At 40.4% G+C, this 288,358-nt stretch overlaps 1 protein-coding gene across 1 annotated transcript; it reads left to right on the top strand.

Moving 5' to 3' along the window:
• Positions 1–58,080: 58,080 nt before the first annotated feature.
• Positions 58,081–274,144, top strand: LOC126092181 (uncharacterized). The gene is made up of 12 exons (XM_049907656.1): positions 58,081–58,396; positions 58,481–58,576; positions 132,138–132,269; positions 140,505–140,695; positions 140,779–140,959; positions 143,456–143,569; positions 191,353–191,531; positions 199,968–200,151; positions 241,279–241,344; positions 258,330–258,396; positions 258,486–258,578; positions 273,602–274,144. The coding sequence occupies exons 1-12, from the start codon at positions 58,214–58,216 to the stop codon at positions 273,829–273,831; spliced, it is 1,716 nt and encodes a 571-aa protein (XP_049763613.1). The 5' UTR covers positions 58,081–58,213; the 3' UTR covers positions 273,832–274,144.
• Positions 274,145–288,358: the final 14,214 nt, after the last annotated feature.

The following is a 288,358-nucleotide window of genomic DNA, read 5'->3' as shown; positions in this document are numbered from 1 at the left end:
TACTGCATTTTTATATTTTCTGCTTTCATCAATTAAATTCAGTATTTCTTCTGTCGCCCAAGGATTTCCACTAGCCCTCATCTTTTTACCCACTTGATCCTCTGCTGCCTTCAATATTTCATCCCTCAAAGCTATCCATTCTTCTTCTACTGTATTTCTTTCCCCCATACATACATACACACACACGCACACACACACACACACACACACACACACACACATATATATATATATATGTATATATATATATATATATATGTGTGTGTGTGTGTGTGTGTGTGTGTGTGTGTGTGTGTGTGTGTGTGTGTGTGTATGTGTGTGTGTGTGTGTGAAGTGACATATTTATTCACTGATTTTTATTTTCCAGTGACTATATATACAGGACTATTACAAATGATTGAAGCGATTTCATAAATTCACTGTAGCTCCATTCATTGACATATGGTCACGACACATTACAGATACGTAGAAAAACTCATAAAGTTTTGTTCGGCTGAAGCCGCACTTCAGGCCAGAGCGCTCAAGAACGCAGTGAGACAAAATGGCGACAGGAGCTGAGAAAGCGTATGTCGTGCTTGAAATGCACTCACATCAGTCAGTCTTAACAGTGCAACGACGCTTCAGGACGAAGTTCAACAAAGATCCACCAACTACTAACTCCATTCGGCGATGGTATGCGCAGTTTAAAGCTTCTGGATGCTTCTGTAAGGGGAAATCAACGGGTCGGCCTGCAGTGAGCGAAGAAACGGTTGAACGCGTGCGGGCAAGTTTCACACGTAGCCCGCGGAAGTCGACGAATAAAGCAAGCAGGGAGATAAACGTACCACAGCCGACGGTTTGGAAAATCTTACGGAAAAGGCTAAAGCAGAAGCCTTACCGTTTACAATTGCTACAAGCCCTGACACCCGATGACAAAGTCAAACGCTTTGAATTTTCGGCACGGTTGCAACAGCTCATGGAAGAGGATGCGTTCAGTGCGAAACTTGTTTTCAGTGATGAAGCAACATTTTTTCTTATGGTGAAGTGAACAGACACAATGTGCGAATCTGGGCGGTAGAGAATCCTCACGCATTCGTGCATCAAATTTGCAATTCACCAAAAGTTAACGTGTTTTGTGCAATCTCACGGTTTAAAGTTTACTGCCCCTTTTTCTTCTGCGAAAAAAACGTTACAGGACACGTGTATCTGGACATACTGGAAAATTGGCTCATGCCACAACTGGAGACAGACAGCGCCGACTTCATATTTCAGCAGTATGGTGCTGCACCGCACTTCCATCATGATGTTTGGCATTTCTTAAACAGCAGATTGGAAAACCGATGGATCGGTCGTGGTGGAGATCATGATCAGCAATTCATGTCATGGCCTCCACGCTCTCCCGACTTAACCCCATGCGATTTATTTCTGTGGGGTTATGTGAGAGATTCAGTGTTTAAACCTCCTCTACCAAGAAACGTGCCAGAACTGCGAGCTCGCATCAACGATGCTTCCGAACTCATTGATGGGGACATGCTGCGCCAAGTGTGGGAGGAACTTGATTATAGGCTTGATGTCTGCCGAATCACTAAAGGGGCACATATCGAACATTTGTGAATGCCTAAAAAACTTTTTGAGTTTTTGTATGTGTGTGCAAAGCATTGTGAAAATATCTCAAATAATAAAGTTATTGTAGAGCTGTGAAATCGCTTCAATCATTTGTAATAACCCTGTACAATGAAATAGGCTTCAATTCTCATTTACACATTATCAATATACCTTGCGATTAACTTGAGAAAAGATTTTTTTCACATATAAATTAATTACACAGAAGTATGCGGTTGCATGACATAGTGTGTCAATGAGACAAAACAAAGAATAACTGTATAATCAAAAACAAAGAACAATGGAACTCTTGTACAGTCTTCATCACTGTATCCTGGAATTTCTATAGTGGAATAAACTACAAAATTCAGCCCCCCCCCCCACCTCCCCTGCCCCTCTCCCCCTAGTGTCAGTGGTCACTGATACTTCTTGTTAAACTTGACGTGCTGTCCGAATCGCGTTGTCACGCCTTTCTTGAAACACAGGGGCTTCTCCTTGGGACTGGCGAGTTCTTCAAGCTGCAGGTTGGTAGTGCCTTCTATGCGTGGCAGAACCAGTGTTCGTCGAAGCTCCTCTGTAGCTTGCCATGCAGAAGGATCTTTAGTTGCTGCCTCTTTCTTCTTCGTGTTTCTCGATGCCAGTTCTTTTTCTGTTGGCTGTGAATCTTAAAATTACGGTTTGATATCGTCAGTCGCAACTGTGGTAGGTGCGCCATGGACGTCGACCATAAAACTGTTGTCGCCTTGACTAATTACTGTGTACCTTCATACGGGGGTAGAAGTGGTCTGCATACCACATCATAATGTAATAGCACATGTGAACAGGTGGATAAATCGACAGAGACAACCATGTGGCGTCCTGTTTGTTCCCAAGGCTACACTGAACGCAACTGACATATGTGGGATTGCAGCTTGGTACCACAGTGTGATGCTGCGATGCTTTCATCTGCCATATGATGGACGATGCCTCTGGACAGATGTAACGATTGGCCATACACCAACTCTGCCACTGTGGCTTGCAGGTCAGCACTGAAGGCTGTTAGCAATCCTAGTAAAACAGTCAGTAGAGTTTCTGTGCACTTGTCTGTTACATCACATCGAAATGTTGATTTAAATTGTCAGTGTAGGCGTTTGCTGCAGGGTGATAAGCAGTGGTCCTTATTCGCTTGACACCTAACGATGTGGCAAGGGCCTTAAAGAGGTACACCTCAAATTGACGTCCTTGATCTGCCGTTATCCTCATAGGTACACCAAAACGTGCAATGTATCCTCTGAAAAAGGTTTTCGCCACAGTCTACATATGATGTATGTTACAAACAATACTTGTGGCCATCTCGAGTATCTGTCCAGTATTGTAAGACAGTAATTGCAGCCTTTGCATGTTGATAGTGGTCCTACAATATACATGTGGACTTGGTCATATTGTTGGTTATGTGATATAAATCTACGTACTGGTGCCTTGATATGTTGTGTGATTTTGTTCTTGTGACAGGCCATACATTGTTAGACATACAATTTGCAGTTGTGTTCTTGCTGGGCTAGATAAAACATTTTTAATCCGCTTTGTGTTCCTCTGACTCCAGAATTTACTAGATTTTGTATTGAAACGATTGCCTGTTCTCGAAATTGCTGTGGAAGAAATGGCAAAGGCTTTAATTTGGTGTCATTACAGTATAACTCCACATCCGTACCCGATATTGTCACTCTTCATAGTTGGAAACTTGATTGTTGCACTTGCAATGTATGTAGCTTCTCATCTTTCAGTTGCACCCGTGACATGGCATCAAAATCAATAGCTGCTGCTATGGTCTCAATGTGGGGTGATGTATGCCCTATTATGTCCATTGCCTCAATCCGGGAGAATGCGTCAGCATTAGAGTGGACGGGGACTGTGATTACTGTGTTCAGATGAGGGCTGAGTTGGCATCCCTTCTCTCACAGCTGCAGGCGGCGCTGACTTCGGCTGCACAGCTTGAGGCTGTTGCCAATGGGCACCACTGTGGGGAGCCAGAGTTGGGTATCACGGGGATGTCAACCTCGTCCCATCTGTCCCCAGATCGGTCTGCCACTGTGGTTGCCCCGGTTGCTGCACGCAGTGGGGCTGAGCCCTCACCTGTGGTTGATTGGGAGGTCGTTCCAAGGTGTGGAACGATCCCCGGAGGCTGATCAGAAAGCCTCCCCGGCGCGCCTGACAAACAGGTTTCAGGTACTGACTCTGGCTGAGCCAGATGCAGCTGTCTGCCCTGTTTCAGAGGATGATTCTCAGCCTTCAAGGTCCGGGCAATTGCAGAGGGTGGGCTTATTGGTAGTTGGGAGCTTCAATGTTAGGTGTGTAATGGGGCCCTTTAGGGATATGGCGGCTAAGGAGGGGAATAAATCCAGTGTGCACTCCGTCACTTCGTGTGCATTCTGGGTGGAGTCATTCCTGATGTGGAAAGGGTCCTTCCGGATGCCATGAAGAGCACAGGGTGCAGCCAGCTGCAGGTGGTGGCACATGTCGGCACTAATGACGTGTGTCGCTTTGGATCTGAGGAAAATTCTCTCTGGATTCCAGCGGCTATCTGATTTGATGAAGGCTGCCGGTCTTGCTTACGAGATGAAGGTAGAGCTGACCATCTGCAGCATCGTTGACAGAACCGACTGCGGACTTTTGGTGCAGAGCTGGGTGGAGGGTCTGAATCAGAGGCTCAGACGGTTTTGCGACCGTGTTGGCTGCAGATTCCTTGACTTGCGCCATAGGGTGGCGGGGTTTCGGGTTCCGCTGAATAGGTCAGAAGTTCACTACACTCAGCTGGCGGCAACACGGGTAGCGGAGGCTGTGTGGCGTGGACTGGGCGGTTTTTTAGGTTAGAAGGCCACGGGAAGGTACGGGGTGGGCTGCAATCTCAAAGGGTGCATAGCAAACACAGAACGTGCTTGGATCAAGGAAGAGTCGGAATTGTAGTTGTAAATTGTTGTAGTTGTGCTGGGAAAGTTCCTGAGCTTCAAGCGCTAATAGAAAGCACAGAAGCTGATATCGTTATAGGTACAGAAAGCTGGCTAAAGCCTGAAACAAGTTCTGCAGAAATTTTTACAAAGTCTCAGACGGTGTTCAGGAAAGATACATTAGGCAGAATTGGTGGTGGAATGTTTGTGTCTGCCAGTAGTGGTTTATCTCTAGTGAAGTCGAAGTAGATACTCCATGCGAATTGGTATGGGTGGAGGTTATACTTAACAGCCGAACAAAGTTAATAACCGGCTCCTTCTACCGACCCCCAGACTCCGATGATATAGTTGCTGAACAGTTCAGAGAAAATTTGAGTCACGTAACAAATAAATACCCCATTCATACGGTTATAGTTGGTGGGGACTTCAACCTTCCCTCGATATGTTGGCAAAAATACTTGTTCAAAACCGGTGGTAGGCAGAAAACATCTTCCGAGATTGTCCTAAATGCTTTCTCCGAAAATTATTTCGAGCAGTTAGTCGACGAACCCACGCGAATTGTAAATGGTTGCGAAAACACACTTGACCTTTTAGCCACAAACAATCCAGAGGTAATAGAGAGCATCATGACTGACACAGGGATTAGTGATCACAAGGTCGTTGTAGCTAGGCTCAATACCGTTTCTTCCAAATCCACCAGAAACAAACGCAAAATAAATTTATTTAAAAAAGCGGATAAAGTGTCACTAGAAGCCTTCCTAAGAGACAATCTCCATTCCTTCCGAACTGACTATGCAAATGTAGACGAGATGTGGCTCAAATTCAAAGGTATAGTAGCAACAGCAATTGAGAGATTCATACCTCATAAATTGGTAAGAGATGGAACTGATCCCCCATGGTACACAAAACAGGTCCGAAAGCTGTTGCAGAGGCAACGGAAAAAGCATGCGAAATTCAGAAGAACGCGAAATCCCGAAGATTGGCTAAAATTTACAGACACGCGAAATTTGGCACGCACTTCAATGCGAGATGCCTTTAATAGGTTCCACAACGAAACATTGTTTCGAAATTAGGTTGAAAATCCGAAGAAATTCTGGCCGTATGTAAAGTACACAAGCGGCAAGACGCAGTCAATACTTTCGCTGCGCAGTGCCGATGGTACTGTTACCGACGACTGTGCCGGAAAAGCGGAGTTATTGAACGCAGTTTTCCGAAATTCCTTCACCAGGGGAGACGAATGGAATATTCCAGAATTTGAAACACGAATAGCTGCTAGCATGAGTTTCTTAGGGGTTGCGAAGCAACTCAAATCGCTTGATACGGGCAAGTCTTCAGGTCCAGATTGTATACCGATTAGGTTCCTTTCAGATTACGCTGATACAATAGCTCCCTACTTAGCAATCACATACAACCGCTCGCTCACCGATAGATCTGTAGCTACAGATTGGAAAATTGCGCAGGTCGCACCAGTGTTTAAGGAGGGTAGTAGGAGTAATCCATCGAACTACAGACCTATATCATTGACGTCGGTTTGCAGTAGGGTTTTGGAGCATATACTGTATTCAGACATTATGAATCACCTCGAAGGGAACGATCTATTATTGATACGCAATCAGCATGGTTTCAGAAAACATCGTTCTTGTGCAACGCAGCTAGCTCTTTATTCGCACGAAGTAATGACCGCTATCGACAGGGGATCTCAAGTTGATTCCGTATTTCTAGATTTCCGGAAAGCTTTTGACACCGTTCCTCACAAGCGACTTCTAATCAAGCTGCGGGCCTATGGGGTATCGTCTCAGTTGTGCGACTGGATTCGTAATTTCCTGTCAGGAAGGTCGCAGTTCGTAGTAATAGACGGCAAATCATCGAGTAAAACTGAAGTGATATCAGGTGTTCCCCAGGGAAGCCTCCTGGGACCTCTGCTGTTCCTGATCTATATAAATGACCTGGGTGACAATCTGAGCAGTTCTCTTAGGTTGTTCGCAGATGATGCTGTAATTTACCGTCTAGTAAGGTCATCTGAAGATCAGTATCAGTTGCAAAGCGATTTAGAAAAGATTGCTGTATGGTGTGGAAGGTGGCAGTTGACGCTAAATAACGAAAAGTGTGAGGTGATCCACATGAGTTCCAAAAGAAATCCGTTGGAATTCGATTACTCGATAAATAGTACAATTCTTAAGGCTGTCAATTCAACTAAGTACCTGGGTGTTAAAATTACGAACAACTTCAGTTGGAAAGACCACATAGGTAATATTGTGGGGAAGGCGAGCCAAAGGTTGCGTTTCATTTGCAGGACACTTAGAAGATGCAACAAGTCCACTAAAGAGACAGCTTACACTACACTCGTTCGTCCTCTGTTAGAATATTGTTGCGCTGTGTGGGATCCTTACCAGGTGGGATTGACGGAGGACATCGAAAGGGTGCAAAAAAGGGCAGCTCGTTTTGTATTATCACGTAATAGGGGAGAGAGTGTGGCAGATATGATACGCGAGTTGGGATGGAAATCATTAAAGCAAAGACGTTTTTCGTCGCGGCGAGATCTATTTACGAAATTTCGGTCACCAACTTTCTCTTCCGAATGCGAAAATATTTTGTTGAGCCCAGCCTACGTAGATAGGAATGATCATCAAAACAACATAAGAGAAATCAGAGCTCGAACAGAAAGGTTTAGGTGTTCGTTTTTCCCGCGCGCTGTTCGGGAGTGGAATGGTAGAGAGATGAACCCTCTGCCAAGCACTTAAATGTGAACTGCAGAGTAATCATGTAGATGTAGATGTACATTCAGTCTGCCTTGCACATATGAGGGTTATTCAATAATGAAAGAGACAAATTGGTCTAGAGAAAAAAGCATTTATTTTTACAAAACAATACTATTTCTACTTTTCAACACAATCCCCTTGAGTATTTATGCACTTGTTCCAACAGGCTACAAGTTTCTTTTTCCGGCTGCAAAGAACTCTTTATCTTGATGTTTGAACCAATTTCTCATGAACTTTTTCACGTCCTCATTCTCCTGGAACCTCTTCCCAAGTAATGCCTCCTTCTGTGCACCAAACAAATGGAAATCACTAGGTGCTAAATCAGCCCATTTTGTCTATGGTTTCACGGCTTAGTTGAGCAACATGAGGACGTGCATTGTATTGCTGGAGAAACACAACTCTCCTCTGAGATCCATGACGTCTCTCTCTCATGTCTGGCTTCACCTTGTTTAAAAGCAAATCCGAGCTGTACTTGCAGTTTATTGTACGATATTCTTCGAGACAATCACAAAAACTGGACCTTCAGCATCCCAAAACACCGTCAACAAGACTTTTCCTGCTGATGCTTGGGTTTTGAGTTTTTCTTGACAGGTGGGTTGGTGTCCTTACACCCCATGCTTTGTCTTTTTAATTCCAGCTCATAATAGTGAACCCAAGCTAAAATTTTTTGGAGGAAGTGCTCACTTTGTCTTTCATAACGTTCCTTTAGCTCTGTGCACACTCTCAACCTTGTTTCCTTCTGTAGACGTGTCAACTCCTTTGGGAGCCATCTTGCACACGTTTTGCGGTACTTCAGCTTGTTACAGATCATGTTATTAACTGTACCAGTACTAACTTGAACCTTATCAACTATCATTTCCACAGTCACGGCGGTCGGCACGAATAATGTCGTCAATTCTACTTTCAAGCAAGGGAGTTTAAATGCAACTATTCGCTCAGAACGTTGTTCGTCAGTCACTGAGTCGCAACCATTTTTGAACTGCTCTACCCACTTGTAAAAATTTGCACGGATCATACAACCTTCACCATAAACTTTACACATTCTGCAGTATATACTGGCTAGTTTCTGTCCTTCAGTAAGCAAAAAAACGAATAACAGAACGTTGTTCAACTAATGTGGACGTTTCAAGCAGACACACCATCTTGAAATGTATTTTTGAGGTTACAAACAAAACAATGTTGATACATCAGCTGATCGGGGTTCAACCCAGTGATGCCAACTTAAAGCCATAAAAGTACCATACTTGCCCTACTAACAGTTTTTTCCCCAGACCAATTTGTCTCTTTAATTATTAAGTGACCCTCATATATGATGTTGGTCGTAAGTTGGCCAATGTCGTCAATATGCCTGAGTTGTCTTGGTGACGCCTTACTTGGCTTCACTTTGAAGGTGTAAGTTCATCGTTTGTGGTCCGTCAAGATGCTGAAATGGTGACCTTCCAAAGAATGCTTGAATTTTTTTACTGCAGCATAGGCTGTGTACAACTTGTGATCATACGTTGGTCACTTCTGTTGTGAGGGCGACAGCTTTTGGTTTAAGAAAGCAGGCAGTTGCTAACACTAGTTTATCTTCTGTTGCAACAATTCTCCAGCTGCATTAGCAGAAGCATCGACTATTTTAGTGCTAACGGTGCATTTTCTAAGGGTGTGCTAAATAGAGCTGCATCCACTATTGCTGTTTTGATATCATTGAAAGCGGGGTCTGCATTGCGTTTCCATTGCAGTCTGCAGTCTGGCCTATGTGCACCCTTCAAGGTTGCTATTACCGACGCACTTTGCGACACAAACCACTGGTTTTATTACGCCAAAATAACGCCTCAACTACTGAACTGTAACTGGCCATGGGTATGCACATTTGGCTTACATCTTGTCTTGCAGTGGTCGGATGCCACTTGCATCCACTGCGTAGCCAAGTTACTGGACTTCCTTGATGCCAAAAATACGTTTGTATGGGTTCACTATTTTTCCTTGTGTACCCAAACCTTCAAGCAACTTCGTCAAATGCTGCATGTGTTTCCCTTCAGATGTAGACAAAGCGAGCACGCCGTCTATGTATACATAACAAAATTCTAGATGATGCCTTATCTCATCCATGTATCTCTGAAAAGTCTGCGCTGCATTTTTACAGAACAGAATGGCATTCGTGTGAGCTCTAATAAACCAAATGGCTTTGTGACAACTGTCTTAGTAACGTCTTTAGGAGCAACCGAAATCCGATAGTATGCTCTGAGCAAATATATTGCTGAAAAAACCATTTCGCCATGCATCTCAGCAGAGAAATCCTCTATATGCGGCACAGGATATCTTTCTGGAATGGTTCTCGCATTTAGTTGCTGGTAATCAACACAGGAGTGGCAATCGTTCTTATCTTTGGGAACAGCCGCTGGTGAAGTATCAGTGCAGCAGCAGCGCAGTAGCGAGTCGCATATTTAGCTTTCATATTTGTTTTGCAGTTTGATTCTTAATTTCTTTTCGAGTGTTTGTGCACGTGCATATTTAATTACATAAAATCCTTGCGTATTCTCGTATTTGAGAGGAGTAATATTGCTTATTGATAGCCGTAGAGTATAAATTCGCGGATGTGGATTTAATTACATAAAATCCTTGTGTATTCTCGTATTCGAGAAGCGTAATATTGTTTATTGATAGCCGTAGAGTATAAATTCGCGGAGTCGTTAGATATTAGCAGTAGGATGGATAGGGTGTGTGCATGCTGTGTGCAGGCGCAGGAGGAACTGGACGCGGTTCGCGAGCAGCTGAGCGTGCTGTTGGCCACGGACAGCCGCCTTCAGGCTGCTGCCTCGAGGTGCAGCGACGGCGGAGGGTCTGGCGCGTCGCTTGAGACACTCCAGGTGTCGCTTGCTGCGTCCGCTGACTCAGCCGCCGAGGTACCTTCTAGTGTACGCGGCGCGTTGGGGCCACCCTCACCTAAGGGTGAGTGGCGGACTGCAACACGTTCGCATCGCTCGAGGTGGAGGGCCAATGTTGAGGCTGGCCAGCTGGCCTCGCCCGTTCATCCTGTCATTGGGCAGGTGGCCGCTCCTTCAGCAGGGCCCGAGCAGGCACACGGGGGAAAGGCTTGCTGGTTATTGGGAGCTCCAACGTTAGGCGGGTGATGGAGCCCCTTAGGGAAATAGCGTACAGGGCTGGAAAGAAATCCAACGTGCACTCGGTTTGTCTTCCGGGGGGGCCTCATCCAAGATATGGAGGCGGCCTTGCCTGCGGCTATCGAGCTTACGGGGTGTAGTCGTCTGCAAGTAGTTGCTCACGTTGGCACCAGTGATGCCTGTCACTTGGGTTCTGAGGCGATCCTCAGTTCGTACAGGCAGCTGGCGGATGTGGTGAAGACCGCTGGCCTCGCACTCGGGGAGCAAGCAGAGCTCTCTATTTGCAGCATTGTTTCCAGAGTGGATCGGGGTCCTTTGGTTTGGAGCCGGGTGGAGGGTCTCAACCAGAGGCTTCGTCGACTCTGTGATGGTCTTGGCTGCAGATTTCTAGACTTGCGGTATTGGGTGGGGAATTGTAGGAGGCCCCTAGATAGATCCGGGGTGCACTACACAAAGGAAGCAGCTACTCGAGTAGCAGAGTACTATTGGTGTACACGTGGGGGTTTCTTAGGCTAGGCAGTTGTGCGAGGTGTTCTAATGAACACTCACCAGTCAACGTGCAGGCAGGGAAATCAGGATGCGCTCAGTGTAAAGACACTTCAGCTATCAAGATATTAGCAGTAAATTTCCAGAGTGTTCGGAATAAGGTACCTGAATTTACTGCCCTCCAGGCAGACCTGGCTGAACCCTGAGATAGGAAGTTCTGAAATATTTAGTGAGGTTTGGAACGTGTATCGGAAAGACAGATTAGACACCGTAGGAGGTTTTGTTTTCATTGCAGTTGACAAAAATATTGTGTCTACTGAGGTCAAAGTAGAGTGTGATTGTGAAGTTATCTGGACACGTTTAACAGGGCTAGAGGAAATAAAGTTAATTGTGGGGTGTTATTACCAGCCACCAAGTTCCACTGTGACAGTTCTAGAATTATTCAAAGAGAGTCTACATTCTGTATCGCAGAAGTACCTGGATCATGTTATATTAGTCGGAGGCGACTTCAACTTACCCATTATAGACTGGGATGTTTATGGATTCATTACAGGTGGTACAGACAAGCCGTCGTGTGAATTACTTTTCAATACATTATCCGAAAACTGTCTTGAGCAGCTAAATCGACAGCCAACACGTAATGGAAATATTTTAGATCTGGTAGCCACAAACAGACCCGACCTCATCAATGGTGTCAGTGTTGAGACAGGGATTAGTGATCATGATGTTGTCATTACGACTATGGTTACGAAAGTTAAACAGTCGGTCAAGAAGGCTAGGAGAGTATTCTTACTAGAAAGATCAGATAAGCAGTTGTTAGCATCCCACTTAGTAAATGAATCGACTTCATTTACTTGCGGTACGATGGACGTGGAAGAATTATGGACAAACTTTAAACACATTGCATATCACGTCTTGGACAAGTATGTGCCGAAAAAGTAGGTTACGGATGGAAAAGACCCACCGTGGTTTAACAGCGCAATTCGGAGAATGCTCAGGATGCAAAGGCAGTTGCACTCGCGGTACAAGAAAGATCGGGAGAATGAGGACAGGCAAACGTTAGTAGAGATTCGTGCTGCTGCAAAAAGAGCGATGAGCGAAGCGTTCAACCACTACCACCGTCATACCTTAGCAAAAGATCTTGCTGAAAACCCAAGGACATTCTGGTCTTACGTAAAATCGGTAAGCGGGTCGAAGGCTTCTATCCAGTCACTCACTGATCAGTCTGGCCTGGCAACTGAAGACATCAGAACGAAAGCTGAAATATTAAATTTAGCATTTGAGAAATCTTTCACGCAGGAGGATCGTACAAACATACCGCCGTTTGAGTCTCGTACAGATTCCCGTATGGAGGACATAGTGATAGACATCCCTCGGGCTGTGAAGCAGCTGAATGGGTTGAAAAGAAATAAATCGCCAGGTCCTGATGGGATTCCAATTCGGTTTTACAGAGAGTACTCTACCGCATTGGCTCCTTACTTAGCTTGCATTTATCGCGAATCTCTTGTCCAACGTAAAGTCCCGAGCGACTGGAAAAAAGTGCAGGTGACGCCTGTATATAAGAAGGGTAGAAGGACGGATCCTCAAAATTACAGACCAATATCCTTAACATCGGTTTTTTGCAGGATTCTCGAACATATTCTCAGTTCGAATATAATGAATTTCCTTGAGACAGAGAAGTTGTTGTCCATGCATCGGCATGGCTTTGGAAATCATCGCTCCTGCAAAACTCAACTTGCCCTTTTTTCACATTATATCTTGCGGACCATGGATGCTAGGGTATCAGATGAATGCCATATTCCTTGACTTCCGGAAAGCGTTTGACTCGGTTCCCCACTGAGGACTCCTAACTAAGGTACGAGCATATGGGATTGGTTCCCAAATATGTGAGTGGCTCGAAGACTTCTTAAGTAATAGAACCCAGTACGTTGTCCTCGACGGTGAGTGTTCATCGGAGGTGCGGGTATCATCTGGAGTGCCCCAGGGAAGTGTGGTAGGTCCGCTGTTGTTTTGTATCTACATAAATGATCTTTTGGATAGGGTGGATAGCAATGTGTTTGCTGATGATGCTGTGGTGTACGGGAAGATGTCGTCGTTGAGTGACTGTAGGAGGATACAAGATGACTTGGACAGGATTTGTGATTGGTGCAAAGAATGGCAGCTAACTCTGAATATACTTGACTTACTTGACTTAATTCCTTTGGCCCCTATGGGGGCATAGGGCATCCAGGAGAACTCGCCATCCGTCTCTGTCTTTGGCCATTTGCCTCAATTCTGCCCAGGTCTTGCCAACTCTTTTTGCTTCCCCTTCCACTGTCCTCTTCCATGTGCCCCTTGGTCTTCCTCTCTTCCTTGTTCCCTGGGGATTCCATTCCAATGCTTTTTTCTCGATGGCTCCATCTGGTTTTCTCAAGGTGTGCCCCAACCAGCCCCACTTTCTCTCTCGTATCTGGTCTTCTATAGGTATCTGGTTTGTTATTCGCCAAAGCTCCTCATTACATATTTTTTCTGGCCACCAGATATTCATGATGCGTCGAAGACATCTATTTATGAAGCTTTGTAACTGGGTTGTTATCTTTTTATCCATTTTCCAGCTTTCACTGGCGTACAGAACTCTGAATATAGATAAATGTAAATTAATGCAGATGAATAGGAAAAAGAATCACGTAATGTTGGAATACTCCATTAGTAGTGTAGCGCTTGACACAGTCACGTCGATTAAATATTTGGGCGTAACATTGCAGAGCGATATGAAGTGTGACAAGCATGTAATGGCAGTTGTGGGGAAGACGGATAGTCGCCTTCGGTTCATTGGTAGAATTTTGGGAAGATGAGGTTCATCTGTAAAGGAGACCGCTTATAAAACACTAATACGACCTATTCTTGAGTACTGCTCGAGCGTTTGGAATCCCTATCAGGTCGGATTGAGGGAGGACATAGAAGCAATTCAGAGGCGGGCTACTAGATTTGTTACTGGTAGGTTTGATCATCACACGAGTGTTACGGAAATGCTTCAGGAACTTGGGTGGGAGTCTCTAGAGGAAAGGAGGGGCTCTTTTCGTGAATCGCTACTGAGGAAATTTAGAGAACCAGCATTTGAGGCTGACTGCAGTACAATTTTACTGTCGCCAACTTACATTTCACGGAAAGACCACAAAGATAAGATAAGAGAGATTAGGGTTCGTACAGAGGCATATAGGCAGTCATTTTTCTCTCGTTCTGTTTGGGAGTGGAACAGGGAGAGAAGATGCTAGTTGTGGTACGAGGTACCCTCCGCCACGCACCGTATGGTGGATTGCGGAGAATGCATGTAGATGTAGATGTATGTAGATGTAGGGGATGCCAGCTGCTACTTGAAGAGCGGCAAATACTTTGAGCTATCATTTTGTGTTATTCATGTACATTTTGTGTCTCCATCGATCACTGTGACTGTCGTAGTAGCAGTATAGTTCGGCTTACCTTGTGCAGTCACGTTCCTTGTTGCGTCGCTTAATCGATGCCGACTTAGGTCTGGTACCAGATCGTAGAACGCGAGGAAGTCTGGTCCTGGGGTGAGATACATCAGTCACAGTAAACCACACAGAGGTATGACGCAGTCTGAGGTTGAGGGTTGAGTAGTAAAGTGATGTGTCCGTATGTCGTAAACTTTGTACCATTTGCAGCACACAGGCAAGCATCGTTGCGGCTGTGATGTGGTAACTTGATCGCGTTGTACACTGATATTTTCTCTTCGATGTCCATCAGGTACTGCTCTCTTGTGCTGTGAACGTCACGTGTTGCCGGTGACGTGGTTTAGCTGCTACTGTATCGGTCTGCACCACGAATTGCTTTACACGGTGGTATACACTTCCGTGCGCTTTCACCAAATTCTCTGTTGTACCGACATATGCTGTGCGTCGCTGGCGAGCGACTGCGACTCCTTGATTCCCGACGTGTCCGTTGCCTTTTATGTGCTTCTTGTGGCACAGTCACTTGTATTGTAAGATGGTTGAGATTGTAGTGACGACAAAGTCGCTGAGATTGTGTTATCTTGTGCAGCAGACGTTTTCGCGACACTTGTCGTCTGGTACATTGCCGCTATCCGGTCTGTTGTTCGCGCTAATGCGTTCAAATCTCCGGGACATGGCGTTAAAATCGTCCGTGCATCCGTCGGTAGTCGGGATAATGATATATTGCGTAGTACATCGTCACTGACAGTATGACTTGCAAGAGCACGCAGGCGACGAAGCAACTGCGATGGAGTTCTGTCGCCTAATTCCTCTGGTCGTAAAAGCTGTTCCAGACTTTTAGCTTCAGACTGGGACAGCCGAACAATCAAAACATTCTTTGTGGCAGCATTACGTTCGGTTTCCAGAGGCGTAGCTAGAATGTCTCGAACTTCTGCGGCAGCATCTCTCCTTAATGCAGTTACCTCGTAACTATATTTCGTTTCATCTGCCGTAATCAGGGCTAAGATGAATTGGCTCCGTAACTGCGCGAACCAAAGCTAGCGTTTATGTTGCCAAAAAGGCGGTGGTTTGATTGTAACACTGCTGATGACTCCATTACATGAGGATGGCTCGGTAGGTACTGGTCATAAATTCATCTTTGTGCTGAATGAAAAACGGAGGCTGCTGGCGCGGGAGTAACAGTCGCAGTTCTGACGCTGCGCTAAACGTGTAAGTCGGCGTGGAAATACTGTATGCGTGATCACGTCGGGAGGCACCAGTTATATGCGGTTAACTCGTGAAAAGATTATTTACACATGTAAATTAATGACACGGAAGTATGCGGTTTGCATGACGATCAGTGTCAAACGAGGGATAACTCTTGTTTTACAACATTTCCTGCGATGGGCCAACGAGATATATCTCGTAGGCCTCGTTTCTTGCAAATGTGACGTCATTTCGACGTCACGCGCAATATCGACGTTGGCATGAACGGATATCGACTTTGTCACAAGGAAGAATATGAATGTTCTTGCTCCTCTATTCACTCGCAACAATTTAAGCTGTCCTCTTAGGTTCCTACCTAAGCATACACTCGGAAGTCGCCACATATTCGGGAATAGAGACTAATACAGATTCTGTGAGAAGGACGGATATGAATTTTATTGCTGTTCGTTTCAGTTACTACAATTGAAACTATCCTCTTAAATACCTCCCTAACCATACACTCAGAAATCGCTAAATATTTATTCGTTCTCAAATACGACAGAATGTAAATAACACTGAATACTGCAGAATATACTTGTATTACATTTGTAAGAGAGTCGCAGAATGTGTTAGCAACGCTAACATGAAAATAAATTGAATCTGACGATATGTGAACCCGCATCTTTCGATGTCCAGAAACCCCTATGTTATCCATTATGCTAGCACTTTATCATGTGATATTGATCTGCTGTCTTGATTATCACAGTTTCTCTTGAAGGCTTATATCGCTGATGTGTTATTAAGTGACATTTAATGATAATGGTGACTTGTTTGTTATAAATTTTCAGTACTTTGTTAACTTGAAATGATGTACTTCAAATTATAATACAAGCATATTTCACGCTTAATTTGTAAAATACTGACGATAACAACTCAGTCCTAAAAGAGCACTCTCATATGAAAACATTAACAGTCGATTAATCACTATATGACATTTAATTATGGCAATAATTACAATAAATCATTCCAAGAATAACCTGTTTTTATAAATCTGGGGTACATGTGCATGAAGTCTTGTGAGAGGCCGATATCAAGCGCTAACGAAAGTCAATAGATGATCATGCGGTGGTTGATATTGTGCATGAATCAGAACGACTTCATGCTTGAAGGAATTGTGAAACGAGTGATATTCTTCAATGAGACAAAACAAGGTATAACTATACAACTAAAAGCCAGCCAGTTTAGCCATGCGGTTAAAGGCGCTTCAGTCTGGAACCGCGCGACCGCTACGGTCGCAGGTTCGAATCCTGCCTCGGGCATGGATGTGTGGATGTCCTTAGGTTAGTTAGGTTTAAGTAGTTCTAAGTTCTAGGGGACTGATGACCTCAGATGTTAAGTCCCATGGTGCTCAGAGCCATTTTTTATACAACTAAAAACAAAAAATAAACACACTGCAGCATGGTACCACAGAACTATCATACAGTCTACATCATTATACTGAGGAATGTAAATAGTGGGTGTCACTAAAACTTAATTACATACACACTTGCAGGCATTCAGTATGCATTTTAAATTTTAACATATGTTCCCAATCTGTACATCAAAAAATTCTTTTATATTATAAAATAAATTTTCAGCCAACCAGTTGTATATATTTGACAAAATAATTTACTAGACATGGACCATGCTGAGGGCAGTAATTTCTTAAAGATTTTTTGGGAGCTGGTGTTTACAGTATTAAGAATATTAAGTTTTCTAAACTGAGGACGACAGTGATCGCTTGATCCATCCCTATACTTTTCTTTTATGATTTTTTTGTATCTTCAGTATATTTGTGTGCCCCCATAGTAGCAATCCATAAAAATGTCGGTGCTAAAAATTCTAAAGTAACTGAATCTCTAAGTTTACACATTAGGTATGTTGCTCTTGTTATTTTTCTGCATATATATCTGATGTGTTCTCCCCAGGTCAACGCTGAGTCAGTATCGAATCCTAATAGTTTAACCATCTTATTTTCTATTTCATTTGACATTCCAAAAAGAAGATAATGGGTCTTGTCAGAGTTCCACAGAAGTTTGTTAGAGGAGACACACTTCACTGTAGCATTTAGTGATTCTAGCGACATTTGTAGTAGTACTGAGCTGTCTTGATGAGTTATATCATCAGCTTAGCAGACTGCAGATTGGGGATCATGGTGTGGCAGATCTTTGGCTGCAATTATGAAAAACAGGATCCAAGAACTGATCCCTGTGGTACCCATGTATCAACAATTTTCATCAGAGAATCTTTATTTCTCACTGAGACATTGTTTTCTGTTACTTAAGTATGAAGCTATTGCTTTTATTGACATATTATGTACCTCATAAAATTCAAGCTCCACAAACAATATTTTATAAGGAAAATCAACGGTTTTACTTAGATTACACAGAATAAGTGAGGCCTTATTCTTATCTTAAAATGCAGTGATTAGTTGGTTACAACGTTAAGAACTGCTGAAGTTTTATGTTTATCTGTCTGTAGACAAACTGATTGTCTGAAAGGATGTTATTTTCTTCAAAATAATCACTTTGCTAATTATATGTAAGAGTTTCAAATATTTCGGTAATTATAACAACTATTGAGAGAAGTCGAAAATTTTTGTGGAGATTTTTGTCTTCTTCTTTCTTAAATATTGGCATAACTTTTTAAATTTTTAATGACTCGGGAAAAATTCCAAACTGAAGACATTTGTTAAAAGTGTTTCATAAAGGTTCACATATAATGTAGTTTGGTGGCCAACAAATACAAATAGTTTTAAGGTTGGAGAATTTTTTTACCACTACTACATCAGTGGATATCATAATTTTCCACTTAAAAGAGTGTTTCACTGGCATCTGCTTGTGATGTAGTTCACTTGCAGGTGTGTCAGCCAAACTGAATCTGTTTCATATTTCTTTCACTGAAGACACAAGGAGCCAAATCAACTGCTCTGTTCCAGTGACACTTCTTGTGTGTGGTTTGGAGAGAGTCCTTGTGAGATACTCTGTTATGCCATTGTGCAGTTTGTATCAACCTTTTAGAAGCTAACTTTTTCATATAAAGCAGTTTACTTTTGTAAATTTTGTTGTGAATGACAATCAGCAATTTTTCACAAACACAACTTTTATTGAGTTCACAAGGTTAATGACTGTACAACAAACGAAAGGTAAAAATAAGGATGCCAGTAAGAGTCTCCTAATTGAGGCAAACGGACGTTCACTTCTAATGTTCCACAAAGGTTCGTGGTAACACACACACACACACACACACACACACACACACACACACACACACACACTAGTAACAGTCCAATTCAGGGACGAAGACATAATCTCAATGGTGGCAGTACCCGAGATCGGCATCTGTCGTGAACTGAACTTTAGAGCTGATTCTAGCCGCTAAATAGCTGTCTCCAGCCTATCAGGTTTTGATGTAGTGATACTTCCTGCAGGCCGTGGCCCTAGCTCCCCCTGTAGAAAGTAGTGCTCGGAATGTCTGTTTCCATTATAATGTTACTTAAAATCCGTCTTGATTGCAAATTTTTTTATTCATATGACCGGTTTCGGTTCATTCACATGTGACGTAGCATGTGAAAGTTGCTGGATTTGGACAGGTCACTCCTGTAACTGAAATATCAGATCTGAAGATGGTTCTGAATGAACCAAAAACGGTAATATGAATAAAAAAATTTGCAATGAAGACGGATTTTAAGTAACATTATAAAATCACTGATTGCTGTTATCCCATAATTACATTATGTCTGTTTTTGCAAAAAAAAAAAATGTTTCCATTATCTTGTATGTAAATAGCCAGTGTTTACCATGGTGCTTTTGGTACACCTTGGGTGTAGACAACCTCGTCCTCTGTGGTGTAATATGAGTTGCTGGCCCTCAGGGGCTACCTTGGCTCCAGTATAACACCCCTCCCCTTGGGAAAGCTAGTGCGGCACTGGCGACTGTAGGGGAGACAGTACGAATATAGCCCCATTCCATAGGCTGATCTGCAGTTAAGTCCTCCTGAAGGAGACAGTGGAACCTAGCCACCTGAAGGTTAACTTTTGAAACTTGTTGCTGTTTGTCACAGCGAAAAGTCAAGCGCCGGCACGCCAGTCAGAAATGACAGGGAAGAGAAGCCTGTGAGAAGAAGTCAGCCAATCACACTCTGACCAGACCTCCCTCCAGGACCAACAGTGGCCCCTATGTGGAAAGGTCATAAGTGTCGCGACCAACTGGTGGCTGCCCAGTTCAGTAGCAGCTTCAAGATTAGCGACTTCAGTAGCAGCATCAACGCTAGTCACTTCGCTTGTACTCTCTGTGTAGCACAGACTTGGGATTTTCTATACTGAAGGAGATTGAGTATTTTGCATGTCGCCCTTTGCTTACTACACGCTGTGTAAGAGTCAAAGTTAAGTATCTGTAATTTTCTTGTTGTAATAAAACTCATTAATACGATTTGTTTGATTGTTTGGCTAGTAAACAGAGTATGCAGGATTCCTAGACATTACAACATTGATGACAAGGCTGAACGAATCAATGGCGATGAGGCGAAAAAATCCCATAGCGACAACCTGTTAACCAGCTGCACAGTAATGTTTGTCGTGGGCTTTTGTGTTTTGATGGCGCCTTAATTCTATCTTGTCTTTTCTTTGCAGGGGTGTGTTTAAATGTTTTAACAGTGTCTCATATAGTGCTTTCTCTATTCAGTGTTTTCAGGTTGGCGTTGCAGAAATATTCTTAGCTTTTGTGCTTATTTTTATTGCTTGCATTGTCTGTTTATTGAATTTGCCTATTTAAAATGAGCAACCCACCTCTTCCACCACCTGCTAAGGCGCGTCAGCTGCAAGCAAGAGATGCAACGCAGCTAACGCAGATGTTTCAGTTTCAGACACAGCAGATAACAAGTCTTCTAAACATGGTACAGCAGTTACTAACCACTCAAGCGGCCAACGCAGCGCAAAATGAACTGTAGCTCCGAGTGTCATGCCGCCTTTTCGCCAGTTTAATGAAAAAGAAGAAGAATGGCTCGAGTGGTTGCAACAGTATGAAGACCATATCATTGCTCACAAAGTATCAGGTACTGTGAAACTACATCGTTTTTTGTCAACAGTAGGAAGTTCAGGCCTTCGCCTCATTCAGAAATTGTTCCCTAACGCCACTCCGAGTGGACTTCTTTATGATCAGGTTGTAGATTCTCTAACTATTATGACCAACAAGTGAATGTGGTGGCAGCTAGGTACCAATTCTTTAGTTGCAAGAAACAGTCAGATCCATCATTTCAGCATGTAGTGCAAATTCTATATCAGTATGAGTTAGGTGCTTAGCGGCCAATAAATTCGAGCAGCCATCAATTTGTCCAGTTGAGTCATCCCTTGCTAACGAACGGCCCTGTCGGCAGCAATAGCATGCGCGTGCCAAGCTGCTTAAACAGTTCTCTAAACAGGCGACCAGAACTAAGTCATACCTTCGGTGCTATTCACGCCACAAACGCCATGGACGCCCGTCCAGACAAGAACCATGTTACGCCTGTGGCAAGAAAGGTCATGTACAGTCCACATGTTTGCAACAGAACAAACATAAAAATTCCGCCTACTCATAAAAATCTAGTCATAAGTCCCATGTAATCAATGCAGTGTATTTAGAGCCTGCTGCAGGCATTAGCAAATCAGTAAGCAAACAGTTTCTTCAGTGCTATGCCAGTCCAACAAACTTCTACTTGTGGTAGACTCTTATAGCAACTTTCCTTTTGCTGTACCAATGAACTCGACAACGTCACATGTACAATTCACGTGTTGTCTTCGATTTTTTGTTAGAATAATAGTGTCCGACAACGGACCTCAGTTCACATCACATGAATTTAAAACATTCTGTGAACGCAATGGCATACAGCATCTAACTAGTGTACCGTTCCATCCACAGTCCAACGGCGAAGCGGAACGTTTCGTCAGAACCTTCAAGCAGCAGATGGCCGAACTTCGCACCGCACAAACCAGGGATCAAGAATTGCAACCGTTTCTCGCCTCCTAACGTTCGCATCCGCGAGATGGGCCATCGCCGGCGGAATTGCTTTACGGCCGCCGCCATCGGACACTGCTCCACATGCTCCACCCTCCTCAGCATCCGGAGCCAAAGGAATCCGCAAGTATCGTTTCGCACCACATGATATTGCATTTTTCGGGGTTTTCAGCGGCAGCAGACGGTGGGCGCGAGGCGAGATCCTTCGTCAACGCGGAGCATACATGTATCTCATTTTAGGCCCAGACGGATTGTAGCTCAACATCACAATCAAATTCGCCACTTTCCTGTGCACGATGATACTTCTGTATCTCTTCCCCTAGATTCACGGATTCCGAGGACAGCGCGACCACAGTAGCCGCTAGAGGGTGTCATCACGAGACTGTGTGACGACCCCTTGGAGGCAGAGCCTTCGCCTTCTCCACCTATTCTCATCATACCGATGGAGATGTACCCGCCCACGCCACAGCGGCCGACACTTTCTACATCTTGCTATGAACCTCAGGAGGTGGACGTGTACCTTTCTGGGCATTTTCTGGGGGATGTTTCCACCAGAGTGAAGGCTGGATGGCGACCCTAAGTTGGACGTAACCTGCAGCCACAGCTTTCAGTCCATCAGAGCATCCAGGGTCCTGCCTCTCCGCCCTCGGTTTGTGATCCATATACGTCGTCGATCCGTCGCTTTGTTAGGGAGGACAGCGCAAACTCAAGTGCGAGCGCTCCAGTCGGGAACGAAAGGGAAGAGAAGGCTGTGAGAAGAAGTCAGCCAATCGTATGCTGACTGGACCTCCGTCCAGGACTACAACGCGACAGAAGAGAACATAAGCGGCGCGACCGACTGGTGGCGGCCAAGTTCAACAGGAACTTCAAGATTAGCGACTTTGATAGCAGCGTCAATGCTAGTCACTTCGCTTGTACTCTATATGTAGCACAGATTTGGGATTGTCCATATGGAAGAAGACTGATTATTTTGTATGTTGCCCTTTGCTTGCGACACCTCTGTATAATTGCCAAAGTTAAGTATCTGTAATTTCCTTATTGTAGCCTATGCTACTTTATTGGATCTAAGGATTATAGACCCATATTTTACGATCCAGCAGCATGCAGACAAGCCATACAAAAAATAAAATGTATGGTTTATGAGCAATAGTGGGAATTGGAGGAAATGGTGGCATGATTAGAGAGAAATAAAACTTTTGGAAACATCATAAACAGTTAGTACACAGCGCAGAAAGAAAAGGGGAACACACTAAGTTGAAGAAATATCTCTTTATTTGTCAAACCCTGTATCTTTAACCCTTAAGTCACAAGGTGATACTTCTGTAACATATACTACAAGGTAGGATCTCTGGGGAACCTATGTTTAAACTGAGATTTAAAGTGCAAATCCTTTGAAATTTTTAATTTAAATTATATAACATATACATTTAGAATCACTTAAGGGTTGTTTAAATACTAGTTATTGATATAATGGTACTAAATGAAGCTTGCAGTACTTTACTTTTTGTCTCACAAAATCACATACCTTTTATGCAGTTTTACTAGTACACGCATACGAGCTATTAGAGAATTGAATTTTACATAGTGAAACATTATAGTGTGTCTGTAGAAACTAAATTTTCACATAAAACTAAACTTGCCCAAAAACTTTCTCTCAATAAGTACATAAAAAGAGTCTGCAAAATTGAAACTCAGTTCTGGGACCTACATTTTTCCTAATTACTACTTACAACACATTTGATTTTAACCAACACTTTAATTATTTACTTGAAGAAGCAGAATGGACCCCAACATGGAGCGTCCTCAAGTTCTTCCTCTGAATGATCCTCCGCTAGCAGATCTGTGATCACTGACTAAGGTAACATAGTCGCCTTTTTCGTATATTTCTTGATGTATAACTCTGACATCTTCTTCCATCCTCCAACTACCTTAGAATCGTTAAAACTAACATATTCATGCAAAAACATTTTGCGCTATACTGAACAAAACAGTTACGTAGATCACAAGGCTCAGCCTAGGAGACACCAACATGTACCAACACACATGTAAACAACAAATAAGGTGATAATGCAGGTGACAGCAAAATGTTGTAGGGTTGGCGTTTGAAGGAGGGTAGGGGGAGTATAAAAGCATTCCACTAGAAGCAATCTTGGAGTGCAAGTTCGAAAATTTTCGCGCAGTCTGACACACCACACCTCGTGAGTTATGGGTTAAAAACAACTCATTTGCAGAATAGGAAGGAAAGGAAGTCACTTTGCCGTATTTGTACATACATCTTTGCCTAAGGAGCGTTTATTTTCAAAGTCTGATGCAATAGTGACTCAGAATAGAAAAGCCTCATAAATATTTATAACAGAAGCTCTTTTTGGGAAACCTTCCAATATGTGACTGTCTTAAAGGGTTATCATTAACAAAGAAATAAAAGTATTTAATTTGTTTGATTAGGTTACATAAAATAATCAAATAAAATATCATATATTCTCAGCGCTAAAGATAGAAACTTAACATGGGATTTTTCGAAATTCCACCTCTAAGGAGGTCAAATAGGGGATGAAAGGTTTTGAAAATTGGTTTCTATTAAAACAATTTTGAAGCGAGATCTACGAAAATTGGTATTTGGTTTGTTGATTGGAAATAAAGAAATACTTGTTAAAGAATTTTTGGAAATTTAGTCCCTACAAAGATGAAATAGTGGTTGTAAGATTTTTAATATAAATGAACTAAAGTATTTTTAACGCTATGTCCATGGAAATTGGCATTTGAGTTTTAAGTTAAAAATAAAAATACTTTTTAATTCAACTCCTGAGGGGTGAAAAGTATGATAAAATGATTTATGAAAATATTAATTGTGAAATCATTTTTAAAGCTAAATCTATGAAAATTTGTATTTGGCTTCCTAGCTGGAAATAAAAACATACAGGTTTTCTGTTTTGGGAATTCAATACCTATGGGGGTGACATAGGGAATGAAAGTTTTTATAAGAACACCATATTGATCCAGCAGCCATTATCTACATCTACATAGATACTCTGCAAGCCACCGTAAGGTGCGTGGCAGAGGGTGCACTGTACCACTACTTGTTATTCCCCTCCTGTTGCGCTCAAAAACAGAGCAAGGGACTGTCCGTAAGCCTCTGTATGAGCCCTAATTTCTCATATCTTATCCTCATGGTCCTTATGCTTGATGTATGTTGACAGGAGCAGAATTGTTCTGCAGTTAGCTTCAAATTCCGGTTCTCTAAATTTTCTTAATGGTGTTTCCCGAAAAGAACGCCGCCTTCTCTCCAGCGATTCCCATTTGAGTTCCCAAAGCAGCTCCACAACACGTTATGTTCGAACCTACCGGTAACAAATCTAGCAGCTCTCCTCTGAATTGCTTCGATGTCTGCCTTCAGTCCGACATGGTAAAGATCCCAAACACTGGAGCAGTACTCAAGAACAAGTTACACCAGCGTCCTATATGCGATCTCCTTTACAGGTGAACCACTCTTTCCTAAAATTCTCCCAATAACCCGAAGTCGACCATTTGCCTCCCCTACCACAGTTTTCACATGCTCGTTCCACCTCACATAGCTTTGCAACGTTAAGCCCTGATATTTAAACGACCTGACTGTGTCAAGCTCTACACAGTAGTAATACTGTATCCGAACATTACAGGTTTGTTCTCCCTACTCATCCGCATTAACTTACATTTCTCCACATTTAGAGCTAGCTGCTATTCATCACACCAACTGGAAATTGTACTCTTTGTAAAATCGAACTGGGGTTCCATCCATGCATCCATGCGCAAAGTAGTTTCATACAATAGCTATGCCATGAGCGCATAATTATTCTTTGTAGTACTCTCTCTGGAGGTTGTTAGAAAAAAGTTTCCGAGATTGTCTTCATGCCGATTAGCCTGAGCATTGTTTGAAGAATTGTAATCTGAATATTGAGATTTATGGCAAAAGATAACTGATACCGAATTGTACGATTATAAGGGATATATATATATATATATATATATATATATATATATATTGCTCCTTCATACAAAAGGTGTGTAACAATTTACATTATTTGACATTTGAGAATTAATGATATGCATCGATATATTGCGGAGTTGTTAATTGGAAGGGAACATCCGAAAGACTGGATACGAACCTGCATTTAATAATCCTAGAGTTCCATTACTTCTTCAGAAGGTTAAACTTCATCAAAGCCAAATATCCGCTTGATCTGAGATTTCCCGACTGATTATACAACGTTCCCAAAAATACGAGGCATTTTATTTGTACAGATTAGCAGACTGCCGCAAAGCACGAGCTTGCAGAGAAGAAGAATCATCGCCTGATTTCATTCTAACAAGTAAAATTTCTGAAGTGACTGAGTTATGACTGTGTTTTATATTATGAATGATTGATTGTTCGAACGAATTGAGAACTACGTAACTACATAATTACAAGGATAGGAGGAAAAATTACAATCGTACTAGTACTAAGTGGTGCCAATTCACTGTACAGGTAAGATGTTAATAACTGTTCATCTGCTCTATCTAGCAGAAACACTCTCCTACGCTTCTTGACTGATTTATTAATTTTCATAATCATTGTTGCTATAATGACATCATGATCGCTAATCCCCATTTCTGTACTGACATTGTCGATAAGATCCGGCCTATTTATAGCTACAAGGTTTAAGATATTTCCATTGCGTGTGGACTGCCGAGCTAGCTGTTCAAGACAATTTCCAGAAACGTTTTTGAAGTATTTCGCATTACTGTTTGTATGTGCCCGCCACAATGAATCCATAGACATCCCAGTAATACTCGGCAGGTTAAAGTCGTCAGCAACTAGTATTGCATAATCTGAGTATTTACACGCTCTGACTGTAGACTTTCTTTGAATGACTCTAGGACTGCCACAGCAGAATCGGGTGGCCGGTAAAAACATTCAACAATTAACTTAGTTTCACCAACATCTGTTCTACATGATCAGACGACTTCACTGTTACACTCAACTTCGACCTCAATAGAGAAAATATTTCTGTCATCTGCAATGAAAACTAACCCTCCTATGGCCTCTAATCTGTCTTTCTGATATATGTTCCACGATTCGCTAAATATCTAAGAGCTTTCCACTTCGGGTTTCAGCCAGCTCTTAGTTCCGAGAGTAATTTGAGCGCGAGAACTTTCCCGGATGGCAATAAATTCGGGAACTTTATTACGAATACTTTGACAGCTTATTGATAAAATTGTGACAGTCGAAGTGTCTTTATTCTGAACGCCGTTTGATTCCCCCTGCTGTGAATAGACTGGCGAATGTTCATTAGAACACATCAATCTACTGCCTAGCCTAGGGTGACCAAATTATTTTCGGTGAAAACCGGGACACATTCACCCGGGTGCCAATGGACACCTCATTCCACATATACCCACGTTTCTTAATTTTAAATATTAATGTTTTATTGATACATTTTGTTAACCCTATTATTATAACTAATAAGAGGATACAAAATATTGATATAATCTAGATTATCTGTATAATTAATGACATTTAATAAACGTATACAGTAATAAAGAAATGTATTACGATTTTACAAAATTTTACAGCCACTCAACTTTTAATCAATTAATATTAACATGGGCTTTAATATTACTGAGCACTTGTAGATGGAATTAACTGTCCTTGGAGAAAAGGGTATTTTTCACTGCCTCCAGCCTTCTTGATCATGTCTTTGTTCTTTGAGACACAGTGATAAAACTCGGCACTATCCATTTTGTAGTTGTATAGGATCTGCAGGATTGCTTCAAGAGAGTCCACCTCCATTCTGTTTCTTTCATCAGTCCACTGGATATTCATGAACGAAAATATTCTTTCCACATTGGCAGTGTGGGTTGGGATTACAAATAAATACCTTGCAATTATTACCAACTCAGAGTAATGCTGAAGACAGTCACAGCTTTTAAAAACAACTCACCCACTTCTCGTGACATTCCAATGGTGTTTTCTTTTTTCATCATTCCACTTGTGAAGACTTTCCTCAACAAAATTTGTCAGTATGCTGAAATGATCAAAGAGAATGGAATCATCGATTTCAGTCTCTTTACTCTTCAGATAAGAAACTGTCTCTTCAACACTTTCCCATTTTGGCACTCTCTTCAGTAACGTCCAATCAAACATCGGCGATGAGGGTAAATATGAGGCGCTCCACTTGCTGAGATATTCTACACAAGTGTCATAAAACTTGTTAACTTCTTCTCTAAAACTCCTTTCCATTGCTTCTGATACTTCTGCTCTTTTAAGGACAGAATTAACATTAAAAGAAATGAACTGCTGTTCTCTCCTCTTAATAACAGTTTCCAGAGTATTTCTCAAAACATCATTTACCTCTATTACACTTTTCGTGCTTCCCTCAATTTCCTTTATCCCATACTGCAAAGTGCTAAGCAGACTGTGAATGAACCATAAGTAGGCTTCACTTAAAGGGTTACTGAAAAACTGATCCAATATTTTGGGGGCTTTGTCTTTATTTAGGAAAAAATCGTTTAACGGTTCAAACAGGCGGATTACTCTTTCAACATCACAGCTTAAACTGTCAGCAGATGTGTGCAAGCTATTGTGTAAAACATGTGCAGGCACCCTATGCCTTCAATCTTTTCATGCAATGTTGCCTTTAATTTGATAAATACGTTCCATTTGCCTTCTCTTTTTAAACCACCAAAGTTTGTGTTGGTGTTGTCTCCACAAAATGCCACACATTTATTTTTCTCGAGATCAAACATTTCGATAGTATTCAAACAAAATTTTGAAATTTCGTCAGATGTTTCATTAGGTAGGGAACTCACCTTCAAGAGTTTGGTCTGAATTCCCTGATTAATATCGAAAAACTGAACAACAAACGGAAATATTTTAGTGGCCTTATGATTGCTGGCATCAGTGGATATCCTGTAGAAAGAAGACTTTTGGATGTATTCGAGGCTTTCCTTTACTCTCTGGGGAGCAATAACTCCTTTCACTAAGGCTGACACTTAAGTTCTTGCTGAACTAAACTTTTTGCAATGGAAGAATCATCAAACAAGTGCTGTTAAGCTTATTAGTACAATTACTAGTCTATAAGTTTGGTGATGTTTTACCGTGTGGTAGGCTAGTGTAAGCTCGGCTGCTCGAACTTTCGTCTCTTCACTTGACTGATGTTTCACAAAATAATTTTGTAGAGTTTTACTGCAGCTCGGTGCACTGTATCTGTTAACGCGTTTCTTTGACCTGATGTAATCAACTATGTCGGAATGTCCACCATAACTTATACTAATAAAACAGTTACATGCGGAACACTCTGCTTCGTAATCAAAACGACCTTTCTTAATGAAATTCGATTCCTTGGAATAACAGTCACTGAACTTGCAGGCACGTTTCGGCATTGCGTTTTACAGTACTGGAGGAATAATACCACTAATATGAGAAAAAACTGTTGCAGTTTGTGTGACAAAACATCAACTACTGCACTGTTCGGACAACGAGTGTGTGAGTAAGTGGCGCGACAATCGGACGGTTTCATAGCTCTGTTACAGTAATACAACTTACTACTTGTTGGCCAAAGTACTGCTCAAAGTAAATTATTGCCTGAGTGTATCAATACTGATACTGTGATTACTAGTATGGGACAATGGAGGTTTTAGACAAATAAGCTAAAATATATTAATTTCTTGTGTTGTATTTCCTTTAATATAGCGAAATCCCAAAAATTTGGGAAACTTTCACGAAATGTATTTAAAAACTGAATTCCGGTACTTTTGAGCGTCCTGAAACAAATTTTCGGGACACCGGAACACAGGGATGAAAACCGGGACAATCCCGGTTTTCTGGTCGTTTGGTCACCCTAGCCTAGCCTAAAAACCCCTCATGTGCACTCCACAATTACTCTGGTAACCGAGTAGCTGCTTCGTTTGTGTAGCGCACCATTGACCTATCAAGGGGAGTCCTACAAATCCCCACTCTATAACGCAGGTCCAAAAATCCGCAGCCAAGACCATCACAGAGTCGACGAATCCTTTGGTTGAGGTCTTCCACTCGGCTGCAAACCAAAGGACCCCGATCAACTCTGGGAACGATGATGGAAGTTGCGAGCTCTGCCCGCACCATACGGGTGAGACCAGCAGTCTTCACCACCTCCGCCAGCCGCCTGTACGAACTGAGAATCACCTCAGAACCCATGCAACAGGCGTCGTTGATGCTGATGTGAGCTACAACTTGCAGACTACTGCACCCTACACGCTCGATAGCCACCGGCAAGGCCTCTTCCACATCTCAGATGAAGCCCCCAGCAGGCATACCGAATATACATTCACTTCCTTTCTAACCCTGAACACTATCTTTCTAAGAGGCTCCGTTACACACCTAACATTGGAGCTCCCAATAACCAGTAAACCTCTTCCCCCTGGTTGCGTGTTAGGACCATGCTGAAGGAGCGACCACCTGTTCGCTTACAGGGTGAATGGGCAAGGCCAGGTGGCCAGTCTCCACATTGGCCTTCCGCCTCGAGCAACACGAACGCGTTACAACCTGTCATATACCCTGCTGTGAGGGTGGATCCACTGTGTCATATGCACTAGGAGGTACCTCGGAAGCAGAGCGCGTGGTAAAAACAAGTGGCACCTGACGTGTCCCCTGCTGTGTGTCAGATTCTCCGCCACCGCTACACCCCAAAGCAGCAGCCTGAAGATGACTGACCTTAGCCAACAGTATGTTCAGCTGTTCGCAATCTGCAGCCAGCTCCTCCTGTGTCCGCACACAGCATGCACACATACTATCCATCCTAGCAAGACTAACTGAAGAAGTGAACTATAAAAGCAGACAATCCTAGATATGCGACTTGCTACTGTCCTGATGTGTCACCAATGGATGCTGATTCGTTAAAGGGTTATGTAGCTGGCTGTTCAGAGAGTAACTATTGCGCTGAAGACTGCATGAATTTACACTTACAAAACGCGATGTTAATCCTCTTTAAACAGAGAAACTCGCGTGAAATTTAATAAATATACTACGTGGAATACACAGAAAAACTTGTCGCTCTGTAGATGCACTTATATCACAGCCGATAACTGGAGCCTGGCACAAAGGGTACAGTTTTTATGGAGATATTTCATCATGCAAACGTTTTTGAAGATAAATCTATGAAAATTTGTTTTTGACTTCTTTGTCATAAATAAAAAAATACAAATCTCATTGTTTTTGGAAGTTCAGCCAGTAAGGTGTTGAAACAAGGGGTGAAATGTTTTGTAAAATATTTCAAATTGAAAACTTTTTTAAAGCTAAAAAATTGGAAACTTGTATTTGGCTTCTTGGTTAGAAATGAAAAAAATACGTGTTTCACTATTTTTTAAAGTCTGCCACTTAAGGAGTGAAATAAGGCCAGACTGATTCAATGAGTCACCACTGCCCAGCTCAAACAGCTATGGATAGGACCTTGAAATTTGGAGAAGACGTGAATCTTATACTGCAGGCGCTGTTTAGGAAGGGTATTTCGAAATTCCGCTCTTACAGGGTGAAATAGGGGATGAAAGATTTTTAGAAAATATGTCGCTATTGAGGGAATTTTGAAGCTAGAACTACGAAAACTAGTATTTGGTTTCTCAGTCAGAAATAAAAAAATACGTGTTTCAGCATTTTTTGGACTTCCACCACTAAGGGAGAAATTAGTGGATGAAAGCATTTTGAAAATAAATCGTTATTAAAGAACTACTAAAGCCTTTTTAGAGTTATATCTATGGCAATTGGTATTTGGGTACTCAGTCAGAAATAAAATAAATACATGTTTCAATGTTTTTGGAAATTCGAAGCCCTAAGGGTGTGAAATAGGAGATGAAAAGTTTCATGAAAATATTTCATTATTAAATTATTTTCCATGAAAATTTGTATTTCCATTGTCTGTTAGAAATTAAAAAAAACATGTTTCACTCTTTTTGGAAATTCAACCTCTAAGGGGATGAAATAGGGGATGGAAATTTTTAAGAAAATATTTCATTGTATTAATAATTTTTGAAACTATAAAAATCGGTTATATGTAAAGATATATGTGTTGGGGATGGAAGTTTCTGTGGAACTATCACCGCAAGACTGGAAAAGGCATAACTAACAAATACCTTGGACTCCATCTAGCAGAATCGCTTTTTGGTCAGAGTACATTTGGAGAACACCATGCTTCTATGACCTTGATTACAAGGAAAAGTTTAGAAGTTTTGCAGTTTATGGACAACATAAAAATCCCATTAAAGAAAAACAAACAATCTGTGCAGAATATATAGTCTACACTAGTGAAGCAGCAGGTGCTAAGCTAGTAGAGCAGTATTACTTTGCGTTATGTGGAGCACAAAATTATATATTTCTAAATATTTAAAGTCATCTGCCAGTCTTTGCATAGCTTTACAATCTTGTCAAGATCTAACTGAATATTTGTGCAGCTTTCATCGGACTATACATCATTATGCATTACTGCATTATCTGCAGAGAGTCTGAGATTACTTTCGACATTGTCAGCAAGGTCGTCAGTGTATGACATGATCAGCAAGAACGCCAACACACTTTGCTAGAGCATCCTGCCTATTACAAAAACTTCAATCCAGTCACAAATTTCATTTGATACTGTAATATTTCTGACTGTGCAGCCACCATATTCAGCTACAAGAAGCTCTTCTTAGAGCTGTAAAACGCAGCAGTGGGAAGATAATGTAATGGTATGAGGTACCGATGACAGATGGTTTGTTCAGTAGGGGTATCACGAGACAGACCACTGAAATTAAGGTCCTCCGCCATGCGTGGGTACTGCATGTGGTAGTAGCGTGGCAGAATGATAACTTCTGTTATTAGTACTAGAAAAACTAAACAGTGTATTTACTTGCATTTCATATAAAAGTATTTTTCAGTAGTAGGTTATCATTCCATTATTTCAAAAGTGATCATTACTAGCAGAGCAATAAACAATAGCTAAACAAAAAAAGGAGACAAAGCACTTCGGAGATCCTTGGATCGCTCCTAGCTGAGCTGGTGTGTGAAGAGGTATGGCTTTTAAGATAAGAGCTGGTTCAGCAGTCTCGGAGGAGAGACATGTTGTCTGTCGTGATCGGTAATGTTAACCATTAATTAGCAATCTCTGGTTATTTGGGCATGTAACTGAGGACAGTTTGATAGTAATTACGCAAATACTCTGTAGTAGAAGCACAAACTATGTTCTGGTGCAGTTTTTTAGTGCGGGTTGCCTACATCAGGGGCAGGTATGCACTCAGGGGGATCCTACTGTTCTCGTTTGATTGACAGGTCATTAACCTATTGTTCTCCTTTGATTAACTGGTCTTTAACCTATTGTTCCCCTGCCCCCTCCCCCACCCTCAGGAAGCCTCCAACCCACCCTCTCCCCCTGGCTGCTACAGGTACACTTTCAGGTCTGAGTTATTGGAATAACCCCTCTCACTCTTATCAATTTAACTGACTACGTTATTAAATTTATCAATTAATTAACCTCTCCTCCTCTCGTAAACAACTCCTTCCCCTCCCACTCTCTCTCTCCCGGAAATTGGCGGGCAAAAGGCTCAGTTGATCGGTCATTTGGAGGAAATTCGATTGCAATGTATGGAATATTGTTTAAGCAATTTAGACAATGTGTGGAATATTTTATTTAAGCAATTTGTGGGATTCAAGGCAATGTATTGAACATATGGAAACTGGTGGCTCTGTGGTGGAGAGGAAGGATCTCGTAATAGGAAATTCAAGGATATATTGTTTATTTATTTAAAAAATCAGTTTTCAGGGGTTGGAAATCTCTCGCTCATCATTCTCAGCGGTTTTGAAAGATGTAGGTCTTGTAAAAAGTAATTACATGGGGCAAATATATTGCATAACCTGCACTGCACTATGGGTGTCTTAACCAAATATTCGGCCTTTGTCGGCACTTAACCTATTGTTCCGTTAAGTGGCTTTCCATGTCACCTCCATCCCCTTAAACTATTGTACTGCATTTGATACCATATTAAGTTATTAGTTATGTCCTCCCACCATTTTCTGGTACACATTTCGAATTTCACATGCTTTTGAATGCCATTTCTGGTGCATTCTTCTTTGTCAACCACCCCTACTCTCTTAAACTATTGTACCTTGTTCTATGTAAAAATTAATCAAATTAATTATGCAAATTAACCTAGTGTTCTGCAGTTAACCTGCTGCTCTGCTCCATGTCATCCACCGACCCACACCCTCCCTTTAACTATTGTACCGCTAACACCACGTTGATGTAAAAAATTTATGCAACTTAATTAAATCGATATCCTTCACATGTGTGGGGTATAGTTTTTCTAATTCCTAGCATTCTACCGATAGGGGAAATCGATGGAATATAGTTTAAACAAAAGATCGCTAGTAAAAATCACATCCCCCACCCGACGCACGACGTCGACACCACTGACTCCGCACACGCTGCCAGAGTCGCGAAGCACCGGCGACCTCAGCAAAATGACGAACTCTGAGGCGCGAGCAACCGCCCTCACGCATTTATCGCCTACTGTCAGCAGGTGAAATTCACGTCTATTTTCGGGTATACGCCTAGAGTTCTTTGAGTGTTATACAGAAGTCACATGGCTATGTAAATAAGAGCCAAGTCACCCTATGGGCCGCGTGCATGTTCACCGTTGCTGGCGTGATACCTCCCTACCTATGGATACTGACGTCACAGATCGCGCTAGGAGTCTTTACCTCTATAGCACTAAGGCCTGCCACTTATCTAATTTCAATCCTTTGAGCTCGATCACTTATGAAAGGCCTCAGAAGAAACAGTTACTCTGTCAAAAAGATGAACAGAGCACTACATCCTAAAAGGTATCGAGCGTCTAATGAAAAAGAACCAGAGCAAAGGAAAGTTTTCCGTCCACTTGTAAAAACTGTCACAGATCGCATCAGCAACGTACTCGGAAAACACGTCACTAATATAGCACTTAAAGCAACAAGACAAATGCGCAAGAACTTGAACACTGCACAAGAGGCCAAGTGCACATACAAACTACAAACCTAAACGTTAAAAGCAGTCTGAAGGAACACAAGAGCAATTGTCGTCCTGAGAACGAAGATAAATCAGCAGTACCAGATCATACATTATGACAAGGAAGCCACCGTTTGTCTGAAAGCGTGGTTTTAGCAAAAACTAATAATTAACATGTTGGAAACTGCAGAGAGACCATAGATATCCAAAAACAAGTTCACAGACAAGAAGAAGGACTGAAATTAAACAAGTTGTGGTCCTTAGCGCTAAATAAAACAAATTACGCCAACTCTTCCTCGCAACAGGAACCATAACGCACGTCAGGTGGCTCCACTATCTTAGGCAGCATTCTGATGACGTCGTGAAGCGACCATTCAGTGAATACACATAAACAGTCGAGCTTGCTGAGCTTGTTCGAATCTGTAACTGCTTTTTGAGTCATTAACGCCTATGATGATGTCTCCAGCATTGGAAGACGGATCGTTAAGTAGAGAATAAGCCTTGGACCATGGTCTTAGCCCATAAAACAAGTATCAGTAATTATGTAAATACTGACTGCGAAAGCCTGCTTTGTATGATTAATCTTAAATACACTTCTTGAATTTGGTCTTGGGAAAAGTAAGGTTGTTGTGGAAAATCTACTGGGATCACTACTACGTTGCTGGATTTCGGTCAGGCTGTGCATGCTGCCTCAGAGATGTGCCTGCCCTTTACAAATGCACAAATTAAATGAAATGATCGTACGGCATTGTTGGCCGGGAGACCCCATGCGGGGTGTTCGGCCACCGAAATTGCAAGTCCTTTTTTTTTTTTAGCTGACGCCACTTCGGCGACTTGCGAGTCAATGATGATGAAATTATGATGAAAGACACACAACACCCAGTCATCAAGAGGCAGAGAACCCTGACCCCACTGGCAATCGAACCCGGGACCCCATGCACGGGAAGTGAGAATGCTACCGCAAGACCACGAGCTGCGGACACAAGTTCAGAGATTCACATACACAATATTTCAAAGCAGCGAATGATGAGAAAAAAAGTCAGCATGTGGGATGAAATTACCATGGCCAATAAAATAAGCATTGGAGCTTTGAACAACAACTCTGCAGAATGTTAGAAGTAACTACAAGTTATTGGATAGCATCACAGATCTACTTGCAGGAGACTTTCTCCAAACTTTACTTATGGTTCTGTGTGGAATGTGCACTGATGATAGAAATGCTTGCCTTAGAGATATTCTTTGTAGCCATCAGTTAACGTTCTCGAACCCACAAAAGGTATAAGAGCGTATTTAAGAGATTATATCTCAACCAGCGAAATTTCACATCTTTTTCTCAAATGGGATGACTATGATTATCTAGGAACAGATGACAGGATATTTATACCACAGGAGTTGTGTATTGGAGTGACTACACTGCAGGACATAATGCAACATTATATCCACACACTTCAAAAATTGAAGACGTGTTATTCATTGCTACAAGTACTACACTTGAAGGTGACCCACTCTGTGATGCACTGGCAAACCCAGGTTATTTTCATGTCAAAATTTACGCCTTAGCAGCTGGGTTACTAAAGAAATAATTGAACTCAGGACTATAGTGAAGGAACTCAGACAAACATGGAATATGGAAACTTATGAACAGTATCAGAAGAAGTACAAGCACTTAATAGGAGATGCAAAAGCCAGTTCGGGAAACAGAGTTATAGCAAATTCAAATCATAGAAGTAAAATAGCATGGGATGTAATCAACACTGAGAGAAGGGCGAGATATGCAAGTTTTTGAGCTCTCGCAAAGATAAACTATTTGGATTGTAACAACAGTCATTTTAGTACAGATTACTGGCTAAACATGTATAGCTGGGCGTTTTTTAAGTTTGCTATTAAAGGTTTCACTTTTCTTTATGTATCATTCTTGAAAACGCGAAAAGATCATAAAGTCGGATTGTAGTCATATATTTTTCCACGTTTTGACGCAGTAAACTTACAGAATCTTAACTGTTCTTTCTCTTGCCAGAAATTTAAGTGGAGCATAACCTTTCATTATTAAGTTCATATTTCGGAAAAGTTGCGCAAATCTTAAGTTAGTTGACTCAGATACTTTGCACCAGTAGTTTATTTACATATGGTTTGCGTACTTCACAGTTACATTTAAAGTTACATTTTACTGTGAATAAGTTAAGTGAGAGCTGGGTTCTTATTTTAAGCAGAATTAATTAACTTTTTACGTTATATCACACACATGAATCACTAACCCTTAGGCATAATTCTTGCAGCCTGTAACTAACGAAAACTCGTGTAGTGTAAAGAGTATTAATGATTTCATTCTACTTTTAAGCTTTAACATCTGTTGGAATACATAATAAGTGTGGCTGTTACTGCAGGGAAGTCAGACGGGAAATGGTATGCGTAGATTGTGGGTTGGAGCTCAACTTGCATGATTGCAGTGGGGAATTGGATGGGGAACTCAACGATGCTTTCCCACTGAGCTGTAGCCTCTGCAAAAAGGAGAACAGAATCGCTGAACAGGAGGCTACGATTTGTGTGGGAGGAAGTTTCTGGAAACTGGGTAAAGGTAGCAAACAATGGACAAAATGGGAACAACTCTTCAACTCCTTTTTCATTTTTGCCATACAGTATCAAATAAATCTGATTGTTGCCTGAAGTATAGGAATAAGAGCTTCATTCTGCTTTAAGTCACAATAGGATACAACAGACTTCTAGCAAGGAAATTAAGTATAGGCTTATACCAAAAGAGAGTAGGTAGAAAAGATTCTTGCTGCCAGATAGTACCCATGGCAAGAGTGTAGGCCAGGTGGTGTAGGACAAACTAGGAACTGGGTACCTGGTCACAAGTATTGTGAAGCCAAATGCCAGCCTCAACCATATAATGGAGGACATACGGAGTTTGTGCAAAGATTTTGACAAAGAAGATCAGGTTATATATAATAGTTGGAGCAGGAAACAGCTTGTCTAAAGATAGAGATTACAGTATTAGGGGTGTCGTGGCTGAAATGAGGGTAGGAACTACTTGCACAAATGTGAGCTTTGTGAAGATCATGCAGCACTATTACCAGTCCTGGGTTAACACTGCTGTGAACCTTGTGAATACTGGGTTGAGCAGACTGCTACTGATTGAAATGAAATTTCACATGGAATGCCTGTTATTATTGTTGGAGGTTAGGGATACACTAGGCATGGCCTAAACCTGATAAAGATAGACAAGTATAGGTTCTCTGACCTTCTTGCAGAAAATGTATTGGGGACAACCATGATACAAAACTAGATCGCTGTGGTTACTGGTGTCAGAGATGTATTCTTAGGTTAGAATTGGGATTAAGAAACCTTGTTATGAAAGAACAAGAAAGAATCAAAGAGACCTACAAAATGCTTAAGAATGCACAGAAAAGTAAGGATAGCTTATTTCATTAGAATATTAGAGCACTAAGTAATAATGTAGAAGAGCTCCATGTTTGTTTGGAAAATTTAGAGAGCTCCGAAAAAATAGGCAGCCTTTGCCTATCTCGGAGAACTAATATGGGAAAATAAGGAATTGTTATATACCAGAATGAGATTTTCACTCTGCAGCGGAGTGTGCGCTGATATGAAACTTCCTGGCAGATTAAAACTGTGTGCCCGACCGAGACTCGAACTCGGGAGTTCGAGTCTCGGTCGGGCACACAGTTTTAATCTGCCAGGAAGTTTCAATTGTTATATATATATTAAGACAACTTCAAAGCCTTGAGATAAGTAGATTTTCTAGTCATGAGCACACAGTAGTGCATGCTTGTGAATTAGTACTGAGAAATAGGTCTCTTTGAATTGTGACTGTATATAGATATCCATTAGGAAATTTTGACCTGTTCATGAGGGATATGAAGTCTATGCTGTCTGTCAGACAGCAGCAAGGAGTTAAATCCAATTTACACTGGCTATCACATCACGTCTAGTCATGGTACTGCCATGTCAGGGCATATTAACACTGTTCCTCACATAAATTTGCTTCGCCCAGTGACAAACGGTGAAAGTGAGATTATGAGTTACCATCTGTGACAAACAGTCGGAATATAGTATCGGAATTGAGGAACTAACGTCGATAAAGTTTATTAATGGCCAAGGAAAACTTCAAAACATATATTCTTTATCGATTACTGAGAAGTGAAACAATTCAAAACATTGCCATCTATTTGCTAGAATAAATATATACATACCAAGACACCAAACAATATTTATAATGAAATAAATAGTTCCCGTTCTTAGCCATTATCTTTTTTCGTTATGTAACTAATAATGTCATGAACAATTGTAGTTTTCTCCTCCACTAGAGCTGACTTTTTCACTTAAAATGTTATTTAACCAAAAAATGCTGTGTCAACATTTTTGTGATAGTGTATCAGCTCTGTTCTGTTATTGGAAAACCTAAATCATATTTCGCTTTCCCATATTTGATATCTCTTGTGGAGGAACACTCAACGGAAATAACATACAACAAACAGACTTTGTTCTTTTTGAGGATTACATTAGTATTGCAATCAATCCAACAGCAGAAGTGATAAGCAATGCTATTAAAAATATCATTCACAGGTTTACTGCGAATGCACTCACCCTCAGTTTTGAAAAGTCATTACATGTTCAGGTCTGCACATTTAGTTATACTACATCAATGATAAGAGTAACACATGATGAAGAAATAATAAATAGAGTCCAATACTTCAAAATTTTAAGTCCATATTACTGACAATTTAAAATGTAAAGTTCACGTTTTGGAACTTCTAAAACAATGTAGTTTGCTCTTATTTGCATTTAGAATCATTGCAAATCTTAGTGAGAGAAAAGTTAGAAAGCTGGTGTATGTTGCATATTTCCATTCAATAACATCATATGGAGTAATGTTCTGCGATAGGTGATCTTTAAGAAAGAAAGTCTTCATTTCTCAAAAATGTGCTGTAGGAATAATACGTGGTGTTCACCATGGTCATCTTACAGATATCTGTTTAAGAAATTATGGATTTATGACAACTAACGAGCTTCTTGTTAGGTTGTGAAGGCACAAGGGATGTCCACCAGCCACTGTGCCATCCTCTGTCTTGCAGTATCATGTGGATGTGGTATGGGGAGGCATGTGGTCAGCACACTGCTCTCCCAGCTATTTTTCACACTTTCCACAAACTTTCGAAATTACAGTAGTTACTATTTTCAACAACAGATGGCGCTGCAAGTGATGTGAACGATATAGAAGACAACGCAGTCTGTGGGTGCGCCATTCTGTACGTCGTCTTTCTGCTGTAAGTGTGTGCTGTTCACAACGTGCAAGTGTGCTGTAGACAACATGGTTTATTCCTTAGAACAGAGGATTTTTCTGGTGTTGGAATTCCACCGCCTAGAACACAGTGTTGTTGCAACATGACGAAGTTTTCAACGGAGGTTTAATGTAACCAAAGGACCGAAAAGCGATACAATAAAGGATCTGTTTGAAAAATTTCAACGGACTGGGAACGTGACGGATGAACGTGCTGGAAAGGTAGGGCGACCGCGTACAGCAACCACAGAGGGCAACGCGCAGCTAGTGCAGCAGGTGATCCAACAGCGGCCTCGGGTTTCCGTTCGCCGTGTTGCAGCTGCGGTCCAAATGACGCCAACGTCCACGTATCGTCTCATGCGCCAGAGTTTACACCTCTATCCATACAAAATTCAAACGCGGCAACCCCTCAGCGCCGCTACCATTGCTGCACGAGAGACATTCGCTAACGATATAGTGCACAGGATTGATGACGGCGATATGCATGTGGGCAGCATTTGGTTTACTGACGAAGCTTATTTTTACCTGGACGGCTTCGTCAATAAACAGAACTGGCGCATATGGGGAACCGAAAAGCCCCATGTTGCAGTCCCATCGTCCCTGCATCCTCAAAAAGTACTGGTCTGGGCCGCCATTTCTTCCAAAGGAATCATTGGCCCATTTTTCAGATCCGAAACGATTACTGCATCACGCTATCTGGACATTATTCGTGAATTTGAGGCGGTACAAACTGCCTTAGACGACACTGCGAACACCTCATGGTTTATGCAAGATGGTGCCCGGCCACATCGCACGGCCGACGTCTTTAATTTTCTGGATGAATATTTCGATGATCGTGTGATTGCTTTGGGCTATCCGAAACATACAGGAGGCGGCGTGGATTGGCCTCCCTATTCGCCAGACATGAACCCCTGTGACTTCTTTCTGTGGGGACACTTGAAAGACCAGGTGTACCGCCAGAATCCAGAAACAATTGAACAGCTGAAGCAGTACATCTCATCTGCATGTGAAGCCATTCCGCCAGACACGTTGTCAAAGGTTTCGGGTAATTTCATTCAGAGACTACGCCATATTATTGCTACGCATGGTGGATATGTGGAAAATATCGTACTATAGAGTTTCCCAGACCGCAGCGCCATCTGTTGTTGAAAATTGTAACTACTGCAATTTCGAAAGTTTGTCTGCCTGAAAATGTACTGTTGTCCCAAGCATATTACAAGAAACGGTGTATTTCTATCGCTGCTCGTTTAGTTTTTATTGCCGTTTCAAATATACCGGTCATTTTTGAAACACCCTGTACAAGACAGGTGACAAAGAAAATCCAGATAATCGCAGACTAGTCAATTTAATCTTTGGTTTCTCATTACTACTAGAGCTGCTCATACGTAGTAGGATAACTACATTCCTAGGGGATCAGAGTATTCTTATTCTGGAACAACATGTTTTCCAAGAAGGGAAATCAACCGAAGTTCTTTCTCAAGCCTAAAAGAATCTTTTGTAGATGGATTAGACAAAAGAAACTCTGTTTATGCTATGTTAAATTTTTGTGTAAAGCTGCTGACAGAATCACCTGTAAAGCAGTAACTGTAACACTTGAAAACTATGGCATATGTGGACATGCAGTGGGATGGACAAATTCATATGTCAGTAACATAGACTCTGGATGCATATCTGAAATCATTGAGGAGGAAAAAATCTGTGTGGTGATTACATGACATTAGTGAATTTAGAAGAATATCTGAAGACACTAGGGAGAAGTCCTTTTATCTCAATAAATAACACAGTACAGTGGTTCTTAGCAATGACCTAATTCCCAATTTAAATAAGACCATGTTCATGGTGTTCACAAATAGAGAAATGAAGATCACATAGATTATAATCACTGATGAAACAAGACTGGAAGAAGTTACCTCTATAAAATTTGGGGAATTCCAGGTGACAATAAGCTCCAAGGTGGATAACATGTACACAATGTCCACTTAAGTTAAGCATTATATTATTTATTATGAAACAGTTTGCACATTATGCTAACAAACAACTTTTTGTCTAGTGCACCATGCTCTATTTGAACCATACTTACAGAATAGAATTACTGTTTGGGGAAGCTTCAGCAACAATAATACAAGAAGATTTTCTATTTGCAAAAAATGGTATTAGGATCATCCTGAATAAAAAATTGATTTATTGAAAACTGCATTCCCTAATTTAAAAATATATTTCCATCCAAGGACATATACTGAACAATAAATTCATTAATCAAAGGCAATACGCTACTAGAAAAGTGCAGATGTTCATTTATAAAATGTCAGCTGAAAAGTGTACCACACAGACTAAGAATGGCTGAGAAAGATATTCAGTACTCAGTTGGACAAATATTAAAGCATCTTCCTAATGGTATGTGGGGCAGTAAGAGTGACAAGACATTCCAAAAACTTCTAAAGGGCTACTTAATGCAGAAAGAATTTTGTGGTATAGAGGAGTATATGAATAAAAAACGGGGAATACTATCGTTACTTGCATGTAGTACTGTAATCACTTGAGAATAACACAGTACATAGAATGTAACTAACTACAAGACATAAATATTAATCGAGAGAAAAATGTTTGCAACCTTAATGTTGTGAGGACATTGATAGTGACACACATTGCAGGCCAGAGACCACAGGATAATCTGTGGGAGTCAAAGACAACAACTTCTTCTGAGTTATGATACAATGTAGACATGTTGATATATTATGCTTAGTGAATAAACTATACGCTATTAACCACCTCAGTTCTGTCATTTGAGCATTCCCTGTCACTTGGTAGGGAAATTTTCATGGTTATGTCTCCATATCTACCACAAAATTCTTTGAGAACATTTTTGTATCAATCATCTTAATGCACCTTAACAATGTGGTCATCTTTTGTTGTGAATACGACTCTAGCAGCTCCATCTGTCGGTCGGGTGCTACGAGAACTCGGAGGCCACGTGCCCTACCGCACCACGATCGCAGGGAGGTCTCTCGTCGCCAGTACTGGCTTGGCCGTCTATAACCTAACCATATTACAGTCATTACTTGCATCACAGATTCAGCTTCCAACCTAAACTACCATCATTTTGGCAAGAAGCGACCTGCTTTATGGTTCAGCACTATGGAATTTGTATTTAGTTCATTATGCAAATGCCTACACCAGATTAGTCTCCCTGAATTGTTATATGGTAGAACGGCTCTGACCAAAACTGTGACATCATATTAGCACCACTTACCCACAAAAAGTACGATGCAGCCAAATCTGCACTGTTGCAACGAATCTCATGGGCACACAATCAGTAGTTAAAGCAAGTTGTCTATGGCGAACAGTTGGCAAATAGAATGCCCTGTCATCTTTGGTGGTTACACTAGATATGAACTTCATACCGGATGCTACCCTTGGGTGCTGTGGGTTGTCAAACTTCCGCCACAACTACAACTGCCAATGATATCCTATCAATCTGAACTCCCAAAAAGCAATTGGCTCTGACAGAGAAAATTTTTATACTACTACTGCACCGCTAGAATGTCAACAACACGAATAATTCCATACCACGCAGCATGTGGCCAGTTCTGGGTGTCCTACCAATCTATTCGAACTGATCCTCCACGATTATGCACAAAGAGGACGTCACGGCGACCACAAAGCAACCAAGACACCACATCAGTGATACCTGACAACAAGGCCACAAGTGCTGCAGACAGCTTAAGGTCGCCTCTATGTTGGTACCACTGTCAATTTAGCACCACCGCACGTAATTGTCGCGCACAGTGTGAATTCCCAAACTCCAGACTGATGCTGCCACAGGCTCACCAGTTTGTATTGTACCATCAACTCTCCGACAGTCACCAATGATGAGTCACCCATTGACCACGCATCTGAGAGGCTGAATGTACATCTTCGACCTTACTTCAAGAAAACACTTTTTGGTGGATACATGATCCAACATGAGCTCAATACCACTGGAGAACACATTGACATAACGTCACAACTACAGCTCATACAGCTAATAATTCAAAGTCCTTGTGTATGGAACCTAGCATATGCACCTTACAACTGTTACTGCATCACCATCTCACATCGACATTTTATGTCGCAGATCTCTTGCAACCTGTAGTGGGAATCCACTTCCTATGTCACTTCTGTCTCTCTCCAATATACAACATGCTTCACTCTTGCACCACGATATGGGCCACTGCATCAGAGGGCTATTCTCCCTGATAACCCTATTCCTTATTCCTACAAAATACAACAAACTGCCTATCTGGACAGCAAGAAGACGATTTTGCATATGTTTCCACACTCACTGAGTGTGCCATGACAGAGGAAAAACTAACGTTTGCACATCAGCATTATAACAACCGTTGCACAGCTTCTGATGCACTCTGTAATATAATGTGGCGAAAATGTTGCTGTGTGGTGACGTTTGAGTGTGTATCGTTGCTTAACACAAGAAAAACGTATACCACATCATATTATGGATATCCTCCACCAAATAAATAATATCTATCTTCTGTAATCCAGGGTGCTGTTTCTTAATGCTGCTGTAGGTTCATCTTGATGTTACTCTCTTGCCACATGGGAATCATACAAGGGTTAAAAAAATTACAATATATCTTCTTCCCAATGTGTTTCATTTCATACGCTAGATGTTCGACAGCGAACTACATGTAAAATTGACGTAACACTGTCTCATGACTGATGTAAGACTGACTTAAGACTGACCTCAGACTCACCTATGGTGGTGTACAATTCGCCTCTATTGGTGTGATTTTAAACAATTACTGTCCTTGTTACATATCAAAGTGTTAGATTTATACAATTAAAATTTTTATATACATCTTCCCAAATTACATAGAAATTTACATGAAATAAAAGTGAATAATTTCATACAAAGACAAGAAAGAATCTGTTTCTATTAAGACTATAAATTACATGTTTCGTCATTGCAACAATATATTTCGTTAATTTGTATATATCATTTTACTTACTTAAAGTATGATCACCCTATGATTGACAGGTGAACAGAGCAATTAGCTTTATTATATGAAAGGCATAGATTCAATTAATTAAATTTTGTACAAGTAAAACTTTACATTTCTGTATAGTCGTAATTACAGTTCTGTTAACTAAGACCAATTAGAACATGAGCATATTTGGTTCTGATTGTAAAATCATAATTTCATATTTCTTTTAGGGATACAAACAATTATTTTAGCTTGAAAACATAAAATTAGCTGTCTTTCGATGACTAGAAATATAGGATCGGAACTTTAATCGTTAATTACTCCATAATTACAATAGCAAAATTATTCCTACCATGTTCCTGAAGTTTGTATAATGTACAAATTGCGTTGTGATAGTACATCAGCTTTTAATCCAACATGTTTCCTTCATTCTGCATACTGGTTCGGCCCAAAGTAAACAATGTCAAAATAATAGCTTAGATTAGTGAAAATTACTAATTTTCTGCGAAAAAAAAAATCTTCGGTGTATTCGAATTGAGATAACCAGAAAAGACAAAATCAAAGCAACAGTTTAAATTGGTGTAAATTACTGATATTACACATATGCCCTCTTCAGGAGAGTAGGGATGAGACTGTGTAACTCCAGAAATGCACATCCTCCTATTTCCATCTATTGTACTATAAATTTTTTCCTTATTTTGTTACCTGAAGATATGACATTTCTGTGTCTTTATATATTGTAATTGTTCTACTATTGGTATATATATATATATATATATATATATATATATGCATATATGCATTTATGTCGATGTATAATTGGTTTGGTTTGTAAATGTTATTTGTATCCGCGGGTGTGCTGTGTGATGATCCTGCAAGTTGCTGCGCTTTCGGGGTTTGGCAGCATGTAATTGGGCTCGACTTGCTATGATAGTTTCTGACACGGTGTCGCGGACAGGAAGCATGAGCTGGCGCACATAAAGAGCCCGTTTCGCCTGGTGACCTTGTCGAGAAGAAGGCGCGCCAACATCCAGCTTCTGCAACAGCGACAGTCGACAATGAGTGACTATCGCCACCTCCCCGATCGACGACTGCAAACCTTCAATCAACCAACAAGGAAGACTAAAAGCACATAAAGTTTTAGAACTGTATGGCAGACCTCACCTTTTCAAACTGTTGCATCACAAAAATACAGCAACTTAGCATGAACCCTTGTTGCTCGTTGTCCCAACTGCATTACCAAGCAGGGTTCCTTCCTTTTCTGGAATGGACCCGAGTGTCGTTGAAATTCATATGCCAGCATTAAAGTAATATCATTCCAATTCACTGCTTTAATTTCAAAGTTCAGTTAAAGTATTCATAGCTGGCTACAATATTTAGATTACACAAGCAGAAATTAAGAGTGCGAGTTTTGTTACCATATTTTAGCTTACCTGTGACTGCAGCTCAGCTTGGCACGTACTAAATTTTACTATTGTTAATTGTTCAAAATCATTTAATTCAAATTGAAAGTTAAATCTCTTATTTCTAAATTGTGATGATTCAAGTAACTTTTGATTGATAGTTGAGGTAGCCCAAGACTAACCTTATTTTATTGAATTTCGCAGTGCTTCAGAAACAAAGTTCACTATTAATTTCAGTCACTAAATTAACTTTCAATTTTCCAGTTATCTTAATTCTTTTGCTAAATTAAGTCAGAGTGTAGCGAAATTTATTACTTCTGACAAACATTCAGTTTTCACACAGCACGTGTCAGCCTTCAGTTGCCATGCTTTTAATGCTAATTATGTGTGCATTAATCTTTCATTTTCAGTTATTATAGTAGTTGTCCATACAACTGGCGACCGTAATTTTCCCCAAATCTCAAATATCTGATTAACGCCAATTAATTGTTAATGTAACGACTGCACATTTACTTTCTTTATTAATTTTACCCTTTTCTCAAAATTAATTTTCACCAATTTCATTTGCATTTTTCCTTTCATTAAGATGTAACCCTTTCCTCCCTCTTTACTGACAAATTAACTTTGGTGAAGATTGCTTTTCCCATATTTCCATTAGGTGCATGTGGTTTAATTTTTCACTGTCATAAAGGTAGATAAGTGAGGGGGAGATTACACGTGGCGACCTGATGACAGGACAATCTTCGGATTTGAGGTTGTTCTGGACACGAATTTTGCATTGTGCAAATCTCGTAACAAAGTACTGGTTACAAACAGGTCGTTACGTCAGCGAAAATAAATAGTGGGAGGAATCCTAATTAGATTTGAGATTTGGCATTTATATTGAAAATTATTAAAATACTGAAGGCAACAGTTACCAAAATTTGGTAGACTTGGATACGGAACAATCGGTCGAACAGTGGGAAACGCGCACCGCGGAAGCCATTGTTCAGGGCAGGCGGCTAGCATGAAAGACGCCACCGCCGAAATGCAACAAAGAGCAGAAATGGAATTCCAAACTTTAGAAAATGTTTCGGAATCGGAAGTGAAAATCAAATCTGAACCCCTTAATGACGAACACGGTGAGACAATTAAAGAGGCACCCGCTACGGAAGTAAAATCGCTGGTTTCTAGGAATTTTACTGATTTATTGAATGTTTTGATTAACGAAATCAAGGCTCAGTCTAGCAAGATAGAAACTCAATCGGCAGAAATTAAAGCTCAGTCTGAAATAAATTGACAGGAAGCTAGACAATCAGAAGAGAGCTATTAATGTTGTTAATAACAATGTTGGGGTTGTTAACACAAAAGTTTATAAAATCAAAGAAGATATTGTTGTAATTAATACCGAAATCGGTAATCTTAAACAGGAAATGATAGGCGTTCAGGCGGAAATTGCGAGCATAAATACTCGTTTTGATTCCGAAATTAGCAGAATCGAGAAAAGTGTAGGAGAAGCAGTTGCTCCGATCATCGAGAATAAGGTGACGGAACAAATTAAATTAGTAAAAAAAGAGGATCAACAGAAGGTGGAAACTTATAAGGCTTTAGTGTCCGAAGTAGATACTAAAGTGAGGAAGCGGGCTAATACCTGCGAAGAGAAAAAGAGGGAAGTGGAAACGCTTGCGACAACAACTTGCCAAGAAATTACGAGAGTGTCGGAATTAGAAAAGAAACTTGACGAAAAACAGAGCTATGTGCCAATCTGTGCACATAGTTCGGAATTGTTGACGAAAGAGGAGCGGTTCGACCTCTTGAAAAAAAGCGGTATACACGCGACGGATTTCATTAAAAATTGTGAGAGTTTTACCCCGATCATGGACTAATGAGAGAAAAATTAATGCGGTTATTGACGTGTTGGCTGGTGATGCCAAGCGTTGAGGCTAAAACCTCAACATTACGAACCTGACTTTTGACGAGTTTAAAAATTAGTTTCTGGCAGAATACTGGTCAGAGCAAAAACAACAAAGTGTCTGTCGCGAATTTGTCGTATCGAGGCCTTTCGATGCGAATTCGCGTGGCTCGATGAAGGAGTTTTGTGAGGGCCGGATCCGCAAGTTGGAATATTTGCGTGATCGCCGCACGGAATCCGAAATAGTCTGGGAACTCTACAAGAATCTTCCAGATGATACAAAACGCTACGTAGGAAGCAATTGCAAGACAATCAATGATTTCCTGGAAAGAGTTGAGGACGAGGACAATTGGCGCAATAATCGCGACAGTGGTCGAGGCCGTGGTAACAACAACAGGTACCACAGCAACCACAACAATGATAACTATGGGAATAATGCATACAGCAATCTTGGCAGCAATAAAATAGTGGTTCGGGCCGCAATGGCAATCGGTACAATGCAAATAATAACAGGAATGACGGAAACCAGTATCATACTAGCGTGGTACGGGCTTCGCAGAGTAGTAATAACGCTAGAGGGTGTGACCAGCCGCCTCAGCAGTATTCGGGGAGCGTATCTGCTGGGACGAGACAGGGAAACCACTAGCCTCGCCGGTGAGGGGCCGACCGGGCGTGGAGAAATTTTGGCGGCCCAATAACAGAAGAAAACCCAGGCGTCGTCGTTATGAAAATTCCGTATGGAATAATCAACGGCGGTAGAGTGTGCCAGTGTTAAGAGAAAGGAGTACGCCCACAAGTAGTAGATCAGCTGTAGCCACGGCAGTAGAAAATACATTCACTGTCAGTGAAAACAATTTAATTTGTGTTCCGGAATTCGATTATAAAGTGGCAGCAGTAAGACCCACAGCGGAACTGGAGATTGAGTTTAAGAATGATTCGCAAGTGTTGAGAGAAGATCAGATGTCGGATAACACGTCCGTCATCGAGCGAGGGGATGCAGAGAGGGATGAGGTCTGGTTAAGGCAGTTCGGTCGCTTATACGACGAACTAAAAGATTATAGGGGCCTGTACGGGAGAAGTGTTTATGGGGAGCGCGGGCAGGATTTGCCGCGTCTCGTCCCGCAGGAAGATAGTGTTTGTGAAGTGACAGAAAGTTCTGGCCCTAACCGGCAGACTTCACCAGAAATAGGTGATGTTAATGGGGAGCACGAGCAAGATTCGTCGTGTTTCGTCCCGCAGGAGTTGGATGTTGAAGTAGTAACGGAAAGTTCTGGCCCTAACCGACGGACCTTAACGAAAGTTATAGTGATAGAAGTAGCCGACCCATCCGACGCAAAACTCCAGTTTAAACATTGCGAGAGTATTGAGGAGAAAGATTACAAAAATTGTAGTGATAGCCGGAGACGACTGGTAGAAAAGCACATAGATTACAGCGTGTATGACGGTAGCAGTGTGGGTTGCGCGGATCCAGAGGAAGTAATTGCAGATACTACTGGGCACCTTCCTCCAGGTAGATTCGTAGATGAGATCAATCTGACCAAAGAGGAATCAACGAAGGTGACAATTAGTGAATTGATAGCAAAGCAAAACTCACTAGTTGACGAGTTACAGGAAAAGGTTACGGTATTGGAGGCGAAGCTACAGACTAAGCCTCAGGACAAACTTGTTGAAATTAAAACTGTATGTGAACAGAGGCTGAAAAAGCCGCCAGATAAGCCGGATTTAGGATCAAAGCCGGATGGTTTCTTCTGGAATGACCTGGATATAGATGAGGATTTATTGTGGGAAAATAAAGAAACAGTCGGGGATAAGTGTAGACAGATAGTAGTGTCTGTTAATATGCGCGGCCTACAACTAAACGTGTTGATTGACACCGGTGCACAATTCAGTGCTGTATCTGGGAAAATATTTCAGTTACTGAAAAACAGACCTGGTATCGTAGTTACGCCAGTAACAGGAGTGAAAATTATCGGTGCTACTGGGAAGGCCAGTAAACCGGTCACAAAACAGATTTTTGTCAACTTCGAGATATGTGGGGCACAATTTGAACAAGAGTTTGTCGTCGTGCCAGACTTAACTACAGAAGTAATTATCGGGTTAGATTGGCTATTAAAGTACCGGGCAGTGATTAATTGCGAAAGCAAAACTTTGACATGTACGTCACAAGATAAAACAATAGTAGTTAGTTTTGCGAGGCAGAAGATGGTGTGCATAGGCAATACCAGCCTATACACATTGTTAACTGGCCGGATGCTATTGACGAAGGTATGAATTTGAACTACTATAACGTGAGGAATCTCGGCATTGACAATAGTGTAGAAAGTGAATTGGAAAGTATTGTAAACGGTGTGTCAAACGTGACACACGAACAAAGACGAAGCCTGTATGAAGTAATAATGAGGAATAAGAGTGTGTTTTCAGACAAACCGGGACTTGTGGAAGGATATAAATGCAAGTTGCATGTAATTCCGCACGAACCATTCTTCGTGAGACCATATGCTATACCACTGTCCAAAAAGGAAGCAGTGCAATGGGAGAAACATAAGATGATCGAATGGGAAGTGATTGAAAGAAGTACGAGTCCATACAATAACAGTTTGGTCATTGTAGCAAAACGGGATGGTAGTGTGCGTATTGTGATTGATGCACGCATGTTGAATAGGGTCGTTCAACGCGAAACATACAGACCAGAGAGTATGGAGGAGATTTTGCGATGGTTTCGTGACGTTAAGTTCTTGACTAGCCTCGATCTGACTGATAGTTGCTGGCAAATAGCACTCGAAGAAGAATCTAGGCCATACACCGCCTTCTTGTTTGCGGGCAGGTGTTATCGGTATAGAGTACTGCCATTTGGACTTAATATATCTGTGTCCATATTCATCAGGGCCCTAGACGAAATGCTAGGCCCGGCTTTGAGTTCAAGATTAACTGTATATGTTGACAACCTATTGATGGCCAATGCCACTTGGCATGACCATTGTGACCTGTTAGATGAAGTTTTTAGAGCATTGCGCCGTGGCGGAATGTCTCTAAAGCTAAAGAAATGCGAATTTGTGAAACAGGAACTGAAATTTTTAGGGCATATAATTACCACTGCTGGTATTACAGAAGACCTAGAGAAACTAGAGGCAATAAGAAATTGTCCTCCACCCAAGTCTAGGGAACAGTTAAAAAGGTTTCTGGGGTTCACTGGATTTTACCGTAAATTTGTAAAAGGACAGGTGTTTAATGATGAAAATTTGAATAACCTCTTACGCAAAAATGTTCCGTTTTTGTGGACTGACGGGTGTCAGGCCGCTTTAGAGAGATTAAAAGACAAGTTGTTAAGATCTAACGTACTGTTTCATCCTGATTTATCGCTACCCTTCCATTTGGGGACGGATTCGTCGAATTACGGGGTGGGAGTAGAACTGTTCCAAGAAGTTGGTGAAGGAGAGGTTAAGGAACACCGGACAGAAAGTGAGCGAAACTACACTATCTCTGAGAAGGAGTGTCTCGCTATCGTGTGGGGATTCAAGAAGTTCAAGGGTTACCTATGGGAGCGTAAGGTGATTATCCATACGCACCATAAGGCGCTCACTTATCTGAAGGATTGTAAACTACTTCAAGAAAGGCTGACTAGGTGGTCGCTGTATTTACAGCAATTTAACTATGACATCATTTACGTAAAAGGGACCGACAATTGCGTAGCGGATGCGCTATCGCGGTTGCTTCAGTCTAATCAAGATGTATTGAAAGATGAGTCAGATGGAGTGGTCAAATTATACTATTTTAAAGAAGTTGACGGACGTAAATAAATAGTGAACATCTGTAAGAATCTACGTCGTCATCAGAACGAGGACGGTTGTTTAAATATGGTGAAAACCCGATATGGCGAAAGGAGTCCAGGAGAGAAATTAAGGAAGTATTACAAGATATACGATCATATCTTGTATATACGTAAGGGTGAAGATACGTCATGGAAATAATAGACTACTACCATTTGGCGTATGGTCACTGTGGACCAAAGAAATGTACGGAAAAGCTGAGTGACGTAGTGCATTTTAACAACATTTTAAAACGAGTTACTGACAGAGTGAAAACTTGCGATTTATGTCAGAAGGTGAAGGTTACCAACTGTACGAGTCGTGGTCCTATGCAAAGTATAAGGCCTAACGACACCTTTGAATTACTATACGTGGACTTGTACGGACCTTTGCCCAAGTCATCAGGAAACTTTGCCTACATTTTAGTAGTGCTAGAAGCTTTTTCCAAGTTCATCAAACTATACCCGATTAGGAAAGCTACAGCCGAAGCAGTCTATAGCAAGCTTGTGAACGATTATTTTGTTCATATTGGTAAGCCCAAGGTGATTCTATCAGACAATGGGGCACAATTTACTTCTAAGTTGTGGAATGAAGGCATGGCAAGTAATGGGGTCGAAATGATCCATATTTCAGCTTACTGTCCGGCTGGAAATCCCACTGAGAGGTATATTCGCGAGGTAGGCCGAATTTGCCCTACCTATTGCCACCACAACCATAGGGCATGGGACAAATATGTAGCAGAATTTGAGAGAATTATGAACACCTTGAGACATGAGTCTATGGGATTTCCTCCAGAGGAAATCCTGTTAGATGACAGAAGTAAAAGTTTAGTGGAAGAGATAATCAAATTCCCTCCACGGATTAACATTAGTATTGGTGTGAAAAAAGATCGTTTGCGAGAAATAATGAAGCTAAAAGACGATGCTCGCATACGTCGTCATGACGCTAAAGCACGTTTTGCTAAGTTTGCAATCGGAGACTTAGTACTTGTAAAAGCTCATGAGAAATCGAGAGAGGTAGACAATGAAATCTCTAAATTTAAGTTTGTTTATAATGAACCATATAAAGTCATTGGTGTACCTCACACAAATGCTTATTGCTTAGAGTATTGAAGCTCTGGAAAACTATTAAGTATACGGAACATTGTAGACTTGAAATTGTACCAACATAGGATTGATTAATACCACAAAATGGGTAATTTGTACAGTATGTAAATATAGAGTGTAAGATTTAACGATTTGCTAGATTTCCATGCTTTTGCCTGACCAAGAGGACATTAAAGAAGTTGTAATTAATAAGTAATTAATTTTGACTAAATGATTTAAGAGTAACTGATTATTAATCAATTGAAAAATCCAAGCTGCTAGTTTAAGTTTTCAGCCAAGTCACGGTAGATTAAGGAATGTAAATATGATTTTGTAACTAGCTGTAAGATTTCATAAATATGTGATTTACTAGTCATTGCCGATGTACTTAGATGCTGTTTTAAGTTTCAGGCTAGTACATGCGTGTGATGATGGACAGTGTTTAGTTATCCACTATGATGGTGTTAATGGACTCCTTGAGATTACTTGGGAGTGAGTTTTTCCAAAAGAATTCAATGAAATGGACGTTCTGGAAATGCCGTTACATAGGTGAGTGAGATTAAGCATGCTGCACAGGCGAGCGCAACAATACTGTCATAAAGGTCGATAAGTGAGGGGGAGGTTACAACTGGAAGAGGATATAGGATCCAAAAAAGGGTTGTGGTATTTCAACCCTATACCAAGAGCATGTATCTCCTACAACAAGCTGAGAACACATCTCATGTTCTCACAATAGGATACGAGCACCACGAGGTCATCTCATGCACTTGTCCCTCTAATGGAAGTGTATCAATGAATTCCCACACCAACATCTTTATGAGTAAACCAACTGAAGTTATCAAATGCAGTGATATACACGAGCACAACACCAGAACAAAACATAACAATTTTTACAGAAGAATAAGACTAATAATAAATCATAAAAATCCAAACAGGAGTTGTTTGATTTGGCATTACAAACTACCAAACTAGTTAAGAATATATAAAGGGGTTTATTTCAATACAAAATTAAAGAATTTTCTGATAGAATAATGTTTGAACTCATTCAGTGAATTCTAAGACACTGTCTGTGATATGAACCAGGAGCACATAAGCTGTAAATGAAAAATATATAAAGTAGACATAAGATGCAACAATTGTAGTATGTATCAATTCCTGTAAATATGATTACTGTCTTATTGTTGTTCATGAAGTTCGTGAAAACCCCCATTGCACTGACTCCATGCAAAGAAAATGTAAATAAATAAACTTCAAAAGTTTCTCCAGGGGAAACCTTGACTTAGACGTGCTGTTCCATTCTGTCAAGTGTGATTCGACCTCTATTAAATTAGATTAATACTTATTCGATTACTCCATAAAGACAACGTGTTTTTGTATATTATTAGCATTACACAAGGGGTAGCACTATTCCTTCCATCAACTCTGTTGGAATAAGGACCGGTGCAAATTTTGTTGCTTCACTTTGGGATTCCTCAGCATTCGATATTTGACTTCAATTACATTGAGTGTGAACACACATTCCTTAGTGTGGAGATACAAAACCACTTGTACTAGGGTGAATCACCCTTCATAACAGCACTCAAAGATTGGATTACTTAGATTTGATTAATACTTGTTCCATAGATCATGAATACCACACTTTGTAATGGTGCGGAATGAGTCAGTTTATCAAAACGTGTCTTTACCTGCCATAATTCAAGTTTTTTATTCATTTTATTTTATTTTTAGTTGTGTGATTACTAATTTATATCTAAAAATTGGCCTGTTGAGTAGAAAGAGTTGTCATGGAGAAATTCTTTTAATTTGTTTTAAATGTTGGCTGAATACCTGTCAAACTTTTATTGCTATTTGGTAAGTGTCCAAATTATTCATCCCTTTCTGCTCCAAATTAGATTTAACCCAAAGCAGTGAAGATCAGCCTTTCTCCTAGTGTTGTAGCTATGCACATTGCTATTGCTTTTCATTTGGGATGTGCTACTATAAAAAAAATTCATAAATCAATTTGAAGAGAAGCACTTAATACTTTTTTGAAAGACTTTATTTACAATTTCCTCAACTAATTCTTGTTATCCTCAGCTATACGTGTGCAGTAATCATCAAAATAACTGGCTTCGCATCTTCATGAATATAGAGTCGCAAGTCAGTAAAAAACAGTTACTGACAGAACAGTTAGCCTTCTGTCGCCGAGCGGCGTGTCAGCAGTGTGCAAGTGGCAGAATTACTGCATTTACTAGGCAGTCTTGTATTTTAATAACCATTTAAATTTTGTGTCGAATTGTTTCTACTCTCTGTAGATTAGTTCAGATGTTCTTTGCACAACAGTATTTAGCATGGATAGGGACTGCGATTGCTGTGTTCAAATGCGGGCTGAGTTGGCATCCCTTCACTCCCAGCTTCAGGCAGTGTTGGCTTCGGTCACACAGCTGGAGGCTGTTGCCAATGGGCATCACTGTGGAGGTCCAGATGGGGGTTTGTCGGGGACGGCCAGCTCGTTCCACTCATCCCCCGATCGGACTACAGCTGTGGCTGCCCGGGATACTGCCCACAATGAGGCTGACCCCTCACCCATGGTAGAGTGGGGGGTCGTCTCCAGGTGTGACAGGGGGAGAAGGCCATTCCAGAGGGCTGAACGGAAGGCCTCTCCAGTTTGTCTGGCAAACCGGTTTCAGGCTCTGTCTCCAGCTGCTACTGATCTTTGGCCGGACATGGCTGCCTGTCCTGTTCCAGAGTTTGCCCCTCAGTCCGCAAGATCCGAGCGGTCACAGAGGGTGGGCTTACTTGTACTGGGAGCTCCAACGTCAGGCGCGTAATGGGGCCCCTTAGGCATATGGCTGCAAGGGGACGGAAGAAAGCCAATGTGCACTCTGTGTGCATACTGGGGGAAGTCATTCCAGATGTGGAAAGGGTCCTTCCGGACGTCATGAAGGGTACAGGGTGCACCCATCTGCAGGTGGTCGCTCACGTCGGCACCAATGATGTGTGTCGCTATGGATCGGAGGAAATCCTCTCTGGCTTCCGGGGGCTATCTAATTTGGTGAAGACTGCCAGTCTCGCTAGCAGAGCTCACCATCTGCAGCATCGTCGACAGGACTGACTGCAGACCTATGGTGCAGAGCCAAGCGGAGGGTCTGAATCAGAGGCTGAGACGGTTCTACGACCATGTGGGCTGCAGATTCCTCGACTTGCGCCATAGATTGGTGGGGTTTTGGGTTACGCTGGATAGGTGAGGAGTCCACTACACACAGCAGGCGGCTACATGGGTAGCAAGGGGTTGTGTGGTTTTTTAGGTTACATGGCCTCTGGCAAATACAGAAAGGGGAACAGCCTCAAAGGGTGTGGGGCAAAGTTAGGACATGCGGAGACCAAGCAGCAATCGGTATTGTAATCGTAAACTGTCTAAGCTGCGTTGGTAAAGTACCGGAACTTCAAACGCTGATAGAAAGCACCAAAGCTGAAATCGTTATAGATATGGAAAGCTGGATGAAGCCAGAGATAAATTCTGCGGAAATTTTTACAAAGGCACAGATGGTGTTTAGAGAGGATAGATTGCATGCAACCGGTGGTAGCGTGTTTGTCGCTGTTAGTAGTAGTTTATCCTCTGGCGAAATAGAAGTGGAGAGTTCCTGTGAATTATTATGGGTGGAGGTCATACTCAACAACCGAGCTCCTTTTACCGACCTCCCGACTCAGCAGCATTAGTGGCAGAACAATTGAGAGAAATCTGGAATACATTTCACATATATTTCCTCAGCATGTTATAGACTTAGGTGGAGATTTCAATTTACCAGATATAGACTGGGACACTCAGATGTTTAGTACGGGTGGTAGGGACAGAGCATCGAGTGACATTATACTGAGTGCACTATCCGAAAATTACCTCGAGCAATTAAACAGAGAACCGACTCTTGGAGATAACATCTTGGACCTACTGATACCAAACAGACCCGAACTTTTCGACTCTGTAAGCGAAGAACAGGGAATCAGTGATCATAAGGAAGTTGTAGCATCCCTGAATATGGAAGTAAATAGGAATATAAGAAAAGGGAGGAAGGTTTATCAGTTTAGCAAGAGTAATAGGAGGCAGATTTCAGACTACCTAACAGATCAAAACGAAAATTTCTGTTCCGACACTGACAATGTTGAGTGTTTATGGAAAAAGTTCAAGGCAATCGTAAAATGCGTTTTTGACAGGTACGTGCCGAGTAGAACTGTGAGGGGCGGGAAAACCCACTGTGGTTCAACAACAAAGTTAGGAAACTATTGCGAAAGTCTCTTATCTGTTGGGAACAAGCTTTTAGTACTTTGTTGGAGATGTCATCAGTTCCATAGGGCTTTTACTTTTGAGTGAGTTTATTATTTTGCTAACTTCAGAAGGAGAGTTAGGTAGAATTAGTGTTTTATCAAATTGAGTAGGTATTGCCTCTTCCATACAAAGCATTGCGTTTTCTAATGAACATCTCGATCCTATTTTCTTCACAACATTTAAGAAATGATCATTAAAAATATTTTCAATCTCTGACTATTAGATAATGAACGTTTCATTCAGTTTTATGGTACTACATTCTTCCTGTGCTCTCTGTTTCCCTTTCAACAATATTCCAAATTGTTTTAACTTTATTATCAGAGTCGCTAATCTCAGACATAATGCACCTACTTCTGGATTTTTAATAACTTTCGTAGTCTTATAATATTTGACTGTATGCGGGTCGTTAGTCTTTCTAGATATGATACACAGTTCCTGTTTCCGGTTACAGGATATTTTTGTTCCTTTAGTAAGCCATGATCTCTTACATGGGTTCTTACAATGATATTTCACTGTTTTCTTAGTGAAATCGTTTTCCAAAATACTCACAAACGTATAATTTTCCTGTAATAGGTTATATTTTAAATTAGCATCAGCTTCCTGATACACCTCATCCCAGAGAAATAAACAATTCCAAAACATGAAATTTTTGCCACAGATCGAAAACATCCATCCATATAATTTAACAAGGATATGTATCGATAATGAGACGTGTTTATATTTTCTAATAACTCTGGAATAGGTTTTAGAGGGAGTTTCGAATTATGTTGTGGTGATGTATTTAATCGATAACTTGATTGTGTTACAATAATTGTCTTATACTAATCAGTTTCTATTTGTATCCGGATGGTAGGTTAAAAAAAATACGTATTACAACTAGCATGTGTATACTACATATTTAGTGGCTCACGTAAACATCCGCAATGGAGAGAGGGCCGAAAGTTTCATGGCTGTGCAAAGTTGTGAAATCGGTAAATGTTCCGGCAGATGTCTTAAAATTGCAGCGTTATTTAAATAAATGTAGCGATGAAGTGCCTGTGATTGAAAAAGACACACTTGAGCAGTTCGATAGGATACTTCGCAATGTTCTTCAGCCATTTGAATCTGTAAGACCAAATTTCTATGTGACAGTAATATTATTGTGTTTTGTGTTTAACAAAAAATAAATAGTGACTTTCCGCATGTTACAGAACGCAGAAAATCACACATACTTGATGGTGATTTTAAATTTCATAAACTTCCTAAGTCAGAAAAACTGCTTTGCAGTCTGGGTTTCGCCAAATTACGTAAGCTTTGATTTTCTACAATTTTTTTATTGCATTCTGAGTTTTGCGTTTGACTCGAATCAGAAGAAGACCACATGCCATTTTATTTTATTGTGCTATGTGACATTCAGTTGATATAATTTATTTAGCTTTCCTAACGTCATTTGACATTATGCCATGCACGACGTTTTAACAATAGGGAAGAAATGCTGTGTTATGCGTTACTGTGCGGATTGGTGTTGTACACATGTATGCACATACGCAGAAATAGACATATCACGTACAAAAACAAAAAACACATATAACTGTATATTAGCTAGTTCTATGTTGCCTGGATGTTGTATGATAAATCTTAATGACGTGAAACAAGCCTGATTTTTTTAAAAGAACAATTAACTTGTAAACGGCTAAATGGTGACCATTTTAAAAAATATACAGATGTGAGTTAGTAATACCTACCCATCACCATTACACGTTACAATATTAAAAATTCATTTACAGAATGGAAGGAGTTGTTAATGAGAAAGTTTTTGAATTTATTTGAAAATCTTAACTATGTTGCCTGTCACCCTTTTATAACACTGGCTAAGTGATCAAAAGTGTTGTTTGCAGCATAATGCACCTCTTTTTGTGCTAGGGACAACCTCTATGTGGAGTAATGAATGTCGCTTTTTTCTTCTGGTATTGTAATTATGTTCATTAGTATTATATTTTAACAGAAGTGGATTATTTATAATGAACTTCATAAGGCAATAAATGTACTGTGAAGAAGTAGTTAAAATTACGAAATCGTCAAACAGATGTTTACAAGATGATCATGAATGAGCAACAGGTATTATTCTTACAACATATTTTGAATATTAAAAACTGTCTTCCTTGAAGATTATTTACCCCAGAACATTATTCCACATGATATTATTGAATGAAAATATGTCAACTTCCTGATATTTGTCTCCCCAAGGTTTACAACGATTTTAGATGCAAAAATGGCCGAACTAAATTGCTTTAGCTGTTCCAAAATGTGCTTTTAAATTCCCATCACTATGGACACCTACAAATTGTAAAGTTTCTATTCTATTTATTGTTTATTCACCATATGTTACACTTATAACTGGTGTAACTGCCAAAGGTGTACGATATTGAATTTTTTGTATTTGTTTCAATTCTTATAGGGAATAACAACTTTAAGCTCAACTTGTATCTGTGGTACCGGCACCAACGGAACTTCCAAATACTGTTCGCTGATGTAGATGCTACCTCCTCTAAGGAAAGTAGGGGATCTGTTATTGCACGTCCACTTGACTGTGACTGGTGTATCAATGGTAGAGCTAGGCGTCCTGTAGAGGGTGTCTGGGGACCACGGAGGACTCAGGGTGTTGTACTGATTCCCCTAACCAACAAGTTTGAGGTGCTGTCTTTCAACTGAAACTGAGCCAGTGGGGCTCACTTCACCTGTTTTGTCCAGTGTCTGTTGTTGTTGTGGTCTTCAGTCCTGAGACTGGTTTGATGCAGCTCTCCATGCTACTCTATCCTGTGCAAGCTTCTTCATCTCCCAGTACCTACTGCAACCTACATCCTTCTGTATCTGTTTGGTGTATTCATCTCTTGGTCTCCCTCTACGATTTTTACCCTCCACGCTGCCGTCCAATACTAAATTGGTGATCCCTTGATGCCTCAGAACATGTCCTAGCAACCGATCCCTTCTTCTAGTCAAGTTGTGCCACAAACTTCTCTTCTCCCCAATCCTATTCAGTACTTCCTCATTAGTTATGTGATCTACCCATCTAATCTTCAGCATTCGTCTGTAGCATCACATTTCGAAAGCTTTTATTCTCTTCTGGTCCAAACTATTTATCGTCCATGTTTCACTTCCATACATGGCTACACTCCATACAAATACTTTGAGAAACAACTTCCTGACACTTAAATCTATACTCGATGTTAACAAAGTTCTCTTCTTCAGAAATGCTTTCCTTGCCATTGCCAGTCTACATTTTATATCCTCTCTACTTCGACCATCATCAGTTATTTTGCTCCCCAAATAGCAAAACTCCTTTACTACTTTAAGTGTCTCATTTCCTAATCTAATTCCCTCAGCATCACCCGACTTAATTCAACTACATTCCATTATCCTCGTTTTGCTTTTGTCAATGTTCATCTTATACCCTCCTTTCAGGACACTGTCCATTTGGTTCAGCTGCTCTTCCAAGTCCTTTGCTGTCTCTGACAGAATTACAATGTCATCGGCGAACCTCAAAGCTTTTATTTCTTCTCCAAACTTTTCTTTTGTTTCCTTTATTGCTTGCTCAATATACAGATTTAATAACATCCGGGAGAGGCTACAACCCTGTCTCACTCGCTTCCCAACCACTGCTTCCCTTTCATGTCCCTCGGCTCTTATAACTGCCACCTGGTTTCTGTACAAATTGTAAATAGCCTTTCGCTCCCTGTATTTTACCCCTGCCACCTTCAGAATTTGAAACAGAGTATTCCAGTCAACATTGTCAAAAGTTTTCTCTAAGTCTACAAATGCTAGAAATATAGGTTTGCCTTTCCTTAATCTAGCTTCTAAGATAAATCGTAGGGTCAGTATTGCCTCACGTGTTCCGATATTTCTACGGAATCCAAACTGATCTCCAAGGTCGGCTTCTACCAGTTTTTCCATTCGTCTGTACAGAATTCGCGTTAGTATTTTGCAGCCGTGACTTATTAAACTGACAGTTCGGTAATTTTCACATCTGTCAACGCCTGCTTTCTTTGGGATTGGAATTATTATATTCTTCTTGAAGTCTGAGGGTATTTCGCCTGTCTCATACATTTTGCTCACCAGATGGTAGAGTTTTGTCAGGACTGGCTCTCCCAAGGCTGTCAGTAGTTCTAATGGAATTTTGTCTACTCCCGGGGCCTGGTTTCGACTCAGGTCTTTCAGTTCTCTGTCAAACTCTTCACGCAGTATCATATCTCCCATTTCATCTTCATCTACATCCTCTTCCATTTCCATGATATTGTCCTCAAGTACATCACCCTTGTATAGACCCTCTATATACTCCTTCCACCTTTCTGCTTTCCCTTCTTTGCTTAGAACTGGGTTTCCATCAGAGCTCTTGATATTCATACAAGTGGTTCTCTTTTCTCCAAAGGTCTCTTTAATTTACCTGTAGGCAGTATCTATCTTACCCCTAGTCAGATAAGCCTCAACATCCGTACATTTGTCCTCTAGCCATCCCCGCTTAGCCATTTTGCACTTCCTGTCGATCTAATTTTTGAGACGTTTGTATTCCTTTTTGCCTGCTTCATTTACTGTATTTTTATATTTTCTCCTTTCATCAATTAAATTCAATATTTCTTCTGTTACCCAAGGATTTCTACTAGCCCTCGTCTTTTTACCTACTTGATCGTCTGCTGCCTTCACTACTTCATCCCTCAAAGCTACCCATTCTTCTTCTACTGTATTCCTTTCCCCCATTCTTGTCAATTGTTCCCTTATGGTCTCCCCGAAACTCTGTACAACCTCTGGTTTAGTCAGTTTATCCAGGTCCCATCTCCTTAAATTACCACCTTTTTGTAGTTTCTTCAGTTTTAATTTACAGTTCATAACCAACAGATTGTGGTCAGAGTCCACATCTGGCCCTGGAAATGTCTTACAATTTAAAACCTGGTTCCTAAATCTCTGTCTTACCATTATATAATCTATCTGAAACCTGTCAGTATCTTCAGGCTTCATCCATGTATACAACCTTCTTTCATGATTCTTGAACCAAGTGTTAGCTATGATTAAGTTATGCTCCGTGCAAAATTCTACCAGGCGGCTTCCTCTTTCATTTCTTAGCCCCAATCCATATTCACCTACTACGTTTCCTTCTCTCCCTCTTCCTACTGACGAATTCTAGTCACCCATGACTATTAAATTTTCGTCTCCCTTCACAATCTGAATAATTTCTTTTATTTCATCATACGTTTCATCAATTTCTTCATCATCTGCAGAGCTAGTTGGCATATGAACTTGTACTACTGTCGTAGGCGTGGGCTTTGTATCTATCTTGGCCACAATAATGCGTTCACTATGCTGTTTGTAGTAGCTTACCCACATTCCTATTTTCCTATTCATTATTAAACCTACTCCTGCATTACCCCTGTTTGATTTAGTGTTTATAACCCTGTAGTCACCTGACCAGAAGTCTTGTTTCTCCTGCCACCGCACTTCACTAATTCCCACTATATCTAACTTTAACCTATCCATTTCCCTTTTTAAATTTTCTGACCTACCTGCCCGATTAAGGGATCTGACATTCCACACTCCAATCCGTAGAATGCCAGTTTTCTTTCTCCTGATAATAACATCCTCTTGAGTAGTCCCCGCCTGGAGATCCGAATGGGGGACTATTTTACCTCCGAAATATTTTACCCAAGAGGACACCATCATCATTTAATCATACAGTAAAGCTGCATGCCCTTGGTAAAAATTACGGCTGTAGTTTCCCCTTGCTTTCAGCCGTTTGCAGTACCAGCACAGCAAGGCCGTTTTGGTTATTATTACAAGGCCAGATCAGTCAATCATCCAGACTGTTGCCCCTGCAACTACTGAAAAGGCTGCTGCCCCTCTTCAGGAACCACAAGTTTGTCTGGCCTCTCAACAGATACCCCTCTGTTGTGGTTGTACCTACGGTATGGCTATCTGTATCGCTGAGACACGCAAGCCTCCCCACCAATGGCAAGGTCCATGGTTCGTGGGAGGTGTCCAGTGTCAGGAAGAGGCAAATGCAAACGGTTAGGGTCTATTAATCATTGGCAGTTGAAAGGTATGGTGCATGATGATACCCCTTAGGGAAATGGCAGCAAGGGACAGAATAGGACACCAGGTGCATTCAGTATGTATACCTGAGGGCCTCATTCAACATGTCGAAGAGACTATTCCAGCAGCTATCGAGGGAACAAAGTTCAACCAAGTGCAGATTGTGGCACTGTTGGAACAAATGATGACTGTCATCTAGGCTCTGAAGTCATACTTGAGTCATTCCAGCGATTGGCAGAGAAGGTTGGGAAGGCCATCCTTGCATTTGGAGTTTCAATGAAGCTCACAGTTTGCAGCTTGTTCCTGGAAGTTATGGTGGCCCTTTTATTCTGAGTTGAGGGGAAGGACTCAACCAGAGACTTCAAAGGTTCCGTGACCAGCTAGGCTGCGACTTCCTAGACTTGTGCCATAGGGTTGAGAACTGTAGGAACCCCCTAAATGGGTCAGGGGTGCACTACACATCAGAAGCTACTACTCAAGTAGCTGTCTGTGGGGTACAAGCAAGGATTTTTTTAGATTAGGTGACTTTCCATCCAATCCAGATAATGATAGCTGTAGGAAACTCAGAAGTATCAGTGTAAGGTCGAAATAAATGCCTCCTAGAAGTGAGCGTTTTAAAATCTTAATGGTAAACTGCCAAAGATTTTGCACTAAAGTGACAGAGTTTGAAGGGTTCCTGAAAAAGCACTGAAGCCCATGTAATACTAGGTACACAAAGCTGGTTGAAACATAAAATTGATAGCCGTGAGATTTTTGGGGGAAATTTAAGTGTATATCGAAAGGATAGGTAAATGGGAAATGGAAGTGGTGTCACAGTAGACAAGAAACTCATATCCACTGAGATAGAAATTGAAGCTGCATGGGAGACTGTTTGGACAAAACTCAGTGTCAAGGGTGGGTATAAAATTATAACTGGATCCATCTGTTGCCAACCAGATTCATCTTCTCATATAACCAAATGCTTTAAAGAAGACCTCAGCTCACTTGTATTAAGTAAGTTCCCCAATCTTACTGTAATCATAAGTGGAGACTTTAATCATTCAACAATCAATTGGGAAAACTACAGTTTTGTTAATGGTGGGCTTGATAAGACATCCTGTGAAACTTAACTAAATGCCTCCTCTGAAAACTACCTAGAACAGATAGTTCAGAAATATATTTGACCTAATGGAACAAATAAACCAGACCTTTTGAGGATGTGATATATGTGTTCAATAAACTAGATAAAAAAAATCAGAAGCTCAGTCACAATGAGACTTGAAACTTTCAGCACAGGGCAGGAGCATTTAGAGGAACTCTGGCTCAAGTTTAAAAGAATAGTTGACCATGAACTGTGGATAGATTTGTATCCAGTAGAACAGTTCATAATGTGAGTGACCTCCATGGCATTCAGTCAATGGATTTAACTTCTAAAGAAGGAGATTACTGCATAACAGGTGTAAAACAAAGTATAGGTTTATATATAGAGAGAGAGATGCTGAATGAAACACTTTTGGCTGTCAAGAAACCAATGATACCGCCACTGACTACTGTAGCAGAATATTGTCAAATGACATTTCACAAAATCCGAAGAAATTCTGGTCACATGTAAACGCTGTTAGTAGCACAAAAGTTAGTGTCCAGCCCGTAGCGAATGAGACATACTGAAATTGAGGGTAGCAAAGCAAAAGCTGAAATGCTTAACTCAATTTTCAAATGTTCCTTTACAAAGAAAAATCCAGGAAAATTGCCCTAATTTAGTCCTCGTACCACTAAAAAGATGAATAAGTATTAGTGTCAGTGGTGTTGAAAAACAGCTGAAATTGTTAAAATTGAACAAACCTGCAGGACCCAATGGAATCCCTGTCATATTCTGTACTAAATTTGTGGCTGAGTTAGCTCCTCTTCTAACTAAAGTCTGTTGTAGATCCCTTGAACAAAAAACCATGCCCATTAATTGGAAAAATCTTACGTGTTGTGAAGGCCAGTTGTATCAAAATATAGTGAATGGCTGATAATAAACAGTCAAAACATTAAATTTTATGTCAGCATTTTTTTTCATTACGAATTTCATCTTTGGATATCTCTTGTAAGCTGTTCTTAAAAACATTTATTCTGCAGTCATGAAGTACTATAACTGATTACTACTAAGTAGTCTATATACTGTAAGGCACTATCGTACTTAACCCAGCTAATTGTGCATCATGATCAGAGAGCATGTTTGTTACCGGGTATACAGCCATTTTCTTGCTTTGAGCTTCATTAAAAAAACCGTTATAACCTGAGGGTGTTATTGTCTTTATCCACCCTTTTTGGAAAATTAATTACTGAAATCAAATCATAGGATCCAAATAAGGTGTCCAGAAATTTTTTTCTGTCAGAGCCCTTTAGAAAATTTAAACTGAAATCACCACAGACTATTAAATGTTTGCCACTGTCTGACAGATGGCGTAGTAGGAAGTCAGTATCCCTCACGAACAGTTAAAAATTTCGCCGTGGGATCTATATACAGTTACAATTCAAAGCGAACTATTTTTCAGTATTAATTCACAAGCACTTACTTCTGCATGCTGGTTACAAGAAAATCTGCTTCCCCAATGTTTTGAGCTTGTGTTCTGTCTGAATATATGCAACAACTCCTCCTTTTCCATTATTCGTTCTATATTGTGAGTAAGATGCTAGAATGTAGCCTTTTATATTTAACTTCTCTAACCCTGTGGCTATGTGGTGCTGAGTTAGGCACACAATGTCCATCTTTTCAGAACTCTCTAAATTTTCCAAACGGACAAGAAGCTCTTTTACCCAGATATACAGTTAAATATACATACACAGTTCATATTCACAGAGGTTTATTATTGGTGTTGTACATTTTGTTGCAATTTCTTTCACAAAATGGTTCTTTCCTAAAAATGTCAATATTTAAATGCGCACACACCAAAAAGAAAAACACACATGACAAATATGGTAGTGTAACTGACTGATGTAAGTTTATGCTCTTGCACTAACTGTTCACATCAATCACATGTGTTTACCTGTAACCACAATTAATGTTTGGTTGTTGTGACATACTGTAGGGACATATCATAGTCATGTGCCATTTTAACTTCTGTTTAAATGCTGACAATACTTTTGTACTCTTTTTATCATGTGGGTGCATATTGTAAAAAAATACACCATGCTTCAGGAGGGTCCCTATCTGTTATTCTTCATTTCTTTCTTGTCATATGGTAATCACTTCTGTTTATAGTATCATATTAGTGTATATACGCCCCATCAAATTTGGGCAAAACATTGTTTTAGTTTTCTGTTTAATTTTGTAGCTTTAACTGGTAAAAATAGATCTCTACCAAATAGTTTTATTTTAGCCTGCTACTGCAGAATAATAATGCAACAATAAAACAAACGAGACAATAACATCAGGATAAAACTTCAGTTGCAAAGAAAATGTGCTATTTGCAGCAACAAAACATAGTACACATACAAGCGTCTGCCGACACAAAATGTGTTAAAGGCTTTAGAATGAAGAATAAATAAATAAAAAAGACTGGGTGTGGTGGGGGAATGACGGCTGTGTAGTGCTGGAATGGGAGTAGGGAAGGGGCTGGATGGGTGAGGACAGTGACTAATGAAGGTTGAGGCCAGGAGGGTTACGGGAATGTAGGATGTATTGCAGGGAAGGGAAGTTCCCATCTGTGCAATTCAGAAAAGCTGGTGTTGGTGGGAAGAATCCATGTGGCACAGGCTGTGAAGCAGTCATTGAAATGAAGGACATCATGGTAGGCAGCATGTTCAGCAACAGGGTGGTCCACTTGTTTCTTGGCCACAGTTTGTTGGTGGCCATTCATGTAGACAGACAGCTTGTTGGTTGTCATGCCTATATAAAATGCAGCACAGCAGTTGCAGGCTAGCTTGTAGACCACATGACAGGTTTCACAGGTAGCCCTGCCTTTGATGGGATAGGTGATGTTAGTGACCGTACTGGAGTAGGTGGTGGTGGGAGGATATATGGGACAGGTCTTTCATCTAGACATTACAGGAGGTAAGGGATTGGGAGCAGGGGTTGTGTGAGGATGGACGAGTAGGTTCAGTGGACGGTGGAATACCACTGTGGGAGGGGTGGGAAGGATAGTGGGCAGGACATTTCTCAGTTCAGGGCATGACGAGAGGTAATTGAAATCCTGACAGAGAATGTAATTCAATTGCTTCAGTCCTGGGTGGTAGTTAGTACGAGGGGAATGCTCCTCAGTGAGCGGACGGTGGGACTTTTGGAGGTGGTGGGAGACTGGAAGGATAAGGCACAGGAGAATTGTTTTTGTACAAGGTTGGGAGGGTAATTACGGTCAGTGAAGGCTTCAGTGAGAGGGACTGCTTGTCATTGCAGATGTGATGACCATGGGTGGCTAGGCTGTATGGAAGGGACTTCTTGGTGTGGAATGGGTGGCAGCTGTGGACGTGGAGGTATTGGTGGTGGTTAGTAGGTTTGATATGGACGGAGGTATTTATGTAGCTATCTTTGAGGTGGAGGTTAACATCTAGGAAGGTAGCTTGTTGGGTTGAGTAGGACCAAGTGAAGCAAATGGGGGAGCAGTTGTTGAGGTTCTGGAGGAATGTGGATAGTGGTCCTCGCCTCCAATCCAGATTGCAAAGATGTCATCAGTGAATCTGAACCAGTTGAGGGGTTTAGGATTGTGGGTGTTTAGGAAGGATTCCTCTTGATGGCCTATGAATAGATTGGCATAGGGTGGTGCCATGCGGGTGCCCATAGCCGTACCCTGGATTTGTTTGTAGGTAATGGCTTCAAAGGAGAAGTAATTGTGGGCGAGGATATAGTTGGTCATGGTGACTAGAAAGGAGGTTGTTGGTTTGAAATCTGTCGGGAATTGGGAAAGGCCGTGTTCAGTAGGGGTAAGGCCATGGGCGTTAGGAATGTTAGTGTACAGGGAGGCGCCATCAATAGTGACAAGTGAAACAGAACAGTCTAATTGAAACCCATTTAAACACACAAATTTTAACCATAAACAGTATTTTCTGACATAGAGGTGTATGGAACTATGTACTTGTGGAAAAGTTACAAAAAAATAATGTGTGGAAGCTCTGTAAATGAAGGGAACAATTCCCATCAAGGGAGTCTCTAGTAATTAATAAACAATGTAAATGTATTATTGTAAATACATATTCGAGAAGTTATTCTCGAATAAAATAACAGACATGTACTAATATTGTAGTGTACTAGCTGTTCTGCAATAAACATACGTTTTTATATGTATTTTCAGTTTTTCTATGGTTATTTTAATTGTTAATTAATGAAAAATTGATTCTAAACAATGCCGAGGATTGTTCGGGATTGTTAAGAAAGTATAAATAGTTACGGCCATGTTGGCAAAGGGGGTCAGTACTTTGAGTGTATTTGGACAGAAAGCATGTAGCTTGTTGACCATGATTTATTTCGTTATTGTAAGTGTGTTACAGCTTATTTCAGATTTGTCAGGATGCTTTTAATTACTTTGAGATTGTAATAAATGTTCAGTGGAAACATTATACTAGATTAATTATTTAAAATAACTTTATTGTTTTTTTTTTTCAGTAGCTGTTTAGCAGGACTTCTGCTGCGACAAATTGCAAGCTACAATGAGTATATTAATGCGTAGAATGTTATAAGTGGTGTATGGGGCTGGGATGCAGTGTAATTCTGTAAACTAATCTAGTATTTTGTTTCAGAGTTAATTCTCTTGTTGAAATATTATTCCATTCTTTTGAAAACTGGAAAAACGAAGAAAGTGAGTAACACTACAAAGGACTTAATGATACTTATGTGAAAACGCAACTTGGAGGACCAACTGTAATTACAAAACTTATTTGAATTTTTACTTTTGGAAACTGTTTTTCGTCTGCATTGTCATTGTGGAGGATAATAGGGAGGTTAACAACAGTAGTTGGCGAAAATGGGGAGGTTAGTGGAAACATGGAAAAAATCGTAGATGCTACTGAGAACAATACAAGTGTTAATGCAATGAACCAGGAAATAGATAATATGGGAGAGGATAGTGGTCACAGTAGTGTATGTTCAGCCTTTTGTGGATTTGGATGTAATGTATCATTCTTGAATAGGTTAGTTCAGTTAATGGAAGAACAAAAAATATCAATGGAAGAACAGAAAAAGACAACTGAAAAATCGTTTGATGAACATAAAACTTTTTTTGATCAAAAGCTTGATTCTGTCGGTAAAAAGTTAGACAACCATGGAGCCCAAATTCGCGAGACAAAGGAGTGTTTGGATAAATGTTGGGAAACAGTAGGTGAGAATACCAAAAATGTGTCGACTATAGAAGGGGAAATTGTTACCTTAAAACAAGAATACCAAAAATTCGAAGAGAGGCTAGATTCCGTGGAAAATTTCGAAAAAGTTGCTATTGTAGAAGTGTTACAATTGAAAAAGCTCAACAAAGATTTCGTAAAGAAATTCACAGAAACAGACCAAAATATACAAAATTTCACTAAAATCGCAAATGAGAATTTTGCAGAATTAAAAAAAAAAAAAAAAAAAAAAAAAAAAAGATGTAGGCACTTGTTTAGGCGAAATTTCAAACTTCAAATCTAAATTTCAAGAAATCGAAGATTCTGTTGCTGCGAAATCTTTCTGTAGTTACAGTCCATTGTGGAACAATGTCAACATAAAAATGTTGTCAGGGAAGGGCATTATACATCAATTTGATTTCATGTACCAGATGAAAGATAACTTCGAAAATAAAATGAGCGATAATTTGAAAATTAAATTTTTTAAAAAGTTTTTAGATGGGGAGGCTTTGTCGTTGGTGAACCAATGAATCAAACCCGAAATGTTGTTTAATGAGGTAGAATGAGCTTTCAAGAACAAATTCTGGTCAGAAACTAAACTAGCCAGAATTAAGTCAGAATTTTTGAATGGGCCAAATTTCAAACCGGGTAGTGGACGCATGAAAATCTTTTGTCAACAACAATTACGAACTTTGGTGCATCTTGATAAACCACTGGACGAGATGTTCCAGATAGATGCATTAAAACGTAGATTGTCGAACAGGGTACAGTCGAGTCTTGTATACGGACCTGATGATACAATTGAACAATTTCTTAGATTTATAGATAAATTGGACTTAGCATGGGAGAGAAATGACAGATGTAATGACAGACCTGATGATAGCAGGAATAACAATAACAGAGCTTTCAGTGATCATTTTAATAGTAGATTCTGAAATGACCACAGAAGAAATGGGGAGAGAAATGATAGGCAGAGACCAGAGAACAGGAATTTTGAGCCAAGAAATAGGCAGTGGGGGAAAAATCAGAGAAACAATAGTAACAATTTTGAAAACAGAAGAAGTGGTCCGGTAAACTAAGCCCTGCCTCTTTCGGAGCCTGACGAAATGTGGCAAATAGACATGGGAATTACAATCAGGCACATTGTAGTAATTTCAGAAGGGGAAGGGGCAGAACAAATAGGACATACCAAAATTTTGTACCCAGAATACAACCTGAAGTGAATAGAATGAAGTTTGACAGGGAATTTTGGGAAAATTTTTTATCTGAAAACAAAGATTAACAAAAAAGTAGAAAATCTGTATTTGAATTAGAAGAAAACACTTTGACAAATTTCTTTAACAGTAGTAATGCAGTAGTAGTTGTTGATAGTAATGAGAACAGATCTGATGAGTATGGTTTAGTGAAAATGTTGAGTGACTGTGAAATGAGTGAAAAAGCTGATACTGGTGCTGTGTGTGTGGAAGCTGATGTTTATGTGCTTGGCAATGGAAATCAGCCATGCAGGATTAGTCGAGCGATCTAAGGTGCTGCAGTCATGGACTGTGCGGCTGGTCCCGGCGGAGGTTCGAGTCCTCCCTCAGGCATGGGTGTGTGTGTTTGTCCTTAGGATAATTTAAATTAAGTAGTATGTAAGCTTAGAGACCAATGACCTAAGGAGTTAAGTACCATGAGATTTCACAAACATTTGAACAATGGAAATAAGAAAAACAGAGTAACTCCAGATGAAATTGCAGTAGATAATAGACAGGAAAATGAGGATGTGGTAGAACAGAGTAGTCACAGTGCTGAGGTTGTTGAAGAAGTGTGTGAAGAGAGAAACGAGTTTGGTGTTGAAAATAATATTAAGTGTGATGATAATGTTTGTGATGTGAATGTTTCAGATGATGATGATGATGATGTCGATGATGATATGTTACTTACAGAATTAGATGGGATGGTATATGCAGAAGTTAAAGTTGATGATTTGATGCTGAATGATTCTGGAAATTCTGGTGTGTCTTCGAGTAATGAATTAGAAACCATTAGAGCAGTGCCTGATAGATTGATGTTACCAGTTGATGTTAGTGATGTTGTGTCTGAATGTGTTTGTGAAAATGGAAAAGATGATCTAATTAGTGATAAAGTACTAAGTGTAGTCAGTGACTATAGTAGCAAATGTCGGTATGGTTATCAAAAGTGTAAGGTCTTAAGTGAAATTTGTCAAAGAGTGTATTCAGATGATAAAATTGCCATGAAAAATATGTAACAGCCTCCTGGTGATAATATGATTAGTAAATGTGTAGAATCTGTAATAAAAGGTAGTAATTGTGAAAGGGGTGAATTTTCAGAACATAGAAGAGGATTTGTTATTTGAAATTGAGGTCAAGAAAATGGGTAAAGAACTTGGAAGTCCATATATTGTAGTACAGATTAATGATTGGATAGGGAACTGTCTTCTGGATACAGGCAGCCCAATTACAGGAATATCGAGAAAGCTAAGAGACAAGATCAAAAATAATAAAAATTTCACAAAATTTCTAGTAACAGGGGTAAGGATAAAAGGGGCAACAGGAAAAAGCAGTAAGTTGATTACCAGACAAGTCTTACTTCAATTTAAGATTAATGATGTACAATTTATACAAGGATGGTTAGTAATTGATGATTTGAATGAAAACTTGATACTAGGTATGAACTGGATTGTTAAGGCTAAAGTAAATTTTATTTGGGGTGACATGAAAATAACATTTGTTGAACCAAAAAGTGGAATTCATGGGGAAACGAGTTTTGTAATGGAAGATCATGGTCTAAGTAGTCTGATTAGAGGGATGCAAGAGACTAACGGTGATGGTTATTGTGAGGAAGGGGAAGAATTTGGTATTGATGAGGGTAGTGTTGATTATTACAGTAAACTAGTAGCTAAAAAGGTATCTGAAACTGAAAGCCTTAATGCAGAGAACAGGAGAGAGCTTGAAAATTTTTTGTGGGTTATAATGACATATTTGATATAAAATCTGGGAGAGTAAAAGGGTATCAATGTAGACTAAAATTGAAAGCTCATGACCCGTTTTTTATAAAACCGTATGCTATTCCTATCTGTATGAGAAAGAAGGTAGAAAGAGAACTTCAGAAAATGGAAAGGTGGAAAATAATAGAAAGAAGTTTTAGTTCTTACAATAACCCATTAGTGGTAGTTTCGAAACGAGGTGGGGGTATTTGTTTAGTGCTTGACTCAAGACACCTGAAGAGAGAATTTTGGAGAGAAAAACTGACCACCCTGAAAGTATAGATGAACTACTAAATAAGTTTGAAAATGTAAAATATATGACTAGCCTAGACTTGACTTCTGGATTTCATCAGATTGAATTAGAAAGAGATTCTAGAAAATACACTGCATTTTTGTTTAATGGGAAATGTTTTCAATATTGTGTTGTACCATTCGGTTTAAATGTATCTGTGGCGGAATTTTATAAGGGAATTGGACTTTGTTTTGGGTAAAGAACTCTTAGAAAAGTTAATTATTTATGTGGATGACATTTTGGTATCAATTAAGACCTGGGAGGAACATATTTAAATTTTAAAGAAAATTGGAGAGAAAATGACTTTGAAATTAGAAAAATGTAAGTTTGCAATGAAAGAATGAAAATTTCTTGGCCACTGTATAAATGAAAAAGGAATTTTGCCTGATGGAGAAAAGATTAAGGCCATCGCAAAATTCCAAAAGCCTAGAAATAAGAAAGATTTAAAGTCTTATTTTGGATTAGTAAACTTGTATCAAAAATATGTGAAAACACAGACACTTAATGCACCATGTTTGAACAACCCGTTAAGAAAAAATGCAGTGTGGGATTGGTCTGATGAAAGCCAGTTAGTTTTTGACAGACTTAAGAAGGAATTGGTAGAAAGTGAAATCCTCCATAGACCTTATTTATCTTTACCATTTTGTTTGATGACAGACAGTTGTGATTATGGACTGGGGGTACATTTATTCCAAGAGAAAGAAATTAATGGGAAAATTAAACATTATTCTATAGCATTTGCAAGCAGAACCTTACAGAAACATGAGAGAACATGATTACTGAAAAGGAACTTTTGGCAATTGTATGGGGATTCAAAAAATTTAAAAATTATTTGTTTGGGGATGAAGTCAAAGTTTATACAGATCATACAGCATTAACTTACTTACAAGAGTGTAAATTGTTACCAGGTAGTCAATGTTCTTACAGCAGTTCAAATACACAGTTCATTTTATAAAGGGTAAGGAAAATGTCAAGAATGCCAGTGGGGAATGGAAATTGTAAAGAAAACAGTAGCCAGGAGAGAAAATTTAAAATAATGCATTTTAAAGATGTCAAAGAGAAAAGTGAAATTAGATTAGAAAAATCTGTAATCAATTGAGAAGATATCAAAATGGTGGTGATCATTGGAAGCTTGTTAAAAGTTATTTAGGGAAGAAAGGTCATGAGAAAGTACACATGTACTATCAGGTCTTCAAAGGTATTCTATTTTATAGACACAGCACAGATAGCGATGCTTGGAAAGTTTGCTGGCCATATTCTCACATAAATACTTTGATAAAATACACACATGAAAGCTTCGGACACTGTGGCGCTTTGAAATGTATTCAAAAGATACAAGAGTGTATACATTTTCATAATATGTCTAGGAGAGTTAGGACCTTACTTGCCTGCTGTGATAGATGTCAAAGGACAAAACTTAGTAACAAAACCAACAAGAGACTTTTACAAAATGTGGTGCCTCATAAACAGTTGGATTTGGTAGGGATAGATTTGTATGGTCAACTTCCAAGAGCTAATGGGGGTTTTCAGTATATTTTCGTCATTGTAGATTTGTTTTCTAAATATGTGAAATTTTATCCTTTAAAGAAAGCAACTAGTAAGAAAATAGCTACAACATTTGTGAAGGACTACTTCATTGAAGTGGGTACACCTAAGGCAATTTTATCTGACAATGTGAGCCAATTTACTTTAAAATTTTGGAAGGAATTTGTAGAAGAACATAACATCAGACATATCTTAATATCATCCTATTCACCTAAATGCAACCCAACTGAATGGTGCATGAGGTGAAATTGGTAGATTATGTTGAACTTACTGTCAGAAAGATTACACAAAGTGGTTATGTTATATTAATGAATTTGAAGACATTATGAATAGTCTACAACATACTACCACAGGATACTCTCCTTATGAGATCATGTTTGACCAAAAACCACCTTACCTAATCAAAGAACTTAGAGTTTCCAGTTTGTAAAAATATAACAGCAGCTGAAAGAGAGGAGATAGATAGAAGAACTATGAAAGATTATTATGAAAAGAGAAAGAAAGGGCATGACAAACAGATAAAAAAACACAGAATTCAAAGTTGGGGATCTAGTTTTGACAAAAAGTTACACCAAATCTAAAGCACTAAACAGAGAAATAAAGAAATTTTTTGATATTTATATAGGAGCATTTGAAATTGTTGAAAACCCACACCCAAATGCTTATAGACTTGTATATCCTAAGTCCAAAAGATTATTTGGACTCAGGAATCTTACGCAGCTGAAATTATACAAACAGCCTTCATCACTCATATAATATCACAAGGTTTGCCTATCCTTAGGAGGTTGCGAGCTCTTTGTGCAATTTGGGGGTGGCGAACCCAAGACTCCGAGCTGGTGTGACTATTTCCTTTGCAAGTCACATCCTCTCTTACTTTTCTGTACAAATTCACCCTCTTCCACTTTCTGATTCGGACAAATAGTTAGAGACTGGATGCCAAAAGGAACTGATGCACGTATTTCATACTTAGCCAGCTGCCTTTTTCTGGTTATCAGGATATGAGTACAAACTTTAGGTGGGTTTAATAATGTGTTGTTTAATAATACAACCAGGGTATGAATTTTGAGGAGAGTTGGTGTAATATTTACTTATGATGTCTGTCCTGTTATAACGAGGTTCTGTTACTTTATGTTTTGGATATGATACTCTCACTGTGATGATAATGTTGTACTCTCATACTGTGATGATTTAGTGAAAAGTTGAGAAAATGTTTAAGAGTTGGTGTGAAGTTTACTTAAGATATCTGTGCTGTTATAGTGACATTCTATCACTTTACAACTGAGATGTGATTACAATAGGTTAGACCTTTTGTAGTCTTATATATGTGTTCTCATTTGGCTTGTCCTGTTACCATACCTATTATGTGAAAGTCACTTGATAGACATTGATTTACTATCAAGTATGAAAATACTTTTATGTCATGATCTTGTCCTTAACATGTATTAGATCTATTTTGTAATTGGCAGAGGAACATCTGTTGGAAAGAAATTTATTATGTTTGTATTACTCAATTCACACAGTTTTATTTTCATGTTATTTCTACTGCTTCAATGACCATTATGATCAACCATTGATAGTCTTATTTAATTGTGTCTGGTATCTGTATAAGTCATACTATATCCTTAGTATATATACGAGGAGTTCTGTGTCACAATGTCTACATAAATCTGAAAAAATACCTCAACTATCAACTTCATGTGATACAAAATGTTTGAGTTAGGTACTGTTCAATACCGCTGTATGTTACAGCAAATCAGTGCTTGTCAATACATGCAAATGTTGGCTTACAATCTGATTCTTAATGAAAATTGGTTAAATTTCTCCAATATCTTATTGAAAATACTCTGATGAGCACTAACGATTCATATGTAATGAGTAGCAAAGGAAAAACTAAAGATTGAGGATTTGTGTTCATGGTATAGTTATGGTTGTTGCAGACATCTACTTTCAGTTGAAGTCTAGTTGATTCATTAATATGTAACTGATGAGGAAATATATATTTATCATACCTGTACAATGGCTGAACTAACCAATTTTACCCTTCGCCTTAACCTATGTTGGAATTTATCTTACCTGTGACCAGTTTTCCGATCTGTCGGATCTGATGATCTCGCATTATGTCAAATGTGGTGATGATCAATGAGAAATCTGTCAACCAGCTGTTGAGCAGTATGTGTTCTCGAAGTAACCTGCTGATACTCAATTTACCAATGTAAATTGAACTCTACAGTTACATGTGCCCATGGTGGCTCTCAGTTTCTAGAAGGGGGGGGGGGGGGCAATGGAATGACGACTTTCAAGCTACGAGAACAAGGTGCCTTTGACAGTTATTGTGGGCAAATTCCTCTATCCATCCTTGTGGTTTTCTGACCTAATATGTTCATGTCGGTTCAGTTGCTCTAAAGTGTGAGTTTAACTTCTAAGAAATAAGGACGTTTGGTCTTACAAGTGGTGCAGTCATTATGTCTTGATGTACTTCAACTGTTGAAAACTGACATAATTTTTCCATGAAACTAGATGTCTGAAAGACTAACAATTGCTGCTTCTAGTAAGTTGCTTCACAACCATTTTCATTTGATACGTTGCACACTGCAGTCACTTCGTTTAATCTGATCTATCTAGACTTAATATAATGAGATACAGTTACATGCAATATAATTCTTTTAATCACCCATTGTCAATGTATTCTCAAGCTTACGAAAGTTTTTCTGTATGCGCTGCTGCTTGTAATATTTTCTGCCTATATTTAATACAATGATATACTGTTACATGCAACATGGTTCTCAGTAACCACTCATTATCAATGCTCTATTCCCTTCAAAAGAAATATATTTACTTCAATTAAATCTACAACTTACAGGCACAAAATTAGAACTAGTGATGTGTTGACATATATTATACTATGATATGCTGTCACATGCAACCTAATACTCTGTAATCATTCATTGTCCAAGAGGTAAACTGCTTTCTTGTGGCATACAGCCTACCCCAGCTATTATTAACAGCAATATCATAACTATAATTGATTCTATCACTCTGCTAATGACTGTTTATTTATACGTACTGCCACTTGAAAAACATACAGGGTGGTGCATTGATCATGACCGGGCCAAATATCTCACGAAATAAGCATCAAACGAAAAAACTACAAAGAACGAAACTTGTATAGCTTGAAGGGGGAAACCAGATGGCGTTATGGTTGGCCCACTAGATGGCACTGCCATAGGTCAAACAGATATCAACTGCGTTTTTTTAAAATAGGAACCCCCATTTTTTATTACATATTTGTGTAGTACATAAAGAAATATGAATGTTTTAGTTGGAACACTTTTTTCGCTTTGTGATAAATGGCTCTGTAATAGTCACTAGCATATGGCTCACAATTTTAGACGAACAGTTGGTAACAGGTAGGTTTTTTAAATTAAAATACAGAACGTAGATACGTTTGAACATTTTATTTCGGTTGTTCCAGTGTGATACATGTACCTTTGTGAACTTATCATTTCTGAGAATGCATGCTGTTACGGCGTAATTACCTGTAAATACCACATTAATGCAATAAATGCTCAAAATGATGTCCGTCAACCTCAATGCATTTGGCAATACATGTAACGACATTCCTCTAACAGCGAGTAGTTCGCCTTCCGTAATGTTCGCACATGCAATGACAATGCGCTGACGCATGTTGTCAGGCGTTGTCGGTGGATCACGATAGCAAATATATCTTCTGGTAAACCTTCCGGAGGAGAAACACCCCTCTGAAGATGTCCAGCGCAGCTCTGGACGAAACGTTAGGAGCTGAAGAGTTTCGTGGACCACGACCTTACATCCCGGAAGGTTTACCAGAAGATATGTTATCTGGTCGTGAAAGCCTTCATACTGTGATAGCAAATATCCTTCAACTTTCCCCACAAAAAGAGATCCTGGGACGTCAGATCCGGTAAACATGCGGGCCATGGTATGGTGCTTCGACAACCAATCCACCTGTCATGAAATATGCTATTCAATACCGCTTCAACCACAAGCGTGCTATGTGCCGGACATCCATCATGTTAGAAGTACATCGCCATTCTGTCATGCAGTGAAACATCTTGTAGTGACATCGGTAGAACATTACGTAGGAAATCAGTATACATTGGACCATTTAGATTGCCATCGATAAAATGGGGGCCAATTATCCTTCCTCCCATAATGCCGCACCATACATTAACCCGCAGAGGTCGCTGATGTTCCACCTGTTGCAGCAATCGTGGATTTTCCGTTGCCCAATAGTGCATATTATGCCGGTTTACGTTACCGCTGTTGGTGAATGAGGCTTTGTCACTAAATAGAACGCGTCCAAAACATCTGTCATCATCCCGTAATTTCTCTTGTGCCCAGTAGCACAACTGTACACCATGCAATTTCTGGTGCATAGAAATATGGTATGGTTGCAATCGATGTTGATGTAGCATTCTCAACACCGACGTTTTTGAGATTCCAGATTCTCGTGCAATTTGTCTGCTACTGATGTGCAGATTAGCTGCGACAGCAGCTAAAACACCTACTTGGGCATCATTAGGTTGACGTTTCAGATGTGGCTGGACACTTCCTGTTTCCTTAAATAACGTAACTATCTGGTGAATGGTCCGGACACTTGGATGATTGTTGTCCAGGATACTGAGCAGCATACATAGCACATGCCTGTTGGGCATTTTGATCATAATAGCCAAACATCAACACGAGATCGACCTTTTTCGCAATTGGTAAACGGTCCATTTTAACACGGGTAATGTATCACGAAGCAAATACCATCCTCACTGGCGGAATGTTACGTGATACCACGTACTTATACGTTTGTGACTATTTCAGTGCCATCTATCACAAAGCGAAAAAAGTGGTCCAACTAAAACTTTCATATTTCTGTACATACTACACTAATATGTAATAAAAAATGGGGGTTCCTATTTAAAGAAATGCAGTTGATATCCGTTTGACCCATGGCAGCGCCATCTAATGGGCCAACCATAGCGCCATCTGGTTTCCCCCTTCAAGCTAGACAAGTATTTTTCTTTGTAGTTTTTTCGTTTGATGCTTATTTCATGAGATATTTGGCCTGGTCACAATCAATGGACCACCCTGTATATATATATATCTTTTATCTTTGCCTTATATAAAATTTTGTAACATTATAAACACATGAAATATGTCCTTGAACTTAATGTGAGACTTATATATGTCTTGTCAATTGGAAAGGGAACTTGTATACCACATGGCTGAGATTCCAGTAACTTTAATTTTATATCTCAGACCTGCCTCATACTTAATTTTGAAAAGTGTAACAAAAATTTCTTTTGTCATTATCACAGTTGACTCTGTGGTGTTTAGCAAATATATTGATGCATAAGAAAATATTTCACATAATGTGAACATTGCAACGCTTGGGTGATCTGCCCAATGAGACAGTTGACTTTGTTTATTTATTGATATGTGATATGCTGTAATTTGATGCATTTGGCTACCTTATTTCCATATTTTCATGTTTATGTAATAATTTATGTTTGAGCAGCAACAGATATCAGAGGAACACAGTAATTCTGTCCCTCGCTTTAGTATTTTCATGTTTATGTTTCAGATATATCATAGGTTTCAATATCTCATGTTTATGTAACTGATTATGTTTGATCAAACCCAGATACTAGAGGGACTGCTTGTAAGTCAGCTGGTAGGATCTAGCATTTGTTGCTTGGGTTAACCAGTACTGCATTATATATGTCATTTACTCTGTCCTGCAGAATGCTAATTGTTCACCCTTTATTGATCAGCCAATAGGAAGTGTTGGGTTAATTTTCGGGGACTGGGAAGGTGAAGCTGTGGCAAGTCCGTTCTGCAGTGAATGCCGAACACTCTTCTCCCTCTGGTGCCACAGTGAAGTACTGGAACAGTGGGGGTCCTGGGTAGGGAGGTTTCCTGTCTTTGGGGTCTGTCATCTTTTCTTTTTCAACTCCAACACTCTGAATCTTCTAGTTCATTTCTTACTTCTCATTAGAGTACCAAGTTATCCTTGTCTCTGTCCACATGCGTGTATGTCTATTGCTGAGACCCTTCTCATTTACCGTGTCAGCTTTATTAAGTGACTAAAGCCTATTTTATAGGAGGATCCGGAGAACAAGCGAGCATTTCTGCATTATTAGATGTAACTAAACACTGTAATACTATATTATTTATTTAAGTCTGATTTTGTTTTTTGTTGTCACCCAAATGCTAAACATTTACTTATGTATTTCCTTTGCTATACACCGGCCCTCAAAGTTGTGAACACTTATATACAAATATGCTCTGTTAATCTATTATCATGAGGAATGGTTCACCTACTACACTCTGTACTACCGTGCATAATCTTTGTTAAATATTGTGAGGAATGGCTCACTTACTAATGTTTGTTAATTATCATGAGGAATGGCTCACTTACTATAACTTTATTTCATGACTGTTGTGGGGTATGATACCACTATATGTTAACACATACTGCGAAGGAAAAGGCAATGATTGTAATTGCATAAATACTCATAAAAATAATCATTTTATGTTTTGTAAAGACAGAGATGAAGCATCGGAAATGCCTTGAAAAATGAAAAATGAAAAGATTGGACATTGGTCATACATTACATTCTCCGCATGTAGGATGAATTATGCTAACTGTTGAGGAAATTTACTCCAGGAATTTAATTGTACTATATGATAATAATATATTTAGTTGTTCAATACTATAAGTAAATTTCAATTTAAACTACAGAGAATAGTATAATAGCACTTGAAAATTTTTTGTACTAGTATGATTTAGTGATACGTTATCAAAGAACAATGGAAAATACAGGATGGAATGTAACAATACCAGAGAAGGGAAGTTGCTACTCACCGTATAGCGGAGATGCTGAGTCGCAATAGGCACAGTAAAAGGATTCTCACAATTAAAGCTTTCGGCCATTAAGGCCTTTGTCAGTAGTAGACGCGCGCGTGCACACACACACACACACACACACACACACACACACACACACACACACAAACGGAACTTGCATACACGTCTGCAGTCGCAGTGTTGTCTCAGCTCTCTGAGGCTGCAGATGTGTGTGCAAGTTCCGTTTATGTGTGTGTGTGTGTGTGTGTGTGTGTGTGTGTGTGTGTACTGCTGACGAAGGCCTTAATGGCCAAAAGCTTTAATTGTGTGAATCCTTTTATTGTGCCTATTGCGACTCAGCATCTCCGCTATATAGTGAGTAGCAACTTTCCTTCTCTGATATTGTTATCAAAGAACAAGTTAGAATTGCAATATGAGGTTTAAGACAAGAATTTTTTAAGTATGAACAGTTGGAATTTTGATGAATTGAACAATTCTGTTCAAAACTATCAATTACACAATATATGATGGTCATAAGGAGTGGAGTGTGAGCCACATTTCAGGTTTTTGCAATGAAGAACTTCCGATGAGCAGAGATCTACAGTGTACTTCAATTCAGTGCTCTTCATTGCACATAGAGGAGACTGAACACTTTATTATATTGTGGTCTAATACTAGGTGTACTTGCCAAAGATACTTGGCTAAATACAAACTAATATGGATATTGAGTACTGTAGTATCCGATACTATCGCTTGTTCCACAATGCCAATATTGAGAAAGAGTTCTACACACCCGTGTCTCCATTGCACTCTGAAGAACCTGGAGGCTGTAATGACAGACATAAATATACAGAAACAAGGCCAATTCAGCTAACTTCCAATAGATAATTTTCTGATGTTGTAATACGTTCTGCAGACAAATTCTGCGAATTAACTTGTTCTTTCTTTGTGCTATTAATTAATATTTTGTTTAATCTAGTTGAATCTGATACAATATAATTTGTGATAATTTTACATATTTGGTTGCTCATATCTTTCGCAAATTGTTTGTTCATGCATTCGCAAATTGTTTGTTCATGCAATTGATTGTAAAATGAGTTCTGTTACGTAGATCTGTCAGAAAACGTTTTGTTCGACTTTTGGTTGCACAAAATCCTTTTTGGGGTTGTTGAAACGTAACAGTCTAATTGAAACCCATTTAAACACGTAAATTTTAACCATAAACAGTAATTTCTGACATAGAGGTGTATGGAACTATGTACTTGTGGAAAAGTTACAAGAAAATAATGTGTAGAAGCTCTGTAAATGGAGGAAACAATTCTCATGAAGGGAGTCTCTAGTAATTAATAAACAATGTAAATGTATTATTGTAAATACATATTTGAGAAGTTATTCTCGATTAAAATGACAGACTTGTACTAATATTGTTGTGTACTAGCTGTTCTGCAATAAACATACGTTTATACATGTATTTTCAGTTTTTCTATGTCAATTTTAATTGTTAATTAATCAAAAAATGTTTCTAAACAATACCGAGGATTGTTCGGGATTGTTAAGAAAGCATAAATAGTTACAGCCATGTTGACAAAGGGGGTCAGTACTTTGTAGCTTGTTGACCATGATTTATTTCATTATTGTAACTATGTTACAACTTATTTCAGATTTGTCAGGATGCTTTTAATTGCTTTGAGATTGTAATAAGTGTTCAGTGGTAACATTACACTGGATTAATTATTTAAAAATAACTTAATAGTTATTTTTTTACAGTAGCTGTTTTACAGGACTTCTGCTGTAACAGATTGCAAGCTACGATGATTAAATTAACGCATAGAACGTTATACAAGCAGGGCACCGTGTGGTAAAGGGACAGGAACTGTGGGAGTCAGTGGAGGAAATGGTCTGTATCTTTTGTGTAGGAGGATAGGTTCCGGCTAATAGGTTGAAGGTGTTGGTCAGTGAGAGCACAGATTCTCTCACTGGGGGCACAGTAACTGGTCACAATGGGGTGTCCTGGGTGTTTAGGTTTATGGACTTCAGGAAGCATGTAGTGCGGGGAGTGGTAGGGGGTGAGTAGAGAGATGGACTCTGGGGAGAGGTTCTGAGATGGGCCTAAGGATTTGAGTAGTGGCTGGAGATCGTGTTGGGTTACTGGAATGGGGTCACTGTGGCAAGGTTTGTAGGTGGAAGTATCTGACAGCTGGTGGAGTCCTTCTGCCAGGTAATCTTTGTGGTTCAGAACAACAGTGGTGGAGCCTTTGTCCGCAGGTAGGATTATAATGTCAGAATCAGTTTTTAGATGGTGGACTGTGATTCTTTCTGTGGATGTAAGGTTAGTCTGCATGTTGAGGGATTTGGGGAATGATGGTGAGGCAAGGTTTGCGGTTAAGAAACTCTGGAAAGTTAACAGGGGGAGCTTTGGGGGCAGTGGGGATGGATTACAGTTGGATGGAGGAGTGAACTGAGTTAGGCAAGGGTCAGTATTGGTCTTTGGTTGAGTCCGATTGGTAGGGTTGGTGGTGGCAAAAGTGTTTCCACTGGCCACCAACTACCAAGAAACAAGTGGACCACCCTGTTGCTAAACACACTGCCAAACATGATATCCTTCATTTCAGTGACTGCTTCACAGCCTGTACCATATGGATCCTTCCCACCAACACCAGCTTTTCTGAACTGTGCAGGTGGGAACTATCCCTGCAATACATCCTACAATCCCGTAACCCTCCTGGTTTCAAACTTTGTTAGTCGCTGTCCTCACCCATCCAGCCCCTTCCCTGCTCCCATTCCAGCACTACACAGCCGTCATCCCACCACCACACCCAGTCTTTCTTTTATTTATTTTATTTTATTTTATTTTATTTTATTTTTTATTTATTTCTCCTTTCTCCCACCCAGTCGCCCCTCCCATCATGCAGTGGTGCTGCTCCTCGCAGAGTGGTTTCAGTTGCGTGAGACTGCAGTCGTGTGTGTGAGTTGCGTTTTTGTGAGTGTGTGGGTGTACGTATGTGTGTCTATTGTTGAAAAAGGCTATTGGCCGAAAGCTTTAAGTGTGAAAATCTTTTTGTTGTGCTTATCTGTGATTCAGCATTTCCACTATATGGTGAGTAGCAACTTTCCTTCTCAGAATATAGTTACATTCCATCTGGATTTTCCATTGTTTGAGAATGTGCAATGAATTTCTTAGATCGTGGGGCACTTGACTCGCATTCAAAACTTAACATTTGAGTACCAGCCACTTAGAGAAAATTGAGACCCATTAGACCAACCATTTATGCTACTATTTAAAATTTTAATGGCACATTCATGTTTCATGTATGTTAATGAGTAACGCACGCTAAAAAAGACCAATATTATATGTAAAAGCATAGCTTTTCTTGTAACTTTACCGTGTATATACTGATTTAAACTTTTCCTTTTTGTGTGTTTGCGCTACTTAACAGGGATGTTGCTATCGGCTGACTACATCATGCATCCTATGCTCTGAATATCTGCTGTCATTGGCTATCTAGATCATGTGACATGAGCTGCGGTTGGCTAACGAAAGTGTATTGCAATCTTGATTTCAGTACTTCACAAGCTACCATGCTGTATTTGGAAGAATTTGTATTTATGCTTTTGTAATACGAAAATATGCAGTGTACATGTGGTCGTGCAGCAAAGATATTTCCATAATGCGTTTTTTTCTTTGCTGATTTAATTTCCTAAGTTGCCAGGAAGTTCTATGCCGGTGTATAAAACCTTTACCATTCAAATCATTGATAAGTTTTACAGTTCTGCGGGAAAGTATACTGTCACTTAACATGGAAAAAGTGTATTTTTATCTGGGAAAAAGGGAATGGTGCAGATTTTCTACATGGACATAATCATTATGCTTTTCTCTGCAAGATTCTCATGGTTGTAATTTTGCAATATGTCTTGTACATCTTCTCAATTGAAGACATAAAGTCTGAAAATGAATCCGTGATCATATTCTAGGTACTTTAATTTACAGGTCTGTCTTGATCATATAAATTTTTACATTTCACTGTGACCAGTTTCGGCTACTGCCTGTCTTCAGGTCCGCTAGAAAAACAAAAACAGTGTGTAACCAACTAAGCTAATTTGCTGACAGCTTCCTTTTGGAGCTTAATCAGTCTCTCTATGTGAGTGTTGGGAGCACACTCAAAATCGGTACACAGAGTGACAAAACTACAGTACATCCTTAGTAATGTGTCTTCATTTACTGTGCTAGACATCTTCCCCATTAGGAAAGTATCTGAGGTACCTTTTGGACATGTATATTGATTGTATACATTTCAGCTCTTTGGGAAAGAAAGGTAGTGCTAGCTGGTGTTCCTTTCATATTCATTATTATTCATTTTATACTGTGGTGACAAAAGTCTCCTGGTAGCTCCTAATATCATGCTGGATCCCCTTTTGCCCAGCATAGTGCAGCAAAAAGAAATGGCAGGGGCTCAACAAGTCATTGGAAGTACCCTACAGAAATATTGAGCCATGCTGCCTCTATAGCTGTCCATAATTGTGAAAGCATTGCTGGTGCAGCAGTTTATATGGAAACTGACCTGTCAGTTATGACCCATAAATGTTCAATGGGATTTATGATGGGCAATCTGGGTGGCCAAATCATTCGCTTGAATTGTATGGAATGTTCCTCAAACCACCTGCAAACAATTAAGTTCCAGTGGCATGTTGCATTGTCATCCATAAAGATTCCATTGTTGTTTCTTAACATGAAATACTTGAATGGCTGCAAATGCTCTCCAAGAAGCCGATTGTAACCATTGCCAGTCAATGATCTGTTCAGTTGGGCCAGAGGACCCAGTCTATTCCGTGTAGAAATAGCTTACATCATTATTTTGGAGCTACAGTCAGCTTACATAGTGCCTTGTGGTCAAATTAGGTCCATAGTTTCGTGGGGTCTGCGCCGCACTCAAACCATACCATCAGTTCTTACTAGCTGAAATCGGGACTTTATCTGACCAGGCCACGGTCTTCCAGTAGTCTAGGGTCCAACTGATATAGTCACCAGCCCAGGAGAGGCACTGCAGGCAGTGTCGTGCTATAGCAAAGGCACTTAAAGTTAATGCCAGATTTTGTCACACTGTCCTAATGGATACATTCATACATCCAACATTGATTTCTGTGGTTATTTCATGCAGTGTTGCTTGTCTGTTAGCACTGAAAACTCTATGCAAACACTACTGCTCTGTCTACATGTGCATCTGTACTCTGCAAACTACTGTGGGGTGCATGGCAGAGGGCGCATCTGATTGTATCAGTTATTAGGGTTCATTCCTGTTCCAATCACTTATGGAGTGCAAGGAAGAATGATTGTTTGAATGCCTCTGTGCATGCAGTAATTATTCTACTCTTATCCTCATGATCCCTAGGTGAGCGATACGTAGGGGGTTGTAGTATATTTCTAGAGTAATCATATAAAGCCAGTTCTTGAAATGTTGTTAACAGACCTACTCAGGATAGTTTACGTGTATCTTCTAGAGTCTTTCAGTACAGTTCCTTCACTATCCCTGTGACATTCTCCTACAGATTTGTGACATTTTCCCATGGATTAAACAAACATGTGACCATCCATGCTGCCCTTCTCTGTATACATTCAGCATCTCCTGTTAGTCCTATGTGGAACGGGTCCTACATACTTGAGCAATATTCTAGTACCAGTTGCATGAGTGATTTGTAAGCAATCTCCTTTTCAGACTGAGTGCGCTTCCACGGTATTCTACCAGTAAATGAAAGTCGACCACTTGTTGTGCCCATGACTGAACCTATGTGATCATTCCATTTCAAATCCCTAAAAAGTGTTACACCCAGGAATTTTTACAAGCTGGCCAATTCCAACAGTGACTTACTGATGTTATTGTCATAGGATACTATGTTTCTTTTTTTTTTTGTTTTGTGAACTGCAAAATTTTACATTTTCGAACATTTAGAGCATGTTACCAATTACTGTACCAAACTGAAATTTTACCAAGACCTGACTGAATATTTATGCCGCTTCTTTCAGTTAGTACTCCATTATAGAGAACTGCATCATCTGCAAAAAGCCTGATGTTACCATTAATGTTGTCTGCAAGGTCATTAAAATACAACATGAACAGCAAGGGGCCCAACTCACTTCCCTGGGGCACACTCGAAGTTACCTCTACATGTGACAATGACTCTCCATGTAACATAACATGCTGCATCCTCCCTACCAAGATGTCCTCAATTCACTCACAAATTTCACTCTACACACCATATGACCATACTTTTGCCAATGAGCATGGATATGGTTCTGAGTCAAATGCTTTTTGGAAATCAAGAAACACTGGATCTACCTGACTACCTCGATTCAAAGCTTCCAGTACATGTGAGAAAAGAGCTAATTGGGTTACACATGATTGATGTTCTCGGAATCCATGCTGGTTGGCATGGAGGAGATCATTCTGTTCAAAATACCTCGTTAAGTTCCAGCTCAGAATATGTTCTAAGATTCTACAACATATCGATGTCAAGGATATTGTACGGTAGTATTGTGGATCATTTCTACAACTTTTTTTGAAGACGGGTGTGACCTATGCCTTTTTCCAAGAACTGGGCATGGTTTTATGTTTGAGGGATCTACAATACATTATAGTTAGAAGAGGAGCTAACTCAGCCACAAATTTAGTACAGAATCTGATAGGGATTCCATTGGGTCCCGGAGGGTTGTTCAGTTTTAACAATTTCAGCTGTTTCTCAACACCACTGACACTAATACTTTTTTCATTCATCTTTTCAGATGTATGAGGATTAAATTAGTGAAATTCTCCTGGGTTTTCCTTTGTAAAGGAACATTTGAAAACGGAGTTCAACATTTCAGATTTTGCTTTTCTATTCTCAATTTCAGTTCCTGTCTGATTCACAAGGGACTGGACACAAACCTTGGTGCCCCTACCAACCTTTACACATGACCAGAATTTCTTTGGATTCTGTGAAAGATCACTTAACAGTATTCTGCTATGGTAGTCATTGAGGGCATCACGTATTGCTTTCGTGTCAGCGAAACATATTTCGTTCAGAATCTATCTATCTATAGCCTGCTTTGTTTTACGTGTATTTTGCAGTTGTCTCTGTTTCTTCAGAAGTTTCTTTACAGTTGCTGTATACCATGGAGGTTCCCTCCCATTATGAACTGTTCCACTGGACACATATCTATCCAGTGCATGGTCAGCTATTCTTTTAGACCAGAGCCAGAGTTCCTCTACATGCTCTTGCCCTGTGCTCTCGGTTGTTGAATGAAGGCCATTGACCACTGCATTGTCTGTGGTGAGAGCTAATGCCTGAAATTTAGTATTCATGGCACAGTCTTGAGACTGTGGATCTCGGAATTTTGAATTTGTTAACAATTTTTGAAATGGAATGCCCCATGTGTCTAGCTCCAAATACCATTCCACATTCAAAGTCTGTTAATTCCTGTTCTGCAGCCATAATCGCATCAGAAATATTTTCGCATGAATCATCTGAGTACAGATGACAGCTCTGCCAATGCACTGCCCTTTTATACCTTGTGTGCACAATGTGCATACCACTGTCAGATGACTTTTGTCACTCAGTGTATAGGCATAATTGTGAGAATACCATGTAGTTTTGTGTTTTTACAGTATCAACCTGATGTTGCTGCTGTTGATGATGATGATGATGATGATGATGATGATAATAATAATAGAAATTATCATCTAGAAGACTTTTGTTTAAATATGTTGCTATACTTTTCATGCATTTCTGATTTTGTAATCATTGGTTCCAATTTAAAATCTCTTTATTTCCTACCTACCTTTAGTTTCGCACCACACATTAATTATATTAGATTATTTACATTTCAGTTGTATACTGTACACATTGAGATGATTTCATTTCTGGTGAGATTTTTGCCAACTTTATTCTGTTCTTGCCAAAGTCTTTTTCTTGCTGAACCTCTCAATAACAACTATTGCTGCTGAAATTAAATGTCTGAAAGTAATGGAAATTTTGATCTTTTGCTATTGTCTATGGCCTTTCCATCACTGTGAAATTGAATTCTCCCGTTGTTATTCAGTATATTAGCACTGGAAATTAATGTATAGTCACATTTACTATAGCTTTAATGCATTTTTCTAGCCAATTCTGTTCTCTTTTGTAATGGATATACACACATCAAAAAACGCTTTGCATCACCCCGGTTCCCAGAACTCCTGAAGGTAGACGTTGACTCTATCAGTTCCAGTCATTCCACCAGGAAGGAGCAACACGGCTCATGTTGTCTGTAATTCAACCATGCCTAATGGTTAGCACCGCAGTTTGATCGTGTCCGCATTGTTACTTTGTGCCAGGAAGGGCTCCCAACAAGGTATGTGTCCAGACATCTCGGAGTGAAACAAAACGATGTTATTCGGAAATGGAGGAGATACAGAGAGACAGGAAATGTCGATGGCATGTCTCGCTCAGGCCGCCCAAGAGCTACTACTGCAGTGGATGACCGCTACCTATGGATTATGGCTCGGAGGAACCCTGACAGCAACACCATCATGTTGAATAATGCTTTTTGTGCAGCCACAGGATGCGGTGTTATGATTCAAACTGTGTGCAATAGGCTGCATGATGCGAAACTTCACTCCGGACATCGATGACGAGGCCCATCTTTGCAACCACGTCACCATGCAGTGCGGTACAGATGGGCCCAACAACATGCCAAATGGACTGCTCAGGACTGACATCATGTTCTCTTCACTGATGAGTGTCGCATATGCCTTCAACCGGACAATCGTCGGAGATGTGTTTGGAGGCAACCCGGCCAGGCTGAACGCCTTAGACACACTGTCTAGCGAGTGCAGCAAGGTGGAGGTTCCCTGATGTTATAGGGTGGCATTATGTGGGACCGATGTACGCGGCTAGTGGTCGTGGAAGGCGCCGTAATGGCTGTACGATATGTGAATGCCATCCTCCGACCGATAGTGCAACCATATCAGCAGCATATTGGTGAGGCATTCGTCTTCATGGATGACTATTTGCACCCACATCGCACACATCTTGTGAATGATTTCCTTCAGGATAACAACATTGGTTGAATAGAGTGGCCATCATGTTCTCTAGACATGAACCCTATCGAACATGCCTGGGATAGATTGAAAGGGGCTGTTTATGGACGACATAACCCACCAACCACTCTGAGGGACCTACGCTGAATCACTGTTGAGGAGTGGGACCAATCTGGGCCAACAGTGCTTTAATGAACTCGTGGATAGTATGCCACGGCGGATACAGGCATGCATCAATGCAAGAGGGCATGCTACTGGGTATTAGAGGTACTGGTGCGTACAGCAATCTGGACCACCACCTCTGAAGGTCTCGCTGTATGGTGGTACAACATGCAATGTGTGGTTTTCATGAGCAATAAAAAGGGCAGAAATGGGATTTATGTTGACCTCTATTCCAATTTTCTACACAGGTCCTGGAACTTTTGGAATCAAGGTGATGCAAAGCTTTTTTGATGTGTGTAGCTTGTCATGGTTTTTTGGACTCCCAAGCAAATGAATTCCACTTGTGGCTGTCCTGTAATTACAATACCGGAAGGAAAAATGACATTCATTGCTCCACACTAAGGCTGTCTGTAGCACAAAAAGGGGCCACAACATGTTGAAGAGGCTATTCTGGCAGCCATTAAGGGAACAGGGTGCAACCAACTGCAGATTCTGATGCACAGTGGAATAAATGTCTTTCGTCTGGGCTGTGAGGCCATTCTTGGGTCATTCCAGCGACTGGCAGAGAAGATTGAGAAGACCAGCCTTGCACATCGAGTTTCAACAAAACTCACAATTTGCAGAATTGTCCCAAGAACTGATAGTGGCCCTTTGGTTCTGAATTGAGTGAAAGGACTGAATCGGAGACTTCAAAGGTTCAGTGACAAGTTAGGTTGCGACTTCCTAGACTTGCGCCATAGGGTTGAGAACTGTAAGGACTCCCTAAATGGGTCAAGTGTGCACTACACATCAGAGGCTGCTACTCAGGTGCTGACCATCTGTGGGGCGCACACAAGGGTTTTTTAGATTAGGTGACTCTCCATCCAACCTAGCTAACGATAGCCGTTTGCCATGATGTGGTTATGCCTACAATGATTACCAAAGTACAAACGACAACTAAAACAAGCAGAAAGCTATATATGTCCAGTAAACTAGATAAAAAAAATAAGTTGTGTCATATTTCAATATAAGGAACTCAAAAGTTTGAACACAGGCCCGGAGCATGCAGAGGAACTGTGGCTGAAGTTTAAAAGAATAATTACCCATGCACTGGATAGATATGTTCCCAGTAGAACAGTTCATAATGGGAGATAACCTCCATGGTATAAGTCACTGTAAATAAACTTCTAAAGGAAAGAGATTACTGCATACTAGGTATAAAATAAAGCATGGGGTTGTAGGTAGAGAGATGCCGAATGAAACGCTTTTGACTGTCAAGAAACCAATGCGTGATGCCTTCAATGACTACCGTAGCAGAATACTGTCAAACGACATTTCACAAAATCCTAAGAAATTCTGATCATATGTAAAGGCTGTTAGTGGCACCAAAGTTAGTGTCGAGTCTCTAGCGAATGAGACAGGAACTGAAAATTGAGGGTAACAAAGCAAAAGCTGAAATGCTTAACTCAATTTTCAAATGTTCCTTTACAAAGGAAAACCCAGGAGAATTACCCCAATTTAATCCTCGTACCACTGAAAAGATAAATGAAATAAATATTTGTGATAGTGATGTTGAGAAACAGCTGAAATCATTAAAATTGAACAAAGTTTCAGGGTCCAATGGAGCCCCTGTCAGATTCTATACTGAATTTGCCTCTGACTTAGCCCCTCTTATAATCCTTTGTCAAATGCTCAACCAAAAAGCTGTGCCCAGTTGTTGGGAAAAGGCACATCTACAAGAAGGGAAAAGAATTGCTACTCAAAACTACCATCCAGTATCCTTGACATAAATTTTTTGTAAGATCTTAGAACAAATTCTGAGCTGAAACATAATGAGGTATCTTGAACAGAATGACCTCAATGCCAACCAGCATGGACTGGCTTTTGAATGTTCAAAAATGTAAAATTATGCACTTCACAAAACGAAAAAGTACAGTATCCTATGACTTTAATATCAATGAGTCACTGTTGGAATCGGCCAACTCATACCAATACCTGGGTTTAGGGATATGAAATTGATCACATAGGTTCAGTCGTGGATAAAACAGGTAGTGACTTTGGTTTATTGGTAGAATACTGGGGAAGTGCAATCAGTCTACGAAAGAGATTGCTTAAAAATCACTCGTTCGACTGACTCTAGAATATTGTTCAAGTTTGTGGGACCCATGCCGTATAGGACTAACAGGGAATATTGAAGGTGCAGAGAAGGGCAGAACAAATGGTCACATGTTTGTTTAATCCACGGGAGAGTGTCACAGAGATACTGAAGGAACTGAACTGGTCCTCTCCTGTGGTCCTTGTGGAGCAGGAAGATGGCACATGGCATTTCTGTGTCAGCTACCAGTGACTGAATGAAATCATGAAGAGAGATGTGTACCCATCACTGTGCTTTGATGACACCTTGGGCTCTTTGAAAGCAGTAAAGTTTTTCTCAACTACAGACATGCAGACTGGATACTAGCAAATTTAGGCTGACTAGGAAGAGACTGCCTTCATAACTCCTGATGGTCGCTGTGAATTCAGAGTTGTGCTGTTTGGACTGTATAACACTCCAGCTACTTTTGAGTGTCTGATGGACAACTTTCTTCAACACCTTAAACAGACAATGTGTATATGCTATGTGGATGACATTTTAGTTTTTTCAGAGACATTTGAAGAATATCTATGCTGTTTGACAATCATACTGAAGAATGTTCAGACTGCAGGTCTTTGCCTGAATCCAAAAATATGCCTCTTTGCCACTCAAGAAATAAAAATTTCGGGCACCTAGTGAATGTTGATGGATTGTACCCCTACATGGAGAAAATAAGAGTAGTTACAGATTTTCCAACCCCTCAAGACATTCATTATGCCAGACATTTTCTCAAATATTTTTATACTACCAGGGATTCATAAAGGATTTCTATCCTGAAGTATGTTCTGTGGAAGAACTGCTGCAGAGAGATGACAGTTTTCGTCGAACGAGATGCACAAAAGATCTTTCCTTGTCATGGAGTCACTAACATCTTCTGCCCTTGCATTGTATGACGAGAATGCTAGGACAGAACTTCAGACTGGCGTTCTTTATTGTGGTATAGGTGCATTTGTAGTAGAAATTCAGGAAGGTGCTGGGAACATGATAGCTTATTTTTCCAGAGTACTCTCAAAGTCCAAGAGGAACTACTCTACAAATGAGAAAGAGTGCCTTGAAGTTGGCTGAGCCATCAACAAGTTCCAGTCGTATTTATTTAGAAAACTAATCAATGTTGTGATGGACCTCCATTCTCTGTGATGGTTGACTATCCTGAAGGTTCCAGTCAGGTCAACTGGTGATATGGGCACTGAGGCTTCAGGAATACAACATCACAATGGTATATAAAAATGGATGCAAACTGATGACTGTCTTGTGTCATAACACAGCTATGTGGATGAAATTTCACTCAGTGCTGCATTAAATGACATTGCTGCTGAACAGTGGGAAGATTCAGCATTGCTGAAAACCTTAGAAGCCTTGAAGAATCTTGAAGCATTCAAAGGGGAATACAAATTAATAAATGGGACACTGTGTATCTATGATCTGACAGGGCAGAAATGATTGCTCACTGTCCCAACTCTTCTACAGTCAGCTATCCTGAAGTTTTTGCATGACGCTGCATCTGGTCACGTGGGTTGTAATGTCTTCAGTAGTATGTGTAATGCATCACTGGCACAGGGAATTTTTCCAGGAAGATAAAAAAGTTGCAGTTGTTGAAACTCTTGATAAGAAATGCATCAAGAAAGACTTAAATAATTATTATTCACTTTCCTTCCTAACATCTTTTACCAAAATACTTGTAAAAGTTATGCACTCAAGAGTAATGTATGAATGCATGGTCTCACGACGATATGAATTAACTCGAGTTGTCTTAACATTACTTAGCATTTTACTATTTGGATTACAGAATGATTGCTTGACTGAGAATACCATTTATACGTTCACTCACCAAATATTGAAAGCTTTGAATAACAAAATATAGCCAGTTAGTATTTTGTGTGATCTTTCCAAGGCATTCATTCAGGTCATGTTACTCTCTTGGAAAAACTTAAGTTTTATGAAAGTGATGGCTTTCCGTACAACTAGTTTGAATTATACTTAACAACAAGTTGTGCTGAATAATTCAGACAATGTTGGAATGGTACAAAATTTTAGTGACTGAGAAGAAATCACATGGGAGTCTTGCAAGATTCAATTTTGGTCCCCTTCCTATTCCTTATATATGAGAGAAAATCAGAAAGTAACACACAATAATTTTTCTCACCCGGGTATTGCAGCTGGAATGTTGAAATTTCATGAACATATAGTTTGAAGTTTGTGCTACAGAGGATATTTTGTTTTCACATGGAGCTCTAGTGAGAGAAACCTAAACTATGAAACAAAAATGGCGTGCATGTTACTCTCGTCAGCTTGTGAAGAGAAACAAAGTTTAGTTTGATATTTGTCAGCCAAAGGGTGTAAACTGAGTGAAATTCACAGGGACATCGCGTGGCATGTATGAGGACGACTGTATGGACTGCAGTAATGTCTCCATGTGGTGTGCGTTCTTCCAAGAGGGCTGTGTGGACCTTAATGGTTCACTGTGTCGGTTGCCAGTAACGGCTGCAACCAAACCGAATTTCGGATTCAGGCAACAGTTTTTAACGACTGGTTTGTGCAGTGCAAACCTGTTTGGATTACAGAACATTTCTTATAGTGTGATACACAGTATTGTTCATGACACTTTGAAATTTCATAAAATTAGTGCTTGCTGAGCGCCTAGGAATCTGACAGACAATCGCAAGGGCCAGTGAATGATGACAAGCTTGGATCACTAAACACATTACACACAGAAGGGCATGACTTTCTGAAAGGAATCATCACTGGTGATTGGTCGTGAACTTATCACTACACACAGGCCTCTGTGCAGTGGAAACGTACTGGGTCCCCAGGGGGGGGGGGGGGGGGGGGGGAAAAAAAAAAAAAAAAAAAAAAAAAAAAAAAAAAAAAAAAAAACAAAGTGACTCATTCTGCTAGGAAAGTGCTTAAGACAGAGTTGTGGGATATACATAGTGTGTTATTGGTAGACTTTGCTGAACATGGGACCACTGTGAATGCTGCAGGCTACATTAAAAGTTTGGTTAAGTTACATCGAGCCCTTTGTGACAAACGCCACAACATTAATGCTGACAGTGTCATACTTCTTCATGACAATGCTCTCTTCAATGTTGCTACTCTTGTTCATGAGAAAACTGCCAAATTTGGGTGGGAGGTGCTCCAGCATCCACCATATAGTCTGGATTTTGTGCTGTCGGATTTTCATCTGTTTGGTCCCATGAAGAAATTCCTGGCTGGCCAACACTTTGAGATGGATGCAGAAGTGAAATCAGCAGTCCACAGATGACTGTACTGCAACCAAATGGACTTCTATGAACAGGCGTATTGAAACTGGTACCATGATGGGAGAAATGTGGAATGTTGGCGACTATGTAGAAAAGCAGCTAAAGGATGTAAGTTCATTTGTGATTCTTTTTTCTTCTTTACCCAGTAACCTTTTGGTAATAAAATTACTGTGTGTTACTTTTTGATTTTCCCTCATATTTAAATGAACTTACACTTAATATTCATCAAGCAGAATTGGTACTTTTTGCAGAAAATACCAGTGTTGTAATAAATCCCATTAGACGGAAAGCGAAAGAAGAGATTGTTTGTGACGCTTTTCAAATAGTTATTAAATGTTTCTCAGAAAATGAGACACTCCATAAACTATGAGAAAACACTACATTCATTTCTGTACAACAAATAGAGTTGTACCAACAACTGCTGTAGCACACGAACAAGAGTCACTAAACAGGTTAGAATGCTCCAAATTGTTGAGTGTACTTACTGATAAAAATTCGAACTGAAAGGAACATTACTGAGCTTTCAATTTACTGTATAATTTTCTTTGGTACAAGCAAGCAGTAAGAATAATACATGAAATGTATTCACAATTGTGAATATGGACAACCACCAGCTGATTTGATTTGATTTGATTTTAACTCATAACGTACAATATTCAGATCATGTGATCTGTTGTACTGCAGACATCTCAGTATATAATTTTAGGGATTTAGTTTACAGACTTAAAAATAATAACAAGTATAGCTATCAAACAATTTTCTAGCAGTACAATACTTTTACGTTTTAGTACTTTCTTTTTTTTTCTTTTTTCAGGGATGTTAGTTGCCTTAATTTAAATTATCACCTCATCATCTACTGAATAATAACATTTTTCCACTTGGAGTTCATGTAATTTTTTCTTTAGATGACCAATTTCCATGCTCAGAATATCACAGCCCTTTAATTTATTGTATATTTTCATGCTCATGTATAGAGGAGTCATAGAATGTAGCTTTAATCAGTGTGGAGGGAGCATAAAATTTTGTTTTTGCTTACTTGTGTAAGTGTGTTTGAAGTGAAATTCTTTGAAAAATTTAGGTTTACTGTACAGGAAAATTAGAATTTCAAAAATGTATAGTGATGGGACAGATAATATATTTAGTTTTTTAAACAATGGGCGACATGAGGTTCTTGGATGTGCAGCACACATCTTCCTAATGATTCTTTTTTGAAGTTTTAATATCCGTACCATATAACTTGAATTACCCCAAAAAATTATGCCATATCTGATGACAGATTTGAAGCAACTATGGCACACAGATTTTTGGCTGTCCATGTCTATTACATCATGTAGAATTCCCATTGCAAAAGAAAGGCTATTTAGTTTGTTAACTAAATATTCTGAGTGTGCCTGCCAGCTTAAGTTTTTGTCCAAGTTTAGTCGTTAAGAATTTCACTGTGCTTGCTGGTTCTACCTTCTCATTTTTATGTAGGACATAGATCTCACTTGGTTTAGATTGTTTTGTTTTGAACTGTGTGAGTTGTGTTTTTGTAATGTTTAGTTTCATACCATTTAATTGAAACCAGGCTTCCAGAAAATCCAAAGTGTTTACAACACAGTCAGCGATTTCTGCAGAGCTATTTTTTCAATCAGCACTGAAGTGTCATCTGCAAATAGGACTGACTTTGCAGTGATGACACTTCAGTGCTGATTGAAAAAAATGTATAATGGAATGACGACAATGAAAATTTCAGCCACACCAGGACTTGAACCCGGATTTCTCGCTTATTGCGAGTGGTTGCCTTACTAAAGCTATCCAGGCATGACTCACGGCCAGACCCAAACTTCCATATTTTGTCAACCATGTGTGTCAGCAACCTGTAATCGAACATCCATTATGTATATTCCTGTACAGGTCAGACATCTTACTTGCTTGCCCAGTGTCGGTGGATATATATATAACATAGCAGTGCCTGTGCTATTCTGAATTAGGATGCAATGTTCCTTTGGCCATGCATGCATGTCCAAAGGAAAAAGCGCTGTGGTGCCTACAGCAATTATGAAATATATGGAATTTATTCAGAACTGTGAATGTGGACAACCATCAGCTTTTTAGTGGAATGACGACAATGAAAATGGTTGTCCGTAATCACAGTTGTGAATACATTTCACATATTTCGTAATGGCTGTAGCTGCTGCAGTGCCTGTTCCTTTGGACACGCGTGCATGACCAAAGGAACATCGCATCATAAGTCCGAGTAACAAAGGCACTGCAAAATTATAAGAACAATACGTGTGTGGTGTTCACTTGCAGTCATCATATGGGTACCTATTTTAGGAGCTAGGTATTTTAACTGCACCATCACAGTGCATACATATTTATTTTAATTTTGAGCTTTTCCTCATTACAGAGGCTTTTCTCCAACATAATAATTTACTATACAAAGAATAATCGTTCTTAAACTATATTTTCAAAATATTCCTCCAGGTGTTCCTATCTTGTGTGTCCTCTTCCTGTGTGCCCATTCTCCTCATTGTGTGCTGTACATTTTGGAGCCAGGTGGTCATAGGTCATCGTCTTCTTCTTCTCCCCTCTGATGCCCACTCTAGTATCAGTTTTGATATATTCACTAATAAAATTTGTCATAAATAATCCATCACAATTTGAGAAGAATAGTAATGTCCATACCTACAACACTAGAGGGAAATGACCTGTGTAACCCATTATTAAAGCCACCAGTTGCCCAGAAAGGAGTTCAATATGCACAACAAAAATTTTTGAACTAATGTGGGTATCACTGGCCAGGTTGTTGAACAGTGAGATTGGTATACAGTACTGCCCATCATGACAACCACATACAACACAGCAAAGCAAGACACTACAGGCTTCATACCATTCTTTTTGCTCCATGGTTGTAGGGCAGAGACAACAATGGATACAATGTTCCTGTTTCAACTGGATGATACTCTGAGTGACTGAGAGACACCTCATTAACAGGACTGAAGAAGCAAGGCAGCTGGTTTGCATAAGGACTCTGGGCACCCAGGAGAAAGACCAAGAGCACTACAACACTAAGCACTGGCCAGTGAAATACAACTCGAGAGATTTGGTATGGATTTTTATGCTTGTGTGGAAAATGTGGTTATCAGAAAAGTTACTAAAGTGTTATTTTGGGCCCCATCGTATCCTTCATCTCTCGCTGGACGTCACATATGAGATCGAAAATTATGACCCCGCATCAAGAAGGCAAAAGTGTAGAAACATCATTAATGTCCTCCGTATGAAACCTTCCTAAGATCAGTCATGAGCAGTTCTTGTTCAAGGAAACTGAATACCAACTTGATGATTTTGAATTTCCTATGGGGGAGGCTACCTCTAATATTCATCACTGTGAAGGGGACGTGCCAACATCACAAGAACGCAAAGATTCACCAGCACTGCCATATGCAGGGTGCTGTTAAGATCTCAAGATAAGGTGATGAAGTCAGCTCTAGTGAGAACTCATGAAACAGTAGGAAGCTGTTTCTCCAGGGGAGGGAGCAACACCATGAGCTGCACTGCACTTATCGTGGCGCAGAAGTTAGTGACGCTGGCTGGCGTGCTGTTGATGTCATTTCAAATCTGAACATCAGCAGTTATCCGTTGTTTAGTTTTTGTCATTTCTGGAAGATTTTCCAAATTTCTTATATATGTAATATTGGTATGTTAGAATATTTGATGTTTGTATAAATAGCACGCTCTGCGCCTGAATTCAGTTCTCTTCTGTCTGTACATTTGTGTTTATTATAAATATGCTTTCAGTGCTGTACTTTATTGACCAGCCTGCTTTCAGAATCAAACTAGATTCTGGTTATGGTGTGAGAATGTGCACAGTTATGTTAATGTGTAATATTCTAATTTCACCATTTATTCAATGTACTTTCTTGCCACCTGAGTAGAAAAACACAGTGTGAGAGTAATCCATATGGAACTGAACCTAACAGTACTGGATGTTGGCTTCGTCCTGTGACTTAATGACGAGTTGGTGTGTGACATAGATGTGCCAAAGGGAAGAGAATAGAGGAATGTCAATTTGTAATCCATATTACACTGCCTGACAAAAAAAGTGAAGCATTCAGAAAAGGAGGTGGAAGTGAAATCAAACTTCATGAGAGTCATGTTATTTCAGTGATTGCAAAATCAAACAAAATTTACAAAGAACTTTGCAGTGTAAGCTCGCTTACTGGTATGATGTTGACATCTTCTGTCCAGTATGCATGCATTTATGTGGCTGGGAAGGGTGTCGTAAAGCTGTTGTATCTTCTTATGAAGCAAACTGGCCCGTAACTGTTATAAGTGGCCTTTGAAAATCTGGATATTGGCACTGGGACGGAGTTGACGTTTGGACCGGTTCTACACATGTTCTGTCCTAAACAGATCTGGGGGATCTTGATGCCCATGGGAGTACGTCAACATCACACAGACAGTTTATAGAGACACATGTAGTGTTTGGATGAACAACGTCCTGTTGAAAAATGGCAACACGGTACTCTCGTGAGAGAGGTAACGCATGATGCAGGATATCCATGACATACTGTAGTGCCATCAGAGTTCCCTCAGTCATTATGAGATGTGACCTGAAGTCATACACAGTGACTCCCCAAACCATGTCACCAGGAGTAACACCATTGTGCTTTTCCAAAGCATTGGAAGGATGTGACCCCTGATCACCACCATACTTACTGATGATGGTCAGCTGGGATAGTGCGGAACTGTGATTCATTGCTGAACGCAATGCAACACTATTCATCAGCAGTCCATGCTCCCCTGTCATGGTACCACTCCAAATACAGCTGTTTCTGTTCTGGTGTTAACGGCAACCTACATGTTTTTGACATCAACGGTTTTATTACAGCGACCAAGTAAAGGGACATACAACAGCAGTGATTTAGCACCAGAATTACACATGTACATGAACACTGAGAACAGTCCAGACAGAGATTGGTAACAGTCAAAAGATTATTATAGTAAATTTGCAGAACAGTTCTGTTTGGAAAGTTGGAACTTCACTGGGTACAACAAATGCAACTGAGACTGAGGCCATGCTGGTGGTGTGTGGTTGGTGCCCCTTGCCCAGTGGCAGCATTGGCAACATGTGATGCAAGTGCTCTCATTTCGGGCCTCACTGGTGGTGCCAAATACCAATTCTGCATCTATGATGGTTGTTAAGAGGAAATGATGCCATGCTTTTCCCCCCTTTTGGGGAGCTGGCATTGACTGAAAAAAAAAAAAAAAGGGAGTCCAAATGGGCGGCACTGACACTGGAAATGGACTGGAGTAGCCAAAGAGATCATGGAGTACACCCAGGAGATGCTACGGCAGTGGAAGTGATGGCAGTAGCAGTATGGCAGCTCCGTGCTGACTATGTTCGTCTCTGTTGGGTCATTGATGTACCATGAGACATTGTCATCATGGAGCTAGGCAGTCAGATGTTTCCAGCCTTGAGTGATTTATGGCTGAAAATTGGCCAGACAAAAGCCAGCTGGGTGCGAGAACAACTCTGCCTGTGTTGGTGGTGTGGAAACCACACTGTCCACAGAGAGGGATGGTTTCAAGGATGACTAGGGAAGGGCATATGGTTACTCCTGTAAGAGACGGCATTCAGGCAGCTGCCATCAAATATCGGCTGCATCTTGCTGTCATCAGGGCTCAACAGTGCCTCTGCCGACAGTGCCCCCATGGCACATGGCACATGGCACATGGCACCTGGATGGGAGTGGTAGTTGTGGGAGGATTACCTGCCAAAGTTGGCTATGGGTGCAGCAGCTCAGCACCCCACTGCAGACACTGCTGATTCTAATGGCAGGAGAGCAACACCCTGGTGTATACAGTGAACATTCTCTCACTGTTCATCACTCAACCATCGGCTGTGTCCATCAAGGCCACCAACCGAAAGCACGAGTACAGGCAGGGGTGCCTGGAGTGTATCATGAAGGCCGTGAGTGCAACTTGGGCCCTAGTGCTGGGCAGAGCAGATGCAGCAGACTCTGGAGCTGCTGGCATGGAGGATTTCCAATGGGCTTCTGCCATTCAGCAGTGTGGTCTTGTAGGTGTTGAGAAACAGAGGAAACACTGAGTCTGCTGATGGACCCGTCAAGCATTTCTTTACTATAACTTAAAGGTGTGCACCATGCACTCCATTTCTCCATTTGATTGTGGGTGAAACAGTGTGAATATGAGGTAGGCAGCACCATTGTGGTTGCAGAAATCTTGGAACATTTCCGATCTGAACTATGGCCACCATTATCAGAGATGATCGTCCAGGGTAACCCTTCAGTCATGGAGACCTGAGTGATAGCCTCCATGATAGCTGCTGTGGTGGTGGATTGCATGCGCAGGACATATGGGTAGTCAGATAGCGTGTATACCACCACCAACTGTGTAGAATTGCAGAAGAGGCCTCTGAATTTGATGTGGACGTTGTCCCAAGGCTGACTCATTGTGGACAATGGAGTGAAAGTTCTTGGTGGTGCTGCCCACTGCTGCGTAAGACACTGCTCGCATTCCTGGACAATCTTCTGAATTTCTGAATCACCGCCAGGTCAATAAACAAAATTCCTTGTAGGGATGTTCATACAGGTAGTGCCACAGTAGCCACAGTGTAGAAGAGTAGGTATATCAGCCCACAGGACTGGTATGACAACACAGGGTCATCCAAGTCGGTGCTAAGGAGGACAGTGCTGTTGAATGTCACCTGCAGGTGGCTGAGGAGGAAATATGTGCAGAATGGACCAGACTCCTTGGCAAGCAGTTGCTCAGGCCAATTATCGCACACAAAATCAACATGTTTTTGAGCATGGGATCTTGCTGGGAGGTCTGCTGTATGCAATTGGTCATTAGTGTGCGTCTACCTGCCGTGTGTTGCAAATGATCTTTGGTTTGGAAACAGACAACTTCAGCATTGTCGAAGGCTGAGTTGGGTCCCATGGCCAAGTGCGACAACATGTCCTCGTTAGCGTGCTGTGCCATGGATCTATAATGGATTTCTTAGTGATACACCCTAAAAAAAAAACAAAGCCTAGTGTTAGTCATTTTGAGTTCCTGTCTGGCAGTTGAAAATGGCGATCAAAGAGTATCTCAAGTCAATTGTGGTTGGTGATGAGATGACATTTGTTGCGATAGATAAAAGCATGGAATTTCTGGTCTGCATACACAATAGCTGAAGTTTTCATTTCTATCTGAGAATAAGTACTGTAGTGTTTTTAGAGGCACACCCGACAGGCTGTTCAGCACCATAAGCATTTTTGTGAGCCAAAATGCCCCAACCCTGTGTAGGCAAGCATCCATTGTGAAGACGAGCAGTTTGCCCTGTGTAGAGGTACCAAGGCACAGTGATGTCTTTGAAAGCAACTTTATGTGGGCAAACGCCCTGTCAAAGTCCACAGACCAAATGAAAGGAATACATTTTTTTAAGCAACATGTTGAATGGGTGAATGACACCTGCTGCATTATGTAGAAATTTTGAGTAATAATTGACTTTATCCAGAAATGTTTGAAGTTGCCTCAGTTTTCACTGTTCAGGTAGGTTATAGTCACTGTGTGGCATGTCGTAGGTTTGACGCTGTCTTTCGGAAGAAGATGGCCCAAATATTCGATTTCTGTCTGAAAAAACCTCTATTGCTACAGATTGCACTTCACTGAACAGAATCTGAAGGCTAGCAACTTGGCCCTGCCATTGGTTACTGCTGCTACAATGGCAGGTTATCAAGATTTAAGTGAGTTTGAATGTGGTGTTATAGTTGGCGCATGAGCGATGGGACACTGCATCTCCGAGGTAGCGACGAAGTGGGGATTTTCCTGTACGTCCATTTCACAAGTGTACCATGAATATCAGAAATCTGGTAAAACATCAAAGCTCAGACATTGCTGCGGTTAGAAAAAGATCCTGCTGGTTAGAAAAAGATCCTGCAAGAATGGGACCAACAACGAATGGGACCATTGACGACTGAAGAGAACTGTTCAACATGACGGAAGTGCAGCCCTTCTGAAAATTCCTGCAGATTTCAGTGCTGGGTCATCAACAAGTGTCAGTGTGTGAACCATTCAACAGAACAGCACCAGTATTGGCTTTTGGAGCTGAAGGCCCATTTGTGTACTCTTGATGACTGCACGACACAAGGCTTTACACCTCACCTGGGCTCATTCAACAGTAACATTGGACTGTTGATGGCTGGAAACATGTTGCCTGGTTTGACAAGTCTAGTTTCAAATTGCATCAAGTGGATGGATGTGTATGGGTATGGAGACAACCTCACACACTGACACTTGTTGGTTACCCGACACGGAAATCTGCATGGACCCTGCATGCCAGCAGGGGACTCTGTTCAAGCTGGTGGAGGCTTTGTAATGAGTTTCTTCACAGTTACCTTCTTTGTACCTATGTTTTTCTTTCCAACTTCTGTGATTGCATCTTCAGCTGTACTGCCTACTGCTTTATTCCTTATTGCTGTGTCTATAGCTTTGGAGAACTTCAAGGGTATCTTGTCATTTCTTAGCAGTTCCATATCCCACTTGTTTGCATATTGATTCTTCCCGTCTAATCTCTTTAACTTCAACCTACTCTTCATCACTGCTACATTGTGATCTGAGGCTATATCTGCACCTGGGGATGCCTTACAATTCAAAATCTGATTTCAGAATCTCTATCTGACCATGATATAATCTAACCGAAGTCTTCCATATCACCTGGAATTTTTCAAGTATACCACCACCTCTTGTGATTCTTGAACAGAGTATTCGCTGTTACAAGTTGAAACTTATTGCAGAATTCAGTCTTTCTCCTCTCTCATTCCTTGCTCCCAGCCCATATTTTCCTGTAACCTTTTCTTCTACTCCATCCCTTACAACTGCATTCTAGTCCCCCATGACTATTTGACTTTCATTTCCCTTTACATACTGTATTACCCTTTCAATACCCTCATATACCTTCTATGTCTCTTCATCTTCAGTTTGCAATTTCAGCATGTATACCTGAACTATTGTTGTCAGTGTTGGTTTGCTGTCGATTCTGATAAGAAAACCTCTATCACTGAACTGTAACACACTCTCTGTTGTAACACACTCTCTGTTGTAACAACACACTCTCTGTTGTAACTGCGACAATTCCAGTCGTGTGGTTGCTGAGAACAAAGTGCAGCGGAACCAAATGGGAGCGATCCATGAACAAACAAACGAACGGGAAAGGGCGGACATAAACAACAACGGATGACCGGGCAAGACCTTACAAACAACAACACGCAAGAAGCGATGGGGTCACAAGTGACAACTTTACAAATCCACAACGTCCACTTGTACACAGAAACAAAGTAATGTCAACACGCTGTCTGTAGGCGAGATGTTGATAGACTCACACGGATATCAGACTGCCTCACTGAGCGGGAGGCAGGTGCTTAGCTACAGGATAGGGTACGTTACTATTAGCTGCTGGGACCATGTGCCATCGTGGTGCCCTCACGTTATACGAGTGCCAGGAATGCACGCAGCCACGGCTTACGGCGTGACGGCTGCAGAGACCTCTAGTGGTAATCGAGGTCCATGCTGTCTGGTGCGGATTCGAAACCCACAGCACTCGGTACCAGATCCCTCCCCCCTGAAACTTGTGCCTAGGGGCAGAAACACCTTGGACGGTGCCGAGGTGGTCGGCAGATGGGAGAAGACCTGTGCTCGTCAACTGCTGTTGGCAGGGAGGAAGGGACATCTCATGTGTCCATGACAGCTGACCCAGAGGCCAGGGCAGGAGGGAGCTGCCGATCCACCTGGGGGTGGGGAGGGCCGGAGGCAGGCCCGTGGGGAGGCAGCAACTGGGGGCAGTGGCGGCGACTTGAGGACCACGTTTGTAACCCGAAGAAGGTAGCGGAGGAGGAGGAGTTGGAGGCGGCAGCGGTGGCGGCGGCGGGAGTCCCGCAGGGCAACGTGGGTGGAGCTGGTTATGATGGGGCGCTCCAACTCTTTCGACATCTACACCGATGTCACACGCCGCCCATGTGCCGCGATGACTGTGGCGGGTGTCCAATCTGCCTTGCTCCCCTACACGCAAACCCGCATGGCCGTATTGGGGGTGTAATGCTGAGAGGGCCGGGAGTGGGGGCGGGAGGGGACGGCATCAGCAAATGGGGCAGGGTCAGCAGCTGTCGCCCATGGAGCAGCTGCGCCGGACTCCATCCGTCAATTGGCATGGTGTGATAGGTGCTCACAAACTGGGTAAGGGCCGATGTGGTTGGAGATGTGTCAACCGCCTACGTCAACTGTTGTTTAAATGTGCGGACGAGCCTCTCCGCTGCGCCATTGGAGGAAGGGTGGAAAGGTGGGCTATGGGTATGTTTGATACCATTGGCCTGGCAGAAGTCGTGGAAGGAGGATGCTGTGAATTGGGGGCCATTATTGGAGACCAATGTGTGAGGCAGGCCCTCTATGGTGAGAACCTGGGCCAGGGCCATGAATGTGGCCTCCGTGGTGATGGACGCCATACAGACGTCATATGAGTATTTGGAGTAGGCACAACAATAAGTAACCACATGGATCCCAAATACAAGCCTGCAAAATCGAGATGGATATGATCCCAGGGCCAGCGACGCACAGGCCAGGTTGCGAACGACTGAGGGGGGGCCTTGCCTGGTGACACGCACACACAGTGCACCCGTGGACCAGGCGGTCAGTATCGCCATCGATGCCAGGCCAATACACGTGTCGGTGAGCCGAAACTTTCGTGCAGGACATACCCCAGTGCCTGCTGTGTAACAAACTGAGCACTTGATGCCGCAAATCTGGAGGGATGACCACCCGATGGGCATCTGACTCAGTGGCCAACAGAAGGACATCACTGACCACGGAGAGCCTGTGTGACAGGTAGTGCCAGGGGCTGAAATCGGTCCGCATTTGACGAGTAATATAGGAGGGCCACCCTTGGACCACGTAGCAGAGAACCTGCCGCAAGATAGGGTCTCGGCGTGTAGCCATGGTAATGTGAGCAGCCATAAGAGGCAAATCATCCAGCGCATCCCAGCAGGCGGAATCAATGTGAAAGCAGAGGACCTCCTCTTGGTCAAACGTAGGATCGGGGCCTGCTAGGAGACGTGACAAAGCGTCTGCATTAGCATGGCGGGCGGTGGGTTTATACCAGATGGTGTAAGTGTAATTCCATAAAAGTAACGCCCAGCAATGGAGAAATTGAGCTGTCTGCTCTGGAAGGTGAGAGTGGGGTCCAAAAAGCGTAACTAAGGGTTTATGATCCATCAGGAGGGTGAACTTCGCCCCAAAGAGACAGGTGTGAAATTTTTGGACAGCGAAATGATTGCCAGGGCCTCCTTTTCAATCTAGGAGTAGTTCTGTTGTACGGGGATCAACGTCTTAGATGCATAAGCGATGGGCTGTTCTGAGCCATCAGCATTCCGATGCGCGAGGATGGCCCCAATGCCGTATGCTGACACATTAGCTGCCACAACCAAGGAGTGGTCTGGAGAGAGGGGAGTAAGGCAAGGGGTGGACTTCAACATCGCCTTTAAATGGAGAAAAGCCTGGTCACAGGCAGGAGTCCAATCAAAAGGCACCCCTTTGCAACGCAAGTGATTGAGGGGTTGAGCAACGGAGGCAGCCTGGGGTAAGAACTTTTAAGTAATAAGTAACCTTGCCCAAAAGCACCTGGAGCTCAGTTAAGTCCTTGGAATGAGGAAGGGCCTCAGTGGCTGCGACATCATGACCCTAAGGGTGAATGCCATCGTTGCGAAGCCAGTGGCGTAAGTATTCCACTTCCAGTTGAAAAAAAAACAACACTTGTCCAGCCGACAGCATAAACCTGCAGATTGCAGAGCATGAAATAAGGCGCTGAGGTTTTGCAAATGTTCCTGGCGGGAACGCACGGTGACCAAGATGTCATCCTGATAATTCACGCAGGCAGGGACAGCCTGTGTAAGCTGCTCCAGGAACCGCTGGAAAATGGTCGGCGCCGAAGAGACACCAAATGAAAGGCGCTTGTACTTGTACAATCCGAAAGGCGTATTGATAACCAAGATGTTGTGGGAATTGGCATCCAAGGGTAACTGGTGGTATGCCTTAGCCAGGTCGATCTTTGAAAAGTACTCTCCCCTGGCAAGCTTGGTGAGAGGGTCTTCCTGTCTGAGAATGGGGTAAGTGTCTACGAGGGACTGAGCATTGACAGTAGCTCCGAAGTCCCCACATAGCTGAAGGGACCCATTGGGTTTTTGTATGACCACCAGTGGCGTCGCCCAGGCACTGTATGTCACAGGCTGGAGCCGATCAAGTTCTTGCTTGACTGCTGTAAGACCACCAGAAGGGGTCGGGCCCGAAAAAAACGAGGCTGCGCATCCTGCCGAAGTGTGATGTGCACCTGAAATCTCGGAAGCACATCCGAGATCCATTGCAAACAACGACGCAAAAGTGGAGCACAGATCGTCCAAGTCCTGAAAAGAAACAGCCGTGGAAACGACCTTAACTTCATCGGAAATTGAAAAGCCAAACAGTTGAAACGCATCCAGGCCAAAAATGTTCAAAGCTGACGGATGGTCGATGACAAAGAGGGTAAGGAGCCAGGGAACACATTTGTACATTGCCTGGACAACAAACTGCCCATGAAGGGGAATGGAATCGTCTCCGTAGGCAACCAAACGCCGAGAGGGAGGTGGCAACTCAGGAGAGCCCACTCAGCTATATGTCGCCATATTAATCAGGGAGACGGTGGCCCCAGTGTCGTCCTGAAAACTGACATCCTCAGTGAAAAGGCGGAGCTTGAGGAAAAGCTTCCATACTGATGGGTCATCCTGTGGGACGACCGATTGCAGAGCATGGATGGTATCTTGAGGCCCAGGAGGGGCAGGACTGGAGTGAGTCGAGTGACTACGACAGACCTATCAGATGTGGCCCTCCCTGTTACACAGTGTGCACGTTGTCCAGTGGTGGAGACAATCAGCTCAAGAATGTGTAGTAAAGTACTGTGGGCAAGATGGAAGTGGGCTGCGCGACTGGAGGCACCAATGCCATAGAGACGTTGGACAAAGAGGAGTCCCAACGGCACTGGCCTCTGTCGGCTGGGGTACGTCGAAGTCGTGAGGGTGGAACCAGCCAAGACGCGTCGATGGCCGCCACTTGGGGCTGCACCATGAGATGCTCGTTAGCCGCTTGAGCAATTTCAAAGGAGTGGGTAATGCGGAGAATCTCTTCTAAGGAGGGGTTATCGCGTTTCAATGCCACAGTGTGGACCTGAGGATCGGGAGTCAGCTGAACCACCACATCCTGGATCAGGGAGTCTGCATACAAAGCCTCACACTGCTGATTGGTGCACATAAAATCGCATCGATGGCTGAGACCCTGCAAATCCGTGACCCAGGAATGATACGATTGACCAGGCTGTTGATGGTACTGGTGGAACTCCAGCCAAGAGGCGACCACATGGTAGCATTGGGAATAATAGTTCGTCAGCAAAAGGCATATCTTCTGGAAAGAGAGAGCCACAAGATTGGACAACAGTGCCATCTTGTGGAGAAGAAAGAACATGTCTGGAGGGGGGGGGGGGGGGGGGCAAAGACAAAAACAGCGACCGCTGCAAGGAGTCATCTGTGACTTGAAAAGCTGTGAAATGTTGTTTCAGCTGATGTAAGTATGTTTCCCAGTCTTCTTTAATGTCATTAAATGGGGGGAATGACGGTGGACATGGGAAAGCATCGGACACCCTAGGACTCGGAAGCTGTTGTCGCATTGCGTCCCTTGCATCAACCTTGTCCGTTAGCAACTGCAGTGACTGCTGTAAGATGTCTAACCAGAGCTGCTGCTGCTGCATGAGCTGCTGCTATTGCTCCAGAAGAGAGACCAACTTTGCCTCCATGCTAACAACTACCACTGTTTACCTCGTCGCCAAAATGTTGTAACTGCAACTGGAACTGGAACGGGCGCGAGGTTGTCAAGAACAAAGCACATCGGGACCAAACGGGAGCGGACCACGAATAAACAAATGAATGGGAAAGGCCAACACAAACAACGACGGATGACCGAGCAAGACCTTACGAACAACAACACGCAAGAAGCGATGGGGTCACAAGCGACAACCTCATGAATCCACAACGTCCACTCGTACATGGAAACAAAGTAATGTCAACATGCTGTCTGTTGGCGAGATGTCGATAGACTCATGCAAATATCAGACTGCCTCGCTGAGCGGGAGGCAGGAGCTTAAATACAGGGTAGGGTATGTCGCTATTGGCTGCTAGGACCACGTGCTCCACAGTGGTGCCCTGGTGCCCTCACATTACACTAGGGTCATGAACGCGCACAGCCATGGCTTATGGTGCGACAGCTGCAGATACCTCTAGTGGTAATCAAGTTCCATGCCGTCTGGTGCAGATTCGAAACCTGCGGTGCTCGGTACCAGACTCTGCTCTAACTTTCTGTTCATATTGAATCCTATTCCCATTATACCATTTTCTGCTGCTGTTGATATTACCCTATACTCATCTGACCAGAAATCCTTGTCAAGCTTCTGAACATTTCATGCCCCGACTCATAGAACATTATCCTTACGTTAGTTATTCAGTATTTTTCTCATGGCCACCTCCCCCTTGGCAGCCCCCTCCAGAGGTCTGAATGGGGACTATTTCGGAATTTTTTGCCAATGGAGAGATCATCGTGACACTTTTTCACTTACAGGCCACATGTCCTGTGGATACACGAGTTGGTTCCCATTGCCTTCTGCATCCTCATGCCGCTGATCATTGCTGAGTCGTCCGCCTTTAGGGGCCGTTTCCCATCCCTAGAAGAAGAGAGTGCCCTTGAACCTCTGTCCACTTCTTCACCCTCTTTGACAAGGCTGTTGGCAGAATGAGCATGACTTCTTATGCCAGAAGTCCTTCGATGCCAGTGCTGATTATTATCAAAATTTAAGTGGTGGCAGGTTTCGAAGCCAGGACTGAGGACATTTTGATTACTAATCAAAGATGCTACCCACAGAACACATGTTTTAGTTAATTCATCCTATATTGTCTGTAGTCCGCTCTCATTTCCACCTTAGAATGAGATCTGTCTGCAAGTGATTCAGTTCCTTCTTGTACGTTGTTATTGCCTAAGACGACTATAAGCTCTTCCAAATGAACAAGTGTAGAGCCTGATATAGCGGCTACATCCGAATCTTTGCTTTGTCCCAACACTCTCAGCCTTACTAGAGTGGTTGAGATTTTATCATGTATTGTTTTAAATTCTTGCTCGATTAATTCTTTTAATTGTTTCCATTCCTTGTTTACATCTCGAAATTGGTCATTCACTTCATTTTGAATTAAATTGCACTGTTTCAGTACTTATGTATTTATTTCATCTGTAACTGCTATATACCATTGTGTAGTTCTTGCTTTTTTCTGTGAGACTCAGTGATATGCAATTCTAGTGTGCTGTTTGTCGTTTTTATTTAATTTTTTCGTTCAGTATTAGTATTTTCTAGTTTCATGTTTATTGTTTTTATACTAGCAGCTATCTCCTTTAAGTCTTTACTTAACTATCCACTAAATGTCGTAAACCAAGGTGTGATATCCGCATTCATTTTTCTCATCATTACAGACATACAGTCTCTACAATAACATGTGATTAATTGGTCTCGGCTTAATATTGTATCAATGCTAGCTATGATGTTTTAGTACACCCACAAAATCTGATTGCAAAACTACTTGCAGTTTCCCCGCATCTCGAACACCAGCACTAAGGAAAGAGAGCTTTTGGAAACTAATCAACTCATATTTTATATAGCTCACCAGAATTTCACCTCATGTTGTTGTGGAATGGTTGCGGGATTAACACAATGGAAGCTCTCCTTAATCATAGTCAAAATCTTCTGACTCATGGACAAGTTATTTTCTTCTCCGTTGTAATTATCGTCAAAGGATTTAACGTCTGTTCATCAACTACCAAAACCCCTTCAAAATTCTTGATTTGCAGTAACTTTGCACTGCAGCGTAATACTCAAAATTTACCAATTTCTTTTAAATTTTCAAATTTGTGGGTACTATTCTTATTCTTCGTAAATTTTATTTAATCCCATTTGTATTTGTTCTGTGTTGCTGTATTTGTTCTGTGTTGTTGTCGATGGTCGCCACATGCATTGTTCCACTAGTTCTTTACCGTGATACTGGGAGGTCACTGAAATCTGATTTGGAGCTAAGGCTTCCTATTACTCAATCTTGCTCACCTTATTATTTCAGCAAACTTGTCAGCCTCTTCTTACCAAACTTAATTTCTTAAAGTGCTCTGCTTACTGCCAGAAGTTGAGTACAAATTCCAACATTCAGTTCTCAAAATAAATATGATGCTTCTGTTAAACAACGTCCCATATATATTGTACTCTCATTTACAAAAACCGTTCGATAAAAATTACTTCATCATTTGGAACATCACAATTATTTTGATATGGACTAACTTTAAAAATGGCCTCTCTTATTTAATAGATTACAGTTGAGTCCATGTATATCAGGTTTTTTCTTGTCCCTGTGATATCATAGGAATTGCCGTGGCCACTCTTCCTCTATGGCTTGCATCATATCTCCAATGCAGGATCCAGTAACATGGAATAAACCTCCCAACCAGCAGCTATCGTGAACAGGGTACAATGTTTATTATCATCCCAGCTTGCAGATACACTGTATCTATCCATTCACATGTGCAATAATAAAACATTCATCCAAACAGTGGACATAATGAAAAGATACTTTTTATAGTGGCAATCATCATTCGTTGCTTTGAAAAATGGTTGTACAACACATCACTTCAGCAAAGTGATATGTTACACTACAACTGGGAGTCTTTTTGTTTTCTTTCTCCATGTTTCAGAGTCGTCATTAACTGTTTCAAGACAGCACTCCAGTAGCACTCTGGCACTGTCTTGAATGTGTTAAGGCAAATGACAGTTCCTTTGAAAAGGACGCAGCTGATTTCTTTCTCGTCTGAGCTTGTGTTCCATTACTAATGTCCTTCTGTGGAAGGGATGCTAAATCCTAAACTTTCTTCTTTGCAAATGTTGTGTATCTGAGGGATGAAATGCCATTAGACATGACTGATAACTAGCTGTGGTCAACAAAACAAACTGTAAGAATGTTCTGAACCTCCTTCTGGCCATTTAACTGTGATGTCTTACGGACATGTTTTCAAATATGGCTCAGCTCTGTGCTGTGTGATTCTCTTCTCTGTGCCACCGGTTTGCAATTATTGTTGTATAGCTATTACTGTGAGCCACGTTTTGCATAGGTGTGTTTATGTGTTGGCAGAAGTTCAGCAGCTGGCTTGACAACTGATCTGTCATCTATTTTAAGTGATGATGAGGCAGATGTTACATGTTTTAAGATTTTGTTTTCCTTCTGGTGTCCTATTTAAACTGTTTGGTAGATGTTGAGTGTTTCCAGGGTGAGTAGTTCACCCAGGTAAGCCATGTTGCATAACCAGATTTTGTTGAAAACTAGGTGTGTTGGTTGAGAATGGGTGTGTCAGCTTGAAACCAGTAACCACTGCAGCAGCAGATTGTATATTCATGCAATTGGAATGGACAGAATAAAAATTTATCAAATTTTCCTCAACACTATGCAGTTGTGGACCTACCATCCTGAAGCAGCATGCCTCAAATTAGTAAACATAGAAAAATGCATGACACTATCTTAGCTTTCGCAACTTGTAGTTTCTTTCTTGGGGAGGAGAGAGGATGGATTGAAGAAAATTATAACTGATGGGAAGATCACTTATACTCTCTCAATAAGTTAGATCCACGTTTTGAGGATGATGGGAGACACATATGAAATAGGTAAGCGAAATGTTGGAGAGAGTGGGGTTCAAACATAATACATTGGTGAACACTGAGAAACATCAGTTCAGATATGATTGGAACAGGTTGAGACATAATAATGGATGAAGAGGAAGAGAAACGAACAGTGCAGTTAAGGGCCAAGGAAAAGAGAGGAGGATAGCGGAGGTTGGTAGGGGCTTGGGGAGGGATGGAGGAGGAGGAGGAAAGACAATGAATAATAGCAAAAAGAAAATATTGTAATGATGATGAAAAAAGAGTAGGAGGAGAGGTAAGAGAGGTTAAGTGCTGGAAGTGTCAAGATGCAAGGATGCATTGGGTGCCAAGTTCTCACATCTGGAATTTGGGGAAACTAGTATAAAGTGGGAGGATCCAAATTGCTCTTGTGACTTAGCAGGTACTCAGGTCGTTTGAGTCATTTTGTAGTAGCGCATGTTGAGTAACTGGGTACCAGATTTCCCCAAGATAGACAGTTTTTCTATGCCTATATGCACTCAGTCAGTTTGCAGATGCTCATTACCTGTAGTAGTCAGTAACGGGAAGGTGCATAGAGCACATTTTACTTTGGAACAATTGCAGTTGTAACAATCTTGGGGTAAGGGTTTGGAAATGTCATATGGCTTGACTAGGATGTTACAAAGGATAGGGAGGGTGATGGAACTGACTCTCTCTCTCTCTCTCTCTCTCTCTCTCTCTCTCTCTCTCTCTCTCTCTCTGTGTTTGTGTGTGTGTGTGTGTGTGTGTGTGTGTGTGTGTGTGTGTGTGTGTGTGTTTTCAAGACAGAGACAGAGAAATACTGGACATAGCTAAGTATAAAACAATGTATGCAAACTACACAAAACCCTTAATAAATCGTGTAAACGGTTAGTATGTTGCTGTATCTTTTGTTCAGAAGAGTTACTGTAATTTTAGAATTGATTTGTTTCATATAGCAAGAGATCCCAATTTTGATCCATGGAACATGCAGGTAGGTAGTTAATGAACTACACACAAAAACACAAAATTCCAAGAAAAGGTAATAGGATATCTGTAGCATTTGTTAGCATGACATGAATAAGCTCTATAAAGCAGATTACATTCGAATTTTTCATTATGGTAGCTGTGAGAGAGATGATATTTGATTCAAAAGATTAACCACTAAATACTATGAATTCTTCCTAAAATCATCAGGAAACACATGGACAAAAAACTGGACTGTTGGAAGTAGATCCATTAGACTTAAATGGACACTGTGGACACTGAAAGCAGGCACTTCAGCTATTAAAGAGATCAAAAAAAGTCTGTAAAAATGCTGCCCTCTTGTGCAGGCTTGATAACACCCCTGTTCAGTTAACTTTCTAATCAATAAGTGAAATGGATAAAACAGGTAGTAGACTTTGGTTTGTTGGTAGAATACTGGGGAAGTGCAGTCAGTCTACAAAGGAGATGGCTTACAAATCACTTGTGCAACCCATTCTAGAATATTGCTCAGGTGTGTGGGACCTGTACCAAATAGGACTAATGGAGTATATTGAACATATACAGAGAAGTGCAGCACAAATGGTCACAGGTTTGTTTGACCTGAGGGAGAGTGTTACAGTGATGCTGAAGAAACTGGACTGGCAGACTCTTGAAGATAGACATAAGCTATCCCGAGAAAGTTTTACTAACAATGTTTCAAGAACTAGCTACAACCCGTTACATATAACCCGCATAGGGTTTCTTGAGGACAAGATTAGAATAATTGCAGCATGCAAAGAAGCATTCAATTAATTATTCTTCCCATGCTCCATATGTGAATGGAACAGGAAGAAATGGAACAGGAAGACAACCTAAGTGATACAATTGGATGTACCATCTGCTATGTACTTTGCAGTGGTTTGCAGAGTTAGAATCAAGTGTATTTTTTGAAATACTGAGCTATGCTGTAGTTACACCTTTACAAAAGTGGATATAAGCAAATGGCCTCTAATTATAGGCCCTCTTCCTCCCTCCTGTGCTCTCAAAAGAGTTACTGGAGAGTGCACTACTTTTTTGTTGCTTCTGTAAAGGCTTCTCTGCAGAGAAAGCAATATGTTCTTGTAGAACTAAAGAAGAAAATTTTCCTGTCTGCGTTTTCTGTGATCTTTTCAAGCTCTTCAGTTTTGGAGATCGTAGTTCTGGAAACAAACGTTAAAATTATCCACCTTTAGCTAATCTGGTCATATATTACTCACTTACTTTACTTTTTTGTGATCAGGCCCAATGGACTGAGATTGCCTGCACTTCAGTCTCTCTTCCACTCCTTTCAGCCATCCTTTCAGCATCCCACTCTGAAGGTCTTTGGATTCGTAGTCACCCCAACGAGTTCTAGGTCTCCCTACAGGCCTTCTGCCTGTTGGCTTAGTGTTGAGTACAGTTTTCGGCCATTGGTTGTCCTGCATTCGAGCAACATGCCCTGCCCACTGGAGTCATGATGTCTTCATTATAGCCATGATCTTCAGCTCTTTGTAAATATCATACAACTCTGTTTTGTGATGAATCTTCCATTTTTCACTCTCATTATTGCAAACTGGTCCAAACATCTTCCAAAGGACTTTCCTATCAAATTTCATCAGTCTCTTCAGATCGTGCTTGGTTGTACTCCAGGTGGCACATCTATATAGTACTACTGGCTGTAGGGGTGTTTTGTAGATGTTTATTTTGAAATGTCTTGACAAACTTATGGTTTTGAGGAGAGCATTAAGGCTGTGGTAACAGTGATTACCTGCCTGTAGTCTTGCCTGTCTTTCCATTTTAGTGGATGGTTCATCTCTGAATACTGTGCCCAGATATTTGAACTCCCTGACTTGACGATAAGAACCTTAAGTTGTCTGTAAGGGTGGAAATGGTTCTTGAGTTTCATTATGTATACAGTGTAGAACCATGTAGTCCATCTTGTTGCGAATGATTTGAAGTCCAATTTTCCTTACTGTTGTTTCCAGAATGTCAGCCATTTCCCCTAACTGGTCGTATATTAACAACAGAAAACAGAATGTCGTGTTGGCAAATGATACCGTTGGAGGAAAACTAAACTTGGAGTGGGGAAACATTGACTAAGGCGTCCTGCAAGGTTTGATACTTCATCCAGTCATATTATTGATGCACATAAAAGAATTTACAAAGGCATGGAAGGCTCTTCAGAGAACTGTGTTGTTTACTGATGATACCAGCATACAAATAAAATGCCCCAACACACCTGTACAGAACATAGGTGAATGGAAAGATCAAGGTCACACCTGCTTCACAGTGAACAACGTAGCTCTTGGCCTAGTCAAGTGTCTTACTACACAGTTGAAGACAAATAAAAATGACTCATAGATACCAGATGTAGAGAGCAGTGGGTATAAGCTAAATGAATCCGTGTGTTTGAAATTTGTAGGCTTGAAATACGTAACTAAACAAGGTGCACCAAAATGTTTGTAAGTTAACCAAACAGCTCAGTTGTGCTTGCTTTTACGCTTAGCAAATCTGTCTTGCGGTGTTGGCTTGTAGATGGGATTACCTGAATATATTACGTATTTTCCTTCCATTCGGTACTGTCCATTGGCATAATACTTTAGGGCAGTGTAGCTAAGGTCAGAAAAGTATTGACTTAGAAGTGGGGAATAAGAATATTGTGTGAAGTTGATAGGTGAACATCTTGCAGATGTCTTTTTAAGGACCTTGGTATTCTTACACCAACATGCCATTAAATTTTCTCCCTTATGGTTTTTGTTACCAATAGTAAGAGTGAACTGTGAAATTCAAAGTGACAATACTAAAAGAAAAGTAATTTCCGTATAGACTATGAATCTCTGTCAGGAATCAGAACTGGGGTTTATATTCTTGTGCAAAGTCTAAAACAGACTGCCAGTTCATAGGGGGAAGAAACTTGGAAATCTCAAGATATTAAAAAAATTAGGCATTACCAGCATAAAATAGATCTACAAATTTTTACTTTGCAATTTTTTTCTTGGCTGCCTTAGGTAATTCTAAATTTTTGGTATGACAAGTTCAGAAATGCTAAGGGTCTCCCAGTATCACAAAATATTTTTTTCGTAAAGTAATGATGAAGATCCAGAAAATTCATACAAAATACATTCATTCAAGAAAACTTTATTAAAATAAACATGATAAAATAAGGCACTCCAAACATATGATTTTCTTCAGTCTTGTGTCACATCTAGAGGGTAGGAATGTTCAGCCCTAAAGTAATAAAGAATTGTGACACAGTTCTAAACAAACTATTTGTTAGTGAAGACAGACATTTAATGTGTATAGCAGATGTGGCCCTTATGTATAAGAGCACAGCTGTGAGTGTAAATCCACTGTTAACATAAAACTCGGTGTCCATTTCACTGACAGTATTGTACAGTAATTTGGCAGAGACACTGTGTAGGCTCCACAGACAGTACTTTGTCCACTGACACTGGTTAATACGTTTGGGTAGTTCTGTGGTATAAGACTTTCTGCTGAATGCAGACTGAGCATCGAGTTCTGAGGCCAGATGTAAATAGCAGTCAGCTGCGGCAGCACTGCAAAGCTTCCTTGTAGGCATTGCCCTTGGCTATGTCATGATTGGCCATGCCAGCTGGCTACTACGCTGCCAACCTTGAACCTCATGATGCAAGATATCGAAGACACCATGGTCCCTCCCCACTCCCCCCCCCCCCCCATCCCCCTCCTCCTCTCCCTCCCACTCCCGAAACCTTCACACTGTCATCGTATACTGCTGAGGCCTGGATATATGGTGGGGGAAGGTCAGAAAACAGACATTGCTGAGGTTCAGGGTCTGTGACTGTGGCCAATGGCAGGCCCATGTCTGCACCCCTTTATCGACACTGTGAGTAGTCAGGTATACTGGCCGAGAACTGGCCACAGGAGGTATGCCTGCATCTTAGGATGCAGATACTGTTGAAGAGCCACCCCAGGCAATTAGCTGTACCCTCTGGGATGACCGGACCTGACTTTTTGATGTACATCTTCTCAGGCTGTGGGACCAACAGCAACACTGGAGTTGGTTTCTCCACATCTACTTCCAGAGGCAGTGACTGCAATGAGTGAGGAGACAGAGTAAACAGCTGCTGCTGCAGACCCCTGCAGAGCACTTGGTCTGCAAATAAAGAAATCACACATTTGACACTGATGGTACCAGTGCAGCTCTATTGGATCCTAGACAATATATGAAGATCTGCCCATACGTCTGTAACATCACCTTGTTCTCAATATCATCCCTTACCTAAATGTGAGAAACAAGGGTCTTGAGGCTAAAACTTTGTGAGGTGTGCCAGAATGTAGAGCTACTGTGGTGGATGCAGGAGATGTTGAAGCATGTGATGTGGATGACCATTTAGGAGCTCTGCTGGTGACTTGACAAGAGAAACGTCTTGAGGGTCTGATCCCACATGTCTTAAAATTGCACACAGAGTGTTCAGCTCCTCTGTTGGATTGGTGATGAAACAGTACTGTTGTGGTATGCTGGATGCCATTGGCCTGGCAAAACTGACAAAAGTTGGCTGACATGAATTGCTGTCCACTGTCAGAGATGATGGCTTCAGGTGACACTTCAAGACAAAAGATTGAGGTGAGCATTGGCACTGTAGTGGTAGTTGTGGTGAACTGCATCAGGATGACAAAGAGAGGCTTGCTGTTCACATCCACCACCAAATGTGCAATGGATGGCCAAGTGTTCTATTTGAGAGTCCATACCCAGCCACGTACAGTGGTGTTGTGCTAACTGCCTGGTATAAACCACTTTTTAACTACCCTGATGAGCAACTGCAGCACCTCCCACTGGCGGAAAGGAGGGACCAAGACGTGCACGTCGTAATTTTCCTTGTGGATAAAGAGAGCACCCATGAGCAGAAATAGTGTACTGGTATGCAAAATAGTGGAGCACTAGGAGGAGTTGCATCTCCTTTAGACTCTGAGACTGCCCATTACAGACATCATGCAGAATAACCTGAAGAACTGGGTCAGATGCTGTTTAATGTTCAATCTGTTGGTAGTTGACAGGAAACCCATGGAGCATTTCCAAATCCTGAGAATCTTTGTGAAAACAGGTATTCTCAGACAAATCAAATGCATGATCAGACCCACTTGTAACCCGGACAACAAATCAGTGTTGGAATGCTGATATGTGGACCTGTACAGAAGAAGCTCATACTGTAATTGGATAACAATAGGGCCTACTGTTGCAACTTTTGTGCTGTCCTTGGCAGGAGAGGTTTGGAAGGGCTGACCAGAGCTGCCAGTGGCCTGTGGTCTCTAATAAAATAAAAGCGTCGCCCATACAAATGCTGATGAAATTTGGTAACTGTGTAAGTAATGGTGAGCAGCTCTTTTTCCAACTGACTAAAGTTGCGCTGGGTTTTGCTCAAAATTTCTGAAGCAAAGGCAATGGGCCTGTCAGTAGAACCTATCCTGTGGGAGAGCACCACTTCAATCCCATAATATGATGCCTCCACTGTGAGGACAACTGGTTTGTTTGGGTTGAAATGAATCTGGCAATGATTACTGAAAAGGCCGCCATTGGACCACACAAACAGAATGCCTTTCTGTAGAGTAGCAATCTGTGTTCCATTAAGGATAAATTTGATATATTATTTGAGTTTGCCCATCACCAAGTGCTACTCCTTAACATCATGAGACTCTAACAAATCTTTGATCAATGAGAAATACGAATGTGCTGCATGTATGCCCTGAGCATTAATGACATGACCCAAATATTCGATTTTCATGTGAAAAAAAGGAACACTTCACATTGCTAAACTTGAGGTCACTTCTGAAAGCATGTTGAGTAGATACTCCAAGTTGGATAAATGTTCTGCTGGTGTGCGCAAGAAACCACAGTATCATTCAGGTTGAACACGAAGGGACCTTTGCTGTCAGCTGTTCCAAAAACTGTTGAAAAATGGTGGGAGGCAATTCTCTGCTGAAGGGTGTGCATTGAAAATGGGTAACCCCAAGTGTGCATTGATAACAAAAAGAGTATTTGGGCACCTGCAAATATGATTCTTGTAAGTTATTTTCTGAAGAGTAGTAGCCCTGTCCCAACTTGTCCATAATTTTGTTGTGCTGAGGCAGGGTGAAAGAGTCCACCACTGTCTGAGGCTTAAATGCAGATTTGAAATCTGCACATAACCATAATCAGCCTGATGGTCTTTTTAGAACAAATGAGGGGGATACCCACTGACTTTCTGAAACAGGCTGAATTCTCCCAATATTTCCACCTTTGTAGTTTCTGCATGACTTGATCACAAATGGCATGTGACAGGCCTAGCACAATAAAATCTTGGCTGAGAATTATCCTTAAGTGTATATGAATCTTGAAATCCCTTATTTTCCCAAGTCATTCTTGAAATAATTGATTGTGGTTATTATGCAATTTGTAGGCAGTGTCATGAAGCACTCTGGCTTTCATTTGCAAGACATTATCTCGAACAGCAAGATCAAACAAATCAAAATAATCAATACCAAAAATGTTTGGTCTGTCTCAGGAACACAGTATGTGAAAAGACTCATTTTTTGTTACAATACACAGAGCATATGCTATTTTCAATGTGGACGGTTTACCCTGGAAACTTGCTCATTTAACTGTTGTGGTTATTGAAAATGGATACTCCATGAAGTAGATTTGTAAGGCTATGGCATTTGAAGCATCCCCAGAGGTGCATGAAGGGGATCATAGATCTCTGGTCTTTATTCCTTATACTGGGACATATCGTTGGAGTTTTGACATTAAGAGTGTGTTCCATCCACTGTCAAAGATGATTTAGGTCCTAAGAAGCATGACATAAACAAAAGTATGTGTCAATGTGGGAAGGCTTATATTGGCCATTCAGTTCACGCAGTTCAGGACCATTGCATGGAATATTGCCGTCACACAAGGCTACAACATCCTGGAAAATTAGTGATTGTAGAACCTTATTTAAATGAGGGGCATGGAAGGAAGTCTGACAAGACTCTGAGACTCTGATAGTTGTCAGTACTTCCCAGTTTTGGCATAGTGCTTATAAAGAGGCAGTTGAAGTTAGGTTGGCAGACAGTTTGATTAATAAAGACAATGATTTTCCTCTTAGCAGGACAGGATCCCTGTATTTTCTCGCATCATAAAACACAGTGCTCTTTGGTGTGCCCCACCCGAGTGTTTGAAGATAACCGATGTGTGCAATATATTGTTAGTACTAGTTTTCTGGTAGGGACAGCACTACCAGCCCTATCTTGGGGAGCAGGAATTGTGGTGGGCGGTGCATGTGTGGGGTATGGTACAGACACCTTTACAGGGCAATGATTTGCAGTTTTGGCATCAGTTTTCAGTAGGACTTTGCAGCAGCAGCAGGAGTTGCATTGTTCTCCTGGTTATGGCAGACAGGTGGATTGCTGAAATATCAAGTCATGTTGCTTTTAGGATCTGGGAGGAAATCCGAGGAGACTACCGAGAATTATTGCACCTGGAAACCCTGTGAAACCACATTCCATAGTAAATGTGTGTTGGTGTTTAAAATTAGCTTTCCTAAAACATTATTCAGAAAGTAAATTAGAAAAACAAGTAAGCCATGGATAAGGAAAGGAACTAATACCTCATGTAAAAGAAAAGTGAAACATATATATAGGCCACAATAAGTCAAGATCCGAAATTATTTGCATTCTACAAAAAATACAATAATATTTTAAGGGAAGTCATTAAAATGTTCAGAAACATACACACTCTGACAAAAATTAGTGCACATAACGGGAGACCGGACAACCTGTCGGTGTACAACATACTACAGCAGTTAAATTAAATGATGATTAAATAGTGCAGTTGAAGAAGCAAGAGAATATGTTAAAATTTTTGTTCTATTAAGCAATGGAAACTCCAGGTTAGAATATCAACAACATAGGAAAAGGTAGATTGCTACTTAACATAGAGACGGCCTGTTAAGTTGCAGACAGGCACAATTGAAAGACACTTACACATAAGTTTTCAACCAAGCCTTCATCAGAAGAAGAAAGGGACACACACACCATTCATTCATGCAAGCAAGCACACTTCATACACACATGACCACCAACTCCGGCAGCTCAGACCAGAATACAATTCTCATGTGGAATGGAAGCAGCAACCTGGAGGGGGCGGGGAAAGGGAAGGGATAGGGGTGTATACAGGTGGTGAGAGAGAGGAGCGCCATCTGGAGGAGTGTGTAGGGGCTAGACTGCCAACAGGTGCAGTGTCACGAGGTTGTGGGGCAAGGAGAAGGGGAAAAATAAGTGAAAAAGGAGGGAAGTGGGGAAAGATGGACGGGTGAGTTGGTAGAGGGCGGCAAACAGAGTGGGAAACGAGAATGGGAAGGACAGATGGGGTGGAAACTGTTGGGTGGAGGGTGTGGGGACAGTATGTTACTGTAGGCTAAGGCTGAGACAATTATGGGAGCAGAGAATGTGTTGCAATGAAAACTCCCATCATCGCTGTTTAGAAAAGCTGGTGGGGAGGGGAGAATTCAGATGACTTGCATAGTGAAGCAACCACTGAAATTAAGCATGTTATGCTCAGTTTCATGTTGTGCCACAGAGTTGTCTACTTTGTGCTTGGCCGCAGTGCAGCAGTGGCTGTTCATCTTGGTGGATAGCTGGTTGGTAGTCATACCAACATAAAAAGATGTGCAGTTATTGCATCAGAGCTGATAAATGACGGCTGCTCTCAAAGGTGGCCCGACCCCTGATGGGGTGGGATAAATTGTGACAGGACTGGAATGGGAAGTGCTGGGTGGGTGGATTGAGCAGGTCTTGCATCTGGGTCTTCCACAGGGATATGATCCTTGTGGTAAGGGGTTGGGATTGGGAGTGACATAGTGATGGAGTAGGATGTTGTGATGGGTGGGTGATGGAACTACTTTAGAAGGGGTGGAATGGTTCTCGGGTAGGAAGTCCCTTATATCAAAACAAAATAATGGATAATCAAAGCCCTGGCGAAGGATGTGGTTCAATTGTTCCAGTCTGAGGTGGTACTGGGTGACGAAGGGGGCACTCATTACGATTGTTTCCTGGGGATGGTCGAAGGATTGGGGTGTGAGGGAAAGTGAGATCTGTTTGTGGACTAGGTCTGGGGTTAATGTCTTCCTGTGAAGGCCTTTGGGAGACCTTTATCATTTTGATCGAAGGAGTTCTTGTCACTGCAGATACACCATCCCCAGGTGGCCAGGTTATATGGGAGGCACTTTTTGGTGTGAAAGGGATGACAGCAGTTGAACTGCATGTACTGTTGGTGCTTGATGGGTTAAATGTGGACAGTGGTGTGGCTGGAGCTATCAGAGAGGTGGAGGTCAATGTCTAGGAATGTGGTATGCTGGGTTGAGGAGGACCGAGTGAAGCAGATGGAAGAGAAGATGTTGGTTATGAAGGAATGAAGATCCTTTATGGTGGTGATATTGCCATGATTTGGACTCAGGGTCAAGGCACCCTAACTTCATTCATTCATTCATTCATTCATTCATGCATGCATTCGGCTGTACCTGTTTGCAACTTAACATGTCAAATTTTAGTCTGTATAACTTTAAGTAACTAAAAGTAGCACCAACATCCTTCACTGAAATGAATATAATTATACAGATTCTAAGAAACAAAATCTCATTTGTGTTGATGGAATTTCAAACCGAATTCTGAAAAGTTGTTCTAATTTAATGAGTAATGTCCCTAGTAATTTACGTAACGCATCACAAGCACAGGGAATTTTTTCAGACAAGAGTAAAATATGAAATTGTTGTTTATAAGAAAGGTGACTATAAGAAGGGATCGGTTAGTTGGACACGTTCTGAGGCATCAAGGGATCACAAACTTAGTATTGGAGGGAAATGTGGAGGGTAAAAATTACAGTGGGAGATCACAAGATGAATACACTATGTAGATTCAGAAGGATGTAAATTGCAGTAGGTACTTGGAGATGAAGAAGCTTGCACAGGCTAGAGTACCATGGAGAGCTGCATCAAACCAGTCTCTGGACTGAAGACCACAACAACAAGGAAGGTGACAAGAAAGACTTAAGTAGTTATCATCGAGTTTCCATACTGACACTTTTTTCCAAAATTTTCGGAAAGGTAACTCATTTGTGAGTAACCTCTCATTTAGGTAGAAATAATTTACTTAGTTTGGCTCAGCTGAGATTGCTATTTATATGTTCACTTGTCAATTACTATAAGCCTTAAACAATTAAATACAGTATTGCCAATTGGTATTTTGTGATCTTTCCAAGGTGTTTGTGTAGATCATGTTACTTTCTTAGAAAAACTTAAGTTTTATAGAATTGAGGACTTTACATAAAACTAGTTCAAATCATATTGAAGAAATAGAATACAAAAAATTGTACTGAATAATTCAGACAATGTTGGAAGGAGGCAAAAATTTTAGTGACTGGTTAGAAATCATGGAGGGAGTCCCAGAGTCCCACAAGGTTCCATTTTGAGTCCACTCCTATTGCTTATATAAGTGAAAGACACTTAACATTCATCAAGCAGAATTGGTACTTTTTGTAGACAATACTTGTGTTATAATACATCTCATTAGAGAGAAAGTAACAGAATAGATTGTTAATAATGTTTTTCAAATAATGGTCAAATGGTTCTCTGAAAACGGTCTCTTCTTAAATTTTGAGAAAATGTACTATATTCAGCTCTGTACAACAACCATGACAACTGATGTAGCACTAGAAAAGGAGTCAGTAAACAGGGTAAAATTCTCCAGATTTTTGGATTTGTGTATTGATGAATTAGAAGAAGGATATCACTGAGCTGCTCAAGTTCTGTTATTTGGTGTTCACACAATTGTTAGTCTTGAACACTTTTGTCTGCTTACTTTTAATAGCGCACACGTGGTTTATGCTTGCTGCTTCCCTATGTAGTCTGGCCATACATTTTTGTTCAGCTACCGCAACACAGAAATTTAAGTTCCACATAAGACAGTAACAATTGAAAATGATTATCCTTGATCAGAGGTGAGTACTGATGTGCCTGCCCACTGTGGACCCAAATAAACAACTCAGGTATGAGAAACAAACAAAAGTTTGCTGAACCCAATTTCCACAAAAATATTCTCCACAATGAAACAAAAGAAAGAATGGTTCTTGAATAGGTGAAATAAAATGGATGCTAGCCCCTCAGTAAGTGAAACAAGCTAAATAATGGTTCATAAATAATGGAGCCACTTAGACATCCAGATTCACATAATAAGTAAATAAGAGTTACACATGCTTCAGTGAACACAATCTTAACATTAAAAACAATTAATTATGTTTTTGTGGTCACACATTTCTTAATGAGCAGAGTCTTGAAGTCCTAATAACTTAAGGTAAAAAGTGGAAAAATAAGTTCCTCTGTTCAGGTTTAAAACCAAAGTCTAAAGATGAGCTTCAGTCAAGAAGAATGAACACTTAAAAACTATTACGATGGATTTTACTGAAGAAGTATTGAGAGTTAACAATAACAGTGGTTTACAAAATTCAACTTTGTGAAATTTTTAACATCAAAATAGGTTATTGTTATTTACTGCGACTTGCTGAACACGAATCTGGCTTTGGTTTTTCCACAGCACCCACAGTTTTTGTGTTAATTATACTGATCACTATCTAATTGTATTTGGTTTCTTTGTGGCTTAAACAATATGATTTTGTCTAAATGCTAATTTTCCAATGCAAAGAGCATGAAATACCAATGAAATATGTTTTCATACATACATGAACTATTTTTGGACATTTTGTTGTGCCTGTTATGTGTGGCACTACTATTTTGCAGTAGCGTCCAACAGTAGTTAGCCATCGTACTCTGCACATTGCCCCTGATAGCATTGCTCCAATGTAGATATGGTCTGATGAAATCTTTCCCCATGTTCATCACTTTTCCAAGAGCAATGGCAGGAAAAGAATCCGCGTGTGAGTGAGGAAAGTGCAGATTGTGAATAAGCTGTCTAATTTGAGGGCCAACAAACATCAAACCTGCTTTCACTTTGGCTTCACTCAACGCAAGGAATTTCTGACACAAGTGCATGAAACCAGGTTCATCTTTGTCCATTGTAACATGAACGACTTCGTAAGTCCAAGTTTTATGTGAAGTGGTGCTAACAAAATGTCTTTCAAATTCACCAGTGGAATGTTTGCTACATTCTTCCAACCAGGTTCCATTTGTGTATGAACAGGTCAAATCCGTCTGCCATAATGACTCTTCCATGTTGTAATGATTCTTCTGATCATGGCTATCTCACTCGCACAGAAAACAACAATGCTTTATATACCCAGTTTGTGATCCTATAAGTATCCTAATTACTTTAAGTGGAGTTGCCACTTGTGGCTATTATATTGAATTTTATTCAAGAAAAGTTCCATACTGCTGTGTATGTTTCCTTCAAAATAGCAGCGTAAGCTGTTGTAACAGGAAGATATACATCGCTGTAGTAAAAGAATACTGCTTTGATGCTATTTTGGGACCATCGACGAATAGTCGCAATTCCGCTGATGTACGTTAATTCTCATAGCATTAAACAGACCATTCACATAATTGCAGTAACAGAGTGAGACTTCATGTCAAAGAATGATGCAAAGGCAGCCTGACGATGTTCAAAGAAACAAACCTTAACATCTTTGTCTAGTAAATTCTGCTGTTTCAGACATGAGTCCAGCAGTTCAGCTTGTGCCTTAGAAAGATTCAGGTCCCTAACAAGGTCATTCATATCGTTTTCTGTCAGGAGTTGTGGCATAATTTCTTCATAATCGAAATCAGAGTTTTCATTCTCCATGTCTGTACTAGGTTCAAACTAGGTTTCAACTTCTAATGACCATGTGTCTAGAGGAACGAGAAAAGGTAAGAAGAACTGTGTGGTACAGATCAAATAGCTGACTTGATGGAGGGATACTTGATCATCTTTCTAGCCTTGCTCTTCATCCCTGATTTTTTAACCATGCAGAAATAGCAGTCATCTACATTCTCCATGTCTGTACTAGGTTCAAACTATGTTCAAACTATGTGTCTAGAGGAACGAGAAAAGGTAAGAAGAACTGTGTGGTACAGATCAAATAGCTGACTTGATGGAGGGATACTTGATCATCTTTCTAGCCTTGCTCTTCATCCCTGATTTTTTAACCATGCAGAAATAGCAGTCATCTACATGATTGATTGGTTCCGTCCATCATCTGAATAGCAAAAGGCATTGCAACTTTACCTTTTTTCTCCACCTAACCATTAAATCGAGACGAACAGTTCCCACAGACAATATGTCGTGCCCATCTTCAGTCCTGATCATGCGACTTGCACCTGAAATAAAGATAATACAATTTCATCACTACAGGTTTCACATGTTGTCTGCATGGTTTAATAGTGTACTCCCCACAGATATAGCAGAAGTTGTTACATTGATTTAAACATACTCTTGACACTGTACAAATGCTAATATAAATGCACCACTGAAACGAAAAGAAACACTTGGCATAAAATGTATTTAGATCACACTACTCTCACTTGTGAAGCCTCAGCCAAAGTAAGCATATCCTTGTGACTAATAAGAACATGGTATTCAGGAACAACAAACAATGAGTCACATGTGCTGTTGCTATGAAGTAAAAGATTAATTATAAGAAAACTTTGTGGTGGTCATGTCATGATGGTGGCCTTAATAGGTTGCATTTCTTAAGAACTCTACTTATTTGCTTTTTATAACTATTCTTATGTAATGAAGTATTTTTAAAACTGAGTGGCTGTACTGTATGTGGTTCTACATGGCCACTCTACTTAGAAACTTCAGATGCCATTCAACATGAGGGCATGAGTCTACAAGACAAGCCTAATACACAGCCTGTGTGTTGAGGCTAGAGAAACACTGCTAACTGTTTGGTAGACATTCCTCACAGTGGACATGCATATAATGCCCAGTCAGTCACCTCATCTCTGGCTTTTACTTTCTTGTCCGTCCATCAGCAGACTGAATATATGTAAATGGCAGAAGAGCAACAATACTTTTTAGGGTTACAGCAGAGAAGCAATTTGCAGAGTTTGGTGTGATGGACCTGAATGTTTTAACACAGTTGAAGTAAGTACCTTCCCTGGTTTCGCTATTTTAGTGAAAAAAGAAAGCAGAGTCACATGAAAAACATTATTTACAACAGATACAGTGATGATTGACCTATTGTTTGCAATAATAACCACCAGAATTGAGACAATTGTAGTATCATAGGATCAACTTTTGTATTCCTATGTTTTAGAAGTCTGCCACCTGGAACCAGTGTGTTACAGTGATTTTCAGCTCTTTGTCATTGTGGAAATGCTGAATGGAAAAAATGGAAATTGCTGGGAGCAAGATTAGGACTATAAAGTGAATGATCAGACACTGCGAACTGTGTGTGAGTGAGCATTGTCATAGATCAGCATAACACCTGCATTGAGCATCCATGCCTCTTGTTTTGAATGGCCTACTGCAGTTTCCATAGTGTTTCACAGGAACTGTCATCATTCTCTGTTTCAACTCTGGACAGAAAGTGAATGAGCATAATTCCTTTCTTTTATGAGAACATCATGCACATCACTTTCCACAATCAAACAGCCTATTTTAACATTGTCTTGACCAGAAAGGCACTGTGATGCCAATGCATCAACTGCTGCTTGGTTTCTAAGTTTAAGTTAGCAACCCATGTCTCACCACCTGTCATCCTGTTGAGGAACTCAAAGCTGTAATCAGAGTACTGCTGCAGATATGTCAGTGTTGCTCATAAGCTATTCATTTTGTGATTGTATGTAAGGTTTTCGGGTATCCACATGGCACACACTTCCTTAATCAGGAGATGCTTCATGAAAGTTTGATGCAACAAGGAAAATGGCTGCTGAGATCTATAATCATGGAGCAATTGTTCTCCATAATGCACTGCTGAACCAGCCCACAAAGACATCACGGATGAGGGATGGACGCACATGGCCCTCTTCAGTATACACTCTTCAATGACCTTCAGAAAATTGGGTACACATGTGACATCTCTCTGCTCATGATCTTTGGCCCGTACAGCTGACACAGCTGTCAGTCAATTTTATTGTGCATTCAAAATTTTATTACAGACTGAACTTTGCAGTCAGTGGGAGAAACAATAAGAGCCCCCATTTGCCAAACACTGATGCAGTGCTATTGACAACCGTGCTTAAAATAATATCATCATTGTTGTCAGTTCAGCAGAGGTAAGATGGTAATTTCACCATCAGCTTCTCTTTATATTTACCTTCTCTCACAAATGCTCCAGCAAATATTTAGATATTCATATTCATTGTTATCCATTTGATAATTTATTGGAATGAATGTTCATTGAGGATGACATACATACATTTACTTGCTGTTAGCTACAGGAACTAACAGGGCCACTTTAGATTACTCTGGAAAGTTCATGAAAGAATTTAGCACTGTGTCATTTCAAGGGATCTTTGAGGCCACATCAGGAGGACTTGGCACTGAGACACAATGTCCACTTCAGGATTTTTGCAACATAATTTTATCGTTTTTACATGAAATGTCTGCTCACATATAACTGAAAATAAGCAGAAATGAAATTAACAGTAATGGAAATTCCTGGATGGGAAATAGTAGATCGATGCATGGAGCACAGAAACACACAATAGAAAACAGCTCTCACATTATTTTCCGAGCACTAGCTGTTTTTGCAGCAAAAGTACACACCTTCAAATACAACCACAAAGACAGTCAAATGCACACTTTTGTGGCCACAGCAAGACTGATTATTGATAATCGATTGTTGAAAACCATTTTCTGAGCTGGTGGAGGTAGGGAGTGGTTAAGGAAAGACACAGGTAGCGGGAATTGGGAAAGAGGCAAGTCTTTGGGCACATGACTCCATGGCTGTGCAACGAGGCGAAAACAGATGTAAGAAGAGGAAGGGTGGGGAAGGAGGGAGACTGACCAACACTCCTATGGTCACCCAGTATCACCCTGGACTTGAAAAGCTCAACCACATGCTCCACCAGGGCTTTGATTACCTCTTGTCATGCCCAGAGATGAGGGATATCTTACCCAAAATTGTACCTACGTCCCCCGGAGTAGTGTTCCACTGTCCACCCAACCTAAGGACTATTATTGTCCATCCCTATTCCAGTTTCACTCTCAGTTCTGCCCCCCCCCCCCCTCCCCGCATGGTTCACTCCCTTGTGGTCAGCCAGAATGCAAGACCTGTCACATTTACCTACCCACCACTTCCAACCTCAGCTCAGTTACTGGCATTACCTACCCAGTAAAGGGCAGGACCAACAGTGAAAGCAGCCATGTTATATATCAGCTATGCTGCACTTACTGTACAGCATTCTTTGTGATCACAACAAGTAACCAACTGTCTACTTGCTTGAATGCCCACTGCCAAACTGTGGGAAACTGTAAACTCGAACATCCAATTTCTAAACATGCTGCACACAACAACACAAATGTCTTCAACAGCAGCTTCAGTACATGGACCGTTTTGATGTTCCCTTCCAGCAGAAGTTTCTCTGAACCAGGCAGATGGGAACTTTCTCTCCAACACATTCTGCACTCTTGCATTACCCCTAGCTTAAACCTCTGCTAACCTGTTCCCACTGGCTCGCCTTGTCTTTTCCCTACACATTTCTATCCTCACAACTCCTACTCTGCCCTGATTATGCACTGCCTTCTTCCACCACTCTTCTTCCCTCCTCCCTCCCTCCTCATGTGGGCCTCTTGCTCCCTCTCTCTATTCCTTTCCCTCTCACTCCTATCTCCCATTTTCAACCCCTTTGCCTTCTCTCCCCCCTCCCTTTCTACCTCTTCATATTCCCATTTCTCTCCTTTTCTCCCTCCCCTTTTCCCCCCTCAGCTCCCTCCCTCTCCCCCTTCTCACTCTTTCCTGTATCCTTTGTACTCTTGTTGTCTTGTTGTGCAGCCACAAAGTCGCCTGTTCAAATACCTGCTCTTTCCCACTACTGTCTCATTGTGTCCTTCCCTTCCCCCATCCTCACCTCCACCAGCTCAGTCAACTGCTTTCAATAATCAGATATCAATAATTAGTTGTCCTGTGGCCATGGGAGAGTGTGTTTGGGTGTCTGTGGATGTGTGTGTAAATGTATGTACTGTTGCTAGAAAAAGAGATAGTTCTTGGAAGTTAGTGTGAATGATGTTTTGTTGTAAGTGTTCCTGCATCCACTTATTGATCTTTTGTAGGTGAGTGATTGCCTTTCCCCTATATTATGTAAGAAATGAAACTAAACTGTTTCATCTTGTTTAAAGTTTTAATTCCTAATTATTTGGAATTCAAGTGGTTTTCTTGAAAAACCTTTTTTTGTGTAACATGAATCTTGCAGTTTGAAAAAACTAAAGTTTCTTTCACCCATACTAACATTTTTGTACCTATCGTTATGCGATATTAAGAGTTATTTGTATTATTATGAGATAAATAAATGCTTAGATGTGTTAAACACAGTTTGTCTTCAACAGGAACTACAACCTGAATTTTGTACCAAGTTTGCTGTTCTTATGAAGAATGCTCTGAAATACATTGCATCTTACATCATTGTTGATGACAAGTACTTCTTGACACTTCTATCAGTTTTCAAAGAGATTGTTTTGGTAAGTGGTTAGAAGTTAACGTAGTTGAAAAATACATCATGTACAAATTAGCAGAGTTGAGTGTCCCACATACCAATGTACAAATAAGCATTCAGCTTCTTGAGAAAGAAAAAGAAAATGTGTTAAAAGAAGTGTATGAAAATGTATTGAGTGAGTGGGATTTCAGTGCCATAGTAATTATTTTACTTGGCTTTCATTAAAGAAAATACTACAGAATTTCTTACTCTGCTCATGTACAACTGAAAATAAGCAGAAATGAAATTAATTCTCTATTCAACAGTGCTTCATAAAATGTCATCGAGCAACATGTAAAACATGTTATATCAATTACTGTAAAAGTAATGCAGCAGTATTGTCAGAAATCTAGAAGGTGTTGAAATGTAGAGGAAGTTGTAGGTTTAAGTAAATGGGTAACTGGCAACTGTACAAGATGAGGGTTCCTGACAGATATACATAAATATAGCATATGAAACTGATTTATGATCTCTAAAAAATCACCTATATTTATTATTATGGTATGCTATGAAATAATGTAACTGTAGAAAACTAACATAAGTGCATTATATAGAATTCTTTTTTTATTTTTAATAACTAGTAAAGTTGTTTCAAGTTTGAAGGGGATCATTTACTCATGTCTCTGTGAAGTCGTTATCTGTCTACTTGTGTATCTTTATTGACGTCTGGAAGGCTGTTTTGGGTGTCATAAAGGTGAGTAACTATTGCAGATTTATGATCTACATTTAAACATGGAACTGACGTGTTCATTATATCATATGGCAAATGATCTACCTCTCATAGCTATGTAAAAAACTGGGAGAGAGTGGGCATTTGGTGTTGTAGACACTTTGTTGCTTATGTTTGTCAAGTTTGCTGCAACAATGAAGAAAGATTTTTTTTTTTAAATTAGCTCATTAAATGTCATGTTGAGACATGTCTTCTGAATTGAATGACAGTTTTATAAAAGGCTCTTCAGGTGGATGGAATACCAAAATATTTTATGTTTTATGGTTTTAGTTTCTGCTAGTAACAATTTTGTTGAATCATGTATTTCTATTTTCTTTCTTTTTCATGTTATTAAGGCCCTGATCAGTTGTGAATGGTAAATATGCATTATTAGTGGCTATTTGTTTGATTACTGCAATTTCATCACCAATACCCTGTTGTGCAATTGTGGCTTTCACTACCCTGGTAATCATACTTACTGAATGCTGCTGGTTTTCGTGTAGTGGGAGGGAAGGAGCTGTTACGGATAATTCTATCTGTAGCTTTCTATATATAGTGAATTTGTGTTTGTCGTTTTTTCATGCAGAGTGTTAGGTTCAGGAAATTTAATGTTTTTTCTGTTTAAAGTTCAATGGAAAATTTCATATTAGAATGGAACTGTCTGAAAAGGTTACATAATTATTCTAATTCTGTTTGATACCCTAGAAAGGTACAATAATGTTCTTTACATGTCTTTAAAATTAAATTATTGCACTAGATAATGCATGATTTTAACAAATAATCTGATTTTCTGAACGATAGGTAACAAGCCAGAGAGACTTGATCCTAAGGCTGAACCATCTGGCTGTTTATGAAATTTGTTGTTAAACTGCAAATAATTATGTTTTAACATAAGTTCTAGGAACCTCGTAAGTGCTTTGATATCTGTTACTGCAATTTGCGTTGATTGATTGCAAGTCCTTAACTCTGTTGTTTTAACAGCAACATTATGGAAATGGTAGATTGGGTTAGATTGCTACTCACCATATGGAGGACATGATGAGTCGCAAACAGCAGACAGGCGCAACAAAAAGACTGCTGTACCTTTTAGCTTTCATGAAATGTATTTGCAATTGCGAATAAGGATAACCATCTGCTATAGAATGGAATGATGACAATGAAAATTTGTGTTGGACCGAGACTCGAATCTGGATTTTCTGCTTATCACGATGGTTGTCGTACCATTTGGCTATCTTTGCACAACTCGAGGCCAGATCCAAATTTCCACGTCATCAATCATGCATGCACAGATAGCCAAATGGTAAGGTGACCGCTTGCGATAAGTGGGAAATCCGGCTTAGAGTCTCGATCCGGCACAAATTTTCATTGTCATCATTCAGTTCTACAGCTGATGGTTATCGTTATTCACAACTGAGAATACATTTTATGTATTTCACAACTGCTGTAGTTGCTGTAGTGCCTGTTCCTTAGGACATGCATGCATGTCCGAAGGAGGTTTACTTCATAATCAGAATAACACAGGCACTGCAATGTCGTATTTTAGCTTTCAAAGGACCTTCTTCTGACGTAGAAAACACACACACATGATCACTCTCTCTGGGCACTGTCCTCTATACGGTGAGTAGCAATCTATCCTTTTCATGATATTGTTGTTATTCCATCCTACACTTCCTTTTTCTGTTGTTTTGATAGATTTGCTGTTGCCTTCTTTATGATGTTGAAAGTTTCTTATTTAGTTGGAATGCTGGTCTTTCTTTTTTTTAAAGCCCTTACTACACGTCTAATGAAGACTCCTTTTCTTGTGCACTTTAGTTTGAGCTCTTTAAACACGTTTGTGGACTCATGATGATTATGTCTTTAGTCTCTTCAGTTGTGAAGAGGAAATTACTGTTCTTCATTGCTTCTACAAATTTCAACCTTCTGAAAGTGAATGTCTCTTGTTGTGTTGATAAAAAGGATGAAACTTACATGTGGGAGCTTTTTCATGAAGTGTTCATGGATTTCGTTGTTTTCCCTATTTCAGCAGTTTTTTTGGAATGGGTTTCTTTTACTTTTTTGTTGTTTTTGTTATTATTAGTGGTGTTAGTTATGTATTTGTATTCAAGGCTGTGTGTAAGCATTCCTAGTTGCAGCTATAATATGTTTATGACTTCATTGAGAAGTTGCCCTTTTTTATAAAGGGAGCAAATTTTGTATCAAATCCACAGTTTTTGGGCAGCTGCAGTTGCCTTTATAGGATTTCTGGCTTTTAGTTTCATGGTAATCTGTGCATAAGTGGGTATTAGTCCTTCTTTGAGGTATAGTCTACTGAATTTGATGTGTTATATCATTTTAGCTAGTTGAATTGATTTGTTTTTCAACTGATATTACAGGCACAAGGTAACCGAAGGAGAAGACATATCAGGTAACCCCCAGTGGGAGTTGAACTTTCAGAAATTATGCAAATTAACAGCAGTCCCCCTTAACAGATGATAGTGGCTCACATTGAATCATGCCACAAATGTTCATCACCAGAGACCAGAAGTTCAGGCCTTATAAATCATTCAAATGAGCAAGCAAAGCAGCATTACAAATAATTAAAATAGTCCGTAAAAGACCATGTAAAAGGCCTTATACCATGCCTTTTTATTTACCAGTTTGCACTATTTGGACAGTCAAATGATCAGCATATTCATGCTAACATTGTGTTGTGTTAGATTTTTAAAGTAACTTTAAAGTTTTAAACAAAACGCTAATTGTACTTGGAAGGAAAATCAGAATGTTTCTCGAAAGCCTATGCATTACAAAGCTTTATCAGCTTATTAGTTGCATATTTTCTATAGTTATCTGGAGTTTCCTGTTAGGTAATACATTTTTCATCAGAGAAAGTGACCTCTCAACATTTAAAGAGGTAACTGGAGCAAATCTATCACACGGAACTACTGTGGAATCCACATATATATCGCAATACTTTGAAGAATTTTTGAAATGTTTCTAAGTTTGTCAAGATGGGGATTTTTTGAGTACAACATTTTACACTTTTCCCCAACTAATGAACCCCATTTTCATGGCGCACATGTAATGTTTGCACCATATCATCCACGATTTTTACTGATTTCACCAAAGGCTGCTCTGTGTCTTGAAGCTGGCAGATCACTTGTGGGAGGAAACCAAACTTGGCCACTATGAAAGTTAAGCTATTTCTCACTTTTGAGGATATGAGAAGTTTCTGTGCTGCTGCGATTGAATATGCTTCATCTTTCAGAGTGATGAACGTCTTAGTTATATTCAGGAAATTTTAAGTATAGTAAATTGCTGCTGAAATCCATGCCCACCGTCTCATTATGATAGGTTGAGAGGGCAGGGGTATATCTCGTGCAATGTCTTTAAATGTCTGAAGCCCTGAGAGATCTTTGTATTGGAAATCAGTTTTTCGACAACCAGAAACAAGCTTTGTATCTCTTCTGACACACTGAAAACCATTTGCTATGCAGGTCACGTGAAGCATGTTTAGATATAGCACTTTTAACACTGCTCCAGCCTTTTTCATGTGTAGTGCAGCATAAGAGATAAAAAGTAACACTGTCATAATTGTTGTACTGAATTTCTTCAGGCCACAGTAACTGTAATAAATTACTAAACAACTACACGATAGTTGAATTGTTAACTTTTCACACACTGTTGTAAGCAGGAATGCTTAAAGTTGATTCACCTTCTGAAGGATCTTATGGTTCAAAAATGACATTAGCAATAAAACCACATGTAGGGGATCAGCAGCTTATCAATTGAAATCCAGGTCTTTTTATTTTTTACTTTGCCTTTAAAGATTTTTATTACTTCAGTGTAACATTCACTTGCATTATATTTTCACAAACTTGACTCACTGGGTACAGCTACATTCATATACTTCTTGAAAAACTATCTTAATGTAGGATTGTGTAGTTTCCGCAAAGAGATGCCGGCATCAGTACAGCATTACATAAGTAAGATGCAAATTGTGATCTTTGACTCGATGTTTCAGTTGCTGTTGGAAGCAAAGAAATCTTCTTCTGAGTGTCCTTGGAAAGTGCATTTTTGTGTTAGTTAGTACTGATACATTGAGAAATGACACGTTTCTTTTTGTTGTTCACTGACTGCTGACTTATCTTGGACAGAAGTATTTTAATGTCAGTATAAAATTCATTGGTCCAGAAGTATTAAAGTAACTTTGCAATTTACGGTGAAAAGAAATACTGAATTTTGGCATGCACAATGGCATTGCAATGAAAACTGAAAGGAAGAGAAGTTCAGAACAGTAATGAAACTTCGTTTTACCTCTGGCGCAACAGGGAGCCAAATAAACAAAAGTGATAATGAAAACAATTATCTGCTGTTACTTCTTTTCACAGTGTCACTTGCGAGCTAACATCCCAAAGATGTTTGGACTCGCAATTCCTCTTCATTGAAATGTCTTGGCTCAAACTCTTCTAGGGGTTGAACTGCACGTGTCGCATTACACACCCTAAATTAGACACTTGTGACCCTTTGGTTAAATCGTCTGGCTGATGGCCAGTTTGCGAAATTGTATGTGTAATATAACAAATAACAACAGTAATAATAATTTCTGGAGTTAAATTAATGACCCATAAATGATGTAGCCCACACAGTTGCGATTTGGTTAGAATAATGTTTCTTCAGAAAGCAAACTAATAGCGAAAGTGGTCGTACTTACTGTTACACTTGAGCGCATATCCATTTGTCACAGTTTGATCATTCAAATTCTCATCGCTAAACACAAGTCCATACTCCACCTCGTTATTTACACGAAAAGTTAGAGTTTACACCAGGCGCGTAGCTGCTCACTGCTCAGAGACTAAGTTCCGCGATACCACACAACGCGAAACTTTCTAAGTTGTTTCACTTCCTAGCTTTTTAAAGACTGACTGTCTGCTTTCACGTCTCACTTCATTTGACTAAAAGATGACATTTATTTCCCAGCAGTTTAGCTTATTCAAAGCCTCTTTTGTGTCATTGATATGATATTACTAGGTAGGCACTGTAAATTCATTATTACAGAAGTACATATTTGCCTTACTGATACTTAACTTTGCACCTCATGTGACACACACACACACACACACACACACACACACACACACACACACACACACACTCTCTCTCTCTCTCTCTCTCTCTCTCTCTCTCTCTCTCTCTGCCTTTGGACACATCTTATGTAAGATTTCTTATGTTGCCTTGTAACCAAGCTCATGAGGAATGCCATGTTAGTTGCTCGTTGTGTTTACGTGACAGATAGTAAGAAGGATATTATTATGCTACTACTGTGTTGTGGAAAGATGGGCAAATGCATTTAATTCCATGGAAACAAGGCAGAAATGAGGAAAAGAAAAATTAAGGGACGCTGTGCTTCAGAAAGGCAAACGACTAGCACCCTTCCCAAATTCCACCTTAGGACCTGTCTTGTGGAAGATAGAGAGCAGAAGAATAGCAGTGTTAATTGATTCTGTGGTAAGGGCATCACCAGCCTTCCCTTCAACAACCCTGAAAGGAGGCACTGACCACATGCTGTGGGAAGATAAGAACCAGCTCCAGATGCTTCCTCTCTGCTTTCCTTCAAAGGTTATGAGCAATTGAGTTACTTAAATGGCCCAGAATTAGACAAAGAAATGGGTTGTGGTTCACTTGTAATATCACTCTCAATACACTCTCTGATAATAAAGCTTCTAAACTAGCACAAAATAGTAAAAACAGATTACATACTTACAAAATGTAATAAAGCTCATCTAAACTGGAATAAATGTACAGTACACCTTTTAACACTTTTTTATTTTTCATACATGTCTACTATATACAGGGTTTTGTGGATTAAAATGTTATACACTGACCTGTTGGTGCCATATAGTTAATAAAATGTTGTTGAATACTTTGAGAGGTGTTAGTATCAAAACAAGAAATATAAGTCCAGTAAACAAGAGTGTGGAAGTGCATACTTTGTCAGAAACACGTGTTTATATTAAGGGCTGCGTGATGCTTGGTTGCGGGTATTAGTGTGGTCGTTGCTTTGGTGCTCTGCCAAAAATGTGTCGACAGGTTATTATGATGTCTTATGTCATCTTACTCACAGTACTCTACCTACCATTAGGTGGGCTGCAGCCAGTTGTGTGGTTTGAGTCGTGTTGTAGGCTACGTTAGTTTTCATCTTGTTTGCGTGCCTTATTGTACAGTAATGTCAATCCTGGGCACGTATCATGGTGTTTTACCTTGTTCCACATTCACTAACGTATTTCCTGTTATTCCACTGTTGGTATGTACAAATGGCGTAGTACGTTTACATTTTCTCTCTTCCACCACTTGTTAACGTTGGAAGGCTACTACTCGGCAAGTGAAATGATGGATATGATATTCTTTTATGGTTTAGCAAATGGACATAACTTGCGAGCCTGTTCCCTCTGTGCTGAAAAATATCCACAGCACAGAGAGTACTCTGATAAGCTGTTTGGCAGACCTTTCCAGTGTCAGAGGGTCAAGGTACCCTCGCACCTCAGAAGACTGACAGTGGAAGAGTGTGTGCTACATTTGGAGGTGGGGGGTGTAATTCACAAACAATTGCTGAACCCATATAATCCACATCATGTTCAAGCCCTAAGGCCACAGGATCATCATAGCAGATGGCATTTCTGTCAATGGCTGTTGCAGAAGCGTGCCACAGATCCGCTGTTCACGTCTATTCACTGATGGGGCAGGGTTCACAAGAGATGGTGTTGTGTACTTCCATAACTACCTTATATGGACAGATGTAAATCCCCAAGCAATTCCAGAAAGAGGGCATGAATACCAGTTTTCAATAAACGTATGGGCAGGCATACTTGGCGATAGATTAATATTGCCATTTGTGCTACCCCAAAGATTAACTGGGGCGCATTATGTGGTCTTCCTCATTAATGTATTTCCTACCTTGCTGTAGGCTGTGCCATGGCAGTATCATTTCATGCATCATGGCGCACCAGTACACTTTCATCACAATGTGTGCAAACATCTGACGCAGACGTTTCAGGACCACTGGATTGGTTGAGGTGGCTACACACCTTGGCCTGCTCATTCTCCAGACCTCAATCCCTTAGACTTTTAGTTATGTCAAAACTCAAAGGAATTAGTCTAAACCACACCAATCAATGATGTGCGGATAGTATAGGGTCAGGTCTTCAATGCGTACCAGCAAGTACAACGGCAGGGTATACTTCAAAGGGTGTGTCATCCCTTATGCAGGAGGGCAGAGGTGTGCATTGTCTTAAATGGATGCCATGTTGAACACCTCCTATGAACATGTTTTTGCCGCAGAAAGGATGCATTTCCAGACCCGTGTTTTTTCTTGTTTCGATGAGTACTACTGTCTCTCAATGTATTCAAATTTTTTTTTTTTTGGATCATGCTATATATATTTCGCCTTCGATAGTGCATGATTGAAAGTAAATAAATAAGTAAATATATATATATATCTCTTTCCATTCCACTGTGTCATATAGGTGTGTCTTACAGAAATCTGCCCAACACATTTATCTGAAAAATGTGTTTCTTCGTGCGCTGTCATATTCAATCCTGAAACTCATAATCTGCGGAAAGGTAGAATTCCCTTTGAAGAAGATGTTGGTAGAACTCATGGTAAATCTTTTAGAGGGAACAGACAGACAAGCAAGATCTGAGACATTTTACAAAGTGAAACCATTATTGTAAGTTGAATTTCAGTTTTGTTGGTGGAAATGTGTGTGAAGTGTTCATGTCCCATGAAATTACTTGTATGTTATACTTACAGATGTATGATATTACAAGCACTTCATAAGTATGGAGACTACAAAACCCAAATGTCAGTAGTGGAAATTATCATTCGTTTTACAATATTAGTTCCTCATGAGAGGCTCGATATTGCAAAGTCTATTCAAAATGAGGAAATTTGTCAGTGCTTTGCAACATTTTCACCAAGGAATTTTGAAACGGTGAGTATCTTTTTAATATGTTGCTAATAACGGGAAACAGCAGACTATTAGTAAAATAAATTTCTAGAGTACAGAATTGTAAAACCCACATCATAGACTCTGTGTATTGTGTGCATCTCTATTTTTACAGTAAACTATATTTTTGTTTTGACCTTTGCATTGTTTGCAATGAGTATTGGAGTCCTGAACCAATTTGTAATATTTTATTGTTGTTTTGAATGTTAAGAATTATCTAGCAGAAGGACTCCACCAGCCGTCACGTACCTCCACCTACAATGCTCGACAGATTCCAAACCTCCTTCCTAGTTGCCATGACCAGCTGTATCCTCACCCACAATTACTTCTCCTTTGAGGGTATTATCTACAAACAAACCCAAGGTACGGCTATGGGCACTGGCATGGCACCATCCTATGCCAACCTATTCTTGGGTCGTCTAGAGGAATCCTTCCTAAACACCCAGAATCCTAAACCCCTCACCTGGTTCAGATTCCTTGATGATATCTTTGCGATCTGGATCAAGGGTGAGGACACTCTATTCACATTCCTTGAGAACCTCAAACAACTTCTCCCCCATTTGCTTCACCTGATCCTCCTCAACCCAACAAGCCACCTTCCTAGATGTTGACCTCCACCTCAAAGATGGCTACATCAGTACCTTCGTCCATATCAAATCTACTAACCACCAGCAATACCTCCTCTTTGACAGCTGCCAGCTGTTATGTATCAAGAAGTCCCTTCCATACAGCCTAGCCACCTGTGCTCATCGCATCTGCAGTGATGAGCAGTCCCTCTTGAAATATACTGAGGGTTCCACTGAAGCCTTCACAGGCCATAATTATCCTACCAACCTTGTACAAAAACAATTCTTCCAGGCCTTATCTTTCCAGTCTCCCACCACCTCCCAAAGTCCCACCGTTCGGCCATTGAGGAGCGTTCCCCTCGTAACTCAGTAGCACCCAGGACTGGAGCAACTGAATTACATTCTCCACCAGGGTTTTGACTACCTCTTGTTGTGCCCTGAAATGCGAAATGTCCTGCCCACTATCTTTCCCACCCCTCCCACAGTGGTATTCCACTGTCCATCCTTACACAACCCCTGCTCCCAATCCCTTACCTTATGTCTCATACCCCTGTAATAGAGTTAGATGCAAGAACTGTCCCATATGTCCTCCCACCACCACCTGCCCCAGTCCGGTCCAAAACATCATCTATCCCGTAAAAGGCAGGGCTACCTGTGAAACCAGTTATGTGATATATAAGCTAACCTGCAACCACTGTGCTGCATTCTATGTGGGCATGACAACCAACAAGCTGTATGTCCGCATGAATGGCCACTGACAAACTGTGGCCAAGAAACAAGTGGACCACCCTGCTGCTGAGCACACTGCCAAACATGACATTCTTCATTTCAGTGACTGCTTCACAGCCTGTGCCATATGGATCCTTCCCACCAACACCAGCTTTTCTGAATTGTACAGGTTGGAAGTGAGTTGCAAGTTTCCCTGCAATACATCCTATGTTCCTGTAACCCTCCTGGCCTCAACCTTCATTAGTCACTGTCCTCACTCATCCAGCCCCTTACTTGTTCCCATTCCAGCACTACACAGCTGTCGTTCCACCATCACACCCAATCTTTTAATTTCTCTCCTCTTCCACTACTCCCCCTCCCTCCCCATCCCCACCTCTCCCCTATCCTAGCATGGTTTGAGTAGCCTGGGACTGCTGTCGTTCATGTGTGTGTGTGTGTGTGTGTGTGTGTGTGTGTGTGTGTGTGTGAGAGAGAGAGAGAGAGAGAGAGAGAGAGAGAGAGAGAGAGAGAGAGAATCTATTTTTGACAAAGGCGTTACTGGCTGAAAGCTTTATTTGTGACAGTCTTTTTGTTGTGCCTATCTGCGACTCAGCATCTCCGCTATTGGTGAGTAACAACTCTCCTTTTCATAGTATTGTTAATGTAATGTAATATCTGCTGTTGTACATTTGTACCCCCTATTTTTCCACCTACTGATAAATCTGTATGCAAAGCATTGCTCTCAGGAAATGATGATTTAGACTGAGCCAGTGCCTGCAATTATGTACAAATTATTCCCTAAATCTATGATAATGTACACACCTAACTTTTATAGTACACCACAGTTTGTTTAGGTGTATTCCATGTAAGTCACCTTTTTTAAAAAAGTAATGTAATAGTGGAAAATTATGAATGAAGCATAAGAATATGCATTTCATTTCATTTTGGTGATGATATTAATAATTCAGAATTTCTGGCACTAGTATATTTGTATATAATTAGTTTTTTTTTGCAGCACTACTGTAGTTGATATTTACACAGCTTCTTTTTTGTAATTACAGTTTTTATGCGGGTTATATGTGGAAACGTGACGTCAAATGTGTATCTTATCTGTTGAAGACAAGTTGATTATTTCCAGTAGCAGTGAGTATTTTCTGTGTGTAATTTTTGCCTGCAAACATTGCTTGAAAACTTTTCTTATTTTCAGGAGTGCAGAAATATTCTGAATTTGCTGAATCAAGCATATGGACAAAATTCAAATGTTTTTACAATAGCATGTGATAAGGCATTTGTGGGAAACCATAGAATAAAAAAACCTGAGGTAATGCTATTAAAAACACTTCTCATTAGGTAATCAGTTCCTGTTAAAATATGGCATGGTTGCATTTGCTGCAACTATTAAATTAGAATATATTCTTTTGTTGTTTCTGTGAACCAGTATCAGTGACAAGATTGTGGTGACAGGTGTTTAGTGTTATACATTATCCTCCAGTGTTTTACGTTACCCTCCTTAAGAACTTAATGGAAAAAAAAATTAGTGATCTAGTACTTCAGTCAGAGCATGGAGTGATCAGAGTTCAAACCAGGCAGAATGATACAGTGACATGCCTTCAGCATTATTAAAAGTGTTCGGGAATTTAAGAAACAGATGGATGATTAATGCGGTGTCCTAGATGTTTGTATTGAATGTAACACTTGGTAGCAATGTTACAAAAGTGGTTTATTTAACATTTTTGTTTGGCTTGACATTGTCAACATGATAGATAGCCAGCCTAAAGATCAATCAAGAAAGTTCATCGCCACACCAGAGTCCAGTAAGCTGCTCAGTAAAAACATCCACAAAAAATCACAGCCATGTATTTTGAACATAGTGATAGCGAGAGTCATTGGTGAAACACAGACAGTCTGAAGCAGTTGTGCTATGTGGGATGGCGAGTTATTTTAAGCATATGCTTCAGGGATTCCGCATATATTTTATCCGTCTTACACAATATCAAGGCAGTCATGGAAGTCTGTCACCATAGGCTATTGATCTTGCTTTCCAAAGGCAGAGATATAGTGTTTTTCCCTCTCTTCAATTGACATTTAGGGCCGGAAGTTTTGTACTAGTAGTGGGATTGTTGAGCTGGAAGGGGTAAAGCACAGGTGGGCAGGCCAGTGGGAAGTTATGATGATCTAGTTGGAGCAAAGTCAGTGACACATGGTCTGGTGGTCGAGGCTGTATAGCCCCACTGTAATCTGAACATGACAAGGCTGGTATCTCAGAACTAGATTTGGCTGTTGGTGGTGTCCAGATATTTGCGTCCTCTGTGGAAGCCAATCGTAAAGGATATGGAAACGGATCCCACACCTTTGGTGTTTAGCTGTTGTGCTGCTGGGCTTGTGATCACTGGTTTAGGAGCTAGGTGTGACATTGCAAACCACACCAGGCCTAATACAGTGTTGTTGGTGTTGGTGCTGAGTGGAAGGTGGCAGGCACACTCAGCAGTTCATGAGCCACACCATCCTACCACCATTGGCTTCCACTATGAACATCAAACATTTGTCAGTGCTTGAGTACAATGATCCTGCTGGAGAGTTATCATGGTACTGGGTAGTGTCCAAGTCCAATCCTCTGTATCCACAAAGTAATGGTGGTAGAGACTAGGTTGGAGTGAGTTTGTTACCTAAAAGGAGGTCCACAAGAATATGGTGTTAGCAACTGTGCAGAAGCTTCATTGAAGTCTGTCCCTGGATTTGTTTGATTGAGTGATTGTTTTATTGGCCTGTTTCATCATTTTGGTACATAATTACAAATTCATATTGGACAAGTCATTTTTTGTGAGACGATGAGATGAGACAACATGAATTAATGTAATGATTATGAATTGTTTGTTTGACCTAAATGCAAATGACTATGTTAATACAATATCTACTACAATATAAATAAGTTTACATACATAAAACTGTAAGCAAATGTAAACATACAGATTATTGTCTTCCTGCTCTTCTCAAGAACTTATAACATTTTTCTAAGTAAAAAGCAATAAGTTTTCTTTTATCTTTTTTACATCATTATGTTGATCACAGCTTACAATTTCGTTGTGAAAGGAAATAAATGTACATTTAATCATGACACTTTCCTGTATGAGAACAAGAACTTTGTCAGGACCTCTTCTTTTGATACAGTTGCTATCATCTTATGCATGGATGTTGAATGTGCAACCAAACTGGTTGGCTTTCCATTGGAGGCTGGATGGTATGGCATTATTGTGAGGTAGACACTCTATTTTTAAAATAATTTGTCTCTGTGTCTGAGGAGCGGAATAATGCCACTATGCTGCTTTACCTAGTAAAAGCACCTGCTGTTTGTTCAAAATGTTTTACAGGCAAGCACTGATCACACAAATAAAGTCAGATGGTAATGCAAATAAATTATTGATGACACACTTTAAATAAAGTTGAGGAAATGGAACAGATGGTTGAAAAATGTAGTCAACACAGTGATGAATTTGATTTAAAATGGAATACTGGATTGTGAGTAAAACTCACTCAAAAATGGTGATGACCTTACAAAAGGTTATTAAAAGTGTCTGTTCCACTTCAAGTTGAGTAACAGAAACTGCAGTGAGTTTGGTTAAGTTACATAAAACAGAGAACTATTTGGCAGAGGCTCCAGTACATTCAGCTAACTCAGTTGTAAAATTAAATTTCAAATCAGGACGAAATAGTACAGTGAATTTTCCACAGTTGTACTGCACTTCTATTTATAAAAGTTCATCACAACGCACAGTCATTTGCAGCAAGCAAATATTCTTCCATTGTGAGAAAAACACAGCACTCCAGCAGTGTGGCAATAACTTACGTCCATGCAGGTGCTCAGTTTCTATCCCCATGAATTTTTTAGTGCTGAAACTGTGTGAATGTACTGCCACTCAGTATTCGCCAACTCCCAGGGCCCTCCCTCCAGCAGGAGCTGCCAGAAAAAGACTATGAGGCATTCGAATGCTACCTGTTTCAAACTATGGAAACCAGGCCATGCTAGTCATATTTATGATTTTTTACAGAATTGTCATCATCAACAAATTCATACATTTCATTTCTGTACACACACCAAAATGAGCATTTTCTCTTTCTGGTGATTACTTGCCCACCTTTCTAATCATTTTAACATGAATATTATAGTAGTTGGGTGGTGCTGCTGTGTACTACTTTAAGATGAATAAAACAGAGAGAAAGATACATATGTAAATGATTGTGCCACATTGAAAAGATACACATACTTCTATTCTTTCTTGTGTACACTCAGTTCATAGTTAAATATATCAGATCTAAATGGTGACTGATTTACATAGTGGCCCAAAATAATTTACCAACATGACACACAGTTTGGCACGTAAATGTTATTTGGAACTAATATTAATTTTATTTTGGGAAAAGCTAGAGGTACAGGGGGACACATGCTGACATCATGCTGTGAGTTTCTGTAGGTTATATTCTGTTCTGGTTCAATTAATTGAAAACTGTAGTATCACACAAGTTACAGGTAAACCAAGTTGTTTTTTGTTTGCTGTAGATACAGGGTGTTTCAAAAATGACCGGTATATTTGAAACGGCAATAAAAACTAAACGAGCAGCGATAGAAATACACCGTTTGTTGCAATATGCTTGGGATAACAGTACATTTTCAGGCAGACAAACTTTCGAAATTACAGTAGTTACAATTTTCAACAACAGATGGCGCTGCAAGTGATGTGAACGATATAGAAGACAACGCAGTCTGTGGGTGCGCCATTCTGTACGTCGTCTTTCTGCTGTAAGCGTGTGCTGTTCACAACGTGCAAGTGTGCTGTAGACAACATGGTTTATTCCTTAGAACAGAGGATTTTTCTGGTGTTGGAATTCCACCGCCTAGAACACAGTGTTGTTGCAACAAGACGAAGTTTTCAACGGAGGTTTAATGTAACCAAAGGACCGAAAAGCGATACAATAAAGGATCTGTTTGAAAAATTTCAACGGACTGGGAACGTGACGGATGAACGTGCTGGAAAGGTAGGGCGACCGCGTACGGCAACCACAGAGGGCAATGCGCAGCTAGTGCAGCAGGTGATCCAACAGCAGCTTCGGGTTTCCATTCGCCGTGTTGCAGCTGCGGTCCAAATGACGCCAACGTCCACGTATCGTCTCATGCGCCAGAGTTTACACCTCTATCCATACAAAATTCAAACGCGGCAACCCCTCAGCGCCGCTACCATTGCTGCACGAGAGACATTCGCTAACGATATAGTGCACAGGATTGATGACGGCGATATGCATGTGGGCAGCATTTGGTTTACTGACGAAGCTTATTTTTACGTGGACGGCTTCGTCAATAAACAGAACTGGCGCATATGGGGAACCGAAAAGCCCCATGTTGCAGTCCCATCGTCCCTGCATCTTCAAAAAGTACTGGTCTGGGCCGCCATTTCTTCCAAAGGAATCATTGGCCCATTTTTCAGATCCGAAACGATTACTGCATCACGCTATCTGGACATTCTTCGTGAATTTGTGGCGGTACAAACTGCCTTAGACGACACTGCGAACACCTCGTGGTTTATGCAAGATGGTGCCCGGCCACATCGCACGGCCGACGTCTTTAATTTCCTGAATGAATATTTCGATGATCGTGTGATTGCTTTGGGCTATCCGAAACATACAGGAGGCGGCGTGGATTGACCTCCCTATTCGCCAGACATGAACCCCTGTGAGTTCTTTCTGTGGGGACACTTGAAAGACCAGGTGTACCGCCAGAATCCAGAAACAATTGAACAGCTGAAGCAGTACATCTCATCTGCATGTGAAGCCATTCCGCCAGACACGATGTCAAAGGTTTCGGGTAATTTCATTCAGAGACTACGCCATATTATTGCTACGCATGGTGGATATGTGGAAAATATTGTACTATAGAGTTTCCCAGACCGCAGTGCCATCTGTTGTTGAAAATTGTAACTACTGTAATTTCGAAAGTTTGTCTGCCTGAAAATGTACTGTTGTCCCAAGCATATTGCAAGAAACGGTGTATTTCTATCGCTGCTCGTTTAGTTTTTATTGCCGTTTCAAATATACCGGTCATTTTTGAAACACCCTGTACAAGCTTCAGTTTGACATATTGATGAAGAGACTAGTTCATTGGTTTACAAGTAGTTTAATTTTAAATGTTTGTTAAATTACAGTTTATAAAAGGCTGTGTTACTCATGAACTGCAGCTTAGCTGATAATCCTGTACATTCAGAAGATGCGTTAAATGTGGATTATTAGTTAACAACAAAACATGATGTTAGGCAGTATGAATAACATTAGCACCCAACAGCTGCAAAAGACTGTACTTTGAGCCCCAGTTTTCATATTCTGGATGAAATGGTGTGAAATGCGATGGTGGGTGTTAAACCACCATGCTGGGCTGCTGTGGTGTGAGCTGCTTTAGTACAAGTTGCTGGGCTTGTTTTTTCCAGGGTGGTGTGTAGCTGAGCATCCTGCTGTTGTTGCTTTTGTATTTAAAGTCGCTGCCACAATTTCATGAACTAGGAACTCACATTAACTGAAACTTGACCTGCTGTCCAAACATGTGCACTAATTTAGAGGTCTTGTTGCCAGTGTAACACCTGGTATTGGTGTTAACAAAAGTGATTTGCCTTAGCACTCTTTATAGAACACAAAATATCATGATAGGAAAAGTGACTGTCTATATGCCTCTGATTGTGCCCTCTATTTTATTCCCATGATCCCGGGTGTATACGACCCGGGAGATCTGGGAAAAACCCAGGAATTTTTTCATCCGGGAGAAAACCGGGAAAAACCTGGGAATTTTTTAGAATTTTGGGAATGTTTCATTGTTTTAGTTTTCAGTTAAATTTTTGTGATATTGACTGGTAAGAACCAATACTCCAACAAAGGATATTACTGTACCCCATGTCTGCAGGATAATAATGCAACAACAAAACATTAACAAGAGGAAGAAAAAACGAAAATAAAACTTAAGTCGCAAAGGAAATCTCTGTATACAACAACAAAACATAGTGCTCATACAAGCGTCTGCCAACAGCAAAGTGTGTCAAAGGCTTTAGAAAGACTATGCAATAATTCATAACGACAAATTTCCTCCGATGAGCGTGACGTGACAGCTGTTGACATTAGATTCGTTTGAGCAGTTGGGGGCGGGCTCTTGTGCATGCGCCGTTGAGTAGCGTATGGGTAGTACCTTCTCCCGCTTCTGGCTACGGATGTGTGGCTGGGCGCCACTGTCTAGTATTGCCCCGGTACGGAAATATCGTAGATCTGCTGCTGATGCACAGTTGTAGTGGGGAGGTGGGTAATCTCCACATGACCTGTGTTTACGTTTAGTGATTTTGCTGTTTCCTCTTCATTTACACTCCTGGAAATTGAAATAAGAACACCGTGAATTCATTGTCCCAGGAAGGGGAAACTTTATTGACACATTCCTGGGGTCAGATACATCACATGATCACACTGACAGAACCACAGGGACATAGACACAGGCAACAGAGCATGCACAATGTCGGCACTAGTACAGTGTGTATCCACCTTTCGCAGCAATGCAGGCTGCTATTCTCCCATGGAGACGATCGTAGAGATGCTGGATGTAGTCCTGTGGAACGGCTTGCCATGCCATTTCCACCTGGCGCCTCAGTTGGACCAGCGTTAGTGCTGGACGTGCAGACCGCGTGAGACGACGCTTCATCCAGTCCCAAACATGCTCAATGGGGGACAGATCCGGAGATCTTGCTGGCCAGGGTAGTTGACTTACACCTTCTAGAGCACGTTGGGTGGCACGGGATACATGCGGACGTGCATTGTCCTGTTGGAACAGCAAGTTCCCTTGCCGGTCTAGGAATGGTAGAACGATGGGTTCGATGACGGTTTGGATGTACCGTGCACTATTCAGTGTCCCCTCGACGATCACCAGTGGTGTACGGCCAGTGTAGGAGATCGCTCCCCACACCATGATGCCGGGTGTTGGCCCTGTGTGCCTTGGTTGTATGCAGTCCTGATTGTGGCGCTCACCTGCACGGCGCCAAACACGCATACGACCATAATTGGCACCAAGGCAGAAGCGACTCTCATCGCTGAAGACGACACGTCTCCATTCGTCCCTCCATTCACACCTGTCGCGACACCACTGGAGGCGGGCTGCACGATGTTGGGGCGTGAGCGGAAGACGGCCTAACGGTGTGCGGGACCGTAGCCCAGCTTCATGGAGACAGTTGCGAATGGTCCTCGCCGATACCCCAGGAGCAACAGTGCCCCTAATTTGCTGGGAAGTGGCGGTGCGGTCCCCTACAGCACTGCGTAGGATCCTACGGTCTTGGCGTGCATCCGTGCGTCGCTGCGGTCCGGTCCCAGGTCGACGGGCACGTGCACCTTCCGCCGACCACTGGCGACAACATCGATGTACTGTGGAGACCTCACGCCCCACGTGTTGAGCAATTCGGCGGTACGTCCACCCGACCTCCCGCATGCCCACTATACGCCCTCGCTCAAAGTCCGTCAACTGCACATACGGTTCACGTCCACGCTGTCGCGGCATGCTACCAGTGTTAAAGACTGCGATGGAGCTCCGTATGCCACGGCAAACTGGCTGACACTGACGGCGTCGGTGCACAAATTCTGCGCAGCTAGCGCCATTCGACGGCCAACACCGCGGTTCCTGGTGGGTCCGCTGTGCCGTGCGTGTGATCATTGCTTGTACAGCCCTCTCGCAGTGTCCGGAGCAAGTATGGTGGGTCTGACACACCGGTGTCAATGTGTTCTTTTTTCCATTTCCAGGAGTGTATTACTCTCACATCAAATGAGAACAAAACGGATTTCTGTGGGCGGGAGCTATCAAATGAATTAAAATACGTTCGCATAATTACGTAAGGCTAAAGTATGTTATTATTTTCAGGTTCTATTTCCACCTTTCTGACAGTCAAGCATTAGTCACCTTGCAGAACAATGAAGTTATTTTTGTTGCCTTGCTAAAGAGATTTGGCTTTTATTAATCTTTTGTGCTGAAGCAGTCAATTTATTTGAAACGAAGTGTTTTAATTTCACACTGTTGGCTAGTTTCAACTGTTCGCTGCATTTCAAGTGCACGTTTTTCATCTTCTAGCTATCATGGCACTATGCCATAATAAAGAACCAAACATGAGATACTACAGTACTGGTACTCAAGAAAATTTACATCTGAATCTGGACATACGAATGTGCACTTTAAGCCCAATTATGCAATTTAGCATGGTTCACGAAATTCTGATGAACTTGAAGTGTCCTCTGATGTCTTGTTTCTTTTGTGACATAGTGAAAGATCTTTTAATGTTTTACATGTACGATCATACGCGCTTCCTGTGTCATAGTAGCTGCGCAAAAGCGGTGGTGCCTGTTATCTGGTGCTCTCTGGCAACTGCTGAAACGAATCAGTTTCTAACAGGTCACGGGAAAACATTGTGGATGGTGGTTTGAAAAGCGTTACTTTCAAAGTAAATTTCCTTTTACACAAGATGAACTATATGCGAGAATGTATGCTGAATGTCTTAAATCACAGAGCGTTTGACTTTCAATTAAAAATCAACTCTTTGAGGATGACCATCTAGAAGAATTTTGAACCCAGAAGGTCAGACATTTACATTGTTATTAAAATTTTTACTGGCACATTTGTGTGATATACCTTAAAGTGTAACATGCGCAAAAATATCAAGACTATATGTGGAAGCTTAGCTGCTCTTGCAGCTTATTTAGCTTTGAGACTACGATTATATGTGAAACCTCTGTTTTTCTTGTAGCAACACTATGTATATTAATTTAAACCATCAACTTTTCTTATTTGCGTGTTCACACTACTTGAGAGTGATCTTGGTATTGGCTGACTACATCACGTGTCCTATGCTGTCATCAGCTGGTGAGATCACATGACATGAGCTATGACTGGCTTACAAAAGCGCGTCGCAATCTAGATTTCAATACCTTGGAAAGTAACATGCGGTGTTTGGTGGAATTCGAATTTATATCTTCGTAACACGAAAATATGCAGTGTACATGTTGCTGCTGCACATCAAAGATCTTTCCAAAACGTGTTTTTCCCCCCCATGAGTTTCGTTTTCTATGGGAAATTCTACGTCGGCGTGTAAAACCATAAACATTCATAAGACTGATAAGTTTTACAGTGCCAATGATACTCTCACATAACACAGGGAAAAATGTCTTTTCACCCGGGAGAAAGAGTATTTTCAACCGAGAAATCCGCGAAAAATCCGGGAATTTTTTTTCCTCTCCCATGTATACACCCTGTATATGATTGAGGTAGCATAATAGTCACTGTCTTCTTTGAATAAGGTCCTCTATTTTTGCAAGGATTATTTTGTTTTTCTCACAAGGATTCCCATAGAGGTTCCATCAGCATTTCTTTTAGAGTTTTGTATTAGCTATACTGTTCTATTACTATCGAAACAATGAGTCTCGAAATCCATTACATGTCTGTTGTCACGTCTACCTGATAAATTCAAAACACTGGAACAGTGTTCGTCAGGTGGTTGCACAAGCTTCTTTTACAGAAGCATTGCACATGCCATCAAGTATAAGTCTTCCATTCACCTTACCTAATACCAATTTAAGTGATCATCCAGTTTCAGTTGCCCTTAAATATTTATATTATGTGACATGCTCAAAATGTTCACCACTAATCTTGTGAACAGATACTGTTGTCTTTACCTTTTATTATAGATATTATCTTACATTTATTCATATTCAAGGAGAGCTGCTGCTCATTATATCAAGTAGAAATTGTGTCCAAGTCTTTCTGCAATTCCTAATAGTCCTCCACCGATAATTATTTCTTTTGGATGACATATATTTTTTGCAATAATACTTCCTATGGTAGTATCTGGTTAGTGGCTATCAGTGTTGTACAGTGTTGAATGCCTTTTGGAAATCTAAGAAGACTAAATCCACCTGATCACCTGGGTCTGTTGTTTGCAATACATTGCATATGAATAAAGCAAGCTGCATTTAACATGAGTGTTAGTTTTTTTCTGAATCTATGCTGATTGTTGAACAGAGTATTGTTTTCCTCCAGGAACATCATAATGTTTGGACTTAGAATATGCTTTGGGATCCTGCAACAGACAGATGTCAGCAATATTGGTCTGGAATTATGTGCGTCCAATTTCTAACCCTTTTTTGTAATCAAGAGAGACTTGTGCACTTTTCCAGTCACACGGGACTGTTTGGTGTGCAAGAGATTCTCGATAAATTCAGGATTGAAACAGAGCTAATTCCAAGGCACATTCAATTGAAAATGTAACTACAATTCTTTCATGGCCTAGTGCCTTATTTACTTTAAGTAATCTTAAATGTTTTTCAGTACCATGGGTGCTAAATTGCTGACTCTCATTTGTGTATCTGTGTGGCAGTCAGACGTAGATATGGTAATTCTCTTACATGAATACATTTTTAAATATATTTAAAATTTCTGTTTTCTGTCTGCTGTTCTTGTTTTAACACCAGATGGATCCAAGAGAGATTGAATAGGTTGAATGAAAGGCTTGGATCTGTTTATTGACATTATGTATTATTAAAACTTCCTATAATTTCAGATGGATCTTTTGCTGGGATCTCATTTAAAATAATTGTAGACGTCATGCATAACGCTTCTTATGGGCGCTCAAGTTGCTATAATTTTTCTCTATCGGTTTCCCTGCAGTCTCTTTTGTGACAAGAGTAGAGTGGTCCAACATCACAGCCAGGTAAAAAGGATCAGAATGTCAGTGAGAATTGTTGGCAAAGCACAACACAGAACAGAGAGGATGTTTTATGTTTGCTGGTTAGTTTTGTTAGCTGTGTGACATTAACAATTGCGCTCACGCGATAGCTGTCTTACTCTGCCTTATGGTGGCTAGAGAAGTTTGTGGCAGGGATGATCTTAAACTACGGATCATGCTGTCTGAAGACAGATATAGCAATAAGAGCAGTTAAAGCAGGTTTTGAGAAATTTGTCAAATATGGTGAAGGAAAAAGCAGACAGGAGAACTAATTCAGATTTTGTCTGTCATATCATCTACCTAATTTGTTCCCCATTATTCTGTCTGAGATTTTTTTTAAAAAAAAGAGGAACATGTTCACCTTTTTTGTGCTGTGAAAGGAGCATTTTTTCACTAGTTCCCTTCTTTCCCTTGTTCCAGTGAGGTGCACTGCTTATACGAAACGAATTCTATAGATAGTGAAGTTTTGACAGTTTATTTGTACAGTTCGACACATCTATATACTTTGACACATATAAACAACAAATAAGTATGCGTAACATAAGGTTAGCACAAAATCGTTTTCTTCGCTTTTCTTTTGATACTTTGCTCATCGATTGCAGCTCATTTAAAATGCTTGAGTTTTAATTTGTATCTTAAAAGAGTAAAAATGTTATTAGAAATATTTCATTGAATTTGGAGTCATTCCAGTTTTACATAATTTTTGGCAGTAATTTTATGCTCTTTTCAGGCCTGTTAAAACCCTTTTTAGCCCATTTTTTGTCACTGCAGTATCACTTCGGGCATTTGGCATAGATTTTTTCTGAGTGTGGAACTGTGTCATAATGTAAAAAACTATACTGGAGAAACCTATTTTTTGGCCATGATTACATAGTTTGGTGACCTCAGAACTCTTGCCATATGTTCACTAATCAGTTAAAACTGCAGTTATGTCTCAGACTGGATTGTACGTGCATATTTTATAGGCATAAGTACAGGAACTTTGAACATCTGACTCTCTGTAACAGATAATGATATCAAAAAAAGCTTCAAGGTTCCCTGTGAACAGCATCCTAAGAACATATAATAAAAATTTCAACAATTTGCCATGATAGAAGTTATAAAAGTGACAACCCCCACACTTGGTACTTTCGGGACCCAAAATCATGGCTTTTCAAGTGTATCTTGATAACAGATACAGATTTTTGAAAGTGGGAAAATGTTATTTCTAGATTAGTGTCTAAAGAATATACAGTTAAAATTTGAGGCATTTGCTATGTGTAGTTATCTAGATAATTGCAGCCCTTGATACAGAAATGGCTAAAACTGGTTTTTGTAGTTTTCTGCACAAGTATGGTAAATTTGAACCTCTGGATCTCAGTTGACACATAATGATGCCAAAAAAAGTTTTTAGGTTCGCCAAGAATATCACCTGAAGAACACACAGTAAAAATTTTGATAATTTGCCGTGAGCAAGAATTAGAGAAGTGGTCATCCCCACAATTGGTACTTTTCCTACCCAAAAAATCAAGGATTTTCAGCGTTTTCTCAGGAATTGCCCATGAACAAATGGTGCCTCTGTAAGTCCCCTAAAGTCCATCCTGGACCACACCTAATGCAAAAGAACTAACTGATTTGCTCAATTTGAATGGGCTGGAGGAAGTGTGTAATGTTTAAATTTGGCCCTGTACTGTAGGATGGCTACAGTATGCCCATTCTTCTGATAGGTCTACAAATGGTCACTAGGCCAATAGCTATCCAAAACACTTGACGCCGTATCTCTGTGATCGACAGAACTTGAGATATGACACGCCTAAAAAAAATCACATTTTCGCACACAGCCCAATATATTTTGAAAATAACAACATCCAAAACAATCCCATCAATGTCAAATGTCAACAAGGACTTAAAGTTACTCTTGAACTGTCAAATTTTTTTTACTTAGGTGAAGGAGGAATTTTCCATTGTGACAATTGCTGTGTGGTTTGTCCCTTTGGCCACCAATGACAGTCTGTTAGCTTGACTCATCCTGTAGCAGTTTTTAAATTCCATGTAGACTTCTAAAATGATGTTGCTTATGATTGTCTTGAAGCAGTTGTGTTGCAAACTTTTCCACAATCTACGTACAGTCTTGCAGAATCAGATCCTTCACTTTCTGGAAATTTTCTGCTGGTGTGCTAATTGACGGCTGATTGGAATGATTGACACCATCAATAGATGTTCATCCATTCAGGTCTGAGTCTGACCTAAAGTGTTGTCTATAAAAGATTGCTTCATCAATATTTTGTGAGTTTCTGCAGAAGTTTTCCCATGTTTAAAACAAAACTTCACAGTGACAGGCAGCTCTTTCAGATCAACAACATGCACCTAGTAGCTGACCTACAGTCTCTCCACCTTGTCCCTGCACACTCCCTCTAGCAGCACTTCACTGTCCCCCTTCTGTACCCTGCAATCAGTCCCTCCCCATCTCTGCCCCAGTCTTCTCCTTACCCGCACCTCGTTGCCTCTCCCATCATGCACTGCTGCTCATAGCCTGGCTCCAGCTGCCAGAGACTGTGGTCGTGTGTGTGTGGTCGTGTGTGTGTGTGTGTGTGTGTGTGTGTGTGTGTGTGTGTGTGTGGTCTTTTTTCAACAAGGCCTTATTGGCTGAAAACTCATTTTATGACAGTCTTTTTGTTGTGCGTATCTGCGACTCAGCACCTCTGCTGTATGATGAGTAGCAACTATCCTTTTCATGATATTGTTATATATATTTTCTGTGGTTTCAAACATTCCTGAAGGAACAGACTCCATTTTGACCCAGCAGATATTATGAATTAAGACACAAAGGAATGGCAGATGTGGCTGTGAATGGGCATTGATTTAAATCAATGGGGCAAGTTGAAATTTTCTTCTGGACCGCGATTAGAACCTGGGTCTTTTGCTTACTAGGCGGATACTCTGACCACTGCTGGATCAAAATGGAGTCTGTTCTTTCGGACAAGCACAAGGAACTGACCCATGGTGTACAGGATTGGGAGCAGGATTGGAAAAGGCAGAAAAGGATCTTCTGTAGGTTGGATGTGCAACGGGGACACTACTTTGTGTGATGTGGGTAGGATTTCTGGTAGGGTATCCCTCATCTAAGAGCATGATGAGAGGTAGCTGAAGCCCTGGTGAAGGATGCGGTTGAGTTTTTCAAGGCCAGGTGATGCTGGGTGATTCACACGTTTACTGTCGTCAGAGGAGGTGATGGATGATATGGGAGATACATTTATGGATGAGCTGGGTGGAATACTGTCAACCAATAAAGGCTCTGGTAAGATTATTGATTTTTTGACAAATCCTTCATTTCACTGCAGATGCAGGGTCCACTTTTTCTAGTAAAGTTACACACATTCACACGCAACCACACAGACACTGAAACATACACTACTACAGCCACGACAAGACCGATTATTGAGTATCATTTATTGTAGCAATTACCCGAGATGATGGAAGTTGGGAGGGGTAAGGAAGAACACACTATGCAAGAAGAGAGTAGTGTGTTAGAGTGAAACAGATCTTTTGAGAGGTGACTCATTGGATGCACAGGAGGAGTTCAATGGGTTGAGTATAAAAGAGATACAGGGGGTGAGGAATTTGGGGCACAGGAGAGAGGAGAAAAGGAGATGAAGAGGGAGACAGGGTGGGGAGAGAGAAAGCAGGAGGAGTGGTAAAGGTGAGGGGGTTACAGGTAGGGAGAGGAAGGGGTGGTGATGGTGAGGGAGGGGGGGGGAGAGAGAGAGAGAGAGAGAGAGAGAGAGAGAGAGAGAGAGAGAGAGAGAGAGTGAGAGTGAATGCATGCACACTATCTAGACGGGGAAGGAGTGGTGTGGAGAGGACAGAGAAGGGGAACGGTAAGATGCAGCAGTGAGAAACAGGTTAGCAGAGATTTAGGCCAGGAGGATTGCAAGATTGTAGGATATGCTGGAGAGATAATTCACACTTGCATAATTCAGAAAAAACTCGCACTGGAAGGGAGCACCCAAATGGCCCACAAGGTGAAGCAGCAGTTGAAGTCATTTGTCTTGTGCTGTGCAGCATGTTCGGCAAGTGGATGCGTAAGTTTGTGGTTCACCACAGAGTGACAGTAGCCATTAATGGGAGTATACAGTTAATTACTTGCCATGCCCACATAGACTGCAGTACAGTAATTGCAGCATAGCTGATATATAACAAGGCTGCTTTGACACTTAGCCCTGCTTTTCATTGGGTAGGAAATTTCTGTGACTGGACTGTGGCAGGAGGTGCTGGATGGGTGTGTGGGATAGGCCTTGCACTGTGGCTGACCTCAAGGGAATGAAACTTTTTTGTTGACGACAATCAACAGCATGCATGTATTTCAAGGAATGCATGACAACTTTTCTGTACTGAATGTCATAAATTTATTCTTATCTGTTTCAGTTCTGAACCATTATCTAGGACCTAAGACAAATTCTAGGTTAGAAAACCTAGTGTCACACATGATAAAATCATCTCAAAAAAACCTCAAAAAGTGCTGAAAAACATTGCATTTACAGCTAAAAATGGCCGCAGTAGAAACGATTATTGAGTTTGTAACACACAACTCTGATTCAGATATTCAAAAATTGAATAAGAGCACAACACAACCTTCCGCATGTATTAAAAAACAAACTGAGGATGGACAAGTAAACAACACTGCTGTCACTCTAGGAGTTTCAAAACACATAAATATTGATAATAAACAGTCAAGAGTCCATGGAGCAACACAACATCGATGTGTGAACAGTACTTCCTTTGACAAAATGAGAACTAAACAAGAAAATAACATTGCAACTATGACCGAGTAACGTAAAGTATCAGAATAAATTAATAACAATAACAAACTTACAATTCCTGAAGTAATAAAGAATCCATGTGTGAACAATATTTCATCTTTTAACGAAACAAAAACTGACATCAGTAATGAACAAAATACTCCTCATGACAGTAACTTTTTTAGAGGTGATGCCTTCACCCAATACAAATACAGACTGGCTTGAGGTCCTTTACAGGAAAAGAACATAGTTTTAGAGATAAGCAGTTTTCATCTGCTACAGCAGAACCATAAACCAACAACATGTACGAAATGACTCACAATGTACATGAAAAACCAAAAACACTATACAGGGTGTCCAAAAAGTCTTTCCCTGATTACATAAATTGATAACTCAGGCTAAAATAAAGTACAAATATGAAACTGGTGTCTAATTGTTTACAAACCATCAAAGTTTTTTTCACACATCAGTAAACTTCCACATGAGCACCCTTGGTAGCACGTAGCACATCAAGGCGATATTCAATTTCCGTCCACAAATTAGCCAACATCACTGGAGGGATCGATTCAACGACTGGTTATCCGTTGCTGAGGGGTTTCAAGATCTGGTACACGTGTTTGGTAGACCTCGTCCTTGACATAACCCCATAAAAAGAAGTCTAATGGGGTTATGTCAAGAGAGCGTGGAGGCCAAACCGTTGGCCCATCATGACCTATCCATCGCCCAGGAAAGGTCATATCAAAGATAGACACGGACGTCCAAACCCCAATGAGGTGGTGCACCGTTTTGCTGAAACAAGACATTGGGGTGATACTGAAGCAGCTGAGGAACAGCATACAGTTGCAACATGTCCAGATACACTGCAGATGTGATGGTAGCCTCAGCAAATAAGAATGGCCCGATAATTCGATCGTGCAATAGCGCGCACCAAACCTTTGGACTGCCTCTGGTGCACTCCATGACCTCGCCAGGGGGTTGTGGAACCCAAATGCGCACATTATGGCGATTCACTACTCCACTGACAAAAAAGGTCACTTTGTCGGAAAAGGCAATTCGTCTGAGATAACCATCATCGTCCCCAATACGTGATAGCATTTCGACTGCAAAGTCATATCGACGTGTACTGTCATTGTGCAACAAGGCCTGAACGATTTGCACTTTGTATGTATGAAACAATAAACATTTGTGTAAAATGTCATGGAGAGAGCTTTTTGGCATCTGTAATTCACGTGAGGTCCTGCTCACCGATTTCTTCGGACTTCGCAGAAAAGACTGCCTTAGCTTCCACCCTGTCTGCTGAGGTTCTTGGTCGACCAGACCTCCGAAGGTCAGCAACCGATCCTATGTTCTGGAACTTCTCGTACCAGGCTTTAATGCTCTTGACATCAGATGGATTCCTTCCAAATGTTGTCTGGAAGTGTCTCTGCACTGTGGTTGGTGATCGTGTCTCATGGTATCACAGGACACACTGTGCCGTCTCCTGATTGGTTAACATGGCTTCTTGGGCACTGCACCTCATCCACTACTTACGTACTGCGAACCTAAAACAGAAAAAAAACTTTGATAGCCGTAAACAATTCAACACAAGTTTCATATTTGTATCTTACTTCTAGCCTGCGTTATCAATTTATGTAATCAGGGAAAGACTTTTCGGACACCCTGTATAATATGGCACTTGAGAAACATGTAGAGAAAGGAAGACCTACACACCAGTCATCTTCCGTAGGTTCAGTCAGAAGTGCAAGTGCCAGGGACAGCAAAAAATCTGATAATAGGCACAGGTGACGAGTGAAGAGTGCTATTTGGAGAGAAAAGGGCATGGTTCCATTTAGGAAAAGTGAAAAGTGGCAAAGCAACTGAATATGTAATCAGATTTCTGGAGAGAATCTGTCCAGGTTATAACAGCTTTCAAGTAGAAAACCTAGAAACTAAGGGTGTGAACAACAGCTTCAAACTTGGTGTCGACTTCCAACTAAAAGATAAGCTAATGGACACTGCCATATGGCCCAAGAATGTTGTAATAAGGCATTTTTTATTCCAGAGATTAACCAATGCCCCAATAAAATAGGCTCTGAAATAAAAAATCGGGATCATGGACTATCAAATAAAAAGAACATTAGTGATAACAGTAATATGCCATTAGTTATAGTGACTGTCAATCTACAGTGCTTAAGATCCAAGGTGGACCTTTTATCATTCTTTGTAGAAGAAGTGAAGTTAGATGTTTTATGTATCTGTGAGCACTGGTTGACTGAAGCAGAGGGTGACTATTACAAATCTGTAGAGTATTTGGATATAGTAAATGCATGGTATAAAACTAGTGCAACTCACAATGCTGTGTCCATGTATGCAAACAAAAATCTTAGTGTAAAGGAAATTGATTTAAAAAACTTTTCTACAGATGTGGATCTTGAACTAGCTGCTTTAGTGTTACCAAACATTTATCTCACTGGTATCTCTGTATGTCATTCACCTGATGGTAACTTCAAAACTTTATTGCACTGATGGATAACTGTTTATCTTACCTTACACGCCTTAAGTCTAAACTTGCATTGTGTGTGACTTCAACATACACATAGGAAGTGGAAGTACTAAAGAGAGGGTTTTCATGAACTTAATGAATAGCTATGGGTTGTTTGTACCAAACCAGCTCCCAACAAGAGGTGTTGCCTGTCTAGACACAGTTGTCACCAACCTCAGTACTTGGGAATATAATATCAGTGTAGTTGAACCAATGATTGCAGACCACAGTGCATTAGTAATGGAGCTTAGTATGGAGAACAAAAATAAATTGTAACCAATGACATGGCACTCAAGTTACACCTTCAGTAAAAGGGTTATCAAAGAAGAAAGATTTAATGACCTTAAAGCAGCACTGTCTAGTGTAAACTGGCAACAGCAGCTTGCTGAATTGGAGTCCAGTGACTCATTTGAATATCTGTTCCAAACCTTAGGAACAAAATTTGATGACATTTTCCCAGAGATCTCCAAGAAGAATTCTGCAAGCAAGTCACAATGAAGAGAGAAATCCATTAAAGGGAAGATATGTTATACACCTGAGCTAAAGAAATTACAATGCATCACCAAAATAATCAGAGACCATATGAAAATAGCTGTAGATCTTCCAGCTAAAGCCCTGCTTCACTGTAACTATTTAAGAGCCAAAAAAATCTATAGGAAGGCAGTGGAGGATCCAAAAAAGAAACAGAATGTCAAGTTCATTAAAGAGGTTCATAATCCATGTAAAGCAGGATGGAATCTGGTAAATGAGCACAGGAAAAAGCCCACTTCTGTCTTAAATTCCAGTAGTCCTGATGCCTTCAACCAGTACTTTGTTAGCGTAGTAGAAAGTATGGTAAATGAAATTCCAGTTTCAGGCTTAGATCCCATGGCCACTATAAAAAGTGTAAGCTGCACATTTAAAAACTTGGAGGAAATACACCCTGAGGACCTTGTAAAAATAGTGAAGTCCTATAAGCATTCAGAGGGTCCAGATATCTATGGTATGCCCTGCACAGTACTGAAGAAAATAATACCAGAGCTTGCTCAGCCACTAGCCACAGTAATTAACAAGTGTTTATCTTCTAGTGTCTTCCCAGATTTTCTGACAGTGGCACGGACAATACCAGTCTACAAAAAAGGTGACCCATGCAAAGTGTCCAGCTTCAAACCTATTTCAATAATACCCATTCTTGATAAAGTCATTGAGTCTGTAATGAAACATCAGATACAAAATTACTTTGAAAACAATAAACTCTTCCAGGACACAGCCTGGTTTTCGCAAGGGAAAGTCAACAGTTACAGCGGTACTGGACTTAATCACGAAGCTAAAGGAGGGGTTTGAAGATAGAGAGAGTGTGGAACTGACATGAGTGAGGTGTTTGATTGCACCTCACTCAAGATACTGATTAATATAATAAGCTCAAGTGCTATGGTATTGAAGGTGTGGTCCTAGCTACTCTTCAGTCCTATCTTGAATAACGAAGACAAATAGTATGTCCATGGAGCAACCTCCCAAGAGCAAAAACTGGAGCATGGTGTACCCCAGGGATCCATCATAGAACCTCTCCTGATCCTTATCTATGTCAGTTTGTTGATGATACCACACTCTTTGCCAAGGGGAAAAAGGCTGAACAAGTTCTGCTGGCAGCAGATGTACTTTTTGAAAGCATTAAAGAGTGGTTCATTGAAAATAAAATGAAAATGAATCAAGAAAAAACACAACACATGATATGCAGTCTCAGCAATGTCAACTGCCAGGATAACATGGAGGCTGTCAGACTACTAGGCTTCATGATAGCAAACTGACAATGAACAAGCACACAGAGTAGGTGTGTTCCAAGGTCTTTCCTGTTATATACCTGCCAAGAAAACTAAAATGTGTATTAACTGACCAGTACCTATTAACAGTCTATTGTGCATTCTTTCATAGCCACATTAATGATGCTCTGCCATCAAGAAAAAACAGGAGCACTGCAAACCTATATTTACAACATAAGGGATAAGGACAGTATTAAGCCAATATGTGTTTCTATGCCTTAGCAGTGTAAAGGAAAACCAAGGTGATTTCAGCATGAGGCAAGGCATTCATAATCATGACACCCACAACAAGAGGAACATTGAAGTAACAAGTTGTCAACTGACTGGAATGCAAGACAGTTTTCCAGTGGTAGCCCTAAAAATGTTCAATACACTGGACCGAGAAGTGCAGTCTCTGCTGCTTGGATTGTTCAAAAGGACAGTTGTACAGGACTTGAAAGAACACCCAGTATATTCTATCATAGAATTTTTCAATATTGACCAAAGTGAATAGACAAAATAATATTGTCTTAATATGTTATATCTGCCCCTATTGTGAATGCTTTTCTGTTGTCGTATAAAATTGTGACCAAATCTTATATATGTAACCCTGATGCAGTCTGTCCAGTCACGACTGGTAAATGATGCAGACCAAGTAACAAAGTAATATACCAAAAGGAAGCAGAAAAATAAATATTACTATTGAAGTATACAAAATCACAGTCATCAGACACTAAAAAAATCTTATTAGAAAATAAGCGGAATAAATAACTTACAACAAAATAACAATACAACTTTTACGTGTCATACAGCATGCTCCAGCTAAATGCTATCCTACAGTTTTAATTTATAACAAATGTCAAATACTCACAGTAGGGCAATGTAGCTCACTCAGCTAGGAGAGACAGACTGAGTGTCAAGATTGCATTTAATAAACAAAACAGATACATGGTGCCAAACCATAGACTGTACCTGTCAAAGATATTCAAAGTTACAATTGGAACAGTACAACCAAATAATCAATGATTTACAACTGATCACTGTAACAAAGCACATAAAATTACTGTTTTTTTCTTTTTTACAACATAATTGTAAATAATATTCACATTTGACTAATATGAGGCCATCATAATAATATCAGTTACATTAAAATAACTTAAGCTTCCTAAACAACAGGGGAATTAATTCATGTATATATATGGAATATCTTAATCTATAATTAACTACAGAAGTGAAGTGAACACTTGAAGAGAAAATAATGCACATGAAATACAGAGTACAGCCATGTCAGTGTGGCCCAGAGCAAGTATTGTGTTTACTTTGCTCGAAACAAAGGGGGGGGGGGGGGGGGGGTTAGAATACGTCCAAAGTATTCCTGCCTGTCGTAAGAGGTGACTAAAAGGAGTCTCTCACATTTCGGCCTTTATGTGATGGTCCCCTGTAGGGTTTGACCTGCATTTTTCAAAATTTTCCCGAAGAGCGAGCCAATTGGGGAAGGGTGCCTTACATGGTGCATCATGTCCATCATGCCTTGAGATCTTTAGCCCACTTTCTCATCGTCGCATTGCAGTCCAGCTCATTCTCCATCTCTTGGGTGAGGACACCTACCTGGGTGTGTTTTCCATCATGCACTATGCAGTGTTGCTTTCTGCGCAGATGATGACCATGGACTTCTTTGCACCTCATATCCAGCATGCTACCCAGTCCGTTATGGTGGGGCCACCACGCTCAGCTGATGCCTGAGCCATTAACTCCCCACATATGCCAAGGAGTAGATGCCCATCATCCAGGGGCATCGGGACTCTCGGCAAAGGCCATCCTGCTAGGTGGCTTTTGCTGCGGCTGGGTGGCACCCATGGGGAGGGCCTCTGATCGGAGTGGGTGGCATCAGGGCAGATGACGTGCGATGAAGTGTACCACGTCATCACTTGTTGGTGATAAGACACCAGCAGTCTCCAAGCATGCCAAGTCTCAGTACAATGCGAGAAAGTATGACCCTAAATCATTCCCCTCCTTGGCCACATCATGAGAGGAACGCCAGGCTAAGGATGGCAGTGAACCATACTCATCCTGGTACCTCTTATATACGAGAACTGAAGGGGATTCCTTTGTTTCGATGAAGCCACAGTTTTTTGTAGAGCATTTAGTGGATAAGTTTGGGGAGGTGGAGGGCTTGTTCTGTGTCAACTGTGGAGAGCATCATTCACCTTGCTCACTAGACTGCAAGATTTTACAGAAAGAGAGGAGAATAATGGAATACAAGACCCTAGACCAACTGACCTACACTGAGGTTAAGAGAAAATATGAGCGCCTACATCCTGTGGCTATGACCTCCTCATATGCCACCACTACGAGAACAGTTGTAGCCCCATCAGTTCTGTGAATTCCATTCAGCTCTCAGAGCCAGAAGGCTACTGTGGTGTCACCGCCAGACACAAGAGCATATCCAGAGAGTGGGGTGCCACAGGGCTCTGTATTGAGTGTATCTCTATTTTTTGTGGCCATTAATGGTCTAGCATCAGCTGTAGGACTGTCTGTCTCACCGCCTCTGTATGCAGATGACTTCTGCATTTCATACTGCTCCACCAGTACTGGTGTTGGTGAGCGGCACCTACAGTGAGCCATCCACAAGGTACAGTCATGGGTTCTAGCCCACGGTTTCCAGTTTTTGGCTGCAAAGTCGTAAGTTAAGCACTTCTGTCGGCATCATACCGTTCATCCGGAACCAGAACTTTACCATAATAATGACCCACTCACTGTAGTGGAGACATATCGATTCTTAGGACTGGTTCTTGATGCCCAATTGACTTGGTTTCCTCACCTTTGTCAGCTTAAGTGGAAGTGCTGGCAGCACCTCAATGCCCTCTGCTGCCTGAGCAATACCAACTAGGGTGCAGATCGCTTTGCGCTGCTGCAGCTGTACAGAGCCCTTGTTCAATCCCGCCTTGACTATGGGAGTCTGCTTTATGGTTCGGCGGCACCCTCAGCGTTGTGCTTACTTGACCCAGTGCAACAATGTGGTGTTTGCCTAGCGACAGGACAGGGTGTATACGACCCGGGACAACCGGGAGATCCGGGAAAAACCCGGGAATTTTTTCACCCAGGAGAAACCCAGGAATTTTTTAGAATTCTGGGAAATTTTCATTGTTTTTGCTTTCAGTTAAATTTTTGTAATTTTGACTGGCAAGAACCGATACTCTAACAAAGGCTATTACTGTATACCGTTATTTCAGAATAATACTGCAACAATAAAACATGAACGAGAGAAAAAACGAAAATAAAACTGAAATTGCAAAGGAAATGCGCCATATACACAACAAAACACAGTGCGTCTGCCAACAGCAAAATGTGTCGAAGGCTTTCGGAAGACTACGCAATGTTCCGTAACGACAAATTGCCTCCGATGAGCGTGATGTCACAACTGTTTACATTAGATTCGTTTTAGCAGTTACGAGTGGGATCATGCGCATGCGCAGTTGAGTAGTACCTTTTCCCGCTTCTGGCTACAGAAATGTGGCTGTTGGCTGTGTAAGCAGTCGAAGTAAGCAGCAAGATTCTACCGGGAAAAATTCTACTGGAGCGCCCAAGCTGCCATATTCTTGCATGTGCAGCAGGCCCAGAACTAGGAGGGAGGTGGGGGGCAAATTCATACTATTGAGGGAAAAAACCTTGTTTCACAAAGTGACTAGCATCCCGCGCACATTATCGATTATTCATATTACTTTGAAACGCATACCTGTCAGTTTTTGAACATATTCTAAGTTGATTTCTGAATGGATCGTAAGTTGATTTTTGAATGCGTGCATAGTGTACATGATGCCTCTGTCAGGGGAATCCTTGTCACATATAGAAACAAACTTTCCTACAGACAAAAGGGGCTGTATGAGCTGAGGGGAGTAAGGCCGAACAGATGAATGCCAACCGCTGTCTGATTGTGTGGTTGATTGGGTTTGCGAATGATGAGCGTTGTTATAATTACTAGCTAAATCCATAGATTCAGACTACAGGAGTGGAAATAAACGAACAACAGGTAAGAAATATTACATATTACGTTCTCGGTGTATCTAAGAAAATGAAATTTTGACAGAAATTTGTTGGCCAGATCGCTATACTAGTAAGGGCCAGTTGTACAGTCCCCGGCTTGCAGCCGCTTTAATTTCTATTCTGGAAGAAGCGCGGAAAACGCGTTGTGCGAACATGTAGCAACGCCTAATCGGAGAATAATTGCGGGATAACTAAACCGGTGATTCTGATGATTCTGGCGGAGTTAGTGGAGTTAACCTGCGAATAAGCTTTGACATTGGCAGGAATAGTTACAGAATTAGTGATAACAAGACTGTTTGTTAGAATGAGGAAGGAGAAGAAACGGGGACATCACATAAATTATGGAACAATATGACGATTCCAAGTTTGTATAAAAATTTTGTACTACTACTTTTCGATCTCATACTTCAGAAACTGGAGCGTGTGAATGAAGTATGAAACCATTTCCTAACGTAAGGCTTTTTGCTTGTAGTAGGCCTAATAGGAATTTGATATTGGTACTTCGTGAATTATATTCTGTCGTTACAAAAAAGACCATTTGTGCCAAAACAGTCTCATTTATTCGGTGTGTATTACAATTTTTGCAGTATTAGAAAGGCCTATTTTGTTTTATCTAGCAGAGAGTGACAAAATAGACGTAATCAGATCAGGAAACCACACCAGTCTTGGGTCCTATTTGCATTAACAGCTTTTTCAGTATTAGACAACGACATTTCGACTTTTCATGTAGCAAAACATTTGACTAACTTTGATGAGGTAATAGATTCTTTCGCAGAAAGGAAAGCACGCCATGTAAAGCTGTGGCAAGATTAGAGAGAAAAAAATTCCCTGAGCTAAGGATTGAAGAAATGTGTATCGTCTTGCTTGTCTCCTGTCTTTACTGGGTTTATGTATCCTATTTAGATTAGATTAGATTAGATTTACTTTCATTCCAATTGATCAGCAGTGAGGAGGTCCTCCAGGATGTGGAACATGTCAGAAAAACAACAATACACGACAAATATTTACAACTAAAACAAGTAAGCCAATGTACCATTCCACAGGTCCCAAGTGGAATGATTATCATTTTTTAATGAACACTAAGAGTCATTTTACAAATACTAATGCACTGAATTTAAAATAAAAAAGTTTTTTATTTATTTATAAGGTAATAAACATGTAATACAACTACTGTAATACTTATTTACAATGAACACATTACTGCACTGAAATGGTGCAGAAGTTAGATTATACTTACACACACACACACACACACACACACACACACACAAATTTTCAATGAACACATTACTGCACTGAAATTGTGCAGAAGTTATGTTGTACTTATATACAAATCAGTTGGTTTTACTAAGAAATTCATCAATTGAGTAGAAGGAGTTGGCCACCAATAAATCCTTTAGGCTTCTCTTAAACTGAATTTCATTGGTTGTTAAGCTTTTTATGGCTGCTGGCAAGTTATTGAAAATGTGTGTTCCTGAATAATGCACACCTTTTTTACAAGACTAAGTGACTTTAAATCCTTGTGAAGATTATTCTTATTTCTAGTATTGATTCCATGAATTGAGCTGTTGGTTTGAAAAAGTGATCTATTTTTAATGACAAATTTCATTAAGGAAAAAATATATTGGGAAGCTGTAGTTAGTATCCCTAGTTCCCTAAACAGGCTTCTGCAGGATGTTTGAGTTCACACCACATATAATTCTTACTGCACGTTTTTGTGCCTGGAAAACTTTAGCTTGGTTTGATGAATTACCCCAAAAAATAATCCCATATGACATTATGGAATGAAAGTAAGCATAGTATGCCAGCTTTTTCATTTTTATATCCCCTATGTCTGACAAAATTCGCATTGCAAACAGAGATTTGTTAAGACGCTTCAGCAGTTCTGTGTTGTGCTCCTCCCAGTTGAATTTATTATCAAGCTGTAATCCCAAGAATTTAACACTGTCCAATTCTTCTATCTTCTTGTCATCTTATGTTAGACATATACTCTTGGGACACCCCTTGCAAGTTCTGAACTGCATGTAGTGTGTTTTTTCAAAGTTTAGTGACAAAGAATTGGCTAGGAACCAGTGATTAATGTCCACAAATATTTTATTGGCTGATCTTTCTAAGACTACACTTGATTTGCTATTTATTGCAATGTTTGTATCATCGGCAAACAAAACAAACTTGGCATCTGGTAATGTTACTGATGAAAGGTCATTGATATACACAAGAAAAAGTAGGGGCCACAAAATGGAACCTTGTGGGACCCCACATGTAATTAGTTCCCAGTTGGATGATGCCTGATAGCTTGATACATGTCTCTTTCCTAATAACACCCTTTGTTTCCTGCCAGAGATATAAGATTTGAACCATTTTGCAGCATTTCCTGTTACACTATAATATTCTAGTTTACTTAAAAGGATATTGTGATTTACACAGTCAAATGCCTTTGACAGATCACAAAATATACCAGTTGCCTGCAATTTTTTGTCTAATGAATTAAGCACATTTTCACTGTAAGTGTAGATAGCCTTCTCAATATCAGAACCTTTTAGAAATCCAAACTGTGACTTTGACAGTATGTTATTTGAGATAAGATGGTTATAAAGACGACTGTGCATTACTTTTTCGAAAATTTTTGAGAATGCTGGCAACAGTGAAATTGGACGGAAATTTGATGCTATTTCTTTATCTCCCTTCTTAAACAGTGACTTAACTTCAGCATATTTCAGCCACTCAGGAAATATTCCACTGATAAACGACTGGTTACACAGATAGCTTAATATGTTACTTAGCTCAGAATCACATTCTTTAATTAACTTTGTTGATATTTCATCATACCCACTAGATGTTTTTGATTTTAAAGATTTTATGATGGACATTATTTCTGTTGGAGTAGTGAGGGTCAAATTCATATTATGGAAGTTACTTGAAATGTCTGGTCTAAGGTAATCCATAGCAGCATCTACCGAACCTGACAACCCCATCATTTCAGTAACAGTTATAAAATGTTTGTTAAAAAGTTCTGCAACACTATACACATCTGTCACCAATGTATCATTTACTCTTAATGCTATTTGTTCCTCTTCATGTCTGGTTCTACCGGTCTCCTCCTTCACTACATCCCATATTGTCTTTATTTTGTTATCTGATATGACTATCTTTTCCTTGTAATATATTTGCTTTGACATCTGTATTACAGTCTTTAATATTTTGCAGTATTTCTTATAATGTGCTATAGCATCAACATTGGAAATGTTTCGGATTGACAGATACAGTTTTCTTTTTGTTTTACAAGATACCCCTATTCCTCGAGTAATCCATGGCTTCTTTGTAGACTTTGCTCTAACCTTGGTAAGTTTTGGGGGAAAGCAGCGTTCGAATAAGGTAAGCACTTTATTAGCAAAAATGTTATATTTTTCATTCATGCCATGAGCACTGTAAACATCAGTCCAGTGAATGTCTCTGAGGAGTGTCCTAAAATAATCAATTTTTGGCTTACTGATTACCCTCTTGAGCTCAGATTTAACAGATTTTATATCCTGTACAGTATTAACATTTAACAGAAGGAACTGCATGTCATGGTCTGAGATTCCATTGACTATTGGTTTTGTAATATAATTTTGTTCATTGGACTTTTCTATAAAGATATTATCAATGGCTGTTTGTGAACAAGTGGCTATCCTAGTGGGGAACTTTACAGTGGGAATTAAGTTGAATGATAGTGTTACTAACTCAAATAAGTTCTTATTGGGAGAGTCTTTAAGGAAATCTACATTGAAATCACCAGCAACCACTATTTCTTTGTTTTTGGTTGTTAAATGGGCCAGTACAGCTTCAAGGTGGTTTACAAACAGATTAAAGTTACCTGCAGGTGCTCGATGTACACTTAATACTATGAAGGATTTTTTGTGAAATTCTAATTCTGTTGCACATGCTTCCATATGCTGTTCTAGGCAAAATTTATGAATGTCTATGTTCTTAAATTTATGACAGTTCCTGATGAATGTGGCAACTCCTCCTTTCTCCATTTCTGATCTACAAAAGTGAGATGCTAACCTAAACCCTGTAACACTTAAAAGTTCTATACTAGTGGTCACATGATGTTCAGAGAGGCAGATTATGTCAGCTGGGTTTGAAGACTCTAATTCATCTATGCAGATAGTTAATTCATTAATTTTATTTCTCAGTCCTCGAATATTTTGATGCAATAAAGATAGCTGACATTTCACATTGACTGAGTTAAAATTGGGTGGAGTTAAAATATCTGCTGACAGTTGAAAATTCTTAACCAATGGCTGTTTATGCTGATGTAATAAGCTGGAATTGTGTGTTTTGATTTCTTTCTCAAACTTACGGTTTGTCTCAGTTCTAACCTCTCTTAAAATTTGCTTTCTTTCTGTCCTCCCTACCCTAAAGAAGGGTCTTTTCTGAATCCTATAACCACTGGTATTTTACCACTTATGACAGTGCCTCCCCCCTTTAACTTTCCTGCTATTTCCCCAGCCAATTTACCCTTCCCCTTCCTGTTGAGGTGAAGGCCATGCCTAGTATAATCCCACCTACTGAGAGAATCAACATGAACCACACCAATGTGTGACCCTGCACCCGACATGAGCAGCCGTTCCAGCTCCAAATTAACTCTCTTGACAGAAGAGTTCAAATGAGGTCGGTCATGGCGCCCAAGAACTGACAGTCAAGCATTAATTGCCTTGGAGAACAATGAAGTTATTTTTGTCGGTTTGTTAAAGAAATTTTCTTTTTAATTCCACACACTGTTCACTGCATTTCAGGTGCACGTTTTTAACTTCTAGCACGTATGGCCTTATGCCATAATAAAGAACCAAACATGAGATAACACAGTACTGATACTCCAAGAAAATTTACATCCTGAAAACCACATTGAAAAGCTTAATATCAGGTCGTGGCCTACTTAAGTGGGAATATGGACATACAAATGTGCACTTTAAATGTGCACATTTTAGTATCGGTCTCGAAATTCCTATGCTCTTGGAGTATCCTCTGATGTCTTGTTTCTTCTATGACATAATGTACGATCTTTTAATGTTTTACATGTCCGAACATATGGGCTCCCTGCGACATCGTAGCTGCATAAGTGCGGTGACGCCTGTTATCTGGCGCTCTCTGGCAACTGCGGAAATGAACCTATTTCTAACAGGTCGCGGGAAAATATTCCGAATGGTGGTTTGAAAAGCGTTACCATCAAAGTACCATTCTGGCAGTTACAATGGAGCTTCGTGGGATAATGTACGATGAATTTCTTAAATCACAGAGCGTTTGACTCTCATTTAAAAATCAACTCTTTGATGACGAGCCATTTAGATGAATTTCGAGCCCAAAGGTTCAGACATTTAAGTTGTTATTAAAAATTTTACGATTACATTTGTGTGATATATCTTAAATTGTAATACGTGCATAAAAGACCAACATTGTATGTGAAAGCTTTGCTTCTCTTGCAGCGTATTAATCTTACAGACCAATATTATATGTGAAAGCTTTGCGTTTCGTGTAGCAACACTATGCATATTAATTTAAACCATTAACTTTTTCTGTTTGTGTGTTCGCGCTACTTAACAGTGATGTTGCTATTGGCTGACTACATCACGTGTCCTAAGCTCTGAATACCCGCTGTCATCTGCTGGTGAAATCACGTGGCTTACAAAAGCGCATCGCAGTCTCGATTTCAATGCTTGGGAAAGTAACATGCGGTGTTTGGTGGAATTCAAATTTATACTTTCGTAATACGAAAATAAGCAGCGTACATGTTGCTGCTCATCAAAGATCTTTCCAAAACGTGTTTTTCCCCCTGTGTTTAGTTTTATAAAGTGCCGGGAAGTTCTACTCCTGTGTATAAAACCATAATCATTCATAGGTTAACAGGGAAAAAGTATGTTTTGACCCAGGAGAAAGTGTATTTTTAACTGAAAAATCTGGGAGAAACCCGGGAATTTTTTTCCTTGTCCATGTGTACATCCTGCAGGGGCTTTTAGGTCGAGTCCATTGTCCAGCGTCCTGGTGGAGGCCGGAGTCCCCCCATTGCAGGTTAGGTGTGCGCAGTTGCTTTCCAGTTATGTTGCACACGTTTGTAATTCTCCTGCGCATTCGACTTACCATCTACTTTTCCTGCCCACAGCGGCTTATCTCCTGCATCAGCGGCCCAGGTTAGGGCTTACAATTGCAGTTCGTGTGCAATCCCTTCTCTCTGAACTGGAGTCCTTGCCTTTACCACCTATACTTGAGGTTCATTCACGAACACCTCCATGGTGTACACCTAGCCGCAGCTTCGCCTGAACATTTCACATGGCCCTAAGGACTCAGTTAACCTTGTGACTCTCCGCTATCACTTCCTCTCGATTCTCGACATGTACCGGGACCATGAAGTGATTTACTCCGATGGGTCGATGGCTGATGGTCACATTGGCTTTGCCTATGTTCCTATGTTCATGGAGGACATATAGAACAGCATGCCATGCCAATTGGCTGCACTGTTTTCACTGCAGAGCTGGCGGTCATATCTTGTGCTCTTGAGTACATCCGCTCATGCCCAGGCGAGTCATTTCTCCTGTGTACTGACTCCTTGAGCAGCCTACAATCTGTTGACCAGTGCTACCCTAGTCATCCTATGGTAGTGACCATCCAGGAGTCCATCTATGCCCTGGAACGGTCCAGTCGTTCAGTGGTGTTTGCCTGGACCCCAGGTCATGTCAGAATCCCAGGCAACGAACTGGCTGACAGGCTGGCCAAACAGGCTATGCAGAAACCACTTATGGAGATCGGCTTCTCTGAAACTGACATGCCATTCAGTATTATGCTGCAAGGTTTTGCAGCTTGGGGAGACGGAATAGCATAATTCCAGTATGCACAACAAGGTGCAATACATTATGGAAACTACGAATGTGTGGAAGACCTCCATGCGAGCCTCTCGCAGGGGCTCTTTGGTTCTCTGTCGGCTCTGCATTGGCCATACGTGGCTGACTGATGGTTATCTCCTCTGTCGCGAGGACCTACCTCTGTGTCGCTGTGGCTCACGAATGATGGTCGTCCATCTCTTACTGGACTGCCCACTTTTAACGGCTCTGCAGCGGACTTTTAACTTCCCCAACACCCTACCTTCAGTGTTGGGCGACAACGCCTCAACAGCAGCTTTAGTTTTACGTTTTATTCATGAGGGTGTGTTTTATCATTTACTCTTAAGTTTTTTCACATGTCCTTTGTCCCTGTGTGTCCTCCACCCCAGTGCTTTCAGGGTGGGAGTTTTAATGTCTTGCAGAGGGGCTGGCTTTTCTTTTTATCCTCATGGTCAGCCAGCCATGGTTACTTGCTTTCTTGTTTTAACCTCTTCTACCTGTTTCTTGTGTCTTTGTGGTTTTCTTGTCCCCTTTTGTCCATTTAAGTGTTTGTTGCGCTTCAGTCATTGTTGTGGTTTTTCCATTCATTCTGTTTTGTGTTTTCTCATTGTCTTATTCTCACCCTTGTAGCATTGTTTGCTTAGGAACAAGGGACTGATGACCTCATAGTTCCCACCTCTTTTAAACCAACCAACCATGGATAACAGGTACAAAGTAACTAAACATTATACCAGATCCATGACTGTACACAGTAGCACAGTGTTAATTTGTAGTAAAAGAAGTTAACAATCATAAAAACAGGCTGTCTAGTTCAGTATATAATAGACTGAAATGCAACATATGGACAAACCACAAGTACAAAAATATTTCCAAATTTTTGGAATAAAATAAAACATTATTCATACAAAAATGTATCAGCAATACAAGCAGACACATTTGAAAGTGTGATCTCAAAGTGTAGTTATTCCCTTAAGAAAATAGGTCATAAGATTTGAATAACATGAGCAGAGAACCTATGCAATTACTTCTCAATATGTGGAGATATTTGTCAAAATGGCAATTTTTTATGCGAGCAGTACATCTGTAAGTAACAACATATGCATAACATATGGGAGAAACAATGCAGCTATATCTTTCTAATTAGTGATAATACACTGAAGTGCCAAAGAAACTGGTATAGGCATGCATATTCAAATACAGGGATATGTGAACAGGCAGAATACAGTGCTGAGGTCGGCAACAAGTGTCTGGCGCAGTTGTTAGATCAGTAACTGTTGCCCCAATGGCAGGTTATCAAGATTTAAGTGAGTTTGAACGTGGCGCCACAGTCAGCCCACGGGCAATTGGACACAAAACGTCTGAGATAACAACAAAGTGGAGATTTTCCCATATGACCATTTCACGAGTGTACCGTGAATATCAGGAACTCGATAAAACATCAAATCTCCGACATCACTGTAGCTGGAAAAAGATCCTGCGAGAATGGGACCACTGATGTCTAAAGAGAATCGTTCAGTGTTACAGAAGTGCAACCCTTCTGCAAATTGCTGCAGATTTCAATGCTGGGCCATCAGTAAGTGTCAGTGTGTGAACCATTCAATGAAACATTATCAATATGGGCTTTCAGAACCCAAGGCCCACTCATGTACCCTTGATGAGTGCACAATGCAAAGCTTTACACTCACCTGGGCCCGTCAACACTGATATTGGACTGTTGATGACAGGAAACATGTTGCCAAGATGGACGAGTCTTGTTTCAAATTGTATTGAATAGATTTACTTGTACGGGTATTGAGACAACCTCATGAATCCATGGACTCTGCATGTCAGCAGGGGACTGTTCAAGCTGGTGGACACTCCACAATGGTATGGGGCATGTGCAGTTTGAGTAATATGGGACCCCTGATAAGTCTAGGTACGGCTCTGACAGGTGACATGTATGTAAGCATCTTGTCTGATCACCTGCATCCATTCACGTCCATTGTGCATTCCAATGGATCTGGGCAGTTCCAGTAGGACAATGCGACACTCCACATGTCCAAAATTGCTACAGAGTGGCTCCAGGAACACTTTTCCGAGTTTAAACATTTTTGCTGTTCACCAAACTCTCCAGACATGAACACTATTGAGCATATCTGGTATGCCTTGCAATGTGCTGTTCAGAAGAGATCTCTACCCCCTCGTACTCATGGATTTAAGGACAGTCCTGCAGGATTCATAGTGTCAGTTACCTCCAGCACTACTTCAGACATTAATTGAGTCCGTGCCACATTGTGTTCTGGCACTACTGTGTGCTCGCAGGGGCCCTACATGATATTAGGCAGGTGTACCAGTTTCTTTGGCTCTTCAGTGTATATTAGAGTGAACATCATTGTGGGAAGAGTACAACTATTGAGTGACAATGTGCCATTTCAGTGCATATGAAACAGAGTGCTATAAAAAAAACCAAAAATAAATTAAACTGTGTGTACAATTACATTAATGAACCAGTGCATCTTCATCAGTCTTTTATGTGTAGTTTACAAGTATAAGACAAACTATGTAGTGAGAGTAATCAGGCTGGAAGTAACAAAGAGAGAAAACTAAGCAGTCTGAGGCTAATGCAGACATCAGTATTTGGTGAGGCAGTGTGGTAACTGGCCACCATTTGTAAGAGATTGACAATTATAAGGGAGTAGTACAAAGCAAATTGAGGAACCTATATACTAAACTATTAAAGACCAAAAGAATGCCACTCAGAGTGGCCACGTGGTTTGAGGTGCCATATCACGGACTGCACAGCCCCTCCTGTCGGAGGTTCGAGTCCTCCCTTGGTCATAGGTTTGTGTGCTGTTCTTAGCATAAGTTAAGTTTAACTAGTGTGTAAGTCTAGGTACCGATGATCTCAGCAGTTTGGTCCCTTAGGAATTCACACACATTTGAACCAAAAGAATATGGTTAAAACCAGAGAACAATGAAATAAATACTGATAAATCAAAGACCCAGAGTGCAGTCCAGATGGTGATATGAACATTAACAGGAAGAAATTTATTTGTTGATCCGGAATAGAAACTACACACATCAAAAGAAGTTTTGCATCATCCCGGTTCTTAGAACTCCTGAAGATAGATGTTGACTGTGGATGTTTTACCACAGACACAGTCCCTTTGACTGTTCCGAGATGCCACTAAACCTGACCAAAGATGTAAACAACCATGCATGAGCAGCACCTATTAGATTAGATTAGATTAGATTAGATTAGTATTTGTTCCATATATCATGAATACGACACTTCGTAATGATGTGGAACGTGTCGATGGAGGGGGTCCAACAGCTGATCAGTTCCAGTCATTCCAAGAGGAAGGAGGTACACGGCTTTTGTTGTCCGTAGTTCAACCGTGCCTAGACGGTCAATACTACAGTTCAATCATGTCCGTATTGTTACTTTGTGCCAGGACGGGCTCTCAACAAGGGAAGTGTCCAGGTGTCTCGGAATGAACCAAAGCGATGTTGTTCGGACATGAAGGAGATACAAAGAGGCATGAACTGTCGATGACGTACCTCACTCAGGCCACCCAAGGGCTATTACTGCAGTGGATGACCGCTACCTACTGATTGTGGCTTGGAGGAACCCTGACAGCAATGCCACCATGTTGAATAATGATTTTCATGCAGCCACAGGATGTCGTGTTATGACTCAAACTGTGTGGAATAGGCTGCATGATGCGCAACTTCACTCCCCACGTCCATTGCAAGGTCCATCTTTGCAACCACGGCACCGTGCAGCACAGTACATATGGGCCCAACAACATGCCAGATGGACCACACAGGGTTAGCACTATGTTCCATCACTGATGAGTGTTGCATATGCCTTAAACCAGACAATCGAAAAGACGTTTTTGGAGGCAACCCAGTCGGGCTGAACGCCTTAGACACACTGTTGGTTCCCTGCTGTTTTGGGGTGGCATTATGTGGGGCCGACATATGCCATTAGTGGTCATGGAAGGTGCCGTAATGGCTGTATGATACGTGAATGCCATCCTCCGACCAAAAGTGCAACCATGTGGGCAGCATATTGGCGAGGCATTCATCTTCATGGACGACAGTTCGCGCCCCCATCATGCATATCTTGTGAATGACTTCCTTCAAGATAATGACATTGCTCAAGTAGAGTGGGCAACATGTTCTCCAGACATGAACCCAATCGAACATGCCTGGGATAGATTGAAAATGGCTGTTTATGGACTACTTGACCCGCCAACCTCTTTGATGGATCTACGCCGAATCCCTGTTGGTGATACAATGTACAATGTATGGTTTCTGTGAACAGTAAAAAGGGTAGAAATGATGTTTATGTTGATCTCTTTTCCGATTTTCCGTACAGGTTTCGGAACTCTCGGAACCGAGGTGATGCAAAAGTTTTTTTGATGTGTGTATTTCATAGAACTGTTGTGTCAACTTACAAATATATGTGCAATTATTTAAATAATTTTTATATTTCAGATCTGATTTCCCACATTAGGATTTCATCTGGCTGTGTAATCATATTGACAAAATTTTTGGTGACCTCTAGAAGGTTTATAAAACTTGTCCTATCAGATTTATGAAGCATTTTCATGTGACTATCAATGTATCCAGTGAAGTCTTTAGAGGAGCTGTACAGCTGTGGGTCACAAAATGTGAATAATATAAGGGAGGAATGGTGCAATTGTACCTCAGTACTTGTACACATTTAAGGAAGTGAATTTCTTATTGGAGCAGTACTGCTATAGTGACAGGGTGCAATTTCAGTTCATAAGAAAATATAGTGCTAAATAAGAATAAGAATACAAATTAAACTATGTGTGCAATTACATTACATAAACTAGTGGATTTTTATCAATTGTTTGTGTATAAGTTACAAGCATTTGACAAACTGTATAAGAAGAATAAGCAGATCAGAAGTCACGAAGAGAGAGAAACTAAGCAGTCTGAGGCCAATGTTGACATCAATATTTCTTGTGCTGGTGAGATAACCAGCCAATGCTTACAAAAGATTAATGATTATAAGGAAGTAGTGCAGATCAGATTTAAAAGCCCATATTTTAAAATATCAAGAACCAAGTGCATGTTGTTAAAAACTGAGAGACAATAAAATCAATATTAATAGAACCAAAACCCAGAAGACAGAGGGCAATCAAGAGGTTATGAGCATAAGTAATGTCTCCCTCTCCCCCTCTCTCTATGTCTCTTTTTATGCTTTACTCTCTGAATTCCTATCATCTCATTGCGGGACAGCTGAATCATCTGTCAAAAGACCTGCCCTACTCTGTACTGCTACCTCTTTCTCATCATGTGTGTTCTTCTCGACACCCCCCCCCCCCCCCCCACCATCACCACCACCTCTAACAGCCCAGGCAACTGTTGCCAGTAATGGATAATCAGTAATAAGTCTCAAATGACTCACACTGTGGCTGTGAAAGTATACATTTAGTTGTTTGTGTGGTTGTGTGTATGAATCTGTGTGGTTTTACTAGATAAAGAGCAACAGTTCAGAGTCTAGTGTGATTACTGTTTTCTATTATGTGTTTCTGTGCTGCACACATCAATCCACTATAGGCAAGTGGTTGCCTTGCCCTTATTTTATAATAGTTCCATCCAGGAATTTCCATTACTGTTACACAACTGCACACATCATTCCACTATAGGCGAGTGGTTGCCTTTCTCTTATTTTATAATAGTTCCATCCAGGAATTTCCATTACTGTTACACAACCTTCTTGCATGATTCTTAAACCAAGTGTTTGCAATGATTAAATTAATTCTACCTGGTGGTCTCATTTTTCATTCTTATCCCCAAGCCCATTTTCTACTTTTATTTATCTTTCAGTTCCTTTTTATGCTATTGAATTCCATTTTCCCCTCACAATTAAATTTTCATTTCCCTTAACTACATGAATAATTTCCTTTACTTTGTCGTACATTCAGTCGGTCTCTTGTCTTGGTAAGAAACTAATGGAATACCTAAGGTATATTTTATCATGCAGTATTCTTTGCAGAGTTCTGGTCGAGAATGTAAAGCAGATTGTCACCATTAATGTTGAACAACAATCTACTGTCAAATTTATTCTTGTATTTAATAACAAGGGCATAGGTATTTATTGCATGAGTTGAGTTATTTAGATACCTGTTAGCAGCAGTGCTTCTAAACTCTGTAGATAAGAACAGATTTTTCAGAAAGATGTTACCTTCTCTCTGTTGGGTGGTTGGTCGATCGATCTGGCAGAGGGTACCAAACAGAGAGGTCATTGGTCCCATCGAATTAGGGAAGGATGGGGAAGCAAGTTGGCCGTGCCCTTTCAAAGGAACCATCCCTACATTTACATGAAATGATTTAGGGAAAACACGGAAAACATAAATCAGGATGGTACAAACTTATGGAATAAGTTTGTACCTTTGTTAACTGTTTGCAGTGGGGCACCATGTCAAATGCTTTCCAAAAATCTAGAAATATGGAATCTGCTTGTTGCCCTTCATCCATAGTTCTTAGTGTATAAACCGTTGCACGGTGAACTTCCGACTGCTAACATTGTAAAATACGGAAAAATATGCGTGTTAGGCGATAGCCACGGCCGTGGAATTGCTGCAATGCTAATGGAAAAATACAATTACAGGGCAAACGGTTTCATGAAGCCTGGGGCTCCATTAAGTGAACTGAAAAACCTTACAAAATTACGTGAAGTAACTAGTTTGTGTAAGGATGACTTTGTTGTATTGCTGGGAGGATCAAATGATGTATATAGAAATGAGTCGTTCAAGCCTAGAACAGAATTGAGAAAATGCCTCAATACTTTATCTCACACGAATGTACTCATTGTAAATATCCCGCATCGTCACGATTTACTGAGGTGGTCGTGTGTAAACAGTGAAATTCATGCTGCAAACAAGAGTTTCAGTGAAACTTTGCAAATACAGACGTTATTGACATAAACAGTTCACGGTCTTCACTTGAATGCATTAGGAAAGGAGATACTTACGGAAAAAATTTTTACTCGTATTTCACGGTGCAATGAAGTACCCAGGACAAGTGGAAATCGATCGCAAGTAACAAAGCATTCTTTTCATGCAGCGAACAATATAGCCATCAATCAGTGTCAAATCACGAAATTGTTTAAAACCAATAGCCCAGAAAGTAACATTCAAGCTGGGAAACAAACTCAAATTATGAAATGGTTCAAGCCAAAAAGAAATGAAGCACAAATTTTGAAAGCTCCAAAACTACTGGAAGACAAACAAGCTGCTGTACGTGTATCTTCCAGAACAAGGAAAGCTCCAGAGAGGAACAGTTATTTTTTATGGCTGGCACCAGGGAAATCACTGCAGCACCATCCAGATCCAGTGCCATCAAGAATCTAACTATGGATGTAAGTACACAACATCAAAGTGACAAAGAAATATACAAGCCAAGTGAGCAAGGTGATGGGCTGCTACAGAAGAATCCAGACCTACCCTTTTGTGAGGATGGCTCATTATTAAATATTAGGTCTTTAAAAAATAAAATTGATGGTCTTAGTAGTAACTATATAATGCATTGTAATATAAATGGTTTAAGTGCTGAATACTCATGTGACAGAAGCTCTAAGTTAGATGAGCTACAAGTTTTTTTATCTGAATTTCTAAGTGTTAAAGTAATTTGTTTAAATGAACACTGGCTTAGTAGTGATACCATAAAAATCTTAAATAAAATTGAAAACTTCAAGGAAGCTACCAGCTTTTGTAGGATAAATAAGTCACGAGGAGGTTCATGCATACTCATTCATTCTGATTTAGATTACCATGTAAGATGTGACTTCAATTGTTTTAATGAAGAGTGTATTTTTGAAAGTTGCTGTGTTGGGTTAAAGGACTTAAATGTTGTTATAATATCAATTTATAGAATCCCAGAGAAGGTGACAACTGAGTACTTCCTATGTAAATTTCAGAGTTTGTTAGAATACCTCGGTAAAGAAAAGAGGAAAAAAATTGTGGTTGCTGCTGATTTCAATATCAGTGTGTTGAATGAAACATGTGAGGTATCAAAATTTACAGACTTAATAAAAAAATATGGCTTCAAATTAAATTTTTCTGAATCTACAAGAGAAAATGCTCAGTCAGCCACATGCATTGACAATATTTTAACAAATTACGTATTTGAAGATGGATATAAATTTTGTCTAGATCTAGGAATTTCTGATCATTCAGCGTTATTCATTGAGCTACCCAGAGCAGGTAGAGAAGTCCCATGTAAAAAAGCTTATGTAAAAAGGATCTTCAACCAAGAAACTTTGACTGTATTCCATGATAAGCTCAAGGAGACAGAATGGCACTTTGATAAAAATATTTCATGCACGGCAAGTTTTGAAGCATTTCTAAGCGATTTTCTAAGTGTTTTCAATGAAATGTGTGCACAAAACACTTATTTTAATAAAATGACAAAATTAAAATGGATCACTAAAGGTATAAAAATCTCCAATGCTAAGAAAAGGCAGCTACATAAGAAAGTAAGACATAATAAAAAAATTGAATTTATTGAATATGTTAAACGATACAAAAGTACATTTAAGAAAGTTGTCAAAGCAGCAAAGCAAATGATAATAATAAATTAATCTTAAAACATGAGAATAAATCAAAGGTGGTGTGGTCAGTTGTAAAACACGAATTAGGTATCAAAGCCTCTAGACATGGAATTAGTACAATTAAGCTTGAAGATGAGATCATTGTAAATCCGGCTCAAATTTCAGAATGCTTCAATGAGTTCTTCATTAATGTAGTGAAACCAGAGGTTAATGTTGCAGATTATGGGAACAATGTATGTCCCTTTGGACTAAATCATAATTCTGAATGCTTCACAGAATTCAAAACAGTTTCAACAATAGATTTAGAAAAAATTATATTAAAACTAAAAAACAAAAATTCTGCAGGTTGGGATGGAATACCAGCAAAAGTCCTTAAATTTGTGTATAAAATAATAGGATACCCACTATCTAAAATAATAAACCAATCCTTTGAACAAGGAAGCTTCCCAGAGGTGCTGAAGTATGCAGAAGTAAAACCGTTGCTCAAAAAAGGGTCAAGAGAGGATATGGGGAATTATCATCCCATCTCCCTCCTTCCAGTCCTTTAAAAAATCTTTGAAAATGCTGCTGCTATGCAGATTCGAAATTTTATCGAGAAATATGATATTATTTCCGAAAACCAATTTGGTTTTCAGCGTGGCAAAAGTACTACTGATGCCATTAACAAGTTTATCGCCAAGATCAGCACATCATTAGACAACCATAATAAAGTTGCAGGAATCTTTTGTGATCTCACAAAAGCCTTTGACTCTGTGCATTGTGTACTGCTTATCTATAAGTTTGACAAGTATGGGATCAAGGGTAATGTTCTAAATTGGCTTACTTCATACTTATCAAGTAGGAAACCAAGAGTGATTGTCTCATCAAATTCAGCAAATTACTATTCAAAATGGAAAACAGTAGCCCAAGATGTCCCTCAAGGCTCGATTCTAGGACCTATTTTGTTCTTGTTCTATGTTAATGATTTACCGAACAATATAAATGCTCCATTGATTTTATTTGCAGATGACACATCTGTATTAATTGAAAACCAGGAGCCAGAAAACATCCCTCTCTACATAATAAACACAATGAACAAACTAGAAACATGGTTCCAACTGAGTGGATTAAGATTGAATATCCCCAAAACTCACATGGTCCAGTTCAGAACAAAACAGTCAAAGCCCCAAGAAATTAAAATAACTCATAAAAATCAGGATATAGAAGAAGTAGATTCTGTAAAGTTTTTAGGGTTAAACCTAGATAAAAATTTAAATTGGAATAAACATGTTGACTGCCTGTTAAACAAATTATGTAGCTTTGCATTTGCTATGCAAATATTAGCTGGTGCAACAGACATGAATACAAGGAAAATTGCATACCACAGCTACTTTCAGTCAGTTGTAAGGTATGGTATTATTTTTTGGGGAAATTCAAGCAATATATTGCGCATACTAAAGCTACAGAAAAGAATAATAAGTAACGTGTACCGCCCATCCAAGGACATCATGTCGCCCACTATTTGAAAAACAACAGTTATTAACAGTTCCCTCCTTATACATCTATGATATTATCATCTTTCTACATAGCAATTTAGAGTTATTTGAGAAAAACTGTTTCAATCACTCATATAACGCAAGGAACAAAGACAATTTTATGCTTCCCACTCATCGGTTAAACCTATATGCGCAGTCTCCTCACTATATGGCAATGAAAATTCATAACAAGCTAAAAGGAAAGAATGTTCTGAGTATGAACCTAGAGACACTGGAAACAAAGCTATATGATATACTTGTCAAACGCTGCTACTACACTGTTGAGGAGTTCATGAAGGATGAACTGAACATTTGAGCAGGATAAATTTACATATAGTCTTGTGTGTAAATGTAGCTGTCCTTCACAAAAGGGAGGAAAGAAAAATAAAAGTTTATATTAATGTTAAAATTCTTTGTACCAATTAGGCCTAAGTTGTGTTATCCATTTTTTGACGTGTCTCCTGTACACTAATCATATGATTAGAAATTTTATGTTATGAGACGAATAAAACACTATTCACTGTTCACTATTCACTGAGAAAAGGGCAAGCTGAGTTTCGTATTAGCAATGCCTTCTAAAACCATGCTGATTTGTTGAAAGGTTCTTAATCTCAAGAAAGTATTATATTCGAACTGAGAATATGTTGAAGGTTTCTGCGGCAAACAGAAGTCAGCGATACTGGTCTGTAATTTTACGGTTCTGTTCTATCTTTCTTATATACTGGAGTCACCTGTACTTTTTTCCAGTTGCTTGGGACTTTGCGCCAGTCAAGAGATTCACGATAAATGTAAGCTAGGAATGGAGTCAGAGCCGTGGATTACTGTTTGTAAAATTGAACTGGCATTCCATCCAGATCTGGTGATTTGTTTTCAAATCTTTCAGTTTTTCTCTATGCCAGGTATGCTTATTGCTACGTGATCCATATGGGAGTCTGTCCAGTGGTCAAATGTCAGTACGTTTGTATGGTTCTCCTGTGTGAATTATTTCTTGAATGTGAGATTTAAAACTTCGGCTTTCGTTTTGCTGTCTTCAACTGCCACACTAGACTTGTCAACAAGGGACTGAATGGAAGCCTTAGACCTGCTTAGCAATTTTATATATGATCAGAATTGTCTTGGGTTCTCTGACAGATCTTTTACTAAGGTGTGTTGGTAATAGTTGTTGTATACTTCGTGCATAGATCTTTTCACAGACGCACAAATCCCTACTAACCTTCGCTTATCACCGTTTGTGCATCCCCTTCTGAACCTAGAATGCAACAGTCTCTGCTTCTTCAGCATCTGTCAAATTTCATTATTCATGGTGGATCTTTTCCATCCTTTGTGTACTTACTAGGCATGTAACTCCCCAGACCACGATTTATAATCTGCTTAAACTTTGCCCATAATTCCTCCACATCCCTCTTACTGGAACTATGTGATACCAACTTGCTGTTAAGTGAGATGTTAATAGCTGCTTATCTGCTCTATCTAGCAGAAACCTAGCTTTATCTAGCCTTCTTGACTGATTTATTAACTTTCATAATCATAGTTGCTATAATGATGTCATGATTGCTAATCCCTGTTTCTATACTGACATTGTCGAGAAGGTCTGGCCTATTTGTAGCTACAACGTCTAAGATATTTCCATTGTGTGCGAGCTGCCAAGTTAGCTGCTCAAGACAATTTCCAGAAAAGTGTTCAAAAGTATTTCGCTTAACTGTCTGTCTGTAAGCCCTGCAATGAATCCCTAGACATCCCAGTCTGTACTTGGCAGGTTACAGTTGCCTCCAACTAATATTGTATGATCTTGGTATTTACGCGCTACTAACTGTAGATGTTCATTGAATGACTCTATAACTGTCACAGTGGAATTAGGTGGTCGTTAAAAACATCCAACAATTAACTTAGTTTCACCTACGCCAGTTGTATGCAACTAGACAATTTAACTGTCACACTCAACTTCAACCTTAATAGAGACAATACTTCTGCCAGCTGCAATAAACACTCCCCCTCCTGTGGCCTCTAATCTGTCTTTCTGATATACATTCCACAATTTGCTAAATATGTCGGAGCCAGCTCTCGGTCCCAAGAATAATTTGAACTTGAGAACTTTTCTGGAGTGCAGCAAATTTGGGAACTTTATTACGAATACTTCAACAATTTACTGATAAAATTGTGACAGTCGAAGTGTCTTTATTCTGAATGCCATTTGACTTCCCTTTCTGTGAATCAACTGGTGAATGTTCATTAGAGCACCCCAAACTACACCCTAGCCTAAAAACCCATCATGTGCTCCCCATAAGTTCTCTGCTACCCAAATAGCTGTTTCCTTTGTCTAGTGCACCCCTGTCCTATTAAGGAGAGTCCTACAAATCCCCACACGATAACAGAGGTCTAGAAATCTGCAGCCAAGACCATCACAGAGCCAATGAAGCCTTTGGTCACCTATTACATAATAGGAAAAACACTAATGTGACAATAATAAGTTCAATTGGCTGAAGGCTAAATATACAGAAAATCTAAGGATATGCTAAAAAGTTAAAATCTAAGAATGCGTAAAAGTATAGCAAGGGTGGCACCTGTAACATACCATTAAAAGTATTGCAATAAAAGTATCAGCATCAAATAATCTGTTCTTTAATTATACTCACACAAGCTATAGCCGGTAGAGGGCGCCATTGCTGTGATGCATAAGTAATCTGGGTCATAGATTGAATAGCTTAAAATATAATATTCATAGTCATTAATTATGATGGTTTCATATGGCTGAAGTGTGTGTCTAACAGTAAAACATAAAATAAATGTAGCATGTAGAAATAAAATCCACACTTAAAAACAAAAATCAGATTAAAATGTGTAAAAAGTTGTTTACAGTCTACTAATAGATAACTCTTCAATGTGACAAAGCAAATAAAACAGTACATGTGTGAAATGTGGAAAATGGAATAGTAATCACTTAATTAAAAGTCTTGATTGTCTATAGCGCATTCAGAAGATAATCCAATGAGTGTTGCCTCGCAGCCTCTCTGTGGAATATTTTGTTTCCTGTGTTGGTGCTTGTGGGAGCATACATGGCCTCGTGTCAAGCTGCTACATTGGGCAACACTGTCCATAGTAGTAAGTTCCTGCATACATTGATATAGGTGCTCATATTCAGTTCACTTTATTTATTAAGCAATAACTCCGATTGCTGTTTTGTATACACATGTATCTACAGTTCCTCCAATAGGTTCAATAATTGTTATATGCAACACTTCCAAATTATCCTGCATATTTCCTGCATCATGTTTTTCCTTATCCAGATGTGTACGGAACGCATTCTTATTCTGACTAGGTAAACTCATACTGGTGCTCTTTGAACCAAGCATGCACACTGTGAGCTGCAAGTTGCCTTGTCCCACTAGTAGATGCCATTGTGCTGAGAAAAGAGAAACTGCATGTGGGGGTGGACATGGTCTCCAACGATGCATGCATGCTTGTGTTGATCCATTGTGCATTCCAGAATGATGAGATCACCCAGAGAATCCCACAGAATCATTCTTCAGACCATAATCCGAAACATTTCCAATGTTGATGCTATAGCACATTATAAGAAATACTTCAAAATATTAAAGACTGTAATACAGATGTCAAAGCAAATATATTACAAGGAAAAGATAGTCATATCAGATAACAAAATAAAGACAATATGGGATGTAGTGAAGGAGGAGATCGGTAGAACCAGACATGAAGAGGAACAAATAGCATTAAGAGTAAATGATACATTGGTGACAGATGTGTATAGTGTTGCAGAACTTTTTAACAAACATTTTATAACTGTTACTGAAATGATGGGGTTGTCAGGTTCGGTAGATGCTGCTATGGATTACCTTAGACCAAACATTTCAAGTAACTTCCATAATATGAATTTGACGCTCTCTACCCCAACAGAAATAATGTCCATCATAAAATCTTTAAAATCAAAAACATCTAGTGGGTATGATGAAATATCAACAAAGTTAATTAAAGAATGTGATTCTGAACTAAGTAACATATTAAGCTATCTGTGTAACCAGTCGTTTATCAGTGGAATATTACCTGAGTGGCTGAAATATGCTGAAGTTAAGCCACTGTTTAAGAAGGGAGATAAAGAAATAGCATCAAATTTCCGTCCAATTTCACTGTTGCCAGCATTCTCAAAAATTTTCGAAAAAGTAATGCACAGTCGTCTTTATAACCATCTTATCTCAAATAACATACTGTCAAAGTCACAGTTTGGATTTCTAAAAGGTTCTGATATTGAGAAGACTATCTACACTTACAGTGAAAATGTGCTTAATTCATTAGACAAAAAATTGCAGGCAACTGGTATATTTTGTGATCTGTCAAAGGCATTTGACTGTGTAAATCACAATATCCTTTTAAGTAAACTAGAATATTATAGTGTAACAGGAAATGCTGCAAAATGGTTCAAATCTTATATCTCTGGCAGGAAACAAAGGGTGTTATTAGGAAAGAGACATGTATCAAGCTATCAGGCATCATCCAACTGGGAACTAATTACATGTGGGGTCCCACAAGGTTCCATTTTGTGGCCCCTACTTTTTCTTGTGTATGTCAATGACCTTTCACCAGTAACATTACCAGATGCCAAGTTTGTTTTGTTTGCCGATGATACAAACATTGCAATAAATAGCAAATCAAGTGTAGTCTTAGAAAGATCAGCCAATAAAATATTTGTGGACATTAATCACTGGTTCCTAGCCAATTCTTTGTCACTAAACTTTGAAAAAACACACTACATGCAGTTCAGAACTTGCAAGGGGTGTCCCAAGAGTATATGTCTAACATAAGATGACAAGAAGATAGAAGAATTGGACAGTGTTAAATTCTTGGGATTACAGCTGGATAATAAATTCAACTGGGAGGAGCACAACACAGAACTGCTGAAGCGTCTTAACAAATCTCTGTTTGCAATGCGAATTTTGTCAGACATAGGGGATATAAAAATGAAAAAGCTGGCATACTATGCTTACTTTCATTCCATAATGTCATATGGGATTATTTTTTGGGGTAATTCATCAAGCCAAGCTAAAGTTTTCCAGGCACAAAAACGTGCAGTAAGAATTATATGTGGTGTGAACTCAAGAACATCCTGCAGAAGCCTGTTTAGGGAACTAGGGATACTAACTACAGCTTCCCAATATATTTTTTCCTTAATGAAATTTGTCATTAAAAATAGATCACTTTTTCAAACCAACAGCTCAATTCATGGAATCAATACTAGAAATAAGAATAATCTTCACAAGGATTTAAAGTCACTTAGTCTTGTACAAAAAGGTGTGCATTATTCAGGAACACACATTTTCAATAACTTGCCAGCAGCCATAAAAAGCTTAACAACCAATGAAATTCAGTTTAAGAGAAGCCTAAAGGATTTATTGGTGGCCAACTCCTTCTACTCCATTGATGAATTTCTTAGTAAAACCAACTGATTTGTATATAAGTACAACATAACTTCTGCACAATTTCAGTGCAGTAATGTGTTCACTGAAAAGTTGTTTTTGTGTGTGTGTGTGTGTGTGTGTGTGTGTGTGTGTGTGTAAGTATAATCTAACTTCTGCACCATTTCAGTGCAGTAATGTGTTCATTGTAAATAAGTATTACAGTAGTTGTATTACATGTTTATTACCTTATAAATAAATAAAAAACTTTTTTATTTTAAATTCAGTGCATTAGTATTTGTAAAATGACTCTTAGTGTTCATTAGAAAATGACGATCATTCCACTTGGGACCTGTGGAATGGTACATTAGCTTATTTGTTTTAGTTGTAAATATTTGTCATGTATTGTTGTTTTTCTGACATGTTCCACATCCTGGAGGACCTCCTCACTACGGATCAATTGGAATGAAAGTAAATCTAATCTAATCTAATCTAATAATGCTCCTTCTTCCAGCCTGGATCCTTCCAATGTTGGTTGTAGGGCCGTACGTGCCAAAGACTGTATGTCCAATGGAACATAAAACGTGATTTATCACAAAAGGACACCTGTCACCACTTAGTGGATGCCCAGTTGCAATATTGTCAGGAAAATTCCTACCTTCATCGCTGATGAACAGCAGTTATCATGTGTCCATGAACCGGGTGCCTGTTGCAAAAGACCATATGCAGTAACATTTGCTGAACAATCATTGAGGAGAGAATGCTGGTAGCTCCTTGTTTCAGCTGGGCGACACACAGCTGTTATTCATACTTGTCATCTATGGTGTGTGATGCATCGCAGATGCCTCAGCACATGTTTTAGATGGTGCCAGTTTGCCGTGCACTGTGTACTTTAACCATAGCGGCACGCAAACAGTTTATAACTTAGCCATTTTGGAAATGCTCCACACCTGGCCCAAAAAGCAATGATTGTTCCCTCTTGGGCGTCAGATAAATCTCTCCATTTCTGCATTACAACAGCGACTGCATTGTTTTCTGCACCCTCCCAAAAGGATTTATATACCTTCCACTGCTGGTGCTGCCACTTGCCATCTGTGAGTGGTTATTGCAAGTTGATGTCGAACATAGGTGGTTTCCGTGTTAATGTGACTTGGTCATTTATAGAGGCAGACAATAAAACAGCAGTTGACCAGCATTGCTTGGTTCCATTAGCCCAAGGTCTAAATCTGTTTAATATAGTTTACCTTTGTTTTAATTTAGTGTGTTTGAAAATTCTATATCTTGATATGACAGCACTCTCTCTCTCTCCCTCTCTCTCGTTTTCTCTCTCTCTCTCTTTTTCTGAAATCAATATGGTATTCTTGCTATTGGAGATGTTATATTGGCTGTTTAAGATGACAGAACTAATTATGGTTTCTCAATTTGTTGTCAGTACTTAATTCATCTTTACCTTGTTATTAGTCTGTGTGTTATCATGTAGGTTGGCAGGCTTTCTGTAATTTACCCATCACTATCGTGTTTTATTAGAAGAAATTTCAGGCTGAATTCAATGGAACAGGGCGAATGGCAACAATGGAGAAGGGGGGCATGTGCAATACGTTGTGAAATCACTAAAGTATTGTGAAGTGGCACACCCTAATGTGTACACAAATATTAAATGCCTGTATATAAAATGTTGCTATATCAGTGATTCAGTGATGCAGGATTTCTTGTAAAGACTGCAGAATGAATAATGACTGTGAGTGTGTGTGTGTGTGTGAGAGAGAGAGAGAGAGAGAGAGAAAGAGAGAGAGAGTGAGTATGAGTGAGTTTTCTGTTCTGTAATCCTGTTTACGATATCTGTAATTAATTTCTTTCTTGTCAGCATGAAGATTACAAGGAACTGTGGATTGACTTCAACTTGGACTCTCAGTCAATTACAGTCTGCTGTGATGGTGATTCTCTAATGTGGGCCGAAGAGAATCACATGCCTGAGCAGAGTGGTTATTGGGAAGTGTTAACTATAACATCAAAAAATGTCAGAAAACTAAGTATAGTACCAAGGTAAGTTGATTTTCTTTCTCACTTAATCAGTGGATCACAAAAAATCAAGAATATTTCCTTTCAAGTACTCGTGCACTATTTTCTCTTAGTTCCTTTTTAATTTGGGGAAACTATTATGAAAGTTTGAGTTTAAGTTATTATAACAATTAATTACTAGTTATAGCAAAAAATCATTACACTTATTATTAAAAGAATTAAATTTCCTTTGTCTGTAATCATTGTGAATATTTTGTGAATAAAATCACTTATTTTGCTTGATATATGTCTCTATTCATAATGTCATTTCGGCTGGTGTCATCATCAGATCTGTAATTAAGATTAAAGGAACATTTAGAATGAGAGGTGATTTTTATACATTACAAGCAACAAAAGATGAAAAAATAAAAAGATGTCAGTAACAATAAAATACTTGCTTAATTGCGGTTGTCAGCTGTCACCTTTGATGAAATTTTTTTATGAAGGTATAAGTTCTAGCTGACTGGAGGTGTGAGTATGGGGGACAACGTCTTCATCTTCTTTTCTCATCATACTTATAAAATGACAGATAGTTTTTAAATTAGAAATGTTTGTAGTCAAATTATAAAACACAATTTAAATGAGCATAGTTGCACACTCATAAAATTAGCTGTCTGAATGGTGGCAGGTAGTCCAAGTGACACCTAAGTTTGATAAATATTCATTTAATGTCCTTCACAGCAATATATACAGTGAAACCTCTATATAACGTTTTTCAAGGGACCACAAATTCTGAACACTGTATAGAGGAAAACACTATAAAGAGGAAGGCTTCCAAATAATAATTATAGGGCATTACTGAAGATCGGGATACCGCTAATCAGCTTTGACAAATGGTGCCATAGATGACATTTTAAATTTTCACAACATATGATATTCATTGCAAATGATCAATGTATCAACCGATTAGTTTTTTTAATCAAAACATGGGGCTCGGTAGGTGGATGGGTGAAAGTAAATGGATCAGTTTGTACTGTAAAAATTTGTAACAGATTCTTAAGATTGACATCATTGACCAAAGCTGACAGGTGGTATCCCGTTCTTCAGTTGACCCAATTATAGAATATGAGCCAAATTTTGTTTATGATACACTGAACATATTACATAAAAACACAGTAAATAGTACAGATTAAAAAAGAATTAGTTGCAAAAAAAATTACATTAATAATTACATTATGTAACGGAACTTAAATTTGCACAAAACTCTAGGAACCTATGCAATCTGAAAATAACATACCTATGATTTTTTTAAATATTCAAGCAAGTATGCTTGTTTTCTGTTTCTCCTAGACTCTATGGCAATAATTTCTTGCTCCAAATGAGCAAGTTGAACTAATGTTCTGTCCTCAAGGCTACGGGCCATCATATATCTCCTGAATGTTTCAAAGGCTTCAGCTGCCTTAGTATATGAGGGCACAGGGTCATCTTCCTTGTCACTGTCACTTTCACTTTCACTACCACTATTATTCTCCAAGCTTCTCTCTGCAGTCAGCTCCTCAATACTTTGTACTCCTGTGGTTGCCATGTTGTCATCCACAGCCACAAAGTCCTAAAAAGTGACAGAATCACTGCCTATTAATTCGTGAAACTCTTGCAAATCACTTGCAGCTTCTTCTACTGTAGCTGCCACCTCATTCTCACAGAATCCCACTTTTGTGAAACAGTTTTTAATAGTTTCAGCACTTACTTCCCTCCACGAGTACATAATTAAATTCATTACCTGTAAAATATTCAGCTTCAGTTGTGAGCTTTGCTGGCTTCCCAGTTTTCTTTAGTCCATCAAATTCAAGGCCTTTTTTACAAGGGCTGTCCTATATTTAACCTTAAAGGCATGTATTATGCCCCAGTTCAAAGGTTGCAGACGGCTGGTGCAGCTGGGTGGCAGGAAAATTACTTTCACATTTCTCAGAAAGGGTACGTCTGGTGGATGTGCCTCACATCTATCCACAAACAGCAGCACTTTTCTTGCAGCACTCCCCATTTTGGCATCAAATTCTCTGAGAAAATGTAAAAACGTATCCCTCGTCATCCATGCATTGGCATTGTTTGTATATTTGCACAGAAACGTGGAAATGTTTTTCAAGCACCTTGGATTTCTTGGCTTCCCGATAACCAAAGGTTTCAGTTTTTCCACTGCCATCGGTGTTTGTACACGACAAAATGGTAAGACGTTCCTTGCTCTTCTTGCCGCCATGGCAATTTTCCCCACAAAAAGTAAATGCCTTTTCCGGCATTAAATCGAAAAACATGGCGGTTTCGTCAGCATTATAAATGTCACACAGTTTGTAGCCATGTATCAGATTAGGGAGAGTCTGCATCCACTGAGCTACAGTTGGGTCATCCCCACTTATACTTTCTCCACATTCCGATTTGTATACAACACCATGACGCTGTCGAAATTTATCAATTCATCCATTGGACGCCTTAAAATTTTCCATTCCTAACTGCAGTGATATTTGAAGCGCCATCTCCTTCAAAATAGTTCCGTTTATAGGAATGGTCACAGCACATGCTTGCTGAAACCAAGTTAATAAAACTTTCTCCATTTCATCGCAAGTCGATGGTTTCAAACGCATACGTTTAGAATTTCCACAATTCTCAAACCCTTCCATTATCAACTGTCTGTTTTTCATAATAGTGTTGAGTGTTGAAGGGGCCAGTTCCAATTGCTTCGCTAGCTCCACGCGACTCACACCAGGAGATGCCTCCACTTTTTTAATAATAGAAACCTTCTCTTCCAGTGAAGTGTTCTTCCACTTTTCACTCATGTCCACTGATGAAAGCTTTAAAAAAACGTTATATCGAAGACACACACTTAGTAGGCACACGAACTGTTTGCTGCTCAGCTCACATAACACGCTATGAATACAAAGCATCGACTGAAATGGCGCCAAAAAGATCGCAAGCAGTGTGTGTCACATGTCACGTGACCAGGTTCTGCCGCTGACATACGAAACACGATGAGCGTGGGCTTTCCGAGCCGGTGCAAACTGTGAATCCACAGAATGGAAAACGATGCGTCTACATCCAGTCACTTAAACGTTATAAAGAGGTAAATAATTGACCAGGGTTCCAAAAATATGAGCATTACATGGAGGAAACTGTAATATAGAGGAAACACAGTAAAGAGGAAAATTTAACATTGTTTATATGGGCTTTTAGTCGGGACAAAAAAAAAAAAAAAAAAAGAAAAACGAACATAACATAGAGGAAAACATTATACGGAGGAATGTTATAAAGAGGTTTCACTGTATATGCAATGGCTGCATAAGCTTCAGTATAAATATATTGTGCTTTAACATAATGTTGTGATTATAAAAGTTGTATTTGCTATTATAAATCAATAAATAAAAATGTGCCCTATGAACTAAAACTTAATCAAACTAGGGCACACAGAACTACCCGTGGTCATCACATCTTTTGTGGTGAGCAGTCCCTCTCCAAATATGCTAATGGTCTTACAGAGGCTTCCACAGCTGCAACTTACCCTCCCCATCTTGTGCAGGAACAGATCTCTCTTGCCTTGTCTCCCATCTCCTATCTTCCCCAGTCACCTACTGCCCCCCCCTCCTCCCCCTTATCCTCGGTCTGGCCACAAAGGAGCATTCCTCCATCCCCCATGACTGAGTACCTTCCAGGACTGTAGTATACAAGCATGACTGAATTAGGATGGAGGCAGGATGTGGGCACACAGATTTGCAAGAAGATTTCTTGAAATAGAGACTATGACCAGAAAAATAACTGTCGCATTTGGAGTTTATTGCTTCCAAACCTTAATGTTAAGGACTGCAAACATTCTGCGAAGTCAGGTAGTTGCCACAGCCAGACTGAGGGTGTGATGCCCTAAGAGAGGAGCTAGGAAACACGTCTGGTCAGGAGGAGAGCTGGTAGGCAAGAGAGCGGCCTTGTGGTCCAGTGTGCTTCTTGTTGGCCTGCTCGATGTCTCCCACGTGACGGTTTATAGTTTTCTGCTTGGCTGGCAGATGGGCTCCTTAAGGTGTCCCACAATCCGCAATGCCTTTGGAATAGTGTCCCCTGTCAGCAACAACCACTGTGGGGATGTTACCCATGTGAATTGGGCATGGGTAGATGTGCATTGACAGGGTGTATGCACTCTGGGACAACCAGGAAATCTGGGAGGAACCTGGGAATATTTTCATCCAGGAGAAAACCAGGAAAAACCCAGGAATTGTTTAGAATTCCAGGAATTTTTAATTGTTTTAGTTTTCAGTTAAATTTTTGTGATTTTGACTGGTAAGAACCAATACTCTAACAAAGGATATTACTGTATCCTGCTACAGCAGAATAATACTGCAGCAACAAAACATGAACGAGAGAAAAAAGAAAACGAAAATAAAACTTAAGTTGCAAAGGAAATGCACTGTATACAACAACAAAACAGTGCTCATACAACCGTCTGCCAACAGCAAAGTATGTCAAAGGCTTTAGGAAGACTATGCAGTGCTTTATAACAACAAATTGCCTCCGATGAGCATGATGTGACAACTGTTTAAATTAGATTTGTTTGAGCTGTTGCGGGCGAGCTCTTGAGCTTGCGCAGTTGAGTCGCATATGAGTAGTACCTTCTCCCGATTCTGGTTACAGGAGTGTGGGTGGGTGCCACTACTTAATATTGCCCCGGTTCGGAAACATAGTAAGTCTGGGGCTGATGCACAGAGCAGTCTGATTTAAGGTGGGGAGTGTCCACGTTCAGTGATTTTGTTGTTTCCTTTTCGTTTATTGCTGTCATGTTAAATGATAACAAAATGGATTTTTGTGGCCGGGAGCTATCAAATGAATTAAAATACATTCGCATAATTACGGACGGCTAAAATGTTATTAGTTTCAGATTTTATTTCCACCTTTCTGACAGAACAATGAAGTTAGTTTTGCCGGTTTGCTAAAGAGATTTGGCTTAAAGTTAATCTTTTCTGCTGAGGCAGTCAATTTATTTGAAACGAAGTGTTTAATTTCACACTATTGGCTAGTTTCAACTGTTCGCTGCATTTCAAGTGCATGTATGGCATTATGCCCTAATAAAGAACCAAACATGAGATAATACAGTACTATGCGTTTTAGTATGGTTCGCGAAGTTCTGATGCTCTTGAAGTATCGTCTGATGTCTTGTTTCTTTTGTGATATATGTAAGATCTTTTAATGTTTTACACGTATGAACATATGGGCTTCCTGTGTCATCGTAGTTACGCAAGAGCGGTGATACCTGTTATTTGGCGCTCTCTTGCAACTGCTGAAATGAACCTATTTCTAACAGGTCACGGGAAAATATTGCGAATGGTGGTTTGAAAAGTGTTACATTCAAAGCAGATTTCCTTTTGCGCAAGATGAACTATGTGCGAGCATGTACGATGAATTTCTTAAATCACAAAGCGTTTGACTCTCATGTAAAAATCAACTCTTTGAGGACGACCATTTAGAAGAATTTCGAGCCCAAAAGATCAGACATTTACGTCATTTTACTGGCACATTTGTGTAATGTATCTTAAAGTGTAAGACGCGAAAAAAGATCAACATTATATGTGGAAGCTTAGCTTCTCTTCGAGCGTATTAATCTTAGAGACCAATATTGTAGGTGAATGCTATGTATATTAATTTAAACCATTAACTTTTCTTACTTGTGTGTTGGCGCTACTTAAGAGTGATCTTGCTATTGGCTGACTACATCACGTGTCCTATGCTGCCGTCAGCTGGCGAGATCACGTGACAGGAGCTACGACTGTCTTACAAAAGCGCATCACAATCTCGATTTAAATATTTCAGAAAGTAACATGCAATGTTCGGTGCAATTCAAATTTATACCTTCGTAATAAGAAAATATGCAGTGTACATGTTGCTGCACATTAAAGGTCTTACAAAACGTGTTTTTCCCCTCTGAGTTTTGTTTTCAAAAGTGCTGGGAAATTCTACTGTGGCATATAAAACCATAAACATTCAAAGGATCGATGAGTTTTACAGTGCCGAGGAAGAGAATACTGTCACTTAACATGGAAAAAGTGTATTTTCCCCTGGGAGAAAGTGTATTTTTAACCGGGAAATCCGGGATTTTTTTCCTTGTCCACGTATACACCCTGAAAACATCATTTTTTTTTCTCATTGGATGATTTGAAAATGGGTTCAAGTAACCCCAAACTAATCATTAATTAAATGAAGAAACTGAATTTTGCAACATTGACTGTTTTCTAAACCACACTTTAACTTTGTCTTACCACAGTCGTACTGTCAGCTGTTTTGTCAGCACTGGTTCAGAGGTCAAAATACTTATCTCTGCACACACTGAAGGCAGTGAGCTGTTTCCCCCCACTTTCTACACATATATGAATGTGTGGCCCGTAACTTTGTACTCAGACTATAAAGATGTTTCTCGACATTTTCAAAATCTAATGGCAGTGAAATGGCACTGCACATACAATGAGTAAGAAAAACTTGCATTGGTCTGCACCATGAGCTGCAAAAGGAAGGCGATCCAAGTGACAGTCGAAATACCTGAAAATGCTTATCAGGCAGAGTATAATGCGGGCGCCTTGCTGTCTCTCCCACAAATTTCTACTGTGGGCTGTATTGTAATCAATTGCGGGCTGGATCTGGCCCGTAGGCCACTGGTTACCCATGTGTGTTTTGATTATATAATAATTTATTATGTCAAAATTGTTTAATTACTGCAGTACTCAAATTACTGGTTTCAGTGTTGTATTGCAATCTTCAGATGTGATAATTAAATCATTAACAGCTTTGTTAAAATATTAAAAAATTCAAGTTCCGCCCACTGAACATCATTAAATGGTATAAACTATGTCAATGAATTATACACAAGTCATATGGTAAAAAAGACAAATTAAAATATCGCTATTTTTTTATGTCCGCCCCTCGTGGTCTCGCGGTAGCGTTCTTGCTTCCCGAGCACGGGGTCCCGGGTTCGATTCCCGGCGGGGTCAGGGATTTTTCCTGCCTCGAGATGACTGGGTGTTGTTGTGTCATCTTCATCATCATCATTCATCCCCATTACGGTCGGAGGAAGGCAACGGCAAACCACCTCCATTAGGACTGTGCCTAGTAAGGCGGTGCGGGTCTCCCGCATCGTTCCCCTACACTCTGTAAAGAAGCATGGGACTTCATTTCCATTATCTTCCATTTTTTTTTATAAAAATGTAAAATATATGCATATGTCAGTGGCTGTCATATCTGAAGATCAAGATACTCTAGACTTTTTGTGTCTAGGGTTACAATGAAAATTAAATTCTATAAAAATATGGTTTACCAAAATTAGCAAGATGTAAGTATCCAAATTAAGAAAGCTTTTACTTGTAAAAGTGATATGCGATTAACAAAACCGTAATCAAGAACGTTTTTAAAACTGTGTTATTGATAAAACAAGTACTGCAAGAGAAAATATTTGTAAAAAACCAGCTCTAAAAGTATACTGAAATGAGAGCAACTAGTCAGTATTAAAACTGTTAAAATAAAGTTGACATTAGATTAACAATATAGTCACTGGTTGGTGGTTGGAGTCTGTGTTTTTGCTCATAATTCCCAGCAGTTTGTGACAGGTCTCAGTCCACATAGCAATTGCACTCCAGATTTTTAAAATCTTTACAGAAGTTAATAACTTTCATTATTTTTAATGTTGCTTCTGCTTTTAAAGTGTTATCTTTAAAGATTGCATATGGCAAACATAAGTGAATGTAGAGTGCGCTCTTACCCAGAAAGCTTCACCTATGACCTTAGTTTTTCCCCCTCCCCAATTTCTCATTCCGCTCTCTTATGTAAGCCCTATACATATAGAGAGCACACGAAGTACTTTAATTTCAGTCTCTCTTACCATGTAATGACATGATGTATAATTCATTGACATATTTTGTATCCTTTCATGGTGTTCAGAGCACATAAACTGAATTTTTATACATCATGATGAGGCTGTTAATAGATTAGTTATCACATCTAATTATGGCACTAAATTGCAAAACTGATAACATTTGTAATAATTAGGCAATATTGACATAAACAATTATTATATAACAATTTAGAAGGTTGCATGCATCCATCTGACAAAATGACAATTCTTAAAAAGTGTAGTCAAATGAGCCTCAGAAATAATCTCTTCTCTTCTATAGTGCAGGCAGCAGTTTATTTATTTTGAAGAGGGTAACAGGAGATATGAACTATAGTTGCTTTATGATTTTGTGCTTCAGAAGCCCATTATGTTATGTGCACCCAGTAAAATATCATTTAGTCTCACATTAAAAAAAAAAAAAAACTGTATTCTTTCATTATTTAGAAATTTTTAAAGTTATTGGAAATGCTGTGGAATGGAAGGGAATGCTTTATATGCTGTAATGTTAGCATTATTTTTAGCAATAGTTTTTGATGCTCATGAAATACATATCCTCGTGTTTTACTTGTTTCAAGTGATGGTTCATTTCCTGGCAAGGATGATGTTAGCCTAATGCACATGAAGTTAGCAAGTCCATGTGATTATATTCAGGCTACCTCAACAGCAGTAATCAGCAGGTGTCGAGAGTTTCGCTTTTATTTCAAACAATCACCAGAATTTAACGAGCTTCAAAATAGAATTCTACCTCAGATCTTTAGGGTAAGTATTTAAATATTTTTGCACAGAAAAATGATTAGATCACTTGTAATGTATGTAATAAATAATAAATTTTAACGAATAACAAAATTTAAGGAAGAGATGGTACACTGTAAAACGTACCGGTGGCAGTGTATAAAAGCAACTAGAAAAGTACAAACTCTAGAACTCAAATACAATGAACAATGCTACTAATCAGTTGCAAGCACACTTTTGTATCTACACCATCAGTGTCAGCACACAATATTGCCATGCTAGCTGACAGTGACTCGACTACAAGCTTGGGGAGATGAACTTGGGAAGAGGGAATGAAACTCAATGTGCGAGTCAATCTATGAGGCAGCAGTGAGTCTGAACACCACATAGAGACAAGCAGGGAGCAAACACAAGACAACCATTGCAAACTAAGCACCCGGAAAACACAGTATGGCACAAAGCGAAGCCCAGGTCCGAGCCATTTGATGTCCATGTAAGAACTGCTGGGCCGGATCAGTGGCTCTGCCCATGCAACACTTCACAAACACCCTCCGTGAAAGAGTTGTGCACTACTCTCCTGCGATACCCGGCTTGATCATCTGGATCCATCTCTGTATCCACTGGCAGTGATCGTAAATCCCCCCTCCCTGAGAAGGACATTTAGGCCAAAAATGGCCAGGTCTGCAACCTCTGATGCAAAATCAGTGTGTGCAATAAATTTCCTGGCAGGAGATCGACCACCAAAGGAGATAATGCCAACATAACTGGCTCTATTGGCGGGGCTAAAGGTTGCAGAGGCTGATGTAACAGTTGGTCTGCCAACATTGGCGGAGGGCAAGGCCTCATCCACTGGTGAGTGGAGAATGGAGGGTGCTGATTCAAAGTCCATTGGTTCCGCATTAGTAGCCATGTGAACTATAGCCACCAGTGCCCTATTCCATGGTCGAAGGTAGGATGGGAAAGGGTTCAATGAGCCAGTAGCAGGTGAATGTGCTGCTGCAATTGTGAGCTTCCCACTGAAACATCATGTTGACCAGCTGGCTTGCAGATGGTGGCACCGACAGTCCAGTAATAGATGAAATGGAATGGAATGACAGCTTAGCTTCTCTTGACTGAAATCCACCACAGTCAGCCTTTGTGGCCCAACATGACACATGGCACCCACCCCTGCTGCTAGCTGTAAGACCCAGCTCAGTCCCGTGAGAAAAGCGCGATGTGGTGCAAAGGTCCGGGACTTGTGGCCTGAGGTGCAATGGATTGCGAAAGACCCCACTCCTGGCACCCATGCAAATGTTTTGTCAGACTCCACCCATTAACTGGCATCGCCCAGAACCTGCAAATCTCTGCAACACAAATTGCTGCCCATTATCAGGGCCAAGGCTCCAGGGAGAGCTGTGGGTAGCAAAAATGACTGAAATGTGCAAATAGTTTTAGTCGACATTATGGAGGACAGTTTGGCCATGCATGAAAAATCTGAAATGCATCAACCATCAATAACCAAACACTTCTCAAAAATGGGCCCGCAAAGTCGACGTGTACCATGTCCTGAGAGTGCTCCGGAAATGGCCAAGGGAAAAACTAATGCAGTGGCACAGCCTGGTTCTGTGTACAGTCTTAGACATAAAAACTGAGCGTCAACCGGCCGCCACAGAGACTAAGCCTGAGTCGTTCACTTAAGGGGGCCAATAAAACTGACTGCCCCTGACAACTCCAAGTCCGGCCATCTGCACAATCTGGCAACACTGTAAGATGCGGAACTGTTAGGGGGAAGTGTTGTCTATTTCCGAGATGATGTTGCATTGTGTGATCCCATGGTCTAGTGGTAATCATTGTGCATTCTGAACTTATAGTCACCTGTTCGTGTCCAACTGTAATTTTTTTTTTTTTTTTTAACCAGATTTCGGCCCTCGTTTAAAGTTATGAGTCTGATTGAACATCGAAGATAATTTGCTTCACATTCTACCCACCAGCAATAACAAGTAGTTCCAGATCCACAGGACAGCTCGTGGCTGTGTCTTGATCATAACAGCTAACGCTCGTGCGTTTCCTCGCGCTGCAGCGGCCACCAGCCAGACGCCACCCGCCGCCTGAAATCCAGTGCCGCCCATGTGAACGCAGCACGACGCTGTCACTGTATGTGTCAACTGTCATTTTCGAATTTGAAGTTCTAGTTATCATCTTGCAGTCAAGCATTGGATTTTGCATACTTGAAAATCATGAACTACGATTAAGCATTGTAAAATTGAGTCGCAAGTGGAAAAAGGTGTAACATCTGCAACACAATATTTACTTTTGGTATAACAGAGGGGTGAATGCAGAGGAGGCAGCTAGAAAGATTTGAACTGTGTGTGAAGCGAGTGCTTTTGGGAAAAATATGCCAGGAAAAGATATTCTTGTTTCAACAAAGATCGTTCTGGCATGCATGATTTTGCACATTAAGGAAGTCTCGACTACTGATACATGTGATGAATTACCATTTAACCATCATGCGACATTTGAATTCAACAGGCAAAGTTCAGAAGTCTGGTGTAGGAGTACTGCATGTTCTAATTCGAAACAATAAAAATCAACGGAGTGACTATTATTGAACGTCATCACGTTGCTCATTGAGCATTCCTATGCAGTACTGTTACTGGTGACGTGTTATGATGACTTTATTGTTCACTTTCTAAGAAGAAATGAAAGGCTAAGTCCCACCATAAGACGTAAACTTGAGCAAAGAGTAGTGTGAACATAATATTTTATATCTGATAGTCCGAAAGAGTGTTTTGGGCTACGAATTGTGCCCCAAGGGGTGTGTGCATCACAGCTGGAATTTGTTGCCAACATGTGAGACACCTTTCGGTCGCAGTGTAAGAAAATCGAGCAACAAAACTACACCACCTGTGCTACTGCATGATAACGCATTCTGTTGATTTGAGAAACAAAACTATCCAGGAGATTGATAGGAAAGTCGTCTCTCAGGCACTTGTATTGATAGGGAAGTCATCTGTCAAGCACTTGTCCCTGTCGTCATATACTCATAAAATTTTACCTTTCCCGCTCTTGATTGATTAATCATCAAGGCAATTCATTTCTAGACAAAAATACTCTTCAAACTACACTGGTTTAATGACGCCGTTAAAACCAGTAGGTTTCTATGGGTGTAGAATTTGTAAATTAGTTTAGCATTATGTGACTGTAGGCTTTCCCGGCGTAAACTATTGATAAAGGTTTCTTGGGTCTCCAGCCGGGTGGTAGCGATCTCGCAACGTTTCGGGAAGTGTCATACTATCCATCTTCTGGCGAAGCAGTGTCAGATTGTTTTAGATGTTGTGAAAGAAAATTCTGCTGCTGATTAATTTCTCTTTGATGACTACTGTTGCATTCAGTAAACTAATGGAAAACACAATGAAAATGCTCACTGTACTAATACAAATTAAATTCAGCTTACTACAGAAACATCACGACGGCAGTTAATCTTAATAAAACATTAAATATCTGTAAGACAATTGAGCCTATTTTAACATGAATTAGTAGGATATTACCGACTTTTGACTTCGAAAAGATCTGTATTTACTTCACTTCCTGTATCATTTGCAAGTATTATGAAAATGTGGCAGTTCATATATAAAATTATGTGTTCACAACAACAAAAAATATGTCGCCACAAAATAAAAGTGGCTTTATGAATTTGGCAGCACCGTAACGTTTTCGCTCTGACACTAAGGGTTACTGAAGGTAGCAAGACGAATTTTGCTCAAGCGTTGTCTTACTATTCCCTTATTGAGTTTATATCTGCCTGCTTGTAGCTCTGCTAAAAAAGAATTAAAAATCTGGCTTTCAGTGAGTCTCGAAAGGTGAACGAAAGCAGCTTGCACCTGGTAGACAACCATGTTACCTGGCAACTGGTTTTTTTCTAAAGTGGGTAGACATCCTTTTGAGGTTGAATTGTTGGCAAATGTCAGTCAGACGTGTGCCATTGGTGTAAGTGTTTCGGTGTGTTGAATTTGTACCAATGATTTTTCTATAGGTTTTTTCTGTCGCAAATAGAGAGTTGAAGTCTCCCATTAGTATTTTCACGTCATCTTGGTGAATTTTGCTCATAGTTTTTTCGAGTGTGTTCCAGAATTTTTCGAGATTTTTGGTGTTTTTCTTATTTTCGATGTTGTTAGGAGCATGTGCATTGATGAGTGTATATTTTTTATAGTCATAAGTCGATTGTTGATGGGTGTGATTTCTTTGACAGAGTTGATGATAGATCTGTGTTCAAGAAATGCCATGCCAAAGATTGGTGCGCCTTTCGCTACCTTTTGTTGTATTTTGCTCTTGAAGATGCAATGGTTTCCGCAATGCAAGGTTTCATTGTCAGTTAGTCGTGGTTCTTGAAGAGCAAGGATGAGAATTTTTTTTCGGTCGATTTCTTATGTGAGATTATTTAGTTTTCGTGTTTGGATCAATGTATCGAAGTTCATTTTTCAAATGCATGTTTTCTGCTTGTAGGGAAATTTACCAGAGATCTTCGATATTTTCTGCCATGCTAGCGTGGACTCCCCGGAATCCGAAAATGCAACTATTGCCTGTAGACGGGTGGATTATGTACCACCTGGGGTAAAGTTGACTTTACTTGCACAGTTCACGTTTGCTTGTGTTTCATTGGTGTGGCCTGGGTGATACCTGGACCGGACAGGACCACAGTGTGTTGAAGCCTTTGGAAGCAAGTATTTTTAGCCGAGCTCATTGAGCTAACAGACGATGACCAGAGTAGCGGTAATTTTCACTCAGACTTATCTGGATTTTGGGTTCAACGGATTGAGTAGCCATTTAGGATTGTGTTAGTATTTGGTGCACCCCAAGTATTTGATTTCCTTGGTACCACCCATTTGGGGTAGGCTTTCCCCTATCAGCCATATGGGATTATTATTATTATTTCTATTTTTCTCAGACCTTAGGTCTGGTTAAAAATGGAAAGTGACGCGGACCTTCATCAAGCGTGACTTCCTTTTAACTGTACGGTATATGTTACATTGTATTTAGGAACTTTCGGGTTATTGAACACGTACCAATAATTACGGATTTCTGTAGTTGTATATATACGTTTGGATGTAGCTGTATTGCGTTGATGTACTGGTGGATATTGTGTGGTATGACTCCTGTAGTTGATAGTATAATCGGTATAATGTCAACTTTATCCTGATGCCACATGTCCTTGACTTCCTCAGCCAGTTGGATGTATTTTTCAATTTTTTCTCCTGTTTTCTTCTGTATATTTGTTGTATTGGGTATGGATATTTCTATTAGTTGTGTTAATTTCTTCTTTTTATTGGTGAGTATGATGTCAGGTTTGTTATGTGGTGTTGTTTTATCTGTTATAATGGTTCTGTTCCAGCATAATTTGTATTCATCATTCTCCAGTACATTTTGTGGTGCATACTTGTATGTGGGAACGTGTTGTTTTATTAGTTCATGTTTTATGGCAAGTTGTTGATGTATTATTTTTGCTACATTGTCATGTCTTCTGGGGTATTCTGTATTTGCTAGTATTGTACATCCACTTGTGATGTGATCTACTGTTTCTATTTGTTGTTTGCAAAGTCTGCATTTATCTGTTGTGGTATTGGGATCTTTAATAATATGCTTGCTGTAATATCTGATGTTTATTGTTTGATCCTGTATTGCAATCATGAATCCTTCCATCTCACTGTATATATTGCCTTTTCTTAGCCATGTGTTGGATGCGTCTTGATCGATGTGTGGCTGTGTTAGATGATACGGGTGCTTGCCATGTAGTGTTTTCTTTTTCCAATTTACTTTCTTCATATCTGTTGATGTTATGTGATCTAAAGGGTTGTAGAAGTGGTTATGAAATTGCAGTGGTGTAGCCGATGTATTTATATGAGTGATTGCTTTGTGTATTTTGCTAGTTTCTGCTCATTCTAGAAAGAATTTTTTTAATTGTCTACCTGCTCATAATGTAGGTTTTTTATGTCGATGAATCCCCTTCCTCCTTACTTTCTGTTTAATGTGAATCTTTCTGTTGCTGAATGTATGTGATGTATTCTATATTTGTGGCATTGTGAACGTGTAAGTGTATTGAGTGCTTCTAGGTCTGTATTACTCCATTTCACTACTCCAAATGAGTAGGTCAATATTGGTATAGCATAAGTATTTATAGCTTTTGTCTTGTTTCTTGCTGTCAGTTCTGTTTTCAGTATTTTTGTTAGTCTTTGTCTATATTTTTCTTTTAGTTCTTCTTAATATTTGTATTATCTATTCCTATTTTTTGTCTGTATCCTAGATATTTATAGGCATCTGTTTTTTCCATCGCTTCTATGCAGTCACTGTGGTTATTCAATATGTAATCTTGTTGTTTAGTGTGTTTTCCCTTGACTATGCTGTTTTTCTTACATTTGTCTGTTCCAAAAGCCATATTTATATCATTGCTGAATACTTCTGTTATCTTTAGTAATTGGTTGAGTTGTTGATTGGTTGCTGCCAGTAGTTTTAGATCATCCATGTATAGCAAATGTGTGATTTTGTGTGGGTATGTTCCAGTAATATTATATCCATAATTTGTATTATTTAGCATGTTGGATAGTGGGTTCAGAGCAAGACAGAACCAGAAAGGACTTAATGAGTCTCCTTGGTATATTCCACGCTTCATCTGTATTGGCTGTGATGTGATATTATCTGAATTTGTTTGGATATTAAGTGTGGTTTTCCAGTTTTTCATTACTATGTTTAGGAACTGTAACAATTTAGGATCTACTTAGTATATTTCCAATATCTGTAGTAACCATGAGTGGGGTACACTATCAAAAGCTTTTTGGTAATCAATGTATGCGTAGTGAAGCGACCTTTGTTTAGTTTTAGCTTGATATGTCACCTCTGTATCTATTATCAGTTGCTCTTTACATCCTCGTGCTCCTTTGCAGCAGCCTTTTTGTTCTTCATTTATAATTTTGTTCTGTGTTGTATGTGTCATTAATTTCTGTGTAATGACTGAAGTTAATACACTCCTGGAAATGGAAAAAAGAACACATTGACACCGGTGTGTCAGACCCACCATACTTGCTCCGGACACTGCGAGAGGGCTGTACAAGCAATGAGCACACGCACGGCACAGCAGACACACCAGGAACCGCGGTGTTGGCCGTCGAATGGCGCTAGCTGCGCAGCATTTGTGCACCGCCGCCGTCAGTGTCAGCCAGTTTGCCGTGGCATACGGAACTCCATCGCAGTCTTTAACACTGGTAGCATGCCGCGACAGCGTGGACGTGAACCGTATGTGCAGTTGACGGACTTTGAGCGAGGGCGTATAGTGGGCATGCGGGAGGCCGGGTGGACGTACCGCCGAATTGCTCAACACGTGGGGCGTGAGGTCTCCACAGTACATCGATGTTGTCGCCAGTGGTCGGCGGAAGGTGCACGTGCCCGTCAACCTGGGACCGGACCGCAGCGACGCACGGATGCACGCCAAGACCGTAGGATCCTACGCAGTGCCGTAGGGGACCGCACCGCCACTTCCCAGCAAATTAGGGACACTGTTGCTCCTGAGGTATCGGCAAGGACCATTCGCAACCGTCTCCATGAAGCTGGGCTACGGTCCCGCACACCGTTAGGCCGTCTTCCGCTCACGCCCCAACATCGTGCAGCCCGCCTCCAGTGGTGTCGTGACAGGCGTGAATGGAGGGACGAATGGAGACATGTCGTCTTCAGCAATGAGAGTCGCTTCTGCCTTGGTGCCAATGATGGTTGTATGCGTGTTTGGCGCCGTGCAGGTGAGCGCCACAATCAGGACTGCATACAACCAAGGCACACAGGGCCAACACCCGGCATCATGGTGTGGGGAGCGATCTCCTACACTGGCCGTACACCACTGGTGATCGTCGAGGGGACACTGAATAGTGCACGGTACATCCAAACCGTCATCGAACCCATCGTTCTACCATTCCTAGACCGGCAAGGGAACTTGCTGTTCCAACAGGTCAATGCACGTCCGCATGTATCCCGTGCCACCCAACGTGCTCTAGAAGGTGTAAGTCAACTACCCTGGCCAGCAAGATCTCCGGATCTGTCCCCCATTGAGCATGTTTGGGACTGGATGAAGCGTCGTCTCACGCGGTCTGCACGTCCAGCACGAACGCTGGTCCAACTGAGGTGCCAGGTGGAAATGGCATGGCAAGCCGTTCCACAGGACTACATCCAGCATCTCTACGATCGTCTCCATGGGAGAATAGCAGCCTGCATTGCTGCAAAAGGTGGATATACACTGTACTAGTGGCGACATTGTGCATGCTCTGTTGCCTGTGTCTATGTGCCTGTGGTTCTGTCAGTGTGATCATGTGATGTATCTGACCCCAGGAATGTGTCAATAAAGTTTCCCCTTCCTGGGACAATGAATTCACGGTGTTCTTATTTCAATTTCCAGGAGTGTATTTTGTAGATTGTTGGTAGGCATGCTATGGGGCGATATTTAGCTGGGTTTGCTGTGTCTGCTTGATCTTTAGGTTTCAGATAGGTTATTCCATGTGTAAGTGTATCAGGGAATGTGTATGGGTCTGCAATGTAACTGTTAAATAATTTATCTAAAAACAAGGTATTGAGACTTACCAAACAAAAGCACTGGCAGGTCGGTAGACACACAAACAAACACAAACATACACACAAAATTCAAGCTTTCGCAACAAACGGTTGCTTTGTCAGGAAAGAGGGAAGGAGAGGGAAAGATGAAAGGATGTGGGTTTTAAGGGAGAGGGTAAGGAGTCATTCCAATCCCGGGAGCGGAAGGACTTACCTTAGGGGGAAAAAAGGACAGGTATACACTCGCAAACACAAAAATATCCATCCGCATATACACAGACACAAGTAGACATTTGTAAAGGCAAAGAGTTTGGGCAGAGATGTCAGTCGAGGCGGAAGTACAGAGGCAAAGATGTTGTTGAAAGACAGGTGAGGTATGAGTGGCGGCAAATTGAAATTAGAAATTAGCGGAGTTTGGTACAGATTTATTGATGACATTTTCATGATCTGGACTCACAGTGAAGAAGAACTCCAGAATTTCCTCTCCAACCTCAACTCCTTTGGTTCCATCAGATTCACCTGGTCCTACTCTAAATCCCATGCCACTTTCCTTGACGTTGACCTCCACCTGTCCAATGGCCAGCTTCACACGTCAGTCCACATCAAACCCACCAACAAGCAACAGTACCTCCATTATGACAGCTGCCACCCATTCCACATTGAACGGTCCCTTCCCTACAGCCTAGGTCTTTGTGGCAAACGAATCTGCTCCAGTCCGGAATCCTTGAACCATTACACCAACAACCTGAAAACAGCTTTCGCATCCCGTAACTACCCTCCCGACCTGGTACAGAAGCAAATAAAAAGAGCCACTTCCTCATCTCCTCAAACCCGGAATCTACCACAGAAGAACCCTAAAAGTGCCCCACTTGTGACAGGATACTTTCCGGGACTGGATCAGACTCTGAATGTGGCTCTCCAGCAGGGATACGACTTCCTCAAATCCTGCCCTGAAATGAGATCCATCCTTCATGAAATCCTCCCCACTCCACCAAGAGTGTCTTTCCGCCATCCACCTAACCTTCGTAACCTCTTAGTTCATCCCTATGAAATCCCCAAACCACCTTCCCTACCCTCTGGCTCCTACCCTTGTAACTGCCCCCGGTGTAAAACCTGTCCCATGCACCCTCCCACCACCACCTACTCCAGTCCTGTAACCCGGAAGGCATACACGATCAAAGGCAGAGCCACGTGTGAAAGCACCCACGTGATTTACCAACTGACCTGCCTACACTGTGAAGCGTTCTATGTGGGAATGACCAGCAACAAACTGTCCATTCGCATGAATGGTGATTTACCAACTGACCTGCCTACACTGTGAAGCCTTCTATGTGGGAATGACCAGCAACAAACTGTCCATTCGCATGAATGGACTCAGGCAGACAGTGTTTGTTGGTAATGAGGATCACCCTGTGGCTAAACATGCCTTGGTGCACAGCCAGCACATCTTGGCACAGTGTTACACCGTCCGGGTTATCTGGATACTTCCCACTAACACCAACCTGTCAGAACTCCGGAGATGGGAACTTGCCCTTCAGCATATCCTCTCTTCTCGCTATCCGCCAGGCCTCAATCTCCGCTTATTTCTAATTTCAATTTGCCGCCGCTCATACCTCACCTGTCTTTCAACATCTTTGCCTCTGTACTTCCGCTGTCATAATGGAGGTACTGTTGCTTGTTGGTGGGTTTGATGTAGACGGACGTGTGAAGCTGGCCATTGGACAGGTGGAGGTCAACGTCAAGGAAAGTGGCATGGGATTTAGAGCAGGACCAGGTAAATCTGATGGAACCAAAGGAGTTGAGGTTGTAGAGGAAATTCTGGAGTTCTTCTTCACTGTGAGTCCAGATCATGAAAATGTCATCAATAAATCTGTACCAAACTCCGCTAATTTCTAATTTCAATTTGCCGCCACTCATACCTCACCTGTCTTTCAACAACATCTTTGCCTCTGTACTTCCGTCTCGACTGACATCTCTGCCCAAACTCTTTGCCTTTACAAATGTCTGCTTGTGTCTGTGTATATGCGGATGGATATGTGTGTGTTTGCAAGTGTATACCTGTACTTTTTTCCCTCTAAGGTAAGTCTTTCCGCTCCCGGGATTGGAATGACTCCTTACCCTCTCCCTTAAAACCCAAATCCTTTCGTCTTTCCCTCTCCTTCCCTCTTTCCTGACGAGGCAACCGTTGGTTGCGAAAGCTAGAACTTTGTGTGTATGTTTGTGTTTGTTTGTGTGTCTATCGACCTGCCAGCGCTTTTGTTTGGTAAGTCTCATCATCTTTCTTTTTATATATATATATGAGACACACATGACCACAGTCTCTGGCTGCTGAAGCATCAGCAGCCAGCATTTTTGTGTGTGTGTGTGTGTGTGTGTGTGTGTGTGTGTGTGTGTGTGTGTGTGTCATTGTACCTATCTGCAACTCAGCATCTCTGAGGTTCTGAGGATTCCTTGAAGCTCCGCCTGGACATCAGGAATGGGATTACCTTGGCAAACTTTGTAAGTAGTGTTGTCTGAAAGCTGACGCAGTCCTTCAGCCACATACTCCCGACGATCAAGTACCACAGTCATGGAACCCTTGTCCGCCAGAAGAATGACGATGGATTGGTCAGCCTTCAGGTCACGGATAGCCTGGGCTTCAGCAGTGGTGATGTTGGGAGTAGGATTAAGGTTTTTTGAGAATGATTGAGAGGCAAGGCTGGAAGTCAGAAATTCCTGGAAGGTTTGGAGAGGGTGATTTTGAGGAAGAGGAGGTGGGTCCTGCTGTGACGGAGGACAGAACTGTTCCAGGCAGGGTTCAATTTGGATAGTGTCTTGGGGAGTTGGATCATTAGGAGTAGGATTAGGATCATTTTTCTTCGTGGCAATGTGATATTTCCAGCAGAGAGTACGGGTGTAGGACAGTAAATCTTTGACGAGGGCTGTTTGGTTAAATCTGGGAGTGGGGCTGAAGGTGAGGCCTTTGGATAGGACAGAGGTTTCGGATAGGAAGAGAGGTTTGGAGGAAAGGTTAACTACTGAATTGGGGTCTTGTGGTTCCAGATTGTGTTGATTGGAATTTTGCGGTTTTGGAGGGAGTGGATCTGGATGTGGGAGCTTGAGTAGATGGGAGAGATTGGGTTTGTGTGCAATGAGAGGAGGTTGAGGTTTGCTGGAAAGGTTGTGAAGGGTGAGTGAGTTGCCTTTCCGGAGGTGGGAAACCGGGAGATTGGATAGTTTTTTAAGGTGGAGGGTGGCATGCTGTTCTAATTTGCGGTTGGCCTGTAGGAGGATGCTCTGAACAGCCGGTGTGGATGTGGGAGAGGAAAGATTGAGGACTTTTATTAAGGATAGGAGTTGACGGGTGTGTTGATTGGCTGAGTTGATGTGTAGGTGAAGGATTAGGTGGGTGAGGGCAATGGATTGTTCAGTTTGGAACTGGTATAGGGACTGATGGAAAGAAGGGTTGCAGCCAGAGATGGGAACTTTTAAGTGTGAGGCCTTTGGGGGTGATGCCAAATGTCAGACAAGCCTGAGAAAATAAAATATGGGAGTGTAATCTGGCTAGGGCGAAGGCATGTTTGCGGAGGGAATGTAAATAAAACTTGTGGAGGTGATGTGAGGGTGACATGGTATTAGAAGGTGGAAAGTGTAACATGAGGATGAAATGAAAATGAAAATAAATATAAAAATATATGGGGAGAGATAAAGGTGAACTAGAAAGCAAATGGAGATCTGGTGTGAAAAAAGGCCAAAAGGTGTTGGTTACAGCTGGGCTATGTTGATCCTGTGGTGAACTTGTGTAGGTAGACAACGATGTGCATAAAGGTTAGGTGGTTGTGTTGCCGCCAAAACACGTTAAAGGGTGGAGAAATGCGGGGAAAAGTTCGAAAAAACTACGTGAAGATGTATTAAAAGGAGTGGTTTGGTGGTGGCAGATTATGGAAATGAGGCTAACAATTGTCGGATGAAGAAATAACGACGTTAAAACCTGTGGGAAGCGGCTAAAAATGATCGGTGATGTCAGAAAAACGGAAACGGAAATAAAGCAGAAGTTATTAGAATAGCTGAAAAGGTTGTTTAATAGGTGAAAGGAATTGTTTGTGAACTAGAAACGGTGGATTTTATAGCAGCGGCAGTGTTGAAAACGGAAAAACAAAATTTTTTTGGTTATGGTTTGGAAGTGGGTTACATATTATTACGTCTTACGTATTATTGAGTATATATCGGCGGGATAAAATTGTATAGTAGATTACGGTAAAAAGGAGAAGGTGAATACAAAGTGAAACAGGAGGAGGAAAGAAGATGACAGAAAAGACTTCGAAATGTAACAGTGACAATAACAAACGCAATTATTGGGTTCAAATTAATGATATGAATATAATAGAGGGAAACATTCCACGTGGGAAAAATATATCTAAAAACAAAGATCATGAGACTTACCAAACAAAAGTGCTGGCAGGTCGATAGACACACAAACAAACACAAACATACACACAAAATTCAAGCTTTCGCAACAAACGGTTGCTTCGTCAGGAAAGAGGGAAGGAGAGGGAAAGATGAAAGGATGTGGGTTTTAAGGGAGAGGGTAAGGAGTCATTCCAATCCCGGGAGCGGAAGGACTTACCTTAGGGGGAAAAAAGGACAGGTATACACTCGCAAACACACACATATCCATCCGCATATACACAGACACAAGCAGACATTTGTAAAGGCAAAGAGTTTGGGCAGAGATGTCAGTCGAGACGGAAGTACAGAGGCAAAGATGTTGTTGAAAGACAGGTGAGGTATGAGTGGCGGCAAATTGAAATTAGAAATTAGCGGAGTTTGGTACAGATTTATTGATGACATTTTCATGATCTGGACTCACAGTGAAGAAGAATTCCAGCATTTCCTCTCCAACCTCAACTCCTTTGGTTCCGTCAGATTCACCTGGTCCTACTCTAAATCCCATGCCACTTTCCTTGACGTTGACCTCCACCTGTCCAATGGCCAGCTTCACACGTCAATCCACATCAATCCCACCAACAAGCAACAGTACCTCCATTATGAAAGCTGCCACCCATTCCACATCAAACGGTCCCTTTCCTACAGACTAGGTCTTTGTGGCAAACGAATCTGCTCCAGTCCGGAATCCTTGAACCATTACCATTACCATCAAACTGAAACCAGCTTTCGCATCCAGTAACTACCCTCCCGACCTGGCACAGAAGCAAATAACCAGAGCCACTTCCTCATCTCCTCAAACCCGGAACCTCCCACAGAAGATCCTCAAAAGTGCCCCACTTGTGACAGGATACTTTCCGGGACTGGATCAGACTCTGAATGTGGCTCTCCAGCAGGGATACGACCTCCTCAAATCCTGCCCTGAAATGAGATCCATCCTTCATGAAATCCTCCCCACTCCACCAAGAGTGTCTTTCTGCCATCCACCTAACCTTCGTAACCTCTTACTTCATCCCTATGAAATCCCCAAACCACCTTCCCTACCCTCTGGCTCCTACCTTTGTAACGGCCCCCGTGTAAAACCTGTCCCATGCACCCTCCCACCACCAGCTACTCCAGTCCTGGAACCCGGAAGGCGTACACGATCAAAGACAGAGCCACGTGTGAAAGCACCCACGTGAATTACCAACTGACCTGCCTACACTGTGAAGCCTTCTATGTGGGAATGACCAGCAACAAACTGTCCATTCGCATGAATGGACACAGGCAGACAGTGTTTGTTGGTAATGAGGATCACCCTGTGGTTAAACATGCCTTGGTGCACGGCCAGCACATCTTGGCACAGTGTTACACCGTCCGGGTTATCTGGATACTTCCCACTAACATCAACCTGTCAGAACTCCGGAGATGGGAACTTGCCCTTCAGCATATCCTCTCTTCTCGCTATCTGCCAGGCCTCAATCTCCGCTAATTTCTAATTTCAATTTGCCGCCGCTCATACCTCACCTGTCTTTCAACAACAACTTTTCCTCTGTACTTCCGCCTCGACTGACATCTCTGCCCAAACTCTTTGCCTTTACAAATGTCTGCTTGTGTCTGTGTATATGTGGATGGATATGTGTGTGTGTGCGAGTGTATACCTGTCCTTTTTTCCCCCTAAGGTAAGTCTTTCCGCTCCTGGGATTGTAATGACTCCTTACCCTCTCCCTTAAAACCCACATCCTTTTGTCTTTCCCTCTCCTTCCCTCTTTCCTGATGAAGCAACTGTTTGTTGCGAAAGCTTGAATTTTGTGTGTATGTTTGTGTGTCTATCGACCTGCCAGCACTTTTTTTTATATATATATATATATATATATATATATATATATATATATATATATATATATATATATATATATACACACACACACACTCCTGGAAATTGAAATAAGAACACCGTGAATTCATTGTCCCAGGAAGGGGAAACTTTATTGACACATTCCTGGGGTCAGATACATCACATGATCACACTGACAGAACCACAGGCACATAGACACAGGCAACAGAGCATGCACAATGTCGGCACTAGTACAGTGTATATCCACCTTTCGCAGCAATGCAGGCTGCTATTCTCCCATGGAGACGATCGTAGAGATGCTGGATGTAGTCCTGTGGAACGGCTTGCCATGCCATTTCCACCTGGCGCCTCAGTTGGACCAGCGTTCGTGCTGGACGTGCAGACCGCGTGAGACGACGCTTCATCCAGTCCCAAACATGCTCAGTGGGGGACAGATCCGGAGATCTTGCTGGCAGGGTAGTTGACTTACACCTTCTAGAGCACGTTGGGTGGCACGGGATACATGCGGACGTGCATTGTCCTGTTGGAACAGCAAGTTCCCTTGCCGGTCTAGGAATGGTAGAACGATGGGTTCGATGACGGTTTGGATGTACCGTGCACTATTCAGTGTCCCCTCGACGATCACCAGTGGTGTACGGCCAGTGTAGGAGATCGCTCCCCACACCATGATGCCGGGTGTTGGCCCTGTGTGCCTCGGCCGTATGCAGTCCTGATTGTGGCGCCCACCTGCACGGCGCCAAACACGCATACGACCATCATTGGTACCAAGGCAGAAGCGACTCTCATCGCTGAAGACGACACGTCTCCATTCGTCCCTCCATTCACGCCTGTCGCGACACCACTGGAGGCAGGCTGTACGATGTTGGGGCGCGAGCGGAAGACGGCCTAACGGTGTGCGGGACCGTAGCCCAGCTTCATGGAGACGGTTGCGAATGGTCCTCGCCGATACCCCAGGAGCAACAGTGTCCCTAATTTGCTGGAAAGTGGCGGTGCGGTCCCCTACGGCACTGCGTAGGATCCTACGGTCTTGGCGTGCATCCGTGCGTCGCTGTGGTCCGGTCCCAGGTCGACGGGCACGTGCACCTTCCGCCGACCACTGGCGACAACATCGATGTACTGTGGAGACCTCACGCCCCACGTGTTGAGGAATTCGGCGGTACGTCCACCCGGCCTCCCGCATGCCCACTATACGCCCTCGCTCAAAGTCCGTCAACTGCACATACGGTTCACGTCCACGCTGTCGCGGCATGCTACCAGTGTTAAAGACTGCGATGGAGCTCCGTATGCCACGGCAAACTGGCTGACACTGACGGCGGCGGTGCACAAATGCTGCGCAGCTAGCGCCATTCTACGGCCAACACCGCGGTTCCTGGTGTGTCCGCTGTGCTGTGCGTGTGATCATTGCTTGTACAGCCCTCTCGCAGTGTCCGAAGCAAGTATGGTGGGTCTGACACACCGGTGTCAATGTGTTCTTTTTTCCATTTCCAGGAGTATATATATAAAATAGAGGGAAACATTCCACGTGGGGAAAATATATTTAAAAAGAAAGATGATGAGACTTACCAAACAAAAGCGCTGGCAGGTCGATAGACACACAAACATACACACAAAATTCTAGCTTTCGCAACCAACGGTTGCCTCGTCAGGAAAGAGGGAAGGAGAAGGAAAGACAAAAGGATATGGGTTTTAAGGGAGAGGGTAAGGAGTCATTCCAATCCCGGGAGCGGAAAGACTTACCTTAGGGGGAAAAAAGGACATACACATGTGTGGATGGATATGTGTGTGTGTTCGAGTGTATACCTGTCCTTTTTTCCCCCTAAGGTAAGTCTTTCCGCTCCCGGGATTGGAATGACTCCTTACCCTCTCCCTTAAAACCCATATCCTTTTGTCTTTCCTTCTCCTTCCCTCTTTCCTGACGAGTCAACCGTTGGTTGCGAAAGCTAGAATTTTGTGTGTATGTTTGTGTGTCTATCGACCTGCCAGCACTTTTGTTTGGTAAGTCTCATCATCTTTCTTTTTATGGAATGGAATGGAATGGAATGGAAATGTGCATTGATCCATCCATTACATAAAAAGGGTGATAAGTCAGATCCAAACAATTACAGAGGCATTTCGCTAGTACCAGTTACATACAAAATTTTCTCTAAGGTGCTATTAAACAGACTAGAACCACAAGCAGATCTGCAAATTGGGGAATACCAGGCAGGCTTCAGAAAAGGGAGATCATGCATCGAACAGATCTGGAACCTGAGAACACTTTTGAAAGTCAGACAGGCAAGAAACACTGTAGTTACCTTTGTGGACTTTAAAAAAGCATATGATTCCATAGACAGACAGACACTCTTTGACATGCTGGATGAATATGGTATCGACAGAAAAACCAGGGCACTTATACAACAGACGCTTACAGACACTACCTCCAAGATTAAGTCCATGGGAGAAATTTCGGAACCCTTCCACATACACACAGGTGTCCGACAAGGAGACGGGCTCTCACCAATCCTGTTCAACATGGTGTTAGACAAAATTATCAAGCAGTGGGAGGAACAAGTTAAAGGAATACAGCTGGGAAGAACACGTGAAACCAAAACAATCATAAAATGTCTGGCATTTGCAGATGATATAGCCATACTCAGCAATAATACACAGGAGGCAAAGGAAGCACTGGAATGCTTGCATGAAATAGCTGCCAAAACAGGTCTGCAGGTATCTTACGAGAAGACACAATATATGGAACGACAGACCAACAATGTACACACCATGCTTACTGTATATGGATCCGTAGAAAGAGTCGAAAAATTTAAGTATTTAGGGGAGTACATACAAATGGGAGGATCAAACAAGGCGGCTAACATGGAACGAACGAAGAAACTCCAGAAGGCATACAAACTCACATGGTCACATTATAATAAGAAAAGCATATCGAGGCAGGCCAAACTTAGGCACTACAAAACAGTTGTATTACCAGAAGCATTGTACGCGTCAGAAACAACCACAATTGGAGCATCAGGCATCATAGACACAGAAAAAATAGAACGCAAAATTCTCAGAAAAATATTTGGACCAATTCACAGAGATGGCATATGGATGAAGCGACCTACCAAAGAGCTGTACCAGCACACTGACAGACTAACAGACGCGATCAGAAAACGCAGATTAACTTTCTATGGGCACATACAGAGAATGGACAACAACCGACTTACAAAGAAAATTTTTGATGTAGTAAACAGCTCAAGCAAGAAAACAAATTGGTATCATGAAATAGACGAAGACTTAAGGCAGATAGGGATCAACAGGCAAATGATAGGAGACAGGAAATACTTCAGAAACAAAGTTAGGAGTGCAAAATTTATTGTAAAGGAGAGAAAGAAGACAGGAACATTATGGACAGAGCAAAGGAAACAGGAACACAGCCAAAGGATGAAGAGATTTTGGGAAGAGAGGAGGAAGAAAGGAAAGAAGTGAAAATTGTGTCATCATGTGATTTTCGAGTTCAAACACTGTCCATAAGGGCAACAATGAAATGAATATATATATATATATATATATATATATATATATATATATATATGGTTATAATAGAAGGAAACATTTCACGAAGGAAAAATATACTTAAAAACAAAGATGATGTGACTTACCAAATGAAAGTGCTGGCAGGTCGACAGACACACAAACGAACACAAACATACACACAAAATTTAAGCTTTCGCAACAAACTGTTGCCTCATCAGGAAAGAGGGAAGGAGAGGGAAAGACGAAAGGATGTGGGTTTTAAGGGAGAGGGTAAGGAGTCATTCCAGTCCCGCGAGCGGAAAGACTTACCTTAGGGGGAAAAAAGGACGGGTATACACTCGCACACACACACATATCCATCCACACATATACAGACACAAGCAGACATATTTAAAGACAAAGAGTTTGGGCAGAGATGTCAGTTGAGGCAGAAGTGCAGAGGCAAAGATGTTGATGAATGACAGGTGAGGTATGAGTGGCGGAAATTTGAAATTAGCAGAGATTGAGGCCTGGTGGATAACGGGAAGAGAGGATATATTGAAGAGCAAGTTCCCATCTCCGGAGTTCGGATAGGTTGGTGTTAGTAGGAAGTATCCAGATAACCCGGACGGTGTAACACTGCGCCAAGATGTGCTGGTCGTGCACCAAGGCATGTTTAGCCACAGGGTGATCCTCATTACCAACAAACACTGTCTGCCTGTGTCCATTCATGCGAATGGACAGTTTGTTGCTGGTCATTCCCACATAGAATGCATCACAGTGTAGGCAGGTCAGTTGGTAGATCACGTGGGTGCTTTCACACGTGGCTCTGCCTTTGATTGTGTACACCTTCCGGGTTACAGGACTGAAGTAGCTGGTGGTGGGAGGGTGCATGGGACAGGTTTTACACCGGGGGCGGGTACAAGGGTAGGAGCCAGAGGGTAGGGAAGGTGGTTTGGGGATTTCATAGGGATGAACTAAGAGGTTACGAAGGTTAGGTGGATGGCGGAAAGACACTCTTGGTGGAGTGGGGAGGATTTCATGAAGGATGGATCTCATTTCAGGGCAGGATTTGAGGAAGTCGTATCCCTGCTGGAGAGCCACATTCAGAATCTGATCCAGTCCCGGAAAGTATCCTGTCACAAGTGGGGCACTTTTGTGGTTCTTCTGTGGGAGGTTCTGGGTTTGAGAGGATGAGGAAGTGGCTCTGGTTATTTGCTTCTGTACCAGGTCGGGAGGGTAGTTGCGGGATGCGAAAGCTGTTGTCAGGTTGTTGGTGTAATGCTTCAGGGATTCCGGACTGGAGCAGATTCGTTTGCCACGAAGACCTAGGCTGTAGGGAAGGGACCGTTTGATGTGGAATGGGTGGCAGCTGTCGTAATGGAGGTACTGTTGCTTGTTGGTGGGTTTGATGTGGACGGACGTGTGAAGCTGGCCATTGGACAGGTGAAGGTCAACATCAAGGAAAGTGGCATGGGATTTGGAGTAGGACCAGGTGAATCATATATATATATATATATATATATATATATATATATATATATATATATATATATATATATATATAGTTATAATAGAAGGAAACATTCCAAGAAGGAAAAATATATCTAAAAACAAAGATGATGTGACTTACCAAATGAAAGTGCTGGCAGGTCGACAGACACACAAACGAACACAAACATACACACAAAATTCAAGCTTTCGCAACATACCGTTGCCTCATCAGGAAAGAGGGAAGGAGAGGGAAAGACGAAAGGATGTGGGTTTTAAGGGAGAGGGTAAGGAGTCATTCCAGTCCCGGGAGCGGAAAGACTTACCTTAGGGGGAAAAAAGGACGGGTACACACTCGCACACACACACATATCCATCCACACATATACAGACACAAGCAGACATATTTATATATTTGGTCTTTAAATATGTCTTCTTGTGTCTGTATATGTGTGGATGGATATGTGTGTGTGTGCGAGTGTGTACCCGTCCTTTTTTCCCCCTAAGGTAAGTCTTTCCGCTCCCGGGACTGGAATGACTCCTTACCCTCTCCCTTAAAACCCACATCCTTTCGTCTTTCCCTCTCCTTCCCTCTTTCCTGATGAGGCAACGGTATGTTGCGAAAGCTTGAATTTTGTGTGTATGTTTGTGTTCGTTTGTGTGTCTGTCGACCTATATATATATAGAGGGAAACATTCCACGTGGAAAAAATATATCTAAAAACAAAGGTGTTAGACTTACCAAACAAAAGCGCTGGCAGGTCGATAGACACACAAACATACCCACAAAATTCGAGCTTTCGCAACCCCTGGTTGCTTCGTCAGGAATGAGGGAAGGAGAGGGAAAGATGAAAGGATGTGGGTTTTAAGGGAGAGGGTAAGGAGTCATTCCAATCCCGGGAGCGGAAAGACTTACCTTATGGGGATAAAAGGACATGATTTCGAAATGCAACAGTGACAATAACAAACGTAATTGTTGGGTTCAAATTAATGATATGAATATAATAGAGGGAAACATTCCACGTGGGAAAAATATATCTAAAAACAAAGATGATGTGACTTACCATTTCGAAATCTTTCCTGTCATCTTATATTCTCTTTCTGTTTTGCAAGTAGTTTCACTTTGTATTCACCTTCTCCTCATTACCGAATCTACCATACAATTTTATCCTGCCTATATATACTCAATAATACGTAACCCACTTCCAAACCATAACCAAAAATGTCTGCTTGTGTCTGTGTATGTGCGGATGGATATATGTGTGTGTGTGTGTGCGCACGAGTGTGTACCTGTCCTTTTTTCCCCCTAAGGTAAGTCTTTCCGCTCCCAGGATTGGAATGACTCCTTACCCTCTCCCTTAAAACCCACATCCTTTCGTCTTTCCCTCTTTCCTGATGAAGCAACCGTTTGTTGCGAAAGCTTGAATTTTGTGTGTATGTTTGTGTTTGTTTGTGTGTCTATCGACCTGCCAGTGCTTTTGTTCGGTAAGTCTCATCATCTTTGTTTTTAGATATATTTTTCCCACGTGGAATGTTTCCCTCTATTATATTCATATTGTTAAATAATTTAGTTAGATGTGAATGTGTTGAGGTGAACTTCTTTAGCCAGAAATTTGCTATTTTATCATTTCCAGGGGCTTTCCAATTGTGCGTAGAATTAATTGCTTGGGTGACTTCATGTTGCAAAATTATCACTTCAGGCATTTGTGGTATGATCTTGTATGAGTGTGTTTCTGCTTGTATCCACCGTGCATGCCTGTTATGTTGTACCGGGTTTGACCATATGTTGCTCCAGAAGTGTTCCATGTCTGTTATGTTTGGTGGATTGTCTATTTTAATGTGTGTGTTATCTATTGTTTGGTAAAATCTCTTTTGGTTTGTGTTGAATGTTTGGTTTTGTTTCCCTCTATTTTCACTTTTTTTGTATATTCTAAGTCGTTTGGCCAATGCTTGTAATTTCTGCTTCTTTTCATCTAATTGCTCTATTGCTTCTTGTTGTGAGATTTTACCTTACCTTTTTCGTTTTTGGATATTTCATTTCTTATAAAGTGTGTTAGCTGTCCGATGTCTTTTCTCAGTTTTTCTATTCTGATCTGTAGCCTGTGTTGCTATGCTGGTTTTGTGGGTTTCTTCTGTGTGTTGGTTGGTTCTGATCTCTGCCTAGTGTGTATATTTAGTGTAGTGAGTGCTCCTGCATAAACCAGTAGTTGTAACTCTTCCATAGTTGTGTTTTCATTTATTTTGTTGTGTATGATTGTGTTGATAGTTTTTATTGTTGTTTCGACTTGTGGGTTATTTGGTGGTCTATGCAAGAATGGTCTAATGTCTGTTTTTGTGTCTTTGTATTCTATATGTGTCAGCTGAAATTTTTCTTCTATATCTAACATGTGTGTCACTTCGTGTTCTATTTGTGCTTGTTCTGGTGGCTGTCTTAAGATTTCGTTTTCCTCTGATTGTTTAATTGACGCGTTTTGTTCTTTGTTTGTTTTCTCTGGGATGTTTGAGTCCATTACTGTATTTTCTTCTTCTTCTAATTGCACATTATTTTGTTCCAGTATTTGTTGTACTTGTTGTTTGATGTTTTCTAATTCTGACTGGGGTATCCTGTTATTTTTTATTATTACACGGATCTGATCAGGTAGTAGTTGTTCTGTTAAAAATTTTAATTCCTGGTATCTGGTAATAAATGTCGTGTATACTTGTGATCTGTATCCATTTGTGTTGGTTCCTAGGTTTGTTGCTTGGTAATAACAGAACATGAGGTATCAATTAACTTCATCTGACCATCTCATCCTCTGTCTTTGTTTTCCTTCGAGGGTGGTTGCAGGAAGCATATCCTGCAAAACACCTCTATTTGGATTTAAATCATTTTCCAGTTGGCTAGCAGTGTCGTTACCATTGTGGGCGGGCAAAGGGTTCAAGCGTCGTCCCCGACCATGACGCTTCTTTAGTTCTTCTTCTTCTTTAGAGGCTTCTTTAGTTCTGTCCTGAACCAAGTAATCACACTAAAAGGGGGGTTAGCCCTATTAGTGATTTTTTCTTTTCGTCGCCTTTTACGACTGGCAGAACATACCGGAGGCCTATTCTTTTCCCGGGCCTCCACGGGGTATATTATTATTATTATTATTATTATTATTATTATTATTGTTATTGTTATCATTATTATGTCATCAGCAAATCCGATATGGTGTATCTTCCCACCACTGAAATAGATGTGTATTGTTCGATTCAATATTTCAATCACATAAATGTGGGTTATAATTATGTTACATTGCTGCTAGTAGACATATTTCTCACTTTTTCTTAGACAGTTGCTGCCTGTTACTCCATCAAAGGAATTTATGCGTGCAGCATTGTTGCAATACAGACGTTCAAATTATCCGATTTTTGTAATTTCATTTCGATACCAGATCGTTCTAATCGGATTCAACCAGTCAGTTTTAATGTGGATATCTACCTAGGGCTCTCATCGTATGATAGACTGGGTAAACCACATTCTTAATCGGACTCTTGAACTAGATCACTTATATATGACAGGGCCCTAATTCTTAAACACTATGGAAAATACTAATACAATGTGCTTATTACAAATGCTTTATTTAAATATAAATATATAAAGTAACACGATAACAGTCTATTTACAGGAGCAGAGCCCCATCCATCATAGCAGAGCAGTGCAAGATTGGTTTCAGTGCCAAGAGAGGATAAAGCTGTTGCCGTTTCTTCCACGATCACTGACCATCAACCAGATAGAGAATGTGTGGGCAGAGGTAACAAGGTCATTGCCATGTGGACCTACAAATGCAGGCGACCTTTGGACGAGTATAGAAAACGTATGGTGGGAAGTAAACCATCACGCTACACTATCGACGACTTAATGAAATCAGTGCCCCTATGCCTTCGAGAAGTCTTATGTAATGATAGTGGGTGGTTTGGTTACTAAAAGTATACTCGTCCACAAAACCTATGTGGACAATTATATGCTAATCAGTCAAGCTTTGCTTTGTCGCAGCTCTTTAGCATACAAGTCCATTTACTTTCAGTCTCCTCCTTACAATTCTTGCAATGCAAGGTAATTGAAAAATCCCATCCACTCGACGCCAACTGAGGAATTGATTGGTGCATGTGTTGTTCAACACACAGTAGTCGTCACCGTCACTCATCGCTAGAATCAATAACTGTGTGTGTGTGTGTGTGTGTGTGTGTGTGTGTGTGTGTGTGTGTGTGTGTGTGTGTTTTTTTCATGTTCACGCACAATCTGAATCAATACTATTAACATTAGAGAGACAAACAACAATACATATTGGATCAAATATGACTTTAAAGTATTTTAATTCGATGGGAAGTTACAAACTGAATTTTTACCCAAGCCACGTCCTGCATGTCACCTTATTTAAGTAAGATGTATTAACTATATAGTATCGTTAGTAGAGACAGTGGGCTCTTGTCAAGGCTCGCAACAAGTGCAGTGTTGTGGCATTGTCGCTTCTCTTTATTTGGCATCAGCTTAAGTAATCCAATTTAACGAACACAGTACTCCATTCGTGAGCTGCTAATGATACAGTATGACTACAGACATCATCGTGTGGGTATTACATTAATTCTGCAGTGAATTGCTTAACAAATATTACCCTCAGCTATGTAGCTGGAATGACTCATTACAAAGGTACTCTATGTTGCACTTGGGTAAGTGATCAGTTCGCTGCAATCCTGCTTCTGCTGTTGGTAAATACTTGTATACTGACCATTCGTTGTTTGGCTAAATAGGCACTACAATCTGATCAATCTGATTCCCATGTATATGACATGGGTTAGTGCCGTCAGGAAGCAATGACTAAGGATTGGATGCCGTTGAAGTCCCGTTACATTAATGGCTAGACAAATGTTCGCAGATCACCTCTATTGCCTCAAAAAACAATTGCATCTTAAATATCGAAGGACACTGTCACAGCGCGTTGAAATACAGCGACGACGGCAGATGAAAATTTGTGACCGACTGGGCTTCGAACCTGGACCTCCTGCTTACTAGACAGACGTGCTGACCATTGCACTGTTTTATGTTTGTTCCCATATATGCCTTAAACTGTAGAACAAAATTGAAGTAATAATTAAGGTAAAATAAATTACAGATTATCGCCTCCAATGGCATGCATTCCTTGCAGAACATAACTTATAACAGTGAAAAGGGTGACGGAAAAATACATAACAAACATTCATTCAGAAATATATTCACAGTTTAAGTTGTTATGCACTGGATGCGTATGAGGTCTGTAAGGAAGCCATATATTTTTCAATAAATGAAAGAAATTTTGGAGCCGTAGGGGTTTTGCCAAATTAGAACAGTTCTGATTTTAGAACCAACGTAAAAGAAGATTCCAGGAATAAAAAAAGTGAAAGAATAGTATTCTGCTTCTAATCAATAAAACTTTCCACATCTTTGTAGCCCACATAAAGCAATAGATCAAAAATTTTGAAACCATTCCTTATATTTGGTATTCTTCTTCAGCTTAAAACGTTCTTCTTCAGTATAAACATGTACTCTTCTAAGTTAGAAGTTTTAATTGTTAAGACGTAAAACACAAACTGTCCCAGAAGCCACGAATAACTGTTATTTTTTGCGGACAGGTAACATTTCCAGTCGGGTTGTAAAGCTTCAATTATCGGTATATGACTTTCTGTGGTTCTGTTGATAGTGTTAATTTCTTCCTAGTCCAGTTCCAAATTCTTATTCTATTTTCACATAAGAAGATGTGAGCTACAGTTTCTACAAGCCAACATTTGTCACAGTATGGAGATGGTCTCAGTTTGATTTTCCATAATCGTTCCACTGTGGGGTATGGTTTCGTTTACAACGTCGTACCATACAGCGCTGACTCTAGTTGGTGGAATTTTATTGTTGATATTTTTCCAGACGTTCATCCAGTTTTTAGTAGATTAATTTATCTGAATTGGGTTGCGAAGACGATGTCTGGTAATATAATCAGAGACGGTTTGAATGTTGGTCTGTGCTGGTGGAAGTCTTATACAGCTCCAATCGACATAGTACTTTCGAACGTAATCTATGCTGGCATCTATATGTGCTACATTAACAGGAGTGTGCCTATCCCCAGGATCTAATGAGAGGAACAGAAGTTTCATGATGCCTGTCTTAGTGGCATGTTTTAGTTTAAAAGCATGTCTTTAATTCCAAGTCCTCAGTTTTGCCTCTGCAAAGTCGCCGTGTGGAAAAATTCTTTGAAGATATTTTGTTTCCACACATACCAAGACGCTACAGCTAGTATTTTATGTGCGGTGACCTGCGGTATTGCTAAGACTGCTGCGACATGATATATTTTGCTAAGTATGTATGTATTTATAAACTGAACTTTCTGCAGTCGATTGCATGTCATTGTCCTTTCGCATGTCGTGGTCCTTCAATAAGGCTCCAACGACATTAAGTTTCCGCTCCTAATTTTTTGTAGCCATACGCTTGGGATTCACCCTTAACCACAATCCGAGTTGGAGTCTCTCTCCAGTTACATCTAACCAGTGCGCACCTATTGCACTATTGTAAGAACCGAGATGCAGTATTTTGGATTTAAAATTTTGTAAATTTGTGGTAAGATCTTGTGGGACCAAGCTGCTTAGGTCATTGGTCCCTAAGCTTACACACTACTTAATCTAACTTAAACTAACTTACGCTATGGACAACACACACAGCCATGCCAGGGGGATGACTCGAACCTCCGACGGTGGGCACTGTCGGGACACAGCAGCCAACCTCTCTGCAACACCTATCTACACACCCTCCTTGTCAGACGCGGATTCCCATCTTTGCTGCATACCACATGCGCAGTACCTCCCTCCCCCGGGTTCATTATTCCACTCGCTTGTGACCACACTGTATTCCCACGAGGGTTCGGACGATGACATGCGTCTAGCGCTGAAAACTTTCGGTGATCCATCGAGACCCGAAGAAGTATACAGAAAGTTTCGGTAGGAGTAGTAAATATTGTAGGAGGTGGTAGTATAGACAAATTGTAGAAAAAATGCCATGTAACATGTGTCCAATTTTTATTGTGTACATATAGCTGGGTTCAATGCATTTTCTTTTCGTATGTTGGTCCTTGCCGGACCCAGTTGTCTACACTTCCTTGAAAATGAGCTTCCAGCATTATTGGAAGAGGTTCATTTGGCTATAAGAATGTGTATGTTCCTCCATCCTGAACATTCTAGTCGTCAAGTGACTCATTATCCAAACCTTTCCAGCTGTGATGCACACACCCCTTGGGGCACAATTCATAGCCCAAAACACACTTTTGGAGCTATCAGATATAAAATATTATGTTCACACTACTCTTTCCTCGAGTTTATGTCTTTTGATGGGACTCAGCCTTCTATTTCTTCGTAGGAAGTTAACGATAAAGGCATCATAACATGTCACCAGTAACAGTACTGCATAGGAATGCTCAATGAGCGACCTGATGACGTTCAATAATAGTCACTCTGTTGATTTTAGTTGTTACGAATTCAAGCATGCAGTACTCCTGCACCAGACTTCTGAACTTTGCCCATTGAATTCAAATGTCGCATGATGGTTAAATGGTAATCCATCACATATATCAGTAGTCGAGACTTCCTTAATGTGGAAAATCATTCATGCCAGAACAATCTTTGTTGAAACAAGAATATCTTTTTCTGGCGTATTTTTCCCAAAAGCACTCGCTCTACACGCATATCAAGTCTTTCTAGCTGCCTCCTCTGCATTCACCCCTCTGTTATACCAAAAGTAAATATTGTGTTGCAGATGTTACACCTTTTTCCATTTGCGACTCAATTTTACAGTGCTTAACAGTAGATCATGATTTTCAAGTATGCAAAATCCAATGTTTAACTGCAAGATGATAACTAGAACTTCAAGTTCGAAAATGACAGTAGATACATACACTGACATCTTCGCGCCGCATTCACATGGGCGGCACTGGATTTCAGGCGGCGGGTGGCGTCTGGCCGGTGGCCGGTGGCTGGTAGCCGCTGCAGCACTAGGAAACGCACGAGCGTTAGCTGTTATGATCGAGACACAGCATGAGCTGTCCTGTGGAACTGAAAGTACTTGTTATTGCTGGTGGGTAGAATGTGAAGCAAATAATCTTCGATGCTCAATCAGACTCATAACTTTAGATGAGGGCCGAAAAATATATATATATATATATATATATATATAAAAACAAAGATGATGTGACTTACCAAATGAAAGTGCTGGCAGGTCGACAGACACACAAACGAACACAAACATACACACAAAATTCAAGCTTTCGCAACAAACTGTTGCCTCATCAGGAAAGAGGGAAGGAGAGGTAAAGACGAAAGGATGTGGGTTTTAAGGGAGAGGGTAAGGAGTCATTCCAGTCCCGGGAGCGGAAAGACTTACCTTAGGGGGAAAAAAGGATGGGTACACACTCGCACACACACACATATCCATCCACACATATACAGACTGGAATGACTCCTTACCCTCTCCCTTAAAACCAACATCCTTTCGTCTTTCCCTCTCCTTCCCTCTTTCCTGATGAGGCAACAGTTTGTTGCGAAAGCTTGAATTTTGTGTGTATGTTTGTGTTCGTTTGTGTGTCTGTCGACCTGCCAGCACTTTCATTTGGTAAGTCACATCATCTTTGTTTTTAGATATATTTTTCCTTCGTGGAATGTTTCCTTCTATTATAACTATATATATATATATATATATATATATGGTTATAATAGAAGGAAACATTCCACGAAGGAAAAATATACTTAAAAACAAAGATGATGTGACTTACCAAATGAAAGTGCTGGCAGGTCGACAGACACACAAACGAACACAAACATACACACAAAATTCAAGCTTTCGCAACAAACTGTTGCCTCATCAGGAAAGAGGGAAGGAGAGGGAAAGACGAAAGGATGTGGGTTTTAAGGGAGAGGGTAAGGAGTCATTCCAGTCCCGGGAGCGGAAAGACTTACCTTAGGGGGAAAAAAGGACGGGTATACACTCACACACACACACATATCCATCCACACATATACAGACACAAGCAGAGTGTGTGTCTGCTTGTGTCTGTATATGTGTGGATGGATATGTGTGTGTGTGCGAGTGTATACCCGTCCTTTTTTCCCCCTAAGGTAAGTCTTTCCGCTCCCGGGACTGGAATGACTCCTTACCCTCTCCCTTAAAACCCACATCCTTTCGTCTTTCCCTCTCCTTCCCTCTTTCCTGATGAGGCAACAGTTTGTTGCGAAAGCTTGAATTTTGTGTGTATGTTTGTGTTCGTTTGTGTGTCTGTCGACCTGCCAGCACTTTCATTTGGTAAGTCACATTATCTTTGTTTTTATATATATATATATATATATATATATATATATATATATATATATATATATATATATATATATATATATATATAAGGAAACATTCCACGAAGGAAAAATATACCTAAAAACAAAGATGATGTGACTTACCAAATGAAAGTGCTGGCAGGTCGATAGACACACAAACATACACACAAAATTCTAGCTTTCGCAACCAACGGTTGCCTCGTCAGGAAAGAGGGAAGGAGAAGGAAAGACAAAAGGATATGGGTTTTAAGGGAGAGGGTAAGGAGTCATTCCAATCCCGGGAGCGGAAAGACTTACCTTAGGGGGAAAAAAGGACAGGTATACACTCGCACACACACACACATCCATCCGCATATACACAGACACAAGCAGACATTTTTGTCTGTGTATATGCGGATGGATATGTGTGTTTGTGCGAGTGTATACCTGTCCTTTTTTCCCCCCTAAGGTAAGTCTTTCCGCTCCCGGGATTGGAATGACTCCTTACCCTCTCCCTTAAAACCCACATCCTTTCGTCTTTCCCTCTCCTTCCCTCTTTCCTGATGAAGCAACCGTTTGTTGCGAAAGCTTGAATTTTGTGTGTATGTTTGTGTTTGTTTGTGTGTCTATCGACCTGCCAGCGCTTTTGTTCGGTAAGTTTCATCATCTTTGTTTTTAGATATATTTTTCCCACGTGGAATGTTTCCCTCTATTATATTCATATTGTTAAATAATTTAGTTAGATGTGAATGTGTTGAGGTGAACTTCTGTAGCAAGATATTTGCTATTTTATCATTTCCAGGGGCTTTCCAATTGTGAGTAGAATTAATTGCTTGGGTGACTTCATGTTGCAAAATTATCACTTCAGGCATTTGTGGTATCATCTTGAAAATGGTCACCAGTGCTTACTGTTCAACCTGTGAGTAGTTACGTGTTGCTGCAGAAGGCTGTTTTGATGTATAAGTGATAAACTGCTCAGTGACATCTGAGTTCCGATGGGCCAGAACCACACCAGTGCCATACTGGGACACACTGGTGGCAATGGTTAACAGTTTACCCTACATAAAGGAAACCAAAGAGGGAGTGGAAACAAACACTGCTTGAAGAACTGAAAAGCTCGCTGACATTGTCCTCAGACTACATTAATTTGAAGCCCTTTTGCCAAAGCCGGTTAAGAGGTTGTCGGATTTGTGCAGCCTGAGGAATAAACTTAACATGAAAAGAAAATGTGCCCAAAAAGAACTGCAGCTCTATCAGGTTCTTGTGCAATGACAGGTTGACGATGGCTTTGATGTGCTTATCAGTAGGGAAGATGCCCTCTTTGATAAGCACATTTCCCAAGAAATGCACCCTTGCAGGAAAAATGAGCATTTTTTTCCAGTTTGCAATGAATGCCATTCACCAGAAGATGCTGGAAAACTGACTGCGAATTTTGTAAAAGCTCCTCTTATGTGGAATCCATGACCCAGATGTCATCAAGATAGTTTACACTACAGGGATTGTCCTGAATCAAGTGTTCCAAATCTCACTGGTAATTTCCTGGCAGATCCAAAATTCCAAAGGGCAAACAATTAAACTGACAGAGCCTAAAGTTAAGTGGTGAACCCTAAGAAATTCTGAGAAGTGACATCCAACGGCAATTGTAGGTATGCATCACACAAATTGATACGAGAAAAGTGCTGGCAAAAGTGCTGGCTTCACCAGCAACTCCTCCAGCCACACAAATGGATACGAGTCCACAACAAACTGTGCATTGGCTCTGTTTAAAGTCACCACAGAGATGCATGGTGCCACCTGGTTTCTGAATCACCACCAAAGGAATGGCCCAATGGCTCACCAAAATAGGACAAATGACATTGAGATCCACCCAACAGTGCAACTTGGCCTTGACCTTGTTGTATATGGTGAAGGGAATGGGGCAGAGGCAACAAAATTTTGTTATTGCTGACTGTTTAAGGGAGTTGTATGCCTTGAAATTGCCTGCCCATTCCAGGGTATTCTCAAGCAGCTGGTTGTACGACTGTAGTAAAGAGTTCAAGTCTTGAAAGAAAACTGCTTGAGGCACTAAATATATTTAGTGAACTATCTGGAAACCAGGAACAGAAAAGGTGTTTAACACTTTCAACGCTGCCCTCTTTACACCCGGCACTTGGCTGTGAACTGGCATATTTAATGAATGTTTGAAATTAGATTGCAAAGAACAGGAAAATGATAGGAATGTGGTTCTTGCATCATTTAAAAGGAAAAAGTAAGAGCTTTACATGATAGTGAGTTTATTTTCCAATATAAAATAGAAATGGGTGTTATAATTAAAAAAGAAAACAGAAAAATATCGTGGATAAAAAAGTTTTACATGATCTCTCTCTTGAGTAATGCCATTATTACTGTATCTAAATTTAAAACAAAATATCACTTGACTGTTTAACTGCCGGTACCTGTAAACTAGAGTATTTTAATAGTTCAGATGTAGTTAGCCTTCGTGTGAAAATCCTGGAAACACTGTGGGACGCAAAGGCCAACGCCACAGTCCTTGCACCACCATCTACTTCCTTCATGATGCGCTTACCCGTCTCTTTCTTCCCCCTGTCTGAACATACTTTGCAGTACCTAGTAGTATTCACCTTGTTTGCAGTGGGTGGGACCTTCTCTGGAAAGTGCCTTGCAAATGTCCTCTCAATTTGTGAGGATGAAGCGGCTTGTTGCTGAAAAATATTTCCGCCCTTCTCAGGCAATTTCTTCCCCACTCTGTGAATAAAGTCTACCAGGAATACATTCTACCTAGTGTTCTCTTTATATAAAATAAAACTGTTGACAGTTGACACTATAAACAAGTGGAAAAACAGCTTTTACCACCACTCAAAGTTTTTCGGACAAACGGGCTCTTCACTTTATGAACAATTGAGACATATACATACCTGAATTGTCACTTGTGCTTTCGTCTGGAGAGTACGAATCCTCTTTTTCAGAATCATCAACTTCAGATCCTTCATCTCCACAAAGAATATCTAAGATCTCTGCCTCCGCCAACTCGCTGCTCGATATTTTCACGATCGTAAACACCTGTGAATGAACTGCACGTAACTTCGACTTTGCAGTGCTCACAGCCGCTCCCAGGATGAGATAGCCGATAAGTGCTTGCCTCTTGCGGAAGAAGAACGAAATACGTCCACATTAGTTGATGAAACTGCTTCGGAGACGTGCTAAACACGCTTACAGAGCCAAATAAAGGCTCGCCCGTACGGTATACGGGCGCCGTCGCCAACGTCAGGGCAGCTGCACCCGTATGGCGTACGGTCACCGTGCTGTAAATGATAACCCAAAAATATTTTGTGGCAATTAACCACTAACAATGTACGTTGTCATCCCACATTGTAATAATGAGCAGAGACAGAGTTTTGGTCCCACAAATGAACGCACTGTTTACTATAAGCCACAACTTATTCTAGTGGACATTGGAATGCAAGGCAGCCTACCAGCCCATAAGTATGTAAATTAATTAGGTTGACTGTCGCTCCCGTTTCTGAAACTCAGTTGGTTGCCCGCAATGCAAGCAGAATATATGGGGGTGAACTTGTGAGGTATCAAAGATAGCCTCCGAGTCGAGGGAAAACAGTTGACACCTTTGACACCTGTCCAGCAGCTCATCGACTGTCACAAACTTTTGCCAAATGGCTTATCTTGTAGCACAACCTCACACGCGGCATCAACATGTGGGCAATCCCTTCGAATATGCATCAACTGTCTATTGGCGCAGGACTGCAGGCTTGCCCAATGACCGGAAAAAGGTGCGAAATGAGAGCAATGCCGAGAACCCAAAAAATGCCACAAGGGTAGACTGTGACACTGGGACTTTTGACTGACTTGAGCCTGCCAAGCCTGATGCAGTTGAAGACAGGCAGCACCACAATATCACTGCATTCAAATCGTCGACGGTGTCAACGTATAGTGGCTCAGCAGTAGGCAGTGCCACCTTGTCCATCCTGTGGGGCACTGTGGGCTGTTTACCATGCATGTTTAACTTTACCATCTTCCAGTTGTCAGACAGTATGTTCTTTGCTGCTGCTGTTAAGTTCATCTTATGCCACAATCTAGCAACTTGAGCCAAAGAAGAGTTGGACAATGCTAATGCCCTAGTTTGGACCTTGGGATCTGTTGTTAACCAGATGATCACATCCCTAATTAGCGAGTCCACATACAAGGTAACACATTGGGAACACTCAGAGTGACACTTGTGTGAGAGACCTTGCAGGTTGATGATGCACACTGCATATGACTGCCCAGGGCACTTGTGGTGCTTGTTAACACTAGAACGGCGGAAGGGGTCAAAATGACACCTGTCATACACTTTTCGTTCATTGTCATATCCAATTTATTTACTTTGTTAATGAAATTATATGACTTTTCTAATTTTTCTCCTTTTTCTGAAGATGTTTTAGTATTTACAAAATATTTTAATTTTCTTCGCCATTTCATTCAGTATACCTAGGATGGTGGAAGTGGTCAATTTGATCCCACTGTAATTTCTCTTCTGAATATAAATAAATTATCCAACAATACAGTGGCAACAGTGAGCAGTAATGCAGAGCAGTTGCTCCTCATTGTTGCAACTTGGCACTTGTACATTCCAGTCTGGCAGAGCTTACGTTGTGTCACTCAGGCAGCCTTTGTCGGTGAAACACGTTTTCGAACATGTATTGTCGGCGTGGACTTTCTGATGAAGAAGTGTTACATCTCTTAGAGAATTCTGAAGTTGAATCGGAAATTGACTTCACTGATGAAGAAGATGATGATTATGTACCTGACACAAGTGAAGATGAAGACATTGTGAACGAGGGACGATTAGTGGAAGAGGATTCAGATGCTGATATACGTCAATCATCACCTCTTTCACCACAGCAGGTACAGTTGGAAGTGTCTACAAAGATGATTGCAAGGGATGGAACCATGTGGGAGATTGGAAATTATTCATCCCCTGGAGGGTGGCCAGCTGTGAATGTTCTGAAGGAGAGAGGAGATCTCACTGCTTATGCTTGCCAATGAGTAGACAGAGGACACGCATAGAGAGAAACAACCACTTGGAGAGTACGTCATTCTGCGTGGCATGGAGCCATTTGTAAATCCAGGAAGAAATGTGACCACAGCAACTTCTTTATGTTTCTTCAACTTGCTAAAAAAACTCAAAGAAAAGAAAACTTCATTAATTGGTACAATGAACAAGATCTGCTGTGAAATCAGATGAAGTAAGGAAGCCAACTGTTGAAATACTCCACCACAATACTGTGCATTAGTGGCAACACAGACTGCACCTTGACTGTATACCAAGGAAAGAAGAATAAAAATGTCATTCTTCTGAGTGTGCTGCATGTTGAAGTAGGCAAGGAAGGAAAGAAAAAACTTGAAACCATAACATTCTACAATGCAACAAAGTACAGGGTGGACGTGGTTTGTCAAATGATCCATAAATATACTATGAAGGTTGCATGTAGGAAATGGCCAATGCATGTCTTCTACAACATACTGGGCATGGCAGCAATAAATGTATGGGTCATCTATAACGTAGTAATGAACAAGAAAATGGAAAGGAAGAAGTTCATACTTCAACTGGCAAATGAACTCAAGGTAATGAAACAGCAAGAACATCAGGCAAAGGGAGAGGATATGGGATTGAAATAACCTAGAAAGCAGAAGAAGTGACAAATCAGCCTCTGCAAAGGCAACAAGACCAGCGAAAACTGTGTAAAGTGCCACAAAGCTGTGTGCAGAAAACGTGCGCCTAAAACAGAAATCACTTGTGCTAAATGTGTCTAGCAGCTTCAGATGACTTGAGTGAAAAGTAATACAGAGCTGTTTGTAAAATACATGTGAGAGTGAAATGGGCCAAATATACTAAATGTGTCTAGAAGGTTGTGTGAATAGTTGACAAATTAAAATCTGTAGTTAAAAAATTTCTTAGTAGTAGCAACAATAAATTTGTATGATACATTGGTGTTCAAATAAATTAGTAATTATTATTTATAATTACATCGAGTATAGATTTAAGTGTCAGGAAGTCATTTCTGAAAGTATTTGTATGGAGTGTAGCCATGTATGGAAGTGAAACATGGACGGTAAATAGTTTGGACAAGAAGAGAATAAAACCTTTCGAAATGTGGTGCTACAGAAGAATGCTGAAGATTAGATGGGTAGATCACATAACTAATGAGGAAGTATTGAATAGGATTGGGGAGAAAAGAAGTTTGTGGCACAACTTGAACAGAAGAAGAGATCGGTTGGTAGGACATGTTCTGAGGCATCAAGGGATCGCCAATTTAGTATTGGAGGGCAGCGTGGAGGGTAAAAATCGTAGGGGGAGACCAAGAGATGAATACACTAAACAGATTCAGAAGGATGTAGGTTGCAGTAAGTACTGGGAGATGAAGAAGCTTGCACAGGATAGAGTAGCATGGAGAGCTGCATCAAACCAGTCTCAGGACTGAAGACCACAACGACAACAACGACATTTATAATTGTAAATTATTGTTGTGATTACTACAAATAAAGTATGGATTAACAAACACAAAAAATCACTTGTTTTAGTCAAATATGAAAATATATTATGTAGGGTCAAAATTACCCCTTTCTGCTATTTTTGGAATGTCAGAAACTCCGCCGTTCTTGTGTAAAGTGTAATCATATTGCCACCATATGGATTTGATGACCAAACTATTGCATGTGCAAATGACATAGATCCTCAAAGTTAGGTTTCTCAGGCTCGATAGAGGGCTTCAAATTCTGCACAATTTCTTATAATCCTGCCCTTATTAACTGAATCTGTAATATACCTTACCTGTCAGTGCAGCAAGAACTGACACAGGCAATTCTCCCAAATTTCCGTAGACTTGTTGATGCTGGCCAACAGCATCAGGACTGGCATGGGAGAAGGCATATATGCAGGGCCTGACTTGCCACCAGTGCGGCCTGCATACTGAGCAATTCTGTATTCTGTTTTAGTAATTCCTACACCAGATCCTGCTGCAGAATCTATTGCCTGTTTCTAGAAGCATAACTGCTCTTACCATCACTGCAAAAATGCTGGGTCCATGGTGACTACAATTCAACACCATGGGAAAGAAAAGTGTCAAAAGTGTTAAGAGCATCTTATGTTGTTACTTTGGTGTCTGCACAGGCATGACGATGCTGCAGATCCGTGTCAATGGGTCCATGGTGACTACAATTCAACACCATGGGAAAGAAAAGTGTCAGAAGTGTTAAGAGCATCTTATGTTGTTACTTTGGTGTCTGCACAGGCATGACGATGCTGCAGATCCGTGTCAGCTCACAGTATTTCTATGCTAGCTGATGGGGGCTTGACTATGAGCCGAGGGAACTGAACTAGGGAAGAGGAAGTTAAATTCGATGTGTGAGTCAATCCACAGGGAGCAGAGAGTCCGAACACCCTGACACCCTGCAGAGATGACTGAGGCAAACAAAATGAAACCAGTGTGAGGGACAAAATAAACTAAGCACATAGAAAACCGAGAATGGTGTGAGGCAAAGGCCCAGTCTGAGATAGTTGATGTCCACATAAGGACTACTGGGCGATGCCTTTTACTGCCAGCAGGTAAACACTGGTTCAGTGGCTGTGCCCAGACAACACTTTGTGGGCACCCTCCAAGACAGTGTTCTGCATTATTCTGTCGTGATGCCCATGCCAGCTCACCTGCATCCATCTCCCACGGGTTGGTATACTATGTACACAATGACAGAAATTTCATGAGTTCAGTGGAGTGAAGTAAATAGAAATGGTGCCCAGCACTTGAGTGTAGAATTGCAATATCAAAAATCATAGTTAGAAATTGTAAAGTCAATTATGAGAAAAGCAGTCAGTGCATGAACTAGTTGGTAAGACTATATAAGAAACAGGATTAATTTCCAACTGTAGTGAGCCTTTTATTAATTTTACTGAGGCATGATCCTGTGGCATGGGAAAGGTTATGTTAGATGAGTGTTTGTGTTGGAGGGGGGGCATCACTGTTGACAGTAATGTGACAGTGGTTTTCTCTGGATGAGACATGGTCCAACAGAACATCATGGTGGTGTTATTACTTACACCATCTCAAACAGCATATTAGCTACTTGCTGGGAACATACACAAGTTCTATATTAGAACAGTGTCTCTCAGGAAGCATTCTCAGTGCTGTACTCTCTGGAAGTGGTGTTTACAATTTCTGTTTGAACTAAGCAGACCAGTCAACCTTTCTGCAGAGCTGCTATGTGGGAAAATAAAGTAGTGGAATATTCACTTACTACTACAGTGAATTTATCCCGTTTGGCAAACACAACCTATAGAAGTCATTAACAGTAACAATAAAACGGTCACACTCTCCATCCGGGGTACCGTTGTTACCTCTGCTGTGGTAAAAAGCAAACTCATGTGGAATTGTTACCTGGGAAATGTGTGTTGTGTTGTAAGTGTACACATTGAGTGTAGCTGACTGATGACTTAATGTGGAGTAGTTAGCACCAAGTTTGTTTTGTTGTTTACTGTGAGAAAGAAGAGAGTTTGTGTAACCTGATATCAGCAAGAAGGATACTTTTGTCAAACAGCACCGAAGGCACTGCCCAGAACAATGTCTTTGCACAATATACACTTAAGCATGAACTGCGTTGCATTCCATTTTCCTTTAGACACTGTGGAAATATTTGGAGTTTAATCTGCGACATTGGCATAAAGTCCATTGTTGAGGGATTTTCTGTCACCATCTAGTGTTCCCTTGCCCACTAAGTACTTATAACACAAATTTATTTAACTTTCAGGATTTCACTGTCTCTGTAACGACAGCTAGGGTGCAGACTGCTCTACAAAGCTCTTGATTCTGGTAGTCTGGCGTATGGCTCAGCATCACCTTCAGTATTGCAGATGCTGGACCTGATACACCACTGTGTGATCTGTCTTGCAACAAGTGCCCCTAGGACCAGCCCTGTGAGCAGTCTACTCGTGGAGGCTGTCATCCCTCCCCTACACATTAGGCACCAATGACTGCTTCTCAACTATATAATACACATTTTCTGCTTCCCTGTGTTTCCAGACTAGTGTGTCCTGGTAGCGAGATCTTCCTCCCACAACAGAGGTCAAGGTCTGTAGTCACAGTCACAATCCCTACAGAGTCTCTGCACTGAACTCCATCTTTCCCTACTATCGCCTCACATCAGGGAGAAATTGGATGCAGCACCATGGTGTGTACCACATCCTTGGTTCTTTGGACCAAAAGGCTCAATAAACGGTATGGTTTTTCACTGCCCGTTCCTGGATGTCCCTGATGCATTTCCAGGCCCAGACATGGAATGCACTGACAACTCTATGGTTAATGGACAAACCAGTTTTGCATACACACATGTAAGGTGCAGTGAACTATACTCACTGCCAAATGGATGTTGTGTATTCACTACAGAATTGGTGGTCATTGCTCAAGCCCTCAGCCACCTTTGTTCTTGCACTGGCGAATCATCCTTGATCGGTAGTGATGTCATTAGTAGTCTTCAGCCTGTCGATCATTGCTAGCCTTGATGCTCATTGGTTGAGACTATCCAGGATCTCCTGTATGACGTCTACTATTCTGGATGCTTTGTCATCTATGTACGGACCACTGGTCACATTGAGATTCCAGGGAATGAACATGCTGACCAGTTGGCGAAGTTGGCTACCAGGATGCCTACTTTGGAGATCGGGGTACCAGAATTTACATTAGGTCAACTGTGCACCAACAATTGTTGGAGGCTTGGAATGTGGACTGGTGATCCCTGCTTTCTCCGAATAAACTGTGAACCATAAAGGAGACCACGACCATATGGCAGTCTTTCCTTTGTGCTTCTCGCAGGGAATCCACTATCCTCCATTGGCTTCTCATTGGCCACACTTGGCTGACTCGTGACCACATCCTCTGATGTGAGGATCCGCCCCACTGTTTGTGTGGTGCCCATCTCATGGTGGTAGACATCCTACTGGACTGCCGTAATTTGGTCACCCTGTAGCGATATCTTAAACTTGCTGGCACACTACCTCTGGTGCTAGTGGCAACAATGCCAAAGTGTCTGATTTTTGCTCTATCTGTTATGTAGGGCACATTAACCATGTTGGCTGCTTGAGGGACTGGAGGGGTGCCCCATTGCCTGCTCCAACCCAAGGAGTCCATGTCCGCCTTTCTCTGTGGCCCATCCTGGCTCCAGCCGTCCCTACTTTTTCGATTCTTTGCATTCTTTTACATCTGTTGTTGGTTGACTGACTCGTCATCATTGTTCTCTTTCCTGAGATTTTATCTTGCCCATGTAGCAAGTTTTCTTGTGGTAACTGAGGGTGTGGAAGCACTGGTCGGATGCAGAAAGCACGTGGCAAGTTCCATAATGCGTACCAGGCACTTCCACCTGCTTTCTGGGCAGTGCAACTCTCCTTCCTCCATCCTCTTATCCCTCTCTCACTTCTATTTGCATCTATCTCTTCACCTTAATGCTTCTCAGGTGCAGTCAGGTCAATTGGGATTTGTCTTTCTTGTCCTTCGTCTCTGGGTACTATTCCTAGATTGACACTCAAAGAATTAAGGGACTGATGATCTCGTAGTTTGGTGCCTTTAACCCCATAAGTCCATCCATCCCTCATCTTCAGGTTTCTAATCACCAGCGTGAACACTTAGGGACTTTGGCTACAAAGATGAGTGCCTCAGATATTTACAAAATGAGGTACAATCACTCACATGTGTTTTATCCCTTCGTGATTTTGTATCTGCTCTACAGTACAAAAACAAGTAATAATCAAATATGTAATAATCCATCAACTTGCATTGCAGTAATTCCTGCACATCACCCAACTAGGAAGAAAATGGATGTCCTTAAACTTTGCCATGACACAGTAATCATTATCAGGTTGTCATTTAATGTTTAGAAATACAAGAAAAGACGTTATTCTTCTGTGTAACAGTATTTGTGGGATCAAAGGGAGACCATTTAACAATGTATTAGCAAAAGCATTTAGGTTAAATGTTGTCATACAATACTCTGGCACTTGTAACTGTTGAGGTAAATGATGAGTCTGTATGAAACCAGATTACTGAAATCAGAGAATGGTAGTGCTTTTTCAAGTCAAACTGATGGGAAGAAGTTGTTCTAATCAAATTTGTGTAGAACCTTGTCCCATTATTCACAAACAAGTGCACTTAATGCTGTCTGTGTGCCAGATTGTAACAGGTTGCTTTTCATATATCAGATAGTTACTCTTGAACATTTTAAAGTAATAATTTCCATTTATATTGCAAAAATTAATGTTACTTGGATGGGAATTATTAAATGAAAGTGCACTGTGTATGTCACAGTAATGTAGTGTAGTGTAATGTAAATGGAAATCTGCACCAGAATACTGTATCTGGAATTGTAGTGCTGTTGTTGTAGACCTTTATTTAATTTATCTGTTTATTTCTTGTGACCAGATTTTATAAGAGAAGTGACTGTTCATGTTACTTGCTCATGTGTACAAAGTTTTGTGGCCTTGTTGACGGTGTTTACTGTAAGTCATGCACCACTGTGGCTCATCGTGTGCAGCATGTGTGATATGGGTAATTTGTTTTATTTTGACTCCTCTGGTGACAAATAAGTAACAGAAGGAGCTACAACAAAACAAATTGCTTAAATAAACAAGAAATAGTTTGAGCTATTGTCCAATAAACTCTTATGGTCTTATATACAAATAATCACCAACACCGTCAACATTATTAATATTATCAACTCCACCACCACCATCACCATCACTGCCAGAAACACTACAACCAACTTACAATCAAACAAAGGAAAATAAAGTTACATAATTTGGTGTAGATGCATATTTCAATATAGTAAAATCATGTGTAGCACTCACTTATTAATGTTGTGTAATGCTTCTGAGAGTACTTTGAATATTTAGTAAATGGAACAGTAAGAGGTCTTCTCTGCAATTAAAGTGATGTGTTGCTGTCATTTATAATCATGATTATTTTTTTCTACTTTTTTCAGGGTAGACAGCAGGAAAAACCACTTTCAGTGACACCTCAGCTTGAGATAAGTCTAAATTCCTGCCAGGTAAGAAAGTCTTGGCATAACAATCTGCTACTGAATGAATGCTGTGCGTCATGAATTGTAATCAGCTATATCCTGTTTTGTATTTTCTCGTGTTGATCTGTCTCTATGATTTTAGAGCGAAATACAGCATTATGTAAAGTACAAAGAGGTGAAGAAAAGTGAGAATTTGAGTCTTGAATGACTGTGCTTTCTACAAGTTGTTTGATACTTGATCTATTTATAAAGGTGTATTGAACAAATTGTGTTGGGATATAGTCTTTGGCACATGTAACCTTAAATCTATGATTTTCAGTGTTGTTACAAGTCGTGGAAATCAGGGGATTTCAAACATGTCAGGGAAATCATGGAAATATCACAGAAATTTGAAGAAAAAAAAATGCTGGAAAATTCCCATTTTTGTCTCAGTAGATGAAATAGTTTGTTTACTGAGATGTCATGAATTGTCGCTGGCTGGGCACAGCTGAGTATGTGCACCGATTCCGTACTCCCTCATTCCTACTGCTTCTCCCCTTCTTGCCATTCCCCTTAGCTTTCAGTCAGTGCTGTCACCATTTCTTGTCGCTAGCCTAGTAGGGAAGGGAGGCATGAGTAGTAGTTTGTTTGGACCTGATTCTCAGAGATTGTTGACACAGCAGCCGGAGACAGTGGTCATGTATGCATGAGCTGTGCCTGAGTGACTGTGTGAATGTGTGTGCACTCTTGTTTTCTGACAAAGGCTATGGCCAAAATTTAGCTGTGAGAGTGTGATTGTCTTTTCTGTCTGTGGCTCAGCAGTCATCTTTATTGTGAGTTGCTACCTATCCTCATTACTACTGATTCTCAGAGTATTTGTCCAAGCTATATGTTGCAAGGATTGATCACCACAGTCTCATTTCATCAGCATGGTGTCTGTAAAACGTAAATAGCCAGTCACATGACTGGATTTCCATGATGGGCCAAAACCGAGGCCATTCCTGCGGGTATCTCTAACGGATTGGGCCTGCCGATCTGAAGCCCTTCATTTCCCACTAATGTACAAGCTCTGCCCATTGGATCAAGTCTCACTGATCTGCCTGCAGGCTGGGTCTGTTTGTATGTGGCATAATGCGATGGATTTTTGTGGTTTATCCAATGACCCAGGACTGTGGTACTCCTTGACAGACCAGAGGCCACGGGCGATGGATTTCAGGAACTGCGACTGTCTCACTGCAAGTACATTGTGTGGTGCAGTGTTTTATATATATTTTATTTATTCTAGTACATTTTGGAACTTTAAAAAAAATTATGTATTAGAAAGTATGGACGATAAGAATAAGAAAATTTTTTTCAGTTGCTGGCAGTTTTTTACGCTATGTACTCATATATTTCTTGAAAGAAAAATTGCACAATATCTGTAAAGTAATAGACATAACACAGTGACTGATAACCGATAGTAACAAACATAGTAGAACCAACATTTTATTGGTGGTCACCTACAGTGTTGGCTTACACAACTCTTTCCTGCCTTATACACTTCTTTCAAGAGGCCTAATTTTTTCTGAGGTTATTTCTGAAAACAGTGAAGGTATTTTACATCTGTCTTGTGACTCCAAGGAAATGTGCATTTTTGTTACCAAACATGTTTCATTTTATTGAAATAAAATAAAAACAGTGGTCTTAATGAAATACTCATACCATCTGGCTTGCTTTCTCCATTTAAAAACAGTTCATTACAAAAGATGTTGATGTTAGTACTTAAGATTTACACTCACACAGGGGATATACAGAAGTCCTTACTTTTTTTGTCAACTTATGTCTTTACTTACCCCTCAGAATCTGTCAGGGAAAAGTTTTAAAACTTGTCTGGAAATCAGGGAATTTCACTTGGGGAAACTTGTGGCAACCCTGAATTTCTGCTTTGCAAATCTTGTTATTATTTAGTGTTCCTAATCTCTGGGGACTGTTTTTTATCCATTATTACTCTTCACCAGTGTTTCTTGCCATGGGATGTAAATGACAACACCACTTTAGGTACAATTCTCCTCAGTAGATTTGACACTCTGGCTGTTCTTAAATGTGTTTCAGTTGTCTCCATTCCCATATTACTGTACCTTCGTCAGGATATATGTGTAAATGAATGTACCACCTAACATACTGCATTACTGGATTCTATAGTGTGTTGGCAAATGAAAATTGCAGGACATGAATTACCAAAGCACCTCATGTGTTCCACTGTGATTTTTTCCATTTAATATTTAAGGTGAACAGTTCATTGTGTACCACTGGCAAAATGCAGCAAAAATTAATGAATAAATTAGCAACATTTTGTTGATTTGCATATTTATGCCAAGAGCAATAATTTAATCTCTTAATAAATTGAAACTGAAAGTTTGTTAAATTTGAGAAAATGTATTATCATTTTACGAAATACACTCTAAAGTTAATTACACATGCAACAACAATTTTTTTGAATGTTTCCTGCACTTCCTGAGTCAATTCTTACTAATTTTGGATCGTGAAAAATGAATGTGATGATGAAAAATTTTTCACAGCTCTAGTTTCTGTGATACACACTGTTGTTGTTGTTGTTTTTGTTGTGGTGGTGGTCTCCAGTCCTGAGACTGGTTTGATGCAGCTCTCCATGCTACTCTATCCTGTGCAAGCTTCTTCATCTCCCAGTACTTACTGCAACCTACATCCTTCTGAATCTGTTTAGTGTATCCATCTCTTGGTCGTTCTCTACAATTTTTACCCTCCACGCTGCCCTCCAATGCTAAATTTGTGATCCCTTGAAGCCTCAGAACATGTCCTACCAACCGGTCTCTTCTTCTTGTCAAGTTGTGCCACAAACTCCTCTTCTCCCCAATCCTATTCAATACCTCCTCATTAGTTATGTGATCTACCCATCTAATCTTCAGCATTCTTCTGTAGCACCACATTTCAAAAGCTTCTATTCTCTTCTTGTCCAATCTATTTATTGTCCATGTTTCACTTCCATACATGGCTACAGTCCATACAAATACTTTCAGAAACGACTTCATGACACTTAAATCTATTCTCGATGTTGACAAATTTCTCTTCTTCAGAAACACTTTCCATGCCATTGCCAGTCTACATTTTATATCCTCTCCACTTCGACCAAAATCAGTTATCTTGCTCCCCAAATAGCAAAACTCCTTTACTACTTTAAGTGTCTCATTTCCTAATCTAATTCCCTCAGCATCACCCGACTTAATTCAACTACATTCCTTTATCCTCGTTTTGCTTTTGTTGATGTTCATCTTATATCCTCCTTTCAAGACACTGTCCATTCCGTTCAACTGCTCTTCCAAGTCCTTTGCTGTCTCTGACAGAATTACAATGTCATCGGCAAACCTCAAAGTTTTTATTTCTTCTCCATGGATTTTAATACCTACTCCGAATTTTTCTTTTGTTTCCTTCACTGCTTGCTCAATATACAGATTGAATAACATTGGGGAGAGGCTACAACCCTGTCTCACACCCTTCCCAACCACTGCTTCCCTTTCATGTCCCTCGACTCTTATAACTGCCATCTGGTTTCTGTACAAATTGTAAATAGCCTTTTGCTCCCTGTATTTTACCCCTGCCACTTTCAGAATTTGAAAGAGAGTATTCCAGTCAAAATTGTCAAAAGCTTTCTCTAAGTCTACAAATGCTAGAAACGTAGGTTTGCCTTTCCTTAATCTTTCTTCTAAAATAAGTTGTAGGGTCAGTATTGCCTCACGTGTTCCAACATTTTTACGGAATCCAAACTGATCTTCCCCGAGGTCGGCTTCTACCAGTTTTTCCATTCATCTGTAAAGAATTCGCGTTAGTATTTCGCAGCCGTGGCTTATTAAACTGATAGTTCGGTAATTTTCACATCTGTCAACACCTGCTTTCTTTGGGATTGGAATTATTATATTCTTCTTGAAGTCTGAGGGTATTTCACCTGTCTCATACATCTTTCTCACCAGATGATAGAGTTTTGTCAGGACTGGCTCTCCCAAGGCTGTCAGTAGTTCCAATGGAATGTTGTCTACTCCCGGGGCCTTGTTTCGACTCGGGTCTTTCAGTGCTCTGTCAAACTCTTCACGCAATATCGTATCTCCCATGTCATCTTCTTCTACATCCTCTTCCATTTCCATAATATTGTCCTCAAGTACATCGCCCTTGTATAGACCCTCTATATACTCCTTCCACCTTTCTGTTTTCCCTTCTTTGCTAAGAACTGGGTTTCCATCTGAGCTCTTGATATTCATACAAGTGGCTCTCTTTTCTCCAAAGGTCTCTTTAATTTTCCTGTAGGCAGTATCTATCTTGCCCCTAGTGAGATAAGCCTCTACATCCTTACATTTGTCCTCTAGACACCCCTGCTTAGCCATTTTGCACTTCCTGTCGATCTAATTTTTGAGACGTTTGTATTCCTTTTTGCCTGCTTCATTTACTGTATTTTTATATTTTCTCCTTTCATCAATTAAATTCAATATTTCTTCTGTTACCCAAGGGTTTCTACTAGCCCTCGTCTTTTTACCTGCTTGATCCTCTGCTGCCTTCACTACTTCATCCCTCAGAGCTACCCATTCTTCTTCTACTGTATTTCTTTCCCCCATTCCTGTCAATTGTTCCCTTATGCTCTCCCTGTAACTCTGCACAATCTCTGGTTCTTTCAGTTTATCCAGGTCCCATCTCCTTAAATTCCTACCTTTTTTGCAGTTTCTTCAGTTTTAATTTACAGTTCATAACCAATAGATTGTGGTCAGAGTCCACATCTGCCCCTGGAAATGTCTTACAACTTAAAACCTGGTTCCTAAATCTCTGCCTTACCATTATATAATCTATCTGATACCTTCTAGTATCTCCAGGATTCTTCCATGTATACAACCTTCTTTTATGATTCTTGAACCAAGTGTTAGCTATGATTAAGTTATGCTCTGTGCAAAATTCTACCAGACGGCTTCCTCTTTCATTTCTCTCCCCCAATCCATATTCACCCACTATGTTTCCCTCTCTCCCTTTTCCTACTCTCGAATTCCAGTCACCCATGACTATTAGATTTTCATCTCCCTTCACTTCCTGAATACTTTCTTTTATCTCATCATACATTTCATTAATTTCTTCATCATCTGCAGAGCTAGTTGGCACATAAACTTGTACTACTGTGGTATGCATGGGCTTCGTATCTGTCTTGGCCACAATAATGCGTTCACTATGCTGTTTGTAGTAGCTTACCTGTACTCCTATTTTTTATTCATTATTACACCTACTCCTGCATTACACCTATTTGATTTTGTATTTATAACCCTGTATTCACCTGACTAAAAGTCTTGTTCCTTCTGCCACCGAACTTCACTAATTCCTATTATATCTAGCTTTAACCTATCCATTTCCCTTTTTAAATTTTCTAACCTACCTGCCCGGTTAAGCGATCTGACAATCCACGCTCCGATCTGTAGAACGCCAGTTTTCTTTCTCCTGATAACGACGTCCTCTTGAGTAGTCCCCGCCCGGAGATCCGAATGGGGGACTTTTTTACCTCCGGAATATTTTACCCAAGAGGACACCATCATCATTAAACCATACAGTAAAGCTGCATGCCCTTGGTAAAAATTACGGCTGTAGTTTCCCCTTGCTTTCAGCCGTTTGCAGTACCAGCACAGCAAGGCCGTTTTGGTTAGTGTTACAAGGCCAGATCAGTCAATCATCCAGACTGTTGCCCCTGCAACTACTGAAAAGGCTGCTGGCCCTCTTCAGGAACCACACGTTTGTCTGGCCTCTGAACAGATACCCCTCCGTTGTGGTTGCACCTACAGTATGGCCATCTGTATCACTGAGGCACGCAAGCCTCCCCACCAACGACATGGTCCATGGTTCATGGTTCCACACTAGGTGGAAGTATTTCATAGTAACAGATTAAGAGAAAAAGATACATTTTAATTACATATGCTAACAACATTGAAAGTGTGTCTGAATTTTTTAAAATGGTAGTTACATTTTAAGAGTTTTAAATAGCCAGAATAATGCCTCGCAGATGGTTGGGTCTGAAGAGAATCATGTGGTGGCTACATGAGGTCATTGTCTTTACCTTGTCTCTTCTAACTGAGTTCCAGAACATCCCTACACAAACACCAACAGTAATCTGCAAGCAATGCTTAATTCCAATGGCTCTGATATCTTTGTTCCGTAACAGAAATGTCCTGGAAGAATCTTTCTCCATGTTCATCACTGACAGCTCCACAACTAGGAGGGAAAAGTCTGGGTGGGAGTGGAGAAAATAGATTTTAAGGGACTTGCTGCATCCAAGGTTATGGTATTTTTGCAACAGCACTGTCACCAACAGAGTGTAGTTATCATTGCTTTTGTTGCCTAAAAATCCATGAGCAACTCCGTTGAAGTCTTCCCAGGCTTTCTTTTCTTTCCCCTTCAAAATCTGATCGAATGCTAGATCCTTTACAAGTTCTCGAATTTGTGACCCAATAAAAATACCTTCGTTACTTTTGCATACCTTAATTTCGGAATTTTCTCTCTTTTGTACTTAAAGGGCCATCCTTCTTCGTTCATACCTTTGACACAATTTTTCATCAAACCCGGCTTGAAGGGGTGGAAGAAGAAAATCTTTTGGGTCCATGACATTTTTCTTGCTAGGGTTAAGATTTCTTGCAGGCCAGTCTGCTTTAGTATAATGTGATTTCCTAGCCCTACTGTCCCACATAAATAAGAAGCAACAATGTTTTGTGTACCTCATTTGCATTCCTAAGAGTATGGAAATTATTTTTAGATCACCATAGATCTCCCATTTGTGCTCATGATATTTGATTGAGTCCAAGAGGGCTGTAATATTTGCATATGTCTCCTTCATGTGAAATGCATGACGAATAGGAATAGAAAGAAGACGGTTGTCATCCTGAAGTAACACAGCTTTCACAGTAAGTGTGGAGGAGTCTATGAATAGCCTCCATACAGTTGGATCATGGTTCAAATTCAAAGATTTCATTAAGTCATTAATGTCACAGCAAACAACAAGATTGTTTTTCTTCTCCAAAAAGGGAAGCAGTTCCATGTGATGTTTCCTGTACTGTGAGACTGTGACATTACTTTCGAGAAGATTCCATTGCTTTAGTCAAGACCTAAGAATTTCTGCCTTCTCCTTTGACAGGTCAAGGTCTTTAATAAGATCACTCAACTCCTCTTGACTTGGTCTGTGCGGTATCTTTTCCCTCAAAATCAGGGTCACGGGATGTGGAAGGCTTGTTTGGTTCTTCTTCTTCTTGTTCCACACTGTTTTCATTTTCTGCTTCAAACACACAATTTTTGGGTAGAGTAAGAACTGGTAAACTATCTGAATGTGGAATGGGTCGACTAACAGATTGAAGATTCCGGTACTGAACTGCTCTTCTTTTCTTCATAGACAATCCTGCCCTTATAGGTGGAGTCAAGCAGAAATAGCAGTCACCTGTACAGTTTGTAGGCTCCTGCCAAACCATAGGCACAGCAAAAGCCATAGATTGTTTCTTATTTTTCAGCCATTCTCACAGTGTAACCAAACATGCATTGCAACATATATGTGGAGCGCAAGACTTATCCTGGCTCCTACTTTCATTCTGAAATAATGCTGATAGGCAGCCTTCACAAGAGGTGTCAGATTGCGTTTCTGTGAGGAAAATGTTATTTCACCAGAAATGTAACAATAATTATTAGTCATATTTACACCTTTTTGTGGCATTTTTATGAATTTTTCCGTACAAAATCACTTTCAAACCAGTAATTCAGCTTTAATTGCAGCAAAAACTATATAAAACTCACAGTCACAGCAACAGTATCTATGTTTATGACATACAAACAGCGTAAGAGCATTTGTGTTTTGTTATTGTACAAGTGTGCCAACTTCGAAAACAAACTTTGCCCCAAACTGAAAATGTTGACTATAAAAATGAAATGTCACTCTATCTCCAAAGCAAGAGCTAATCTGTCATTTTTATGTTGATTTTTTAATTCAGAGGATGGAAATACATAATTATTAAGTACTTTTGAGCCCAAAACATTTTCATTGTTGGCATTTACCTGTGTTTTTCCACATCAAGTAAATGCCTATCATCTAAATTAAATACATACCTGCAAAAACAATTTAATCTACTCACTTGTAGTGCCATTTTAAAGTAGAATAAACAATACTCTCAAAGACAACCAGTGTATGTGTCATTGTCAGTCAATATGAATAATTTCAGAACGCTGCACAGAGCACTGATGCCACATTTAAATGTCACAATTTTGACAAATCTGGTGTTACTGGACACAGCCTGTGAACAAACACGATTATATTTGTTCAAACAGTAATATTATCCCACACTTCCATCTATTGGGATTCTGTCATCAAAGAATGTGTAACAGCTTTAACTGTGATGGTGGTTACATCGTTAATGGAACATGGTAATGGGTGCTTGATGCTGAAAGGCAAATGAAAAATCAGTTGAGTCATCCACCATCTAACAAAATCAGCATTGCTACCAATGTTCTTCAGTCATAAGCATTGACACAAGGAAGTTCCGTGACTTTATGAAATCTTTGTGACATAATTTGGCCAGCTATATAAAGTACCTAACAGCCTACTGGAATCTTCTGGTGGTGGTGATGATGATGATGGCAGAGGAACTCATCTAAAGCTTGGGGCTGAATACAAATGTGTTGTGAAAAGAACTCTGTGAAGCATTAATTCAAGAATATTTCTACAAAACACTAGACTGTCATATAACTTTTCTCTTTGTGGGAACATTGTACACAGTGAATGCCATCTAGAGAAGCTACTATGAGAAAGAGGAGGAACTGGATTCAGAATTGGAATTAGAATTACAAGCAGGAGCAGGAAGTCAAACTACCAGTCTTAGAAGAAGCAAAGAATGCAATTAAAAACTTATGAGAATATTAAGGCAGCACAAGAAGACGGCATACAGGCTGAATTATAAAAATTTGGGGTGAAGAAAATTAATTAACAAGGGAAATATGTATAAAGGAAGAAATGCCTAAGGGTTGGAGCATGGAAATAATCTGTTCACCACATAAGAAAGATGATAAGCAAAAGAGCAGTAGTATCACTCTTTTGGATATTAGGTGAAAGTTGTTTAGTAACATTTTAGCCTCTCACAAGAATGCTGGGTGAGAAACATACTGGAAGATTATCAGTTTGGATTTAGGAGAAATAGATCCACAGTGGACGAGGTATTTTTATGGAGAAAAGTGCTAGAGAAATTTTATGTGTATGACAAGCAGCTGCCTCAGTTGTACATTGATTTTAAACAAGCATATGGCTCTCTAGACAGAAATAAGATTCTCCAAAGTACGAAAGATTTTAGAATCCTGCTAAAATTAGTGAGGTTGTTGGAGATGACAATGAAAGCAACATTTTGCAAGGTCAGAATTGAACAGAAGTTATCAGGAGTGTTCCTTGCAGGGAGGGTTGTGGCTGGCAGATGTGATCTCTGTGCTACTCTGTCACTTAGCACTAAAGAAGATAATTTGTCAAATGCCAACAACAAACTCAGTGGGAACAGTATTTAACAGGCAGGTCCAGATACTGGCATATTCTGATGAAGTAGCATTAATTGCAAGGAATGTCAAAGCTTTGAGGGATAATTATGTTGCATTAGATGCAAGGCACAGATGTTATGAATGGAAGTGAATACAGGCAAAACAAAATTATAGTGATGGAAGATCCCAGTAGGGATGTAGGAGAGACTTAAATAAAAATAAATGGGAAACAATATCAAAGAGTGGAAGAGTTTAAATATCTTGGTTCATTAGCAACAAAAGATAAGAGGACAGCAGGAGAAATTCAAGAAGGTAAAGCAAGTGGAAACTGTTGCTGTTATTCCATGCAGAATATATTCAAGTCCAGAAATGTTAACAGGAATACAAAAATCAGAATATGTTGTGAAAAAGATAGTTGCTACTCACCATATAGCAGAGATGCTGAGTTGCAGATAGGTACAATGACACACACACACACACACACACACACACACACACACACAAATGCTGTCTGCTGAAGCTTCAGCAGCCAGAGACTGTGGTCATGTGTGTCATATATGAAAGTGCTGGCAGGTCGACACACACACAAACGAACACAAACATACACACAAAATTCAAGCTTTCGCAACAAACTGTTGCCTCATCAGGAAAGAGGGAAGGAGAGGGAAAGACGAAAGGATGTGGGTTTTAAGGGAGAGGGTAAGGAGTAATTCCAGTCCCGGGAGCGGAAAGACTTACCTTATGGGGAAAAAAGGACGGGTATACACTCGCACACTCACACATATCCATCCACACATATACAGACACAAGCAGACATATTTAAAGACAAAGAGTTTGGGCAGAGATGTCAGTCGAGCCAGAAGTGCAGAGGCAAAGATGTTGTTGAATGACAGGTGAGGTATGAGTGGCAGCAACTTGAAATTAGCGGAGATTGAGGCCTGGTGGATAACGGGAAGAGAGGATATATTGAAGAGCAAGTTTCCATCTCCGGAGTTCGGATAGGTTGGTGTTAGTAGGAAGTATCCAGATAACCCGGACGGTGTAACACTGCGCCAAGATGTGCTGGTCGTGCACCAAGGCATGTTTAGCCACAGGGTGATCCTCATTACCAACAAACACTGTCTGCCTGTGTCCATTCATGCGAATGGACAGTTTGTTGCTGGTCATTCCCACATAGAATGCATCACAGTGTAGGCAGGTCAGTTGGTAGATCACGTGGGTGCTTTCACACGTGGCTCTGCCTTTGATTGTGTACACCTTCCGGGTTACAGGACTGGAGTAGGTGGTGGTGGGAGGGTGCATGGGACAGGTTTTACACCGGGGGCGGTTACAAGGGTAGGAGACAGAGGGTAGGGAAGGTGGTTTGGGGATTTCATAGGGATGAACTAAGAGGTTACGAAGGTTAGGTGGACGGCGGAAAGACACTCTTGGTAGAGTGGGGAGGATTTCATGAAGGATGGATCTCATTTCAGGGCAGGATTTGAGGAAGTCGTATCCCTGCTGGAGAGCCACATTCAGAATCTGATCCAGTCCCGGAAAGTATCCTGTCACAAGTGGGGCACTTTTGTGGTTCTTCTGTGAGAGGTTCTGGGTTTGAGAGGATGAGGAAGTGGCTCTGGTTATTTGCTTCTGTACCAGGTCGGGAGGGTAGTTGCGGGATGCGAAAGCTGTTGTCAGGTTGTTGGTGTAATGCTTCAGGGATTCCGGACTGGAGCAGATTCGTTTGCCACGAAGACCTAGGCTGTAGGGAAGGGACCGTTTGATGTGGAATGGGTGGCAGCTGTCGTAATGGAGGTACTGTTGCTTGTTGGTGGGTTTGATGTGGACGGACGTGTGAAGCTGGCCATTGGACAGGTGAAGGTCAACATCAAGGAAAGTGGCATGGGATTTGGAGTAGGACCAAGTGATTCTGATGGAACCAAAGGAGTTGAGGTTGGAGAGGAAATTCTGGAGTTCTTCTTCACTGTGAGTCCAGATCATGAAGATGTCATCAATAAATCTGTACCAAACTTTGGGTTATATATATATATATATATAGTTATAATAGAAGGAAACATTCCACATGGGAAAAATATATTTAAAAAGAAAGATGATGAGACTTACCAAACAAAAGCGCTGGCAGGTCGATAGACACACAAACAAACACAAACATACACACAAAATCTAGCTTTCGCAACCAACGGTTGCCTCGTCAGGAAAGGGGGAAGGAGAAGGAAAGACAAAAGGATATGGGTTTTAAGGGAGAGGGTAAGGAGTCATTCCAATCCCGGGAGCGGAAAGACTTACCTTAGGGGGAAAAAAGGACAGGTATACACTCGCACACACACACATATCCATCCATCCATCCATCCATCCATCCATGGATGAATATGTGTGTGTGTGCGAGTGTATACCTGTCCTTTTTTCCCCCTAAGGTAAGTCTTTCCGCTCCCGGGATTGGAATGACTCCTTACCCTCTCCCTTAAAACCCATATCCTTTTGTCTTTCCTTCTCCTTCCCCCTTTCCTGACGAGGCAACCGTTGGTTGCGAAAGCTAGATTTTGTGTGTATGTTTGTGTTTGTTTGTGTGTCTATCGACCTGCCAGCGCTTTTGTTTGGTAAGTCTCATCATCTTTCTTTTATATATATATATATATATATATATATATATATATATATATATATATATATATATATATATATATATATATATATATGGAAACATTCCACGTGGGAAAAATATATCTAAAAAGAAAGATGATGAGACTTCTCAAACAAAAGCGCTGGCAGGTCGATAGACACACAAACAAACACACACAAACATACACACAAAATTCTAGCTTTCGCATCCAGCGGTTGCCTCGTCAGGAAAGAGGGAAGGAGAGGGAAAGACAAAAGGATTTGGGTTTTAAGGGAGAGGGTAAGGAGTCATTCCAATCCCGGGAGCGGAAAGACTTACCTTAGTCTTGGATAGTCTTTGTGTTTGTTTGTGTGTCTATCGACCTGCCAGCGCTTTTGTTTGGTAAGTCTCATCAACTTTCTTTATATATGTATATATATGTGTGTGTGTGTTTCTGATGAAGGCCTTGTTGGTTGCAAGCTCGCTTTCTGACAGACTTTTCGTTGTTTTATAATATTGTTACATTCCATCCTGGATTTTCCATTGTTTGATAATCAAAATATATTTGACTATGTTAATACCTATAGTAATGTATGAATCAGAAGGGTGAGTGATGACTACAAAGGAAGAAGGTTGGTTATTGAGGTAGGAAAGGAAAGGAAAATTTTGAGAAGGAGATTTGGGACAGTGAGAGAGGAAGAAAGCCAGAGAATGAGAAAAAAACTCATAGCTACAGACATTTTGTGAACATATGAATACTGTAGTGAAAACCAAGCAAAGAGGAATAATATTGGCTAGTCTTGTACAGAGAATGCCAAAAACTCTGAGTGTTAAGAATGTGTTTGTAGGAAGAGAAGAAGGAGAAGAGAAGACTGAGGAAACAGTTGCTTCAAGATATGGAAGAGTACCTTAAATCAATGGTAGTCAGAAACTGGAGAAGAAAAGCGGTGGATAGAGGAAAATGGAGTCAGGTCACATATGGGCTGATTCTAGAAGGACTTGACCAATAAGTAAGTAACTGCTTCCCTTCCAAGACTATCACTAATTTGCCATAATTTGACAGAGAGCTACTTTTCATATAGTAAATTTCATTAAATAACTGACATTAAATGACTGCCGCTGTGCATGGCAATGGCTAATCTCATTATGGAATGCTTTGGAGAAAACATATTGAATTCAGCTCATCCTCATCCATCTTGCTTCTTTTGCTGTGTTAGCAACATCTTCATGATCTGGCCACAAGTAATTGAAGCTGTTTACCTTTTCAGTGATCATATGGACTTATGGATAATATACAATCTAACATCAAGTTCACTACTGAGGCGAAGAGAGAAGAAAAACTACTGTTTTTAGATGTTCTACTCGAATGAAAATCAGATGGGTGGCAGTGGTACTTTATTTACCAGAAGCCAAAAGATACTGACCCATGTCTCTGATAAGTGCCTGTGACAAGGAATAACTTCATTCTGCGATCAGGTATCAGGAAAAGAAGAACGGTTATAACAAACAAGATATTAAGTTAGCCATCTATAAGAAACAAAAAGACCTGATACACAATCATCAGAAGGTGATCAGCCTATTGCATTCCTTCTGTTCTTCGGAGCTACAGAAAATAAATTGGGCAAGGTCCTGGGCAGACAATGTACCCAGTTCTTCCTCCAGCCACCCCAAGAAAATTGCTGCGCCTAGTAAAAGTATTTTGGTCTTGGTGTTCCTGGAATTTATAAAACACCTTTTGAATGTGGTAGCAGTTACAGGAATGTATAGCAGTTTACATTGGACACCACATGAAATGTCACTATTTTGACAAATCTGCGGTTATTGAACACAGCCTCAAGAACAAACATATGATTATGTTTGATGAAATAGTAATATTACCCATACATCTGCCTATTGGGATCTGTCACCAACAAAGCCATTGAGATCAGAATGTGTAACAACAACTTTAACCAGAATGGTGGCTACAACCTTAGTGGGTGCTTGACACTGAAAGGCAAAGAAGAAATTAGCTGAGTCATCCACCATCCAATGAAATCAGCATTGCTACCAATGTTCTTCAGTCATAGGCATTTACATAACCCCTTGTAGAATATGGAAATTCCGTGACTTTTTGACGTCTCTATGACATAATTTGGCCAGCTATATGAAGTACCTAACAACGTACTGAAATCTTATGATGATGATGATGATGATGATGATGATGATGATGATGGAGCTCATCGAAAACTTGAGGCTGAATGCAAATCGATAGAGCAAGTACTCCGTCAAGCACTTTACTGCAAAAAAAATGCAAGAGCATGCTGAAAAGTAATGCCTCTGAATTTTGTTTGTGAAAACTCTTAAATCTTTTTATATTAAACAAATCAATCAATGGAAAATCCAGGCTGGAATAATGACAGTATTATGAAAAGGGTAGATTACTATACACAATATAGAGGAGATGTTGAATCACAGACAGACACAGCAAAAAAACTGCAATACATTTGAACTCTCTTCCAAACGACCTTCTAAAGTAGAGAACACATACACATGACACATGCACATTAACACAAGCAAAAACACACACACACACACACACACACACACAAAATCGTTGTCTCTGGCCTCTGAGGTACAAGGTGACTGTGTACAGCAACTTTGCCTTATGAGAGAAGCACTCTGTGGAAGGTGGGGGTAATGAGGAGGCTGTGGTAGAGACGGGGAGGGATAGGAGGGTAGGGATAAATAAAACAAACATTATTAACATCCTACACCTGTATTCTTCATATCCACATGTTTAATTCTTGGCATGGTCACCCCTGACAATGAACACATTCTCCCAACGAGAGACCAGTTTGTCGATACCATCACTGAAGAATGCTTGGTTGGGGCCAAGTGGAGATGGTATGGAGGGTGATTGATGAAAGTGAATCCAAGGTGTCGGATTATTGCAGATGTTACAGTGCCCGTGTGTCGTCTAACATTGTTGTGCTGAAGGAGAGCGTGCTCCATGTGTGGACGAAATCCTAAATTCAAAACTCGATTACAGCACGCTGTTCCTCATACATCAACATAGTTACATTACACATCACCATGTTACACATTACAATTTGAAGCCCTCTAGTGCAGAAGGTTGCAACTTCCATCAGCAAAGTGGTGAAGTTGACCGAGTAGTATGAATGACATGTAATACCTCAACCAATCTTGGGAACAGAATAAAAAATTTGGAGGCATTAGTTTTCAGCATGCCCTCATAGATTGTCGTAATGCTGTAACATCATCTACAAAAGCTACTTGTGACTGAATCACAACTATGGAGCAATTTGGCATTACTCCAATATTGTAGAGACACTGGAGTAGTGTCCAAGTTTGCTGTGATCAGACATTATTTATATTCTACTATTGATGAAATTATTTAATTGGATAGATAAAAAATCTACTCATCAAGCAGTGGGAGAACACACACATAAAAGAATGTTGTTATTGGTAAGCTTTCAGAGACAGTGGCTCCTTCTTCAGGCAGAAGAGTTGAAGAGGAAGGAAGAAGAGTGAATGCAGAAGGGTTGAAGGGGAAGGAAGAAGAGTGAAGGCAAAAGGGTTGAAGGGGAAGGAAGAAGAGTGAAGGAAAAGGACTGGAGAGGACTAAGAAAAAGGGTAGGTTTTGGGAAAGTCACCCAGAACCGCAGGTCAGGGGGATGTTCTGATGGAGTAAACAAGTGTTTACAAAAGACTAATGTAGCAGTTGTTAATAAAAGAATACGGTACACAGAATGTGAACTGAATTCAGTGCCTGCAGTTTATATGATTGCAATCTCTTTCTGTCTCTAGTCCTCTCACTTTTAAACTAGTAATGGGTTGAAATGACCACAGCAACCCATCGAATAGCTCATCTTAGTAAAAATGTAGCAAAACATCTTGACAAAGTAACTATCTTGGCACTGAAGAGAGGTCAAGGCCATGTTGGCTAATGTTACAAGGTCTGATTAGTCAGTCAGCCGGATTGGTGGCCCTGCAAGTACTGTAAAGGTTGCTGCTCCTCTTCAGAAATTATATGTTTGTCTGGCCTCTCTACAGGTATCACTTTGATGTGGTTGCAACTACGATAATACTATCTGTCTCATAGAGGCACACAAGCCACCCCATCTCGACAAGCTCCTGGTTTCGTGGGAGGCATTAGTCATGATAAGTACTGTGTGTTGTGGCATAATGTGACAAATATGCTACATCTTGCATAAATGTCTTGAACATAAAATGATCCAGGAGTCAGCAATGTAGCAACAAGATTTCACCAAAAAATGAGAGAACAAAATCTGTGAAACGTTGGTGAACAAACAAATAATAGAAGTAAGTGTATTCAGTTATTCCATTTGTCATTTACATTGTAACACTCAGTGACTGAATATAAATTCTAGTTTAGGAGTTACTAGATATGTGCAATCCTCAAAATATCTTGTTTTTTACTGATTGTGTCACAATTCAAAATTTGTTATAGAAATTGTTTCCTAATTATGTATAAATGTTTTGTATATGATGTAATTGAAAAGCTACATTATGCAGTTATTCCTTTGTGATAATAGATCTTGTTCTATGCTGAAATTGTACATTTCAGAAAATCTGTATATTTCGAACTTTTGATGAAACTCTAGTCACCTCAGTAATATTTTTCTTACATGCTGAAGAAGTCTCATAGAAATACCCATGTGCTGCACATTTAAATGTATTTTGTTTTTTATGATCAAAGCATTGTTATCACAAGAAAACAGTATTTGCCAAATAGCCATATTTTCAGTGATGTTGGGTTGAACAACAGTACTACTGTATAAAACCTTGCTAGACTGTTTCATACAAAATTCTGCATACATGTTAAAATAATTTGTATGTATTGCAATGTTTGAGGAGTGTTTTAACAAATGTAATTGCTTTGCAGATCTTAGAACAGAATACAAGAGGAAAGTCAGGACAGTTGGCTAAAAACGACCAAGAATCAAATGAAGGTGAATATTTTAAGTATCTGGAGCTATGATGATTTCCTATATCATGTACTTACTTAAAGAATAAAATAAAATTCCTCCATTTATTTCAGTGTCACTCAGAAACAGCAAAAATATTGAAGGCTACAAGGTTAATTCATGTTCAGAAGGAAAGGGTGTTATTGGTGCTTCAGAAAAATTAGGAGGTATGTAAGCTAGTATTGCATATACTTTGCACTTTTTTTTCTTATATACCTCTAGATATTAGTATGACATGAAAGTAAAGCCAATTAAATACATCTACTTATTTGTGTACAACGATATAAATTTGTTAATGAATATTCAGTTGAAAATAAAAGAAAGTGTAGAAACAGTTCACCAAAATGTATTTGGAGTGTAACTGCACTGTGGTAAGACCTATAGCAGTCAGTCACAAATTGGTGATTCAAAATCGATTACATCTGCTAAGATCTTCGTTCTTCAAGTGTACATGGTCTCTAGTCAGCAAACATTTAAGGGCTCTGATATGATAGCCAGTGGGTCTTATCCTCACTAAGTTTAAAAAAAAAAAAGAGAGGAAAAATATGAATATAAGTTCTCAATGAAAAATATAAATATTTGATTTTTCTATAATTATGTTGTTACATCTTTCAAACATTATTGGCAAAACTTTGGCTCCAGACAGTGAGCAACCAAGACCTGCATTCCACTCAACTCAGTAATGCTTCTGGGGAAACTGTAATAATATTTTAGGGAATGGCAACATTAACGTGACTGTGTACTTCAACATATTACGTTATTTCATTACAATTTTTTATAAATCTGTTTCTTTAGCTATTCATCTGATTTTCTCATGTATATCAACAACAAATAATGAAAGTCTTGCCTGTTGACTTTGAGCTTACTGACTTTGATTTTCCTGGTATGTTATACTTGGTGGAGTAGAGGAAACCCATGTTTTTTAAACTGCTAGTACTCAGCGACGAGTGGGGGTACTGACCTTGAGCGACCGTTGGAAGACAACTCAGAAAATGCAGTTTCAATCGCTATGGATTGTTGGTGCATAGAGCATCGGGTATTTGCAGTCGAGCAGTTCTTTATAAACAATGATTCTGTGGTCATGGTTCAACATCTTCTCTGTTGAAAGTTTAATGTTGGACGGTGAGATGGTCTCACTGATGGCTTGCAGTGTTTAGAAGTACTGGATCTGTGATTGAAAAGAAACCATCGGGTCTTGCCTTTTCAGTTCATACCCTAGAAAACATAGATGGAGTGAGAAAGTCAGTTCTTGCTAATCTGAAATGATCTGCTAGGCAAGAGGCTGTATCACTTGATATGTCATGTTGTTGGCTTCATCACATCTTACATGATGAGCTCAGATGTCACCCATACATAATAATGATTGTCCAGCAGGTAAGTGAAATTGATTGTGTGCAGTGCAGGGAATTTTTTGCCATAATGGGTGCTATTCTTACAAAAAAATGCAGCTGTCCAATATTAATGAGTGACAAAGCCCATTTTCCTCTGGATGGCTCACCATCCACATCTGTACTCTGCAAGCCACTATGAATACATGGCAGAGGGTACATCCCATTGCACCAGTTACTAGGGTTTCTACTCGTTCCATTCACGTCTGGAGCATGGGAAGAATGATTGTTTAAATGCCTCTTTGCATGCAGTAACACACTCATTTAATTAAATTCCTACTGTGAACTTTGCAACTAGGGTATATAAATGCTCTGAGACTGCTATTGATAATATCTTTATAGACAAATCTAGGAGGAAAGGTCATACAACAAAAGCAATAGTTCATATGCTATCTAATCATAACATGCAGCATCTCAGGTTAAATGTTAAAACTTGTCAGGATATAAAATCTATGAAATCCGAGTACAGGAGCGTAATAAATCAGCCAAAAATCCCCAAGGGTCTCAGCATTTGTTTGCTGGGTATGGGTTTGTCAACCCTGGGTTCCTGAGCTAAGGACTGGTAAGCACCACCAGTCCGGGCATGCTTCAGTGACCACTGTGCAGTGCGGCAGTGGAGTGTTGTGTGTTTTGGAGAATAGGGGTGTTGGTCACAAGGAAAGTACTCACCTCTGTAAAAAAACCCTTCAACCTCGAAGTGTGCTGTGTGCTTATGGGATGAACGGCAGTTGAGGTAAAACAGTCTCTAGTGGAGGTAAAACAGTCTCCAATGGGCAATCTCTAGGGCACTTGTTACCCTCCAGTTGTGTAAGGCTTGCTCATTCATGCAGGGCTTTGCCTGGCTCAATATTTGTTTCCCTAGCATCTTGTGGGATCCCTATGGAACAGTCTCATCAAACTACTACTCCTGATGGGGCACCTGCACCCACTCATCAGAGAGAGCTCAGTTGGCCAGTCCTCCTGACAAGTAGTCGCGGAATCATAGTAACAGGGCATTAGTGTGCCATAACACTTTCATTGTAATCGACAGAACAAGGGGAACATTTGAGGTCTCCCCTTCCTATATTCACAAGGCATTGGGGACTATTGCTGGGTTCCTAAAAATGTCAAACTACTTCATAATGGAACACTTCTAGTTGAAACTGCTAATTCAAAAAAGTATCTTACGCTTTTGGGATGTAATCCCTTAGGTGACCACCCAGCTGAAGCCGAATTGCGCAACACCCTTAACTTTAGTAAAGGCGTGGTTACCTGCCCCAATGTAATGGAGGTGGACCCCACAGAGTTACATGAAGAATGAGAAAATATGGGTGCCACAGAAATGCAGAAGTGTATGAAGAGAGTCAGTGGCGCATTGGAAAAATCCGCAACATTTATTCTAACGTTTAGTACTCCAGAATTATCTGAACACATCCTTGCAGGGTATGTCCATCTTAGGTTTGCCCACTTGTTCTTAACGCAATGCAATGCTTCAAATGTCAAAGATTTGACCATAGCACCATGGGATATAATAGGAGGGTTACATGTGGAAATTGTGGAGGCTCACCTAACATATAGGCAATTCTTGTGCACTTCCTCTTAAATGTATAAACTGCTCCATGGATCACCCAGTGTGAGGTTTACAACTAGGAAAGGAAAATTCAGGAGTTGAAAGTCACGAAACGCATATCTACAGTGAAGTAAAAAAGCTTCCAGAGCTATGCAACCTCTGGTTTTTGCTATTTCTTTTGCATTGGCTCTTAAGAAGCCCATCGCCAAGCGCAATGCCTCCACGTATACTTAGACCACAGATTCAAGTATGAGCTCAAGCATTTGTCAGTGCATCTGTGGAGGAAAGAGTACACTTGAACCATAAATCATTCGGAAGCCATCAGCGATGGGCTTACCACCTAAGCCACATACCAATTCCCCCCATCAGAAGACCCTTCAACCCAAGCAACCATCTCCTCTCATAAATTAGGAAAAATGTCCTTCAGAAACTAGTTCAAAGTCAAAGAAAGTGGCAGTTAAACCTTTGTATCGGCGATCTCTCTCCCTCTCAAATGGGGACTATGCTCCATGAGGATATGAACTTCCAGTTGGAGGGTCTGGAGAGCGACGAACCAGCCAATGTTCCCCCTGACCTCCCAGGTAAATCACTGTCCCCTAGGAAGAAAGACAAGACCAACCGTCCCTAATCAATGGCTCTCACAGGTACTTCTGTGCTGCAGTAGAATTTAAATGAATATCGATCACATTTGGAAGAATTACAGCTCCTTGACCAGGAGAAACCATTCAGCATCTGCTTACAAAACTCATTTTAAAGTCACCAACACATGCATTACTGGGTCGTCACCCCTATGGGAAGGACGACATTACTGAAGACAGGGCTAAAGGTTGAAAGTGTTTTTTCATTGGTGACAGATGCCATTGAGTGTTTTTTCATTGGTGAAACATGCCACTCCTGTGCAGTCCCTGTTACCACGGCCATACAAGCACTTGCTGTGAAAGTTCTAGCACCATTTAACATCGGAATGTGTGCTTTATATCGTTCACCTCATGATGCTTTGGATGCAGATGAACTGACAGAACTCTTTTGGGCACTCCCACACCTATTTCTCCTTGTGGGGGACTTCAATGCACACAGTGTGTTGTGAGGCTCAGCTACTACTTGCTCTAGGGGTCAAATGATCATGACGTGTCCATTCTGAGAATGTCTGCCATTTGAACTTGGGTCAGATGACATACTTCCACAGCTACAGGATCTTTTTCAGGTTTTATTTTATTTTTTGTTTGCAGTACAGTTGACAGGCTATTTTTGAACAAAATGATTGTGCACAGGGGATGGTGGCCCATATCACTTGTGAGATCCAGTGGGCTGCTGCAGAGTCCATCGCCCGGTGTAGTAACGACCTCAGACAATGGCCTGTACATTAGTGGAATGATATCTGTCGCTTGGCAATGAGAGCCAGACGAACAGCTCTGCATAACTTCAAACGCCACCCAACTACAGAAAAACTAAATACCTTTCAGATCTGCAAGAGCACATGCGAGGTGAGTAATGAAAGAACATAAGAGGGATTCGTGGAAGGAAATCATGACTTTCATTAATCAGTCCTCTTTCACTGCACAAGTTTGGGAGTCAGTAAGGTTTATTTCAAGCAAGGGCAGTACACGTCCCCTTACAACCTTGTCAAGAAATGGGGTCTTGGTGGATGCTCCTGAAGACATGGCTCAGGTTTTAGTTGAACACTTTTTACAGTCACTGCATCATTCAGACAAGCCCCTGCATTTCAGGTGTTCTGTAAGACTGCGGATATGAGGAAGCTCCACTTCTTCTCACTTAATGAGAAAGTCTACAACCTTCCGTTCTCCATGTGGGAACTGGACTCAGCTCTATCTGCATCCAAAGACACTGCTCTAGGACCTGATCAAATTCATTATCCCATGCTTCTTCATCTGTGTCCTGAAACGAAAGGAGAGCTTCTCTCTTGTTTCAGTCAGATCTGGTTTGATGGGCAGTACCCCATTACTTTGAAGGAGGCAATATTAATTCCATTACTGAAACCAGGCAAGGACCATAGCACCCCTATCTATTAAGGGAGTGTAGCTATTACCGGATGTATGGGTAAGACTCTTGAATGCATGGTCAGCTGATGCCTTGTTTTGCTACTCGAATCCCAAGGTTGTCAGAGCTGCTCCCAGTGCAGTTTCAGGCACTATCGTTTCACCCTTGACAAGTTAATTCTACTGGAGAAACCATTTGGTTTGTGAGTTTTTTGTCCTCGAAAAAGCATATGATACTACTTGGAGGTACAGCATTCTTTGCCAACTTTATGAATGAGAATTTCGTGGACATCTGCTACTTCTTATCCAATCCTATATTGAGGGCCAGCATTTTTGATATCAATGCCTTGTCAGACTGCTATGTTCAAGAATGGGGTCCCCCAGGGCAGTGTACTCATTGTCGCATTGTTTGCCATTACTATCAAAGGCATTTCCTCTGCAGTCAGGAGCCCTGTTAGATGCTATTTGTTTTGCAATCTTCTACTCTTTCTCTGATCTTACAATGACGACAAGGCAACTACAGCTGGCATTAAAGAGGCTGCAAACCTGGGTGAGTACAGCTGGTTTTCAGTTCTCACCAGAGAAGACTTTATGTTTTATTATTATTATTATTATTATTATTATTATTATTATTGTTGTATGGTGTAATCAGTCGTAGGAAAAATACTGGAATATTAGAAATTTGTTTGCCGTCTTTTACGAGAGCCTGGAAACTATTTCTGTGGTCAGTCAGAAAGCGATGGAGAACATACTGACCATAGTTCCCAGTCTGCAAGTCCACATTCTTGTCCAGCCCACTGAAAGAAATGTTTCTATTCTCTATTTGCTTAGCGGGATCAGGGCCATGATTATAAATGAAATTTTAAATTCCGATTGATAGATATAGTTGGTAAAGTTTCACATGTACCACATCGTAATCTTCATTATGTTAATACAAATAATAAGTCTCTCTATCCTAAACAGCACTATGAACAGTTCAGAGGCGACCTCTATGGTAAGTTCCTATTAAATTATCTTTTGCCCTGACTTCTGATAATCAAAATAATTGCCCTCCACAAAAGTGGAAAATAATTGTCACCACTTGCCACGTGGATTTGTTAACAGTACAGGCGGCACACTAACAGTTACTTCTGCGAAATCTAAGCGATACAGGATGGTGTACAGTCCTTGTGAGTTCACTTTCCATTATTACTGAAAATCTGTGTTTAGTAACAGCCTGTCTCTGACGTCATCCGTGGCAGCGTGCACTCTGGCGTTTGATTAGATTAGATTAGATTAGATTTACTTTCATTCCAATTGATCCGTAGTGAGGAGGTCCTCCAGGATGTGGAACATGTCAGAAAAACAACAATACATGACAAATATTTATAACTAAAACAAATAAGCTAATGTACCATTCCACAGGTCCCAAGTGGAATGATCGTCATTTTTTAATGAACACTAAGAGTCATTTTACAAATACTAATGCACTGAATTTAAAATAAAAAAGTTTTTCATTTTTTATAAGGTAATAAACATGTAATACAACTACTGTAATACTTATTTACAATGAACACATTACTGCACTGAAATGGTGCAGAAGTTAGATTATACTTAGACACTTACACACACACACACACACACACACACACACACACAAATTTTCAGTGAACACATTACTGCACTGAAATTGTGCAGAAGTTATGTTGTACTTATATACAAATCAGTTGGTTTTACTAAGAAATTCATCAATGGAGTAGAAGGAGTTGGCCACCAATAAATCCTTTAGGCTTCTCTTAAACTGAATTTCATTGGTTGTTAAGCTTTTTATGGCTGCTGGCAAGTTATTGAAAATGTGTGTTCCTGAATAATGCACACCTTTTTGTACAAGACTAAGTGACTTTAAATCCTTGTGAAGATTATTCTTATTTCTAGTATTGATTCCATGAATTGAGCTGTTGGTTTGAAAAAGTGATATATTTTTAATGACAAATTTCATTAAGGAATAAATATATTGGGAAGCTGTAGTTAGTATCCCCAGTTCCCTAAACAGGCTTCTGCAGGATGTTCTTGAGTTCACACCACATATAATTCTTACTGCACGTTTTTGTGCCCGGAAAACTTTAGCTTGGCTTGATGAATTACCCCAAAAAATAATCCCATATGACATTATGGAATGAAAGTAAGCATAGTATGCCAGCTTTTTCATTTTTATATCCCCTATGTCTGACAAAATTCGCATTGCAAACAGAGATTTGTTAAGACGTTTCAGCAGTTCTGTAGTGTGCTCCTCCCAGTTGAATTTATTATCAAGCTGTAATCCCAAGAATTTGACACTGTCCACTTCTTCTATCTTCTTGTCATTGTATGTTAGACATATACTCTTGGGACACCCCTTACAAGTTCTGAACTGCATGTAGTGTGTTTTTTCAAAGTTTAGTGACAAAGAATTGGCTAGGAACCAGTGATTAATGTCCACAAATATTTTATTGGCTGATCTTTCTAAGACTACACTTGATTTGCTATTTATTGCAATGTTTGTATCATCAGCAAACAAAACAAACTTGGCATCTGGTAATGTTACTGATGAAAGGTCATTTATATACACAAGAAAAAGTAAGGGCCCCAAAATGGAACCTTGTGGGACCCCACATGTAATTAGTTCCCAGTTGGATGATGCCTGATAGCTTGATACATGTCTCTTTCCTAATAACACCCTTTGTTTCCTGCCAGAGATATAAGATTTGAACCATTTTGCAGCATTTCCTGTTACACTATAATATTCTAGTTTACTTAAAAGGATATTGTGATTTACACAGTCAAATGCCTTTGACAGATCACAAAATATACCAGTTGCCTGCAATTTTTTGTCTAATGAATTAAGCACATTTTCACTGTAAGTGTAGATAGCCTTCTCAATATCAGAACCTTTTAGAAATCCAAACTGTGACTTTGACAGTATGTTATTTGAGATAAGATGGTTATAAAGACGACTGTACATTACTTTTTCGAAAATTTTTGAGAATGCTGGCAACAGTGAAATTGGACGGAAATTTGATGCTATTTCTTTATCTCCCTTCTTAAACAGTGGCTTAACTTCAGCATATTTCAGCCATTCAGGAAATATTCCACTGATAAACGACTGGTTACACAGATAGCTTAATATGTTACTTAGTTCAGAATCACATTCTTTAATTAACTTTGTTGATATTTCATCATACCCACTAGATGTTTTTGATTTTAAAGATTTTATGATGGACATTATTTCTGTTGGGGTAGTGAGGGTCAAATTCATATTATGGAAGTTACTTGAAATGTCTGGTCTAAGGTAATCCATAGCAGCATCTACCGAACCTGACAACCCCATCTTTTCAGTAACAGTTATAAAACGTTTGTTAAAAAGTTCTGCAACACTATACACAACTGTCACCAATGTATCATTTACTCTTAATGCTATTTGTTCCTCTTCATGTCTGGTTCTACCGGTCTCCTCCTTCACTACATCCCATATTGTCTTTATTTTGTTATCTGATATGACTATCTTTTCCTTGTAATATATTTGCTTTGACATCTGTATTACAGTCTTTAATATTTTGCAGTATTTCTTATAATGTGCTATAGCATCAACATTGGAAATGTTTCGGATTGACAGATACAGTTTTCTTTTTGTTTTACAAGATACCCCTATTCCTCGAGTAATCCATGGCTTCTTTGTAGACTTTGCTCTAACCTTGGTAAGTTTTGGGGGAAAGCAGTGTTCGAATAAGGTAAGCACTTTATTAGCAAAAATGTTATATTTTTCACTCATGCCATGAGCACTGTAAACATCAGTCCAGTGAATGTCTCTGAGGAGTGTCCTAAAATAATCAATTTTTGGCTTACTGATTACCCTCTTGAGCTCAGATTTAACAGATTTTATATCCTGTTCAGTATTAACATTTAACAGAAGGAACGGCATGTCATGGTCTGAGAGGCCATTGACTATTGGTTTTGTAATATAATTTTGTTCATTGGAATTTTCTATAAAGATATTATCAATGGCTGTTTGTGAGCAAGTGGCTATCCTAGTGGGGAACTTTACAGTGGGAATTAAGTTGAATGATAGTGTTACTAACTCAAATAAGTTCTTATTGGGAGAGTCTTTAAGGAAATCTACATTGAAATCACCAGCAACCACTATTTCTTTGTTTTTGGTTGTTAAATGGGCCAGTACAGCTTCAAGGTGGTTTACAAACAGATTAAAGTTACCTGCAGGTGCTCGATATACACTTAATATTATGAAAGTTTTGTTGTGAAAATCTAATTCTGTTGCACATGCTTCCATATGCTGTTCTAGGCAAAATTTATGAATGTCTATGTTCTTAAATTTATGACAGTTCCTGATGAATGTGGCAACTCCTCCTTTCTCCATTTCTGATCTACAAAAGTGAGATGCTAACCTAAACCCTGTAACACTTAAAAGTTCTATACCAGTGGTCACATGATGTTCAGAGAGGCAGATTATGTCAGCTGGGTTTGAAGACTCTAATTCATCTATGCAGATAGTTAATTCATTAATTTTATTTCTCAGTCCTCGAATATTTTGATGCAATAAAGATAGCTGACATTTCACATTGACTGAGTTAAAATAGGGTGGAGTTAAAATATCTGCTGACAGTTGAAAATTCTTAACCAATGGCTGTTTATGCTGATGTAATAAGCTGGAATTATGTTTTTTGATTTCTTTCTCAAACTTACGGTTTGTCTCAGTTCTAACCTCTCTTAAAATTTGCTTTCTTTCTGTCCTCCCTACCCTAAAAAAGGGTCTTTTCTGAATCCTATAACCACTGGTATTTTACCACTCATGACAGTGCCTCCCCCCTTTAACTTTCCTGCTATTTCCCCAGCCAATTTACCCTTCCCCTTCCTGTTGAGGTGAAGGCCATGCCTAGTATAATCCCACCTACTGAGAGAATCAACATGAACCACACCAATGTGTGACCCCACACCCGACATGAGCAGCCGTTCCAGCTCCAAATTAACTCTCTTGACAGAAGAGTTCAAATGAGGTCGGTCATGGCGCCCAAGAACAGATACAAACTCAACACTAGTATGCTTCGATGCTGATGCAATCTTCGCCAGGTCACACTCTATACTGTACCCAGGATCTCTGTCAATACTGTTACCTGCCCCACCCACTATAACCATGGTGTCTTCCTTAGTGAAATCTTTGCAAAGTGATCCTAAATCCTCTGTCACCTGCTCCAGACCAGCACTAGGTTTAAAAAAATTGGTGACCTGGTATTCTGATCCTAGTTCATCCTGCAAAAGTTGGCCGACACCTCTTCCATGGGAACTACCTAACAACAACACTTTCTTTCTCTTTACTGATTTCCCTACATTCTTACTTTTCAATTTGCTGCTGAAAGTTTGTTGTGCCCTGTCTACACCTGCAACTGCTTGAGGCTCACCAGCTTCTAACTGAAGCAACAGGTCAAATCTATTTTCCACATTCACCATAAAGCTGTCAGACAAAGTTCTAGGCCTGTTCCTCCTGTTGCCTGTTGCCACTTCCCACCTCTCCTTACCCTTCTCCCTCCTTAACCTGTCAAGATCTCCCCTAGCCTTGTCTAACTCAGCCTGAAGGGCGGCAATTTTCTCCTCCTGTTCTAGTATCTTCCTATCTCTACTACAAATCCTACAAAACCACTGATGAGTCTCATTTACTTCCCCTATTCCCACGCCACTACAGTCACCCACATGGAAAAAACTACAGCACCCATCACACCAAAGCCCCGACCTAACAATTCTACGGCAAGTCAAGCACTTTTCCTCTAGCCCTACAATATTATATTTAAATTTAATATCTGCAAAAATAATCACTACAAAGGTATTAAAATTTGCTAGCTTTCAGAGCCAGTGGCAGATTGGTTGAAGGGGAAGGAAGAGGGGTGAAGGAAACGGACTGGTGAGGTTTAGGAAAGGGGTAGAGTTTCGAAAAGTCACCAAGAACCATGGGTCATTGGAGACTTATCGGACAAGGTGAGAAGGAAAGGCCCATCCCATCCAGTAAGACTCCCCTGATCTGGGGTTTTCTGAACTCTATACCTTTTCCTAAACCTCATCAGCCCTTTTCCTTCACCCCTTTTCCTTTCCCTTCAACCCTTCTGCAGAAGAAGGAGCCACTGGCTCCGAAAGCTAGCAAATTGTAATACTTTTTTTTAGATATGTGTTCTCCTGCCACTGCTCGATGAGTAGATTTTTTTATCCAGCCAATTACTTATATTTAAATTTTAGAATTTCATTGACTATTTCTTTCAGTTTTCCAGTCGGGAGCATTGTCCTCACATTGCTTGTCAAATCTTTTATCTGTTTCCTTTGCTGGGGTCATTATATGTATTTTCCATCCAGTATCTGAGACGTGTCTTGAGTTTTTGCTGTTGCCCACTCTCAGGGGCACTGCCTGATCATTGCTGAGCAGGAGGGTTTGTATGATTTGATGAAGTCAAGGGCTGTGTTGGCGGTAGCATAGCTACCGGCAAGGTCACCCATGCTGTAGTGGTCTGGACAGAGGAGCCAGACAAAGTGTGTCCCATGACATATGGCAGGGAGAGTTCTAGAGGTGTGGTGACGTCATATACAGTAAAGGAGTTAACCTGATACAAATCCTAGTCACTCACTTTGGGAGTTCGGCATGGAGCTGATATCCCTGTACTATAAAAAAAACGACAGCTGTGAAAACACGGAGCATTTATGGTAACAATTAAAGCTGATCTGTATATTATATCATGTGACTTCCATAAAACTTCCAATTTTTGGTTTTAAATATCCACCACAGTTAGTGATCTTCATTTAAATGTTGAATTCTGAAAGTTCCCTCACTTTTCAGACGTTCATGTGAAGGTACGGTTTTCCAAAAGTATTTGGACTCACTAAACAGATGCTCCACACTTCTCAGAATGGGCTCAAATGTTTCCAGAGTCATTCAGAAATATCTGTAGAATCTATCTTGATCATTACTTAGCTCATCTTCCTCGTTTTCTGCCATCTCAGCCTACAGCTCAGTGAAAACGAGTTGTTATAATGGTAGAAATCAATTACATCAACTACTAAATGTGTGACAGTTGTCCAAATACACCTGCATTGTGCATGCTGATGTAGCATCCAACACATGTCATACAGTTGTGTGATGGTTTGGTTGTACAGTTTCCCTTCCATTTTGTGGGCTACTTTAGAATGCATGGCCAGGCCACTCGAGCGTTGGGTGCTTGAATGAGCCTGAAGGCACTAAACGCGATTGTCCCCTGCACCCAAAGTGACTACATTGATGTCTGCCAGGTTTTCATGAAACTACATCCACAAAGCAATACAAGCAAGCATAAATATCAGGGGCAGACCACTAATATATAGTATTAGCAGATTCATAATCTTTAGTTCTTTGAGGTAAGGCATACTATGAGTTTTGTTGTCATGTTGCGTATCATTCTCACTGCCTTCTTTAGGCAATAGTTGTTGTTATGCAACAACATGATACCTTTCGGAAGTAATCTTAGTCATTTCCTCCAGATTGCTGTCTGCTACCATTCCAGCTTTGCAAAGTAACTGGTGACATTCACAGTCTCTCCATGTGTGAGGAAATCAAAAATCCTGAAAAACTGCACCCTGTATAGCTCTAAAGTTTGTGGCCACTATGTTCTTTGTTGCTACCATTTTTTTTAACTTCTTATTGGGAGGGGACCAGAGATGCCTCCATGACATCAGTAAAGTTTTTTGTCTCATGTGCCATCATACTGTCCCTTATGATGATGTGGTTCAGGTATGGAACACCTTCGCCTCATACTGCATTAAGTGCTGGAGAGACAGTACTATCCAGTTGGCTTCGTTTTCATCTGAGATTTGCCTCAGTACCCTGTGAGAATGTCTTATGATAGTTCACTCTGTTATGCATGATATCAACTACACTGCCTCATATGAGTGTAATGATCAATTGTTTGACATGGCACACATTGTCACATTAGGTGGACATGACTGGCCACACTGACATTTGCTTGTCTCAAACATCTATCCTGCCTTTATTAAATTCCTTGCATGAAGACCACACCTGTTTTCATGACATTATACTTGTTTGCTTCATGAACTTCCACTAGGTTGTGGTGAAGTGCAGTTGGAGACATTTTCACTATATGCAAAAATCATTTTACACTTCACACCCAAATTGCTAAACACGTCTCCCATTTTGCAGCTATATTTTGAGCCACAGGGGCAGAGCAATTTCTGTCTAACTTGTATTTGTAAACTTTTACTATATCTTCTGCATAGACATGGTTTCCGATAGTCATGCATACTAGAGATTTGCATTTCTCCTCTAGCTATTCCTGCTTTGTTACTTGGCACTTCTTGTCAGTCTTATTTAGCTATCTGTATTCCCTTTTTCATAATGTATTTTCTGTATTTTTAAATATTTTCTCATACACATGTCAGAGCTCTTCTTACCTTACTTGTTGAACCATCTTCTAAGATAAGTGATAGGGTCAGTATTACTTTGTGTGTTCCTACATTTCTCCTGAACCAAAACTGATCTTCCATAGTCAGCTTCTCCAGGTTTTCCATTCTTCTTTAAATGATGTATGTTAGTCCTTTGCAAACACAAATTATTAAGCCGGTAGTTTGGAAATGATCACATCTTGCAGACCCTGCCTTCTTTGGTATTGGGTTTATCAAATTCTTTTTAAAATCTGAGGGCATTTTCCTATGGCATATATCCTGCATACCATGTGAGACAGTTTTGTCATGGTTGGTTCTCCAGAGGATTTTCATAATTCTGAAGGAATGCTACCTTCTTTATGTGCATTGTTACAAATTAGGTTTTTCAGTGCACTGTCAAATTATTCTGTGAGTATTGCATCACTTGTCTCAACTTCATCTAGTTTTTCTTCGCTTTCTCAAATGTTGTTTGGAAATTATTTACTTCCTATGGCCATTCTTATATTCTTTCCACCTTTCAGCCCTCTTTGTGCTTTGTAGTGGCTTATCATCAGAGCTCTTGTTATTCATACAGCTTCTTCTTTGAGGTTTTCTTTAATTTTCCTATAAGCAACATCCGTCTTTCCAATAGGCATGCATACTAGATTTGCATTTCTCCTCTAGCTATTCCTGCTTTGTTACTTGGCACTTCTTGTCAGTCTTATTTAGCTATCTGTATGCCCTTTTTCATGATGTATTTTCTGTATTTTTAAATATTTTGTCATACTTAATATCTCCGGCATTATCCAAGGATTTTCCCGGGCCTTGTCTTCTTTCTTCTCGTAAGGGTGAGAATTACTTAGATGCTGCCTGTGTCCGTTGTCTTTGAATAGCATTCTGCAACTACTGCAATGTAGTTTTAGAGAACAAGGGCTACAAGGCATTCTTAGAAAGCCTCCCACATAAGCTTGAGAGACTTTTAACCTGTGTATCTTTCTAAAAACTTTATTTGGCTTATTTGTACTTCAAATTACTGGCCAAAGAAAGCTGCCCTTTATGAATGGACATTAATGGATGCAAGAATGATTTACATTTAATGATTTGTGTGGTTTTTTCTTATGCAAAGTGTTTGATTTAACAAAAAAGAATTTACTCTTGTACACATCTCTGGGTGTAGGTGTCCTTGGCAAGCAAAACAGACACTAAGAACATGAGAGGACTGATGGGAACACTATCAGTACTGAAAGTGTAGCAAATCTGTTGGTGGTGATATAGTCAGGTGTGATAGGCAGACTCTGGTCTGTATTTTGCACATAAAGTGAAGCGGTGCTGACCACTTGCTTCTCTTTTGAATTTGTTGCTGCACTTGTCTCAGCCTGGATCAGTTGATTATACATATACTGTTTATGTGAACTGTTTACTTGGATGTCTTACCATATTGTTGTTGACAACCTTTGCACTTTTCTGTGGGTTTCTTCTGGACGTTCATGGGATAGATAGTAGCACAACTTACCATGATCCGTATGTTTGTGGTGGTGCTATTGCAAATGTCAGTACTATTTCTAAGTGTGTAACATATTATTGTATTAATCAAGTCCTTAATTCAAATAAGAATATGTAGGCAACTGTATGTTTATGTTGCAAATTTAAGAGGAAGTGATCTGGACTGTAAATTCAATAAGATTATGTATACTTAACAGTTTCTCTGATTTCTCGTTACAGCATTCTGTCCTGAAAATTAAGAATACAAGTATAACAAAAATGCTGCTGCACACCACTGAAAAGCTGCTGCCTGAGTGATGGGAAGAAATTATCCTTATAATTCTTGATTTCAGATGATCCTGAAAAACAACTGGAAAGTCTACATGCTGAACTACTCAAGGAAATAATGCAGGAGAGTAAAATGGAAGGAATTAAGCATACTCAAATAACAAATTCTTCAGATGGTTCTTTGAAGGTTCGTACCAGTTTCTACAAATGCATTCATAACATAATTGTATGTATATATGTACCACTGCGCAAAAGTTTTCACCCAAATAATTTGTTTGTTTGTATAATTTATTAATGTCACTTGGAGACTAAAAGAAATGTATTTACTGTGATAACTGAAAACGGAGCAGGACCAATAACTGTTTCCTTCATGCATGACTTATGTCGGTATTTTCCAACTATAAAATCATTCATCACGGTCCAAAAGAAGTAGTTAGTGTCGGATGGTAAATGTAGCAAAGAAAATGAATGATAATTGGCAACTATTGATTAAGAGATCTGAGGATCATAGTGGGAACTGAAAGTAGCCGTTGTATACAGCATCCAAATTTGACAATTCTCAATAAATCGAAATGGCCTGTCAACTTGTTACATGGAAAGTAAAACAATGTGATCATTTATCCCATATACAATTTGAAAAACCTTAAGGGAATGAAATTATTCAAAAGTACATTAGTACAAACTGTATTCATATATAATAGTAAAAAATGTAATTTGTAGCTGTTAAATAGTTTCCGATAAATGTATTAATTAACAGAAAAGGTGAAACTTTGGAATTGATGTGTAGTTCTATTTCTTCAAGTACACTGCTACCTATTCATCAGTTAGCCAATACTGTAAAAGTGGACACTTATTTTTCTGAATTTAGCCGCTACAGAACCAACAAGAATTGACAGTCACAGGACCCTGCTATTAAAAATTGTTTGTAGCAGTGGCAGATACAAAATTCTTGTAGTTAAGTTCTGGTGATACCTGGTGCTCAGCCTTTAATCTTTAGGTAGTGTGTTAAGTATTTTGTACCATGATACAGAACTAAACTCAAGATTGTTAGAAAAATCTGCCTGTTATATTACACTAGTGTATATTACAGTTTCTCTGAAGTCATCTTTTGCAACAAACCTTGAATATTATTAAAGATACAATATACTGCATAGTGAGAATATCAATGCAAAGTTCTTTGAAGAGGCATCTGCTAGGTATAAACAACTCCATATATTATTATTATTATTGTAATTTTTTCCAGAATGGATTCCTATGTGACATTTGTTGCATTATCCCAGAAAATTATCCAGTGTACTGTGTGTCCATTGAAGTGATGATACAGGTCGTTATTCTTCCTTGGCATGCATGTGATATTAGTACTATAGCCATTGGGTTTCCATATGGCATGTTGCTTTCTGAGGTGACTCGTTAAATAATGCCAAGAATTCCATCCTCAGAGGATGAAAATATTTTGGTTTTCATAATTTTTATTAACACCAGTAGTTAACATCCCACTAACATTATAAAATACACCATTATTAATGCAACAATATAAATAAGCATTTCATAACATGGTAATGGAAACTCCTGGTGGAATGCAGACAATTTAGGAAGCAAAGCTCACCAAATAGTAGAGGCTTTGTGTTATTAAAAGCCACATGAACAAGACTGAGAACTTTGCTTGCTTTTAGCCGACTCATTTTTTAGAGCCACAGAGTATGCATCTCTTTCTCTCTCTCTCTCTCTCTCTACACACACACACACACACACACACACACACACACACACACACACACACACACACACGCCTGTATGACTACCAGTGAATCTCGACCAGGGTAAGGGGCTGTGTAGGATGGAGTAGTAGGACGTCTGTGCACACACAGTGACCTGGAGGTGTGGATTTAGAGGGGGAGATAGAACGGAGGAAGGGATGACTCCAGGAAAGATGGTGTGGGTGCAGGAAGGGTGAAATGAGAATCCTGGGGCAAGAGTGGGGTGCGTATGGGGCAGAGGCTAGCAGGTACTGAAGCCAGGAGGATTATCATATTGAAGGATGTGTTGCAAGGAGAACTCCCATCTGTGTAACTCAGAGGAACTGGTGTTAAGGTGAAAGACCCAGTTGGCACTGGTTGTGAAGCCATTAAAATCGAGCATGTTGTACTCACGAGCATATTCCCCCACAGGATGGTCAACTCTGTTCCTGACCACAGATTGGTGGTAGCCATTCATTCAGGTGAACAGCTGGTTGGTGGTAATATCAACATAAAATTCTGTGCAGAAATTACTGCAGAACTTCTATACGGCATTATTACACTGCAGCTTGTAATAGGATAAGCCTTTGATGGGACTGCAATAGGTTGTGATGGGTGATGTGACTGCAGTAGGTTGTGATGAGTGCCTGTGCTAGACAGGTATTGTACTCAGATCTTCCACAACAGTATGGCCCATGTGGTGAGGAGTTGGGAGTAGATGTGGCATAAGGATGGGCTAGAATATTGCATAGATTTGATAGGCTGCAGACTATCATTTTGGGAGAGGGAATGTGGACAGGATGTTGCCCATTTCCAGGCTCAGTGGTCAATAGTCAGAGCCCTGGTGAAGGATATGGTGCAGTTGTTCCAGTTCATTATGGTGTTGTCTGATGAGCACTGAGCAAGCGATTGCTCAAAACTGCAGATGTGATGTCTGTGTGTGGCCAGATTATACGAAAGAGATGTTTTGGTGTGATAGTGATGACAACTATTTAAATGCAGGTACTGTTGTTAGCTACTGGCCTTGATATGGGCAGAAGTTTGGGTGGACTCATCAGAGAGGTGAAGATCTGTATCCATGAAGGGGACATTTTGGGCTGGGAGAGAAACCTGCTGAAACAGGTGGGAGAGGCAGTGTTGAGGCTGTGGAGGAATGAGGATAGAGTATCATGGCCCAAGATCCAGATCATGAACCTGATCCATAACAGTGAACCTGAACCAGATTTGGAGTTTGGGTGGCTAGGTTTGATTTCTTTATACGTCCCATGAACAGGCTGGTATAGGGTGGTGGAATGTGGCTGTGCCACATATTTGTGTGTACCTTTTGTTCAAAGAAAAATGTTGTTTGTTAGATGTCTAAGGAATGATGTGGTCCGTTTGGACACAGCAACAGGCAGTGCTCGGCAGGAACAGTGTTGTGACATGAGGGATTTTAGTGTATCGGGAGGTTGCGTAAATAGTCACAAACAGTGATTCAGGTGGTAAAGGTGTGGGGATATTCATAATTGGCGAAAGAAGTGCTTTGTGTCTTAGATATGGGATGGCAGAGGGTATGGGAAACTGGTTGGATCTGTTGGTCAATAGGAGCTGAGATTCTTTCAATTGGATCACATTAAAAAGCTGTAACCATACAAACCGGAGGATTCATCCTAAGTTAATACGTGTTTTGAAATATTTTAGTCATTTTATGTACTGAGCAAGGAACCCTTTGATACTTTTAATTTCAGAAACTAAAGCAAACATATTCTTAAGCAACACTGAAGTGATTGATAGTGAAAACTGGAGAATACCATACTTAACTGCCTCTGACGTAGTGCGTTTGATGAATCAGGGGATGTTCTGATCGGCCGGTTATCTTATATTGGAAAAAAAAGCACATTCTTTCTTCAGAGATTGTGATTGATTTATTATATTCCTTTATTATGCCATTAACACAATCCTAGCACTTTACAAAATAATCAGTCACTTTCAACTATAACAGTGGTAAACTTCAGATATGAACTGTACTTACAGTTTACAGGGACACCAGGTGCATACAGTGCATTGTCATTGTGTGTTGTGTTACAGCTGGAATAACTATTTGGCATGTGTAGTTCATGTCTGTAATGTCAAAAAAATATAATGTGAAATATAATGGGTCGGTAGTTGAGGTGGCCACCAAAGACAGTGAGACACCTACAAAAAGGTAACACATTAATAAATTTATTTACAGTATAAATAATTGTGATACTCATAACTTTGAAGTGCTCTAGGTCCTCCTGTGGTGCTGAGTTAAATAAAATGAGAGTAATGTTCTTGATGGAAACAAATAATCTTAATGCTGATACAATCAGATAGTTTACTGGTATGTAGTAATGCTTAGTAGTGTTTTGCTATGTTGATGTATTTTTCTTACTGCAGTCTTTCGTACTAAGATTGAATAGAGTTTGCAGATTCACTAAGTATGAGGTGAAGCTCTGAGTGTGGCTGCTTAAAAAGACGAGCTGGCCAATCAGAGTCACAAGCAATGAGGTCATGTGAATTTAGGGTCATCTGCTGGTATGTATGTGTGGTACCTGCCCTCAGAGACAGCAAAGAATGAAAGAGCGAGATTGCCGGGTGATGTGCTGCTTGGAGATCAAAATATACTGTTGTGATCTGCATGCTGGGTGTGGTCGACAAAAATGCCATCAATGTCACAAGATGGTATTTTCATTGTGTCAGTGAAAGAATGTTCTTGTATTGGTTCAGCCAGAAACGACATTTTGGACCCAAGTCCCCTGCCACAATCATATAAAACATTAATTTCTGTGGCATGTATCCTTCCATAATACAAAGCATGATGTAAAAGTATCCAAAATGTATGATCTTTTTTTGCCTGAAGATCGATTCATTAGGACATTCTTGTAAATGTGTAGCAACCAGTTTAAATCATTTATATTTTTATATTTTTATTTTGTAGGAAATCCATGGACTAATTGTAATTTTTATGAAATTAATTACCAGAGAAATTTCAAAGCTTATAGCTCCAATATCAGTGTTCCACAAGTCAAAGAAAACAATTTGATATATTAAAAATAAATTGTAAAAACAATACATGTAATATACATGTAAGTGAGCATTGATTGTACTATTGAGCAGGAAGAGAGGTGATACTCCCACATGGCGCGTCTCCACTGGATATATAGTAAATATAAAAATAATAGTTTCAGCAATTGATTTTCAAGAAATATCATCAAGTATGCAACTCTAACTTTTAAAACAGTGAATAAGACTTACATAATTTTCTAATAAAAACAAAGAAGTAAGTAGATAAATTTTGGAACCTTCTCGAATAAAGTGGGATCAGAATAAATAAAAGAAATATAGACAATATTATGAAAAGGACAGATTGCTATTCACCATAAAGATGACACACTGAATTGTTGTCAAGCTCACTGAAAAGACACTTACACATTGTGCTTTCAGCCATCAGCCTTCTTCAGAAAAGAAAAGAAAACACACACACACACACACACACACACACACACACACACACACACTCACACCCAATGCACACAAGACTGCTATCTTCAGCCACTCTGGCCAGAATGCCCATACTGGAAGACTTCAGTGCCCAGTTTGGAAAAGAAAGGAAATTGGAAAAGAAAGTGAAACTGGCAATGCTTTGTAGTTGCTAAATATGTGGGATAAGTTGCATGAAGAACATTTCGAGATTTTTTGCTAATGTTTCCTTGTTACATATATGTATTTGTACATTATAAGTAATAAGCTATATATAATCTATGTCAGTCCAAATGTTTAGTAGAGTATCATATAGTAATTTGAAGAAAATTGGTCAAGAACATTTTGAGATTTTTTGTAACAACTTTAAACGATGGCTTGTTTTTATGTAGTGCTATATATAATCGGAAGATGGAGTTTACATGATTTTACAGACAAGGATGCTCAAAGACTTCCAGTTGCAGGGAATGCATCCTTATATCTAAATCAACATTCTTCAAGAGGAAGCCAAATAAGCCTAAAAGATGGAAAGATTCAGACTGGATGAATGGAGATTGGCACCTAGACAATGTCTGTATAGATAAAAATTTTCATAAGTAAATTTTCAGTGCTAAGTATTGAGAGGAGTAGTCATAGGCTCAGACCAAAACATAGTTAAAATTAAAATCACATTCACTCTGTTAAAGAAAAGCAATGGCAAAATCAATGTCACAAATGGGAGCTATGATCTATATCAGATAATTAAAATTTACAAGTATCAAAAAATAACAAAAACCACCGAATTAACAGATAATACTGATACCATGTCTCAAGAAACAAGAATCTGTCTCTCATGAACCAATGAAGAAAATGTATGGTGGATACTAGAATGGGACAGATTCCGTGAACAATTTGAAACTTACAAAACAGAAGAAAATGTCATGAATCTCAAAAGCAAAAGGAAGAAAATCACACAAAATATTATGAGAAATAAGAAGATTTCATAAGGACATAATAAACTCTATAGAATATAATTGTCATGAAACCAATTGAGGGAACTACTACAAAACTTTTGTGAAACAACTACAACAATATGATTGAATCTACTACACTAATACTGAAAGATGAAGATGGAAGAATGACATACAGTAACAAAGAAAATGCTGAAATCATGGCTAAAGAATTTAATAAACTGCTATGAACCCAAAGAATTCTAAAAACTCAACATAAATATCCAAATAAAAACCAAATCCAACAAATTAGGCCCCCCAAATTTCCAAGAAGTTGAAAAAGCAGTCAAAGGACAAAAAAAGGCATGTGGAGAAGATCAGGTTTTTGTAGAAATGTGGGAATATTCAAGTAACACAGTAAAGACCTATTACACATAAGTTCTGACAAAAATTTGGATAACTGAACAGTTCCCTGAGTGTTGATTTGCAGCCATCATCCACGCAATACCCAAGAAGGGAGATAAGAGCAACAAATACAACTGCAGGGGAATCTCTCTCTTACACTGTACACACAAGGTTTTAAAGATCTTGTATGGAAGACTCAAATATAAATTAGAACAGGAGTTACAGGAATACCAGAGAGGTTTCAGACCATGGAGAAGTGTGCAGAGCTGATCATTAGTTGAAAATGAATTATGGCATTCTGCAGGAAATGGAACAAATCTCTGGCAGTATCATTTATAGACTTTAACAAGGCATATGATTGTCTCCATAGATCTTAATTGTTAAAAATTCTAAGGACTGTAGGAGTTAATCCAAAGCTAATTAAAGTAATAGAACTCACTCTAACCAACTAAGTAAAAAGTTGAGTTTAGTGGAGAAATTTGTGAACTGTTAGTCATAAAAATAGGCTTAAGACCAGATGATTGCCTACCACCATTACTATTCAGTTGTGCACTGGAATATAGAGTGAGGGAATGCTACAAGGGTAACCCGAAGAACATACGAATTGGAAGTGCAAAAAGATATAAGTTTAAACTGCTTGGTATTTGCTGATGATCTTGTTCGCCTAGCCAACAATGTTCAAGACACCAGACAACAAGTTAAACTGCTACAACAAAAGGAGCTGAAAATCAATCTTGGACTGTCATTTGGAGGGGGGGGGGGGGCAGTAGAACCACAGATATTATGCTAATTATCCACCGTTTGAAAACAAAATTAAATAGAAAAAACAGGAAATCAAAATTGTTGATAAATTTAAGTACTTAGGGGAAGTCATAATATACAACCAAAATGAGAAACCAGCATGACAAAATAGAATAAAAAAGATGAACAAAGCAAACTGCATTACCAGAAATGCCTACATCCTAAAATCCTATTGACTGCTGCAAAACCAAAAACATTATGAAACAGATACACAGCCAGAAATAACATATGCAGTTGAAACAATCTTGGAAACTATGAATACAGAAATAATTGACAGAATAATCAAGATGGAAAGAATAATAGTGAGGGCATGCATAAGTAAATAACATTAAGTAAACTGATGATGGAGGTCAGCTTCAAATGAAACAGTAAACAATTAATAGAACTAGTAATGAGCACAATCAAGAAGAAATGCATCTCATTCTTTGGGCATCTGATCAGAACAGCAGAAAAAGAATTAGTGAGAGGATAGTTGAAAGAGTGTAGAATGGTAAGAGCAACATTAAATGATTTACTGAAATTAAGTAAGATATAAGAGAACACCAAACTATAGTAGGTGACTCAAAAAACAAAACAGGTAACACAAAATATTGCAAGACACATGAATCGGACACAATTGAAGATAAATAAAAGGACTACAGGAAGGATGATATCAAACAAAGAAAGGAAAAAATCTGAAAGAATGAAGAAATACAGTATTGGGCAGACAGAAGGGGGAAATCCCTTTATATATAATTACTTTGTGACAATATTAGAGAAGGAAAGTTGCTACTCACCATATAGCGGAGATGCTTAGTCGCGATAGGCGCAAAAAAATGATTCACACTATTTTAGCTTTCAGCCACTCAGGCCTTTGTCAGCAATAGACACACATACACACACACAAACTCACACACAAACGCAACTTTCACACACGTCTGCACTCTCAGCCAACTGAAACCACACTGCGAGCAGCAGCACCAGTGCATGGTGAGAGTGGCGCTGGGTGAGGGTAAGGAGGAGGCTGGGACGGGGAGGGGGAGGGATAGTATGGTGAGGGAGGCGGACAGTGAAGTGCTGCAGTTTAGACGGAGGGCAGGAGAGAAGGTGGGGAGGGGGGGGAGGACATAAGTAGCAGAAAGGCGAGAAATAAAAAGAAATTAAAAGACTGGGTGTGGCGGTGAAATGATGGCTTTGTAGTGCTGGAATGGGAACAGGGAGGGGGCAGGATGGGTGAGGACAGTGACTAACGAAGGTTGAGGCCAGGAGGGTTACGGGAACTTACGATGTATTGCAGGGAAATTTCCCACCTGTACAATTCAGAAAAGCTGGTGTTGGTGGGAAGGATCCATATGGCACAGGCTGTGAAGCATTCATTGAGATGAGGGATATCATGTTTGGCAGCGTGTTCAGCAGCAGGATGGTCCACTTGTTTCTTGGCCACTGTTTGTCAGTGGCCATTTATGCGGACAGACAGCTTGTTGGTTGTCATGCCTGCATAGAATGCAGCACAGTGTTTGCACCTTAGCTTGTAAATCTCATGACTGGTTTCACAGGTAGCCCTGCCTTTGGTGGGATAGGTGATGTTAGTGAGTGGACTGGAGTAGGTGGTAGTAGGAGGATGTATGGGATAGGTCTTGCATCAAGTTCTATTACAGGGGTATGAGCCATGAGTTACGGGATTGGGAAAAGGGGTTATATAAGGATGGACGAGTATATTGTGTAGATTTGGTGCGCGGCAGAATACCACTATGCCACTGTAGGAGGAGTGGGAAGGATAGTGGGCAGGACATTCCTCATTTCAGGGCACGACGAGGGCTAGTCGAATTCCTGGCAGAGGATGTAATTGAGTTGGCTGGACTGTGGGACTTTGGGAGATGATGGGAGACTGGAAAGATAAGGCACGGGAGATTTGTTTTTGTACAAGGTTGGAAGGATAATTACAGTCAGTGAAGGCGTCAGTGAGACCCTTGGTATATTTCGAGAGGGACTGCTCATCACTGCAGGTGCAATGACCATGGGTGGCTAGCCTGTATGGAAGGGGCTTCTTGGTATGGAATGGGTGGCAGCTGTCGAAGTGGAGGTATTCCAGGTGAAGCAAATGGGGGAGAAGTTGTTGAGGTTCTGGAGGAATGTGAATAGGGTGCCCTCACCTGCTCTTCTGCCCTCCGTCTAAACTGCAGCACTTCACTGTCTGTCATCTCCACCATACTATCCTCCCCCCTCCCCGCCCCAGCCTCCTCCTTACCCCCACCCAGTCGCTACTCCCATCATGCACTGGTGCTGCTGCTCACAATGTGGTTCCAGTTGTCTGAGACTGCAGACCTGTGTGTGTGTGTGTGTGTGTGTGTGTGTGTGTGTGTGTGTGTGTGTCTATTGCTGACTAAGGTCTTAATGGCCAAAAGCTATAATTGTGTGAATCTTTTTGTTGTGCCTATCGTGACTCAGTATCTCTGCTACATGGTGAGTAACAAATTTCCTTCTCTAATATTGTTACATTCCATCCTGGATTTTCCATTGTTTGATTAGTTTGTGATTTAGAAATGCAGTGTTGGGGGCAGTGTTACTGAGACACAGTCAGCCATGCTTCATAGATGCTGCACATATCTACTAAACAGGAAACACAGTGAGCTTGTGGCACTCGAGAAAGAACTACAGTTGGATGGTGCCTGGTTCCTACCACTCCACTCGCTGAAATGTCGATCACTAAGTAATTTTAATAGGAGTGTAATAATAAACTATAGTAAGCCTTTGGTAAATGATTTACAAGAATATTTTGTTTAATTTTTTACAGTACGATAAATGTAGTAATATATAATTTCCCATAATACAGTCGCTCCAAAAAGCTCTGTGTAACATTGTAGTATTTCTGTGTTCAAGTTTGTATATGTACATATTAGAATATATTGCTGTTTTTACTATGATGCAGTCACAAAAAAAGAAACTGGTGCACTATACTGCTACACTTTCAACTATATGAAACTTATTCCAAAGTGTAATGTAGATCCATCAACTTACCTTAGGATGGGACACTACTTGAGTTTTTAAACAGGTGGCCCTAGATTCTTTTTCTCCTAGTAATTTGTTTTTCAATGTTTCTTGCAAATTCTGCAGTTTCGTTCACCATACTGGTAGTATACATCTAATACACATTAATATGTAACTTGTTTCACCTCTTATTTGTTTATAATTGTGTCTTAGGCAAGATCAGTACATTTTGGTTAGCAAATTACTATGCAGATACAATTAAGACTTAAACTTCATCAAAACAATGCAACAACACAATAATCAGGTAAATTACAGTAGCGTAGAATTTCATTATTCTGACCATATTTGTCAGCTGATAGAGCATATAAATTCAGTTGTGTCAAAAACAACAAAAGTTTTCTGTAGAAACAAACTGTGAATATATCAAACATTAATGCCCTTAAAAACAAACTAGCAAGTGTGGAATGGGATTCTGTGTATGAGGTGAAAGGGTATGATGACAAATGGAAAGAGTTCTACTCAGCTCTGTTGATTATTGATGCCCATTCATAAAAATCCAGATATAATATAGGTAATCCTAAACTGAAACTCCCACCAAATCTGACAAGGCTCAGGCAGAGTATACACAACCTAAATCTGCTTCATAAAGTCACTGCCTTGCATATTTTAAGGACAGATGCAATCAGGTCAAGGAATCTTTTAGATCTGAAATTTCTAATGCAAGGAAGCAAATTAACAGTAAAGCAATAGAACACTTTGCCAACATGATAGAACATGTTGGATGATAATTATTAACTACTATAAAGGTCCCAAGAAGATGGACAGGGAACCATTCAGCATTAGACATGACTTTAAAACCATTCAGCATTAGACATGAGTTTAAGACTGTGAAAAACCCAAATATCATAGGTGATATTTTTAACAACTATTTCACTTATATTGACCAAGCAACCCATATTATACATGCACAGGTAGAGACCCCAGATCATCTCACTCATTGTACTGAATTTGAATTTGTGGAAGTGAATGAGCAGGAAGTATGGAAGACTATATGGATGCTAAAGAAGAAATATTCATCTGGATGGGATTGCATATCCAGTGCAACTACTAAGGAGTGCTTAAAATGAATCTCAAAAACCTTTTACCTATTTGATTGATTGAAGCATTAGACAAAATAGATATCCAACTGTTCCAAAAATGAGTTTTGTGAAACTAGTGTATGAAAAAGGAAGAAAGAAAAGAAGATGCCTCCAATTATAGACCTATATCATTAATTCCCACCTTTGGCAAGATACTTGCAAGTATTATCCTGTCCCAACTGAGTACCTTTTTCACAAGACATAAACTGCACGCAGATTCTCATCATGGCTTCAGAAAAGAGCTAAGCACAACCACAGCAGTTATACAGTTCTTCCATGCCGTTTACTGTCTGTTGGACCAGAGGATGCAGACCGTACTTGACACAGTCGGCCACAGGTTAGCCACATACCTGTTAACTTATAAGCAGTCCACCAAAGTGACATACAAACTAGGTGATGAAGTTATAAACATGCACTCCACAAGTGAAACAGTAATACAAGGTGTGTCTCAGGGTTCAGTCCATGGTTCCTTACTATTCATCATATTAATGATGTTACAAACCCAATCACTTGCATATAACAAGCTAAGCAGATGACACTACAATCTTTTTCTGTGGTAGAGAATGTAAGGCATTAGGATCATTTGCTACTATAGTTGAGTCAACGTAAGTTGAACCCTGACAGCTGCAATCGTGTGTGTGTGGCAGCTTCTCATGCCAATTATGATCAGTACTGTAACGTGATTCGGTAAACATCCCTGTGGCAGTACCACAGTGTTGTCACAGCTCTATAGGTAGCTGTTGTTTCAGCCTGCAGCCATTTGCACTTTGCAGTTGAAAGCTGGCAACAGTGATGCGAGCTGTCGGGGTTCTTCCTATATCGTCTCGACTATAGTCGTGTAACGTGCATAACGAAATACTTCAGTGATCAGGTCTTCAAAGTGAATGTCATCAGATCTCAATTACTATCATTTAAAGTGGGAAATTCTCACCACAAAAATGTAAATAATGTATGTAACATCTCAGCAACAGAAAGTGGGAGCTGCAAGTTTTTGGGTGTGAATGTTAATGAAAATTTACAGTGGAGAAACCACATTAATTTTGTATGAGTAAAATACAGTTCGTAAAGGTAAATCCTAGCTAAACACTGAAAATAGTATATTATGGAACAATTGGCTCCTTTCTTAATTATGGGATTGGACTATGGGACTGTGCAGCTGATATCCACTTAAAAAGAATACTTCTGTTACCCAAAAGAGCAATAAGACCTCTGCATGAGATAGGCCATAGAGATTCACATCATGAAGTGTGTGTTTGTGTGCAGCACAAATACTTGAAAATATATTTTTTATACTTAATTTAAATTGGTTACATTCTTTACGAGTCAACTAAAAAAAGTTTTCAAGCTTAGTGATGTACATGATCACATTAGGACAAAGATTTAATTATTTCCAGAAAAGAGTTCAAAATGTTCAAATGTGTGTGGAATCTTATGGGACTTAACTGCTAAGGTCATCAGTCCCTAAGCTTACACACTACTTAACCTAAATTATCCTAAGGACAAACATACACACCCATGCCCGAGGGAGGACTCGAACCTCCGCCGGGACCAGCCGCACAGTCCATGACTGCAGCGCCTGAGACTGCTCGGCTAATCCAGCGTGGCAGAAAAGAGTAACATCAAAAATGACAGATAGAAGTCTATACATAAGCGGTTTGATTTAGTTTAATGTACTACCAAAGTTTCTAAGAAGTACGGCAAACGACTTAAATTAAGTCTTTTTCTGAATGGAAACTGTTTGTATCCATTCAACAAATTCTAGGAAACTAATTGGAATATGAACCAATAGAACATCACCTGTAACGTAATAAATGTATAAAATAGATATAAGATGCAACAACTCCAATATATAACACATTTTGTTTGTGTAATTATTGTTATACTATTATTTCTGGCATTGTTGTGATTGCTCCATGTGGATAAAATGTAATAAATAAAAATGACAATAAAAAAGATTTTGGAAGATCCGTAGTATTGGAAGATATATACTGTATCAATATCTTACTACAAAACTGTAAAAAAAATATTGTTTTAAATCATTTAATTTATATATATTTTTTGTTTTATTTTTGACATAACTTATTTTCTTTCACTTGTGCAGCATTGATAATGGATAGCTATAAGCTTTGAAACTGGTCTGTTAATAAGTTTCTTAAAAATTGTGTCTGCTTCACCTTCCTCTACAAAATGAGTTCTGTGGCTGTGGCCCCACTGTAGTGACCCACTTCAAGGAAATGTATCAATCTAGGATTTTTTAAATCAAACAGTAGAGAATCCAGGATGGAATAATACCAATGTTATGAAAATGATATGTCTACTAATCATGTAGAGGAGACACTGAGTTGCAGACAGGCACAACAAAAAGACTGCTATACATTTGGATTTTTGGCCAAAATGCATTCTTCTAAAGTAGAAAACACAGACACAGGCACAACTGGTATGCACATGACCAGTCTCTGGCCACTGAGTATGTTCATTGCAGTTCTTTTTGTTATTTGACAATTGCCTGTTTTTGTATGTTTTATTTTATTAAGATTTAGGAATTGCGGACACTGCTTGAAAATAAATATGTGTGCCAGAGTGCTCCCCCCCCCCCCCCCCCCCCCCCCCACTACACACACACACACACACACACACACACACGCACACAGTGCGTCCTAGCGGGTCCTAGAAGATTGTTTTGTTCCCTTTGTATTCATTCGTTTTTTTAAACAAAAAGAAAGGCCTGATCTGACATCTAAAGGTAGCAATAATTGTTCAGCAGTATTCTTCAGTAAGATATTATTGGAGCCTTTTCAAGAAGTGTTTGGTTAAAATATTTATAAAATTTCATTAGGTAATTGTGACTGAATGGAACTATGCATCTTTCATTCTGCAGAATCATCATGTGGAAATTAACTAACACTTATTAACTGCTCGATATAAATATCCACCTGTATTGAAAGCGTGACAAAATGCTACTCGATATAAATTGAGATGGTAAGTCTCCCCTGACCCGCAGGTGTGGGTGACTTTTCCAAAATCTACCCCTTTTCCTAGACCTCTACAGTTCTTTTCCTTCACCCTTTTTCCTTCCCCTTCAACCCTTATGCCTGAAGAAGGAGCCACTGGCTCTGAAAGCTTGCCAATCAAAACAGTCTTTTATGTGTGTGTTCTGATGCTGCTTGGTTAGTAGATTTTTTAATCTATTCAGTTAAATAAACACAGATTATGATTTATAAAAATTGAAACTAATGAATTTTGCAAAGACTGTCACATAGAAGCACATGCTGTTTTTTATATTTGTTATGCATTCAGCTGTTGACAGGCACCTTCATTCTTTGCTGTTCACCTGTTAGACGAAAATAAGCAATCTGTAGTGA

Source organism: Schistocerca cancellata, chromosome 7, assembly GCF_023864275.1.
Source record: "Schistocerca cancellata isolate TAMUIC-IGC-003103 chromosome 7, iqSchCanc2.1, whole genome shotgun sequence".
Lineage (NCBI taxonomy): Eukaryota > Metazoa > Arthropoda > Insecta > Orthoptera > Acrididae > Schistocerca > Schistocerca cancellata.
This window is presented reverse-complemented; position numbering and strand designations above follow the sequence as displayed.

Coding starts and splice junctions, on each gene's coding strand:
- LOC126092181 (XM_049907656.1), top strand. CDS start 58,214: ATGGAGAGAGGGCCGAAAGTTTCATGGCTGTGCAAAGTTGTGAAATCG. Junction 143,570..191,352: donor ATAGAATAAAAAAACCTGAG/GTAATGCTATTA, acceptor CTTTCTTGTCAG/CATGAAGATTACAAGGAACT. Junction 191,532..199,967: donor AAACTAAGTATAGTACCAAG/GTAAGTTGATTT, acceptor ACTTGTTTCAAG/TGATGGTTCATTTCCTGGCA.